General features: G+C 42.8%; 1 protein-coding gene across 1 annotated transcript; it reads right to left on the bottom strand.

The window, feature by feature from the left end:
* Positions 1 to 96,517: 96,517 nt before the first annotated feature.
* Positions 96,518 to 270,547, bottom strand: LOC124776686 (nephrin-like). Its single transcript, XM_047251791.1, has 10 exons — positions 270,473 to 270,547; positions 270,191 to 270,410; positions 265,481 to 265,641; positions 259,347 to 259,506; positions 226,356 to 226,703; positions 221,097 to 221,435; positions 155,502 to 155,708; positions 144,169 to 144,311; positions 126,975 to 127,236; positions 96,518 to 96,641 (listed from the first exon to the last, which is right to left on the bottom strand). Exons 1-9 carry the CDS (start codon positions 270,545 to 270,547, stop codon positions 127,033 to 127,035), a joined length of 1,857 nt encoding a protein of 618 aa, XP_047107747.1. The 3' UTR covers positions 96,518 to 96,641; positions 126,975 to 127,032.
* Positions 270,548 to 288,358: the final 17,811 nt, after the last annotated feature.

Genomic DNA, 288,358 nt, shown 5'->3' with positions numbered 1-288,358 from the left:
ACAAAATGCTAAACCTCGAGACAGCACAAAGCAATTAACATGGTAGTTGAATATATTTTTATCGTCGTGTTGCTACACAGAACGACCAGATGCAAAATGTCGACTGTATATAAGAAAGCTGCATGTTTAAAAGCGAGACAGCTGAACACAGATGGCTAGCAAACTTGGTCGACTGGTGTCCAAGCATCCTGAACTGCACTAACAGTTACTGAGGACGTCGAAAGAGTGTAAACATACAAAATTTATTTTGGGGAAGGCAGGTGATTAGTTCGTGTTGCGGTTGCAGGACGCATATTTCCGAACATCAAAGAACTATAGTCTGTTCCTATGGCCGAAATTTGATGTTATATGCCGGTACTAGAAAGAAAAGGAGCGTGAGCTAATTTCATCTCGAATACCTCCCTTTTGCAGTCAGTGGAGCGATTTCGCCATGAATTAGTGTGCATAGAATGCTTCGTGCAATTGCTGTATCCCTAAGGCGTTAGGTCACACATGATCATGCAGCTCATAGCTCTTTAAACGATTACAAGTGCCGGCATGCACAGTGAACTGCCAGACCATTATGACCACCTACCTACTATTGATATAAATCCGTTCAGGCGAGGAATAACTGCTAGTTAGACACACGCATGATGCATGTAGCACCAGTTAGTGTGCTGTCCGTGTGTAGAAGGGAGAAAGTGAGGGTTCTATCCGAGTTTGACCGAGGGCAGATTCCGATTGCCCGAAGGCTCAGCACGACCATTTCGGAAACTGCACGACCTACCGGGCGTATGAGGAATGTTATGGTCAGTGTTTCCCACAAGTGGCAAAAACAAAGTGAAACCAAGTTTAGACATCGTGAGTTGGGCGACCGCTCCCCGTTACTCTCCTCATCTGAAGCCGACGACCCATGCATGTGTCAATGTTAACACCACAACATCGGCAAATCCTACTGAAATGGGGACGTAACCAACGTCACTGGACGTTGGTGCAATGGCAGAGCCTTGCACGGTATGTTGAATCCTGTTACCTTCTTCATCATGCCAATGGGAGGGCGCGAATCCGTCGTCTTTCAGGGAATCAGCTCCTTGACCCCTCTACTGCGGGACGGAGACAAATAAGGTGGCGGTTTACTCCATTATGCTTTAGAGGACAGTCACATGAGTATCTATTGGTCCAGTGGAGCACTATGACGGTCAAGAGGTATCATAAACTGGTTGCAGACAGCTCGAACAGTCCACGGGTATACTGCCGGTTCATAGACATATTTCGGCGATCAGACATGTCGCCATCGTCAGGTGCGCTGACGAACTGAGCTCCTGAGAGCGGGCGGCTGATTTAAATCCCCTCCCCCTTTGGGCCGCTCTCTTCGCCGTCCGCGCCCGGGCGCCAGTGGTCGCGAAGACGTGGGCGTCGGAATCTGTCGTAGCGTCGATGTGCTTGCTACGTCCGCCCTGGTCGCCAGTTCGTAATTCTTGCTGAGAGTCTTCTTAATTACATTCAATGCCGGGTCCCAAGGCTTGCTGAGAATGTAGCCGCAATCTCGGTTGATCGGTTGATAAGATCTTTCCTGGTGCGAATTTCGATAGCCTCCCTTATAACGCTGTCCCAATATTTAGAGGTTTGAGCCGGGATCTTGGTACGCTCATAATCCATCTCGAGTTTCTCGGACAAACAGTGGTTGCAAAATACTTACACCCCTTCATGACGATCGTGTTTACATATGGTAGTAGCATTTTTCAGCAAGATAATGCGCCATGCCATATGACCAGGAGTATTATGGAGTGGTATGAGGAACACAATGGCGATTTCCGATTGAAGCTCTCTCCTCCCAACTCTCCAGATCTGAACCCTATCGAACACATCAGGAATGTGACCGAAAGCCTCCATTCCCTCCGCAGAATTTACGGGAATTAGGTGACGTGTGTATGAAATATGGTGCCAACACTCTCCAGCGACCTGCCAAGGCCTCATTGCTTCCACGCCACAACGCTTCGCCTCTGTTATCATTGCCAAAGTTGTACAGACCGGCTGTTAAGCAGGTGGTCATAATGTTCCGGCTGATTACTGTAAACTAATTTGCGAACCAATGCAAGAGCATTCGGTTCACGAATTATTGAAACTTTATAATATAGAATGACAGGTCAGATGGTTTGATTTGGCAAGGTATGTGACATGGATCCTTCTGATCAAGGCAGTGTCTAAATAGGTACTGGCACTTCCATGCCCTATAGCACCGATTGCGACTTTTTATGTCCATGATGATATGGAGGGTTATAAGAACCACACGGACTAACTTTCAGATGCAGTGCCACGTACCACAACGGGAAAACAATTTATAGTGATCATGGGTTCCAAAATGCATATGATAAGAGCTATGAGCACTTGTTCAGCGTAGATGCTGTGAACTATAACTACTTGCTTTCCTTATTTAGGGAGGAGGTAGTATAGACATAGCCGTCCCCTCTATTATCGGTATTATGCTTGATTACGCTCTTTCATTCTTACCCAGCACTGTTTCGTGCGTGGTGTCCAGGAGGACGCGCAAGTGAGTTTTGAGCCTTTTACATGTACACCGAGCTCGCGGAGAGGATTGTCGCTATATCGGACAAGAAGAAAAATTCAAGCTGGCCACGGGAGTGGAGTGCTTTCCGAGCGGACAAGTTGAGTGCAGGCCTTGTAACCTCCTCCTCACTTATCGACCTTAATGACAGTGAAAAATTAAACCACGTGTACACAAAAGAAAACAGGTTGACAACATATTAAAATTCATAGAAAACATAGAAAATGGTTTAGCTATTCTAAAATCATCAAAATTCCTAACAGTATCAAGAAATGGAATTCTATTTACAAAATTAACCAGAGTACATGGTCATAAAAAACAGGTATATCAAAATACGCAAATTAATAATTAATTACATAAAATACACATTTTATATAACCTTTTCATAATTCATATTCTCGTCATGAAAGTCCACTTAACGCTAAACAAGAAAATAATATACAGCAGAGCGACAAAAACATAAATATTGACAACAGAATTCTTTCACATAGGCTGTTGGGGAAGAAAAACAACTCCGCCTTCCGTACCCGCAAGTACAAAGAATGCCGACAGCAGCACAAGAGCCGACAGCGGCACAAGAGCCGACAGCGGCTCGGCCTTGCCAGTATTGTTGCGCCCGCCTGTGCGGCACGCTTGATCTCACTCTCCCTTGTAACGGCATTTCCAGAACGTCCGTTTCACTGAATTCTTTCGGAAAAACTCACTCCCGAGTAATCTCAAGGAGTCCATTAACACTATCACAGTGGATAACTCGACACTGTCCATCATCACACGCATGTACTAGCCTGAAACTTAAAACAGCGACTAAGTACATCGGCAATGACTAGTAAATCACATTTTTATGAAATCTTACAGCTAGTTACAAAATCATGTTTACATTCCTTAATCTACTGTGACTCAGCTGAAAACTTAAACTACCAGCTTGGATTTTTCAATTGGTTACTAATCTGTTACTCTTAAATCATTTAATCAAAATTAATTACTAATTAATGACAACTTCTTTAGCGACCTCTAGGTCAGGCAAAAGCATCGAAACATGGCACATCCTTAAATCTTACACTCTATATTTACATACTGTACAAATTACCCTTTCTGTGGTATTAATCAATCCTTGGTTGGTACAATTTCAGGTTTACAATGTTCCGTATACCTAATAGCTTTCCAGAGCTTGGATACTCTAAGCAATAAGCAATTGTGTGAGGTATACCAATGACTTTATATGGTTCGTTATAAACAAACTTAAATTTAGAGATTTCACTGTCTATCTCGCTCGATTTCTCATGAGCTTTTACAAGTACTAAGTCTCCGATTGCAAACTTAGCAAAACGCGCTTTAGCGTCATGACGACGTATGCGAGCATCGGCTTTTAGCTTCATTATTTCTCGCAAACGATCTTTTTTCACACCAATACTAATGTCAATCCGTGGAGGGAATTTGAATATCTCTTCCACTAAACTTCTGTCATCAAACAGGATTTCCTCTGGAGAAAATCCCGTAGACTCATGTCTCAAGGTATTCATAATTCTCTCAAATTCTGTTACGTATTTGCCCCATGCCCCATGGTTGTGGTGGCAATAGGTACGGCAATGTCGGCCTAGCTCGCGCATATACCTCTCAGCGGGATTTTCAGCCGGACAGTAAGCTGAAATATGGATCACTTCGACCCCATTACTTGCCATGCCTTCATTCCACAACTTAGAAGTAAATTGTGGCCCATTGTCTGTTAGAATCGCCTTGGGATTACCAATATGAACAAAATAATCGTTCACAAGCTTGCTATAAACCGCTTTGGCTGTAGCTTTCCTAATCGGGTATCGTTTGATGAACTTGGAAAACGCTTCTAGCATTACTAAAATGTAGGCAAAGTTTCCTGATGATTTGGGCAAAGGTCCGTACAAGTCCACGCACAGTAATTCAAAGGTGTCGTTAGGCCTTATACTTTGCGTAGGACCACGACTCGTACAGTTGGTAACCTTCACCTTCTGACATAAATCGCAAGTTTTCACTCTGTCAGTAACGCGTTTTAACATGTTGTTAAAATGCACTACTTCACTCTACTTTTCCGCACATTTCTTTGGTCCACAGTGACCATACGCCAAATGGTAGTAGTCTATTATTTCCGTGACGTATTTGGTGTGCCAGCATACCCGCCAAACATTACTATCTTCACCCTTACGTATGTACAAGATATGATCGTATATCTTGCAATACTTCTTTAATTTCTCTCCTTCTGGACTCCTTTCGTCGTATCGGGTTTTCACCATATTTAAACAACCGTCCTCGTTCTGATGACGACGTAGATTCTTACAGACGTTCACTATTAATTTACGTCCCTCACCTTCTTTAAAACAGTATAATTTGACCACTCCATCTGACTCATCTTTCAATACATCTTGACTAGACTCGGGCAACCGCGACAGCGCATCCGCTACGCAATTGTCGGTCCCTTTTACGTAACAGATGTCATAGTTAAATTGCTGTAAATACAGCGACCACCTAGTCAGTCTTCCGTGAAGTAGTTTACAATCCTTCATATAAGTGAGCGCCTTATGGTCCGTATGAATAATCACCTTACGGTCCTATAGGTAAGCCTTGAACTTCTTGAATCCCCACACAATAGCGAGACACTCTTTCTCAGAAATCGTGTAGTTTCGCTCACTTTTTGATAAAGTTCGACTCGCGAACGCTATCGTCCAGTGTTCCTTATCCTCTCCTTTACCAACTTCTCGGAACAGTTCTACCCCCACCCCGTAATTCGACGAATCCGTTCCCAGATGGAAGGGTAGCGATAAATCAGGATGAAATAGTATGTTATATCTTAACAACCCGTCTTTTAATCTCTCGAAAGCGGCCTGACATCCGTCAGTCCACACAAACGGAACATTTTTGCGTAAGAGGTTATTCAAATTTTCATCATTAAACACTTGTCCTTTTACAAATTTACGGTAAAATCCTGTGAGCCCTAGAAAACTTTTTAACTGTTCCCTAGACTTGGGTGGAGGACAATTCCTTATTGCCTGTAGTTTCTCTGGGTCTTTCGTAATACCAACAGTGGTAATTAAATGCCCTAAACATTTCAGTTCCTGTTTCACAAATTCGCATTTCTTTAGCTTTAGAGTTATTCCGCCATGACGCAATGCTCTAAAAACTTCATCTAACAGGTCACAATGGTCATGCCAAGTGGCATTGGCCAACAATAGGTCGTCAACATATACAGTTAATCTTGAACTCATAGCCGGCCCTAGCACTTTATCTAGGGCCCTGATGAATACGGACACAGATCGAGGCTAGTCATGAACTTAACGTCATGAAAACGTTGCAAAATCTCCTCCATACTATCTGGTCTGTTTGTTTCGCGATGAACGACCCTATTCAGCGTGCGTGCGTCAATCACAATACACACACTACCATACCGTTTTGCTACAATGACCAAACCGTTATTGTGTTGACTCGTACTTCTTTCAATCACTCCCCATTCTATCACCTTATCTACCGTTGCACTGCTTCCATTTTGGATAGCGGTATAGCATACCGTCTCAAGAAGAATGGTTCGTGCGGAATTACATGCAACTTGCATTTACATCCTTCCACAAGTCCCGGTTTGTCTGAAAACACACTCTTATTCATCGTTATTACTTCACACAGGCCTCGTCTTTGTTCGTGTGTTACGTTTGACACACCGTCTACAATAGTTTCCAATTCACTTTCTACACTATTGTCAATACCGAGATTCCTCACGTTACAGTAGTTCAAATTCATACCTACGTCAATGGCATCCGGCGAATTAACAATGTGTATAGGCTGGTATTGCCTATGCACACCATCTCCTGCCTCGTCAAAACTAACTACTATTGTTTTATCTTGTGACGTACATATCAAAGTTTTGTTTTCGAAATTAATCACTGCACGGTACTTTAATAGCCAATCTAACCCGATAATTACTTCCGTAGTTAAGTCTGGCACGACGACAAATTCTTGTTCAAATCGTGCCCCACATATCTCGAAGTTGACAAAAATCTGTTTTGTGACCGGTTTACTGGCCTTCCCAGTAGCACCGATAATTTTCACTCCTGTTACTGGCATAACTACGATACCAGATCTGTCTTTCAGTAACTCAAATATTTTCCCAGATACAGCACTCAATTCTGCACCGGTGTCAATTAACACGTTTAGTTGTAGGCCGTGCGTATTAACAGACACTACTATCTGTCTACACTTGTCCTCGACTGTTTGTTTATTTTCCCACAGTAAATCCTTGTCTATATCCAGGTCATTCCAGAGAAAACCATCTGGCTTTGATCCTAAATCCGGCTTATCTGGAGGTTTTTTTAGCCTCTGTTCACATACAGTTTTAATTTCAACACGTTTGTCCTGAGGCTTAGTCTGTAGCTTCGCCTCCAATACTGAAACCTTTTCCTGTAACTCGTCAACTAGTGAGTGTTGCTTTGCTATCAATTCACTAATTGTCACCTTCGTTGATTCCTCTTTGGTCAGATTGATCTCATCTGCCAATCTACCTGGAGGAATGTGCCCAGTAGTATCTGCAATTACTTCCTCTGGATCTGCGCAACCCACACTGCTACCGTCTGACCTTATAACGTCAGATCTAACCTCATACACGCTGTAATCTACGTGCTTTTCTACCAATCGTGTCCGGCCATCCCTATAATTCTCGTAATCATTCTCCTCAATAGTTTCGCAATGTTTAAACTGGAGTTTTGCGTCGGATGGGTCGGCCACTTCTAACACTATAACATTCGGTAAAGTCTGCCGGTCAGGGCCAGAACTTTCCGTTACTACTTCAACATCCAACTCTTGCGGTATGAAACACGACGAATCTTGCTCGTGCTCCCCGTTAACATCAACTATTTCTGGTAAAGTCTGCCGGTTAGGCCAGAACTTTCTATCATTTCACAAACACTATCTTCCTGCGGGACGAGACGCGGAAAATCCTGCACGCGCTCCCCATAAACACTTCTCCCATACAGGCCACTATAATCTCTTAGTTCGTCGTATAAGCGACCGATCTGCCTTAACCAGACCTCATCCCTCTCTGCATCCCCTCGCTCGATGACGGACGTTTTATCCGACATCTGATCTTCTCTCAACACTTGCGAAACATTCTTAAACTCAATCTCCAATTCCGCTGTGGGTTTTACAGCTGCCACTTTATAATCGATTTCCGGAACACTGCTTAACTTGTTCTCACTGACAGTGAATGTATTTTCTGCTGCCGTGTCTACAGCTGATCTACTACTTGTGGGCGCACTCCTTTCTCCTAACACTGGCACACTCTCCCTCCGTTGATTATTCCATGCGGAATTTTCATAACGACGACACCTCGGTTTTTTACTGTTATTGGGCCGCCAAAATTTCTCCACGCCCGGTCAGCCCTCACCAGAGCGGCTAATGGTTTCCCTGTCTCATCCCAGCAGATACGCTCCGCAGATACTGCTGAGGCGGCTGGTCACACCCTCTGGCGCTATTACTATTCTGCGAAGCCCATATCACGTTAGTATGATACTGGTTTCCGTCATTCCTGTTATTATTTGCATTGTATCGATTGTCACTATGGCCCGAACCACTATTGTTATTGCTGCCAAGATTGCGGTATGCATTATTCCCATAGTTAACATTGTTGTGGTTGCTGTGGTACCCGTTGTTGTTACCAAGGCCTCTATCCCTGTCGCGATTATTGCACCAATTGTCCTCGTCCTCAACTCTTTCCAGGAAATCATTGATTGTCCTGTAATTGCTTCCTACATAGCGTTTTGTATCATCTGAAAGCTTCTTGTAGAGTTTCCAAACTATTTCGGATTCCGTGCGGCGATCACGCAAATATTCCAACTTGCGGATCCAGCCCTCACAAAACTTCTTCATCGAGCCGCGCGAATTCGCATCGAAAGGCCTCGATACGACAAATTCGCGCCAGACACCTTTTTGTTTTTGCTCTGACCAGTATTCAGCCAGAAACAAATTTTTAAACTCGTCAAAAATCAGGTTCGTAATGTTGAGGTTTAAGCCCCAACGCTTGGCATCATCAGCCAACATATCAATTTTGTTGTTGTTGTGGTCTTCAGTCCTGAGACTGGTTTGATGCAGTTCTCCATGCTAATCTATCCTGTGCAAGCTCCTTCATCTCCCAGTACCTACTGCAACCTACATCCTTCTGAATCTGCTTAGTGTATTCATCTCTTGGTCTCCCTCTACGATTTTTACCCTCCACACTGCCCTCCAATGATAAATTTGTGACCCCTTGATGCCTCAGGACATGTCCTACCAACCGGTCCCTTCTTCTAGTTAAGTTGTGCCACAAACTTCTCTTCTCCCCAATCCTATTCAATTCTTCCTGATTAGTTACGTGATCTACCCACCTAATCTTCAACATTCTTCTGTAGCACCACATTTCGAAAGCTTCTATTCTCTTCTTGTCCAAACTATTTATTGTCCATGTTTCACTTCCATACATAGCTACACTCCATACAAATACTTTCAGAAATCACTTCCTGACACTTAAATCTATACTCGATGTTAACAAATTTCTGTTCTTCAGAAACGCTTTCCTTGCCATTGCCAGTCTACATTTTATATCCTCTCTACTTCGACCATCAACAGTTATTTTGCTCCCCAAATAGCAAAACTCCTTTACTACTGTAAGTGTCTCATTTCCTAATCTAATTCCCTCAGCTTCACCCGATTTAATTCGACTACATTCCATTATCCTCGTTTTGCTTTTGTTGATGTTCATCTTATATCCTCCTTTCAAGACACTGTCCATTCCGTTCAACTGCTCTTCCAAGTCCTTTGCTGTATCTGACAGAATTACAATGTCATCGGCGAACCTCAAAGATTTTATTTTTTCTCCCTGGATTTTAATACCTACTCCGAATTTTTCTTTTGTTTCCTTTACTGCTTGCTCAACATACAGATTGAATAACATCGGGGACAGGCTACAACCCTGTCTCACGCTGTTCCCAACCACTGCCTCCCTTTCATGCCCCTGCCATCTGGTTTCTGTACAAATTGTAAATAGCCATTCGCTCCATGTCACCTTCAGAATTTGAAAGAGAGTAATCCAGTCAACATTGTCAAAAGCTTTCTCTAAGTCTACAAATGCTACAAATGTAGGTTTGCCTTTCCTTAATCTTTCTTCTAAGATAAGTCGTAAGGTCAGTATTGCCTTACGTGTTCCAACATTTCTACGGAATCCAAACTGATCTTCCCTGAGGTCGGCTTCTACCAGTTATTCCATTCGTCTGTAAATAATTCGCATTAATATTTTGAAGCTGTGCCATATTAAACTGATAGTTCGGTAATTTTCACATCTGTCAACACCTGCTTTCTTTGGGATTGGAATTACTGTATTCTTCTTGAAGTCTGAGGGTATTTCGCCTGTCTCGTACATCTTGCTCACCAGATGGTAGAGTTTTGTCAGGACTGGCTCTCCCAAGTACGTCAGTAGATCTAATGGAATGTTGTCTACTCCCGGGGCCTCCCCAGGTCTTTCAGTACTCTGTCAAACTCTTCACGCAGTATCGTATCCCCCATTTAATCTTCATCTACATCCTCTTCCATTTCCATAATACTGTCCTCAAGTACATCGCCCTTGTATAGACTCTGTATATACTCCTTCCACCTTTCTGCTTTCCCTTCTTTGCTTAGAACTGGGATTCCATCTGAGCTCTTGATATTCATACAAGTGGCTCTCTTTTTCCCAAAGGTCTCTTTAATTTTCCTGTAGGATGTATCTATCTTACCCCTAGTGCGATAAGCCTCTACATCCTTACATTTTTCCTCTAGCCATGCCTCCTTAGCCATTTTGCACTTCCTGTCGATCTCATTTTTGAGATGTTTGTATTCCTTTTCCCCTGCTTCATTCACTGCATTTTTATATTTTTTTCCTTTCATCAGTTAAATTCAATATTCCTTCTGTTACCCAAGGATTTCTACTAGCCTTCGTCTTTTTACCTACTTGATCCTCTGCTGTCTTCACTACTTCCTCCCTCAGAGCTACCCATTCGTCTTCTACTGTATTTCTTTCCCCCATTCCTGTCAATTGTTCCCTTATGCTGTCCCTGAAACTCTGTACAACCTCTGGTTTACTCAGTTTATCCAGGTCCCATCTCCTTAAATTCCCACTTTTTTGTAGTTTCTTCGTTTTTAATCAACAGTTCATAACAAATAGATTGTGGTCATAGTCCACATCTGGCCCTGGAAATGACCTACAATTTAAAACCAGGTTCCTAAATCTCTGTCTTACCATTATATAATCTAGCTGAATCCTACTAGTATCTCCAGGCCTCTTCCATGTTACAACCTTCTTTCATTATTTTTGAACCAAGTGTTAGTTATTATTAAGTTATGCTCTGTGCAAAATTCTACAAGGCGGCTTTCTCTTTCATTTCTTACCCCCATTTCATATTCACCTACTACGTTTCCTTCTCTTCCTTTTCCTACTATCGAATTCCAGTCACCCATGACTATTAAATTTTCGTCTCCCTTCACTACCTGAATAATTTCTTTTATCTCATCATTCATTTCTTCAATTTCTTCATCATCTGCAGAGCTAGTTGGCATATAAACTTGTACTACTGTAGTAGGCATGGGCTTCAGGTCTATCTTGGCCAATATAATACGTTCATTATGCTGTTTGTAGTAGCTTACCCGCACTCCAATTTTTTAATTCATTATTAAACCTTCTCCTACATTACCCCAATTTGATTTTGTATTTATAACCCTGTTTTCACCTGACCAGAAGTCTTGTTCCTCCTGCCACCGAACGTCACTAATTCCCACTATATCCAACTTTAAACTATCCATTTCCCTTTTTAAATTTTCTAACCTACCTGCCCGATTAAGGGATCTGACATTCCACGCTCCGATCCGTAGAATGCCAGATTTCTTTCTCCTGATAACACATCAATAACCGCATTAATGTTTCTCTCATTAGTCCATGATCTGGGTAAAACTCTTTCACAATTTTTAATTAAATCTGTCGCGTGTATACCGCCTTTTTTCAACGGGTCGAACCGCTCCTCTTTCGTCAACAATTCCGAACTATGTACACAGATTGACACACAGCTCTGTTTTCCGTCAAGTTTCATTTCTAATCCCGACACTCTCGTAATTACTTGGCAAGTGGTTGTCGCAAGCGTTTCCGCTTCCATCTTTTTCTCTTCGCAGGTATTAGCCTGCTTCCTCACTTTAGTATCTACTTCGGATACTAAAGCCTTTAAAGTTTCCACCTTCTGTTGATCCTCTTTTTTCACCAATTGAATTTGTTCCGTCACCTTATTCTCGATGATCGGAGCAACTGCTTCTCCTACACTTTTCTCGATTCTGCTAATTTCGGAATCAAAACGAGTATTTATGCTTGCAATTTTCGCCTGACCTCCTATCATTTCCTGTTTAAGATTACCGATTTCGGTATTAATCATAACAATATCTTCTTTGATTTTATCAACTTTTGTGTTAACAACTCCAACATTGATGTTAGAACATTAATAGCTTTGTTCTGGTTGTCTAGCTTCCTGTCAATTTTTTCAGACTGACTTTTAATTTCTGCCGATTGACTCTGGATTCACATTAATCAAAACATTCAATAAATCAGTTAAATTCCCGGAAACTACCGTTTTTACTTCCGTAGCTGGATCCTCTATATATATTCCCCCCGTATTCGTCATCGAGGGGTAAAGATTTGATTTTCGCTTCCGATTCCAAAACATTTTCTAAAGTTTGGAATTCCATTTCTGCTCTTTGTTGCGTTTTGGCGGTCGCGTCTTTCATGCTAACCGCCTGCCCCTGAACAATGGGTTCCGCGGTGCGTGTTTCCCACTGTTCGACCGATTGTTCCGTATCCAAGTCTACCAAATTTTGGTAATTATTGCCTTCACTCATTTTAATAATTTTCAATACAAATGCCAAAGCTCAAATATAATTAGGATTACTCCCATTACTTATTCTCGCTGACGTAACGGCCTGTTCGTATCCAGTACTTTGTTACGAGATTTGCACAATGCAAAATTCGTGTCCAGAACAACCTGAAATTTGAAGATTGTCCTGTCACCAGGTCACCACGTGTAACCTCCCCCTCACTTATCGATCTTAATGACAGTGAAAAATTAAACCGCGTCTGTACCTAATGGAAATCTGGGAAAAGCAATCGTCACCGAAGTTAATCTGTCGGTAAAGAGGGAGGAAAGGGTTACATCTAAATGAAAGGAAAAGTGCAAATGAAACTGGTGGAAATTAATTTTGAAAGGGGGTAAAGTTAATAAAGAAAGTAAATGTGCGGCCATTACGTTAACAATTAACTGGCGGTAATTAGATATTTGAGATTTTGGGGAAATTACGGTCGCCAGTCCTATGGACAATTACTATAGTAACTGAAAAAGGAAGGTTATTACACATATAATTAGCACTAGAAGCTTGGCAACTGATGATTGACACGTATAGTGTGAAAACTGAAAGTTTGTCAGAATTAATAAATTTCGCTACACTCTGACTTAATTTAGCAAAAGAATTAATAAATCCGGAAAATTGAAAGTTAATTTAGTGACTGAAATTAATAGTGAGCTTCGTTTCTGAAGCACATCGGAATTCAGTAAAATACCTCAACAATCATTTCTAAAGCTACTCGAATCTACGCAATTTAGGAATAAGAGATTTAACTTTGAACTTGAATTAAATGATTCTGAACAATTAACAATAGTAAAATTTAGTACGTACCAAGCTGAGCAGCAGTCACAGATAATCTAAAATACGGTAACAAAACTCGCACTCTTAATTTGTGCTTGTGTAATCTAAATATTGTAGCCAGCTATGAATACCTTAACTGAACTTTGAAATTAAAGCAGTGAAATCGAATGATATTACTTTAATGCTGGCGTTTGAATTTCAACGACACTCGGGTTCATTCCGGGAAAGGAAGGGACCCTGCTTGGTAATGCAATTGGGACAATGAGCAACAAAGGTTCATGCTACGTTGCTGTAATTTAGTGAGAAAAATTTAACAGTTTGAAAGGCTGAGGTCTTCCATACAGTTCTAAAACTTTATGTGCTACCAGTCTTACTTGTTGGTTGATTGAAGGTTTGAAGTCGTCGATCGAGGAGGTGGCGACAGTCACTCATTGTCGGCCGTCAACGTTGCAGAAGCTGGATGTTGGCGCGCCTTCTTCTCGACACGGTCTCCAGCCGAAACGGGTTCTTGATGTGTGCCAGCTAACGCTCCCGATCGCGACACCATGTCAGAGGCTAACATAGCAAGTCGAGCGCAATTACATGCTGCTAAACCCCGAAAGCGCGGCAACTCGCGGGAGCGTCACACAACACACCTGCTCCACTGCCCTCTGCCCTCCTCCAGCCAGACTCTGCTCTGCCCGCGCTCCACGCGGCAGAGTTCACACTACCAAAGATCCTAAACACTCTGGTTCTCCACATGACCTATCGATGTAGTCGTTCGATAGCATAGTTTTCCCTAGGCCAGACCCAGCGTAAAAATACAAATAATATTTACAAAACAAACCAATTATACATCGACATAGATGCATATATATATATATATATATATATACAAACAGTAAAACAATTACAGTATATAAAGGCACAGAAATGTCATATATTCAGGTAACAAAATAAGTAAAAAATTTATAGTACAAAAGATGGAAATAGGAGGATATGCATTTCCGGCGTTACAGTCTCCAGAGCAGAACGTGGATGAGTGGATGACGCCAGCACGGTGCCTATGCTAGCTTTCAGACAGAAGGAGAAGTGGGTGGCTGTACATCGTGTGACGAAATCGTCAGTTCACATGTAGAAGCAAAGGAAGACTGCTGTAACACTTACTACTTGGCAAGAGCAGAACTTGGTGAATACGTTTAAGAACATTTGCGGTAGCCGTGCGTTTGCCTCGCCAAGCCAACTTGAACACGCAGTGGACTCTCGTTTAGTATTGTTTGGCGGAATTTTACTCCCTATTCGTCTGCAGTTAATTTCTTACTTGTGGTTTGGTACTGGCGCTAACAGACATAACCTCTTCCTCCTCCCAAAGGAGTTAAAGTTCTGTCAATTTTCTAGAGACAGAGAACAACACGGCCCTTACGTCATTCACTGGCGCCCTGTCGGGCGCACCTCCGCTTAAGCACAGGAAAATGTTTGGCTGTGATAGTGGAACATATCAACACATAAATCAATGTAAAACACAATCCGTTATACAGCTGTGTTGTTCATATCTTTCACATATGTACGAAAGAACAAGAACAGTCTTGATCCTGCAGCCACTACGAATAAGATACGAAGGAATTAAAGGCATTAGCGCCCAAACGGCTCTGATTTAAATCTAGGGTGAATGTTGAACATTTGTGACATACTGCGAATCGAACCAAATCTACTGCTTAATATGCAGATGCTCCGATCACTGGGCCATCCTGATTCATAGTGACTTCGACTTCAAAACGGTGTCTCTTATTTCGCACATGTCCCAAAGAACGAACACCACACACGTAATTAAAGCGAGGACGGCCAAATGTCACTTCAGTGCAGAATTGTTACGGGAATCAGCCAAATGCCACGAGTAACGAAAATAATGAGGAAGAGGCACTACATCAGTAGTGTGTGAAGAAAGTGAGAATTTGGATCTGACGGTAGGCATTCTACAATAGTCCTTGCAGTTACACTTAGCACTGTGTCCGAATGGCGTAAGTCCCGCTTTTCTATTCTGTCTTTTCCTCGTTAGTGTTGTTCTGTGTGACGAGTGAGTCGTAGCACCTCCGCTTCGCCTTACTGTCTGTCTCTGTTCGTCTACTTGCAGCGGCGCCTACCGACCTGCTATGGCTTCCATGGTTTCCAAGCGTATCCCGCGAAAAGGTACTATGAGCTTTACTTTTGATAAAACAACAGTACAAGTGCAACCCGGGTCTCTATAATTCTGGGACTGGCTTGTCGATACAATTTATGTGAACTCTAATCAGGTCCACACCTCTAATTTTGAAGCAGACGAGAACGTGGTTAAAGTGAAATTTACGCATCTCCTTCACGTTGAAAGATTACTGTCGCAATATGCTTCTCATGTCCCGTTCAAACATCGCGATAATTCCTTTAGTATGGTGCCACTCGCAGATGCTGCATTTGCAACCAATGTTCGCGTTTCAACCTTCCGCCGGAAGTTGATGACAACTTTGTAAAAGACGTATTGACCCCTTACGGTAACGTAAAAAACGTTCCTCGTGAACGTTGTTCTACTCAGCAGAGATAACATTGCTATAATGGAATTCCCTTCGTTAAAAGGTATGTTAAACGTAATATTCCATCAAATTCAAAAATTTATGATTACCGCGTTCGTGTCATGTATACTGGTCAAGAGGGAAGCTATTTCCTGAGTAATGAAAGTGAACACGTTCGATCTAATACCCACAGAGGATTTTTGTATTAAGGCCTTCATTAGTGCAGCGTCGCGTGTTGATGGTTGCTAATCTTATTCCTTCCACTCGCGAGGTCGAACCTACTCCCGATCGTAATGAGCGAAACGTCAGTTCTGATAACCGTGTAAATAAATACCCGCCTCTATCTCCTCGATAGGTTCAGAATACTATTGCTTCAGGATAGAACCTGAACAGTGGCAAACAAGCGACGTCGCACTAAAGATAGTGAGGGTGAGGACTTGGCTGCCCCTTCTGCCCCAATCACCTCCGCATCGATAATGTCCCGTCCTCCTCTCGATGCTACGTTACCTCCGATCCGTGGTACGGTGAGTGGCGAAGAAGTTATATCCAGAGTCCCTCCTGCTCGCGAAGTGGCTCCTACTGAGCTGCCTATGTGTGGAGACGGAGCAAAGTAGCCCCCTTCGTCTTTGTATCCTCCGTTACAGTCTGAGACGATGCAATGTCTTCCTGCTCCTTCGTCTTCAGCCACCGAAGGTTTCCTGCATTTGCCGACTACAGCAACTACCAAGGAGAATAAAATTAGCCACTAAGTATTACCTGTTGCATTGGCAGTTTCAGAGAATGCTTCCACCTTAGTGACTGCAACTGCATTACATGACCCTAGTTCCGAGGGGCAGGAAGCTGTCTCTATAACCCCTCCCCCACGTCCGCCAACCCACTTAGCCGACAGACACAACCTGACCGCGCGGTGCGACGTAAGAAATCGATGAAAAAAGGTTGCGATGAAGGGGGTTCTGGTACGCAGATCTCTGATTCCCCTGTGAATTCCACAATGGATCTTGACTCTCAGCTGTCTACGTAATTCTACTCGGAGGTTCGTAAACCACTGTATAGCTGAGATCAATGACCCAAGTCTACACGTTTCTTTCGTTAAATGTTAATCGTGTGGAATCAGAACTGCGACTGGCTTCACTGCGTCATTTCATTTATGATTTATGTACGGAAATCGTTTTCCTACAGGAGGTGCTATTTAGGCACTTCTCCTCACCTGATTTTCGTGTGATCTTTAATGTAGCACCCGAATATTCTGTGGAGAACCCCTTATTCTTTCACGAAGGTATTCCTATTGTTGAGGTGGAAATGTTGGATTTTGGCATCGGCATAGCTTGGCAAATTATTAATCTTACCTTGGTTCTTTTAAATGCTGCTTCTGGCACTGGTGGCGCAATGGATCGTCTGCGTTTTACACAGAGGATATTTTTGTGTAATAGTCCTCCCAGTATTCCGTTGGGTGGTGATTTTAACTGTGTGTTGTGTCCTACAGAATAATGTAAAATTTTAATTTATGTCGCGAATTACACCAATTGCTCTTTTCCTTACGCCTGCAAGACGTCTGTGTATGTAAATACCCGACGTTAGTTACATTTACTCACTTTACTGCAATTTCTGGTAGCCGGTCAGATAGATTTTATTATCAGACTGGTAGTGCGATTGCACACTTGATGTTGAAGTCATCGCAGCTTGCTTTAAGGATCACTTTGTTGTGACTAAATCCTCAATCTAGAACGGGAACCAGCCAATCTGTTTCGCGCTCTCTCGATTATGTGACGCGAGCCTTGTGGGAGCGCATTCTACGGTCCACTTGGAAGTGCTCTTCCATTTTTGATTGATGAACACAGTTGCCAAAACCGAGGCTCAAGGAAACTTTGATTATTTTCTGTGCTGCTAAAGCGCGATACTTTCGGAGAACTTACGAATATTACTGTTCCATCCCCAGTGAACTTTATGATGCTGCGGATCACGCCCTATTGCGAATAACGGATGGGGTGTAAGTGCTAAATTGTTAACCTTGAAAAGAATAAAAATGCAAGAGTTGAAATTGCGATCCAAGCCCCATTCTTTGCTGACTCGAAGAACTGACTTCCTCATGTCACTTGCTTTGGCATCAGTTCCGCCGCCGACGCGCTTATATTCATTCTCTCGTGGCAAATAATTGACTATCGTATCAGAACAAGTTGATATAGTGCGTGTCTTACGCAAATACTATGTAGACATCCGTGACATCGATGCGTCCAGCGCAACGCCTTAGGACCCACTAGTCAGCATCTTGTACACAACAATTACACCTGAACATAATGATACGCTCTTAGCTGTGATTCAACCTGAGAAAGTTTACAAACTTATCTCCAGGTCTGGATGGACATCCCAAGGAATTTTACATGCGCTTTTGTTGCTGTTGTGTGCTACATTTACGTCTCTTTTGAATGAAGTGTTACTGGATAGATTAATTCCGACCTCGTTCATAGTGGAAAAATTGTTTTACTCCAGAAAGACCCTTGACCGGCTACCCCTGATAGCTTTCGCACAATTACTTCGTTAATCTTTGTTTATAGGACTGTGGCGGGGGCAGTGAATAATAGGATGTCGGCTCTGATGTAGATGATTATTGCCCAAAATCAAAGCTCCGTATCTGGTCGTACCATTCTTATTCCTATAGTCGAGTGTCGTGACGTGGTTTCGGTTGCTGCTGTAAGGTCCATCCCTTGTGTCCTTGATTTCCTAGACTTTGATAAGGTATTTGATCGTGTTCATCACAACTTCTTCATTCAGATTCTGGAGGCAGTTGTTTTTACTGCTGCTACACGGCGAGTGCTCTCAAATCTGTTTACGGTTATTTCAGCTTCAGTGGTAGTCAAAATGGTTCAAATGGCTCTGAGCACTATGCGACTTCTGAGGCCATCAGTTGCCTAGAACTTAGAACTAATTAAACCTAAGTAGCCTAAGGACATCACACACATCCATGCCCGAGGCAGGATTCGAACCTGCGACCGTAGCGGTCACGCGGTTCCAGACTGAAGCGCCTAGAACCGCAAGGCCACACTGGCCGGCCCGGTGGTAGTCAAAGGCCAACTGACACCCCCGATAAATATCCGTCGGGGAGTGCCTCAAAAAAGCCCGCTGTCATTGACTTTGTGTTGTCTGTGGAGTCCCTACTTCGGATGCTAGCATCCCAGTTCAAACGTTTGACGCTTTCCGGAGGGACTATAGCTGTTTTTGCATAAGTGGATAATATGATGGTTCTATTCCGCAATTCTTATTTTGCGAAGTTTAGATGACGCAGTTGTTTCATGGGCTATTGTGGTGGATCAGCATACGTCTCTCGGTATCTTCATTGATCGTTGTCCACTCAAAATGGCGACGCTCGGCTGGAAGTCTGCTACCGAAAAAATACAGAGAGAGATACTAGAACATGAAACGCGTTTTTTTACTCTGCTCCAGAAGGTCCGAATACTGGATTCATATGTTTCATGCAAAGCTTATTACATGGCCTAAGTTCATCCGCTTACCTCGATGATGGCGAAGAAACTACAGCAATCGTTTGGTCGTTTCTTATGGAAAAGACATATCTTTCGCTTACGGTATGAGGTGGTTACACAGCCTCGTTACTTTGGGGAGTTGTGTCTAGCTGACACACGAAGGAAGACGCAGATGCAGTATGTGGGTCGTACTGTTTCGATAATAACTCAAGAAACACATTCATGTCTAGTTTACTTTTCTGTGGCTGTCATAATACTCTCGAACTCCCCATTAGTGTTAGTCGCATTAATTATGACTTCCATCATGCGATGAGCTATTTAGAGGCTGACAATTTATGGAGACCCGTCCTCACCATGAAATTCCTACAGAGTTGTTGGAAAGCGGTCCCTTGCGCGAACCTTGTTGAAAGAGGATCGCCGCAAACAAACTGGGCGACTGTTTGGTGCAATATTAGTCTTCCGATATTGCCGATGTGCGAAGGGTCCTCTTGGTATAAAGTAGTAAATAACTTCATTCTAACGAACGAGCGAGTTTTCCGTAATAGGCTTAGCGACACGGCTTTATGTAGTCGTTGTACATCTGCAGATATGAAACGACACCGCTTTACTTTTGGAGGTCATACGCCAAATTGGTCTTGGATTAAGGACGCAACTAGCCTTGCTTAGTCGATCTGATGAGACTTTATACACTGTGGACATCATATTGCTCCCAGATTAAATCCTTCTGTCCACGGTCGAAAACCCATACCGTTATGTGGTTACTGGGACTCTTCGTTCATTACGTTATAGAAGGTGAGGGGAAAGATCATATGAACTTCATACAGTACTTAATCACGGCCTACTGAACATGCCTGCGAAGGCCTCGATATTGAGATCTCATCGCCAACACATTTAATCTTGTCTTCCGTCGGGAAGGTGGTTAATTTCATTTTTCAATGATAGGTATTTAGTATATTTCCGACTTGATTTGCTTCGGTTTGTTCTGTCCTAGTTTCCCTGCTCGTTATGTTTAGTGTTTTGACTCATTGTCGCTTCAGTTCTATTGTAAAATGTGTATAGATGAAGAATATATATACATGAGCGTATATGTTGCTTGTAATCATATTAAAATTTTTCTTAGTTTGCTATTTAGAATATGATCTGATTCGTTGTCCCTTCTGCTTTTGGATTCTATACAATACAAAATAAACAAGAATTTTAAAAAAGCTAAATAAATATAATAAACTATAAAAATTGTTTATATATATCATGAGAGCTTGGTGGCGGTTTTTTTACTATCTTCTCAGTTTTTTTTCCTTTCTTCCTGTGTTACGGTTTTGTTATCATAATTAATTTGTTCTCCCATTTGTAGCTTATATTACATGATACTCTGACTAAGGTCTACTGATGTTTCATGATAATGTTGTTCTTGTGGCCTTCAGTCCTGACACTGGTTTGATGCAGCTCTCCATGCTACTCTATCCTGTGCAAGCTTCTTCATCCCCCAGTACCTACTGCAACCTGCATCCTACTGAATCTGCTCACTGCACTCATCTTTTGGTCTCTTTCTAAGATTTTTTATCTTCACGCTGCCCTCAAATACTAAATTGGTGATCACTTGATAGCTCAGAACATGTCCTACCGACCGACCCCTTCTTCTAGTCAAGAGTTGCCACAAATTTCACTTCTCCCTAATTCTATTCAATACCTCCGCATTAGTTATGTGATCTACCCTAGCACCACATTTCGAAAGCTTCTATTTTCTTCTTGTATAACTTATTTATCGTCCACCTTTCACCTGCATAGATGGCTACACTCCATACAATTATTTTCAGAAACACCTTTATGACACTTAAATCTATACTCGATGTTAACAAATCTCTCTTCTTTAGAAACGCTTTCCTTGCCATTGCCAGTCTACATTTATATCCTCTCTACTTCGACCATCATCAGTTATTTTGTTCCCCAAGTAGCAAAACTCATTTACTACCTTAATTGTCTCATTTCCTAATCTAATTTCCTCAGCATCACCCAATTTAATTCGACTACATTTCATTATCCTCGTTTCGCTTTTATTGATGTCCATCTTATATCCTGCTTTCAAGACACTGCACATTCCGTTCAACTGCTCTTCGAGGTCCTTTGCCGTCTCTGACAAAATTACAATGTCATCGCCGAACATCAAAATTTTTATTTGTACTCCATGGATTATAATTCCTACCCCTAATGTTTCTTTTATTTCCTTTACTGCTTGCTCAATATAGAGATTGAATAACATCGGGGATAGGCTGCAGCCCTGCCTCACTCCCTTCCCAATCACTGCTTCCCTTTCATGCTCCTCGACTGTTATAACTGCCTTCTAGTTTCTGTACAAATTGTAAATAGCCTTTCGCTCCCTGTATTTTACCCCTGCAACCTTCAGAATTTGAAAGAGAGTATTCCAGTCAACGTTGTCAAAAGCTTTCTCTAAGTCTACAAATGCTAGAAACCTAGGTTTGCCTTTCTTTAATCTATCTTCTAAGATAAGCCGTAGAGTCAGTATTGCCTCACGTGTTCCAATATTTCTACGGAATCCAAATTGATCTTGCCTGAGGTAGGCTTCTACCAGTTTTTCCATTCGTCTGTAAAGAATTCACGTTAGTATTTTGTAGCCCTGACTTAATAAACTGATAGTTTGGTAATTTTCACTTCTGGCAATACCTGCTTTCTTTGGGGTTGGAATTATTATATTTTTCTTGAAGTCTGAGGATATATCGCCTGTCTCATCTATCTTGCTCACCAGATGGTAGAGTTTTGTCGAAGCTGGCTCTCCCAAGGCTATTAATAGTTCTAATGGAATTTTGTCTACTCCCGGGGCCTTGTTTGGGCTTAGGTCTTTCAGTGTTTTGTCAGACTCTTCACGCAGTATCTTATCTTCCATTTCATCTCCATCTACATCCTCTTCCACTTCCGTAATATTGTCCTAATGTTGCCCGAGCGGTTCTAGGTGCTAAAGTCTGGAACCGCGCGATCGCTACGGTCGCAGGTTCGAATCCTGCCTCGGGCATGGATGTGTGTGATGTCCTTAGGTTAGTTAGGCTTAATTAGTTCTGAGTTGTAGGGGACTGATGACCTTAGAAGTTAAGTCCCATAGTGCTCAGAGCCATTTGAACCATCTTGTCCGCAAGTACATCGCCCTTGTATACACCCTCTACATACTCCTCCCACATTTCTGCTTTTCCTTCTGTGCCTATAACTGGGTTTCCATCTGAGCTCTTGGTAATCGTACAAGTGGTTCTCGTTTCTCCAAAGGTCTCTTTAACTTTCCTGTAATCAGTATCTATCTTAACCCTAGTGATATATGCCTCTACATCCTTAAATTTGTCTTCTATCCATCCCTGCTTAGCCATTTTGGACTTTCTGTCTATCTCATTTTTGGGACGTTTGTATTCCTTTTTCCCAGCTTCATTTACTGAATTTTTATATTTTCTCCTTTCATCAAATTCAATTTATCTTATGTTACCCACGGATATCTACTAGCCCTCTTATTTTTACCTACTAGATTCTCTGCTGCCTTCACCATTTTATTCCCCACAGCTACCTACTCTTCTTCTACTATATGTCTTTCCCCCATTCTTGTCAATAGTTCCCTAATGCTGTCCCTGAAACTCTCTACAATCTCTGGTTCTGTCAGTTTATCCAGGTCCCATCTCCTCAAATTCCCACCTTTCTGCAGTTTCTTCATTTATAATCTACAGTTCATAAACAATAGATTGTGGTCAGAGTCCACATCTGCCCCTGTAAATGTCTTACAATTTATAACCTTGAGTCCGAAATCTCTGTCCTACCATTAAATAATCTATCTGAAAGCTTCCAGTATCTCCAGGCCTCTTCCGTGTATACAACTTTCTTTCATGATTCTTGAACCAAGTGTTAGCTATGATTACGTTATGCTCTGTGCAAAATTCTACCAGGCGGCCTTGTCTTTCATTTCTTACTCCCATTCCATATTCTCCGACTACGTTTCTTTCTCTTCCCTTTCCCACTATCGAATTCCAGTCACCAGTGACTATTAAATTTTCGTCTCCCTTCACTATCAGAGTAATTTCTTTTATCTCATCATACATTTCATCAATCTCTTCGTCATCTGCGGAGCTACATTCGTGGTCATAAATTAAGGATAATGCTGGTACATGGTGAAACAACGTTCTGCTGTGCGGTTTGGGGGTTTAAATCACCTCAGAGTATGACCATTCGGTGCATCTGAACTGCGGTCGTCACACGGTGGCACTGGCATCAGTTCGCATACGCAGAGGTGTATTGCTGCATGTCAGAGTACGGTGCAGCGCGAAGTTTGCAGACGTTTTCAGACGTGATAATGGTGATTGTGTGTTGAAAACGGCTCAAAGAACACATATTTATGACGTTATGAGGTGTAGAATAAAGGGCGACTGGAGGCTGGTCAAACACAGCAGGTCGTAGCACGGGACCTCCGTGTGCCACAAAATGTGATCTCAAGATTATGACAATGACTCCAGCAGCCAGGAAACGTGTCCAGGCGCTACAATACGGGACGTCCACAGTGTACAACACCACAAGGGCCCGCAGACGGCCACGGGACCTTACCGCAGCCACTGGAACATTTGTCTCCAGACGCACAGTCTACAGACGACTGAACAGACATGGCTTAAACGCCCGGAGACCGGCAAGGTGCATTCCACTGACCCCTGGTCACAGGAGAGCCTGTAAAGCCTGGTGTCAAGAACGCAGTACATGGTCATTAGAAAAGTGTTCCCAGGTTATGTTCAGGGACGAGTCCAGGTATAGTCCGAACAGTGATTCTCGCCGGGTTTTTATCTGTCGTAAACCAGGTACCAGATACCAACTCCTTAATGTCCTTGAAAGGTAACTGTATGGAGGTCGTGGTTAATAAATCATGAGCCAATAAATCGAAAAAAGCAAGCTTAGGATATCCTATAACCAAAATTCTTATTAATAAACCAAGTCTTAAAGTAGAAAGAACAATAATGTTCTTTTAATCAAATTCAAAATTAGAACCCAATTTGATGGCGTGGGCTGGGATTATGATTGGTGCACGTACACCCCTGCATGTCTTTGATAGTGGAACTGTAACAGATAAGGTGTATCGGGACGTCATTTTCCACCAGTATGTCCGCATTTTCAGGGGTGCAGTGTGTCCCAACTTCCTCCTGATGGATGATAACGCACGGCCCATATAAGGTGCATGGAGTGGCCTGCCTGTTCTCCAGACCTAAACCCCATCGAGCACGTCTTCAAACCCCTAGGACACGTCAGGAGCTTCGGCAGACACTGGTGCAAGAATCGGAGGCTATACCCCAGCAGCTACTCGACCACCTGATCCAGACTATGACAACCCGTTGTGCCGCCTGTGTACGTGTGCATGGTGATCATATCCCATACTGATGTCGGGGTACATGCGCAGGAAACAGTGGCGTTTCGTAGCACATGCTATTAGCTATTAGTTATTTCTTTTATCTCATCATACATTCCAACAATCTCTTCGTCATCCGCAGAGCTACTAGGCATGTAAATTTGTAATACTGTGGTAGGCGTGAGCTTCGTGTCTATCTTGGCCACAATAATGCGTTCACTATGCTGATTGTAGTAACTTACCCGCACTCCTAATTTTTTATTCATTATTAAAGCTACTCCAGCATTACCCCTACTTTATTTTGTATTTATAACCCTGTATTCACTTGACCAGAAGCCTCGTTCCTCCTGCCACCGAATTTCACTAATTCCCACTGCATCTAACTTTAACTGATCCATTTTCCTTTTTAAATTTTCTAACCGACCTGCCCGATTAAGGGATCTGACATTCCACGCCCCGATCCGTAGAATGCCAGTTTTCTTTCTCCTGATAACGACGTCCTCCTGAGTAGTACCCGCCGGGAGAACCGAATGGGGGACTATTTTACCTCTGGAATATTTCATCGAAGTGGACGCCATCATCATTTAACCACACAGTAAAGCTGCATGCCCTCGGGAAATATTACGGCTGTAGTTTCCCCTTGCTTTCAGCCGTTCGCGGTACCAGCACAGCAAGGCCGTTTTGGTTAGTTTTACAAGGCCAGATCAGTCAATCATCCAGCAATCTTTGCCCCTGCAACTACTGAACAGGCTGCTGCCCCTCTTCAGGAACCACACGTTTGTCTGGCCTCTCAACACATACCCCTCCATTGTGGTTGCACCTACGGTACGGCTATCTATATCGCTGAGGCACGCAAGCCTCCCCACCAACGGCAAAGAGGGAGAAGTTCATGATAATAAACAAAAGTAATGGCGAAATGGTCAGCTTGTCTGCCGGCTAAGGAGAAGACTTGTTTTCGAATCCTGCTTTGACACAATTTCTTAACTATCCCCCGTGATTTAACCAATGCCATTGGACGATAAAATAGTTACTTCTTTTATGTCTTATTTCATCATATACGTTTATGTGCCCTGCTGTTGTGGAAGAACATCCTTATCAGTGTTGTGATATCCATAACCTGGTTAGGTACTGCAGATGTTAATGTAAACTGATCTTAAAAATGCAATAAGTAAATAACTCGATCAGATATGATGATCCTACATAAATTTATATATATGTTACAGTGTACTACTCCCTTTTTAATTCCCTAGGCAATATTCTCCCTTTCGGAGAATTTTCTATAGTGGCCACAAAAATGTTGAAAAAGTAGGTAATTTATTTTTTGGAGATAAATTGCTTGTAATCTGTCTCGCTGGTCAGTGCGTGTCGTAACATGCCCTAGTCGATGCCGTAATTTTTTGCTTCTTATTATTTGAATCGGTTTCCGTCATCAGCACTATTTCTTTCAAGTTTTAGCTTAGCTGTGTCACGCTTGTAGCAGGTTTTCCAGGACCTATTGTTGTTGGTTTACTATTCAAAACTGGCGTCAGATGCAAGCACTATTGTTTTAACTTATCCTTATTCTTGCTTATGGATTTTAAATTATTTCTTAGTACCGCGAAACATTGTTTTAACCATACTTCTTGGTGCGGGCTATGGAATGTGTTATCCTGTGAAGCTTTGAAGATTGTCAAGATTCTGTAAACTGGTTATTGTGCGTTTGTCAGTTGTATTCTATTTGTATGCTCCTGTACTTTAGAAATAGCTGTGTCGGCGCTACTTGGATAGTAACCTGTAGAAGTGCATCCAGTACGTGAACTGGGTATGTGAAAGAAAGCTAATTTGACAACTGCTGGCATTTATAATGCAGATGTAAATTTTTGGGCAAGCAAATTCATCTTTTTGCTTAATTGTTTCTTGTAATAAAATTTTTAGTAAACATTGCAATGCATGTATGTCCGAAGGATTGCACTACCGTGACTACAGTCGTTATAATATATATAAAATACGTTCACAGTTGCGAATATGTGCAACCATCATCTACGTAATGGAATAACGACAGCGAAAATTTGTACCGGAGTCGGACTCGAACCCGGATTTCCAGCTTATCGCGAACGGTCGCTTTATGGAGTAGCCATCTTTTTCTTTCTTTGTTTTCTTTTTTTTTTTTTTTTCAAGATTCGAACTCGGGTCATTGGTTTCAGAGTCCAGAGTGCTAACATTTACACGAAATCTCTTTTTTTATTACTATCAGAATGACATGGTACTATCATGAAACTTCAGTAAACCATAGTCAGAGCATCACGTAATATAAGCTACAAATGGGAGAACAAATTAATTATGATAAAAAAACAGTAACACAGGTGAAAAGGGAAAAAGAACTGAGAACATAGTCGAGAAACCGCCATCAAGCTCTCATGATATGTGTTAACAATTTTGTATAGTTTGTTTTGTTTGTTAATTTTTTTTATTCTTATTTATTTTCATTATATAGAATTTAAAAGCAGGAGGACAACGAATCAGATCACATTCTAGTTAGCAGACTAAGAGAAATTCCAACATTATTTCAAGCGTACATACACTTCATCTACACACATTTCACAATAGAACTGAAGCGATACTGAGTCAAAACTCTAAACAAAACAAGCACGGAATCTAGGAGAGAACAAAACGAAGCAAATCAGATGGGAAACATACAAAACATGGAAAATACCTATCATTAGAAAAATGAAATTAACCAACACCTTGCCGACGGACGACAAGATTAAACATGTTGGCGAAGAGGTCTCAATATCGAGGCATTCGCAAGCATGTCCTGTAGGCCGTTGTTGTGTACTGTATGAAGTTCATATGATCTTTCCCCTCACCTTCTATAACATAATGAACGAGCACTTGCCCGCGAAAGGCAAAGGTCCCGAGTTCGAGTCTCGGTCGGGCACACAGTTTTAATCTGCTAGGAAGTTTCATATCAGCGCACACTCCGCTGCAGAGTGAAAATCTCATTCTGGAAACATCCCCCAGGCTGTGGCTAAGCCATGTCTCCGCAGTATCCTTTCTTTCAGGAGTGCTAGTTCTGCCCGGTTCGCAGGAGAGCTGCTGTAAAGTTTGGAAGGTAGGAGACGAGATACTGGCAGAAGTAAAGCTGTGAGGACCGGGCGTGAGTCGTGCTTCGGTAGCTCAGATGGTAAAGCACTTGCCCGCGAAAGGCAAAGGTCCCGAGTTCGAGTCTCGGTCGGGCACACAGTTTTAATCTGCCAGGAAGTTTGATATCAGCGCACACTCCACTGCAGAGTGAAAATCTCAGTCTGGATGTCGTATCGTGTCTGTAGACGTACAACGATTACACGAAGCCGTTTCGCTAAGCTCAATACGGAAAACTCGCTCGTTCGTTGGAATGAAGTTACTTACTACCTTATACCAAGAGGACGCTATGCGCATCGGCAAAAAAATTCAAATGGCTCTGAGCACTATGGGACTTAACACCTGAGGTCATCAGTCCCCTGGAACTTAGAATTACTTAAACCTAACTAACCTAAGGAAATCACATACATCCATGCCCGAGGCAAGATTCGAACCTGCGACCGTAGCGGTCGGGTGGTTCCAGACTGAAACACCTAGAACTGCTCGGCCACACCGACTGGCCATCGGCAAAATCGGAAGAGTAATATTGCACCAAACTATCGTCCAGGCTGTTTGCGAAGATCCTCTTTCAACGAGGTTCGGTCAAGGGACTGCTTTCCAACGAGTCTCTAGGAATTTCATGGAAGTCACGAATATGATTTAATTGTTAATTTGTGCTACCAACATCAATAGGGGGTTCAAGACTTGCGGGACGGCCTCAGAGAAATAAACGTGACGTGAATATGTGAATTTATTGAGTCATCATCGAAATATAATGTCGCACTTATATCATTCGCGTCTTCTTTTGTGCATCAGCTAGGCCCAAAGTCCCAAAGAACGTGACTTTGTGACCACCTTATAACGTAAGCGAAAGATATCTTTTCCATAATTACAGACCAGACAATTGCTGTGTTTTCCTTGCCATCATCGAACGGAGCGGATAAATATGTTTTGTGTAAGACATATGTATCTAGTATTTGAACTTTCTGGACCAGGGTAAGAGAACACTTTCCATGTTCTAGTATCGCTCTCAGAATTTTTTTCGTAATTGACGTCCAGTTGAGCGTTCCCATTTTGAGTGGACAGCGATCAGTGATGATCCCGATAGACGTATGCCGATTCACTACAGTAGCCTATGGAACAACCCTACCATCAAAACCTCGCAAAGTAAGAAGCCTGCATTTACCTTCATTATGCACCTGAACTCCAACAAGAATCATCGATTACAGCCTTCAGTCGGGTATCTCCTCAGAACTGCGGAGCAGAACCCTCACGTCATCCGCATTTGCACGAACAGCTACAGTCCCTCCGGAAAGCGTCCAACCTTTCAGATGGGATGCTAGCATCTGAAGATGCTAGCATCCGAGGACAGGGCTCCAGAGACAACACAAAGAAGTCATTGGCAGCGACCTTATTTGAGGCTCTCAGCGACGAATATTTATCGTATGCGTGAGTTGGCCGTTAACAACCACCAAAGCTGAAATACCCGTAAAAATATTTGAGAGCCCTAGCCGTGTGTCAACAGTAAAACCGACTGCCGCCAGGATCCGCATCAAAAAGTCGTGATTAACATGATCAATAGACTAATCAAAGTCTAGGGAAGCAAGTTCACAAGAGACGGACCTTACAGCAGCAACCGAAACCAGATCGCGACATTCAACTATAGGGGTAAGAATGGTACGAACAGATACGCAGCTTTGAAGTTTTGCAATAATCATCAGAACCAACATACTTCTATTAACTGTCCTTGAAACAGTCTTACAATCAAAGCTTAACAGAGTAATTGGGCGAAGGCTATCAGGGGAAGTCGGTCTCAGGTCTTTCGGGATTAAAACAATTTTCTCCATTTTGAACGAGGTCGGCACTTCTCTAGCCTGTAACACTTCATTAAAAAGGGACGTAAAGGTAGCACCCATCAGCGCTAAAAGCGCACGTAAAATTCCTTGGGAAGTCCATCCAGACAAAGGGAGGTTTTGAGAAGGCGATCCCACAGTAAGTTTGTAAATTTCTTCAGGCTGAAAAGCTGCTAAGAGCGTTTCATTACCTTCAGGGGTAATTTTGATATCCAAGATCCTGCCTAGTGGGTCGCAGAAGGTTTCACTGGACTCATCGACATCGTAGATGTCTACAAAATATTGGTGTAAGACAAGCACTATATCAGTTTGCTCCGAATCGATACGTCCATTAATTGTCGTGAAAGAATGAATACAACCTCGTCGGTGACGGGTCTGATGCCAAAGCAAATGATATAAGGAAGTCAGTTCTTCCGGTCAGCAAAGACTGGAACTTGGATGGCATTTTCAACCCTTTACACTTGTATTCTCTCCATGGGAAACAATTCTGCCTATACACGCCTAAAAAATGGCTCTGAGCACTATGGGACTTAACATCTATGGTCATCAGTCCCCTAGAACTTAGAACTACTTAAACCTAACTAACCTAAGGACAGCACACAACACCCAGCCATCACGAGGCAGAGAAAATCCCTGACCCCGCCGGGAATCGAACCCGGGAACCCGGGCGTGGGAAGCGAGAACGCTACAGCACGACCACGAGATGCGGGCTATACACGCCTAACATACGCAATTCTCAGAATGGCGTGATCCGCAGCATCATAAAATTCTCGCAAGATGGAATTGTAATATTCGTAAGGTCTCCGAAAGTACCGCGCTTTGGCAACACAGAGAAGAATCAAAGTTTGCCTGAGCCTCGGTTTTGCCAGCTGTGTCCACCAGTCAAGGATGGAAGAGTACTTCCCAGCTGTCCGTAGAGTACGCTCCCACACGGCTCGCATCACGCCACCGAGAGAGGGGTCAGCCAGGCTGCGATGTTTGACAGCAACAGAACGCGAAAAATTTAACTGGCTACAAGTATAGATTGAGGGTTGTAGTCACAGCAAAGTGATCCGTAAAGGATGCTAGGATGATTTCGACATTAAGAATGCTATCACACTAGCAGTCTGATAAGTAAAACCTATCTAACCTGCTACTAGAAATTGCTGTAAAGTGAGTAAATGTAACTAACGTCGGGTATTTACATACCCAGACGTCTTGTATGCGTATGAAGCGGACCAATTCATGTTCAAAAATGGTTCAAATGGCTCTGAGCACTATGGGACTCAACTTCTGAGGTCATCCGTCTCCTAGAACTTAGAACTACTTAAACCTAACTAACCTAAGGACATCACAAACATCCATTCCCGAGGCAGGATTCGAACCTGCGACCGTAACGGTCACGCGGTTCCAGACTATAGCGCCTAGAATCGCTCGGCCACTCCGCCCGGCACCAATTCATGTAATTCGCGACATAAATTAAAATTTTACATTGATGTGTAGGACGCAACACACAGTTAAAATCACCACACAACGGAATACCGGGAGGACTATTACAGAAAAATATCCTCTTTATAAAAACACAGACGATTCAATGCGCCACCAGTGCCAGAAGGAGCATATAAAAGAACGAAGGTAAGATTACAAAGTTGAAAACCTGTGTCAACATTACCACAACAACAATAGGAATCCCTTCGTGAATGAATAAGGGGTTCTCCACAGAATAAAGATCACACGAAAATCAGGTAAGGAGAAATGAATAAATAGCACCTCCTTTAAGGAAACGATGTCCGCACATGAATCATAAATGAACTGACGCAGCGAAGCCAATCGCAATTCTGATTCCACACGATAAACATTTAAGGAAAGGAACGTGTAGACTTGTATCATTGATCGCAGCTATACAGGGGTGAACGGAAAGTCCGAGAAGATTTAGGTAGACAGCTGAGAGTCAAGATCCATTGCGGAGTCCAAAGGGGAATCAGAGGCATCGGGTCACCAGAACCTCCGTCATCGCAACCTTTTCTCTTCAATTTCTTACACGCCACCGCAAGGTCGGGTTGTTCGTTTACGTGGGATAGCGGCCTCTGCAGACGGAGGTGTGGGTGCGGTCACAGGCACAACTTCCTGCCCCTCAGAACTAGGGTCATGTAATGTAGTAGTGGGCACTAAGGTGGAAGCATTCTGTGGAACTGCCAATGCAACAGATGATAGTTGGTCGCTAATTTTATTCTCCTTGGGAGATGCTGTAGTCGGCAAATGCAGGAAACCGTCGGCGGCTGAAGACGAAGGAGCAGGAAGACATTGCATCGTCTCAGACTGTAACGGAGGACACAAAATCGAAGGTGGGGGACCCCGCCCGTTCTCCACACTCAGGCAGCTCAGACGGAGCCACTTCGCGAGCATTGGGGACTCTGGAGATAACTTCTCCGTCACTCACCGCACCACGGATCAGAGGTAACGTAGCATTGAGAGGAGGAGGGGACATAATCGATGCGGAGATGATTGGGGCAGAAGAGGCAGCCAAGTCCTCACGCTCACCATCTTTACTGCGACGTCGCTTGTTTGTCACTGTTAAAAGTTCTGTCCTGGAGGCAATAGGATTCTGAACCTAACCCGGAGGTAGAGGCGAATATTCATTTACACGATTATCAGAACTGACCTTTTGCTCATTATGATCGGAATCAGTAACAGTTCCGACGTCGGGAGTGGAAGGAACAAGATCAGCAACTGTCAATATGGGACTCTGCACTAATGACGGCATTAATACAAAAATCCTCCACGAAAGGAATTCCACTATAACAGTGTTATATGTGTTGAGTAGACCAACGTTCACGACGAACGTTTTACACTTTACCATAAGGGGTCAATATGTCTTTTAGAAAGTTGTCACGAGCTTCTGGCGGGAGGTTGAAATGCGAACATAGGTTTAGTCAGCTGCAGCATCTGCGAGTGACACCGTACTAACGGAATTATCACGATGCTTGAACATGATTTGAGAGGCATTTCGCAGCAGTAATCTTTCAACCTGAATGGGATCCAAAATTTCATTCAAAACATGTAATCGTCTGTTTCAAAATAAGCGGTGTGATCCTGGTTAAAAAATATGGATCTGAGTACTATGGGACTTGACTGCCATGGTCATCAGTCCCCTAGAACTTAGAACTACTTAAACCTAACCAACCTAAGGACATCACACACATCCATGCCCGAGGGGGATTCGAACCTGCGACCGTAACAGTCGCGCGGCTCCAGACTGTAGCGCCTAGAACCGCTCGGCTACTCCGGGTGTGGACCTGATTAGAGTTCATATCAGTTGTATCGACAAGCCAGTCGTAGATTTCTAGAGACCCAGGTTGCACGTATCGAGCTGTTTTATCGAAAGTAAAGGTCACCGCATCCTGAGTGGCTGATGGCGCTGTAAGTAGACGAACACAGAAACACAGACATATTGTAAAGCGGAGCGGAAGCGCTAGACTCACTCGGCGGACAGAACAACACTAACGAGGATAACTTCACACAAGCGACGCTGCGAAAGAGAATAAACAACTTTCCCGCTCGGCGCTTGAAGCGAACTGACCGCTATCCAAGAACGGTCCACGGCCTGAATCAAACAACCATATGTCGTCGTTCATGTGTCACAACCGGCACTCATACACAGTATGCAGTTTCCCTAAAGGGGGGAGGGGCATTGTTACTGAAAGTAGTTGCCTGGTATAGGTGGTGAAATACGATGCGGCAGTGCCTATGTTGTTAATAAGCAGCAAGCGTACACGTCCGAAAGAACTCTTCATCGTGCTTCTTAACAACACAGGTACTGCAATACCGTATTACACTACATTTATTGTATTATCCTGCAGAAGTTTTCAAACGTTTATATCCTTTAGAAACTGTTGCCTTACAAGTTGCGAAACGTATGTGTGATTTGAAAAAGTGCTCACGTGCTCCAAGAAGGCTCTTTGCGATCCATTTAAACTGTCATATCCGCTATAAGCATACACTGTCTGCGACTTGAAGGTTATGGAGTACAGTACCTAATTCCTTCAAAATCTGTATGGCGAGCGATAAGCAGTGTCAGTATCTCAGAATCGCCACAATTAAAATGGTCCTGCTATACCTATGAATGGTGGCTATACATACAATCGAGAACAACATACGCAGTTGCTATATCGAGCTTAGTTTTTAAGCTTCATGAAAAAGTAATGCAGAATACGTGATATTATCATAGTTAGTTTCCTCGCTGTTAAGTACCCTCCACTTTATTTATTTATTGTGCCGTGGGACCAAATTAAGGAGAAGTGTCCATGGTCATGGAACGAGTCAAAACATGAAAGTATAACACGATATTAGAAACAGATAAAACGAAATATAAGAAAACATTTTTAGGTGACAAGTCGTAAGTTTAAATAAAGAAAATCAACAATGTAACACTGGAATTTGCTGAAATTTTAGCTCTTCCAGAAGCTCCTCGACAGAATAGAAGGAGTGAGCCATGAGGAAACTCTTCAGTTTAGACTTAAAAGAGTTTGGGCTACTGCTAAGATTTTTGAGTTCTTGTGGTAGCTTATTGAAAACGGATGCAGTAGAATACCGTACTCCTTTCTGCACAAGAGTCAAGGAAGTGCATTCCACATACAGATTGGATTTCTGCCTAGTATTAACTGAGTGAAAGCTGCTAACTCTTGGGAATAGGCTAATATTGCTAACAACAAATGACATTAAAGAAAATATATACTTTGAGTGCAATGTCAGAATCCCCAGACTATTGAATAGGGGTCGACAAGAGGTTCTCGAACGTACACCACATATAGCTCGAACAGCCCGTCTTTGAGCCAAAAATTCCCTTTTTGAATCAGAATAATTACCCCAAAAAATAATATCATACGACATAAGCATATGAATATATGCGAAGTCGACTACTTTTCGTGTTGAAGTGTCACTTATTTCGGATACTGTTCTAATGGTAAATAAAGCAGCATTTCATTCCTGAACAAGATCCTGGGCATGGGCTTTCCACAACAGCTTACTATCCATCCGAACGCCTAGGAACTTGAACTGTTCGGTCTCGCTTATAATATGCCCATTCTGTCTGATCAAAATATCGGTTCTTGTTGAATCGTGAGTAAGAAACTGTAAAAACTGAGTCTTACTGTGATTTAGCATCAAATTATTTTACACAAGCCATGAACTTATTTCATGAACTACATTATTTGTTACTGTTTCAATATTACACACAAGATCCTTCACTATCAAGCTGGTGTCATCAGCAAACAGAAATATTTTTGAATCACCTGTAATACTAAAAGGCATATCATTTATATAAATAAGAAACAGCAGTGGCCCCAGCACTGACCCTTGGGGAACGCCCCACTTAACAGTGCCCCATTGGGACTTAACATCACTACCACTCTCATTATTGCGGAGAATTACCTTCTGCTTTCTGTTCTTAAAGTAAGAGGCGAACCAATTGTAAGCTACTCCCCTTACTCCATAATGATCCAACTTCTGCAGTAATATTTTGTGGTCAACACAGTCAAAAGCCTTCGTTAAACCAAAGAAAACACCTAGCGTTCGCAACCTTTTATTTAATCCGTCGAAAACTTCACAGAGAAAAGAGAACATAGCATTTTCAGTTGTTAACCCATTTCTAAAACCAAACTGAACATTTGACAGCAAATTATGTGAATTTAAATGCTCCAGTAACCTTGTATATACAACCTTCTCGATAACTTTAGCAAACACCGATGGCATAGAAATAGGTCTATAATTGTCAATATTATCTCTGTCTCCCTTTTTATAAAGTGGCTTCACTACCGAGTACTTTATTAGGTCAGGAAACCGACGTCTCCTAAAGGAAAAGTTACAGATATGGCTAAGTACTGGGCTAACATACATAGAACAATACTTCAGTATTCTGCTAGATACCCCGTCATATCCATGGAAGTTCTTGGTCTTTAGTGATTTAATTATTAACTCAATCTCCCTCTTGTCAGTATCGTGGAGGAGCATTTCAGGTAACAGTCTCGGAACAATTTTTTCTAAGAGCGCTATATGATTCACTGTTGGGACTAGGTTTCTATTTAGTTCACCTGCTATATTCAGAAAGTGATTATTAAACACTGTACACATATGCGACTTATCAGTAACACGGACATTCCTACTAAGCACTGATTCTATATCCTCGACCTGCCTCTGCAGACCAGCCACTTCCTTTACGACTGACCATATGGTTTTAATTTTATCCTGAGACTTAGCTATTCTATTTGCATACCACATACTTTTTGCCTTCCTAATAACATTTTTAAGCACCTTACAATACTGTTTGTAATGGGCTGCTGCATTTAGAGCTCCTCGAAAAGCTGCCAGCCAACCTGTATCCTGGTAAAGGAAGCCTCTGAATTATCTCCTTATTTAAGAAGTGTTCAGATATACCAATAATTTCAGAGTCAACATCTATAAGCAATTCACTAACTTTATCTCTAATACCTTGTATATTTTGATGAAATATACTAATTCCCTCATTACTCGGATACTTAAGCTTTGTCAAAAGTGGTTCCTTTGTTAGAGAGACTTCCCTTAAGCAGGAATACCTATCAGCTGACTTCAATCTAAAAAAGGTGCACCTCTAACACCCACTACTGCAGGAACTTTCCCATGAGTGATCCCACCAGCCCCACCTATGCTGTCACCTATAAGCTTTGCTAACCTCCCCTTCCCATACCTGTTGAGGTGCAGGCCATGTCTAGTGAAACCCGTCCTGCTGATAGACTCCACCGACACCACTGAAATGTGACCCATGCTTTCTGTCATCAGCGCACCCCCAAGTCTCATGTTATTACGCCTGACGGCTGTATTAAGATGAGGCCGATCGTGACGCTGAAACAGTTCCACGAAATGCACATTCGTGTTGCCAGTCTGAGTGGCTATCTTTTCCAGGTCACCATCTATGTCATACACCCCATCTCTATCAATACTATTACCAGCCCCACCCACTATCACTACCTGATCCTCTTTAATAAAATCCCTACATAACCCCCCTAAGTTAACAGTCACCTGAGCCAATCCTGCATTAGGCTTCACAATGCTGGTGACCTGGTACTCACTCCCCAGCACTCCCTGCAACCGCTGGCCTACACCTCTGCCATGAGAACTAACTAACAGCTGAACTTTCTTCTTCGACTTTGCAACTGTTCTAGCCATCGTAACTACTGAGGTCTGCTGCATACTTCCTACATCTACAGCTACTAGAGATTCCTCTCCACTAGACTCTGACAGGTGGTTATATCTATTGTAAACACCAATAGTGAAACTATCTGAAAATCTTCTTCTCCTAGCAGATCTCTTGCTAACAGCCAGCTCCCATTCTCCAACCCCTTTCTCCCTCCTCATCCTATCTAGCTCCTCCTGTGCGTTTTTCAACTGCACCTGAAGGGCACAGATCTTACGCTCCTGCTCCTCTATTAACTTACTCTTGCTACATAACCTGCAGTTCCAGGAGAAGATCTCACCTGAATGCCCACTGGCTTCCCCACTGCATTCCCCCCAGTGAAAATACTTCGAACAAGTCTCACACCGCAATCCATTACTCACGAACCTACGGCAAAGCCCACACTTCTCACTCATGGTAAAATTTTACTTTTTTTAAGTTCCGCTACTACAATAAGAAGATGTTAAAAACCTGACTACAATAATCACAAATTTACTCTACAAGGGAAGTAACTGCTATTATTAACAGCATTAATAAACAACAAATGTGAATATAGCAAAAAACTAATACAGAAAGAGAATCAAACGTCTAATGACACAGTAAGGAAGCTGAAAACAGTTCCCAAAAGGTTCTTCTGAAATTATTTCACCAGAAAACACAAAAAACACCGGTTGAAGACTACTATAGTTCCTAAATAAACCACTATACACAAAAAATTAATTAGTACTTAGCCTTCGTTGCGCCGCTACAGCTGCAACTGGTCAGCGCGGAATGTAAACACAGGTAAGAGGTTACGTTGCTCGATACGAAACACTCACAAATATCAGGTCACAACACAAGAAAGGCAGAGGTGAACGAAGAAACCACTAATAAGTCACTTATATAGTAAATATTATCACACTATGATGTGTTTCAACTCACAAATTGCACTTAAGCTGTGCTGACACTTTCTGTGAACTTTGATGATAATGCAAATTACAGAAGCAGATTACAGCGAGTGCGCCTATGTAGTTATTTGTATCGCTTCACATCTCTAGGAGCCATTTCTAACCTGTGTATCTGGTTTCCGTGCCGCACGCAACAGTTAATTTCGACATAAATAATAGTCATAACAATGTCACCCTACATGAGTTGTTTCGTTATCTGGTACCAGTGCTACAGAATTATCCACCAGTTTTCTAATTCTTTGACAGAATAATGGGTAGAGCATTAAAAGCAAATACACTGGTGTAACAGCAATGGAAATGTGAATTACAGTTATAGGTTATACCGAAGAGATGTACAACAGTAGCCATATTCTAATGTTTCTTATATCATTGTATAATCAGAGACTCTTCTGTCGTTATAAGTAACTGCCGCACACGACTTTGTCAAACCTTAACTCATCGCCAAGGCCACACGGAAGGAATTCCAGGTGTGTAAATTGGAAGGTATACAATGCATTACGATTAAGGTTGTTACATTCGATATCTCATATAAATAGCTGAACTCCTTAAGGCATAATTTATTTTCAGTAGACCGTAGACCTGGGCCTAAGGCTGTTCACCGATTACATGAGACTGCTACCAACAAAGAATTTTCGTGAGCAACTAACTGCAGTAAACTTTATCACTTAAAGTAATATTCTCGCTGCTGCTCTCCTTCAATTACGTGACTCATTTGAATACCCATGGCTGTCGTGATTCGACTAAAATCACTGAAAATAGATGCGTCACCAATAACGAGAAGACTCTATAGACTATAAACAAGCAGACGACCTGTTGCTGAAGCCAAACCGTATCGGTAAGCATCTGAAGAAAGCCACAGTTGCCCATATACGATTATGGGGTAAAAGCGGTCTAAGAGCACTTATGGTTCAATTACACACTAAGGAAAAAAATCTGAGCATTATGGGGAGGGCCCTTGAACCAGCTCCGGATTTTTACGATCTAGCGCTCCAATTGGACAGAATTTGGCACGATATCGTCCAGGAATAGATGCAACAGCTCTGTCAACCAATGCCAAGCCGAATAACTGCTTCCACAAGGGCCAGAAGTGGACCAATGTATTACTTACTTGCTCAATTTATAAAGTTCTTCCTCTTAAACAGATAATGCAATTTTTTGAAATTGTAATCATTGTTTGTCTGTACGTGCACATTGCATCTATCGATTTCCGTCCGAGTCGGATAATTCGTTTCACGGAGCGTCTTTTTTACTTATAAGAATAATTGCATTATGGTTAACTATGATCCATCACAAGCAAATTAATATTGAAGCAATTTATTTTTACGTTGTCCTAAATGTCAAAGTTAGTTACGTTAGTCGTGCTTTATGTAGGCAGTTTAAATGTGGGCTGCCAAAGAGAAGTGTGTCGCTTAGTGAAATCAGACACCCTTCTTGGTAATTGATCGTGCTGTATTAATGAAAATAATTGTCGATTTAAAAGTTACTTTCACAGTTTTTCTTGATCCGGGACTCTTACAATATCGGCTGTACGTGACAGCTCAATGCGTAATACACTTCGTGTTACAAGAAAACCTAAACTTCGTGTTAGACATGTTCACCAAATTCGCACATATCATCATGCTGAAGGTTACAATGAACTTAGTCATCTCTCTAATTTCTTGAGACACTGAATATTGGAGTATGCTGACGATAATGAAATCGTTTTAAACTGACTGGACACAACATTAAGCTTAGAAGTAAAGTGCGATGAAAATTCTAGTGACAGCGTACCGTAGAGATCTAAAAGCATGACGTTGCACTCACCGAACGTGGTTTCATAGAGGAAACCACTGCAACATGTGGACATACAAACAAAACCTAACCTTTTAAAGTCGGTAGAACCAAATTGTTTCATGGTGTTTTGGTTAAAATGTTCCTAAATTACACATCTTTCACTGACCGGCAAGAATTGATTTCGATAAAAGTATATTAGCGTGATTGTGTGTGTGTGTGTGTGTGTGTGTGTGTGTGTGTGTGTGTGTGTGTGTGTGTGTGTGTGTGTGAAGCACGTATGTGTCTCTGTGTATGTGTACTGTGCCAGTTTTGTCCTCTCTTTCCCTCTCCTCTCATATGGTAAATAGTACTTTGCGTGCTTGGTTTTCTTTTATTATTTCTTTTTCCCTTCATTTCCTTTTGTTAAAGGATAACACAATGTCAAGAAGACTATAACAGTCGAAAAGTGACAAGTAGTAGGACTTATGCCAGCGCTGACGGCGTTAAAAGTGTAAAAGGAGAAAGTATCATTGATGACCTATGTATCGAGTGAACTTGATTGAAATACGCGTAATCAAGACTCTAAGGAATTAAGGGCATAAAAAGATCTGTCTGATCTATTCCAGAATCTCTGTCATGAAGCAAAGGATGCGGAGAAAAACACTGAAATGTAATTTACTTGCAGGAGGAAATATTATGGTGTGGCTTACAGTAATCTTTGTGGGCATAATTGGTTCAAAACACAACAAGAATTTCACCTGCTTTAGCATTCACAGGTACGCTCACTTCACCCAGAAACAAAAAGCAGAATTAAATTACACATTTTGTGACGAATAGTGTTAACAGTCGGAAGTTGAATACAAATGGTCTGTTAGAGATTCTGTCAAATCTAAAGCTCATATTGCCTGTCGTTCACGTGGAACAGTTACTGGACCGTGATCAGAATGTTATATCTGCGTTTCAGTAAATACCGTCTCTGCAGCAATATACAGAAATTCATTTATTCACTTAGTATCTATTGCACATTTCTGGCTCAAAATATTAGTTTACAGACCTACAAGAATGGATATCTTAGAAGACTGCAATGTTATTCTAAAGGCATAGACGCATAACATTGGTTTTCACTGAAATCACCACACTCATTACAGTTGCGTTAGCAGTGTGGTCGATGTTACCTGCAGAAATACAGTCATTGCTCTCCATAAGACGAATTACGCTTAGAGTGCAAAAGTTAATTAATATTTCACCGTCAGTCATATTCAGTCAGCCTAATAAAATTGAAGGATAATGCTGAAGAACGCAATTGAAGCAAGCATACCGTGAAGACAACTCGTCTTTGCAGTTGATGAATTCCCAGAAATACATAAAACATCTTTTCTTCATTTAAATTTAGGTATGGTTCACGTTCTACATGCATGATATCTAGGTCTTTCCTTCTTCATACTGATTGTTCTGTTGTAGAAGTTACGATAAATATTTTCATTTTCCATTACGTCACTGATGTCGGATTACTGCTGTAGACTCCCCTAAATAAGCTCATCTGAGGAATCTATTGATAAAATTTCTTAGAGAAGTATACCCCTGAATTTCCTTGGTCAAAAATTGTAAAATTTTTCCACTTTCCGGTCTGTTTGTTGAGATTTTCGAATTTGCTTAACATTCAAACTTGAGGTCTTGGCATCAGATTCTCGTCTCCTGACATCTCTTACAATTTTTGCTTTTTTTTCCTTTTCTACTTCCATTACTACAATAAAGTCTATTTGATCTCATTGCAACCATTCGTAATGTTACACAATTTTATTTGACACTTTCGATTAGATCCATAACTAGGAACAAGTTGTTTAGAAGGGCGATAAGGCTTTCTGCGGAGAGTATAGGGAAGTTTAAGATGCACCTAAACTTACTTTTGCTGTATACACACAAGGTTTCTGCTCTTGCACTGTATTTCTCACTGTCTCGCTCCACTAGTCACTCATAGGTTTAGAATCAATTCTCCGTGAATGACACCAATGACAATGTATATCAATTTTTACCGTATGGTATGAATCCTGATATATATCCCAAATGCATTCCAATGCTGATTCAAATCCTCATTTGCAAAAGCCTCTCAGGCCCATTATGACATATAAAAGAATGTTGTTTTATTGACAGGCAACATATTTGTGAATAGCTTATCAGACATCGTTGAGCAAAAAAGAGCTCGTAAAAATACCAGGTGGAATCATATGATTTAATTGTAAAAGTCCAGAAAATTTCAGTTACTAAAATATTCCATTTTATGACTTATGTGACATATTTCCTAGTTCAAGCATATAGGTGTTACGCATTGCAACAAGATACCATCTGCAGTATAGTTTTTAAGTGATGTCTGTAGAATGTGTAAGCGTCATGGAGATCAGGCCAACTGCAGTCATGGGCTGTGCAGCTGATCCCGGCATAGGTTCGAGTCCTCCCTCGGACATGGGTGTGTGTGTTTGTCCTTAGGATAATTTAGGTTAAGTAGTGTGTAAGCTTAGGGACTGATAACCTTAGCAGTTAAGTCCCATAAGATTTCACACACATTTGAACATTTTTGATCAGACCAATGTCCAGTCGTGAACCAGTTTTTGATGAGGTTCTGTCAGTTAACCTTCGAAATGTAGTCAGTTTATCCGCTGGTAAGCGGCCTACAGACCATTTGCTTTGGTTAGGAGGTCTAACGAATTTGGTCAGGTTGTCAGGTTAGACACGTTGTCAAGTCGTGTGTGTAGATGTGTCGACCGTCAGATCCCTCGTTGGGTCCTCGTCACATGACCACGTCACCCGACCGCCCGAGCGACGGACCGGAGTTAAGACTGGTGTCTTGCTTGCTGCCACGTAAATCTTTTTACTTGAGCATTGGACTTCACCGAGAAAAGGTCGTGAGTATGTCCATCTTATCAAGTCACTGTTGCTATTAAGCGACAGGTCATTATGGACTTCTTACAACTCTGTAAGAACTTCAAATGTTTGTGAGATGCTTGTGACAAGTAGTGAAACGTCCCCTTTGAACAATTATACATGACTGTCCTTAACCTGACACACAATATTTTGTTATCGCAACGCAATCTGACTATCAAAGATCCCTGCAAAAGAATGGCCCTGACTAACATTAAACTATACCTTTCACAAATCACTTACCTCACAAAAATCTTCGCTGCTCAAGCTACTGCAATACAGCGAGCGCCACTACTGCCAGCTAAATAAAAGATTCAAACTATGGAAGGCACTAACTACTGATAGGGATAGTTAGCAAATGAAAGATATTAATAGAGAACAAACAATGTATTTACCTTAATATCATCACAAGTCATAATATATATATCAGTTCATGACAAATTACAAATCTCCGCCATCTCTCTCCCCACATCCACCACTGCTGGCGGCTCACCTCCAACTGCGCAACGCTACGCGCTGTTCACATCCAGCTGCCGCTGCCCAACACTACAATGGCAGACAACAATGCAAACTAGCCACAGACTGCACACAGCACAGCCAGTGATTTCATTTTGAGCGCTACGTAACGTTGCCAATAAGAAAACAAACAGCCTACTTACATAGAGAAAACATAAACAGCCTACTTACATAGCCCCCATGCTCCCCACAAAAAATTTTTACAAATGGGATTGGGCAGTGGCCAATACAGATTTGAAAAATTTTTTTTCATAATTACAATAACAAAGAAATCAAATGCACACACTTATTGATACAATGTTGGTCAAAAGCTAAAAATTTCTCACAGTCCATAAAGACCGTCCTGATTCATCACAGTAAAATTGCAGTGTTTTTCTCAAAGTCTGAGCAGTAAAAGAAAATGCACACAGAAGTAGTGGATTTCCATGCAGTCTTGAAGAAGTAGTGTTGTCCTTCCAACGGAAAGACAGTGTTGGCTCTTGACATGCTGACAGGTAATGGGCCACAATGGAGCAAACCCACAGCAGAGTCATTCGAAGTTTTGAAGAGTATTGGTAGGTAAGTCATCACAGAGCAGACCCACTGTAGTCCTGGTAGAGATTACGGTATTGGTGGGCCACCAGAGGTGCAGACCCACTGCAGTCCTTGTAGAAGTAATGGTATTGATGGATCATCAAAGATGTAGACCCACTGTAGTCCTTGAAGAGATGGCCAGCAGCCATCTGTTGTGACTGTGCAGGTGCACAATCACCATTGAAGAGTCTTGCGGATAATATAGCAAGTCCATAAACCACCACTTGTGCACTCACAAAGTTTTTGGAATTGTCCTTAGAACCAGCAATGCTGTTATCCAGTCCCTTGCTGAATTATTAACACACTTGCAAACACTAACAGTCCCTACTTCTCACATGTTGTCCATATACTATGACCAACAGAAACGTGTGCAGTGAAATGTAACTTACAAGTTAATAATGTCATGAACTGGTGACAATTACAATTTTATAACATAAGAATACAATTACAAAGGTACAAAATACATCATTAAAAACATAATAATACAGATAACATTTGTAGTACAGGCTTTACAAAAGAATAGAAATAAACATATACATCAGTGTTACAAAAATAGTGACATAAGTACATACATAAAATAATGAGAATAGTTTTCGAAACATTAATTTCACACATGAACATTGAAACAGAACAGAATTGTAAACAACTTTACAAAGAAAATAACATATTATTAATGCAACTTATATTTGAGGATAACAGTATTCCTCCTCATAGTGAATATAGCTTAGTATTAGAAGAGAAAAAAATTCTATGAAACAGTACACAGAGACAGGAAGAAAACAAATACTCAAGGGTACACAAACACATAGTGGGATAACACCAATAGGAAAGGACAGGGTTCGTTTTCAGTGTAACATTTGGTACTGCAGTCCAACCCAAAATTTCATATATTTTTCCTCTTATTTCATCCTTTGTTTCCACCAAAAAAAAATTCTATCTAAGCATGCTTTCTGTATTTATATGTTCACACATTTCTTACCTCAACATTTATTTCCAAGAAAATCCTACCTAAACCTGTTTTCTCAATGCATTTCTTCCAATTCATCGCAACTCATTCTCTTAGAGGCTACCCCCTCTTAAGCTAACTTAAATCTACTGAGCTCAGATGCTAAACTAAGGGACGAGGCAATGCAGCATCACATAACAAATCAACACAAACAGCAATGCAAAAAAATGCAAATTGGCAAAGCTAGCAGCATAAATGAGCAAAAGTCAAATTCAATAACACTATGCCTGGCAAACAGCAGCAACTTATACCTAAACATGACATAGCGCAAGCAGAAAAAATATTACACTAAACAATAATGCAGATAAGGGAAATGTATATTCACATCTTAATGTCTATGTAATTAAAGTGGTGCACCACAAGAAGTTATTCTACCAAAAAGTTACCAATTACTTGAAAAGAAAATTATAGATGCAGTTACTGGTATTAGTCCCTTCTTATTGTTCTCTCCATTCCAAGAGCTCCTTTTTCGAAGAATGTGGATCAGAAAATAATTATTTAATAAATCTGTTGACAGAAAGTGTTCACATTAGCAAATGCATTTAATTTTATTTTATGAAACCAATGCTGCAACACAGCTGGAGAACAGATATCAAATGAAATAAGCAATTACGCAAACCAAAGCATAAAAACATCATTCAATAGCTATGTGGCATTTCGTAAGTCAGTAGAAATTCTCTCAACTCTCGTAGAAAGACACTTGTCATAATCAGGTGTGCAGATGTACAAATATTTCCAAGGATAATGGCCTCCCCTTTTTTTTGTTCTATCTTCCTGTGCTCTGAAAGGCACGCGCTAATGACTTTTTCTCCAGGCGTCTGACACAGCTGGGTGCCTGCGACGCATTACGTGCAGGTGGTCACTTAACTTTCGTACGGAAATATTTACGACAGCAATTTTCGCTAAAGTGACAGTCTCACATAAAAATACTTCACAGGTCAAGAATTAGCGTTGCAAATCTGTAGAAACAAAATCCTATGAATATAACAGTGTCCAAAAAATGTTCAGTGGCATTGTGATACATTCACACATGATTCACACATGTCATAACTCTTAAAGTACGATTCTTGGTTTCCAACATCCTGTTTCACAAGTCAAGAGTCCCTACCCACTATTCATTACTCCTTACCTTATTACACATATACGTATCCATCGACACTCGTCAATATTTCGTCATTATAAATATGAAGCATAATCAAATAACTCATGTAGCCTCAGCCTATTAATCATAAACATACCTCAGCAGCATAATACACATCGTCGTCGTAAAAATAACATCATAACACCTCAGTCAAATCTCAAAATCGTCGTAGCTTCCTCCAATAATTAAAAAAATTCTCTGCTCATGTCAAAAGTGTCATCTGCCTCAAACGTACTTTAAAAATCATGAATCCATACCAAATACATCATTCAAAGCTCTCATAGTATCACAATGGTTCCGAAAAAATATGAGCATTTCACAAAGTACAGACAAAATACAATTTCATAAGTGTGAAGTTAGCCAACTGTGTAATTACGTAAACATCTGTCACTGATGTAATAAAAAAGTTTATCTCTCAGTTACATGATCAGATAGCTGTGTAATTTGTGTGTTAGAGAAATATGGTACCGATGTGTAAAGTTATATAAGCAAATACCATATTAGCTAGGGTTCCTTGTGGTTGCCAAACACATGGTACACAAAGTAAGCGTGTACCCCCCTGAGGATTAATGTAATTATACCCTCAGGTGCTACAGATTATTGCAATGGAATGAAATGTATCACGGAAAAACTTTGTATCATTGTGTTTCAAATATCTTTGAAAATAAATGTTTTTAGTACGAAATTGATCACTCAAATACGTGTCCTGTAGCGCTAAACATGCGTCTTGCTGTAAGATAATCTCTGTGAAAGTGTCGTAGTTATTTTCCTCCAAAAGCTAAGTTCTGCAGAAGCCAATGTACTTACCTCATGATAAACAAAAGTGAAATGCTTTGCGTAGAGATATCATACTTATTACGCTTATTGCCGTGATGAAGAAAGTACTGTGCTGTAACGTATTGTTGTGCTACAGAAAAGGCTGTCTCCTTGTAGCTATACCATAAAAGTTACTACTAAAACATGTTTTACTTTCCAGAAGAATTCAGAAAACTGTGCAGATATAAAACAGATACACCGCAAAAGCAACATTGTAAATTGTCACTCATTAGTAGCGTCGTGATAAAAATCGTGTAGCTGTCACATAAACTAACCTCTGTGTCATCTGGTATCTCTCAGAAAGCACTTTAAATACAGAATGTATTTTCAGGTAACCAAAATGTTGCATTAAAGTCTCATTAGCAGTACTGGTAAATGTTCTAAGTATGTGAGCCTTATAGTCGTTACGTAATCGTACAACTAACAAGCAAGAATGTACACACACAATAACACTGTGACGTCTGTTCACTATAACAATGCATTCGTCATTTCTGTTTAAATAAGTTCTCTTGGTTCTGGATTGGATATTTAACTTCAAACATTGTTGAATGTTAACAGTTTCTTAAGTCTAACACAGCATACTAGTAATGTAAAGGGAAAAGTTATATGGCAAAGACAAAGTTAAAAAGCAGATTATCTTTCAATAAACGGTTTTATATCTGAAATGTGGTGCAATCCTTTACTATTCATAGTACTCAGAGTTTGAACTTGAATGCAATTGTCAGGCGGTATACGTCGGTAAAGAATACTGGAATTTTTCTCAAGGTTAGCGTCTATGTTATTTTTCTCGGAGCCAGCGGGCGCACGCGGCTGCCTGCTGTGCGAGTCATTGTCTGTCTCTTTGTTGGCGCGCGCCGTTATTCGGGTTCGGAGACCTAACTTCTACAAATTCGCCTTGACGAGAGGGCCCTGCTCTGTTTGAATCCCGCCAGTTCTGATGCAATTCAGGTCTGTCGTTACGATCATATCGTCTGTCGTCATGTCGGTAGATTCCATAGTTTCTTTCTTGTCGGTCACATGGTGGAGAATTTCTCCCTGAATCGTAACTGCGCGCTGAACTGTTGCGTCTGAAAGTATTCTGTCTCCCTTGATAGTATTTATTTTGGTTCCCATATTGTCTGTTTCTCTTATTGTCTCTGTGATAGTCATTACCACGGAGAGGTGATCTTTCCCTGTAGTTATTACTACTCTGCCAACGGTTGTCATCCAGGTGGTGTCTGTTTTGGTCACGATTTGTGTTGTGAGAATAGCCTTGTCGTGTAAAGTTATTACTTCTTTCATCGCGGAATTGCGACGGATGTGACCTGTAATTGCTGTGTTCCTGGTTTCACGTTCCGCGATTGTCAGTGTCAATTTCTAATTCTTGTAAGAGTCCCTGAAATGCTTCAATGTCGTCTTTGCAACGTCCTGCCAAAATAATATGTCGTAAATGTTCAGGCAGTTTGATTAAGCAAATGCGGATGAGTTCTGAGGGGCTGTATGGGTTAGACAGGTATTGATTCTTGTGCAACATGTCTTCAAAATATTTCACAAGACTGGAAAATTCAGATTGTTCGAAGTGTTTCATCATTATGATGTTATGTTTTACACGGTCTTGTGTAGCTTGAGACCAATATGCTGAGAGGAAGACATGGTAAAATTCTCCTTCACTGTGGCAATCGTGAATGACCGATCGCATTCTTACAGCTGGTTCATTCTCTAAATAGCCACACATGAATTCTAATCTGTGTTCTAACGACCAGTTGGGAGGAAAACAATGAGAGAATTGATGGAGCCATGCTTGTGGATGAATGTCGTTGCCAGAATTCTTAAATGTTTTGAATTTACGTGTAGTAATGAACAGCTTATAGTCAAAATCATCATGTCGGCAAGTCGCATGTCGGTCATTGTTACGTCGTTTCGGCGGTTCCATCTCAAAATTCGGCGTACCTTGCCAACTTCTTTCACAATTTCCGAAGTGCCCTGTGTTGTTATTTTGTGTCTGTTCCGTATTTGTATGTCCCTCTTCCCGTATTGGGGCGCGAGTGTCCTCTGAAATACGTAATTCTTGTACTACTTGTGCCAACTGATCTTGCACTTCCCGGATTTCTCTTTTGTACTGTGTATTGATTTGATTTTGATTTTGTTTGAATTTTCTAATTTGTTCATACTCTTCAGTGTCCATGAAGGCTACAGGTGTTGTGTCATTCAGATCATCATCTACCTTTGTAGATAAGTTAGTGAACTGATCTGAAAGTTCGGCTACTTTATCCGATAGTGAAATCATTTCCTCTCTATGTTTTTCTGAACCAAGTTTCAGAGTGTCCATTTGTGTTGCAATCGTGTCTACTGTGACCTTTAAGTTTTCCTGAGTTTTTGCAAGTTGCATAACCGTATCGGTAGATGAAACTGAGTCAAATTTTGCTTGCAAGGTCTCATGATTTTCATGAACAATAGTTTGCAGTTCTTTTATGGCTGCTTCGTGATTCTGTAGTGCATTTTCATGACGCGAAAAAATAGGTTGAAAATGCTCACAAATTTGTGTTTTTTCGTCATTACAGACTTTTTGACATTTCGATTCAATGTGATGTAACTCAGCAGTTAAATCCTCACGTGTTCGTTCAAGAGTTTGCTCCAATGAGTCTAACTTTTTAAGATTTTGTTCCATTGTGTCTAACTTTTGAAGCTTTTGCTGTGTTTGTCTCTGATTTTGTTCCATTGTGTCTAACTTTTGAAGCTTTTGCTGTGTTTGTCTCTGATTTTGTTCCATTGTGTCTAACTTTTTGAGATTTTGTTCCACTGTGTCTAACTGTTGCTGTGTTTGTCTCTGGTGTTGTTCCATTGTGTCTAACTTTTCAAGCTTTTGTCCCATTTGTTGCATTAATTGTAATAACAATGCACTGGTGTCTGAAACATTTTCCTCAGTGCTTTTCGGCAGTGAAGTTGCACCGGCAACATTCACATTTTGAAAAGCGGAAAATGTGTCTTGACTCATTTGAGAAAACGGTGAGAACCCAAAACCTGAGTCTGCAGTATTTGCAATATTGTGTTCTGTCATTTCGGCTTCCTGAGGCGAGCTATTGCCGACTGATCGATCGATAATGCTTCCCTCTTCACTAATTGTTTCACTGTCCACGCCATTGTTTGCCGCCCGCTCCATTTCCCTATGCACAATTACCAAATTACTACTTTGAACATCAGTTAATTCATTACTCGGTGGCGCTAACACACTACTTTCATTTTCACTGTCATTTCTCAGTTTACTTTGGAGCCTAGTATTACGTTTTTCACACGCCATTATTGTCACAGTATTTCACACGACAATACAGAAAAACACAATTTGAAGAGCAAAAATAAGAGAACACATTAACATAACCCTGAAAATAATATCTAGTTAATTGCAGCTGCTAAATACTTGGTGCAAACCTACATGCATGCCACAACTGTTTTACTGTACAACAATGAAAGACTGCAACTACAAAGGAGATTCTCTCTACAATTACGCGCTAGCAATAAACAAAAGCTACACTAAATACACAAACTACAAGAAAAAATCAGAAGATTCCAGTGAGGTATCCTAGGCTAAGGGTCGACATATGAAACGTCCCCTTTGAACAATTTTACACGGGACTGTGCTTAACCTGACACACAATATTTTGTTAGCGCAACGCAATCTGACTATCAAAGATCCCTGCAAAAGAATGGCCCTGACTAACATTAAACTATACCTTTCACAAATCACTTACCTCACAAAAATCTTCGCTGCTCAAGCTACTGCAATACAGAGAGCGCCACTACTGCCAGCTAAATAAAAGATTCAAACTATGGAAGGCACTAACTACTGATAGGGATAGTTAGCAAATGAAAGATATTAATAGAGAACAAACAATGTATTTACCTTAATATCATCACAAGTCATAATATATATATATCAGTTCATGACAAATTACAAATCTCCGCATCTCTCTCCCCACATCCACCACTGCTGGCGGCTCACCTCCAACTGCGCAACGCTACGCGCTGTTCACATCCAGCTGCCGCTGCCCAACACTACAATGGCAGACAACAATGCAAACTAGCCACAGACTGCACACAGCACAGCCAGTGATTTCATTTTGAGCGCTACGTAACGTTGCCAATAAGAAAACAAACAGCCTACTTACATAGAGAAAACATAAACAGCCTACTTACAGTAGTATTGCAACAGGGATGCCAGAAATCAAGCACTACAAATCATTACAGAGAAACTAAAAGCGGACTCAGATAACCGATACACAGATTAGGAAACATTCCGCGTTACATGCAGGTAAAGACGTGCTACGGATATCATAAGAAAACAGGAAAGATTAATCGAGGCGGCACAGTCACACTTTCAACTAGGAAAAAAAGCAGCTGAGCTTGATGGACGGGCTATTGGCCTGCACTCACGAGAACTGAATCATGTTCAAAGATGCATTGCAGAAAAATCAATACATCATATTACGGTACAATCATCAATAGCCAATTTAAGTGATACCAACCCATGTCCCTGTCGTCGCTTTCATGGTCGTCAGCATGCAAGTACAGATTAAGTTGTTCCAGCAGTATGTGCAGTTCTACAATTCCCCTCAGTTACTTCAATTATACGCCGCTCTGTTCCACATACCGAAGAAGAAGAATGAGAACTAGAAAACAGTGCTTACACGATGATTGAGTTCCTTATATTTAAGAATATTGCTTCACAATATAACGTTTTTTAACGTGAAATAAATTCTAAATAAGTAATTTGCATTCACAGAAAGCCTTTTATTTACCTCTACGTAGTTCCTTAGAACTTCGCATGCTGATTCCAATGTTTCATTGATTGATTCTGAAAGTAACTCTTGGGAGAGTGAAGCACTGCGTTTAAGATCTACATAGTCTCTTCTAGTAACTAAAAATCTAAAGAGTGGCAACCAATACTTCTCAGCGTGACACTTTCTGCTTCGAAGGCAATGGAGTCATAATGAGCAGCAGTGTAATGAAATTGTAGTTGTCCTTTCTCATGTAATTTCCAAACACTTTACTATCGATTTCTCTCAATAACGTCGCATGACTAAACTGTTTTCGTTTCAGCAACCATTTCTTGACCCTCTTCATTATCTTTCTTACTCGAGGAGTTTCTAGGAATGCTACCAGAGCAATGTCCATTTCCTTTTGCTTCGATAGAGCAAGAGGCATGGTACGCGAACGTGTATAATCTCGACAGAAGTGGAGTGCGTACCTCACACGTCGGGTCCGCTCTCGGACCCACGGATCAGGTCACCCGTAACCGTCCTTACGATCAGAGAGAATCGACGCCACCGCCTGTGATCAGCACGTGTTTGCCTACGACAGTTTGTATGCGTACTGTGACGGCACCTTACGCAATATTAGAATACTTAAATAGCGCGCAAGGCCCTGTAATTTGATTGGAGGCACTGTCGGGACTGATCATTGTCGCCAGCAAGGACTTAAGGCAATCAAGATGCGCTGAGAACCGCATGAGCAACTAGACAGTAACGTAATGTAACATATGTCACATTACGCTGGAAGTAGTAATATTTCTGCTCTGCTTTAATGCAATGCAGTTTGCAAATCGTGAAGAACCACGCGGAACTGTTATCATGGAAGTGTACTGTATTCCTTAACAAATAAATTGCTCTTGCTCGTAGTTCTTAGATACATGTAAACACGAATTAATATTAAGACAATTGTGACCCTTTCGCTTGAAAATTCAGTAATGATACTCTGGTGTGTAAAAGTAAGGCTCGAAAGTAACTTTTGTATAACGTGTGTGTATCGTATCACTGCACGTAACACAGCTCGAAGAAACGTCGACCATTACACACAGAACAGCTTCAGTGTAGTGCAGAAGATGACTGAAAAAATGCGGAATGAGCCGAAATGAAAGGATGTTTTTGTTCAAAGACAATAAGTACGCTGACGTCACCCCGATTTATGAACTTGCTTGGACAGTAGGAGAGGCGTGGTTCTCAGTAGGGCGTGTGATCACCGACGGCAATGCACACTGAGCGACCTGCTCCGAACCTGGTGGCAAGTCCGCAGCTCGTGGTCGTGCGGTAGCGTTCTCGCTTCCCATGCCCGGGTTCCCGGGTTCGATTCCCGGCGGGGTCAGGGATTTACTCTGCTTCGTGATGACTGCGTGTTGTATGATGTCCTTAGGTTAGTTAGGTTTAAGTAGTTCTAAGTTCTAGGGGACTAATGACCATAGATGTTAAGTCCCATAGTGCTCAGAGCCATTTGAACCATTTGAACCTGGTGGGAAGGCTCATAAGGAGTTTCTGTGGTAGGGCGTTCCAACAACGCAACTGACAACTGTCCTATGGTCATTGGTGCACGTGGCAATGCTGCAACACGTGTACCCTATAGCACCCACAAGTGCACGATGGGATTTGTGTTGGGCCAACGGGCAGGCCTGTCCATTGTCCCGTCCTCTTCTCGTTCTGAGAGTCCTCCATCTGGGCTGATCGATGCGGTCGCGCGTTGCCTTCTGGAAAAATGAAGCAAAAGCCAAATGCATCCCTGAAAAGGTGACCGAGGGAGGGGGGGGGGGGGGGGCAAATAGTATAGTGTCAGATTAACGTTGCCCGCTGAATGTACCGTGTTCAAACATTTAGAGGTCAGTACTCACATGCAGCCTTACGTTTCCTGTAATGACACAGTTCAGCGAAGCAGTAGGACGTATTTAAACATCCTCGTAACATAAGGTCACAGCATGATTTTCATTTACATATTTGTTAATGTCAGCTGATAATCCAGTTTCTGGGGTTTTGAAGTATGCGCCAACGTAATGTGCCTGTAACAAATAACTCCATGTGTTTGGATCTATTTGCATAAATGTTATAATTTGTCTCTTTGAGAAATTTGCAGATATTATTATCTGTGTAATCAGTGTTTTCAAAAGTAAAATGTGGAACAAATGGCTCTGAGCACTATCGGACTTAACATCTGAGGTTATCAGTCCCCTACAACTTAGAACTACTTAAACCTAACTAACCTAAGGACATCACACACATCCATACCCAAGACAGGATTCAAACCTGCGACCGTAGCGGTCGCGCGGTTCTAGACTGAAGCGCCTAGAACCGCTCGCCCACACTGGCCGGCAATGTGGAACATGTAACAAATATAAACCAAGTATGTAAAACATTGTATCGCGTCTGTAAGCAGACACTTAATTTATTACGACACCGTCGAGAAATAGCAGTTTGTGGCAGTCGTTGTGGCGTGTGCTCTGAGCAATGTATATATGGCTTTACTAGAAAAGAGACAGGCCACTTAGAAAAAATTAACAAAAAACAGCAACAGAAGGAATGACGGCGGATATGAAAACCGTTTATCTGCCTCAGAACCGCAACTGTATAACAACAGTCCAGGTAAGTCCTACTTGTTTGTAAATTGCAGTTTCTAGGTAACTCTCTTCGTTCACGTTCTTCAGTTCAGGAAATAAATGCGGTGAGCAGATAATTTGCTTCTTTTATTGACTTTTTTCTTCCAACAATTATACTAAAGTATTTTGATTTCATCTATGCTATGAAGATTCTTTACGAACGTACTGTTCCACCAGTGCAGTAAATTAATAGATGTATTGACTGCACAGTTCCATCTGTATGAATATTTATGGTGATTAGTTCATGATTAGTACTATAGTTTAGATGTATGATTGTGTGATCGTTACCATATTTATTACGATGCTAATTGACTACGCGTTTCGTTGCTGCAATATATTACATTATTAGCACACTAATGTCAACTTCCCAGTTATCGTTAATATTTTCTTCATCTCTAATGTGAAGTATCATCTCATCCATGTAAAAGTGATTTATCACAATATGGCTCAGGCCATATTTTTAATGAAACAGGATTTTTTTAATAAGCCAGGATAATTAAACAGTAAATCCCGACAACCCCGTTCTACTCCACACATCATAACACTTGGGCCACCAAAACGATCAATTCGACTGTGTAGGACGAGAGGTAGTGCACTAGGAGGTAGTGCACTTGAAACTTCGATAAGGCCATCATGAAATTAATTTTCTTAAACTTCCCTTTCATCACCTCCTAGGCCAATGGCCGCGAATAAAATTGAAATGAAAATATAGTGGAACGCTTTCCGAACACACTAATGTCAGTTCCAGCTCCGAAAATGCATAATTTGCGAACGGGAGCGAGCTTAATGAAATGTAAGAATATGTGTCTGTTCAATGCAGGATGTTTTGTGGTTCCACGTGCTCCAGTTGAGGTGTCATTCATAAAGAAATTTTTGAAAGAGAATGTTCATATCGATGACGACTTGTAAAACATTTAGAATTCCGGCAGCTATTATATTGTACTGTGTGAACCCCGGATCGTCCAGTTTACGATCCGTACTCTCTCAGTCTTTGCACAGTCATGATGCGTAAAAGGGCTTAAACAAGTAAGTGACCAGCTTTGAAGTTTGTTAGTCTCGTGTATGCCAAAGGGACTGCCACATAACTGTCCAATTAAGGATTGTTCTGTTAACTTTGCATAACTTAATGAACATGCAGGCAAGATTACGTTTGGCGAAGTGAATAAGTATCCTTACACAAGGTGAGTAGTGTCATGTAACTAAAATGTTAATTGAACTCCTGCCAAATTGAGTGCAAGACAGATTGATTTGTGAGCTCGATCAAGACTGCACTGGCTCACGAGATTTCTGTCCAGAGTTAAAGTTCGAAAACGGTTGTAGATTTTTTTTTTCATTCATGAACCTATGCTAAAATTTGGATGGGTCTTTAAATGCGATGCTGCATCTCAGAGTTAAAGTAGACAAAGGTGCACAAAGATTTTAAGAGTCTGACACCGCTCTGCTGTTCTAAGTTCATTTGCACAACTCCTGCAGAAATTATACTAGTCTTGGACACATCGTCAGAAAAAATTCACTTTAAAACGCACAACGATCGCGCAGAGCCATCAGGCTTAATACAATTTGGCCATTACCCTCGATGTGTCGTAGCAAAACCCACAAAATAAGAAACTGTACATAATATATTGCTATGAAAATTACACGTCTAAATGCTTTAAAAGAGTCGCACTTTTGCGCAGTTTTCCTCGAGCTGTTAAAAATGTTAGTCTCATTTTTTTTTTATCAGAAAATCTGTGATAATATATAATTCTGGTTACAATTGAACTTAAAATGAATGAAATTTACGTAACATTTACAAGTACTATGGCATTTCTTACATAAGATGTTCTGCAATTTTTAAAAAAATTATATGAATTTCATACGAGTACTATTGTCAGAATAATCCTCCAGTGCTGGTTTTCGTACATTATTTCCCACTACCTCTTCAAGCGATGACTCATTATCCAGCAGTATGATCTACTTCTATTTCATCATGCTTTTGCTTGACTGCAACAATACTGATATTATCTATTACTGCCAATAAATGTGTTGTTCTGTTGTCTATTTTGAACCAAATTGACTTTATTAATTGTCTGACTCAATATCCCAAATAATAAATCCAATAATACTGCTTTAATGGAAATTCTGAGGCCGGCCGGTGTGGCCGTGCGGTTCTAGGTGATTCAGTCTGGGACCGCTCGACCGCTACGGTCACAGTTTCGAATCCTTCCTCGAGCATGGATGTGTGTGAAGTCCTTAGGTTAGTTAGGTTTAAGTAGTTCTAAGTTCTAGGGGACTGATAACCTCAGATTTTGCCCCATAGTGCTCAGAGCTATTTGAACCATTTCGAAATTCTGAAGCAGCTCTCCTATAATACTATTCAAGCGCTACCAACTGATACCTAGGTAATTAAGATCGATTACGATATTTGGAAGTTATTAATTTGTAACTGAACTTAGTGCATTCATACCTTCCATCTCCAAAATCTAAAATACTTTTTTGGGTAGAGAGTTGATGTTAACATGTATTTCCTCACGTTGGTTTTCACTTACTAGTGGTACCACTTCCTATCTTGTGTTCTGCTGCCATGGGTTTTACTTTTGCAGCATCAGTGAAATAATAGGCGACCTCTTGAGTTTCGGCATGGCAGCGCCCTCATCCCATGCGCAGGCCGGCAGCTGTCTACTCGCCAAGGAAAACTACTAGTTGTAACCGTTCGGACTGTCGGATGTCCATTTGAAAACGATTTACCTCGTGGCCTGCTTATTTCGCCTAAAGCGGAGGCTGAGGAGTCGTCTGCTGGTCAGACGGCTGGACAAGCTACTTCGTTGAGAACTAATCTCGCCTGAGTAAGGACTCGAAGCTTACTACGTCTGTCTTGTCATTCCACATTTGGACGACGCTTTTGCCAAACGAAAGCTAGTTTCAGGCAAGGCAATGTAAGATAGTGTATTTGTAATGAATGTAAATTCTGGCATTAAATACAATATACGGAAGAAACGCATGTAGAGACCACAGGACTGTTACGATGCGAACATTTTAATTTCTCCCTGTTATGAGTTTCTTTTATTTAGCACGTTTGATGCCAATCAGCATAAGACCTGTCACAATGTGCCCTTCGCAGTTCAATTTTTTCTGAGTTATCCATACGTGGGTTAATATGAAGAGAAAAGCTCAAAACACCCTCCTGAAACGTTATATTGAACAACGTGACTGGCACTGCAAGAAGAGGACTAATAGGAGTGCGTGACTGGGTTACAGCACAGACCTACCTTCTTACCCAATGTACTCCAAGGCCAGCTGCACATATTCGACCTGTCAAACTTACCTCATCTTACCTGTAATGCAGTTGATCATACGCTGCGTTTCCATACCTGAAAACTGATTACCCTTTGCATTAAAACAATAACACTCTGGGAGAGGTTGGTACACCATCAAATAAAGAAAAAAGTAACCTGGTGAAACCATAATATATTGTTGAGGCCCACTGTCTTCGAATTACGTGAAGATGCAGGTTGTTGTTTTTGCGGTCTTCAGTCCAGAGACTGGTTTGATGCACCTCTACATGCTACTCTAATCTGTGCAAGCTTCTTCATCTCCCAGTACCTACTGCAACCAAGGGCCTACATCCTTCTGAATCTGCTTTGTTTATTCATCGCTTGGTCTCCGTCTACGATATTTACCCTCCACACTGCCCTTTTCCTTTACTGCTTGCTCAATATACAGATAGAACAACATCGAGGATAGGCTACAACCCTGTCTCACACCCTTCCCAACCACTGCTTCCCTTTCATGCCCCTCGACTCTTTTAAATGCCATCTGGTTTCTGTACAAATCGTAAATAGCTTTTCGCTCCCTGTATTTTACCCCTGCCACCTTCAGAATTTGAAAGAGAGTATTCCAGTCAACATTGCCAAAAGCTAGAAAGCTAGGTTTACCTTTGCTTTTCCTTTATCTCGTTTAGCCATTGTGCTCTTCCCATCGATCTCATTTTTGAGACGTTTGTATTCTTTTTTGCCTGCCTCATTTATTGCATTTTTATATTTTCTCCTTTCATCAATTAAATTCAATATCTCTTCTGTTACCCAAGGAATTCTACTAGCCCTCATCTTTTTACCTACTTGAACCTCTGCTGCCTTCACTATTTCATCCCTCAAAGCTACCCATTCTTCTTCAACTGTATTTCTTTCCCCCACTCCTGTCAATCGTTCCTTTATGCTCTCCCTGAAATTCTCTTCCCCGGCTGAAGTGGCCGAGTGGTTCTAGGCGCTTCAGTCCGGAACCGCGCGACCGCTACGGTCGCAGGTTCGAATCCTGCCTCGGGCATGAATGTGTGTGATGTCCTTAGGTTAGTTAGGTTTAAGTAGCTCTAAGTCCTAGGCGACTGATGACCTCAGATGTTAAGTCCCGTAGTGTTCAGAGCCATTTGAACCAAACTCTCTACAATGTCTGATTCTGTCAGTTTATCAAGATCGTATCTCCTTAAATTCCCACTTTTTTGTAGTTTCTTCATTTTTAATCAACAGTTCATAACAAATAGATTGTGGTCATAGTCCACATCTATCCCTGGAAATGTCCTACAATTTAAAACCTGGTTCCTAAATCTCTGTCTTACCATTATATAATGTAGCTGAATCCTTCTAGTATCTCCAGGCCTCTTCCATGTTACAACATTATTTCATTATTCTTGAACCAAGTGTTAGTTATAATTAAGTTATGCTCTGTGCAAAATACTGCAAGGCGGCTTTCTCTTTCATTTCTTACCCCCATTCCATATTCACCTACTACGTTTCCTTCTCTTTCTTTTCCTACTATCGAATTCCAGTCACCTATGACTATTAAATATTCGTCTTCCTTCACTATCTGAATAGTTTCTTTTATCTCATCATACATTTCAACAATCTCTTCGTCATCCGCAGAGCTAGTTGGCATCTAAACTTGTACTACTGTGGTAGGTGTGGGCTTCTATCTTGGCCACAATAATGCGTTCACTATGGTGATTGTAGTAGATTACCCGCACTCCTATTTTTTATTCATTATTAAACCTACTCCTGCATTACCCGTATTTGATATTGTATTTATAACCCTGCATTCACCTGACCAGAAGCCCTGTTCCTCCTGCCACCGTACCTCACTAATTCCCACTATATCTAACTTTAACCTGTCCGATTAGGGGATCTGACATTCCATGCTTCGATCCGTAGAACGCCAGTTTTCTTTCTCCTGATAACAACGTCCTCCTGAGTAGTCCCCGTCCGGAGATCCGAATGGTGGACTATTTTACCCCCTGAATGTTTTGCCCAAGAGGACGCCATCATCATTTAACCATATAGTAAGGCGGCATGCCCTCGGGAAAAATTACGGCTGTAGTTTCCCCTTGCTTTTAGCCATTCGCAGTACCAGCACAGCAAGACCGTTTTGGTTAGTGTTACAAGGCCAGATCAGTCAATCATCCAGACTGCTGCCCCTGCAACTACTGAATATGCTGCTGCCCCTCTTCAGGAACCGCACGTTTGTCTGGCCTCTCAATAGATTCCCTTCTCTTGTGGTTGCACCTACGGTACGGCAGGGTCCATGGTTCATGGGGGGTAGGGGGGTGGGCGGGGGGGGGGGGGAAGCTGCAGGTATCATCCAGAATCCATTGAGGGTATGCTACCAAAAACTAATTCTGATTGATAACACATTTCCGCCCTCATCAAAATAGCTACTCCCGTACAAAACAACCATAACGCTCCTGCTCTCTCAGTCTCTGCCTCTCTCTATTACTGCCATTCTCTGCCAAAGCCTCCTGCGACTTATAAAAGGAATGACTGGTTAGTTCTGGATCTGCTGGCAAAAAGTCACACAGTTTTCTCCAAGACACAGAAATAATTTAACCCCACAGTAAAGACCAGTAGGTCGTCAGAGTGTATTAGTTAATAACACTAGGACAAAATGCAACTAGATAATCAACATCGTCCTACTTACCGACAGTAGAATGTATAAATGTAAAAGTAATGTAATCGCACATAGCCATCGATAGGTTTACAATGTTTGGAAGTAAGAGCATCTTTGACAATGTCGTAACAGCTGTTTTAGTTGTCAGGTTGCAGCACTTAGAACATTTTGCGATGGAGTATGACTTATGGTTTTATGTATGAGACATAAAATAATGAGATGGGCATCATATGTAATACATAACATAGTGAATGTGCTTGATACTGGCCCACGGCGAAAATTAGCTAGTAAATCGATTTTAATGAAGCACAGTTCCATCTACAACGGACAATGTATTCTTTATTAAATACTTAGAGGCTGTAGATCCACGCGGAAGCAAAATATGTTGAGTGGTGATGTATGACGCTACATAAGCTTTGTTCAATACACATCCTTCGTCTAAATTTCAAAATATTGTCACCATCCAAACATACTTTCACAACACCAAGTAACAGCACTACCTACTACCGACTGTACATATTAAGATTTGGTTTACATAAAATAAACAAATACAAAGCTTATTACGCAAGTGAGTTAGGACTGCTATTTGACAATGGTTCTGTTTCAGCCGACATCTGTCGTGTTCTCCTCCACACATTGTTCTGTCACCTATGTTTATTACTTTTATGGGCTACTGTGATGTCAGACAAGCTACTTTACTTTTTCCCTTACTACACTATAATGTTCTACATCGGGTCTTCCAACGGAAACTCTTTCCAGACACTAGTTTCAATAATTTGCCTTTCATGCTAATCCCAATATCCGTAGATTCCTTTTTCAGGTTTCAAGGCGTGAGACAGGCCCACCTGCTTGACATCAAACGGTTCTACCCCAGAAAACGGTGTCGAACCTTCAGTTTCTCCATCGTATTCTTATGCCACCCTCTCAGAAAACTTAGCGACGCCGCAGTCCGAATCCTGCCACGAGTCTTAACACTTTCGGGTACTCCATCACCACACCATACGACAATGGATGCCTTCAACCGTCGCTTGCTACATATAATTCTGATTCCATTGCTTAATCGTAACTGAAATGTCATCGATACTTTCGATCATGGTGCGGTTTCCACAAATCAATCTTAAATGACGACCACAACACATCCGTGTTATGTTCGAAACTTTTTCCTTATCTCAATCAGCTATCGTGATTCTAGAACTTTACAACTTGGAAATTAGATATAATTACCTCGTCTGACTGTAATGAGGAAATAATATCCATTTAGCGAAATACGAACATTTTACAGTTCAAGAGAGAAGCATAAATATAAAATGTAGCGCTGTCATATAAAAGAAACCACAAACACATTTCATATCTTGCATCACGTCTGAAAACGCGGTTGCAGACTTCGCCAGCAGTAGCTCTGCTTGACCACATTCACAGCCACCGTCAGTTCTATCAACATCCCACATAACTTTGTAGACTAGTCACTGAAAAAAATCACCATTAACTTGTCTTTTATTAAACACATTCTGTTTTGCTACTACTTTTGACCTTCAGTGTACACTTCTTGTTTGTAGACCTATCCTCTTTGTTGTCTTCGTCTTTAGCTTAGGCTCCACAACTTTTGCGAGGAAACCGTCTCCTGGCTGGTCGTAACAAAATTCACTGACTTTTACTGCCTGACAAAAGCAGTGAAACACCCAGAAGGGGAAAAGAAAACGTAATTTATTTTAGTGATTACAAAACCGAAAAAAAAATTTAAACAACTTGGCAGCATGTCCCCACTTATCAGTTTGATGTTGCTCCCCCTGTAGCTTGGGTAGATGCACTAAGTCGTGTAGGTAGGTTGCTCTAAAGCCGTTGCATCTGTCCTGAGGCGACGTGACCCACAACTGTTCTAACTGGTCCGTAACACCTCGGCTACTAGGACGGACCTGAGGTTCAAGCTGGTCAAAAACAAGCTCTGTCAGATCTAGGAATCTTGCTAGTCGCAGGGGGTAGCGTCTTTGATTCATAATCAAAACGTCTTCGGTCCCGGTTCGATCCCCGCCACTGCCTAAATTTTGATAAAGAATCAGCATTGGCGGCCGAAGACTTCCGGCATAAGAAGTCAGCATCATTCTGTCAACGGCCTTGTCAAAGAGGGCGGAGCGGGTAGAGGTTCAGGGCACTCTCTTGTCCTAGGGGTGGGAAATTGCCCCTAATGGCGGAAGAATCAGCAATGATCAACGACATGAGGATGCAGAAGGCAATGGAAACCACTGCATTAAAGACACGTAACGTAACGTGTATCCACAGGACATGTGGCCTGTAATTGAAGAAGTGTCATGATGATGTCCCCATGGGCAAAAGATTCCGGAATAGTCCCCCATTCGGATCTCCGGGAGGGGACTGCCAAGGGGGAGGTTACCATGAGAAAAAGATTGAATAATCAACGAAAGGATAACGTTTTAAGAGTCGGGGCGTGGAATGTCAGAAGCTTGAACGTGGCAGGGAAACTAGAAAATCTGAAAAGGGAAATGCAAAGGCTCAATCTAGATATAGTAGGGGTCAGTGAAGTGAAGCGGAAGGAAGACAAGGATTTCTGGTCAGATGAGTATCGGGTAATATCAACAGCAGCAGAAAATGGTATAACAGGTGTAGGATTCGTTATGAATAGGAAGGTAGGGCAGAGGGTGTGTTACAGTGAACAGTTCAATGACCTGGTTGTTCTAATCAGAATCGACAGCAGACCAACGCCGACAACGATAGTACAGGTATACATGCCGACGTCGCAAGCTGAAGATGAACAGATAGAGAAAGTGTATGAGGATATTGAAAGGGTAATGCAGTATGTAAAGGGGGACGAAAATCTAATAGTCATGGGCGACTGGAATGAAGTTGTAGGAGAAGGAGTAGAAGAAAAGGTTACAGGATAATATGGGCTTGGGACAAGGAATGAAAGAGGAGAAAGACTAATTGAGTTCTGTAATAAGTTTCAGCTAGAAATAGCGAATACCCTGTTCAAGAATCACAAGAGGTGGAGGTATATTTGGAAAAGGCCTGGAGATACGGCAAGATTTCAGTTAGATTACATCATGGTCAGACAGAGATTCCGAAATCAGATACTGGATTGTAAGGCGTACCCAGGAGCAGATATAGACTCAGATCACAATATAGTGGTGATGAAGAGTAGGCTGAAGTTCAAGACATTAGTCAGGAAGTATCAATACGCAAAGAAGTGGGATTCGGAACTGCTAAGAAATGACGAGATACATTTGAAGTTCTCTAACGCTATAGATACAGCAATAAGGAATAGCGCAGTAGGCAGTACTGTTGAAAAGGAATGGACATCTCTAAAAAGGGCCATCACAGAAGTTGGGAAGGAAAACATAGGTACAAAGAAGGTAGCTGCGAAGAAACCATGGGTAACAGAAGAAATACTTCAGTTGATTCATGAAAGGATAAGTACAAACATGTTCCGGGAAAATCAGGAATACAGAAATACAAGACGCTGAGGAACGATATAAATAGGAAGGGCAGGGAAGCTAAGACGAAATCGCTGCAGGAAAAATGTGAAGACATCGAAAAGATATGATTGTCGGAAGGACAGACTCAGCATACAGGGAAGTCAAAACAACCTTTGGTGACATTAAAAGCAACGGTGGTAACATTAAGAATGCAACGGGAATTCCACTGTTAAATGCAGAGGAGAGAGCAGATAGGTGGAAAGAATACATTGAAAGCCTCTATGAGGGTGAAGATTTGTCTTATGTGATAGAAGAAGAAACAGGAGTCGATTTAGAAGAGATAGGGGATCCAGTATTAGAATCGGAATTTAAAAGAGCTTTGGAGGACTTACGGTCAAATAAGGCAGAAGGCATAGATAACATTCCATCAGAATTTCTAAAATCATTGAGGGAAGTGGCAACAAAACGACTATTCACGTTGGTGTGTAGAATATATGAGTCAGGCGACATACCATCTGACTTTAGGAAAATCATCATCCACACAATTTCGAAGACGGCAAGAGCTGACAAGTGCGAGAATTATCGCACAATCAGCTTAACAGCTCATGCATCGAAGCTGCTTACAAGAATAATATTCAGAAGAATGGAAAAGAAAATTGAGAATGCGCTAGGTGACGATCAGTTTGGCTTTAGGAAAAGTTAAGGGACGAGAGAGGCAATTCTGACGTTACGGCTAATAATGGAAGCAAGGCTAAAGAAAAATCATGACACTTTCATAGGATTTGTCGACCTGGAAAAAGCGTTCGACAATATAAAATAGTGCAAGCTGTTAGAGATTCTGAAAAAAGTAGGGGTAAGCTATAGGGAGAGACGGGTCATATACAATATGTACAACAACCAAGAGGGAATAATAAGAGTGGACGATCAAGAACGAAGTGCTCGTATTAAGAAGGGTGTAAGACAAGGCTGTAGCCTTTCGCCCCTACTCTTCAATCTGTACATCGAGGAAGCAATGATGGAAATAAAAGAAAGGTTGAGGAGTGGAATAAAAATACAAGGTGAAAGGATATCAATGATACGATTCGTTGATGACATTGCTATCCTAAGTGAAAGTGAAGAAGAATTAAATGATATGCCGAACGGAATGAACAATCTAATGAGTACACACTATGGTCTGAGAGTAAATCGGAGAAAGACGAAGGTAACGAGAAGTAGTAGAAATGAGAACAGCGAGAAACTTAACATCAGGATTGATGGTCACGAAGTCAATGAAGTTAAGGAATTCTGCTACCTAGGCAGTAAAATAACCAATGACGGACGGATCAAGGAGGACATCACAAGCAGACTCGCTACGGCAAAAAAGGCATTTCTGGCCAAGAGAAGTCTACTAATATCAAATACCGGCCTTAATTTGAGGAAGAAATTTCTGAGGATGTAGTGGTAGTGAAACATGGACTGTGGGAAAACCAGAACAGAAGAGAATCGAAGCATTTGAGATGTGGTGCTATAGACGAATGTTGAAAATTAGGTGGACTGATAAGGTAAGGAATGAGGAGGTTCTACGCAGAATCGGAGAGGAAAAGAATGTGTGGAAAACATTGATAGGAGAAGGGACAGGATGATAGGACATCTTCTAAGACATGAGGGAATGACTTCCTTATTACTAGAGGGAGTGGTAGATGGCAAAAACTGTAGAGGAAGACAGAGATTGGAATACGTCAAGCACATAACTGAGGACGTAGGTTGCAAGTGCTGAGATGAAGAGGTTAGCAGAGGAAAGGAATTCGTGGAGGGCCGCATCAAACCAGTCAGCAGACTGATTACAAAAAAAAAAAAAAAAAAAAAAAAAAAAAAAAAAAAAAAAACACTGTCGCATTAAAGAGATTACACATCCTTCAAACTGGATACCGTATGTCTGTGACACATCAGTGCACCGACAGAGATCCCTTGATCACTACCAGCTGTGACTTGAAGTCATACCTGGTGGCATGTTGCACAGTGATACCAGGAATAACACTGCAGTACCTCTCCAAAACACTGGAAGGTCGCCAGGTCGCCACTATACTCGCCGACTGCAGCCCTTTGCGTTGTGGTGTTAACATCAGCCTACGAATGGGATGATAGTCCACTAGTGTGACTGCTGTTAGCCTCCAACCAATGGTGAGGGACGACACAGGATGATATGTCTTGAGCTGATGCCGATGCACAGAGATTAAAGCCCAGGTAAACAAACGATAACAAGTTAACAGGATTATTCATAAATACTTAAAAAGTACACTTAGTTCGGAAGCAATAATACAGACTCAACCTAAATTCGTGTTCCCGTCCAGGAATTAGATTTATACACAAATGAAAGCTCGCTTTATTTTTGTTATAGATGTTTAACTGGCACAAGGCCAAAACTGTAATAACCAAAAATTCAGGATCCGGAATCACTGCGAAAGTTTTAAAGTTAGCAGCACAATTACAAGTTCTCTGATTGGTCTTGGTCTCTGCAAAGAGAGACAATGTGCGCTTAATTAGCGTAAGGCCAAAGTCTACATGACCAGAGGTAAAGTCCGTGTCCTCAGCCGGCCGGTTGCGGCCGAGCGGTTCTAGGCGCTTCATTCCGTGTCCTCAAAACAGTATAAACTTAAAGTTTAAGAGCGCACCACTGCGGTGGCCCAATACCAGTAATCACTCGACCGCACCACAGTGGCAGTTCCCGGGAGGATAATGGGCACTGAAGACCTTCAGGCGCGCTGGTCCCTAAGAGAGGCTCGGACTGATCAACCGCTACTGTGATCGGCGTGGGGCCCACAGAACTCTCTAGGAATGACGTGGCCTGACACCGCAGAGTGCCTGCTTAAATACTGTGGAGGCGTCAGGATACTGTAGGAACTATATGCACACACGCGACCGTGCAGAAGCTAGTAGGTCCGCGAGAATGTTGAGCTCTGATAACGACCTCGCTGCCGTCTCGTAGTCAAGCGGGCGTTTAAAGTGTCTGTTCTTGTGTTTCTAGTGCCCCCGCCACACAGCTCGCTATGTAGGCACTCACAGCTGGACGCTGGTCTGAAGGATTTTCGGGTAAGTGAGACATTCTGCACACACTCTGTTAGATGCTGATAATGCTGTTTCACAAGACTACGCAGAATTTCCGTATCCTTCGCAGTGCTTACACATATTACGGTGTTAACACCCCGCGAGCACGCAGAAGTGCCGCAACACGATGTGGCATGGACTCGACTAATGTCTGAAGTAGCGCTGGAGGAAATTCATACCATGAATCCTGCACGCCTGCCCATAACTCCTTAAGAGTACGAGGGGTTGCGGATCTCTTCTGAACAGCACGTTGCAAGGCATCCAAGGTATGTTCAATAATTCTCGTCTCTGGCGACTTTGGTGGTTAGCGGGAATGTTTAAACTCAGAAGAATGTTGCTGCCACCACTCTGTAGCAGTTTTGGACATATGGGGTGTCGTATTGTCTTGCTGGAGTTGACCAAGTCCGTCGGAATGTACACTGGATGCTGGTGACCAGACAAGATGCTTCTGTACGTGTCACCTGTTAAGAGACGTATCTAGACGTATCGGGGTCCCATATCACTCCACGCACACGCCCCAAACCATGACAGAGCCTGAACCAGCTCTAACAGTCGCCTGCTGACATGCAGGGTCCACGGATTCATGAGGTTGTCCCCATACACGTACACGTCCATCCGCTCGATACAATTTGAAACGAGACTCGTCCGACCAGACAACACGTTTCCAGCCATTAGCAGTCCAATGTCGGTGTTCATGAGCCCAGGCGAGGCGTAAGGCTTTGTGTCATGCAATCATCAAAGATACACGAATGGGCCTTCGGCTCCGAAAGCTCATATCGATGGTGTTTCGTCGAATGGTTCGCACGCTGACACTCGTTGATGGACCAGCGCTGAAATCTGCAGCAGTTTGCGAAAGGGTTGCGCTTCTGTCATGTTGAACGATTCTTTTCAGTCGTCGTTGGTAATGTTCTTGCAGGATCTTTTCCGGCCGCAGCAATGTCGGAGATTTAATGTTTTACGGTACACTCGTGAAATGGTCGTACGGGAAAATCCTCACTTCATCGCTGCCTCGGAGAAGTTGTGTCCCATAGTTCATGCGCCGACCCTAACACCACGTTCAAACTCACTTAAATCTTGATAACTTGCCATCGCAGCAGCAGTAATCAATCTAAGAACTGCTCCAGACACTTGTATTCTTATACAGGTGTTGCCAACCGCAGGGCTGTATTCTGCCTGTTTACATATCTCTGTTTTTGAATAAGCATGCCCATACTAGTTTCTTTGGTGCTTCAATGTACAATGACCGGTAAAATATGCAATAATTTATACAATACAGACAACACTACTTATAAGTAGCGCAACACTTTTTAATTTATGAAATAAGATCCAGGCAAAAACGAAATTAGAAGAAATATCCTTACATCGACAATCCCTTAGAGCTGTTACACCTCATAACACTTTCATACATTTTAAATATCAATTTAACAAACATAGATAAATTCAAATCGGCCGCACATTAAATGTGACAGAATCTTATTTTAAATAAAAGAGCCCAGAAAACTCTACAGCAGTTGGAATGACTCTTAGATGTAACTGATATTGCTGAATGTTCTAGAACTAACGCACGTTGATATCAATCCAACAGGCAAAACAAGATAACACGAATGTTCTTAAGGTAAACTAATGATAAATTCCCGCAACCTGTGGTGTACACCTTCACCTTGTATAATTAAAAGACATCTTTAGTAACCCAATACAACTTGCCACTGAACAACCTTCCAGCAAGCCAAACATATCACAAGACAAGGGAAACAGACCACGCCAATGTCGCGACATTATGCCGTATACTGGCTGAAGCATACGTTATTGATATCCACCTCACGTCAAGAAGGCACATCCAGCAATACGTTCCCATATAGTCCGAGTTGTCTCTGGGGTTTTCGCTTGTAGGCTGTCACACAGGAACTGAGGCCACACGAGAAGGTAGCAACGCCGAAGCGGCCAGGCGTGTCCGATGTGGATGCTTCTCAGGTAGCGAGCGCTGGCGGTGATGGCGGATTTGAGGGCCCATTCGAATCTGTTCTTAGCCGTGACGTTGTTGAACCGTCACAGTTTACTTATGGTTTTCCCATCGGTCTTGTTTTCATTTGACTGCCCCTTACATATGGAGACTCACCTACCAGTTTATGCAAGAAAGCGTCGTTCTTCTGCAGTCTTGCAGCATTTCGCTACGATTTCTCAAGCGTTGCGTCTTTCCTCTATACAGATCGTTCCAAAGTCATTGGATCAAACGTCTAGATTTGATAGTTCACGTTCTGGGGAATAGCTTTTATTAGAGACAAAAGGTTTGCTGATACTGGTGAGGCTGTGCACCCTTTAGTATCACCGGCCCTGGGACGACCAGATTTCACCGAAATAGCGGAGACTACTAACCAGATGTACTGAATACCATCTACCACGGTAAACTGATACATTTCCAACAAGAGGTTCAAGTGTCTTTGAGGAGAGAATGATATACATCCCTCAAAAGAACTGGAGGAAAATGATTTTGGGCGTCTCCCATACTTCACTGAGCACTGAGGACTGGGTCTGTTACCAAAGAATACTTTATGTTTCACGAATAAGGTACACAACGGAGCATGATCAGATTCTCGATTGTTTACATAAAAAGAATTGGAATGTCCGACAGATGTCAAAAACAAAGTGGAAACGACCATTCATCCTGGTTGCTTTGAATAGGACTTCGAGAGTTTCAGAAATGTGTATGCCCACCGTGAGCGTTTATCACTGCCTGAAACCTACATGGCATCCTTGGTACAGATCTACGGAGGTGATCCAGAGGTTTCGGTTCCCATTCTTCATGAGAGCCCTTGATAGTTCTTGGAGAGTCTGTGGTGGAACTGAACGACCCTGCTAACGCCCACCACATAGGCTTTGGTGTTAGAAAAAATTAAGGGCCACCACCGCATACATAACTACCATATGGTTCAACAGGATCTGTTCGGTGTACTTTCTGGTGGTAAAGTGACTATGGAGAACGAGGAAATCCATATGGAATGGTTCTCAAAACTGAAGCCTCTCCACAACATCACAGAACCTTGGAAAGCTGACGATTCCCTCGACAATATTCTGCAGGTGTGCCTCACCACGGATCTCTGCACACAAACACGGCCCTCACCTTACGCCAGAGGATATCTAGACTCGTCTGTGAATAATAAGTTTCACCCACCAGTAGCGAAGTTTCCATTTAACATGGGAACGACAGAAATGAAGGCGAGCTGCAAGATGTTGTCGTGTCAAAAGGCGTACTCGAATAGGACGTTCGGATCGTGAGGTCGTTTCAACTAATATGTTCACTACATTCTGATCAGACAAAGCGGTTCCAGTGGCCCTTCTGAGATCGTCTGGTAGCGCTCTGGCTGTATCCGTACCACGCCACAAAGCAGAAGTGGCTACATATGGGTCTTCACTTGGGGTTGTATTGCGTCGGCGACCTTCTCGAAATCACGTTTAGTGCTGACCTGCCTCCATGCAGAGTGATCACAACCTGTGGGTGACACGTGGAGAGGGGTTGGGACTGAAAACCCATCCTTCTTGGATTAAACAGATCACCTTTGCAAAGTGTACTGCATTCAGATGTCGTACAATTTCCATTTTTATACCAAACTAGAAAACACTGGGACAACGGTACTCACTTCCTACTGAGGTGTCACATGACACTACAATACATAAAACAGCCAATAGATGGAGAGTTATTTTAATGGTTGCCTACAGTGAAATGGAAGATCTGAAGCCATCCAATAAGACCACAGGTACCGCCTGTATCAAAATCGACTTAACATACCGGACGTTGATACACGTGTTCCCGCAATTCTTTTGAAGGAAATCAGGAATTTTAATTTTGCTGTTCCCAGTCCCTTTCACACGGAGCAGGTGTCTGGGGTCAACTGCAGTACAAATTGCGTACGGATGCAGCAGAGTGACCATTCTGAACCACCTCTCAGAGGCATAACCAGTGCAAAAGGACGTCCAGAGTCACCGAGAAGTATCAGTAAACATTTTGTGCGAAACAAAAATTGCTCCTCGTGATCTATCACTCATTAACGATTGTTGTAAACACTTTCAAACATCGTGAATGACAGAATCGTTCGCAAAATACACCAGAAAGCGTCCAACGCTATTCACCGATCTCGAACATTTAACTGTCGCAGGCTTATAAAAATCATTAATATATATGCTACCGGCCATTAAAATTGCTACACCAAGAATAAATGCAGATGATAAACGGGCATTCATTGGACAAATATATTATACTAGAACTAACATGTAATTACATTTTCACACCATTTGGGTGCATAGATCCTGAGAAATCAGTACCCAGAACAACCACCTCTGGCCGTAATAACGTTCCTGATATGCCTGGACATTGAGTCAAACAGAGCTTGGATGGCGTGTGCAGGTACAGCTGCCCATGCAGCTTTAACACGATACCACAGTTCATCAAGAGTAGTGACTGGCGTATTGTGACGAGCCAGTTGCTCGGCCACCATTGACCACACGTTTTCAATTGGTGAGATATCTGGTGAATTTGCTGGCTAGGTCAGCAGTCGAACATTTTCTGTATCCAGAAAGGCCCGTACAGGACCTGCAATATGCGGTAGTGCATTATCCTGCTGAAATGTAGGGTTTCATAGGGATCGAATGAAGGGAAGAGCCACATGGTCGTAACACTTCTGAAATGTAACGTCCACTGTTAAAAGTGCCGTCAATGCGAACAAGAGGTGACCGAGATGTGTAACCGATGGCACGCCATATCATCACGCCGGGTGATACGCTAGTATGGCGATGACGAATACACGCTTCAAATGTGTGTTCACCCAATATCGCCAAACACGGATGCGACTACATGATGCTGTAAACAGAACCTGGATTCTTCCCAAAAAAATTACGTTTTGCCATTCGTGCATCCAGGTTCGTCGTTGCGTACACCATCGCAGGTGCTCCTGTCTGTGATGCAGCATCAGGGGTAATTGCAGCCATGGTCTCCAAGCTGATAGTCCATGCTGCTGCAAACGTCGTCGAACTGTTCGTGCAGATGATTGTTGTCTTGGAAACGTCCCCATCTGTTGACTCAGGAATCGAGACGTGGCTGCACATTCCGTTACAGCCATGCGGATAAGATGCCTGTCATCTTGACTGATAGTGATACAAGGCCGTTGGGATCCAGCACGGCGTTCCGTATTACCCTCCTGAACACACCGATTCCATATTCTGCTAACAGTCATTGGATCTCGACCAACGCGAGCAGCAATGTCGCGATACGATAAACCGCAATCGCGATAGGCTATAATCCGACCTTTATCAAAGTCGGTAACGTGATGGAACGTATTTCTCCTCCTTACACGAGGCATCACAACAACGTTTCACCAGGCAACGCCGGTCAAATGCTGTGTGTGTATGAGAAACTGGTTAGAAACTTTCCTCATGTCAGCACGTTGTTGGTGCCGCCACCGGCGCCAACCTTGTGCGAATGCTCTGAAAAGCTGATCATTTGCATATCACAGCATCTTCTTCCTGTCGGTTAAATTTTACGTCTGTAGCACGACGTCTTCGTGGTGTAGCAGTTTTAATGGTCAGTGGTGTATATTTCTGAACTTTAGCAGTCTTATAGCAACCCTTGTGTACGTTCGAAGTTACTTTTATAACCTATGTTTTACTCCGTCAAAAATTTCGTTTTGATTTTATCTGCTAGCAAGTTCTGAATACAGACACAAAGCTGGTTTAATAGCTCTCCGTATGCTGTACCTGTTCTTAATGCTCAAAAGTTGTTTAGCGTTTTGTGTCTGTTTCACATCGCACTAACTATAATGACCTCGAGATACGAATTGGATTCTGATATTGTCTGTGTATAAACGTACCCGTGTATCACGTAAACGTTTCACTCTTACTTATCTTCAGTAGCTTATTGTGCAGAACACGATTGTCTGGTTCAGTCAAACGCTCCTCGTAGGTCAGGTAGCCAGCGTAATGAAACAGTCAGTACTCCGCTCTAATAGAAACTACTTGGACTGTGCCGCACTGCGACAGGTTGGGTATACGCGTCAGAAGCGCAGTCTCGTCGCTGACGTCACCGTGCTGAATGGGAGGGGGACTGCCCACTCAGTATCCTCAGAATAGTTAGCACCAGCCGGGCGCCGCGGCACGTGTCCGGGGAGCTGAAAAGCGCGTGAATCCTTCTTTGTCAGCCTTTCGAGAAACGGTTTCCCCCTCACTCAGAGGTTCATCACTCACGAGAAAGCCATTCTGGGTACCTCATTCCACTGCGCTCCGACAACCTTCGTCCACTGAAGTATTTGTCAACCTCCTTCCCTGAGAAATAGTACGGAACGCAAGGGTACTTCTCACACTCGTTGTAAGATACACTCGCACAAGCTGAGTAGCTGACATTTTGATAGCATGAAATGTAATGCATATGTGATCTTCAATTCCACGTAGATTCGTACAGTGAAGAAAGAATATTAAAATCTGATCTACACACAGATGTGACCGACTCGCTTCTAGCATGTTTCCTGTAAGCTGAACCGATGTAAAACAAATGCTATTCATGGAATGGCCAACAATGTGTGTATCATTTACTTTGTTGCCAATTTTGGCCATATTTGATACAAAACTCTGCGTTGCAATGTTAACAGAAACAGTAAATATTGTGCAAGTCGTAGCACAGTCCCTGTAAAGAGTGTTAGACCTATCTTCCTATTAATCATGTAATTCTTTACAGAGTTCAAACAATATGGTAACAAGGACTATTAGTAAAAATTAGCATACATTTCTCGAATATGCATACGAAAACTTCCAACGAAAGGTAACGGCGTTTGGGTACTACTCATCTAAAAGCAACATCTGCGAAACATATGGAAATGAATTTGTATGTAGGCTATTTAGGTTTTATGTTGGTAACGCCACGTAGTGCTCTGGAGGAGGAGGAGATTAGTGATTAAGGTCCCGTCGACAACGAGGTCATTAGAGTCGCAGCGCAAGCTCGGGTGAGGGAAGGATGGGGAAGGAAATCGGCCGTGTCCTTTCAAAGGAACCACCCCGGCATTTGCCTGGAGCGATTTAGGGAAATCACGGAAAACCTAAATCGGGATGGCCGGAGACGGGATTGAACCGTCGTCCTCCCGATTGCGTAGTGCTCTGTATGAAAATCACTGACTGTGCTGTGTGCAGTCTGTGGCTGGTTTGCATTGTTGGAATATTTGCTATTGTAATGTTGGGCAGTTGGATGTGAACAGCGCGTAGAGTTACGCAGTTGGAGGTGAGCCGCCAGCAGTGGTGGACGTGGGGAGAGAGATGGCAGAATTTTGAGAACGGACGATGTGGACGTGTGTCCATCAGAAAGAGTAAATTTGTAATACTTTATATCATGAATTGATATATATATATATATATATATATATATATATATATATATATATATATATATATATATATATATAAGATGACTTTTGAACAATACTAAGGTAAATACATTGTTTCTTCTCTAGCAAAATCTTCCATTTGCTAACTATGCCTATTAGTGATTAGTGCCTTCAGTACTTAGAATCTTTTATTTAGCTGGCAGTATTGGCGCTCGCTGTATTGCAGTAGTTCGAGTAACGAAGATTTTTGTGAGGTAAGTGATTCATTAAAGATATAGGTTATTGTTAGTCAGGGTCATTCTTTTGTAGGCATTATTGAAAGTAAGATTGAGTTGCGCTAAAAATATTGTGTGTCAGTTTAGTGTTCAAAAACGGTTCAAATGGCTCTGAGCACTATGGGACTTACCAGCGGTGGTCATCAGTCCCCTGGAACTTAGAACTACTTAAACCTAACTAACCTAAGGACATCACACACATCCATGCCCGAGGCAGGATTCGAACCTGCGACCGTAGCAGTCGCGCGGTTCCGGACTGCGCGCCTAGAACCGCGAGACCACCGCGGCCGGCGTCAGTTTAGTGTTGAACAGAATAAGTAAAGAGAGAAATGTCTGAGTACGTTCAGTTCTGCTCAGCTGTTTGAAGATCAAATAACTTAAGAGGCTTATAAGCTCAGTAATTCATTAACTTTTCTAAGGGGATGTTTCAAATTTAATACATTGTTTTTCGGTATGAAGGTTTTTAGCGGACATCACAGGTATTTAAGAGACTTCCTAAGGCGTTCTGGACCTACGACCTGTATTCGTGATAGAGAGGCCACTGAAATTGGTGCGGACCCTGTGTTACTCTGAACTACCAACTTGTACTACAAACCTCCAGACATTGATTGCTGTAGGATAACTTTTACAAGCACAATAAGAGCGAATAAACTGCTTTCAATCATTGTCTTTTCAGTGTATGGAATTACCAATAGATGTTACTGATACACCGCACGTATTATATTAAGACACAAGAACGTCGAAAATAAGTAGTACCCATAAAATTGAGAATGTTATAACTTGCAGGATGCTTTTATCCAGCATTTGGTGGTTGTTGATGATGACGATGGGCATAGCATCAAAAACTGAAAATCAAATTTAGTTTCATTGATGTAAGGAAATAATTTACTCGAAGGTTTGCTGTATCTGCAATAAAATACAGTGGCGGAAAAAAATCGGAACAACAAGAAGGAGTCGTTCGCCATAAAAACGAAAGTTGGTAGGCGTGTTTCTACATCTGAATGGCGATGTCTATTCAAATTTCGTCCCAATCGCATAAGAGTAGCGCTAGATTCGCCACTACGGAGATGAAAATCAGGTTTGTTTTAAACACATGCTGCAAAGGTCGTCAGCGTTAGTTACCTTCGAGGTTGGACGTGATGAACAGATGTTAGTCAAGACTACCTTTAATGCGACAAAGATGCCATTATCAATAGAAAGTTTGAAGTAGGTCATGTATTAGGACCACGAGAAACTGGGTGTTCCTTTAACGATGTTGCGTAACGACGTGACAGGAATGTAGCCACTATACATGATTTAACATTTTAAAGAACATTAAAATGAACAAGAATCCTTATAAACATATAAAGGACTAAATCGCATATCGATAAAACACAATTATTGTCGATTGTGTTTGTTACGCTACTCCTTACCACATTTGTTTACAACTCCTGTATTTTATTATATCATATCGACAGACATTACGTCCGACGAATGTGCCTGTGCTCTTCAATATGTTTAGTATCACATTATCATGCTTTATATTTTGTGTACTACACTCCTGGAAATGGAAAAAAGAACACATTGACACCGGTGTGTCAGACCCACCATACTTGCTCCGGACACTGCGAGAGGGCTGTACAAGCAATGATCACACGCACGGCACAGCGGACACACCAGGAACCGCGGTGTTGGCCGTCGAATGGCGCTAGCTGCGCAGCATTTGTGCACGGCCGCCGTCAGTGTCAGCCAGTTTGCCGTGGCATACGGAGCTCCATCGCAGTCTTTAACACTGGTAGCATGCCGCGACAGCGTGGACGTGAACCGTATGTGCAGTTGACGGACTTTGAGCGAGGGCGTATAGTGGGCATGCGGGAGGCCGGGTGAACGTACCGCCGAATTGCTCAACACGTGGGGCGTGAGGTTTCCACAGTACATCGATGTTGTCGCCAGTGGTCGGCGGAAGGTGCACGTGCCCGTCGACCTGGGACCGGACCGCAGCGACGCACGGATGCACGCCAAGACCGTAGGATCCTACGCAGTGCCGTAGGGGACCGCACCGCCACTTCCCAGCAAATTAGGGACACTGTTGCTCCTGGGGTATCGGCGAGGACCATTCGCAACCGTCTCCACGAAGCTGGGCTATGGTCCCGCACACCGTTAGGCCGCCTTCCGCTCACGCCCCAACATCGTGCAGCCCGCCTCCAGTGGTGTCGCGACAGGCGTGAATGGAGGGACGAATGGAGACGTGTCGTCTTCAGCGATGAGAGTCGCTTCTACCTTGGTGCCAATGATGGTCGTATGCGTGTTTGGCGCCGTGCAGGTGAGCGCCACAATCAGGACTGCATACGACCGAGGCACACAGGGCCAACACCCGGCATCATGGTGTGGGGAGCGATCTCCCACACTGGCCGTACACCACTGGTGATCGTCGAGGGGACACTGAATAGTGCACAGTACACCCAAACCGTCATCGAACCCATCGTTCTACCATTCCTAGACCGGCAAGGGAACTTGCTGTTCCAACAGGACAATGCACGTCCGCATGTATCCCGTGCCACCCAACGTGCTCTAGAAGGTGTAAGTCAACTACCCTGGCCAGCAAGATCTCCGGATCTGTCCCCCATTGAGCATGTTTGGGACTGGATGAAGCGTCGTCTCACGCGGTTTGCACGTCCAGCACGAACGCTGGTCCAACTGAGGCGCCAGGTGGAAATGGCATGGCAAGCCGTTCCACAGGACTACATCCAGCATCTCTACGATCGTCTCCATGGGAGAATAGCAGCCTGCATTGCTGCGAAAGGTGGATATACACTGTACTAGTGCCGACATTGTGCATGCTCTGTTGCCTGTGTCTATGTGCCTGTGGTTCTGTCAGTGTGATCATGTGATGTATCTGACCCCAGGAATGTATCAATAAAGTTTCCCCTTCCTGGGACAATGAATTCACGGTGTTCTTATTTCAATTTCCAGGAGTGTATATGAACTTGTGACTGTTGTTTTACCACATATTACTCTGGATTAAGTGCGTGTGTGCACCAATCAATTTTCTTGCCTTATGTATTCGCTATATGTCACTTACCTGTGTTTTACTATTTGACAAGGGATGTTTTTTTCCCTCACATTACTATGGTATATTTAATAACACTATATTTCAATATAACATAATGGTTACCGCAGACACTATTTCGTCCGCTCATGACGTGACCGTCCGGACAGGGGTTTTATCTGTTCTTTAGTGGCATAATGTCATTAATTTTACGCTCATGACAGCCATCACGATGCATTCATTCTATGCAGACCAACGACCGTAACGGTAATATAGCTCTTACTTTATAAATTTCTGTAACAATCCACTACTAATATCGCATTCTAGATGTAACATTTGTTGCCGGCTGGAGTGGCCGAGCGGTTCTAGGCGCTACAGTCTGGAACCGCGCGACCGCTACGGTCGCAGATTCGAATCCTGCCTCGGGCATGGATGTGTGTGATGTCCTTAGGTTAGTTAGGTTTTAGTAGTTCTAAGTTCTAGGGGACTGACGACCTCAGAAGTTAAGTCCCATAGTGCTCAGAGCCATTTGAACCATTTTGTAACATTTATTTTGACGAGATGCCTTTTAATAGAATTTTTAATGGTAACAGTAACTCTTGCGCATTCCACTTAACCATATCATGTACTGATCGGCCTTCGTTGGGTCTCCCTGGCAAGCTTAGAGCGATCAGGACGCTTTCCCCACAAATAGCCTCTTTGGCCCTAGTAAGACGAGTAGGTAGCCAAGGTTACTAGAGTGGCGTCCTCGTTATCATGTATGCTTCGGTCGATAACACTACATGATACAGGGCCACACTATTTAGGTCGCAGTAATTACCTTTTTAAATTATATGTTATAAGCTATAACATTTTAACTTGTTTGATAAGTTCTATAAATGGTAATAATTACTTAATAGTAACTACCACGTTACATTCTCAAGCGGTGGAAATGCAACCTACGTGATTGGCTATCCATGACGTTATGCCGGCGACGGTGGGCGGAGCCTCAAGTATTTAATTAGCAGCTTGAGTCCTTCACGTTGTAGTACACCATCAGCCACAAGCAAGATGACTGTCATGCGCAACCGCCCCCGCAGACATCTATGGTATATCAGCATTATTTACTGTTTTATTAATATACGATTTCGTCCCTTATATGTTTATAAGAAGTCTTATTCATTGCCGGCCTGTGTGGCCGAGCGGTTCTAGGCGCTTCAGTCTGGAACCGCGCGACCGCTACGGTCGCAGGTTCCAATCCTGCCTCGGGCCTGGATGTGTGTGACGTCCTTAGCTCAGATTTAAGTAGTTCTAGGTTCTAGGGGACTGATGACCTCAGATGTTAAGTCCCATAGTGCTCAGAGCCATTTGAACCATTTTCTTGTTCATTGTAGGTCTGAAGTTGATCTTAATAAGATCGAAACCGGTCACAACATTAAAAAATTTACGCGATCAAGACTGCTTCCAGTTTATTTACTGTGCATGATTGCTGACAGCCATGGATGATGTGTGCCTCTTTTGGCTATCGATTCGCATCAGCGATAGCTTCAGCGCTGGCTGCGCGACTAGAGTGCGTGAGAGGTCGCGAGTACTGGGTCTTAGGGAATGGAGTGGGGTGAGATAAGGGGAGGAGGAATATCACCGAGCAGCGGGCGAGCCTGTACGCAAGCCGTGATACGCCGCAGCGGAGCTGCGTTGTGGACTCGCGGAGGGCTCAGAGTGAACCACCGTCCGAACGTCGAGAGCATCGGGGTCTGGCGCTGTGCTGTTTAGCGAGAACGAAACAAACCATTGCGGCTGACGTGCCGAAGGTTTGGGAGTGTGGGGCGGGAACTACTACTTTTATATTCATGGTAACATCGTTGTCAAATATCGTTCCTTTAGAAATTATCAGCTATTTTTTACAAAACGGTCGGTGACATGTACTGGAAGGCTCGGGTTGTGCGGTATCTTACAGCGGTTTAGTTAGAAATATGGGAATCTTGAGGTATGCTCCTAAGCTGTGCCTTAGTGCACGAATATAAAGCATTGTGACTAAAATTAACAGAATTTTCCATCTTGGCTAATACTGTTTTGTACCGAGTGGCCATTTCCTGTGTTATATCCTAGCCAGTAAGGCCAACCGAGCCCGCTGCCAAAAGGTTGGCAGCATCAAAGTCCGGACGCCGTCCGCATAAGCAGCGCCAGCGAGACAGGAAATCGCCGCAAGTCTGCGCGCGCCACCGCTGGCTTCTGGCTTCTTAAGCGCCGGAGTCACGAGCGCTAGGACAGTTCTGTATTCGCCGCTCAGTTGTATACTCGCCACCGAATTGTGTACTTGCTAGTCAGTTGTGTGTTCATCGCAGCAGAGTTGTTGTTTGTCGTCAGCCGACGCTGACCTAGCCGCTCCGACTCGAACTAGACAGATTTCTGTAGGCACGGAGTTCACTACTGTGTTTCTGTATCTTCGTTAATAAAGATAAGTACCGACTTTTATTTAATCAGAGTGTTTGGGTTTTCATCTTTCTGTTCACTGTTCCAGCGGACCGGTCGGCCCGCTATTAAAAGTGTGGCGGTGACTTCGTAAGCCGTTTCTACAGCGAATTGCTTGTCGCTACGAACGCCGCCACAAAACTGGCGACGAGGACTTCCGAACTCGTGTGCAGGGCTGGTTCAACTTGTTTCTGGTTATACTAATTATAGCGATAAAATTTTGGGGGCTGGTTTAATTTGTGTTCACTATGTCTGCCGAATTACAACAGTTGATCTTGTTACAGAGTCAGCAAATACAAAGTCTGGTAGAAGCAATCGCCAAACAAGCGGCTAATCCTCCAACACAAAAGGAACAAGCACAGGCAGCACCACCTTTCCGTGCTTTTGATGCATCAAGAGAAGAATGGCGAGAATATTTCGCGCAGTTACAGGCGCACATGACAGTCTACAAAATCACAAGTACTGAGCGGCAGCTTTATTTAATTTCCACTGCAGGCGTGGAAGTCTATCGCCTACTTTGTAAGTTGTTCCCGGAATCCCAGCCAGAAGCTTTATACTATGACGTTGTTGTTAACAAGCTTGCTGAGTATTTCGAGTCGCGAGTTCATGTGGCAGCAGCCAGATTCAAGTTCTTCAGATTAAAGAAACTGCCACATCAATCTAATAAACAGTGGTTAACAGATTTACGGGGCATCACCCGTCAGTGCCGATTTAATTGTGTGTGTGGAGCTTCCTACAGTGATGTCATGTTACGAGACGCTATTACTCAAAACATTGCAGATTCTCGTATTCGTGCTGCTATCTTAAAGTTGCCTGACCTGTCATTAGAGACTGTGATGAACATCATTGAAGCCCAAGATACTTTTGACTATGCTGAGTGTGAGTTAGATCAGCCATGTATTTCTCAAATTGTCTGTGCTAAGCAAGTTATGTCACGCCCGCGGCCCCACCGGCAGAGTCAGACTGTAAACACTAGCCGGCCGCGTCATGTTAAACACATTCGTCAGCCGCGTGTGCAAAATGATAGAGTTAAGTCTTGCCCTAAGTGTGTTCTTGCTCATCCTCGTGAACGTTGCCCGTTAAGAAACGCGGTTTGTCACTTTTGTCAAAGGAAAGGACACATCCAGACTGTTTGTTTGCGTAAACGCAAGAACAATTCTAGTGCTGCCCAGCCCATGGATATTCATGTTCTTCAAAGCCAGCCCGCCCAGAAGGTCGCGTTTAAAGACTCTTCCACGGTTCGTGTGGGTAATAAACTTGTTCGCAATAAGCCACCCACCCAGCCCTCTGCTATGCGACCCAAGCGTAATTCAAACGCTGTGAAAAGTGATGTACAGACAGCAAGTGACGCGGGAGTTGTTGTTCCACCCGCCCAACCCACGAGTTGTCGTAAGCAGCGAACACGCGCTAAACGCGCTGATTTTGTGTCTTCCGCCTCCACTGCACCGATCCAGAGACAGTGTAATAAACTATTTGTGAAACTACGCATCCAGGATAAGACCTTCAATTTTCAATTAAACACTGGTGCGTCTGTGACTCTCATAAATAGTGCTACGTATGCGGCTATCGGCCGCCCTAAACTTTCAGCGGCAAAACGTTCTTTGGCTACTTATAGTGGAGAACAAATTCCTGTGTTAGGTGTATGTCGCGTGCCAGCCACATTCCGTGGCAATACAAAAACGGTTTCATTCACAGTGCTCCGCGCTACAGACAGTGTAAACATTTTCGGATTAGACTGTTTTGACTTGTTTGGCCTGTCTATCCAAGACAATGTGTTGCAAATTAATTCTGTTGTTGTTCCTCAACACAGCATAACCGATTTGTGTAAACGATACAGTGACATATTTAAAGACGAACTAGGTTGTGCTGCGAACTTTGCCGCTCATATTACGTTAAAAGATAATGCTCAGCCTCGATTTTGTCGTGCTCGTCCAGTGCCTCACGCCCTTCGGGCACCTGTAGAAGATGAACTTCGTCGTTGGCAAAACAACGGTGTTATTCAACCCGTTTCAGCGAGCCAGTGGGCTTCTCCCTTAGTTATTATAAAGAAACCGTCTGGCAAGTTACGTTTGTGTGCTGATTTTAAGTCGACAGTTAATCCTCAGACTGTCATTGATTCTTTTCCTTTGCCTAGACCGGACGAGCTGATGGATAAGCTAGGGGAAGCTCGTTTCTTTTCCAAAATTGATCTCCGTGAAGCATATTTGCAATTGCCCCTCGACGAGCAATCACAACAGTATTTTGTCATAAACACGTCGTTGGGGTTGTTCCGTTTTCTGCGTTTGCCTTTTGGTTGTGCGTCAGCTCCAGCTGTTTTTCAGCGTTTTTTGTCACAACATCTGGCTAATGTGCCATCGTGTTGCAACTATTTAGACGATATTGTTGTGTCCGGTCGGACGCCTGCTGATCATTTCCGTAATTTGGAGTGTTTGTTTAAAGTGTTGTCTCAGGCAGGCCTACGTTGCAACATCGATAAATGTTCATTTTTCCTTACGGAGATGGAGTATCTGGGACATGTTATTAATGCTCAAGGCATTCATCCCTCCCAGTCACATTTAGCAGCTATTCGTGATTTGCCCGCCCCTCGCAATCTGCATGAATTGCAAGCAGTTCTTGGCAAATTGACGTATTATATTAGGTTTATACCTAATGCATCACAGATTGCTGCACCGTTGCATCGTCTCCGCCGTAAGAATGTTCCGTTTGTGTGGTCAGCTGATAGCCAATCAGCCTTTCAGCAGCTTAAAGAGGCTTTATTGAATGATCGTTGTCTGGTCCATTACGACCCTAACAAGCCTCTGGTGTTAGCTTGTGATGCCTCTTCTTTCGGCCTCGGTGCTGTGTTGTCTCACCGAGTCGGTAACACCGAACGTCCTATTGCGTTCGCATCTAAATTGCTAAACAAAGCTCAGAGTAATTATAGCCAATTGGACAAGGAAGCGTTGGCTATTGTGTTCGGTGTCACAAAATTCCATCACTACCTCTATGGTAGACCATTCTATTTAGTAACAGATCACAAGCCCTTGATGTCACTGTTTCATCCGTCTAAACCAGTTCCTCAGCGGACAGCTCAGAGACTACAACGTTGGGCTCTTTTGTTATCACAATACCAGTATGAGATACTGTATCGCCCTACAGCTCAGCATGCAAACGCTGACGCGCTTTCTACATTGCCGATTGCTGCGGATGATGTCTTCGATTCCTCTGACGACTCTTGCCATCAGATTGACGCCGATGAGCATCAATCCCTCCGGGATTTTCCGAGTGATTATTGTCAGGTGGCACGTGAGACAGCTACGGATCCTCATCTGAGTTTACTATTACGTTTTGTTCAACGTGGTTGGCCGTCCAATGCAAAGGACATATCGGATCCTGTGGTTCGTCGCTATTATCCGCAACGTCATCTGTTGTCTGTTTCGCACGGGGTTTTGCTGTTACGCACCGAGAATGACCAGCTTCGTGTAGTGGTTCCCCAAGTGCTCCAATCCAAGGTCCTCGACTTGTTGCATCAGGGTCATTGGGGAGTGGTCCGCACCAAGCAGCTTGCCCGCCGTCATTGTACATGGATCGGCATTGATAAGCAGATTACGCAGATGTCTACAGATTGTTCGACGTGTGCCGAATACCAAGCTGCTCCGCCTCAACGCTATTTTGAGTGGGCACGCCCTGCCGGTCCCTGGCAGCGAGTACGTACTGATTTCGCTGGTCCATATTGGAATTCTCGTTGGCTCATCGTGATAGATGCATTTAGTAATTTTCCGTTTGTTGTGCCCATGCAGTCTACAACGTCTGCACAAACTATACAGGCGTTGACTTCAATTTTTTGTATTGAGGGTCTTCCAGAAGTTTTAGTGTCTGACAATGGTCCACAATTTACCTCTGCTGAATTTGAAAGTTTTTGTTCTGCCAATGGCATTCGCCATGTTCTTACTCCGCCGTTCCACCCTCAATCGAATGGTGCAGCGGAACGTTTTGTACGCACATTCAAGGATCATATGGACCGCCTTCGTGCTACGCACTCTCGTCAGCAGGCCCTCATCACGTTCCTGTCGTCGTACCGGACCACGCCACGCGACGGCCCTTCGCCTGCGGAGCTTCTCCACGGCCGTCGTCATCGCACCCTACTACGGTTGTCGCACCCCCCGGATCGACCCGCCGCTTCTGAGCATCGCACGCGTTTTCAGCGCAACGACGCCGTTTTTTTTTTTCAGAGTTTATCACGGTCGCCGTCGTTGGGAACGTGGTACCGTGATAAGTGTCCAGGGTCGCGGTTTTTATACTGTTCAAGGTGCTACTGGGGTGCACAGGAGGCATCAGAACCAGTTGCGCCGCGCTGGCCGCCCGGATTCTGCTGCTCGTTCTTTGTCCACAGATTTGGTCCGCGGCGGGTTCCAGCCGCGCCTTCCGACTTCGCTGCCGCCCCCAGGGCAGCAGCAGCCACCGTCGCCGCTACCACGCCGACAGCCCGTCCCGTTGATGCCTCCCGCGCAGCTTCATCCGGGAGCGCCCAAGGTGGTCGCTTCGGCGTCTGCGGTCCCTCTTCAGTCGCCACCGCCTTCGGAGCTGATGGACGTCGACCCCTCAGCCGGGCCGCCTTCCCAAGCGGTGGCTGTGCAGCCTGCCCTGCAGCCGCTTTCCTTGGCACCCCCAAGGAGTCTGACACCGCAGCGCCTTGTCCGGCGCCCACTCAGCAGCCGTCGACGCAGCGTCAGGAGACGCTGCCTCTCTTCGTGGGTCCCGACGCCCCGTCGCGTCCAGTACCAGAAGCTGCGCCCGTGGTCACAGACGTGCACCCTGACCTCGGTTTTCAGTCGGTGTTTCCCGAGGCCCTGCGCAGCCAATGCTGGGTTGCGGACCGGGGACTGCCACCGACAACAGTCTCCGCCCCGGTCTCTTCTGCTACGCCTGCGGCCAGACCCCTCCCCCGCCGTCGACGCTCGCCACGTCATTACTCAACGACGGTGCGGCGATTTGGGGGAGAGGAGTGTTATATCCTAGCCAGTAATGCCAACCGAGCCCGCTGCCAAAAGGTTGGCAGCATCAAAGTCCGGACGCCGTCCGCATAAGCAGCGCCAGCGAGACAGGAAATCGCCGCAAGTCTGCGCGCGCCACCGCTGGCTTCTGGCTTCTTAAGCGCTGGAGTCACGAGCGCTAGGACAGTTCTGTATTCGCCGCTCAGTTGTATACTCGCCACCGAATTGTGTACTTGCTAGTCAGTTGTGTGTTCATCGCAGCAGAGTTGTTGTTTGTCGTCAGCCGACGCTGACCTAGCCGCTCCGACTCGAACTAGACAGATTTCTGTAGGCACGGAGTTCACTACTGTGTTTCTGTATCTTCGTTAATAAAGATAAGTACCGACTTTTATTTAATCAGTGTGTTTGGGTTTTCATCTTTCTGTTCACTGTTCCAGCGGACCGGTCGGCCCGCTATTAAAAGTGTGGCGGTGACTTCGTAAGCCGTTTCTACAGCGAATTGCTTGTCGCTACGAACGCCGCCACAAAATCCTGTATACTTAAACTTACTGTGTGCTTAAAAACTTCTAAACCACCGTGTGCTTAAAGGCATAGTAAGCTGTCTGTTGTGTAGCTGTAGTGGTAGCCTAGTAGTTGTTATTTCTGATTTTTTTCAAGTTAAACGTTTAGGATCGACATAGGCCGGTGAGCCGGCCCGGGTGGCCGAGCGGTTGTAGGCGCTACAGTCAGGAACCGCGAGACTGATACGGTCGCAGGTTCAAATTCTGCCTCGGGCATGGATATGTGTGATGTCCTTAGGTTACTTAGGTTTAAGTAGTTCTAAGTTCTAGGGGACTGATGACCTCAGAGGTTAAGTCCCATAGTGCTCAGAACCATTTTAGGCCGGTGAACTACTATAGCAAAGGTAATTTTGCATATAAGCTAGCGGCTGTTTGTTCGTAATTTATGGCATTGTTAAAATAACGGCTGTCGTACCGAACACTTAGTCACTGTCTTGCAACATGACGCTTAAGAAACTGTATTATCGGCCGCTAAGTTGGCTATTGGTTAACATATTCTCTGTTGGTATCGTTCTTATGTCCATCTTTAACATGTTCCGGCAGTGTCGCGATATGTGTTGTTTTAGAGTAATTTGTGGAAGTGAAATGGTTTATTGTCTAGCCTCGAACCGCACCTCTGTGTTTAAATTGATATCATTGAATACTTCTAGAAACTTCCTCCTGTTTCTTGAAGGATTTAAGAGCTTATTCAATGATAAGTTCTAACCGTATGTCTGATAAAGTATCAAGAGCTAGTGCCCACATCATCGCATGTCAGTCTCTGTACTTATAGACCGATGGCCTTTGTAGTCTGGTCCCTCCAACACTACAAACCAACCTTATCTCTGTACTTACATGTAACGGGATGTGTCGGCAGCGCTAAAGGCACCTTTCAAGGTAATTATTGTTTTCGTGTGCTGTGTCGATCGAGGCCTATGCCTGAGGGTATCTCGTTAGACAATTAACTTCATTACTAATTTGAATTTATTCTCCCAGGCACCTGTAATTTCTCAGGAAAATTACTAACCTGCATAGTTTAGTGGCTGCGAGAGCCATGAATTTTATTGATTTTTTAATGGTGTTACGTGTGGCCAAGGGCCGAATTTAAAAACTTTCTGGTGTATTGTTAAAGTTAAAACGGCTAGTGCCGATTCATATTGAAAAATTAATTGCAGAATTTAGAGGCGGCTAAGCGCTCAGCTAAACTTAAACTTTAATCTGTTTGTGTAAACTGTTAAAAAGGTTCGCGCCATGGGCATTTCAATATATTACTGCTTGTGTAGTTGCAAACCTTAAACGGCTCGTGACGATTGAAATTGTGAATTCAAAGGCTGCTAAGCACCGAGTCAAACTCCAAGTTTTATCTGTTTGCGCAATCATTAGGCCATTGCAAATTTATGTTATTTTATATTGTATGTAAATTGCCATTTAAGTGCTACTGCAGGTTAGTAGGGAAGTCGAGTTAGGTGTTTTAAGGCGATTACACGCCGACTAAATTGTTAATATTTTGAGTGTTGTGTAATCACACGTAGATGGTTAAAACCGTGGCTGATATGAATGATTCTGTGGTTTATGTGCCACCCGGAACCTAGAATAATAACTGATCCTTTAAGGTGAGACTGCTGAGTACCGTTAGGAACATTAAGGTCTTACTGCCTTGCAGTTACTTACAGTGAAAACTCCCCGTCGCAACCCCTCAGATTTCGTGGTAAGTGGGCTCAGTGGACATCACGTCAAAATCTGAACACAGGTCAAGCACGAAAATAAGGAATAAGATGTACCGTACTGTGAAAAAGAAGCAAAACAGAAACAGCGAACTGTCAAAGGACAAGAAGTGCAATATAGAGCAACCTAGATACACAGTGTCGTTGTAGTCACGTGGTCATGGTGTTCGACTGCCGAGCGGGTGATCTGTGTTCAGTAATCCCTTGTGCAATATTTATATTTCTTAATCGCTGTTCGCTGTGTTCATATTTGTGTCTGTGTCATGGTGTAACGTCCTTTTGCAACAGCGAGGTGTAAGGAAGGGACCTACAATGACAGCTGATTCTGCACAGCTACTCTGTTAGCAGTCTGCAGTGGTTTCGAATGGGAACAGCAAATGTTGGATGACAAAGCTACGAGTCAACCGATTCCTCCACCAGAAAACACGTCTAGTGTCTCATAGACGGCATTTGTGACAGTATGTGTGTCATATGATAGGAATCATTTACCGAAGCACATAATACACTCCTGGAAATTGAAATAAGAACACCGTGAATTCATTGTCCCAGGAAGGGGAAACTTTATTGACACATTCCTGGGGTCAGATACATCACATGATCACACTGACAGAACCACAGGCACATAGACACAGGCAACAGAGCATGCACAATGTCGGCACTAGTACAGTGTATATCCACCTTTCACAGCAATGCAGGCTGCTATTCTCCAATGGAGACGATCGTAGAGATGCTCGATGTAGTCCTGTGGAACGGCTTGCCATGCCATTTCCACCTGGCGCCTCAGTTGGACCAGCGTTCGTGCTGGACGTGCAGACCGCGTGAGACGACGCTTCATCCAGTCCCAAACATGCTCAATGGGGGACAGATCCGGAGATCTTGCTGGCCAGGGTAGTTGACTTACACCTTCTAGAGCACGTTGGGTGGCACGGGATACATGCGGACGTGCATTGTCCTGTTGGAACAGCAAGTTCCCTTGCCGGTCTAGGAATGGTAGAACGATGGGTTCGATGACGGTTTGGATGTACCGTGCACTATTCAGCGTCCCCTCGACGATCACCAGTGGTGTACGGCCAGTGTAGGAGATCGCTCCCCACATCATGATGCCGGGTGTTGGCCCTGTGTGCCTCGGTCGTATGCAGTCCTGATTGTGGCGCTCACCTGCACGGCGCCAAACACGCATACGACCATCATCGGCACCATGGCAAAAGCGACTCTCATCGCTGAAGACGACACGTCTCCATTCGTCCCTCCATTCACGCCTGTCGCGACACCACTGGAGGCGGGCTGCACGATGTTGGGGCGTGAGCGGAAGACGGCCTAACGGTGTGCGGGACCGTAGCTCAGCTTCATGGAGACGGTTGCGAATGGTCCTCGCCAATACCCCAGGAGCAACAGTGTCCCTAATTTGCTGGGAAGTGGCGGTGCGGTCCCCTACGGCGCTGCGTAGGATCCTACGGTCTTGGCGTGCATCCGTGCGTCGCTGCGGTCCGGTCCCAGGTCGACGGGCACGTGCACCTTCCGCCGACCACTGGCGACAACATCGATGTACTGTGGAGACCTCACGCCCCATGTGTTGAGCAATTCGGCGGTACGTCTACCCGGCCTCCCGCATGCCCACTATACGCCCTCGCTCAAAGTCCGTCAACTGCACATACGGTTCACGTCCACGCTGTCGCGGCATGCTACCAGTGTTAAAGACTGCGATGGAGCTCCGTATGCCACGGCAAACTGGCTGACACTGACGGCGGCGGTGCACAAATGCTGCGCAGCTAGTGCCATTCGACGGCCAACACCGCGGTTCCTGGTGTGTCCGCTGTGCCGTGCGTGTGATCATTACTTGTACAGCCCTCTCGCAGTGTCCAGAGCAAGTATGGTGGGCCTGACACACCGGTGTCAATGTGTTCTTTTTTCCATTTCCAGGAGTGTATGTACGCCTGGTGAATGAGGTACGAGTCCTTGCCCAATTTAACACTTCGTATGAATATGACTGTGATCACTCACAAGTAAATGATGAAAACATTATAATTTGTCACGTAAGCTGCAACAGATAAACACAATAGTTTCACAATCACACAGTTTCTCAGTGCTCTGTCATAACATGTGTTTTCAATGTTTTTGAAGTTGGGTTTTGTTTTCGAAGTTTTAACGCTTGAATTCCTTCGTTGTAACGCAGTTTCCACCCGTTTACTTGTTGCTCTGACTATTCATCACGTTTTCTTGCGACGGTAACGTATTCTTACCGCATGACTCATATTCTACCAGTGTGTTGTATGAGAAATTCCGAGATTACAGAAAGAGAACCAAAATTTTAGTGACTGGACGGACAGTTGATAATGTTGTGGAAATAAATAAATAAAACTAATTAACACAAGAGAGATCTGAACACGATTCATCCTCGTCGTAGTCTAACATCGCCACCACTTAACCACGATATCGCAGCTGTTTGGCTATGCTCAATTTGGCAGTTCTTGAGTTTGCACCGTCGAGTGTTTCTATTTAGCCTTTTTTCACAGTTCAGCACACCTTCTTCCTGTTCTCATGCTTGGTCTAAGTCCAGTTTCTGACGGGCTATATACTGGGCCATCTTACCACTAAATTTGATTTGGGTGGAGAGCAGGGGGTGGTGGGGGTGGGGGGGGGGTGCCGATGGGCAGTTTCAATTGTTAGTAACTAAAGGCTAGTTGAATATGCAATAATTTTAGCTTCTGTCATTTGCTTTAAAGGCAGTTTGGGCAGGTCGAGACTTGTTGAATGAAACCCGAATGTGTTATGTGATAGGCTAATGCCAACAGTATGTAGTTTCTCTTAATAATTCTGCATCGCTAAAGTGCCGAAGTACTCTTTGTCAATAAAGGAAATCTATTTTTTTTTAATTTTTTGTGCCTAGTGCGTTTTATACTAGGACCCTTGTATCCTTGCACGGAAGGTCAGAGTAAGATCACGGTTGCGTGGCGGAGCTGGCCTAGCGGCTTCTTAGGACACTGGTCAGATCGCGAGAGGTTACTGTGCAGGCTGTTGGTTGGTTGGTTTGGGGAGTAAAGGGATCAAACTAAAGGGTCATCAGTCGCAGGCGTTGGTGAGGTGAGTGTTGCCGGCGCCGCTTGCACCTCCTTACTTGGTGTTGTGCAGGAGGGTAGTCCTCTTGACGGGTACTGCGGTTGCACGATCTGGCAGATCTTGTAGTAAACAGAGTTCTTTGTTCGTTGACCATGATCGTTAGATGACCTCTATGCTCTTCAGGAAGAATTTACTTTGTCTCAGGGCCTTCTGTGTAATCTTATGTGGCAAGCAGAATGAGAGGCAGGCGAAGGGTGGAAAGAACATCTGATAGGGCAATCTCACACTTGTGATCCTTTTGGGAAACTCCCGCACCTATTGTTGACTGTTGTCAGAGGCATTCACGACCATTCGGTCCGAAATGTTACCCATGAGCCTTGGAAAAATTGCTCTTTTGAAGAGCGCGCCGCAGCGCGTTGTGTGAAGCAATCGTCCTCCGTTTCTGGCGGTGGCGCCGCTGTGGCAATCGCAGCTTTGGTATCTCCCTCTGGTGGAAAAGGGGAAAGGTTGCCTCTTCACGTGCATTTAAGGGGCGCTATAAGCTCGCCAGGGGGTTGGTCAGTCGGAGAGAATGTGGGTCAGTCACTCGTCACCAGTTGCCGGTCTGTCTCTCGTTCGCATTTGTGCGGCAGTTAGTGTCTGTCTGTCGTTCGGAGTGCTAGTATGTCTGTAGTTAGGATCAAACTTTAAAACCGGCAAAATGAGAATCTTGCCACTCCGCCAGTAACAGAACTCAGCTAGTGGTCGCCCGGTGGGGGCTGAGTTTCTGCATCTGAGTTTGCGTGGGCAACGGTCATTGGCGAATGGATCGATCGATTGGTCGGTCATGCACTGAGACACAAGATGACTTGTCCGCCTTGAGCGTCGGCGCATGTGAGGTCGCCAAGTGAGTCCAGTGGGCCGCGCCGTATAGCGAGGGATAGTGGCTTTGCGGCCGACACTAGCATCAGGAGTCAAACCACGACATCGGCCTGGCCGGTGCGAGCTGCGACGCCGTGAGACGGGAGATCGGCGCGCCTTCCTGCGTCCGTTGAAGCGGCTGGCAGCAGACGGTTCTGGAGAGCGTTGGGGCTGCTGCCCCAGGTCTTCACCCGAAATCGCAGTTTATTAGAAGTGAAGTGACTGGAGATATGTTGTTTCATTTACTTGTTAAATTCTACTTGTTTTCTTGGTGAGGTCACCAGCCGCTTTCTTTTGGGGCCGACCCACCATTCTTCTCCGTTTTCCCACCCGCAGGAATGCGGTTATTTGTGAATTGGGTGGTCCGTTTTTCCCTTGTGGAGCAGGGGCGGGTTAGAGTAACCTATGGTTCGGGTTCTTCAGTAATCTCCCTGTCAATCTGCCATACGTTAATAGCTGCCTCTGACATATTTGTCGTATTCGGTGTTAACGAATTTATTGCGTGAAGTGTAACGACGGCATTCCTGAAATATGTTTTTGTCTTGCCTATCATCTTGAGAGGCGGTATATGTGTAACGTAGAGCATGTTTGGCTAACCTTGTATATTTTATGTAAGACTGCATTTCATGGGTTTTATTTAAATGGTTATTTTAGTATATGAAGTTGCAACCCTTCCACTATAATTTTTTTTAATCAAGTTGCACTTTCGGTGGCAAGTTAATCCTATAATGTTAGTGTTTTGTACCATTTCCATCCCTCCTACGGGGTGCATAGTTTATGTGCTTGTGTGAGTTGTTAAAATTTTTAGTTTAAAGTAATCTTGTGTGTTGCAGATTTGCACCAGTGTAGTCTTTCAGAGGTTGTTGTGAGCGGTCGTGACTACGGCCGTGTCAAAAGGTTCTCAGCCCGAAAGCTCATACTGTCAAAAACTTGTTCTTTCTGCCTCTGAATAAATTGTAACTTGATATTTAGAGGGTGCTTTCTGATTACAATTTTAAATCTGATTCTAAAAAATGTAGGTTTTTAGGAATAAAATTTCCATTTGTTGAAAGAAATTTCATTTGTTTTCATTAGTTACCCACTGGCAACTACTTCCAAGCCTACATAGTGTGGTTAAACGTGTTAAGGTTCTTGATGAATCGCTATTAAATAAAGTAAATTCTTAAGAAAAAGTTTTGAAAGTAAATTCACGGTTCAACCCACATAAAAATTTTAATGGCTAACATTTAAGGTAGAACAACAAGCCGCAGTGTTGCAAGTAGTGGAGAGGAGGATCATCTATTTCTCAGTCCAGGAAAATTCTGGAGTGCTGCCTAGGTGCACAAAGGTGCAAGAACCTAAGAGACGAATATTTTTGTCAGGTACGAGGAAGGGAGGAAAATTTATCTGAATACATTGAACGTCTAAAGGCACCTAGGTACACTGGTGGACCTATGTGAGGTTATTCCTCAGACGGACATGGTCACGACCATGTTGGACGACCTGCGACCTCTAGATAGACCGCGTATTTTGTTTACTGAGAGACTCAAGACCTTTCTGAATCTCCACCGTCTAGTAACTGTTATTGGCATTCCGGAGTATGAAGATGAGCTTCGCTGGGAAGCTGATGCTATCAGGAAGGGTATGAAGAGATTAGTGCGAGAGGCAACCGCGCCAAGAGGTGTTGAGGGTGGGCGGGATCGTAGTTTGGGTGTGGCAGTTGGGAATACCTAGTCAGGCACTGTCCAGTACCGCGGGAGTGTGGCGAAAACTCCTGACGCCAGAAGCTCGATCGAGAATAAAGGAAGCCGGCAACGCCTGGAAGGTGCCTGAAGGTGCGTGGGGTGGAAGCTAGCCGCCTGCCATCTATCTGTGCACAAATACTGGCAGAGCCAGTGTCTGCCTTAGTGGATTCGGATAGCACAAATCGATAATCAATTACGACTGCTTTAGAGGAGACAATGAGGTTGCGCGCTTACTGCAGCTTGACTCGAATAGAGAGGATTGTTGTACTGTTTCAGGAGACCACGTACAGATTGCTGGTGTGATTCGATGTATGGATAAGCAAATTTATGTAGCCCGTAAATATTTTGGGTCGTGAGGGCAACGACAGTCAATTTAATATTGGGTTATGAGGTTTTAGAAAATTCTCAGTGTATTTCGGATTATGGGGTGAAACAGATTCATTTTTAGCTCCTGTGAGAAGCTTGTCTTTTGGAAGCAGAAAGTGGAACGTGGAATGCGTTGCGTAGGCGGTCACAGGGGTGAATCTGAGGTCGGGCGCTTGTCTGCTGGTGAGAGGGAAAAGTTATTGCACGTCCTGCGTAGGTTTCCGCATGTCCCACCAATAGGCTGCGGTATCCACGAAAATTGAATGTATCATCCGACTGCCCCATCAGGAAACGGTTAGACAATCGCCTTATGGGTTATGCCCAACTAAAATGCGTGAGTTGCCCCAAATATTGAGTCAGCTTTTGAAAGATGGCGTAATTATTCAGTCGATACGCATTTCCCATACTTTTGGTTCCAAAACCTAATGGTTCCGGATTCCTATCAGTGGTGGATTATCAGTTGTTAAGTCAGAAGGTAGTTTTGGAATATGTGCCTCTGCCAGACTTGCAAAACTGTTTTTCGTGGTTCGTCGGAGATCAGGTGTTCTCGGTCTTAGACGTCGATCAGGCATACTATCAACCTCCGTGACGATGAGTTCCTTGGCTACGCAGGCGAACTGAAAGCTTTCAAGTAATCCACTTTTCAATTATGAAATGCAGTACACACGAAGAGGTGATAGGTTCGGTTGAATTGTTTGCAAATACTCACATGCATTTTGTGAAACTGAGAATGTGTAAGAATTTTTACTTTTTAACATAAAGTTGCTGCTGGATGATTAACTAGCGAGAGAGATCCGTTTTCACCCGCCGGGGTGGGCGAGCCGTTCCAGGCGCTACTGTCTGCAACCGCGCGACCACTAGGTTCGCAGGTTCGAATCCTGCCTCGGGCATGGATGTGTGTGATGTCCTTCTGTTAGTTAGGTGTAAGTAGTTCTAAGTTCTATGGGACTCATGACCCCAGAACTTAAGTCCCATAGTGCTCAGAGCCATTTGAACCATTTGAACCTCAGAAGTTAAGCGCCTTGGTGCTCAGAGCCATTTGAACCATTTTTTTAGAGATCCGTTTTCTAAAATAAGCTCTTGTTTTGTTGAAAGAAGTGACTTCATTTCATTTCCTTATACTACCAGAAGTTCTTACAAAATGATAAGAAAACATGGTTACCACTCTGGTTCCCGTTAACAAATATTGTTGTTGCATTCATCAAAAAATAAATAATAGCTCTACTGGAAAAGACTAAAATTTTAGATTTTTACATGATATCAGTTAGGCGTCAGCAAGATGTATGGACTGGAATGGGTATAACAATTCCTCTCACCTCTAGGCGGCAGGTGGGCGGGCCATTAAATACTGTATGGAACAGGCAGCTTCAGCTGTAGACATTGATACGCTCCCATAATTCCAGACATTCTTCAATCCCTTCAAGAGATTAAGTGGAGTTTTCGTGAAAATCTGTTGGCGAACAGCCCAGTATCTTAGTACAGCTGTAAACCATGACAGAGAACCTTACATTACACTTTTTGTAACAATAACTGTGGTGGTGGTGTAACTTGGTTTCTTAACAGGAATGGAAAAACCTCATTTAAGAACTGCTGTGCTACTTTCATCTTTGTCATGAAAACCGAAATGGCTCCATTTTTAACATATTTTTCTTACAATCAAATCTTCAAAAGGCGGTCCCCTCAAACGGAGGATTCACGGAAGACTGCCTCCAATTCCGTTTAAGAATCGCCTCCCAAACTAAGTGCATATCCATTGTTCATTCGCATCTCTTAAGATGTAGTCACTAATTTTTCCATACATTGATGAGGAACGGTCTGATTACTTCAGGCGATGCACACAGGAGAAGCAAGTTTCTGTACCTATCCGTACTAGCTATCAAGCAATGTTATGATTACTACTGTTTAAGAGTACTAGCCGACATTCGATTGTAACTATGCGGTTTATATGGCTTCAGTAGCACCTCCAGAACCAGCATGTCTCAGAGCACGTTAAGTAGCTACATATTTGCATTACTCATCTAAATGAAGTGTGTAACACGAAGCAATAAATATTAGAGTTTCAGTATTAACATAACAATTTATTACACATGTTTGAGTTCAGTAATAGAGCCAGAGAGTTTTTTTTCTTTTTTTTACCTTAGTTCTTATGATAGGGCGTATATGCATAACAGCAATTAAAGAGGATATTTTAATTTGAAAGGCATGTACGGAATTGAAAAAGGGAAGAAAAACAGTTAGTACACTGAGATTTTTTTTTCTAAAACAGTAATAAACTTTATTTGCACATCTGTTTCTCCTCCAGGTTACAACGTAGAGGCAAGTTCTTATAAATTACTGATATCTTTAGCACGACACGAAGGTGTATATTGACACATATTTGAGTCTATATGAGATTCGTCATTAAATTTTAACATTTTTAAAAGGTATTTCTTCAACACACAATAAAGATTTGTTACTTCACGACACAGTAGAAAAATAGGTATCACAGCCGATATCTTCAGTTCACTTAGTTGAAATTGATTACGGTTTATAATCACATTTATAACAAATTAATTCACATTTTACGAATAGAATGTTCCATTTAACATTGTTGAAGTCTATATGAATTCCAAATAGTTACTGCGATGGATTACCTTACCAAATTTGATATCGTGACACTTGTTAATGCAGCTTGTATTTTGGCGATCATTAAAATATCCGTAGGAAAAATCGTAGTTAAACTTTTTCTTTAGATACAATGTGATCCACTCGTGTTATGTGATGATTCAGGAATTCTAAAGAAAAGAAGAAAAATACGGTATTATCAAGTCTTCACAATAGATATTTCTTAATATATTTCTCACTACATAGCTATACTTTCTGATAAACATTTCTCTACTATTAACTGGTAAGTATTTCATTACTGTCGTAATTCTACGAAGCTTTCGGTGTTAAACAAATATCTGAGTTCGATATCAAGTACCAGTATTAAAACTACGCTACTGAGCCAGAACTAGTCGGTTTATAGCATACGAGCGTAACAGAAAAGAAGAGGAAAACAGATTAAAGTACTACGGAAATAGTGGCTTAAAGAGTTCTCCAAAGAGTAATCGAAATAACTAGAGCAAAGAAGAGAAAAACATTTGACGTTACGTATTTTCATTCCAAGGAGGCCGCCGACATATTTGGTAAATCATAAGGAAAGTAGTAAGAAAAAAGTACCATAATAAGGAATAAAAGAGATTTAATGGACACTGGGGATAGGAATATCCGATAGAAAGCGCCGTGTTATGTTGTAAATACAGCAGTTGAATCACGAAAAGAAAATGACTCCTACACTGCATGTATCTTCTTTGACAAGAGCGGTTGCTTAAAGACTTAAGGGTGAGAGGATATATTTGTCCACTGCAAATCCTTTTTGGCATGGTCATGAGTTTTACTGGAGTACCCGTAAAAACGAATTTTTAAGAAAATAGGTAAGATTCTTGCCACAGTTCGTTCGAAACACTTGCGAGATGAAGTAGGTTTAGAGGATGCTTGTGATGAGCCATTAATGACTACTGGAAACTTTCACCCACCTCATCCATCCCAAAAGGCACTAGTTTAGTCAAAATATAAATAACACTACACTGATTTAAAATAATTAGAAAAACTTTGTTTCTAAATGTTCGAATGATCGAGGATAAAAAAACTGTCAAATACTGATATAACATAGAGGAAAGAATTGAAGGGCTTGGCGCGTTGCTTGAATTCTTATAGGAAAGAGGACCCGAAATCAAACTTGGGAGATATTGCGAGTAATGAGATAAAGAGCTGTTGCGAACACGGAATGACTGCTCACCTATTGGGGCGCGTGTGTCGAAGGAGTCCCGCTATATCCGCCTTTTGCCACTGTCTTTCCTCTTCTATATGCAATCGCTGTTGTTTTCGCCATCTTGGTTGTTTTGACTGGGCAGTCGAGAATATACTCCTAAGCACACTTGCCCCACTTTCTGCGACGATAGTGGAGTCATCTGCATTTATTTTGGTTCCTGCCTGTAAAAAGAAAACTTCTATTACTACGTAAAACAGAAGTTAAGCAATATAGATCACCAATCGAAACAATGAAGTGGTCGAACAAAATATTTTGATTCACGCCTCCAGAAATCCCTCTAAAAATCAACAGGATTCAGAAGAAAATGCAATGATGTACCCTATCCGTGAAATGTAGCATATGCAAGAAAGTACATGTTAAAGGCCTGAACGAAACACGGAAGTAGTGCCAAAAGAATTCTTTTCGTATAGACAAATTATTGTCTTCATTGTTCTGGGCTACATAAACGTTCATGAGATCACGAGGAAAAAATGACGTAATCCAAAACCAGGGGAACAGTAGCACTTTATTAGTATTCCCAGGTGACTACAAACACATATCATCAGCATTATTACTTCGCCTATGGCAGGAAATGCAACTGTTACGAGAAGCTGACCATGAAGAGGTGATATGGGAAGTGGAAATACACGATCGAACCTCATTAACGGGACACTGCCTCTATTCAACGTCACAGTGCAGCAATACCAAAACAGCTAAGTTCGTAAACTGTTCGGACACAAATGGCGCCATCTAAATCAGGCACTGAGCCAACTGTGGGGCGCCACAGGCCGTAGACGACAATCGCGATAGACGGCTGAGGAGGTGTGTACCGGCGAATACACGTGTAACTCTCGTGCAACTATCGGGACAGCTGAACCAAGGCGCCACTAAAAGTGTCTCCGTGACGAGAGTTCACTGATTGTTGATGCATACAGGTTTGCACAGAAAGCACCTGATTCATGAACCCATTCTCCACTGCTGTACACTGGCGACGCAGGCTAGTATTCGCACACCAGTACCGCAATTGGACGCACACGTTTTATGCTGCTTCGGAGTGATAGCGTTGGCGCGTGCGGCGTGAAACATCTGAAAGCAAACACCCTTCAACCAGTAGGAAGCGTTTTGGTCTGGGGAATGTTTTCGTAGCATTTCCTGAATGATCTCGGCATTCTGGAGGGTGCAGGGTATCAACAAAAGAATGCATCTCTTCTTGGGGACCACGTTCTCCCATACATGCAGTTTGTTTCTCCTTGACATGATGTCATGCACCACCAGGATAAATGCAGTACGTGACACACTTCGCAGTGCACATGCGTGGTTCCAAGAGTCCTAGGATGATTTTAACGTACTCCCTTGGCCACCAAGCCCCCGGATTTAAACTTAGCCGAGAACATGTAGGGCTACCTTGATGAGACTATTCGCAGATGGATTCTTAACCGAAAATCCTATTGCAGCTGGCCATGCACTGGAGTCGGCATGACGCCATATCCCTGCAGGTACCTGCCAGAAGCTCATTGGCTCTATTCTTGTATGTCTCGCTGCCGTCCACACTGCAACAGGTGCTTATTCAGGCGTTTGACAGTGTATCATACCTGTCACTCGTCGAGCGTCATTCTGTGACTATTCAGATGACTTGCAACCACATAGCCAGCACGACCGTTATGGACCGGGATACGTTTACTTAGTTATTATTGTAGACATAATGACATAGAAAAGTAGCGCCAGTGTGTAACAAACATGAATTCAAACAGAAAAGATTGAAAATAATTTTACTAAAGCTTGTCGGGGGACTTACGCACTACGTAAAGAGAATAGGGCACTGTGAACATTTTAGTACAACATGCTCGCCGCAAAAGACTGAAATAACTGTTTGTAAATATATTAGCTTTAATTGATCTTTAGAGGCGGAAAAGTTGTAAAATTACAATATACAACACAAATACATTGGACGAAATATACACATCAAAAACGTTTTGCGTCACTTCGGTTCCGAGAGTATAGAAACCTGTGCAGAAAATTTGATTAGAGATCAACATAAACATCATTTCCACCCTTTTTGTTGCTCATGAAATCCACACATTTCATGTTGCACCACCATACAGCGAGACCTTCAGAGGTGATGGTCGAGATTGCTGTACACACCAGTACCTCTAATGCCCAAGAGCACGTCCTGTTGCACTGGTGCATGCATGTATTCGTCATGGAATACTATCCACAAGTTCATCAAGGCACTGTTTGTCCAGATTGTAGCACTCGTCAACGGCGATTCGACGTAGATCCCTCAGAGTGGTTGGTGGATCACCTCGTCCGTAAACAGCGCTTTTCCACCTATCTCAGGCATGTACGATAGGGTTCATGTTTGGGGAACATGCTGGCTACTCTAGTCGAGCGTTGTAGTTATCCAGAAGGAAGTCATTCACAAGAAGTGCACGATGGTGGTGCGAATTGTCGTCCATGAAGATTAATGCCTCGTCAATATGTTGCCGTTACGGTTGCACTATCGGTCGGTGGATGGCGTTACAGCGCTTTCCATGACCACCAGCGGCGTACGTGGGCCCCACATAATGCCACCCCAAAACATCAAGGAACCTTCACCTTGCTGCACTCTATGAATAGTGGGCCTAAAGCGTTCAGCGTGACCAAGTTGTCTCCAAACACGTCTCTGGTTGAAGGCATATGCGACACTCATCTGTAAAGAGAACGTGGTGTCAATCCTGAGCGGTGCATTCTGCATGTTTTTGGACCCATGTGTACCGTGCTGCATGGTATCGTGGTCGCAAAGATGGACCTCGCCATGGACGTCAGGAGTGAAGTTGCGCATTATGTAGCCTATTGCGCACAGTCTGAGTCGTAACACGAAGTCCTGTGGCTGCATGAAAAGCATTATTCAACATGGTGGCGATGCTGTCTGGGTTCCTCCGAGATATAATCCATAGGTAGCGGTCATGCACTGCAGTAGTAGCGCTAGGCTGGCCTGAGCGAGGCTTGTCATCGACATTTTCTGTCTCTCTGTATCCCCTCCATGTCCGAACAACATTGCTTTCGTTCACTCCGAGGCGCCTGGACACTTCCCTTGTGAGAGCCCTTCCTGGAACAAAGTAACATTGTGGACACGATCGAACCGCGGTATTGACTGTTTAAGCATGTTTGAACTACAGACAAGACGAGCTGTGTCTTCCTTACTAGTAGAATAAGTGGAACTGATCAGCTGTCGGACCTCCTCCGTTTAGTAGACGTTGCTCATGCATGGTTTTTTTACATCTTTGGGTGGGTTTAGTGACATCTCTGAACAATCAAAGGGACTGTGTCTAGGGGTGCAAGCCTCCTCCGTGAAAAACACGATCACAACATAACACCACGGCCTCCGAATTTTACTGTTGGCACTACACACGCTGGCAGATGACGTTCACCAGGCATTCGCCATACCCACACCTTGCCATCGGATCGCCACATTTTGTACCGTGATTCGTCACTCCACACAACGTTTTTCCATTGTTACGTTTACACTCCTTCCACCAAGAAAGGTGTCGTTTGGCATTTACCGCCATGATGTGTGGCTTATGAGCACCCGCTCGAACATGAAATCCAAGATTTCCCACCTCCCTCCTAACTGTCATAGTACTTGCAGTGGATCCTGATGTCGTTTTGAATGCATGTGTGATGGGCTGGATAGATGTCTGCTCTTTGCACATTACAACCCTCATCAACTGTCGCCAGTCTCTGTCAATCAACAGACGAGGTCGGCATGTACGCTTTTGTGCTGTACGCGTCCCTTCACGTTTCCACTTCACTATCACATCGGAAACAGAGGACCTCGGGATGTTTAGGAGTGTGGAAATCTCGCGTACAGACGTATGGCACAAGTGACACCCAACACCTGACCACGTTCGAAGTCCGTGAGTTCCGCGGAGCGCCCCCATTCTGCTCTCTCAAATTGCCTAATGACTACTGAGGTCGCTGATATGGAGTACCTGGTAGTAGGTGGCAGCACAATGCACCTTATATGAAGACCGTATGTTTTGGGAGGTGTCCGGATACTTATGATCTCATAGTGTATATAACTGTCTCAATCAACCTGCTTAGCAAGCTAGAAACAAACTTGCTAAGTAGGCACGAGTTGATTGTGAGTCTCGTCTATGATTACTGTGCAAAACATGTGTTGCCACTGCGGTGTTCGTCATTACAATCAGGTACTTTCAGTGCAGCCTCAATTAGGTCAGGCGACAGAGTGAATTATTTGGTTCGAATCGGGTCGCAAAAGTATGTACTGCAACTGTGACAAGATTGGTTTATAATAGTGTCATGAAATATTAAAAAAGGTTACTGGTGATGTATCAGAAACATGCTTAAACCGAAAGAAAGTCTGGTTTGTGTTCACCTCAACAGGAATGAGCTATTTGCATTTAAGATTACTTGCTGCCAAAGTGATAGAATACCATGCAGGGGCAACACTGCGATCAGAGTGAAGCAAATTGAACAACCGTTCGCCATTATTTTTAGAATTTAAAACGAAGGGACATGGTACGTGATAGTGTTGAAGGAAATTATGAACCGTAGACTAAAATAATAAATTCACACGTTCACGTAAAGTTAAGGACGTGAAAGTTCTCTCTGTGCTGGTCTATACCAAAAATTGACAAAACCAACAACAGGTAATACTTCTTAACAACACCCACATGAAATGAAATATATTCGCAGTTTTACTGCTTTTGTGAGTGTAGTTTTACACCGCGCAAACTTCAGCAATGATTTCGAAAGGAAATTCGACGACTGCATATCTCACAAGTTCGTACAAATACTATCACGCTTTTAAAACAACCACAGAACGTCGAAAGATGAAAGTGACGACGCCACAACTGCTTTTGACTGGCGTTTCTCTGAAATCGGAAATCGATTATGTGACTTCCACGGTAGTTAATTTTGAGAGGATTCATGACTCACATGTTATGACACTACGCTATTTCAGGGCAACGGTCTATTGCAGATTTATCACAAACACGTCACTCTATGTACGATCTGTTGTAATTGCATGTCACTTAAGGACAAATCAACTGTAAAAGTCTTAAATAGGTTCTAAGACGAACGTCAATACTTTTCCAAACTTTAACCGATCACTGTGGACATGCGGTAAGAGACGTGCGATAGGGGAGACCAAGGAAGTATATTCACGTCCTGGTAGATGCTTCTTTCTCCCATCTTCGCATTTGTAACAAACTCTGAGACTTTCTCGTTCATGTAACAGAATCATATTCTGTAGGAGCATATACCAGCGTGCTCTATCAGGAAAGAGTTTCATCTATTTCGTGACTTCATTCGGATTAAAAAACTAAAGATGACGCTGCTGCAAATGAACCAACAAGCAATGACATTCATATTCTTTCTTGTCACAAATATTTATCCACCCTACTTTTTTCAAAATATTTCATTATTTCAAAGAGTGTGGTCAGGGAAGTATCTTACTGCTGAGAGTGAAATGAGCAGACGTGGCATTTATATTCTTGCATGTCACGAATACTTGGCTGCCTATTTCCGAATATGCTGTGATTTACAAGTGTCAATAGTAAGGAAACTAAGAGCACAGCTTGAATTGCCATAAATCATATTTACAGTCTCGTTTATCACAAATATTTAGTTGCCGTTGGATCCTTACCAACGCTTCCGTAAATCTGGCGGTCAAGATAAAGATCATACCACACAGCAAGCAACTGACGCCACGTGACCAGTTGCACGTGGCAGTACGTAATCATTATAGTCACTCGTACACAATGACTTCCGAAAGTATGGAGGATAATAGGCAGGGAGCGATGAACAACGTGTCGCAGTCTCTCTCTATGTATACTCTATCTATTTGGTCGCTGTCTTAGACGCCTTGCATCATTAAACGCCAAATCGCGACTCGTACAATCACACTACCATACATTCAGTGAGTTTCTTTGCTCTTTCTATGTGGTCTGCCATATTGGAAACTGGCTGAGGTCGAACTGAATTCACTCACATCAGCAATCGATTTGACATGACACCCGTCTCCGTTCGCTGTCCGTTAGTACGTTCTTATAACCACTGTTTTTACCACATGTTACTCAGCTGCGAATGGTGCACCATTCATTGCAGACCCGTTGGACACTTCGAGTTCTTTCACAAACAAATCTGACAACTTCATTCACTGGGTGATTATGAGCACGCCCAAATAGGATCCTCATGTCCGCCGTTCTTTCACGTACTTACATCGACCGATACAGAAGCACTGATTGCTTGCAACAGAGTGCCACATACACGCTGTTTCAGCTCCATGATTTATGCCATATGTGGAGGGTATAATGATCACAAATTCCACACAATTAGCTGAGAGTGAGGAAACAGGATATGGCAATACTCACAAAGACAACTACTTAATACTACACCTGGTAAAAGATATAAAATAGGCATATAAAACACATACGTGCATACCAAAATATAACCTCCCACCATAGGTATCACATAAATACATTCTATATACTGCAAATAAAGAATACTAAGTATAATAACATGGTGTGCATGTGTGTTCAGTTCACATGCTGTACTGACAAGTATTCTTACTGGTGTAGGCAAAAGATCATCTTCACCAGCAGAACATACGTACAATGACACCATACTATAACTAAACATATATGGTATACTGAACAAGAATATGTTAGGGGCAGAAATGCCTGTAGTTCATAAGCGCAATCATAAGCGCAATTGCGCAAGGTAAAATTACTCTTGTAGTCGAAAATATCGAAGAATTGAAAACCGCTAATAGTGCCAAACAAAACTGATGGGGAAATGGTCTGACATGACGTAAATTGAATTCATTAAGTTGCACATGTATATTACGTATTAAAATGAATCACCCTCCCCTAACATTACCTATTTCTTATACAGAGATAAACGATACCATGCATAATATTGATTCTTGCATAGGTTAAAATTATGTCAGTTGTTTCACTAAAAGAATTCATATGATATTTTTTCCGATGTGTTATATTTCGGGTTAAAACGTATAAAAAAGAAATTAATATGTAACAATCGATATATACTAACAGTTGAAATTACTCTTCATTTAATAATTGAAATTACATAATTTGTGGCATACTTAAAATTCACATTATTAATTGCACAATCTAATGATAATTATTAAATTTATCTCCAGATTGATTTACAAAATAATGATATATTTTTGCGAAGATTCTTCTCTGCTAAAGGAAGTTTGCAAACTCTTTTGCTTTGTAAATTTTTGGAAATCGTGAGTACGGCAGAATGGGCATGCCTCTGATGGAAGTACGTTTTCTAAGTTTGTCACCAACAATGTAAGTATTGTTTTTTTTAATGTGGAAAATGTAAAAACGTTGTGATGTTGAAAGATGTGACAAAGAATAAAATTGAAGAATAATACAGGCTCATCTTCATCAGTTATTTAGATATCAAGAACCTACAAAATCGAAATTTCAGCTGCAAGAATGTATCCCTAGACAAGACTTTGAGCCATCGACAACAACAACGTGATAATGAAGATAACTAAAAAGTTATTCTTATGTATACTTGACGCCTCTCGAAGGTTTCAGATTTGTGCAAAGATAGAGAATTTTTATAGTGATGTGTGGGAGGGTAAGATTGCAGTATACATAGTTATTATAGCATTACTTGCTCCTGATGACAGACAGATCTTAATTAAAGAAGTGAACATATTAGTGTCCCATCGCACCCAAGACTCGCTGAGTCTTATGTGCAATGCTGTTGTTTTTCTGTAGGGCCCTATGGTAGAGTTATTGGAAACTAACTCGAGAAAACGCTAAACAGTTTGTGTTCCGACCTCATAAACGAAACAGGAAAATGGATTTTCTCTGTTTACCTACCACTAATATTAGTTGTTTTTAATTCACTTCTGAAATACTGCTTTTTATAATGGAAGTCTGTGTAAATCCACTCCGAAAGTATTTACGCTGAGTCATCTTCAAAATACAACGTCTATGGCATTTATCTTGATAGTTCGCTTCTACTTCCGTAACCCTTAATCACTTAGTCTAATCTATGCGTGATCTGGTATTCGATATTCCCTATGTTTTACAGCAACCTACCCTTCAAAAAACTTATAGCCGCCGTGTTTGTAGGTTTGTACGTTTTCGTGCATTTTACACGTTACTGATACTTACTACAAAATGTGATTTAATCTGTGTTCGGCAACTGCAGTGTACGATGGTTGCTTGGAATGTAATGCGATGCATTTTTTTCTGAGCCGGTAACAATGCTACCAATGCGAAACGTTACGTACGTATTATTTGAAGACTCCTGAGTGAGCGCGCCAAGTTTCTGTCACTTCCGATACATAGCGTAGCTGCAGGAATTTTTCAAAATTGCGTCTGTAGGGCATGTAAGTTACAAGCAATGTGCCGTCATTTAATTTATCACTGCAGAGAAAGAAACTGTGGGGAATATTCACAAATGCTTTTGCAAGGTCTATGGAGCATCTGCGGTCGACTGAAGTATAGTTAGTCGCTGGGCACGGTGGTTGAAGTCATCAGAAGGCGGTTCGGCGGAGTTCCACGGTTTGCAACGGTCGGGGAGACCATCCACGGCTGTCATACCTGACGCACCTGACCTAGCCCCGTCAGATTTTCACCTTTTTGGGCCATTAAAGGATCCATTCGTGGAAGACATTTGTGATTCACACAGTGAAGCACTGGCTCCGCCACAAGGACGAGGACTGGTAGCGACAGGGCATACACGGCCATGTTTCGCGCTGGAGGAAGGCATTGAACGGGATGAAGTTTATGTGGAAAAATACGGTGTGTAGATAAAACACCATTCATTCGTGTGTGTAATTGTCATATAAAGAAATGTTGAAGAAAAAATGCGGTGCATCACTTTCTGGGCAACCCTCGTATTTTTAAGAAAATTTCGCATTTCGTCCTATACAATGTAGGGCTAATAGCTAGTATATGCCTACTACAGTACATGGTATATTTGGCACTAACGCCAACGTTTAATAAAATGATAATCAAGTACCGAAAACGCAGCTGTGACCTAACTTACTTTTCCACACGCGATTAGTTATAACGAATAAAGATTAATTATAACTAAGCGTATTATTTTTCAATTATCTTGTCATATACTATCGTAAGTATACGATTTTGATTCTTTGTTTATTCTTCATCCGGTATCTTTGTTTTGTATCTATCGCAACTCCGTCTAGAAAATTCTGTGAACGAAGTAGTAACAGACATACAACAAGAAATTAAAATCGTATAGCCACTCTACAATATGCAAATACTAACCAAAGTTCTTTCAGATTGTTATTACCCGCTACGGCAACATATTTCATTTAGAAAAGTAACGCAGATGTGTGACACTTGACATATGTAAATGTAAATTGAACGTGCCACCCGAGGATTAAGCTGGCTGCATTTGTAAGTCAGCTGTGTAGTCATTTCATTTGTGTTGGAATGTAGCAGTCGAGGTCGGACAGCCTGATTTAATCATTTGGCAGCTTAATGACTCGTATTAATGACGTCAATGTTACAGACAATGCGCAGCACTGAAATTCCGCATGCAATATTGTCGTGGAGCGCACACGTATTTGGCGAGCTGTTCACACGCACAATTCACGTTCGCTCATGATATGCTGCCTGTCCAAACAACGCTGCAACTCCCCATCAAAGTGAATATGTATTTACTTGTGAGAGTGACGTTATGGGCCATTATTGACACCATAATTGATTACTGAGAAGTATTCACTGAGAACACATTAAGTTAGCGCAGGTGAATGAGCTAAAGGCTACGAAAAGAAGACAAAGTTTACTGTATTATGTTTTAATGAAATTCACGAAATTATTTCCCTTACTTAAGCGGTTCCATATAACCGTTTAGTTGTTAATGTATTCACAGTATGTTACAGAGTGCGCACTCTCTCTCTCATACATACCAAACAGCGTACTGTATAGCTTGGTATGAATATAGATTTACCCGTTGCAAACTGTCAGATTTTTAACCGGCTGGCAGTGTCATAATACTGCAACACAGCCGCTAGGGTGGAAAATCAACGGTTTATAATGTGCATATTAGTTCATTGCCCTTAATGTGGCAGCTACAAATAATTCTTACCGACCTCGCTCAGTGTTAACTGTGGATTGGAAAATGTGGCGTTCCCGAAGTGAAATTTCTTCAGCGTCACCATTCATCCGTTTCGCCAAGTAGGTGCTTCAGTGGAAGCAACTGTCAGAAACTGCAGAACATTGTGTTCTAGAACATGCGTGAAGTTAGGCTACTCCTTCTAAACAGCTAACTGGAAGCTTATAAATAAGCCTCCACCTCGAAAGTAAGCAACTAGTTTTGAACCGAAACTTCATTATCGTGTAACCTCTCATTCATCGGAGGCATCGAAGTCTATTACGAAGGACGACTACGGTTTGACGACCCGTCGACAACGAAGTCAGAAGAGACGGAATACAAGCTCAGATTGAAGCATGATGAGAAATAGAATCGAGAGTGTCATATTCAAGCCGGCCGGTGTGGCCGAGGGTTTCTAGGCGCTTCATTCTGGAACCACGCGACCGCTACGGTAGCAGGTTCGAATCCTGCCTCGGGCATGGATGTGTGTGATGTCCTTAGGTTAGTTAGGTTAAGTAGTTCTAAGTTCCAGGGGACTGATGACCTCAGATGTTAAGTCCCATCGTGCTCAGAGCCATTTGAACCATTTTTTGTCATATTCAAAGGAAACACACTAGTATTCGTCCTAAGCGGTTTGAGGAAATCAGACGACGGTTTTTATGTGTAAGCCGAGCTCTCCTCGTATGTATACCATCTTTTTAATCTGCTGTTTGTGACTTCCTGAGCATCAGAAAATTAACTTACCCAATGGATAGGACCAATGATAAGTTAGTTCCAAAGCCCAGCTAAGACTTGCTGCAGATGAGAACGTAGATTGTGTGCATACAAACGGTTTCTTTTCTTTGATTGCCTTATGCTTCCCTTCCTAAATCCCTCTCTTCCACTAGCTCTTCATTTCCTACTAGCCCTTTCACACTACGTCCTGAAATATTTTCTGAATGTATGCCAATCTTAACCTTGCTCCCTCCCCCCCCCCCCCCCTCTCCGGTTTGCACCATCTGCAGCCCCCTTTAGTACAATGAAGGTTACTAATGAAGGTTACTAAGTCCGACAACAATAGATTTTTCTTGGACAGGAATATCCTCCTTGCATGCGCTGATCTACTTTTTATATCATCCTTGCTTCGTCCGTATGGTTTATCTTGTTTCCAGGGAAGAAGAATTCCTTACCTTCGTCTGCTTCGCGATCACCAGGTTTCATGTTAGTTTTCGCGCTATTTGTTGCTGTTACTTGTCATTACCTTCGTCTTTCTTTGGTGTATTCTCAGTCCATACATTGTACTCATTGAAATGATCATTCCTTCCACAGATCATGTTTATCAATATTCTCATTTACGATGCTCTCCATTACTTTGTTTGTGTTCTGTTCACTCCTAATGTATATTCTGTACTCATCAGACTGGTCATTCCATTCAACAGATCCAATACGACTTCTTCACTTGCACGAAGGATAGCAAAGTCACCAGCGAATCTCATCTTCCCACTCTTGAAACATTCTTTTATTCCAGTCATCGCTTCTTCTATGTGTAGACTGAACAATAGGGCCGAAGAATATATCCCTTTCCTACACTTTTTTTAATCCGAGTACTTCGCTCTCGGTCTTCCAGTCTTATTGTTCCGTCTTGGTTCTTGTAAATACTCGTATCGTATATCATCTGTCTCTCCCTTTTGCTTACTCCAATTTTTCTAAGATTTTCGAACGACTTGTTCCGTTTCACAGTATCAAATGGTTCAAATGGCTCTGAGCACTATGGGACTAACATCTATGGTCATCAGTCCCCTAGAACTTAGAACTACTTAAACCTAACTAACCTAAGGACAGCACACAACACCCAGTCATCACGAGGCAGAGAAAATCCCTGACCCTGCCGGGAATCGAACCCGGGAACCCGGGCGTGGGAAGCGAGAACGCTACCGCACGACCACGAGCTGCGGACTTCACAGTATCAAACGCTTTTTCAAGGTCGTCAAATCCTATGACCATTCTTTAATTTTCTTCAGTCTTGCTTCCGTTATCAAGCGCAACATGACAACTGTCTCTCTGGTGACTTCACTTCTGCTAAAACTAACCTGATCGTCATCCAACAAATACGAATTTTCTTTCTCCGTCTTTGTATATACTATTCTTGTCAGCATATTGGTTGCACGAGCTCTTAAGCTGATTGTGCAAACGTTCTCGCACATATCGACGGGTGCTGTATCCGCAATTCCGTGAATGATACTTTTCTGAGAGTCTGATAGCAAGTCACCCGTGTCATAGGTTGCACATACAACGTAAAATACTAGTTTCGTTGCCACTGCCTCCATTAATTTTATAACAGACTCTAATACAGGATCCCAAATGTTTTCAATTTTCTTTTCTTTGAGTCAACAGTCTTCTGAATGGTTTCATGTGTCCCCCACGAATTCCTCTCCTGTGCTAACCACTTCTTCTCAGAGTAGCGCTTGCAACCTAAGTCCTCAATTATTTGCTGGGTATATTCCGATCTCTCTCTTCCTCTATAGATTTTACACTCCACAGCTTCATGGAAGTACCATGGAAGCTATTCCTTGAGTTCTTAATACACGTCCTATTATTCTGTCCCTTCTTATTGTGTGTTATCCTTATCCATTTATTCCTTTCCTCCCCGATTCTCCGGAGAACATTGTTTCCCTTATCAGTCTACCTAATTTCCAATATTCCTTTCTAACATCACATCTCTAATGATTCGATTTCCCTCCTTTTCCTTTTTCAACAGTCCATGTTTCACTACCATACAATGCTGTGCTCCAGGCGCACATTCTCAGAAATTCCTTCTTCAAATTAAGACCTGTGTTTGATACTAGTAGGCTACTCTTGGACAGGAATGTCCTTTTTGACAGTTGTAGTCTGCTTTTTATTTCCTCTCTGCTCCGTCTGTCATGGATTACTTTGCTTTCTTGGTAGCTGAATTCGTTAATTCCATCTACTTGATGATCATCAGTCTTGATAAGTTTCTAGATGTTCTCGTTTCTGCTGCTTGTCTTTAGTTTCGTTTTTCTTCGATTTATTCTCAATCCATATTCTATATTCAGTAGACTGTTCATTCCATTCAGCAGATCCTTAAATTCTTCTTCATTTTCACGAGGATAGCAACGTCATCAGCGATTCTTATCATTGATATCCTTTCACCTCAAATTTTAATCTCACTCTTGAATCTTTCTTTTCTTTCCGTCATTGCTTCTTCGGTGTATACAGGGTGTCCGTAAATTCCCGATACAAACTTAAACATTACGTTCTGTATGTGCAGTATACCGGGTTCGTTTTCGTTTTGTGATAATGTATACACGTAGTGTTTAAGTGTCAATACAGACAAATGTGCTTAAGGGATAAGCTTATTTCTTAAACACACTTGTTTGTATAGAGACTTAAATATTACGTGTTGCACGATGTTGCAGTTCTAATTGTTTTCTAATAATTGTACTGCATCACGCCTAACTCAATTCCTCAGTCAGAAGCGGGTGAATTAAACATCTGAAATGAAACTATCGGAGAACGGAAACGGGGCTTTTCTGGACGTGGGTCCTATTAAAAATATTATGTACTCACTCCCCCATACAAGTCCAAGAAGTTCGTAACGGGTCTTACACCCACTTTCATTCAAGCATTTTTTTTCTTGGTCTTCCACTCTCACTGATCTCTCTTAGCTCTTGAATATATTGTATATCACCAGTCTTTTCCTGTACTTCACACTACTTTTCTCCGAATTTCCAACATCTTGCACCATTTTACACTGTCGAACGCTTTTTATTGGTCGGAAAATCCTATGAACGTGTGTTGATTTTCTGTAGTCTTGCTCCCATTATCAACCGTGACGTCATAATTACCTCTAGATGTCTTTACTTTCCTAAAGCAAAACTAATCGTCACAAAACACATCGTCAAATTTCTTTTCTATTCTTCTGTATATTATTCTTGTCAGCACCTTGAATGAATGAGCTGTTAAGCTAAGTGTGCGATAATTCTCGGTCTTGTCGAGTTTTGATAACTTCGGATATGTGTGGAAGACGTTTTTCCGAAAGTCATATGGTCTGTCACTAGACTCAAATAGTCTACACACCAAATTGAATATTTGTTTTGTTGCCACGTACATAATGATTTCAGATATTATGGTGGAATGATGTCTATCCTTCCTGCCTTATTCGATCTTAAGTCTTCCTAAGCTGTTTTAAATTCTGAGTCTAATACTGGATCCCCCGCCTCTTCTTCTAAATCGACTCCTGTTTCTTCTTATACCATGTCATCAGGTAAGTCTTCCCCTTCATATATTCCTTTAATGTACTTTTTCCTCCTATACGCTCTGTTATCTGCACTTAACAGTGGAATTCTCACTGCACTCTTAATGTTTCTGCCCTTGCTTTTAATTTCGACTTTTCTGTGTGCTGAGTCAGTGCTTCCAATAATCATTTCTTTTTAGACTTCTTCACATTTTTCATGCAACCATTGCGCCTTGGCTTCCCTGCTCTTCCTACTTATTTCATTCCTCATCGTCTTGGATTTCTGTACTCCTGAATTTCCCTGAAAATATTTGTACTTACTTCTTTCAACGATTAGCTGAAGTGTTTCTTCTGTTACCCATGGTTTCTTCGCAGTTACCTTCTTTGAAACTATGTTTTTTCTATTCAAATTCTGTGACTGTCTTATTTAGAGATGTCCGTCCCTCTTCAACTGAACTTCCTACTGAGCTATTACATATCGCAGTGTCTACAGACTCATATAACTTCAAGTGTATCTCTTCATTCCTGACTACTTCCGTATCCCACTTCTTTGCGCACTGACTCTTCGTGCCTAGTCTTTTAAACCGCATCCTACTCTTTATCATAACTAAAATTTGAGTGTATATCTTCTCCTGAGTGCGACTTACAATGCAGTATCTGATTTCGGAATGTGTGCCCGCCCATGATGTAATCTAACTGAAATCTTTCTATACCTCATGGCGTTCTCCAAGTGTATCTCCCCACGTTGAACAGTGTAGCAGCTACTAATAGTTGAAAATTACTGCAGAACTTACAATTCCTCCCCTCTCATTCTTAGTACCAAGCCCCTATTTTCCAATAACCCTCTCTTCTGCTTCATCCCCTACAACAGTTTTTCAGTCTTCCTACTCCCGTTATACCATTTTCTGCTGCTGTTGATATTACCCTACGCTCATCTGACCAGAAATCCTTGTCTTCTACCGATTTCACTTTATTGACTCCCACTATATCAATATTCAGCCTCTGCATTCCCTTTTCAGATTTTCTAGCTTCCGTACCACTTTCAAACATCTGTCATTCCACGCCGCGACTCATAGAACGTTGTCATTTCGTTAGTTAATCATTCTTTTTCTCATGGTCACCTGCCCCTTGGCAGTCTGCTCCGGGAGATCCAAATGTGGATTGGGGAGGAGGGGGGGGGGGGGGGACACAAGAACCGAATCTTTTGCCAATGGGGAGATCATTATTACACATTTTCAGTTACAGTCCACATCTTCTGTGCATATACATTATGGGTCTTAATCGCTGTAGTTTCTATATCCTTCTGGGTCCTCATGTGGTTGGTTATTACTGATTCTTCCGCATTTAAAATCAGTTTCCCACCCCAAGGGTAAGAGAGTGCCATGAAACTTTGTCTGCTCTTTCTCCCTGTTTGAGATGGCGCTTGGCTGAATAAGGTGGACTTCTTACGCAGTGGAGCCTCCGGCCACCATTGATGATGATGTTAATTCAAAATGTAAACGGTGGTGGGAGCCCGAAACCGAGGACGTTTTGATTGCTAATGAAAGGTGGTATCGCAGCCAAGCGAATAAGAACTTTGCTTCATTAGCTGGAGAACAGTGGATCGAGTTTCGCTTCCGGTACTATCTTTTTATATTATTCCTACGTAATTCTAACAACTAATATGCATATTATGCCGAGAAATTCTCTGATGACCCACAACCAGTTACGGATGAAACCCGAGTTTGTTTCGCAATTAACTTACCGAAAAAACCATGCACACTGAAACATTTGTCGTTCTTTACAAATGCTGTATTTCGCAATAATTATTGTTCCCATGTTTAAATGATCAACATCATCCTGATTCGTAGAGTGATCCATAGGTCATAAATTGTACTTGCACACATGTCGATAAAATAATATGAATAAAATGACTGCACTGATTTGTAATTTGATTAAAAGTCTCTCGCTGTGAAAATTTTTCTCCTTGTTTATGTTAAACGATTATGAAAATAATGTTAGTTTGCACTATAATATTTAAGTGGGAAGGGATATTCGTTGTTTTTTCCCACTTACTGACAAGAAAATATGGCAAGTGCCATAACCCAAATCCCTCCATCCCAGATACGCGCTTTACCATTTCTTTTTTCTTTCCGATACAGAAATTGAATGCTTGTGCCGACAGGAAAGAACGGACACAGTCAGCTTCAGCGTTGTTGGAGATAAGGTAGGTACAGGTCGAATCCCGTGGCCTGGCGCGATACCTCGGAACTGGCCTGTCACTGTGCTGGTCCCTCCCATGGTACTCGCTTGTTTTAAATTTGTTTATTGATTTCCTTGCTTTAAATTGTTTGAAACCTTGCATTTTGTTACACAAAAATAAAAAAAATATGGAACGGAATCGAATTTCATCCTACATGACCTCCGCTTCTTAAAAAAAATAAAAAAATAAATAAAAATTGTTTTCCGCTCGTTGCCTGCAACAATTTTGTTCATTTTCTTTTTACTAATTAAAAAGAAAAACAAAACCAACATGGCCACAAAGATGAATTAACCTACCTAACAATGCTTCTGAATGTGATCATGACGAGAATACCACAAGGTCAGGTTAACTCAACCGATACCTTGACGACGAAATGCATTCCTATTGGCGAATACATTAATGGAATTCGCAATTGCAGATAAGGATAACCATCAGCTGTAGATGGTACCGTACTCACAATAACTCAGACACTGCAATATCGTATTGGCGAATAAGTCGCGATACCGTGGCAGGAGCAAATGCTTTCTAATTTCAATGGCCATATATTAGTGGAGGGTGAATAGGTCCCTTTCGCTCCCTTCTTCTACAAAGTAATGAAGGTAGCGGCCTAACATCCATCCAATTGTATCTGATTTTACTATCGGAAAGGAGGATGCGTCTGGACGCAATAGGATATCAGCGAAAAGGCAGTCTCAGTGGATCAGGTCAGAAACGCTAATTGGTTTTGCCAGCGCCAGTTCGCTTCGTTACCATGACAGGTAAATCTATCTTGTAGAGTGTCTATTGGGAGTCAGTGACTACACTGATCCGCGACACTACGTCCAATACGAAGGAGAGGCTCATTGCTGGATAACAGATTGTGTACCACGAGATACGATCAAGACGCCAGCGCCAATGGTAAAACAGGACTGCTAACACGAAATCACACCGACCTTCAAGAAGTTTGCTGTGAAGCCCGTTCAACTGCCGTTGTACAGTCAATCCCTCTACTGCACATTAACAAAAACGAGGCAGTGAGGCGTTGCCTCTGTAGAATATCTGCACCCAAATAACTGACAGCAATATAAAATTCACAGACATGTTTTAACTGGAAACTGACTCGACCAACACTGCCAGACGGATCAAGACTGCCCGGCCGCAAACAGTAAAATAACAGAGATGTGAATGAGTGGATTTGGCGAGAGAAAGTCAGCGCGGTGCGCCGAACAAATAACGTGACGCTTTCCCCCTAGAGAACACGCACGCATAAACAGCTCTTATTGTTGTAATCGGAAAATGTGATACTTCCATAAAAAAATGACTAGACAGCTGCTACAGTTTCCAAGACTTCATCGAAGGATGAGGAAAGATCTGTGGTGTAATATGTTTTGCACAAGTCATAGGTATACAGAGTCCGAATTTTCTGAAGCAGGTTAAGGGAACACCATTCAAGCCCCAGGATTGCTCCTGAAATGTTCTCCGTAACCGGCTTTTAATTAAGTGTAACCATTTGGAATGGACAGGGTCAATTATGACTCTCAAAGATTTAATATCGACCACCGTCGCCCACGAAATGACAGTATTAATTTCATGAATATATATTTTTCTTCGTTGACGTGGACATCAAGTACAAGGCAAAATACATGCAAAGAAGCCCAGAGCAATATAATCTCAACGAGAGAACGTAGTAACACCATCACATCATCCGGAAATCTGCGCATCGAGATAGTCTCGCTCTTTAGTGTCCATCCTTGTAACTGATCGGACCGACTATTCTTCGAAGAATGGGCTCAAGTGATAGAATACGCAATGACATTGAAAGCGGACTTCCCCGAGTAAAACCCCTATTGATGGTAACAGGGCATATCAGTTGGCCGTTGACAGCCACCGAAGCTTGAATACCCGTAAACACATTGTACAAGACCCTGTGCGCGTCAACTGCGAAGCAAACGGCTTCCAGTATCTGCAACAGGAAGCCACATTTGATCCGGTCGAAAGCCTTGTCAAAATCGAGACATGCCAGAGCACCAGGAACAGAAGTAACAGTGGCCATCGACATGATATCGTGATATTCTCCTACTGTAGTAAGAATAGTACGACCTGCAATAAAACTCTGATAGTCAACAACAATTTTCCCTAACAAAGCACACTGCCATCTGTTCACTGCCCTCTCCACAATCTTATAATTAGAATTTAATGAGCTAATCAGGCGAAATTTATCAGTTGCTGCCCGACCAGAACTTTCAGAAATTAACAAGATTTTGACAATTTTAAATGAGTCACGCACAATCACACCTCTCAACACTATTCAAAAGTAACGCAAAAGTAGTACTCAACAAAGGACAAAAACGCATACGACTCCTTAGCCAGACCATCTAACTCCGGTGATTTGCGAGAAGGTGATGTAACAAAGTGGCATCATCACATCATCACATTGAAATCCCTCTAAAACCGCAGCATTATGAGCAGGTGTAAGCTTACGAACCAAACCCTGGACAAATAATTCGGATGACGTATCGACAGGAACTGGTACCTCATACAGGCCAACATAGCAGTGATGTAGAGCATGCAATATGTCTTTTTGTGCTGTCATAAATTTGCCATCCTCTGGAGTGAGAGACGTGACGCATACAAGTCGACGACGAGTCAAATGAGACGATATAAAGAAGCCAATTCATCCGCTACATCGTAACATGGTTTGAATCATGTCCTTAACCCTTCCGTTTGACGCTGTGTCAATCGTAACAACTGCGCCTTGACGCGCCTGACGTCTAGAATCTGTAGCAGAGCCTGATGTGGTCTTTGATAAAAGTCACGCAAGAGGACGTAGAAAAATTCTTGCTTCCTCCGTAATTCCCGCGCTCTATCAGCGCAGAATCGTATCAGTGTTTTCCCGATCTTCGGCTTTGCCGGTTGAACCCATATTTCCAAAATAGGGGGGTATCGCGTAGTTGAACGGAGACTACGACCCCACACTCCCGGATCACCTCATCAAGAGAGGAATCCTCCAAGTGCGCCACATTCAACGTTCAGGGAGATCGAAACAATTTCATCGACTGTGCCTTGTAATTTAAAGCAAGTCATTGCGCAGTGGACTGTGAAGCTGGCATTGACGACACGGACAGACAAAATTCTACCACACACCTTACCAGGTAAATAAAATGTGTCAAGCTTACTGCTGGAAGTAGCATGAAAATATGTATATTTGACCAGAGTCGGACATTTACAGACCCAAACGTCTTTCATTTTCAAGGAACGAACTAAATCTTGCAATTCCGTACAGATATCAAAATTGTGAGACTGGCCTACAGGATGCAACAAACAGCTAAAATCCCCACCTATCAAAACATTCTGCAGGCAGTCCCGTAACAAATAAACACCTCTTCCTGATGAAATCGGGAACGGCCTGGAGTGCGTCCGCTACCGGATGGTGCATGGAGGAGAATCAGGGTCACGTGAATAAAAGAACAGCGTATTCCTCTAACTTACAAAGAACTTCAATCCCTTCGATGGGAATACCCTCCCTAAAGAAATAAGGCAATCCCCGTGAAACTTTCGGGAGCCATATTAAGCACACTGCAAAAACTAGGGAGAAAAAAGCGAGTAAAGAATAAGACATCCACAGAGGAATCATAGATAAACTGTCTCAACGAAGCAAGCCCTATTATAATTCAAAGAAAGAAATGTATAAGCCTGACTACTTTAACAACAAGCAAATAAATTTAATATGCTGGCCAACTGAATTAAGTCATTAACGAGTGTCAAGATCAATTGCTGATTCCCCGATGAAGGGGGGGGGGGGGGGGCTCCCATCCCCGCCTCTCTAATATTTACGTTTCTTCTTTTTACGAGACACCAGCCGTTCAGGTTGAACGCGTTGATTGCAACGACTGCGAGGCAGTTCAGAATCGACAGTACGACTTATGCGGTTCTTGAACATTAACCAGAGTAGGTTACAAACAAGGTGCCGCATAGATCCACTCCGTAGGATGGTATCCTTGCAAATGGTTCAAATGGCTATAAGAATTATAGAACATCTGAGGTCACCAGTTCTCTAGACTTAAACCTAACTAACCTAAGGTCATCGCACACATCCATGCCCGAGACAGGATTCGAACCTGCGACCGTAGCGGTCGCGCGGTTCCAGACTGTAGAGCCTAGAACCACTCGGCCACCTCGGCCGGCACTGTTGAATCACAGGAACATCAGAAGTCTCAACTTCCCCACCCTTGGGCTTTTCCGGATGAGTTACCTCAACCACTGAAGCAATACTAGGAGAAACACTAGAGACCTCAGCAGCTGTTTCCGCTCTATCGACCCCATCAGGAATGTAGGACTTAGTGAGGAGTGGGCGAGGTGTGGACGTATTCGACTCCCCATCATCCGGTGTCCAACGTCTCTTATGTTGCACTGCGGACTAGGCAACGTCAATTTTGGGACCTAGCTGCGAGGGTAAAAGCTGAAAATCGGGAGCAATAAACTGCGCATCCCTGTGTTGTTCCATTGCACCCGGGGAAGAGGTTGCACCAACCTCGTGAGGAGTGGAAACGAGGCCAGCTAACATCAATTTTCTACGCTGTTCAAAAAAGGATTCCAATGCTAACTCCCCCCCCCCCCCCCCCGCGGGAAATTAGACCCCAGGTGGGCTCTTTCATTGTAGAGAAAGCATCTCCCCACTTCCCTGCTACACGTGATATGTATGCGCTAACTACAGATCTGTAGATGGGAAGAAACGTTACATTTAAGTATCATCTTCACTGAACGGATTCCGCTATAATATTTTAACTGGTACTGAGCCGGCCACGGCTCGTGTCGTATACCCGTCACATCACCAAAAGGGAGCAACTGCCGTCAACTTCCGACTGGAGACTGAAGTCTCGGACACTGATATAATTCCAATACGTGTTAGCAAGCCACACCGTACTTACGGAGACATCACGATCCTTAACGGGAACTCGAGAACAATGGTTCAAAAGCAACCTACCTACTTGTACTGGATCCAAAAATTTTATGAAAAATACATAGTTATCAGATGTTACATGAAGAGCCAATCATGAATTTTCAAAGATCCGGACTGCACGGAAGCCATCGATTTATCGAAACTAAAGCTGACTGCACCTTTTTTTGGAACAGATTTGGAAAACATGGTGGACGTTATAAGTGGACTACACCGCTGCTAACAGACACACACCACAACTAATGCAACGGACCAAACAACGATGCGACGCGACGGTGCAGTGAGGCGATAAACTAACTACTTCCCCTCTCGGCGCTGCCCCAGGACCACGGGTGTTCCCTATCGACTCGAATTTACTCTTCTATCAAGTCATCAGAAGAGTCGTCCCTCTCATGGATACATTCAATGTACTCATTCCACCTATCCGCTCTCTCCTCTGCGTTTAGCAGTGAAATTCTCATTCTGCTCTTATCTTACTACCTTCGCTTTTTATTTGACCGAAGATTGTATTGACGTTTCTACACACTGAGTCAGTCCTTCTGACGACAGTTTATTTTTCACATTCTTCACATTTTTGCTGCAGCCATTTCGCCTTGGCTGCATGCACTTTCTTTTTATTTCGTTTCCAAGTGATTTATATTGCTGTATTCTTGTTTCCCCCAACATTTTTGGACTTATTTCTTTCGTCGATGAATTGTAGCATCTCATTTATTACCCATAGTTTCTTCTCACTTTGTTTCGTTGTACCTGTTTTCGCCTCTTCACCATCTTTGATTGTCATTTATGGAGATGTCCACTAGTCTTTAACTGAACTGCCTACTCTGTGTTCCTTACCGCAGTTTCCTCATCTTTAGCGAATTTTAGACGTGTCTCATCACTCCTAAGTACTTCAGTATATCACTTCCTTCCACACTTTCGGGGATATTCTCTTACCCTACAGCCTACTCATCACCATTACTAATTTGCAATCTCGCTCTATTTCTACTCCTGGCTACGCCTTTCAAATACTTAATTTTGAATTCTCTGACCATCACATAATCCAGCTGGAATCTTCCCTGTCTCTAGGCATTTCCACGTATACCTCCTCCTCTTGTGATTCTTCAACAGAGCATTCACTGTTACCATTTGAAATTTATCGCAGATCTCAGTTCGACTTTCTTGATTCTCATTCCTGTTCATATCCTTCCGTAACACTTTCTTCTATTCCTTATTCCTTATTCACAAACGCGTTCCAAACCCCATTGATTATTTGATTTCCACCTGCCTTTAGGAAATGAATAACATCTTCGAGATCTTCATATACCCTATCTATTTCTTCATTTTCTGCTTAGGATGTCGGCATGTATCCCTAATCTACCATTGACGGCGTTGGTTTGCTATCGAATGTTATGACAACAATCCTGTCACTGATATGTGCACAGTAGCTCACCATCTGTCCTTGTTTCCTATTCATAACGAATCATGCTCCCACTACACCATTTACTGCAGTTGTTAATATTACCGAGTATTCGAATGACCAAAAATATTTGTCTTCTTTCCTTTCACTTCAGTGATCACAATTATACAATCCGTGCACTGATTCATAGTATGTTAACGTGTCGTTGATTATTCCAACTTTTTGTAATGGTCATTTCCCCTTGGCAGTCCCCTCTCGGAGATTTGAATGGGAGGCTAGTTTGGAATCGTTTGCCATTTTAAAGAATGTTCTGGCGTGACCACAAACGCCGGAACGAAGATGTGGAACGCAACAGCAGTGAAGGCGGGGAGAAACAGTCGAGCAATCGTGCGCGGAATTGAACCACTCTGCGCCAAGAGCGAAAACGCCACTCCTGCTAGCCTAGGCGACTCAGATCGGTCCAGTCTGCAGCGGGATCAGTGCTGCGCTCTCAGATTGTCGTGATCGGTATTATGTGTATACTTGGACTTAATGTATAGCAAGAACTTCATTGTTTTCATGTCGCTTCTCGCTAGTGGCAGCCGGCCGCTGTGGCAGAACGGTTCTAGGCGCTTCAGTCCGGAACCGCGCTGCTGCTACGGTCTCTGGTTCGAATCCTGCCTCGGACACGGATGTGTGTCCTAAGGTTAGTTAGGTTTAAGTAGTTCTAGGGGACTGATGACCTCAGATGTTAAGTCCCATAGTGCTGAGAGCCATTTGAACCATTTTGTTAAGTCGCATAGTGCTTAGAGCCATTTGAACGCTAGTGACATGTGCAGTAATAAAAGTTAAGTATTGTCAATTTGATTTCTACAAAAAAAACTACTAATATTATTTGTTTTCTTGTATAGCATTACGAGAACACAGCATCATTTAGGCACCCTATAAGCAACGAGTGGGCAAAATCCCGCAAATGGTGAAGAGGTGTTAGAGAAAACCATTTCTCGTGCATGTTGGCCACGAACTTTTGAAATTCTTTCTTGTCTTTACGTTGCAGGGGCGTATATTGCTTTAACAGTTTCTTGTCGTTTTTGCTAATGAGTGTTTTCAGGTGGGTGTCACAGAAAATTTCTTTGTACTTATTTTTGTCTATTTCGCTTGCCTTACCTATTTATTGCATTTGTGTCTTCCCACATGCCCTCCCCTCCAGTCCCTCCCACTGTTCAGGCGACGCGGCTGCAAGCGTTACTTGCCACACAGCTAATGCAGATGTTTCAGTTCTACAGTCAACAAATATCTACCCTGCTCCAAACAGTGCAACAGCTACTCGCCCACGCTGCTCGCCCAACAGAATGAGCACCAGCTTTTCGACAGTTTAGTGAACAAGACGAGGAATGGCTCGAGTGGCTGCACCAGTTCAGTGCGCATATGGTACCTCACAATGTCCCAGATACTGTGAAACTTGCCTATCCTTTATCCACGGTAGGAAGTGCAGGGTTCCGCCTCATTCAAAAACGTTTTCCTAGCGCCACTCCGAGTGAACTTGCCTATGACAGTATTAAACAGTACCTAACAAGTTATTATGACCGACAAGTGAATGTGGTAGCAGCTGGATATCAGTTCTTTAATTGCAAAAAACGGTCAGAACAAACATATCGCAAGTAGGTAACAGATTTGCAGGGTATGACAAGGAAATGAAAATTCAAGTGTGCTTGCGGTGCTTTATATTCAGATATTATTTTGCTTGATGCGATCATGTACAATGTGCCTGATGTCAAAATCAGAGAACAAATTTGGAACAGTCCGATCCAACATTTCAGCAGGTAGTGCAAATTCTAGATCAATATGATTGCGATGCCTTGTCGCCTCATACATTTGAGTGGCCAGCTATTTGTCGTGTTGAGTCCTTAGTTGTCATCGATCCATTCCGCACCGACGGCGTGCGCAAAAGACACTGAGTAAACAACCTCCCCAAGCCACGTACGCAATTTGCTAAACAGGCAGCTACACAGGCGAACAAAATTAAGTCTTGCCCTCGCTGTTATACACGGCACAAACGCAAAGACTGTCCCTCCCGCCATGTTCAGTGTTACGCTTGTGGAAGGAAAGGACATGTGCAATCTGTAAGTTTGCAACGGAAGAAACATAAGAATTCAGCCCACTCACAAAACTCTACTCACAAGGCCCATGTCATTAATGCAGTAAACAAGTGCAGTTTCTACAGTGATACGTCAGTCAAACAAACTTTTTGTTCATTTACCTACTTGTGGGAAACGTGAAATTTCAGTTAGACACGGGTGCCTGTGTCACATTGCTAAATCGTCACACATATAAGCTGTTAGGTTCCCCAAGCATGTTTTAAACTAGACCACAGTTAACGGCTTGTAATGGACAGGACATTCACGTTCTCAGGACATGTACTTTGCCTGCCATCTATCCCTCAGATATGTGAACAGTGATTTTACACGAATGTGAGAACGTATTTGGTCTTGATTCTTTTGTTTTGTTTGGCTTTAACATTGAGGACAATGTGTTGCCAGTGTCTCCATTCAATGTAAAAGACATTGTAGCTAGCTTGCTAACAGAATTCCTGGAACTTTTTTCTGAAGGTTTAGGCAAAGCTAACAATTTTGTTGCACATATTAAGCTAAAAGACAATGCTTAGCCGAAATTTTGCCTGGCCAGGACTGTTCCCATTGCATTACGAGAGGAAGTCGCTGAGCCGTGGGCGGCTCGTGTTTATGCCGTTTCTCGTTTGTCACCTTCTCCTACGGTAACGCTGCCTCGTTTCTTATTCCATTTACTGGCGTCACTAACTTCCTGCTTTAGCTGCCCGTGAGTGGCAGCAGAAGCGCTTATCGAGAAGCTCACTGTCGTACCATCTCTGGAGCAACCGACAGTATTTCCGGATTGTCGTGTGTCAGAAGTTCAGTTGCGGACGGACTAGCAGTAGAGTCAGTCGGAGGACAGAGGAGCAGTGCAGTCGGGGACGGAGCGCTAGCGAGGTGCGGGCAACCAGTGCTCGCCGACCGCTGGCGACACACATGAACCGTCCAGCGGAAGGAGAATGGAGCGGTACGACCGTTGGTTCGTCGTTCGATTGGTCGTCTCATCAGGCGACGTGTATTTTGGTCTTTTGGCCGTTTCTGGACCTCGTCAGTTGGTCATCATAACGGACGTTGGTCGGTTCCTTCCTTGTGCAGAGATGTCGTGGCCAGGGCGCAAGAGCTACCTCTGCGTGGTTGGGTCCGAGCCAGAGTGCCCGGGTCGCCGTGTCTCCGAGTTCCGAACGGACATGGAGTTGAGTCGGGTTGGAGGTGCAGTCAGCTTCGGAATGGAACTGAGTTGTATCCAACCCACAATAAAAGAAGGTATTTGGTTTGAAACGTGAAACCTGCTTACAGAGATTATCAAGTTCTTCATTACTCCAACAGAAAGAGTAAACTGATTAGTTTTAGAAGTGACAAGAAGAGTCACTATGTTTGCGCTGAACTGTGATAGAGGACATAGAGACTATAGACGTACATATCACAGTGGAACACGGAGACCGTGAATGGTCTTCAGGGAGAGGTCTATGAAGACAGGAGGAGGTGTAAGTGGATGCGGAAAGCAGCAATATGTGTAGAACATCGCATAATGACGAGACAGCACTTATTGAGCATGCAATGACAGCTCGTACCAAATACATTTTATTTTATAAAACACTAATCTCTTGCTTCGGCCATAACACTACCTTATTTCACGTTTTATGCAAGCGAGGACTTCGATGAGCTCAGTTCATACAGGTAATTAAATTTCAGCTGTGTTGAAAAGTGAACATAGATAGACTGGCTGCCTTTTCCCAAAAAATTCTCAGAAGATGTTAGTGATGTATAAATATTGATACCGGTGATGTTAGAAAGGGAAGGTAAGGAAAGAATTTTAGAAAGAGGACAATTGTCATGGTCACTAATAGAACGATCACTGCTTGTAACGAATGTTGGCAACTGTCGGAACGCATTATTTATATTTGACGTGAATCATTTACCTGATCAAAAGTATCTGGACACCGCTATGTAATGAGGAACTGACCACTAGACGTAAGTGACCGGCGTTGGAAGCAGAATCGAATGTCAAGGAAAAATCAGTGGCTTCGAACGTGTTTCTGTCATTGGATGTCACCTGAGTAAAAAGTCAGTCGGGGACATTTCATCCTTTGTAAGGCTCTTCATGTCGACTGCTGGTAATGTGATAGCGAAGTGCAAAGTCGATGGAGCCATCACAGCTAACGGACGGTCGAGCCTTGCGGTGAGTGGTAGTCAAAGAACGCATGAAATCAGCGGAAGACATCACTCGTGAGCTCCAAAGGGCTTTACACACCACGGGTGGCCGTCAGCCGCCCGCGGGCCGGACCCGGCTGTGACTGCTTTCAATCCCGCCTGCGGAAGAAATTCTTGCGGGAAAAAATATGGCGCTAGCATTGTACTCCGCCCGGGACGCATTCCTCGAATACTTCCGCTGACACTCGGTTCGCCTTGGGTTCGCAGCTCACGTTGCAGACCGGTGAAAGTTTTTACTACACCGTGCACGCCATTTTGCAGTCGCTCGTTTCGAACAAAAACTTAAATCACTTTTCCAGTCTGAGCACGTGATTTATTTGGTGTTATAGAATCAACCGATGCTTTTACGGTCAGTCATAAAAAGTGTTTCTTGTCCAATATTTAAAAAAATCTTTCAAAATAATGTTTGTGGATATTTACACACAAAATTTCACACTTGATTGACTTGCTTGCGGCCAAAAGTCGCAGAATTACTGCTAATTACTTGTCGACAGGGATTGAGTCTCTCGCAGCCGCGTTTTGTTTCCCTGTTCTTTCTGGTATTAACTTTACTAAATAATTTTTGTCCGTTGTGAACGTTTTTGAACACTGCTGCTGTTGAAATTAAAGGTGATTTTTTTAATTAGCTGTAACTAGTTAGTTTTATGAGCACTATCTCTTCGATGATGACATTTAAAGATGCCTGGTTTCCCATCTTCAGAAGTTAATATTTATTTATGTCTCATGAACATTTTTTTTGTGTACTAACAGCGTTGTAGGAGTTTGCAACGGAAGTTTTTAAGAGAGTTATTGTAAAACTTCGCAAGTAAAGACATAACCTTCACGGCGGATAAATAAATGTTAATATTTGAAGATGGGATGAACACACGAGGGTCGTTCAGTAAGTAACGCACAATTTTTTTTCTCAGAACACATATATTATTATCAGTCAGAATTTGGTGACAATGTACATCGAAATGTCTTTTTCATGTCCTATTTTACTACGTAATCTCCATTACGCTCTATGGCCGTACGCCAGCTTTGTGGAAGAGCATGTATTCCCTGCTGGTAAACGCTCTTGTCCTGTAAGCGTAGCCATGTTTTCACTGCTAAACTGCCACCCTTGTCATCTTCATCTTCAAAGTGTGTTCACCGTAGAGAATCTTTAGGCGGCCCAAAGAGATGGAAGTCCGAGAATGCCAGGTCTGGCGATGTGTTCACAAACTTGTGTGTGGTCGTGCATTAGCGTGTTGTAGCAAGATTCTTGTCCGATCTTGTCCGATCGAACACATCGGAAGCGGTTCTTGTATTTATTCAGGGTCTTTACGTATACCTGCGAATTGATGGTTGACCCTCTTGGCATCACATACACGAGAACGACGTCATCACAATCCCAGAAGACTGCCACCATGACTTTTCCGGCAGAGAGGGTTTCTTGAATTTATTCTTTTGTGTTTTATGAGGATTATGCCACTTCTTGGACTGCCTTTTTGTTTCCGGCGCAAAGTAGTGCACTCAGCTTTCGTCCCCCGTAACGATCGTAACGATGCATGACAGAAAGGCCTCTCCGTCTGTCTCAAAACGCTCCAACAACTCAGATGACATGGCCTTTCTTTGTATCTTGGGGCCGCTGTGAGCACTCGTGGAACACATCGTGAGCACCTCTTTGCATATCCAAGATTTTTGATCATTGCAGACGCATTTCCAATGCGCGCTGACAACTGTAGAGCCAATTGACGAGTTGTGATGTGCCGGTCGACACGAATAATGGCATCCGCAGGATTCAGTATGTCTGGAGCAGTGGCTGTGACAGGATGTCCTGAGCGTGGCTGATCATGGAGATCTGTTTCTGCATTTCCTCCGGCTGTAGCTTTCTTTACCCGTGGCGCAAATGCACGCCTATCGACTGCAGCATCGCAATACACTGCACGCAAACGTTTATGGATGTTCACCACTGTTTCTTTTTCTACACACAAGAATTCAATAACAGCACGCTGCTTGTAGCGTGACTCGTATGTAGACGCCGTTTTCACGCTGTACTACGGCTCTGCCTTCTGCCAGACCGGTTCGAAACATCACTGCGCACAGAAAGAAAATCAAATGTGAAGCAGCATCAGGGACGTTTGTCTATATGCATTAATAGCTTAAAAAAAATCTGGGGCATTTGTTATTGAACAACCCTCGTAAAATGAACGCACGTTTGACGAATAATTTGTTGGCCTGACGTGTAGGGAAAAAGGGTGCCATCATACTGTCGCGTTACCTCATAAATAGTAGCGTCACGCACACTAGTTTTGACTTTGATGGGCGAGAGCGTTGATGTCTCGTTAGGTGACGAGGTGACCCTTGAGCTTAAGTATGTATGTGAATCAAGCCCGCGGGTGATGAAAGGTTGCCCATGCCAGTTAGAGTAAGTCAGATGGAAGAGAATGTGTTTCTCGAATTCCTGCAGAGCCTTACCTGCCGTCACGTGTAGTGTGAACAGTGAAGTGTAGAGGAGGTGATGTTATTGCATGTTAGTGTTTAGAATGTGGTGACCTTATTGTGCTTAAGAAAAAGCTAAATGCGGAAGAATTTGAACACATTTTGAGCATTATGATGCGTAGAGTAGAGGAACAGTTCAGAGACAGTCACTGTTTGTATCAGTATAACAGTGCACTCTGTCGTAAAGCAGTCTCTGTAAGGCAATTTTTCGTAGACAATAACATTCGTCAAATGGATTGTCCTGTCCATAGTCACGATCTGAAGCCAATGCAACACTTTAGATCAAACAATTTAGGGTACTGTACCACGTCATTTCAACTACTGAAACAGCTAAATTGCCGACATTTCGACCGACTTGCTGCTGTCCTCTTCAGGGCGGTTTACAGTGAACCGCCCTGAAGAGACAGCAGAAAATTGGCCGAAACGTCGGGTATTTAGCTGTTTTAGTAGTTACAATGATGCGGCATAATATCCAAAGTATTTTATCCAAAATGATACAGGCCGTGGAAGCCTACGAACTTACACCAGTGCAACACCTTTGGGATGAGTTAGGCCTCACTCGAGTCCGCACCATCTAGCGTATTTGACGAGAAATGGGCAGCCATTCCTCCACTGACATCTCATCGGAAGCTATCGCAGCAGAGTTCAAACGATCGCAAACGTAGGGGATGGTGACCCCCAGTCTATTGATAGGTGTTCGGATACTTCTGACCAGACAGAGTGAAGCGCGGTTTAGATCGTTTTTTTCACTGTCGTAGAAAGGGGCTGATACTCGTCGCTGTACGCTGAAGCTTCAGTAGTCACAAATATCACGTAAAACTTACGTAAAACCGCAGAAACGCGGCTGCAGAGAGCTCGTGCGCGAGAGGTGTGGACGCTCAGCTAGACGGCGCTCTCCTTGTGGCGCGCCAGGTGGGGCGTCTGCGTGCCCGCGTCGTGGCGACTCCTGCAGCCGGCGGCGGAGGTCTTGAGCAGCGGCAGCGGCAGCGCCGGGGGCGGAGGTCGCGCTTCCAGCAGCGGCTGCGGGTGGGGGACGGCCACCGGCACTGGAACGGGCCAGCACGCCGCCTCCAGCACCACAGGCCCCTGCGCAACGGCACATGTCGCGGGGCGCCTCTTTAGGCTCTAGGCGAACTGTTGCATATAAAAATTGCTGTACACAATTACACTACTGGTCATTAAAATTCCTACACCGCGAAGATGACGTGCTACAGACGCGAAATTTAACCGACAGGAAGAAGATGCTGTGATACGCAAGTGATAAGCTTTTCAGATCATTCACACAAGGTTGGCGCCGGTGGTGACATCTACAACGTGCTGACATGAGGAAAGTTTCCAACCGATTTCTCATACACAAACAGCAGTTGACCGGCGTTGCCTGGTGAAACGTTGTTGTGATGCCTCGTGTAGGGAGGATAAATACATTCCATCACGTTTCCGACTTTGATAAAGGTCGGACTGTAGCCTATCCCGATTGCCGTTTATCGTATCGCGGACATTGCTGCTCGCGTTGGTCGAGACCCAGAGACTTTTAGCAGAATATGGAATCGGTGCGTTCAGGAAGGTAATACGGAACGCCGTGCTGGATCCCAACGGCCTCGTATCACTAGCAGTCGAGATGACAGGCATCTTATCCGCATGGCTGTAACGGATCGTGCACCCACGTCTCGATCTCTGAATCAAGAGATGGAGATGTGCGCAAGACAACACCCTTCTCCACGAATAGTTCGACGACGTTTGCAGCAGCATGGACTATCAGCTCGGAGACCATGGTTGTGGTTACCCTTGACGCTGCATCACAGACAGGAGCGCCTGCGATGGTGTACTCCACGACGAACCAGGGTGCACGAACGGCAGAACGTCATTTTTTAGGATGAGCCCAGGTTCTGTTTACAGCATCATGATGGTCGCATCCCTGTTTGGTGACATCGCGGTGAACGCACATTGCAAGTGTGTATTCGTCATCGCCATACTGGCGTATCACCCGGCGTGATGGTATGGGGTGCCATTGTTTACACGTCTCGGTCACCTCTTGTTCGCATTGACGGCACTTTGAACAGTGGACGTTGCATTACAGATGTGTTACGACCCGTGGCTCTACCCTACTTTCGACCCCTGCGAAACCCTACATTTCAGCAGGAAAATGCAGGACTGCGTGTTGCAGATCCTGTACGGGCCTTTCTGGATACAGAAAATGTTCGACTGCTGCCCTCGCCAGCACATTCTCCAGATCTCTCACCAATTGAAAACGTCTAATCAATGGTGGCCGCGCAACTTGCTCGTCAGAATACGCCAGTCACTACTCTTGATGAACTGTGGTATCGTGTTGAAGCTGCATGGGCAGCTGTACCTGTACACGCCATCCATGCTCTGCTTGACTCAATGCCCAGGCATATCAAGGCCGTTGTTACGGCCAGAGATGGTTGTTCTGGGTACTGATTTCTCAGGATCTATGCACCCAAATTGCGTGCAAATGTAATCACATGTCAGTTCTAGTATAATATATTTGTCCAATGAATACCCGTTTATCATATGCTTTCCTTCTTGGTGTAGCAATTTTAATGGCCAGTAGTGTATTTCTTTATCATTTCCTTTTGCAGCTCTGGCAGTGGCCTTGTTCGATCACTATTACTGGATGTCGTGTTCAGGGTAAACAAATGCTCCATGCTCCACATCTATAAATTACTTTATTGATAGAAGACTTGTATGACAAAAGTCGCTATACACTACCACAGTTTAGGAGTCTTAGCCGCATCCTCAGATGTATCTAAAATTGAGCAGTAGTAGAACGTCGTATCCGTACCTCAACAACTGACAGGCAAATGTCTACTGTAGGTGGATCTCAAATAACATCGCAAATTCGTCGTACACCTACGGTAGACGTTTTCGTATTAGTTGTCCTACTACTGCTAGATCTCGGAGAACCTCTCACATTGTTGGTCCATCTACGGTAGATGTAAGCCCGTTAGCTGTTACGAGATAGACATGACGTCCTATTACTGCTAGATTTCAGATACATCTGATGATTGGTCTGAGATCCAGAAATCGTCATAGCGTATAGCGACTTCTGTCGTGCAAGACTTCGAGTAATAAAATATTTTTCAGCAGTGGCGGATTTATTTACCATGAAAATGTTGCAAAACAGTTGTGGACGTCTCACATTTAAAAGCTTATACTGGAAATTTTGTCCGCCTCTTACGTAGAAAACGATTTCTTACATAAACCCAAATATCGCTGAGCACCTTTACACCGTAAGCAGTGGGGTATTCTTTATTTAGTTTTGTGAGATGCAAATAATTTGCAAGTAACAGTTATTCAAACGAAATTACGATAAAAGCAGTTTTTGTCTGTTGCTGTGTTACCTTAATTTTTCTACATAATTGGGTTATGTAGAATCCTCTATATGTTATTGGATATTGATAGCTTTTCACCTACAAATTATAGAATGTTACTGCTCGTTTGGTCGGCAAGTTAACTGTATGACTAAACACAGTTTTGTTGTGCGGAAATATTTTCCGGTTATATTTAATTTCGAAACTAACTCTCTCACCTGAATTAACATCTGTTGTTGATATGCTCACGGAAACACCATATATATTTTGTGCAACTTGACTCACAAACGATAAATTTTTACCTTACAAAACACTATGTTAACGTTATTGCTATGACTCCACTTCCTGTTGATGTTCACCTGTTATATCAAATAGCGCAAAATTTGATCTTTCCTTGCGTGCCTCTCTCTCTCTTTCTCTCTCTCTCTCTCTCTCTCTCTCTCTCTCTCTCTCTCTGTGTGTGTGTGTGTGTGTGTGTGTGTGTGTGTGTGTGTGTGTGTGTGTGTGTGTGTGCAACGTTCGAATCCAAACTTGGATGCAGTGGACATCTAGAACTGTTATCCAATAAAGCGTGATCAGTATTGCACAGAGAGAGAGAGGGAGGGGGAGAGAGAGGGTGAGAGAGAGAGAGAGAGAGAGAGAGAGAGAGAGAGAGAGAGAGAGCGAGTACGAAGATTCAGCATCCTGCTGCACGTCTAGGACCAGAAAATCGCCATTAACTGTCGTCCTTTGAAACGTTGTTTGTATGTCGAAACGAGTGCTGATCATAGTGCTGTTGCCATGTAGTGTTGGAGTCGAGATGAAGACAGCAGCGCTCCGTCTAGTGTAATCAGACATCCAGTCACAGCATTTGGTGACATAGGAAAAGCGTTCGACAATGTAAACTACGTCATTATGTTCAAAGCTGTCACAAGGAACCTCTTGAGTGCGACGTCGAAAGTCCAGTCCTTGGTGAGTCTAATTTGACTGTGATGTGTTAAATTTATGAGATAAAAAATATTAGTTGCTAATGACACACCATGTGCATCAAGAGGGCGACAGTAAATGAGCGTCCTGGAGGTACAGAGATCAAGCTGGGATGCACCTGTAGCACTTTGTATTTACTATACTTCATAAAATTGGCATCGTTGACATTCATGAAACTTTCAAAAGAAATCATTAATAATTTCTGAGAACACGTCGCACGAAATGTGACAGCAAGCACCCAAATGAGAAGTACTGTGTCGTGGGGCTTTTCCTGAAACTGGCTATTCTTTAAGGCGTAGCTGAAGCTAGTGCGGTAATGTTTTTATACGCACGGGAAAAACAAACATTCAAAGGCTGAATCTTTCTAGTGTTTCAAGGTGTTGTGAATTTCAATGTCGCATACTTTTCAGGAGGGATAGTTTGCTCTAAAAGTGAATGATTTTTATACGCAGACCAGGAATCAAACAAAAGCAAGTTAACTTGACCATGTATTGGGTAAAAGCAGTGCTCACACCATAGTTGTAGTTCTCTTACGCCCACTTTCCCTCTCTTGCTTGCTGTAACGTAAATATTCTGCTGCCTTTGCAAGATCAATGACATGAGAAAAAATCGTAGGGGGCGCAGAGCACCTCCAATTTCTCGCAGCACAATAAATAACTTTCCAGCAAATTTAATATCCAGATTATCAGTTGGCGTAGTTTTATACGAATGCGTTAAGGCACTGATGGCAGTTGATCTAGGTACCTCTTATTTCCAAGGTTCCTTTCTTATGCATTTGTTCTCCCAAACAACACTGACAGCAGCTGGAAGCAAATTCCTTGATGAACGACGGGACAAGTTTATTTATCTCATCCACAAACTTTCATGCCGAATCCGCAGTTTTCTGTGCATCGTCGCTTGACGCTTTGTTTGAACTTCCATACCAACATATATTTAATTCTTTTTAAAGATGTTCCCGATGTCCGAATCGATTCCTTCAACTACAATTTGGTTCACAAAACTCTAAATATTGGTTTAAGACGGAAAAAGAATTGAATTTTTGACGCAGATTCACTAGTAAAGGACAGTAACAACGGCAAGAGCCTTCTTTTTATGAGGTTATCTATTTCGGTATCTTTTAGACCATCTTCTGACCTACCACTATGATGGTAGACGGTGGTGGTGGTGAACGGAGCAGGCGCTACGACTCTACAAACGCTAATTGCTTGAACTTGAGAAGTTAGTGTTTGTGAAGTCGTAGCACCTGCTGCGTTCACCACCACCGTCTACATCGTGGTGGTAGGCCGGAAGATGATCTAAATCAAACCGAAATTGGTAACCTTGTTAAAAAAAGGTTTCTTGCAGTTGTGATTGTTCACGTTCAAGTATTAAAGAGAGCATTTCTGGCTGAAATAACGGTACTACTGCCAAACTTCGGCCTAAATCCGGGAAAGAAATTTCTGAATGAGCACAGCAATTTATGGAAGTTAATTGTCGGACAAGTGGACTATGAGAAAACCAGAAAAGAGGAGATATTGAGCTACACAAGAATGGTAATAATTAGATGGACTGATAAAAATACGGAAGTTTTTAACAGAATTTGTCAGTAAAGGAACATATCTAGAGCTAGACCTGAATATATAGTCCGCAAGCCACCGTACGGTGTGTGGCGGAGGATACCATGTCTCACTAAAAGTCATTTCGTTTCCAGTTCCAAACGTAACCAACAGAGCGAGGGAAAAAGGATTGTGTGTATGCCTTCATATGAGCCCCAATTTCGTTTACTTTATCTTCATGATCCATACGCGAAATTTACGTTGCTTGTGGTAGAATCGTTCTGCTGTCAAATGTCAAATACCGGTTGTCTAAATTTTGTCAATAGTGTTCCTCGAAAAGAACGCCGCTTTCCTCCACGGATTCTCATTTGAGCTCCCGAAGCATGTCAATAATATCTGCCTGTTGTCCGAACCAACCGATAACAAATCTCGCTGACTGCCTGTGAATAACTTCTATGTCTTCCATTAAGGATACATGGTACTTTTCCAGCTCAATATTATGTAAAAATCAACAGCTACTACTTTCAAGCACAGTTTATAATGTGTACGTTTTACAGATCTTTTGTTGATATCAACTAATGGAGCACACTTTCTAAACAAATTAGAAGTAGTTTGAATATTTTTGAACCTCCATAGGGTTATAAAAAAAATTACAAAGAAATCGATGCAATTTTTTTCACAATGCTTCCTCAAATTAAGGTACCATTTAATCCGATGTTATTCATTTGAAATTTTTACCATATGTGCGTGACACGATGACAGAGCTACTAGACCTATTTAATTCCACAAGGATAAAACAATATCACATCTTACATTTTAATTTTTATAATTGTTTCCTAATAAATATGTCATTTATTCTATATTTATTTGATTCTGCAATAACGCTGAGGTGTACTGCATAAGTATGGACTATTGCACGGAAAAAATTTGAGCAATGCTTTATAAACCATAGGAAATATTTTTACCTGAATTCTGAAGAATATAAGGAAATTGCGAATGAAGATATGAGTCCATTTAAACTGTGCCTCAGAACATTCCTGGAGCAAAGACTTCATCCTGCAGCATTTTTTCATCTTGAAGCTTCCTCTTGGCATTCCTTTTAGGACTTCTTGCTTCTTTGGTAACTTGAAGAGCGAATCTTTCAACTTCATGCACCCATTGTTTCTCACACACAGGCAAATGATCTTCCATATTAGAGCCACATTTTATGCCTAAATTTCTCAGGACTTCCAACCTTCCTATCACTCCATCATTGAAACATACCGCTGCATCTATTACACAAACGTTTAATGTATATAGTCCTACAAAAACATTCTTGGGTAATCTTTCCCATATGCAATGGTTGAAACTTTCATTTGTATTCTGAGTGCCTCCATGAAGATATTTACTGAGCAAAACAGGGTCACTCAGGTCTCTAAAAATTGGTTTTACTTCATTCATACGAGGCTCAGAAAGAGAATGCTTCTGATGGTATATTTGTCCACTTTCTTTTGCTTTTTGGTAAACACACCAAGAATCTGCTCCTTTAGGAGTCCGTGAACAGGGTTGTCATGTGTGGACAACTTATAAAAGTAGGAGGCCCATCAGCTTTTCTCATTGGTGTAACATCATTCAGAGGTGCCTTTCGTCGAATGGTAAGTCCATAATAACTCTGAAGAAGGTCTATTTCCGTTTCTGTCAATCTGCCTCGGCCAGACAGAGATTTTTCATCAGCTTGGACCTTTCCTTATATTACTCTTCGTAGCTTCCACAATCTAACACCCATCCTCTTTTGCACATGTCCAGAACACTCCAGTTTTGTTACCAAGGTATCACCATAAACATTTAACTCATTAATTTTATTGAAAGCTTTAGAGTCACCATCGCCTAAGTACTTCGTTTATCTAACGTTATAAATGACCAGTCTTTATTTAAACAATCTGGAGTAGTAGCTCCATCCAGTGTGTTCACTAAGAGGCTCAGAGTTCAACTGACCTAGTACACAGTACTGACACCTGAGAGCGCCGTCGTCCCATAGCGGTCTGGGAGAAAAATGGCGAAAGAAGGACTGAGTCAGTGTCCAGCTAATGGAGAGAGGAAGGAGTGTACTTTATTTATTTTGGGACAATTTATTTAGCAACGGATTTGACGTAATTTATTTAATACAGTGATACAAAGCACTCACCCTGGCTTGCATGGGGTCACAGTAACTAGTCTACAGACCTGCAGTACACTAATGTTCAGAGCAAACAACTCGTAAATTGTCAAAATAAGCCATGTAAAAGGATCTGAAAACAGGTTTGCTAATTGACGACTGTAGAAATAATACAATGCACAGCCTGTATACCTGTTCACAAAATAATGCAACAGACACGAAAACAACTCACAAATTGTCAAAAAATAATGCATGTGTAACACTATGGAAACACGCTCACAACGCTTAAACAGACGAAAATAATGCAGAGCATAGACACTCACTACACGTAAAAAACGCTTTTGAACTATCGTCATCTGCGATGTAACTGCAAACTGCTCCCCTGCGGAACTCTAAGGTGTGCACAATGGATGGTGCGGTCCCACATGCAAGATGCCTCTGGCCTGCATACATGTGTTTACTGTTGCTGGGGCGACGCCTCTCTGTTCAAATGGTTCAAATGGCTCTGAGCACTATGGGACTTAACATCTGTGATCATCAGTCCCCTAGAACTTAGAACTACTTAAACCTAACTAACCTAATGACATCACACACATCCATGCCCGAGGCAGGATTCGAACCTGCCACCGTAGCAGTCGCGCGGTTCCGGACTGCGCGCCTAGAACCGCTAGACCACCGCGGCCGGCTGACGCCTCTCTGTCTGCAGTGCAACGAAGACATAATTGCTGAGCGACTCACCATCATAGGTGCAGATAACAGGTTGTCAGTGTTGTACTGACGTCACAGGTCTATGTAAATGACAGCCAAGTCTCTCTCTCTATATGCACTACAGAAATCTGTTGCAATCCTTCCCAGAATAGCACAGGGTGCATTGTTCATAGGGATCCTAACGGGACATTCGAGATGCGTCTAGCTGTGAGCATGTTTACCTGCTCAGCGTGGTTGACACATGGCCGCAAAATGTTCGTATGACGATTCATAGTCGCTAGCGCAACTAAAATTTCTCAGTGTTCTACTGATGTCAAATGACTATGTACATAAGAGCCAAGTCTACCTTTCGGAAATCATAACGTGCCACAGAAATAGTTAATGGTCGGTTTTGTAGGAGCTTTGGTGGTATCTCAGTTTCTCTGCATGGAAATTCTTTACCTAACAGAACCTGTTTACAAAAATAGCCTGGAACACCGCCAAATGCATTCCTCCTACTGGTCTCAACGAGCTGATCAGAATGCCCCATTCATTCGCAAGGCATCATTTGTGTTGGGACATAGGAGCCTCCTCATAGCAGTGAGAACGTTCACATTTCAGAAAATTTTATGTGAAAGCAGGTCTTAACGATTTCCAGGAACGGTAACATGTGATGGTCGGGGAGCCACGTTAGGACCATCAGGAGGAATGCATTCGGCGTTATTCTAGGCTATTTTCGGAAAGCAGAGTCAGTTAGGACAAGAACTTCCATGCAGACAAGCTGAGACATCACGAAAGCTCCTACAAACCAGACCGTCACTATTTCTGTGGCACTTTACAATTTCCGAGAGGTAGACTTGGCTCATATTTACGTAGCCATGAGACATCACTAGAACAACCTTTCATCTGCGCCTGCAATGGGGAGTCGCTCGGCAATTAGGTCTCTGCTGGACTTCAGACAGAGAGGCATCATGCCAGCAACAGTAACATGAGCATGCAGCCCAGAGGCATCTCGTGTATGGGTTGAGCATGAGTGCATCATCCAGCATGCCACCTTGGAGTTTTGTAGGGGGGCAAATCGCTGATACGTTACAGTTGATGATAGTTCGATAACATTTTTTATGTGCAATGATTGTTTATGCACTGCATTATTTTCGGCTGTTTAATCATTGTAGCGTGTTTGCACAGCATTACGCATGCACCATCTTTTGACAATTTACGAGCTGTTTATGTGTCTGTTGCATTATTTTGTGAACAGGAGTGCAGAATGTGCAGTGCATTATTTCTACTGTCACCGATTAACAAACAATTTTTCATATCCCTTTACATGGATTATTTTAACAATTTACGAGTTATTTGCGTCTCTGTACATCAGTGTACTGTATTATTTTGGTGATTTACAAGTAATTTGCTGGTCTGTAGGCTATTTACTGTGACTCGAGCACTCCAGGGTTAATGTTTTGTATCACTGTAATAAATAAACTATTGAAATCCCTCCCCAAATTAATTGTATACATATCCCCCCCCCCCAATAAACAATGGACCTTGCTGTTGGTGGGAAGGCTTGCATGCCTCAGCGATACAGATAGCTATACTGTAGGTGCAACCACAATGGAGGGGTATCTGTTGAGAGGTCAGACAAATGCGTGGTTCCTGAAGAGGGGCAGCTGCCTTTTCAATAGTTGCAGGGGCCACAGTCTGGATGATTGATTGATCTGGCCTTGTAACACTAACCAAAACGGCCTTGCTGTGCTGGTACTGCAAACGGCTAAAAGCAAGGGAAAACTACAGCCATAATATTTCCCAAGTGCATGCATCTTTACTGTATGGTTAAATGATGATGGTATCCTCTTCGGTAAAATATTCAGGAGGTAAAATAGTCCCCCATTTGGGTCTCCGGGTGGGGTCTACTCAGCAGGACGTTATTATCAGGAGAAAGAAAATTGGCGTTCTACGGGTTGGAGCGTGGAATGTCAGATGCCTTAATCGGGCAGGTAGGGTAGAAAATTGAAAAAGGGAAATGGATAGGTTAAAATTAGATATAGTGGGAATTAGTGAAGTTCGGTTTCAGGAGGAACAAGACTTCTGGTCAGGTGAATACAGGCTTATGAATACAAAATAAAATAGGGGTAATTCAGGAGTAACTTTAATAATGAATAGGAAAATAGGAATGCGGGTAAGCTACTACAAACAGCATAGTGAACGCATTATTGTGGCCATGATAGATACGAAGCCCACGTCTACTACAGTAGTACAAGTTTATATGCCAACTAGCTTCGCAGATGACGAAGAGATTGACGAAATGTATGACGAGATAAAAGAAATTGTTCAGGTAGTGAAGCCAGACGAAAATTTAATAGTGTTGGGTGACTGGAACTCGATAGTAGGAAAAGGAAGAGAAGGAAACGTAGTAGGTTAATGTAGAATGGGAATAAGGAATGAAAGAGGAAGCCACCTGGTAGAACTTTGTACAGAGCATAACTTAATCATAGCTAACACTTCGTTCAAGAATCATGAAAGAAGGTTGTATACATGGAAGAAGCCTGGAGAAACTGGAAGGGCTCAGATAGATATATAATGGTAAGATAGAGATTCAGGAACCAGGTTTTAAATTGTAAGACATTTACAGGGGCATATGTGGACTCTGACCACAATCTATTGGTTATGAACTGTAGATTAAAAGTGAAGAAACTGCAAAAAAGTGAGAATTTGAGGAGATAGGACCTGGATAAACTGAAAGAACAAGAGGTTGTAGAGAGCTTCAGAGAGGTAATTATGGAAGGATTGACAAGAGTAGGAGAAAGAAATACAGTAGAAGACGAATGGGTAGCTTTGAGAGATGAAATAGTGAAGGTAGCAGTGGATCAAGTAGGTAAAAAGACGAGGGCTAGTAGAATTCCATGGGTAACAAAAGAGATATTGGATTTAATTGATGAAAGGAGAAAATACAAAAATGCAGTAAATAAAGCAGGAAAAAAGGAATACAAACCTCTCAAAAAATGAGATCGACAGGAAGTTCAAAATTGCTAAGCAGATATGGCTAGAGGACAAATGTAAGGATGTTGAGGCGCATATCACTAGGGGTAAGGTATATACTGCCTACAGGAAAATTAAAGAGACCTTTGGAGAAAAGAGAACCACGTACATGAATATCAAGAGCTCAGATGGAAACCCAGTTCTAAGCAAAGAAGGGAAAGAAGAAAGGTGGAAGGAGTATGTAGAGGTTCTATACATGGGCGATGTTCTTGAGGACAATATTATAGAAATGGAAGAGTACATAGATGAAGATGAAATGAGAGATATGGTACTGTGTGAAGAGCTTGACAGACCATGGAAAGGCTTAGGTCTTTGCATGCTCTGTCAAACTCTTCACACAGTACCATATCAAGACCCCAGCAGTAGACAAGCTGCATATTCAGCAAGCAGTAAAGGAAACAAAAGAAAAATTAGATGAGGAATTAAAATCCATGGAGAACAAATAAAAACTTTCATGTTCGCTGATGACATTGTACTTTTGTCAGAGACAGCAATGGACCTGGAAGAGCAGCTGAACGGAATGGACAGTGTCTTGAATGGAGGATATAAGATGAACATCAACAAAAGCAAAATCAGGCTAATGGAATGGAGTCGAATTAGGTCGCGTGATGCTGCGGGAATTAGGTCAGGAAATGCGATGCTTAAAGTAGGAAATTAGTTTTGCTATTTAGGGAGCAAAGTAACTCATGATGGTCAAAGTAGATATGATATAAAATGTAGACTGGCAATGGCAAGGAAAGTGTTTCTGAAGAAGAGAAGTTTGTTAACATCGAGTATAGATTTAAGAGTTAGGAAGTCGTTTCTGAAGGTATTTGTATGCAATGTAACCTTCTATAAAAGTGAAATGTGAACGATAAATACTTCAGACAAGAAGAGAATAGAAGCTTTCGAAAGGTGGTGCTACAGAGGCATGCTGAAGGTTACATGGGTAGATCACATAACTAATGAGGAGGTATTGAATAGAATTGGAGAGAAGAGAAATTTGTGGCACAACCTGACTGGAAGTAGGGATCGGTTGGTAGGACATGTTGTGAGGCATCAAGGAATCACCAATTTAGCATTGGAGCGCAGCGTCGAGGGTAAAAATCGTAGTTGGAGACCAAGAGATGAATACAATAAACAAATTCAGAAGGATGTAGGTTGCAGTAAGTACTGGGAGATGAAGAAGCTTGCACAGGATAGAGTAGCATGGAGAGCTGCATCAAACCAGTCTCTGAACTGAAGACCATAACAACAACAACATTATTTCGACAGTTTATAATTAGTGAGCATGTCTGCAGAGCGTTTTACATGCATTTTTTCGGTGATTTACGTGTAGTTTGCACGTCTGTTGGGTCTGCAATTCATTATTTCGGTAATTTTCGAGTTGACTGCTTGTTTGTACATCAATGTACCATCAATGTACTGCATCATTTCGATAATTTACGATTAGTTTGCTGGTCTCTAGGCTGTTTATTGTGACTCCAAGCACGCTAGGGCGAGTGTTTTGTTTGTGTAATAAATAAACTATGTGAAATCCGTCCCTAAATAAATTGTTCCAAAATAAATAAAGTACACTCCTTCCTCTCTCAAGAAGCTCGACATTGACCGCCATGGGACGACAGCACTCTCTGGTGGCAGTACTGAGTACTAGGTCAGTTGGACTTCGAACCTCATTGTGAGAGTATCGATGGAGCTACTGCCTCAGGTTATTTAAATAAAGACTGCCTGCAAATTAAAGACTTATGTCCATCCTATCCAGCTACTGGACCCAGGTTGAGTCACTTTCTTGCTAATTCCAAGGAAGAGGTGGTGGTCAAATGAATGAGATGAGTGCAGGTAGCCCAAGTGACAATTTTTTCTGACATTTTCTCAGGTTAGTTTAGAAAGCCCAATTGACCTTTTTTCTGCCAAAATTTAAACTTCCCGCCATTTTGAGGGAGAGGGGAGGGGGAAGTTGACGGGTGGGGAGGGTGTTAGGCTAGTGGAGGTAGCTCAATTGACCTACCTTCCCTCCAATTTTTGAATATCCCTCCATGACGGCATTGCGATGTTGCCACATCTCTCACCAACATCTTGGATCCGCCGTCTTGAATATATTTGGCAACAATGCAACCTGGGTTGGAGCTGCTCTTGTCCCAGTACTTGTTTGTACTGTTGGTTCGATGCTACAAATGTACAAATCTGTCAACGAAGACAGTTCGCTATTTTCTGCTACCGACAGAACTGAAGGCTAAGACCAGTAATGTCCCAGACGGGAATTGGCACGATGACACTATCTCTGAAAGACTGCTTGAATCTGGCCTACAGTGATAACTGTATGTTTGCAAATGGCTGCCAGGATCTCATCCTTGAGGTTTAGCAGCAAAACAAATAAAAGCATGATTGTTTAGGCGCTATTACACTCTTGTTGGCTGCCATATGCCACCTCACTTCTTTGTATTGAGGTTAATGAGAACAGCAGCTGCAACGACAGATATGTTTTAGTCCGAGGTTATGCCAGCCATATGGGCACTTCCAATGTTTCACGTCAGCAGGGCAGTAGACGGCTACTTGTAGCCCGAAGGTGCCTGACATTTCTTCCTTCAAACGTATCTGAGCGACATTTGATAGGCCACTTATCTGTCACAGACCTTCAGCTTTCACTCTAGGTAATTTACGGACTTGCAATCGACCCCCGTAGTGCCTTCTTTGATTCCAAGAGATATGTGTAGAACTTCTGACTGATCCGAGGAGGACTTACAACTTTTGAATTTCTACAACTTAGGAAGCATATAAGGCTCTGTAATCCCAATCAAGAGTATCCCACCAGATACTTAGCCTGTGTGACAAAGTTTATTTCAATCACAAGCTTTCTAGTAATCAATGAAAAGATTTACAGGGTTATTGATAAGCATCTCCTATGTTTCAGAAGGCACCTGCAACCAAATTACAAGACACACAGTGGACAGAGCATTTCTCTGAGTCTTTATTGATGATACGCGCCACGGATGAGGTGTTGCTGATAGAACGACCACTACGGGGAAGACGTGTCAGAACATGTAGAGAAATCGTCCGCTCCGTACTGCTGTATCAAATCATTCTCGGCCCGCAGCCAGACAACGAGTGCCGAGATTTCCAAAGCGGGAATCTTTCATAGCGTCTTCCCAGAGAGCAGCAGCGGTAGTAGCAACTGCGGCTTCAGTGAATTGCGTGCACATATTGACGTTTGCCGCATCACAAACAATGACCTTGTTGAGCACCCCCAATGTGCGTTAAAAACTTGGAGAAATGCTCTGTCCACTGATACGCGTAAATTTTCTGTATGTACTGTAGTTTTCGTGCAGTCATCCTCTGAAACGCAATATTTCTTACTGTGATACGCAGGAACTGCCGTATTATAAGAGAAATTATGAAAAGTTTGTATGCTCGGCATCACCACGACTAATCGAAGCATAAAGTGAGATTCATTCTCAACGAAGTTCTTCTTACAGGTCTGTGTGCTTGCGTTTCAAAGACATTTCTGTAAAACCGAACTTGGTGTTTGACAGCGTCTTGTAATATTTGTCAATGTTTCAGCTACTGTTGCTATCTCCACTGAGTTTCGTCTACCATTCTGAAGTAAGTTTCTAACACCCGCCGAAGTACTGATCAATAACACGAGTACAAAATGACGTGATGATATAATAACACCAATTTTGTTGTTAAACTACCAGTTGTAGAGAATAATGGATAGAACTGTTGGCAAGGGACGCCAGTTTCAGAAATCCGAATTCTATTGCACATTTCTCTAGGATTTAATACAACGCTTTTGCGTTGAATCTTTTCCTAAGTAGAAGTATCACCAAAGTACAATGTTCATATGTCGAAAGGCTGAGATGCTAACAAAACACATCGTAAGAATTATCGTGGTATGTAACATTCTAATGGATTTATATTTATACCGCCAAGGAAAGCAGGCGTCACTGTTTTATTTTTAATTTTCTCGTTCTTTTCTCTTTGATAAAGTTTTTATGATGCAGAGCTTTCTGGGAAAAGGATATGTAAGGAATATAAGAGATGTACGTGACCCAAAGGTAGCTGGAATATTTTCAGCAGGATACGAGAAGTCTAGGTGAGATGAAAATAATATGGGATGTGCGGTTCTATGAATTTATTTTTATACTTCATGGGAGATGGAGTTTTATTTGGATTTATGTGAGATAGAGCATATTTTAACTTGTAATTAAGGACACAAGTTTAAGAAAGGTGTGAATTTCGGTTATGTCGCGATTGACGGTTGCTGCAGATCTAGGGTCTGTCATTCCTTCTGTTACATTACATTCGAAATGAAATATGCACGCATCAAGCTATAGCTCGAGAAACAAAAATATCATTAACGAAAAACACTTACCACAAAAGCGTGTGGCATGGGACATGCACTGAAAGGCAGCAACCCTTCTTGGGTAATAGTCACAAACGTATAAATACGTGGTATCACGTAATATTCCGCCAGTGCGGACGGTATTTGTTTCGTGATACATTATCCGTGTTAAATTGGACCGTTTACCAATTGCGGAAATAGTCCATATCGTGTTGACGTATGGTTATTGGGAAAAAAATGCCCTACGGGAGTGTGCTATATATGCTGCTCGGTATTCTGAACGACATCATCCAAGTGTCCGGAACGTTCGCCGGATGGTTACGTTATTTAAGGAAACAGGAAGTGTTCCGCCACATGTGAAAAGTCAACCACGACCTGCAACAAATTATGATGCCCATGTAGGTGTTTTATCTGCTGTCGCGCCTAATCCGCACATCACTAGCAGACAAATTGCGCGAGATCGGGAACCTCAAAAACATGAGAATGCTACATCAACATCGATTGCACCCGTACCATATTTCTAGGCACCAGGAATTGCTTGGAGACGACTTTGAACGTCATGTACAGTTCTGCCACTGAGCACAAGAGGAATTATGGGACGATGACAGATTTTTTGCACGCGTTATAAGCGACGAAGCGTCATTCACCGACAGCGATAACGTAAACCGGAATAATATGCACTATTCGGCAACGGAAAATCCACGATGGCTGCGACAACTGGAACATCAGCGACCTTGGCGGGTTAGTGAATTGTGCGGCATTATGGGAAGAATGATAATTGGCCCTCATTTTATCGATGGCAATCTAAATGGTGCAATGTATGCTGATCTCCTACGTAATGTTCTACCGATGATACTGCAAGATGTTTCACTACATGACAGAGTGGCGATGTACTTCCAACATGATGGATAATCAATGTTTGGCACATAGCTCGCATGCGGTTGAAGCGGTATTGAATAGCATATTTCATGACAGCTGGACTGGTCGTCGAAGCACCATACCATGACCCGCACGTTCACCTGATATGACGTCCCCGTATTTGTTTCTGTGGGGAAATTTGAACGATATTTCCAATCATGATCCACCGACAACGCCTGACAACATGCGTCAGCGAATTGCCAGTGCATGTGCAAACATTAAGGAAGGCGAACTACTCGCTGTTGAGAGGAATTTCGTTACACTTATTGCCAAATGCATTGAGGTTGACGTACATCATTTTGAGCATTTATTGCATTAGTGTAGTATTTACAGGTAATCACGCTGTAACAGCATGCGTTATCTGAAATGATAAGTTCACAGAGGTACATGTATCACACTGGAACAACCGAAATAAAATGTACAACTTACCTACGTTCTGTATTTAAATTTAAAAAACATACCTGTTCGCCTAAAACTGTGTCATATGTTTGTGACTATTACAACGGCATCTAACACAAAGCGAAAAAAGTGGTCCAACTAAAACATTCATATTTCTTTACGTACTTCACGAATATGTAATAAAAATGGGGGTTTCTATTTTTTTTAAACGCAGTTGATATCCGTTTGACCGATGGCGGCGCCATCTAGCGGGCCTATAATAGTGCCATCTGGTTTCCCCCTTCAAGCTAGACAAGTTTCGTCTTTGTGGTTTTTTTCGTCTGTCGCTTGTTTCGTGAGATATTTGGTCCGGTCACGATGAATGGACCACTCTGTATATAAAAGATTTCTTGCTGATAAGTTATCTGACAGCTTACATGGATTTCATAGTTACCTTTTAGTTCCACAAGAGCCTATGATATCACCGTTTAACCAGTTTCCTATCAGACTTTTCTGTTTCTGTCCACATGTTAAATTTTAATTATCCTCCATCTTAGATGTAGATATTCATTGCTCACTGTCGAGTAATCATCACCAGACGTTATTCATTTATAGCGTATGCTTGCGAAGGCGCTTTGAAAATCTAAATACACCACTGCTTCTCCAGTGAATGCTTACTGCTTCGTTAGGGCTAGCAGCGACAGCACTTACGGAGACATGAGTGGCTGCAGCGACCGTCGTAGGGTAAACGACGGAGGGCGGCGTCGGCGTAGGGGTGGGTGAGTCGCTGACCAGCTGCCTCGTGTCCGCGGGCAGGGGGTGCTTCAGCACGCCCAGGTACCCTGCGCTCACGTCTGCAACAGCAACGCAGTGTGCAGGTGTAACTGCAGTCTGTTGTTTCAGGATTTGGTGCAAAAATACGAGAATACCGATAGGAATAAGAACTTATCGTAAATAAGCGTGTAACAGACTTCGTATCATGCCGTCCGTAACAAGCTACTCAGTTTGCCATCGCACTTCTCCTAGTACAAAAAATGGTTAAAAGGCTCTGAGCACTATGGGACTTAACATCTGAGGTCATCAGTCCCCTAGAACTTAGAACTACTTAAACGTAACTAACCTAAGGACATCACACACATCCATGCCCGAGGCAGGATTCGAACCTGCGACCCTAGCGGTCGTGCGGTTCCAGACTGAAGCGCCTAGAACCGCTCGGCCACACCGGCCGGCTCTCCTAGTACATTTTCGGTGACGTTAGATGGATGCCGTTAAAACAATTAGGACGACGAAATACTGCATGTCTTAGTTTCGATCTGTTCATTGCGATAACTGCGGTGTATAAAAGGGCTTTACTTTTACAGTCTCCAATTTTACTGAAAATTGAGGTATGTATAACATAAAGCATTAGGTACAGCTATATGTACGTGAAGGAATTACTTTTTAAGATAATTACCATGGTGACAGGATTGACAAGTTTGGCGTAACTAAATTGCACCTTTCATATTCCTTCTGAGGAGCCACGTCGTAAAAATGTCTCGTAGTTCTACGTTTCAGAAAGTCACAAATCTTCTGCTCATCGCAGACAACAGTCAATACTGCGGCATATAATGCTATTTTGTGAATAAACGTTCAAATTAAGATATGAGTTACACTTTCGTCAGGTTGCAAAGTTGAGAGGCAACACGCCATCCTCTCACCTTAACAACATTGTCAGTCAGATAAACGTTCATAGTTTAGGTCATGATCTCGATGTTCCCCAGTACTATATTTGGTATTTATGCTTTGTGACTTTTTTACAAGAGGAAATTGCGGGCGGAACGTTCTTGTAACTGTGTGTATAACCTGTAGAGAACTTGTACCTCAGGGGTCATAGCAGAGGTCAGGGAGAACAGGCAGAGAGATGAATTGGCGACCATAAACTCTGAGTGCAGTGACCAGGCTGTGTGAGTGATTCTTGGAACCAGCACTCAGTGGTTCATACCTACAGAGGGACTTCTGGCCGTTGCACATTCACTTAGAGTCGGACAAGGGGGCGCTGGTTCGCAAAACTTTTTGCCTGGGCCAGATGGCATTCTGTCACGATGGTAGCCAGTTGGCGGAAAGTGGATGAAGGAGCCATTTAGGAAAGACTGCTGTAAACTAAGCCTTTGTGCAAATGGTGGGAAGATGGTAGAACTCCACGCATTCTTATGTTGGAACCTGGAACGATACGGAGACAAGAGGGTAACTGCCCTGATGCCACGGAGTCGCCAGTTTCTCTTAGCGAGCAGCAAAAACATAAATATTTCATTGGCACGACTGTCTGGGAAGATTAATATCCTTCTTTCCGAAACTGGAAACGGTCGTCTTTGAAGGATTATATATCTCCGTAAATGGGGAACTGTGATCCGTCCTAGGTAGATTTATTTTCTGCCAAAACATGGTCATGCTCATTGTGAGAACGACGCCTAAATAGTCTAAAGTCTTGTTTCAGACAAGAGAGATTTGGGTCACTGATTGTCTCCTCTCAGGATATGCTAAGTGGACGCTTGCTCCTCCAGCGTGAGAACCCTGGTGCTGTGTCTGTATTGGCTACCAGGCCAACAGGACAATCAAGAGGGGAGATTCAATGAGTAGAGGATAGTACTATGTATTTGTGCAATGTAGGGGTGGTTTCATTTTCGCTAATTCGGCTCCCGTACTGAGGTTTGGTGGAAAGCGGTTATGATTATTTGCCTTTCACATCTTCTGGTCCTCCGCTGGTGGGGAACCTCAGGTCTTTCCCTAATGAGTGAGACTTGTGGTCTGTATCTTTTGGTGGACTAACAGCCATTGTCAGCTTCCAACTGTACTGACAGTGGAACTCCAAATCATCTTCGACATATTGTATGTCACTGAGTTGAATTTAATCTTCCTGAGTCAACCGTCTGAGTTTGACAATTCCACCACGCACCGTCGTGCCTGTTAGTCAAATTGATTTGACCAGACCAGCAAGCGGGTGTACCTGGCACTGATCCACCCCACACCTAAATCTGCAGGGATTTCAGGGCTCTGATAGGGGAGTTTCCTGCGTTCTGATAATCAGTAGTTTGAAAATTTTTTGTGCACGCATCAGAAAATTACAGCTGCCACAGCACGCCGCTCCTTACTCACAGTGCGCCGTTTTCTGCTGCATCCTGAATCAAAGTGAAAGGGTTAAACACTACTGCACTGGCGTAGGCTTGTTGAATGATACTCACAGCTCCCTGTTCGCAGGCGAACCGTAGTTTGTGATATACTTGGTCGTAATTCAATGGATTGGGCCTCACAGAGGATTAATGTAAACAAATCACATTGCGTTGTAAAAGGAATTAACTCAGGGGGGAATTTGTATAACTTGTCCCCAATGCATTATTTGAAAATCAAACACCATCCTTTTTCTGATTTGTGTTTATCATTTTTGTGTAAGATTTATCAGCTTGTTGAAGTTACAAAGGTATCAATAAAACTTGTCATTATTTTGTTAACTAAAATACGGCACTGTCCTCATTCATACTGCCTCGGCTATTCATTGTTTTTATTTTGTTGTGGTGATGCTTTGGTACACCAGTAATTTAAGGTTCAGTCTTATTAAATCAGTTAATTTGGTTATTAATTTGAGTTCTGAAAGTAAATGCAGGGATAGACAACAAAAGTACCATGAGTAAATTCACTAATTTCTATATAAAATTTACGGGTCTAGCTCACGATTTGAAAGTTTTTGAGAAGATAATCCTTTTCTTTATGTACATATAACATTTAGCGACACTCAATCATACATTTACAATTAAAGCAAGTGACAGCTTCCAAATTATCTTTCCCATGTCGTTACTTTACGTTGTCAGGGTTTTTATTCAGTCCATATCTCAGCTCGGAGAGTAACATTACATGCTTTAACGGTGGTTAGGCAGACTTCTGTAGTCACTGCCACATGTGCGAACTTCAGTGAGGTGTTCAGAAGATGTCTCAACGTACATGAGAGGTGTTGTTAGTGAGTGGTGTGATACCCCATTTGTCCGCAGTTGTAGTGGTAAGGGGGGAGGGGGGTGGAGAGAGATTGATATTTCACCTCCACTCAATATAAATTGCTTTTCCCGTGATGTCTTACTGACTCGTTAGCTCGCCAAATCTGGTTACCAAACGATTTTGTTATTAGGTTTGTATTGTGCATAAATGATGAGAATGCCCATAACTGACAAATTAGTTCCGTATTTTGAATATACTGGCTAAGAAGCTAAAATGTCTAGCAAATTTCAAATTTCTGGGGCTTTACAATCTCTTAAGATGGAGAAGTCACTCACTAAGCATTGTGGAAGACAGTAGGGTCTGTTATCGGTGATACTGCGTTTCGTAGTCAGACTACATCATTTTCTCCTAGGCACCCTTGATACTACAGCAGCAGCGTTGCTGTAATAACAGAGAAGGATAATTGTTGCTTATAAGGCCGAGTTGTGGTGATTTTGGAGGACGTTTTGTGATAGAGTATACCAGCGAGCTAATTCTTAGCAGTTGCTGGATGCAGAGACGCAGGTACTGAGGTTAGTAGAAGGACGGGGGAGGGGACGACACCGTATTGTTCTTTGGGAAAGTGTACCGTTTAGTTCTGCTGTTATTTTTCGACGTATATAACGCTGAGTGTTATCCTGATATAGTTTTCTTTTATGATATTATAGAAGGCTAAAAGCAATCTGCAAGCTATATGGGGGAGGGGGGCTGGGGAAGCGAGGTTTTGTTACTGGTGTATATTTGAAGTCTGCTGTCTGGTAAAAAAATTTAGTCTGATACAGACATAACTGGATTATTACAAGGAAGCGGTAATTGTGTCAGAGTCATCTCATGGGTGAAAGAAACACTGGACACATTTATTTTTTAACCAGTTCATTAAAATTACAGAGCAGCAAAGCGTTACTCCCGATAGTCATTATCATTTCTTGGAGAGTGATGCATATAAGTCACGTAGCAGGACTGCGTCTATCAGAAACACCTGGAACGCGTGAAAGTCCTTAGCCTACATCGTAGTGTTGCCCAATTAACTCAACAATCTTTAGAAATATTCACTTGGGAGGCCCGGATAAAGCACCAAGTGACTTCTGCTTCCTCCAGAGACGAAGAAATAATGTACGGTCGAAGTTTCACCTCTAATGAAGTACTGTAGGACACCGTGACAACAAGCAAGAAGAATTTAAGCAATGCAAACACAAAAGCTAATGCATCAATACAATAGACAGCTAAGTCACCATGGTGATTATGAAAAATCACAATACATACAGATAATGACTGTAATTCATCCCTTTACGGTAACTAGATACTTATTTATAGCTATATTCGAAACTGAAAATATGCTCCAGTTATGAAAGACCATTGTTATAACAAAATTTTTTGTTTGTTTATTCATTTACTTTACATCTCCGGTGGTTATGTGACTATTGAGCCGTATCAGAGAAGACACTGATCTTATTTAAAGAGTAAATCTCTGATTGACGACGTTTCTCGAGAAGATTCGGATTCAGTAAACAGACTGTTATCTCACAAGGTGGACTCAATTAAATACTTGTGCGTCCAGCGATCGTTGAATATTTAGATTTAAAGAACAGCAATCAGTCGACAAATACATCATTTACTGAAACTGATTGAGATTTCGACTATTACTTAGTCATCATCACCAGCGTAATTGCCAAATAGTGTCAAGGTCTCAAAGTGTCAGAGCATAAACACTGATAAATGTCACAAGCCTATACGTGTAATTGACTACCGGCTCGGAAACAAAATCCAGTCAGACGGCTGAGTTACGGATTGATCACCACTTGCACATTATAGTTGTATCAATTTCCTGAGCTGTATGAACAGGTGGGTATGACCGAATAGTGCGAATAACGAAGAGGAGAGATTGGGAGACATCTGCTAAAGAGAATTTTTTAGTAATTTATAAATAGCTTGTGCTTCAGTGAAGGAAATTCACTTGGTCTCTTTGTTGGCACGGCACTTCGTTGCGTAGATCGCTTGCCCATAAACCAAGGGCAAGAAAAGGTGGGCCATTTTGCTAACAGATTAAGTTGTATTGTAAGTAGGCTTTGTATTCTGGTCTGTCACGGCGAGACGAGGGTAAATGGGACAGGCGGTATTCTTCATCTACGATCATAAGCACGCTAACAGAAGGCATCTGCACGACAGTAGCGTTGATTTATCTCATCCACTCCTTCAAAAAACAGGAATTTTGTGCCCTGCAGGTGTTAGTGACGGTAGGCGTGATCTGGAAATATTTTCATCCTTGTGACAGAGGTTTAGTGATGCACTTCGGTTTGCATGCAATGCCAAATGCTGTAGGTGTAAATCACGTACCAGTGTGGAGGGTATCGCTCACGTAAAGCCTGGAAATTAAACACTTTCAGAGTGTACAGACGCTATGATGGCCCGATTTCGAATCTTATATGAAACTTTCGCAATCGGCTTTTCATAGAAGTTATTATGATATTGCGATCAACTCAGGAGATTGCTCTCAGGTGAGGACACCTTTACATAAGCCGGGTATTTTAGCAATGGAATTAATCACATCTGGAATACCCGACTGCTGTAATAGTAATTCCGTGTGGCTAAGCACTCAGCAACTTTGTGTAGATCTTTCAATTTGACGCTACATCGGTGATTTTCGTGTCCTAACACACCGCAGTAGTTCTACCAGTGAAAGAGTACCCACAGTTTAACGTGGCTTCGGAGAGACGAGATGTTCCTTGCGAGTCTTCCAATTACTGAGAGGTGAAGATTATGTTTGACGCAGACTGAATTATTTCCTGTTCCGGCCGGGTCTGATCCCGCGGCCTTTGCTTTTCCAACCGGTCGCTTTATCTTTAGACCACTTGTCCCGACACACGATTACTGCTACATCTTAACAAGAAGCTTTTTCCGTGAACGAGTGGATTGGAATGGTTGACAGTCATCTTGTTGGACCTTCGAGTCCACCAGCGCGCTTACTAATTTGGGCAGGTGGAGTTGGACTAGCCAGCATGGTCAGTGAGCTTAGCTTAGGCCTCTTAATTAAATAACAAATTAGTTTATTTTGGAGGGGGGTTCGTGGGCTATCAGAATGTAGTATAGATTACACCATTTCCACAGATCTGACATGATTATCCGATCCTGTGCTTTGTGACAAGAAACATAACCTACCATGTTCGGCAGAACTGCCAATCTATAAAGCATCCTTTATGAACCTCAGAGCACTTACGTGAACACATGTTGAGGCTTCTATCCAATGTAGCCTTAACAACACGTAATTGTAACTATACACATTCGTACTCAGAATGAATGGACGTTTCATGCAGTCAATTCACAAACGAGACACGACAAATTAACTTTTCCTTGTAAAACAATACACTTCGTGTGACGTGCGATGATTCAAATTTTATCATGTCTGAAACAGGTTATAAATTTTGGTGTCCTGTAAAACTTGTAGCAGCGACGATAGCATTTTGAAACCAGCGAAAAAGGTGTTCCGAGAGTGAATTAGTTTACACCACAAAATGTCACTGCTTGTAACAAATAGAATTTGTTCGTCGAGTGAATTTTACGTTTCCATTGTACGGGGTGATCAAAAAGTCAGTATAAATTTGAAAACTGAACAAATCACGGAATAATGTAGATAGATAGGTACAAATTGACACACGTGCTTGGAATGACATGGGGTTTTATTAGAACCAAAAAAATACAAAAGTTCAAAAAATGTCCGACAGGTGGCGCTTCTTTTGATCAGAATAACAATAATTAGCATAACAAAGTAAGACAAAGCAAAGATGATGTTCGTTACAGGAAACGCTCAATAGGTCCACAATCATTCGTCAACAATAGCTGTAGTCGAGGAATAATGTTGTGAACGGTACTGTAAAGCATGTCCAGAATTATGGTGAGGCACTGGCGTCGGATGTTGTCTTTCAGCATCCCTAGAGATGTCGGTCGATCACGATACACTTGCAACTTCAGGTAACCTCAAAGCCAATAATCGCACGGACTGAGTTCTGGGAACCTGGGAGGCCAAGCATGACGAAAGTGGCGGCTGAGCACACGATCATGACCAAACGACGTGCGCAAGAGATCTTTCACGCGTCTAGCAATATGGGATGGAGCGCCATCCTGCATGCCGGCCGGTGTGGCCGAGTGGTTCTAGGCGCTACAGTCTGGACCCGCGCGACCGCTACGGTCGCAGGTACAAATCCTGCCTCGGGCATGGATGTGTGTGATGTCCTTAGGTTAGTTAAGTTAAAGTAGATCTAAGTTTTATGGGACTGATGATCTCAGCAGTTAAGTCTCATAGTGCTCAGAGCCATTTGAGCCAATTTTGAGCCATCCTGCATAAACATCGTACTTTCCAGCTGGTGTTTATCAGCCAAGCCGGGGATGATGCTATTCTGTAACATATCGGCGTACCTCTCACCCGTCACGGTAGCAGTTACAAACCCAGAATCACGCATTTCATTGAAGAAAAAAGGCCCAATAACGGTAGATGTGGTAAATCCAACCAATACCGTGACTTTCTCGTCGTGTAATGGAGTTTCCAGGACAGTTCTAGGATTTTCGGTAGCCCAGATTCTGCAGTTGTGGGCGTTTACAGACCCTCGGAGCGTGAAATGAGCTTCGTCGGTCCACAACACTTTACTCAACCAATCGTCATCTTCCGCCATCTTTTGAAACGCCCACACCGTAAATGCCCTCCGCTTCACTAAATCGCCAGGTAACAGTTCATGATGCCGATGGATTTTGTATGGATAGCATCGGAGGGTACGCCTAAGTGCCAACCAAACAGTAGTGTATGGAGTGCCGGTGCGACGTGTGACTGCACGAGCTCTGACTTCCCTGTGCATAGACGAATCCGCTACAGTCTCCATTTCTTCCTGGACTGTCTCAGCAGCATTACGTCTTGTGCTCGGTCGGCCACTATGGGGTCCATCGTCTAAACAACCCGTAGATTCGAACTTCGAAATCATTCTCGCCACAGCTGCTTTTGTCAACGGACCTTTACCCGTTCGAATCCCCTTCCTATGGCGGTAGTATCGTAACGCTGAACTAGCACATTCCCCATTCTGATAATACAGCCTCTCTAAAAGCACCTTTTCAGGTAACGTCAACATGCTGCGAATGCTGGCGCATCTGATTCGCTCGCCTTTTTTTGTTTTTTTTCCCTTTATTGATTTTCAATTCCCCCAGAAGGATTCTCTCTCTTTTTTTTTTTTTACTTTATTGTTATTTGTATACCTGTACAAATCAGGTAGGCTGGCAGCGGCACACTACGCCGCTCTTCAGCCATAGTGTTCACAAAAGCATAAGAACGAAGAATGATAATGAACAAGTGACGGACAAAAGAGAGAGGTCACAGAGACAAAAAACATGGGGTCGTTCACACGTGACGATAACAACACTGAAAACACGTTGACACGGCGCACAGAACACTGATGAATCCGACGGCACAAGTGAACGGAGTAGCGGGACGGCGGACACCAAAAACACTAAACGTCGTCACACACATGAGACACAGAAGGCGATGATCTCCGGCGCGCGAAAGTTCACTATGCATGTGCGAGTCCGGGGACCTGCCAAGAGAGGAGGAGGAGGAAGGGGAGTGGGAGAGCGAGAGGGGAGAGCAGGGATGCCACGGGCAGAGGAGAGAGAGGGGATGGAGGAAGGGGTAGGGGAAGCCCGGGGGAAGAGGGCTGGAGGGAGGGGGATGGGGGAAAAGGAAAGAGAAGGGAAGGGAAGAGAAGGGAGGGAGGGTGCCTAAAGGAAAGGACACCGGAAGTGGGGGGTGGGGCAGGATCAAAGTTGATAGGAGGGGTAGATGGAGGGTATGAGGGCATCATCAGGGAGGGGGAGCTGGCGGAAGCCACCTTGGGAGAGGGTAAGGAGGGTGGAGAGATGGAGACCGGGTGGGACGTGTGAATACAGGCGCGGCAGCGGGCGGGGGCGGGAGGGGATCGGGGAGATGAGCGGGTGAGGAGGATCGAGTTTGCGGGAGGTGTACAGGATCCGTATCCTTTCAAGGAAAAGGAGGAGGTGGGGGAAGGGGATGAGATCGTAGAGGATCCGCGTGGGGGGAGGGGAGACGGATGCGATAGGTGAGGCGGAGAGCATGGCGTTCAAGGATTTGGAGGGACTTATAAAAGGTAGGGGGAGCGGAGATCCATGCTGGATGGGCAGAACAAAGGATAGGGCGGATGAGGGATTTATAGGTGTGGAGGATGGTGGAGGGGTCCAGACCCCACGTACGGCCGGAAAGGAGCTTGAGGAGACGGAGGCGGGAACGTGCCTTGGCTTGGATTGTCTGGAGATGGGGAGTCCAGGAGAGGCGACGGTCGAGGGTGACGCCAAGGTACTTAAGGGTGGGATTGAGGGCGATGGGACGGCCATATACGGTGAGATAGAAATCAAGGAGCCGGAAGGAAGGGGTGGTTTTGCCTACAATGATCGCCTGGGTTTTGGAAGAATCGACCTTGAGCAACGACTGGTTGCACCAAGCGGTGAACCGGTCAAGATGGGACTGGAGAAAGCGTTGGGAGCGTTGCAGGGTGGGGGCAAGGGCAAGGAAGGCGGTGTCATCGGCAAACTGGAGAAGGTGGACGGGGGGTGACGGCGGCGGCATGTCCGCCGTGTACAATAGGTACAGAAGGGGGGAGAGGACGGAGCCTTGGGGCACACCGGCGGAGGGGAAACAGGTGTAGGAATCGGTGTTATGGACGGTGACATAGGAAGGACGGCGGGAGAGAAAGGAGCCGATCAGACGCACGTAGTTAATGGGAAGAGCGAAGGTTTGGAGCGTGAAGAGGAGACCGGAATGCCATACGCGGTCATATGCACATTCGAGGTCCAGGGAGAGGAAGATTGCGGAGCGACGGGAATTAAGCTGTTCGGAAAGGAGATGAGTGAGGTGAAGGAGAAGGTCGTCGGAAGAGAAGGACGGCCGAAAGCCACACTGGGTAACGGGAAGGAGGCGGTGCTGGCGGAGATGCTGGTGGATGCGGCGGGTGAGGATAGATTCCAGGACCTTGCTGAAGACCGAGGTAAGGCTGATGGGACGGTAGGAGGAGACGGCGGACGGCGGTTTGCCAGGTTTAAGGAACATGAGGATACGGGAGGTTTTCCACAGGTCGGGGTAGTAACCGGTGGACAGGACTACATTGTAGAGCCCGGCCAGGGTGGAGAGGAAAGAGACAGGAGCTTCACGAAGGTGACTGTAGGGATTCTCTCTCTCGTTGCAGCTCCTTTTATACACGATTGTCATACGCAGTCACTGACGTTTCGCTGTCCAGCGCCATCTATCGGACATTTTGCGCACTTTTTTTTGTTCTAATAAAACCCAATGTCATTCCAAGTATGTATGTCAATTTTTACCTCTCTACCTACATTATTCCGTGGTTTATTAAGTTTTCAAATTTATACTGACTTTTACATCACCCGGTACACGCTACATAATACACTAAGTGTCGCATTGGCAAAAATGGTTGGAATGAAACTGGAGCAAACTCAGAAGAAAATAATCTACAGCGTTGAGTTTAATAGCTCAGACAGAAAGAATGTCGATACGGCACGTAGAAATTCTGTGAAAACCTCTTGAACGCTAAAAACTTTATTTATGAAGCGTTTCCAGTAATTATCGTCACATAATATGTACTTAGGAAAGTCTCAGACAAATGATCAGTACAAGAAAAGACGTTATTTTGAGACGTCGTGTGACAGACTGCTGGCATGCTGCGTCTCAGAATAACATCTTTTGCAAATACGCCTAACGACTGTTGCACATGACATTGTACGTTTCCTTACATTGCCCACTTTTATGAGCTTTCTTATGCTATTTTATCTGATGATGACTGCTCGAATCACGTAATAAATAAAGTTTTTAGCGATCAAGACGTTTCCATGAAGTTGCTACATTTCAAATCTCGATGAACGCATACCTTACAAATGTGGATATTTCCACACCTTACCCTCCCTCCCCGTATGACACTTGGTAGCACCCAACGCTATTTGTAACTAAGATTTTCAATCTAACAAATTAGAGCTCCACTCACCTCCTTCATTGGGGATGACGTCAGGGTTGTCCTCGGTGGTGACGGTGGCTGGCGTCTGTGGGGGCGGCTCCTTCTGGGTGGCGGCAGCCCGCAAGCGCGCTCTGCGCATGCGCAGCGCCAGTAGAAGGGCTGGGATACCGACCAGCAGCAGTGCCACCAGCACCCCTGCCAACAGCAGCGCCTCCACCGGCACCGGAGGCTCCTCTTCTGCACAATGTAAACAACAACACTTGACTCAACAACAATAACCAACCAGTAACTCCTCGTCCAGGGACCCAGTACATAAACACTGTGCTGTAATGGTCACGACACCATTCCAGTGGTGCCAACAACAACAGTCAAACGTCCAGGAGCCCGGCATACGAATACTGTGCTGTGGTAGTTACAGCAGCGGCTATGTGTAACGACACTGCCCGACACATACAAGGAGCGGACAAAAATATGGGGACGCCACATAAACAACTCATCACCATGCCTAATAAAGTATAGGAAGACTTTTGGGATTCAAAACAGCTTCCAGTCGTCTCGGAATGGAAAAATACAGGTTCTGTACGGTTTCCAATTGACTCTTATACCATTCTGCCGGAAAAATAGTGGCAACTTCAAGTAACTATGATGGAAGCAGATCACGATCATACCCTTTTCTCAAAAGTAACTCACAAAGGCTATAGAATATTGTGATGCGAAAATTTATCCTCATGTTCGCAAAACCAGTCCTGCACGATGTGACCTGGTGAGCAGTGACCCCGTCATCTTGGAACACTGCCCCAAAATTTGAGAAAAAAAATCATACAATGGGATAGAACTGATCAGCGAATACGATCACGTAAAGCCTTGCAAGTAAGGAGACCTTGAAGGAGAACCATGAGGTCCATGGAATACCATGACATCACTGCCGAAATAATCACCAAACCCAGCAACGTTCCACTCCTGGCAGAAACCACCCCGCATCGTACATTTGGGACGGCGTACGTCACACGTAAACTTAGTCAGAAATGGGAAACACTTTGAAACAAGACTCATTCGACCACACGAGTTTCTTCCATAGCACCGTCCGCCCCGATAGCTGAGTGGTCAGCCTGAAGGATTGCCGTCCTGCGGGTCCGGGTTCCATTCCCGGCTGGGTAGGAGATTTTCTCCGCTCAGGGACTGGGTGTTGTCTTGTCTTCATCAACATTTCATCCCCATCCGACTCGCAGGTCACCCAATGTGGCGTCGAATGTAACAAGACCTGCACCAATGCGGTCGGACCTGCCTCGCAAGGGATCTCCAGGCCAATGACACCGAACGCTCATTTCCATTTTTCCACAGCACAACAGCTAAGGCTTTATGACTTCAGGATTTCGTTTCCTGGTTACGGTAATTTGCATCACTGATGTGTCGATTTGGAATTCCATATTTCTCGCAATTCCCACCTTATGAAGGTCAGTTCCTATTATTTCCGTGCTGAGAGGGCTTGCAAGTGCAACATTTAATTCTGTAGTGACTTTTGCAGCTGTTCGATCTCTATTTTTCCTGAGAATTCTCTTCAATGACCATGTGTCGCATTATGACTCAGCGGATGATGTTTTTCCGCATTCCCTGTATGCGGTGTACATCTTCGATACTCTGCCTCCTGAAACGCCAGACACTCCGGGTTGGGTTGGGTTGTTTGGGGGGTGAGACCAGACAGCGAGGTCATCGGTGTCATCGGATTAGGGAAGGACGGGGAAGGAAGTCGGCCGTGCCTTTTTAAAGGAACCATCCCAGCATTTGCCTGCAGCGACTTAGGGAAATCACGGAAAACCTAAATCAGAATGGCCGGACGCGGGATTTAACCGTCAGCCTCCCGAATGCGAGTCCAGTGTGCTAGCCACTGCGCCACCTCGCTCGGCAGACACTTCGGATGCTGCCACCATAAGAGCACCAATAATTCTCCCACGCTGGAATCCACTTATCTGCGACATGATGTACTCACAACTATCAGAGAACACTGTTCTGTCCATGACTTGCAATGACGTTCGTGGTCAAATGCAACGGCGCCACGAACAGACTCGGCTACATCGACATTCATATTCAAGCACGCTTCTCTGGCGGTGTTTCAAATTTTGTCCAACCCCTGTAGTTCTCCCTGTTTTTTCCCTGCACTGCCCCAGCGAGGAACACAGGCACCGCGGCCGCGGAGTCTTGAAAGCGAATTAGACGCATAGCAACTGCCGTTATGACCTCCTGCAAGAGGGGCACAGATTTTTACCTCGCGGTCCAGTTGGAAGTGTCGGGGAATGTGGTGGGCTCCACGAAGGCGATGATGTACGATCAATTCCGAATTTTGTCACCATCTGCAATTAAGCTGCTAGGAATGCTCCATCTGAGAAAGGTTTAAGGAAGTTAAGTCATGTCAGCTGGTGCAGTTAAATATTATCCTTTGTTATTGGAACTATGTTCCTAGGTTAACTGGTAATTATAGGAAGAGTATCTCTATTTCATGATAGATATTATCTTGCTGAATGGAATTGTACCGATTGTTTTCATTTACTGTTAATCATAAATAATAAGATACCAATTTCACATTGTAAAATTATTATTCTGTTCAAGAGCTTTGTCTGTGATAAAACTTTTCTGGTTGTAATCTTTGAAGTGTATTTTATTCGTGTGTTAATTTACAGTAAATTTGATGTTACATCTTTAGTGTTCTTCGGTAAATGTGTACGTATTCAACCCAGTCGTAGTACTCGCACATCGTTCGGTAACCTCGTTGTACATGTTTCACGAATCTGAGAATCTGAAATTCAGCTTACGTACAAGAAAAAATCATCATTTTCGTTGGAATGTTCATTAGAATTTTCTTAAATCTTGTGCCTGTTCACAAAGAAATGCGACGGCGGGATGACCGATGTGCACTCCAGGCAGATTTGATTTACTTCTTCATTAGTTATATGATCTAGCCACCGGAATTTAATCTGAACTGTTTATTGTCCAAGTTTCACATCCATATGAGGCTAAACTCTCTATAAGCTAAATACTTTCACGAATTGCTTCCCGACACAAAAATTCATAGAGGCAACTTGTTTATATTTTTAAGAGGAACCTTTCTTGCTCTTGTAAATATGTTTTTATACCCTCTTCTGCCAGTTTCTTGCTCCACACAGTCAAGTACTTCGGATGTTTCAGCTCCTTTTCTTTGAGGCAACACATCGTATACTTTTCCAACGAATCTTTGTGGAAATAAGTATATTCATGTTAAGTAAAAAGTGGTAAATATAAATCTGGATAGAAAAACCCGTTTCTCCTGAAAGTGAATCGACTCTCCTAATAATCATGATTCAACGCTTGTTCCCATCCCAGCGTTACTGACAAGTGACGATCCTCTATTCTGGATACATTACTGTTCATTAATTTGTGGATGATATCAAGGTTCTCACTGATGATGAAGTCCGACTGTTGTGTTTCATATTTCATCTCCTGATAGCTAGGGATACTAACTAGAAATTCTGAGTTCTTCGGTATGAACTGGCTTTCGTACAGAGAAATTTTTATTAGTGAATAATAACAAGAAATACCATGTAATAACTTCAACAACGTGTTTTAAAATGTAAAGGAAAGTAAACACTATTTAACATTCCAAATGTGACTTAAAAACATCTAAATCCTTCCATCCTGAGTCATTACCTCCCTTTCCTGTTCCAGTCGCATATGGTTCGCGGGAAGAACGAGTGCTGGAAAGCCTCCATTTATTTTTTTCATTTATTTTTTTATTGTTCCGTGGGACCAAATTAAGGAGAAGTCTCCATGGTCATGGAACGAGTCAATACATGAAATTATAATACGATATCAGAAACAGATAAAATGAAATATAAAAAAAACATATTCAGGTGACAAGTCGTAAGTTTAAATGAATTTGCTTAATTTTTTAGCTCTTCCAGGAGCTCCTCGACAGAATAGAAGGAGTGAGCCATGAGGAAACTCTTCAGTTTAGACTTAAAAGAGTTTGGGCTACTGCTAAGATTTTGGACCTCTTGTGGTAGCTTATTGAAAATGGATGCAGCAGAATACTGCACTCCTCTCTGCGCTCTAATCTCTCTAATCTTACATTCGTGATCTCCTCGGGAGGTATAAGTAGGTGGAAGCAATATATTCAATACCTCATCCAGAAACACACCCTCTCGAAACCTGGACAGCAAGCTACCCCGCGATGCAGAGCGCCTCTCTTGCAGAGTCTGCCACTTACGTTTGCTAAACGTCTCCGTAACGCTATCACGTTTACCGAATAACCCTGGGACGAAACGCACCTCTCTTCTTTGGATTTTCTCTATCTCCACAGTCAACCCGACCTGGTACAGATCCAACACTGATGAGCAATACTCAAGTATAGGTCGAACGAGTGTTTTGAAAGCTACCTCCTTTGTTGATGGACTACATTTTCTAGGGGCTCTCCCAATGAATCTCAACCTGGCACCCGCCTTACCAACAATTAATTTTATATGATCATTCCTCTTCAAACTGTTCCGTACCCATACTCCCAGATACTTTACAGAAGTAACTGCTACCAGTGTATGTTCCGTAATCATATAATCATACAATAAAGGATCCTTCTTTCCATGTAATCGTAAAACAGTACACTTGTGTATGTTAAGGGTCAGTTGCTACTCCCTACACCAAGTGCCTATCCGCTGCAGATCTTCCTGCATTTCGCTGCAATTTTCTAATGCTGCAACTTCTCTGTATACTACAGCATCATCCGCGAAAAGCCACATGGAACTTCCGACACTATCTACTAGGTCATTTATATGTATTGTGAAAAACAATGGTCCCATAACACTCCCCTGTGGCACGCCTGAAGTAACTTTAACGTCTGTAGACGTCTCTCCATTGAGAACAACATGCTGTATTCTGTTTGCTAAAAACTCTTCAATCCAGCCACACAGCTGGTCTGAAATTCCGTAGGCTCTTACTTTGTTTATCAGGCGACAGTGCGGATCTGTATCGAACGCCTTCCGAAAATCAAGGAAAATGGCATCTACCTGGGAGCCTGTATCTAATATTTTCTGGGACCCATGAACAAATAAAGCGAGTTGGGTCTCACACGATCGCTGTTTCCGGAATCCATGTTGATTCCTATAGAGTAGATTCTGGGTTTCCAGAAATGGCATGTTACGCGAGCAAAAAACATGTTCTAAAGTTATAGCTTAGTTAAAGGAAATGCTACATATGGTAATTCATGAAGTCTATTTCGTTCTGAAATCGGCTAGTAACGATGTCTTTTTCCCCTACATGCATTTCCTTAAGATCCCCTGACTGTGGACTTCGTAGTAGACTGCAGAAATCGTACGGTCTACCACCTTAGCCGGAATCGTTAATGTCCACATCTACGTGTATACTCTACATGCCACAATGCGGTGCATGACGGAGAGTAACGTCCATTACGTCTAGTCATTCCATTTTCTATTCCCCAAACCAATGGAACGAGGGAAAATGATTATGTATGTGCTTCAATCGTGTTCCTTAGACAACATGTAAAATGCTGTAGAAAGAATGACATCGAATTTGAACATTATTTATTCAGTGGGAATATCATGGAACATAATGAAATTTAATGAAAATTTTACCAACAGATGAGGCTGTAAGCGTATTAACATAAACGGAGTTGGCTACAAATTATAGATGAATCGCAATACGACATCTATGGTTCGAGATGCGCATTGCACAATCTGTGCTATCCATTGCTCGGCGAAAGTTCGGCAGTCAACATTTTCGGCACTGTTAGTTAGATAAGCACATCCACAACGGCAAGGTCGGACTACATCGGGTGGCAAAAATCGGTTATTAATTGTCCGGCAGCCAAAAACCAAATTCAAAGCAAAATGACGTCGGTTTTTAATTGCCACCGTTTTCTGGCGCAAGTTGAAATCGAGAAACAGCATGTTCCACAACAGACTGGAATGTCTCAGGAGTCACGTTCAGAATGCATTATGCAATGTCTCTGCAGCAGCCGCTTCACTGGGTGTGCAACGCATGGAGAAGCGCCATTTCGCATAGAAATGATTATACCCACATATTGTTGAAGGGTTAGAATGACTTTGGTACCCAAAAGACTCTCATAGCGGTTATCAGTGACATGTAACATAACCCACAGGACTTGTCGCCTCGAAAAAATACGGGCTTAGATAAATGATGCCGTCGACCCGCAGCGCACAGTCACCTTTGCAGAACAAAGTGGTACCGGTTGATGTGCGTGTGGACGGTCCGTCGCTCACGTTCTGCAGTCATCTATATTGACATGTCCTTGAAGTTTGTAAATGGTCTCTACCTGTGCACAGAATGTTCCTTGGTCATTCATTGTCCTATTCCATCATCATCATCATCATCATCATCATCATCATCATCATTTAACACTGATTATGCCTTTCAGCGTTCAGTCTGGACCATAGCCCCCCTTATACAGTTCCTCCATGATCCCCTATTCAGTGCTAACATTGGTGCCTTTTCTGATGTTAAACCTATTACTTCAAAATCATTCTTAACCGACTCCAGGTACCTTGTCCTCGGTCCTACTCCATATCAACAAGAAAATCCAGAGCGAACGTTTGTCTTACTGGCAGGTCAGCAGCAAGCAACTCCTCAACATGGGTGATTTTGTATGGGTAGCAGTGCAAAATGTGTCGTAGGATTTTATGAACGGTGCTTGCAAGAATGTCCAACGCCTGGTAGATTCCCCGTGCACTGTATGTTTGCACATCAATCGACGTCTTCTTCAGTGTTGTCGCCACAACTTCGGCAGACGTCTGATCAACTGCTTTCCGTCCCCATCTACACTGTACTGCAAAAGAACCTGTCTTTTAGAATTTTGCAATGATTTTCTCTAGAGACCTAGCGAGGTGGCTCAGTGGTTAGCAGACTACATTCGCATTCGGGAGGACGATGTTTCAAATCCACGCAAGACCATCCTGATCAAGGTTTTCCGTCACTTCCCTAAATTGCTTCAGGCAAATGTTGGGATGATGCCTTTGAAAGTGCACGGCCGATTTCCTTCCTAGTCCTTCCCTAAGCCGAGTTTGTGCTCCATATCTAATGACTTCGTTGTCGACGGGACGTTAAACTCTAATCTCCTCGACTATTTCTCATTTTCTCTAGGTCCTAGAGTGTCTGGAACTTCTGCGGGGCTTACCTGCGCACAGCCATTGTTCTTGTGAAAGAGCTTCATCAGTAGCGCTCAATCATTCAGAGGGACTGTCATTTTGGGCGTCTCGGACGAAACTGAAGAACAGCCCTGTACCATTTTTTTTATTGGCGTGCTTAATCTGATGCTTACAGCGCCATTTGTTAGTCAAATTTAATTTGTTCCATGGCTATTCTCCCTGCTTCAGTTACATGCTGTTCAAATTTGGCGTTGTTCTGTGCAATGGTTCTCTTTCTTCACCGTTTTGAAACTGGAACTTTAATTACCGTCACCCTTTATGTTGGTGACAGCAGCAACGTTCTGAAGTATGTCGCCAATGTCTGATCTCTAAACTTTCTCAACATCATTACGCGAAAAGGGAGTCTTCCCATCTGAGTCCACGTAATATCAGAGAATTAAACGAATAACGCAAGTTTACTCAGTGGCACTGGACCAGGAAGAAGGCGGATCGCACCGGTGTTGTCAGAGAAGAATAGCATTAACATTTAAGTATTTGAGGGAAAAGACGACCATAAGTATCGTCAGTTCTATGAACATGTCATGCCAATGAACTGAGTCAAATTACAAACCTCTATTTTCATATTTTGTGACTGTTAGGTGTGGACGTTCAATGTGACAGGCTCTCAGGGTGCCACCCAGACAGTGAACCAAACGGAAATCAAGACCTCACTTATACTCAGATCACTGTCGGTAACCAGTGCAGGTTCGCCCTTAAATAATCTCATTGCTACCATCTTTCGTTAGATATTTCTTTAAGGATTGAAAAAATAATCCAGTTTATATCAGAAATTTTAGGAAAATCCAGCAGCACCAGAATGCTAAGGCCTCCTCAGTTGTCGATCTGAGGAAAGCTTGTTCGAAATAAAATTTATTATTGGAATAGTTAGGGCATGTAAACGAAGCTAATTTCTCTTCCAATATTTTGTAAGAGTGGTCAGTGAATCAACTCATCACTACCTCAAATGAAATTTTTCTTGTATAGTGTAGTTTAGAGAGTACTGTGTAATTTACACTGCACTACAAAGACAACAGTGTAGACAGTACTAACTTGATAGCAATTGCCAGATGTCAAGATCAAAGCGGCAAAGTGCACAATAGCACCTTAACAGGTCAGGAGCCGACCTCTGTACTAGCAGCACTAGGCAAACAGATCGTTTGTGTGTTTACTTTACATGCTTCTACGTGGAAGTGAGTCACTCATTTAGATTTGTTTGTGTGCATTTTTAGTGTAAACGTTAATTTTTCGCGTGTTGGTATAGTGTAGTTTCCCGTCGTATTTAGTGTGGTTATGAACTGTGAAAGTTGTGTTGGGATGCCAGATGAGTTTGGTCACATCTCCATGCAGTAATAGCTTCGATCAAACAGCTTGAGGCTGTTTCCAGTGGCCATCACTGTGGCACACCAGGTTTGGGGATCCAAATAACGTCCAGCGTATCCCACGTGCCTGATTGATCCACTACTGTGGTCCGCCCAGCTACGGCACGCATCGGTATTGATAGCTCAGCCGTGGGAGGTCGTTTCAAGATGTAGCAGGCAGTCAAAGACTGCAACTGATAAAGATCCTGAAACCGCTGTAGTCACTTGCCCTGTTTCAGAAGAAGTATCTCGGCGTGGATGGTTTAGGCATACGGGGGCAATTAGCCCAGATGTTGAATAGTAGCTTCCTGATGAGAAGAGGATCAACCTACTGCAGGTGGTGGCTCAAGACGGTACTAACAATGTGTGTCGCTTTGGACCGAAAGAGATTATCTCTGGTTTCGGACAGCTAGCTGAAGTTGTAAAGATTGTCAGTCTTGCTAGCGAGAGGGCGGCATGGCCCACAGTCTGCAGCTTCGGATGGTACAAAACCTAGTGGGAGTCTGATTTAGAAGGTTCTGCAGCAATGTAGAATACAGTTTGTTTCACTTACACCATAGGGTGGTGGGTTATCGGGTTCTACTTAACAGGTCAACGGTGCATTACAAACATGAAGCGGCTGCACGAGTACCAGGTGCCCTGTGGAGTGGACTGTACGGTTTTTTAGATTAAATGGTAACGGAAGTGTAAAAATAGGGGATCAGTCTCAAAGGGTGCTGGTGAAACACAGGATGAGGGTACACCTAGAACACATTGGTATTAGAATTACAGTTGTAAACTGTCGTAGCTGTGTTGGTAAATAACCACAACTCCAAACACTCGTAGAACATAGTGAGACCGAAACCGTTATAGGCACTGAAAAGTAGCTGAAGCTGCAGGTAAGTTTAGTAGACATTTTTACCAAGATTCCTATGGTGTTGATAAAGGGTAAATTAAATTCTGCTCGTGGTGGCGTACTTGTTGCTATTAGTAGTAATTTATCTTGTAGTGAAATTGAAGTAGAGAGCTGCTGCGAGCTGGTATTGGTAGAGGTTAGACTCGACAACCGGGTTCCTTTTACCGAACACCTGACTCAGATTATGTAATTGCTGAAGAGTTCAAGGAAAATTCGAGTCTCACCTCGAATAGGTACACAACACATATAATTATAGTCGGTGGCGACTGCGATCTACCCTCTGTAAGTTGGTGAAAATACATCTTTGAAGCCGGCAGTAGACTTAAAACATGAAAGTTTTACTAAAAGCATTCTCAGAAAATTATTTTCAGCAGTTATTGAAACAGCCCACTCGAAGTATAAATTGCTGCTTTAACGAAATTCACATCTGAGTAACAAAGTCATGCGTTAATAGGGAGCACCATGATGGCTACAGGGACTAGTGGACACGAGATAGTTGTAGGGGAAATGAATATTTTCTTAATAACATCACTTATGTCTTGACACATTTTTATTTTTCGTCAACCTTTACACGTTTCGACTTCCTGACATTTTCTAAGGCAGTGATATGTCAGTCATATAAAAACATTGTATCACTTCAATATTCTTGACAACGAGACAAATGCAAACTGCTACCAATTGAAAATTTTGGCTTCTAGTTTTCACTTGGTAGCAGTTTGCCCCTGTCCCGTGCTCGAGAATGTTGACGTGATATAATGTATTTAACGAATTTATGTGACTGACATAGCATTGCCTTTGAAAATGAACGAAAATCGGGAGGCGTAAGGCTGGTTAAAAATAAAAGTGTGGCCATGACATACGTGAAGTTATTAAATGTGTATTCATATCGCCGCGTCGGCTCACAGCATTTTCATGCAAACTGCAGCAGACTGAACATTGTGGCATCCAAAACCATCTAAAGTAAACGGAAATTATATACCTATTTACAAAAGAAGATAAAAATTCACTTGGCGCATTCCTAAGGGATAGTCCCCATATCTTCCAAGTTAACGATGTAGGTGTAGACCTGATATGGCTTAAATTGAAAGAAACTGTATTTGACGGCAGCTGAGAAATTTATACCAAAAGAGGAAAAATAATCTCCCACGGTTCACAAAACACTGTCGCAAAAGCAACGGAAGCACCATACGAAATTTAAGAGAACCTAAAGCTTCCAAGATGTTTTACAGAAGGTCAGAATTTAGCGTCCACTTCCATGCAAGATACTATTACTAGTTTTCAAAACTCTGTCTTGAAATTTGGCGGAAAATCCTAAGCGATTCTATTCGTATATAACGGACGCCGGTGGCAACATACAGTCACTACTTTCAATGAGTGGTGACAGTACCACTAACGGGGAGCTACTGAAACCACGCCTGTCAGTCTCAAACTGAGACGTCAACATCCTGGTGACTCCGAAGGCGATGATGGATATTGCAGCAGCAGTCATATCTCCGAAATCTATTTGAACCATGGCAAGAAAACAAACATAAGGTCGACGAAGCGACGATGGAATACGAGGTCACTAGAAAAAAGATGACAAGTATAGATATGACAGACAGATGGTAAAGGTACCGGCCATGACCTGATCATGGAAACCTTAACTCTGATGGTCGAAGGGACATTCGAACTCCTCTCCTCCAATATCACCTTACTTTGTGGGGCAGATGGTATTCCCGCGCCGGCCGCCGTGGCCGAACTGTTGTAGGGGCTTCAGTCCGGAACCACGCGGCTGCTACGGTCGCAGGTTCGAATCCTGCCTCGGGCATGGATGTGTGTGATGTTAGTTAGGTTTAAATAGCTCTAAGTTTAGGGGACAGATCTTAGATGTAGAGTCATTTGAACCATATGGCATTCCCGCTACCACTGTTTTTACGTTTTAGTAGCACTAAGAGTGTGAACTATAACTGAGTCAATGGAAGCACTGTATTTGGCAGCCAGTTCTCCAAAGGATTCTTCGGCCGATGTTCGTTTGACGATTTTCCGGACTTTTCGCCAGTACGAGTGGCTGGCGTTGTCAAAATTCAATCCTGCATGGGTATAAGCGGGCCAGAGTCATCGATCTTGCGACTGCAGATTATACACTGTCCAGTACAATTGAAGGTCGAATCCCCGTAATTGTCTCCAATTGCGACGCAGAAGTTAGAAATTTGGTTCAAAAATGCAAGCAACCCTTTCGAAAACCCTTAGAGTTCGCATGACCGAAAGCATGTGCTAGAACAGCAGCCGAACACCGTTCAGCTGAATGGGCGTCGATGTCTTTGTACAGGTATATTTTTAAAGTGCTCAACAAAGGTACGTGGGTGACACCGAAGGTATTGCCAAATTGAGGGTCTTAGAGCGATCAGTTGCCATTTGATCCATACAAAAGTGTGAATACCGACCCCCCCCCCCCCCATAAAACCACTCCAACCCAACCCCCCTGCGCAGCTCCCCCCGTCTTAGGTTCGAGGATTGCCTCGGGCATGGGTGTGTGTGTTGTCCTTAGCGTAAGTTAGTTTAAGTTAGATTAAATAGTGTGTAAGCTTAGGGACCGATGACCTCAGCAGCTTGGTCCCATAACACCATACCACAAATTTAAAAAAAAAAAATTTCCAGCCCCCGGCCCCTCCCCCCCCCCCCCCCCCCCACCATTACCAGTGATAACGCCACAGGAGGGCTAAAGAACAATGAGCACGCTTTTCTGCTTCATATCACGTTCGAATTTCGTCGTATGGTTTTGAATGGTCCCTAGTGGTTCCACCCTGTACACCAGAGCAAAAATTGCGGTCGCATCTTACTCCAAATGGGTCAGATTACTTTCAACGGTACCGCAGGCCCATAGTGTCCTTAATGAATGGCTGAATCATCCGACAACGTCAACAGTGTCGAACGTTATCGAAAACTTTGTCTTGATGCTCATCGTACTGCGAAAAGTGTGGAACTCAATGCCCCAAGGAAAGGAGCGGTTTCACTGACGCCCTTTATGCCACCTCCTGAGGCCTTCTCTTGTCGATTCTGAGTGGCGCGTGTCTCAAAAGTTTTCTTCGACGGCCCACAAGAAAATTATGTGAATTCAACGCTTAGTGTCGCGGTTCTGACCTCCATTACAGAAGCAGCAAAAGAAGGGGTGAAGTGTGGATAAGAAGGAATGTGAGGATATACCATCGTGTGACACTTCCACGGTGGCGTTGGGCATAATTGTGGTGTAGTCTAACGCCTCACATGAATTTCTGAGCTCTGGTCTTTGATTCACACGTGTCGACTTGTTGCTGTTTAAAGCGGGTCCGAGCCCGAGGGTGATGTCGCAGAGCTCCTCCTTTTACACCATGAGACAGGGAGGTCGTAGGAACCTTTGAGCCAAACTTCAAACCAATGAATTGGCTGTTTAATTATGTTGCTCAGTGTATGTACCTGTCGCACCAGCGCTCGGGGGCTTCTCTGTGGTCATTACCGCTGTCATCCCCTTGCTATCTTGGTAGGTCAGAACAATCTAGCTTCGGGTGAAGAACCCGAGACTAAGGTAAACAAGCAAGTTGCCGAGAAGTGGCCAAGAGAATCTCAGCAATTTTGTAATCCTGAAGATGTTGCACCTTCCCTGTTGAACTTGCGCATGTTGCTTGGAAGGAAGGACACTCGATAAACCTACTAACCTCTGCGTGAGCTCAAATTTCTGTGATTTCTTCATTGTGGTCGTTTCACGAGACATATGTTTGAAAATTTTTCTTGGAAAGAACGCTCGCAAAATGTCAGCTGTAAACCTTTCCGTGACTTACAACGCTTCTCTGGCAGCATCTGCCACCGAGGTTTGGTGACCACATCCGTAACTTTCTCACGTTCATGTTGTATGAATATATGCCAAGGTACAGAGGAGCTGTACCTCGATAAAGCGATTCAGTTCTTCTATGTAAGAGGACACAATACTGCCAGTAATTGAATGCAAGTTCTCGTGGGCTGTTTGGAACAGAAACGATGAATACCAGCTGCTTATGGAATAGATAATAAATTTGGTATGTTGTGTATGAAAATCCCTGTTGTATCGTCTGCGACCTCCTAATCCCTAATTAATCTCACAATGTACACCGAATAAATTTTACCCGTGGCTGTCTTCTCCAGAAGGATAACGGCTGTTTATGGCTATTGGCTGCAGCCTCCCTATCTGGTATCGACAGCGAACCGTTTGTTCCACGCATTATCGGGGGCGGTGGCGCATTGTGCACTACCTTACGACGTGGCACAAAGCCATAGCTGATAATCCTGGATTCGTTTAATTCTCATAACTTCAGTTCTAAACAAAAGCACAGTTAATAGCTTGCAGCTATAGTCACCCAGTTCAGAGACTCTAGTAGTTAAGTGCTGGAGATTGTACGCAGTTGGAAGCGGAGCCGTTAAATGGCGAACAACGCATGGCCGAATACCATGAACTTTAAATCTGCTGCTGTCGCTTTGGATGATTAAAGCACATTTATCTGGTGTAGTGATGAAATACAGGTTATCGGGAGGAATGATATCACAAAACTGTAGCCTACATTAATATCTTTTATGTGTTAATTTCTATCGGCTGTTTTCTATTTGTTACTGCAGTCATTTGTTTGGGGATAAGACTTTGAAGGGGTTATAGAACTAATCCTTCCAAGCGATGAAATGTAAATCAACAAATGAGGCTGCGTCAATACAGAAATCCTGTTGGATTTTATATTTAAGTCTATGAGAAATGATGTTTTTGTAAGCTGCATTAATTTTATCTTCTCTCACAGTGAAAATTTCTAAGTCACCGACAAATCACACATTAATTCACGTCTCTGTAATATAATAATTGGAATCACAAAATGCTGAATAACATTGATGTTTAAACAGTACATGGTTCGTGGACACTTTGTAAGTAGAAATATATTAGCGCTCAATAAAATTGTACCATTCCAAAATGCAGGACTTGTTTAAGATCTACTACTGTTGTCGTATTACATATTTTTCTCAAATGGTACTTCTCAAATAATAGATCACATACACTGCCGTACCGCAGAAGTGACTGAAACCAAAACCCTTAATGTTAGTCAACGTAGTCAAATTGGAGCACGTAATCTACTTTGCAAAATACTTCCTAATTTATGGTTCACATGGCTCTGAACACTATGGGACTTACCATCTGAGTTCATCAGTCCCCTAGAACATAGAGCTACTTAAACCTAACTACCCTAAGGACATCACACACATCCATGCCCGAGGCAGGATTCGAGCCTACGACCGTAGTGGTCGCGGGCTTCCAGACTGAAGCGCCTAGAACCGCTCGGCCACTCCGGCCGGCCGTAATTTATGTCTTCACCGCAATGATTGAACGTACAACGTTTACTTATTTCGGCGCTTATGAGTCATCATCAGAAATAAAATCACAGAAAAGACAAAATTAAAAGCCGCGCCGAGTGGCCGCGTGATTTCAGGCGCCATGTCACGCACTGCATGGGCTCTCTCGCCGGAGGTTAGAGTCCTCTCTCGTGCGTGGATGTGTGTATTGTTCTTAGCATAAGTTAGTTTAAGTTACTTTAAGGAGTGTATAAGTCTACCGACCGATGACCTCAGCAGTTTGGTTCCTTAGGAATTCACACGCATTTACACACAAGAAATTAAAACTAGACAGATAAAGATAAATATAAGATGAATACCCAGTATCTCGTTACAACATTAACAAATCGAGCAGTAGCTTTGTGCCCATCTTGGTCATTTGACCTCAGAGGCCCTGTCTGCTCATTCTTTCTCGCATTTATAAAAAGCAACTCTTTTCATCTTCATAGTGGATACTGCCTTCCGACGTTGAATTTCTTCCACTTCGTTAGTTAGGAAAGGAACAAGAACTGTGTCCCAGTGACCCTCGAACGAGAATGAAAAAGCTTTGAAAAGTGTTTGAAATTGGGTAAACAGCTTAACGATTTGCTACTAAAGTACATAATGGCTTCGCTGCATTCTCAATTTTCATTTGCATAGAGTTCTCCTTTAACACAGAACCCCTCTTAAAAACCTATCTCTTGATAGATGAATTCTATTGCTCTCGCATAAACTTGTGGCCCTTAGGAAGACATGCAGTGAAAGCCTTACTATGTAAATTTTTTCTTTGAATATTTTCACACATTGCTATTAGTTGCACTGTTGCACCACCTTGCTGTAGAAAATACTCTTCAAAATGAGAAAAATGCTCTTCGCCAACATTGCAAAGACTGGACTGCAGCTAGCGTTATTCAGCGTCATTTCGGTAGCTTTGAGTGCGTTATAACAAGGAGAGTGACTGCGGGAGCGATAGAGTTGATTGAATGTACCAAACCAGGCTGTACGTGCATATCGCTGACACAGTGATCCGGCTGCGTGTAGAGTGTGTACAGATAAACTCCGTTGCCACAGCCAACACGGTACGTCATTTAGGCAACTAGTCACTTTACATCCGTACGGCAATGCTGCTGTGGCTCAGTTCTCTTGGTGGTCGGTCGCTCAAAAGTTGTCACCGGCTTATTCACCTAACAGATACAACGCCTTTAGGTGATGATAACCTTGTTTCAGCTCATCCAATAAGGACAACTGCATTCTCTTGGTTGAAAAAAAAGAAAAAAGAAAAGAGATTGGCTATATTTTTCATTTGTGTAGTTTCTGTCATTGAGACAGTGAAAGAAGCAACGACGTTTCGTTGACGCCGAGTGAAGAAATCATGTCTTCTAGTTAACTAAAAGCTTTGGATATAGTTTATGAATATGTTCGTACTCATGAAAGCTAATTAAATGTTTTTTCCAACTTCGGAGAAAATTGTAAAAATGAACTTTTTCAAACCTGAAAATTGCAAAAACGAACTTTTTCAAACCTGTCAGTAGGTTCTGACACAGAGTATCATTACTGCTTATTATATAAAATGACAGTAATTTTCTTTAAGAAGCTGTAGGCGTGGTCTGAGCGTTAGAATCCTGTGACATTTGTGTCATCTATTTATGTAATAATTTTTTTATTATTTCAACGCAGTATTACATTCAACAGATGATACTGAGGACATTTCACTAAAGCTAGGAAGTGAAAGTCGGAAACTATGTTACGCACGAACAGACAAATGATTTAAAGACAGGATGGATACTATTACTGATTACTGTTCTAATGCCTACAGCATTAACGAAATTACAAAAGAGATATTTCCAGTAGCCCTATGGTACTATCTACAGTCAGGTTTCCTTTCAAACCACATGTCTATTTTTAGGATTAATTTTAGATGTAGTTGTCAGACATGTAGCATACAATACGTTGTACAAGGAGTACTGCCAGGGCTGGTATCTGAAGGGTGGGGCACTGTCTGTAAGGCACTGATCAGCTTGTAGAGAAGAATTATTTGCTCAGTTGTCGATTATAAAAGCTTTATTTATAAATTTGGATCTAGAGACTCCTAAAAAGACTAGATGTGTGACTGGACAGTGGTCTGTTTAGGAGCCATGGTGGTATCTGTACATCAGCACTGCTTAATATTTATATATTCTACAACTTGCAGTAACTTCTTTGCAATACAGGTTAGCAGCAGGAAAAAGCCTTTTTCTAAACCCACTAGACTTCACTGAAGCAAATATTCAAATCCTAAAATAATTAAAAACAACGAATCTTTTAATATTTCAGTCTCAGCACAAACATTATGGAGTACAAGATGAAAAGAGCAGGCGACGTGTGGCAGAATTACTTGTAAAAGGAGTAAATAATTCTTGCGGCTACAGCCGTGCAATTGTAAATGCAGCTGTAAACAAGCCGAACAGGCAAAATAATGTACACTCACAAAAGAAACAATAGTGGCAGTGTAATTATTAATGTATCGTCACAGCAGACAATAACATTCTCATAAAATAATCTCAATAACGACTCAATTACAGTAATAAAAACATAGTACCCAATGCCTGAGACTACTCAAGTGCAACCTGCATCGGTATTCACTCACGCCAAAATAGCATGATTCACGTCATTTGTCCTTTGAGCTATTCCACAACTTTGATAAACTCTTCCTTGAGTGTCTCGGAGATCCACAAAGATATTGCAAACCAATAAAGCTCTGATCTTTATAACGTCGGTTTCTCAAGCATCCCTTTCCCAAGAAAAGTTACGATTAACTTCATTGATGTGTATATAAGTACATGTTGCAATAATGGATATTATATTTTCATTCAAGAATAACTTTGTAATATCTATTTGTATCTTTGTTATACGAGCTTTCTTTCAGACCACGTAAATGCGTAGTAATATGACAAACTCTTATTCTAACATTGGCAGGATGTTTACTTTTCCTGCATTGAGCGACTCCATTTTCTTTTCATAATAGAAATACTTACTTTTAAATTGTATTTTTTTGTAATTCAAATTTATCATTTTCTAAGACTTCCTCTTCTGTTCGTGAAACATGACGCTTTCATCTACACAGTCCTCTGTCTCTAAGTCAGCAGTATCACTGTAGGGATCTTAATAATTCAATCTTGCAAAAATTCCAACCATACATCAGAGTCTCTGCTAAACTCAGTCCTAGATTTTCTTTACCTTTGACATTTAGTCCACAAACTAAAACTATACCGAATATTTACATTTCGTAGATAGGTATTCTAGGTAAAGAGAAAATTAACTGTAATTATTTTAGATTGACCTAAACTTACGGAAAGTTATATAGAATTTAGAAAACCAATAAAGTAGCAAACACTAATTTGTTTCAGGATGTAGCAGTGGTGCTCGCAAGGATGACCAGTGTCCTCCAGGCTAAAATAATGTATCATAAACCATGCAAGTTGAATAACTGAAACCCACTGATGGCTGAAACTAACGGTTGATGAGTTAACGGAAAGGTATTGAAAATGATGTGTACTCAATCGAGTCCACTCAGACAAAATAAATCGGAAAATCATGTGGATGACGAGTTTCATCCAAGCGAACAGTGAAGGGTTAAAAAAATTACACCTTGGGATAGCCGCGCGTGGTAGCCATGTAGTCTGTGGCGCCTTGCCACGGGTCGTGTTGCTCCCCCCGTCGGAGGTTTGAGTCCTCCCTCGGGCACGGATGTGAATGTTGTCCTTAGCGTAAGTTAGTTTTAGATTAAGTAGTGTGAAAGCCTACGGACCCATGACCTCAGCAGTTTGGTCCCATAGGAATTTACCACCACCACCCTTGAAGTACAGTTAATGTGGAGAACTCAACCACAAAAGAGAGCTATAAACTGCTACTCGAACAATAACAGCCTATAGTCAATGTGTAAGCAAGGCTTACATGTTACTTTAAACAGTTTATTTCGAAAAAATCCTGGTACGAGTGGTGGATACAAGATAGCTACATTTACTGTAAATGATATACTGTAAATGGTATTCTGTGATCACGTGTTTGAGGACTTGAAATTGATGGGTTGGATAGCAGTTACTACTACATTAGAGGGTACATGCAATATTTCTTTTCATGCCTCTACTCCCCTTCTGATCTGCTTAAAACGGATGGTCATATTGTATCAATATTTGATAGACCGGATGATGTATATCTCGTTGTTCCATTAATCTTAAGAAAACAGTGCCATAAACTGATGTTGTTCCCACAAATACAGCTGCTGCATGAGAAATACGCTGACCTTTTTTATGTTTATTCTGTATAGTTTACATTGTCCCAAATCCTATGGTAAAGTTAGCAAACAATATTGGGTATACTGTTTTTTTTTTTTAGATAAGATGATACACTACACATTGCACATCAACAATCTGTATGAAGGCAAATACTACCCGGATAGGTCAACTCCGAATATGATGGGTATAATTACACCACAATCTTCACACCTCCTTCTAAAACACTTACAAGCATGATGAGTCACGTTTAAGCACTGACATCTACTGACAATGTATTCCGCAAATTTTAAGAAGCAGAAATAATGTGTTAAGCTGAATGAGCCATTACCTATTCAATATCTCGTTCATAAACCACATCGTTTAGGTGACCATCTTATATAATACCCAGATACATGTCTTCCAGACTAAATAGCATGGTATTATACTGTGATTTATAACTGTGGTGGTGCAAGGGGTATCAGGTTCCAGAAAGAGATTTTCACTCTGCAGCGGAGTGTGTGCTGATATGAAACTTCCTGGCCGATTAAAACTGTGTGCCGGACCGAGACTCGAACTCGGGACCTTTGCCATTCGCAGGCAAGTGCTCTACCAACTGAGCTACCCAAGCATGACTCACGCCCCGTCCTCACAGCTTTTGGAAAGTAGGAGACGAGGTACTGGTGGAAGTAAAGCTGTCAGGACGGGGCGTGAGTCGTGCTTGGGTAGCTCAGTTGGTAGAGCACTTGCCCGCGAAACGCAAAGGTCCCGAGTTCGAATCTCGGTCCGGGACACAGTTTTAGTCTGCCAGGAAGTTTCGGGTATCAGGTTGTTGTCATAATACATAACATTATTACCGATTTCTGATCATGAACAATAAGTACATTTGAACTTTGTACCAGAGTAATCAATGTTTGTTCCAAGTCTTAATTTTCTGCATTATTTCGTCGTAAAAGTCATTTTGGTTCAGCTACCATCCATATCAATGTCGCTGATGCAATGAGGTGTCTACGACACAAGGGTATCTTCTGCTGTTAACAATTCGCTCGCAGTATATTATCTGTTTTCCGTTGTTGAATACAGATGGCTGGGTGAGAAGTGATGTTCCTTGGGAGTGTTAGCTTGCATTAAAAAGATAAGAAGGCTGATACAGAATAAGTATATGCCACTAAATTTCATCCCTATGTCGGTGTTTTAGAGGGTAGCGTATCACTCTCCTCACACAAGAGAAATGTGTGTTCTCTTATTCGTTTTGTTAAATTCCCTGATGTCCCTCTTCCTGACTACATAATAAGGTGTCAAGCTTCTATATATAACTTTATGGAGATGTTACACTTTTTTGTGCGAATAAATGGAATTTTTTTTTACATTGTATTTCATGCTAGTTGCTCGTCCTTACTTCATAAAACATACATAAAAAGTAGTGCAATAAAATACTTCCCTTGATATTTGTGTCGAAATAGAAATCTATGACAGATTCTCTTAAGATTTCAAATAGAATTCTAGGTTCCAGGTAAGGAAACTGAACTGCAACAATTGACTCCTTGTTACACCATTACAGTGGCAAGCTCCTCTGCTGGCAGCAAAATCTTGGTTTGAAAGCCTTAGGGGTGTACACTAGAATAACACATCCATTGTAAATTACAACTGCGTTGCAGTATGTTGTGTGCACAGTACATCAAAGTGCTCAATGCATGATTTCCTTCCCTCCTTTTTGAAGGTTAGTGTCACTGTCTTTCTTTATAAAAATGGGGTCATTAAGGCTTTTATAAGCAAAGGAACCAGTGATGGGGTTGCAAAAATGTGTTATTAATCAAGTGGGTGTAATATCTCTTTATATTCGATGAATTATTCAGATACAGTTCTACCCTTGAATGACGTTTACTAATTTTCTATCTTCATACTCGCAGAATCCATGCGAAAAGTAGCTCATACAATAGCTATGCCATGAGCGCATAAGTATTCTTTGTAGTACTCTCTCTGGTGGTTGTTAGAAAAAAAGAAAGAAAGCTTCCGAGATTGTCTTCGTGCCGATTAGCCTGAGCTTGGTTTGGATGAACTGCAATCTGATTATTGAGATTTATCACAGAAGGTAACTGTTACGAACGGTATGATTAAAAGGAAATATATATAGATTGCTCCTTCACATAAAAGGTGTGTATTTGAAATTTGAGAATTAATGATATTTATCGATATATTGCGTAATTGTTAATCAGAAGGGACTTCCGAAAGACTGGATACGAACCTGCATTTAATAATCCAAGAGCTCCATTACTTCTTCGGAAGGCTAAACTTCATCAAAGCTAGATATCCGCTTGATCTGAGGTTTCCCGACTGATTATACAACGCTCCCGAAATTACGAGGCATTTTATTTGTACAGATTAGCAGACTGCCGCAAAGCACGAGCCTACAGAGAAGAAGAATCATCGCCTGATTTCATTCTAACAATTAAAATTTCAGAATCATTTTGAGTGACTGAGCTATGACTGTGTTTCCTAGCATGAATGATTGATTGCTCGAACGAATTGTGAGCTACAGAATTACGTAGATAGGAGGAAAAATTACAGTGTTGGCAGTGTGACAGGACTCTCTCGGATTGTTATATAATATATGTATTTTTTGTTTCATGAAAACCAACGAGAACGAGAGGTAACTAATATGAAAAGAGATTCGGTGCCCATAGTAAAAGATTGCTGATACCAAGAAACGATTTACACTATTGGACAACACCGAGACTACAGAACAAGGCCAGAGAAATCTAATTTTTTTATCCTGTAGTTTAAATAGTTTGAAATCAATTTAGAAAGAACTTTTTTCCAGATAGTAGTTAGATTGTAGAACTGTATATTGTGTGATTTTCGTATCTGGACATTGAACTTTATACCACCTGTGAAGTAATTTGAAAGTTAAGTGTGTCTACGACAGTAAATTTGAAACTGTATTTAGTGATTTGAACCTGATATTGACAGTTATTTAATGGTATTGACTAGAGCGGCATTTAAAATGTCATTGAATCAGCAACGAGAAGTGCAACAGCCTTCAGCTGTTTGTGCAGGAGCAGATGCCACGGATAGCAATTCTGAGACTGTTGTGGCTAGCGGTAGCAATAAAAATTATCCCGCTGGTTCAGAAAACATTCATACAACAGCTGATTAGATTGTTGTTGACACATTAGTTGTTATTATGCAACAGTTGTCTCTATTAGCCGAAGGCCAAGCGGAGGTAAAACGAGACTCATCCGTTATACAAAATGAACTCCAAAATCAATTAGCCGAAAATCAAACAGAACTACAAAATCAGTTAAGAGCAACTTTTACCGAATTAGATCAGAGATTAAATACCCAGACACAGGAAATAAAAGAACGGGCAGAAAGGACCGAACAGAATCTTATTGCTCGAACTGAGCAGGTCCGCCAACAATGCCAAGAAAAGAATAGTAAATTAAAAGCGGAACTAACCGAATATGTATCCGTCAAAATTGACACGATACAAAAACAAGTAGAACAGTTTCCTCAAGTAATACAAGCTCAAAAGGACATACAGTGTTCCGGAGCTATGATACCAGAAATAACAGAATCCCAAGATAATCTAAAGAGGCAATTTGACGAAGTGAAGGAAAAACAGGAGACAGTGGAACATAGAATGAATGTACTTGCGGGAACGTTTTCAGAAATGACATTAGAGCGGCAAAATTCTCCTTCGGAAACGATAGAAGAAACTGTGAAAGTAGCTTTTCAGTCAATTTCAGAGAGTTCCGAGGAGAATTTTTTTAACAAAGGGTTAAAGGAAGTTCGAGAACAACTTGGCGAAGATTTCTCGCGTTGGAAAGAAAATATCGAAAGATCACTAAAGCTCTCGCAGGAGGATTTAGAAACACCGAGAAGTAGGAAACAAAACTCTCAATCTGTGCGTGACACTCCGTCCACGTCAAGATCCGATGTAGACGGAACTGGAACGTCACAAGTTAGATTCGATATAACGGATAGCCACAGGGAAAAGTACGAACAGGATGATTTTTGGAATCGTAGTAGCGTTGAGGAGAAGATGATTAAACAGAGACAATTTCAAATCTTTAACCCTGACAAAAAGAATGTCCATCCTGTAGTCTTTATTCGAAGTTTCAGAGGTCTATTTCCACGATCTTGGACAGAATGGCAAAAGATTAGTTTTGTATCTGGATATATACAAGGATCAGGAGCATTGTGGGCATCCGAACAAACATCTTCTTGTAAATGTTACAAAGAATTTGAGCAGGCTTTTCTAGCAAAATATTGGTCAGCTGGAATACAAGAAAGACTTAGGCAGGAAGTATTATATCCTGAGCCTTTCTCATTTTCTAGAGGATCTCTAAAGAGATATTTTGAGAAATACATTAGTAAATCTTTGTATTGGGATGTACCGATTCCTTTGCCGGATATACTTAGATTACTCAAGTCCAGACTACCCACCAGTATAAGGAATCTGCTGTTATATGTAAATGATAGGGATATAGACTCATTTATGACTACGCTTGATCGTATGGATATAATTGAGGAGGACAATAAAAGGGCAAGAGAAATATTATATCAAAGAAGAGCAATAGAAGCGAATCCGAGCTGCAACTCGAGTGGGAATGGCAGTAATGGTAGCAGTAACAATAATCATAACCAACTACACTCTCCGAGCAGACTTAGCAATGGACAAAATGCAAACAATAATTATTACCATAATGGAAACTTTAGTAATGGTGCAGCGAGGGGCTATTTTAGGAACAGTAGGAATTTTAATCGATATAATCCAATGTATGGCAACACAGGACAGTTCTACCAACACCAGCAGAACAACAACAATAATTACACGAATCAAGCAAGACAACATAGACAGATTTCACCACAACAACCGATAATCACTGAAGTAGCTGAAGAGACAAATACCAATAGGACCAACAATCAGTCAAACTAAACATGACCGCATCGTGCCCCGGAGGAGCGGTCAGGGGATCTGTTAGGGTCGAAACAGTAAAATTACAATTGTTAAGATATAATGATGGTGAGCTGTTGACTGAAGAGTTAACAAAGGATTTAATAACGTGTCATAATGACAGATCGAGTGTTCCGGTATCGGAAGTATTTGTTGAAATAGAGGAAGTTCCAACGAATGTGATATTGGACACCGCCGCTTCCGCCAATGTCATCTCAGGCGCTCTTTTTCGGAGAATTCTTAGGAAGAAGAAGGTACCTATTTTGCCAGTACAGAACTGCAAAATCATCGGAGCTGTTGGAGCACGCTCTCCCAATGTCAAAATACAAACACAATTAGAGATGAAAATGGGAAATGTAGCAATAAAATGCACGTTCCTTGTAGTGGAGAAGTTATTAGTGGACTGTATTCTTGGTATTGGGAGTACGCAGGAAGATTGATTTTTTGGAAGGAACAGTTAAATTTAGATTAAATGGAGAAGAGATAGCACTGGATTTAAATAGAAAGGAAACGGTGCATGAGAAATATTGTCGCGGTGCCATAATTCAATTAATTGACACTACAAACGGTCGTTGGAAGCAGCTTTCAAAGGATTTGATACTACAGGAGGACTTTAACCAAACAACAACGATAAAAGCTAGTGAATCAAATAAACTTACCGGAGAACAAAGGCAGCAGCTTCATTATTTGTTAGGGGCATATGAAGAGATTTTTTATGAGAAACCAGGAATTATTAAAGGGTAAATTTGTCACCTACAAGTGAAGCCACATCAGACTTACTGTTACACGCACTATCCGATCCCCTGGCGTTTAAAACAATCCGTTCAAAGGGAGATAAATAGAATGTTAGAATGGAACTTGATTGAGCCTTCAACTAGTTCATATTGTTCTCCGCTCTTAGTCGTTCCAAAACCTGGAGGCAACGGAAGAAAAGTATGAAGACCAGAATTTAAAATGGGAGGAAAAGATTTGACTCGCTCTTGTCAATTTAACTAAAAAGGCAATACAACGGAAATTGACATACGATAAACGGATTCACCGGATTCAGACGTTTCATCTTGGAGAAAACGTTTTATTGAGGCGACACATCCATTCCTCGAAACTGATGATGAACTTAAAGAAATGGAATCTTATTTATACTGGACCATATGTTATTGTAAATATACGAAATCCTGGGTCATACTTGTTGGCATATCCCGAATCGAAAAGAATAAAGGGATTATTCCCGCATAATGATATTAAGAAATTTTTTGAAGGATCGTAGATCTCGGATACCAAATATGGAGAAGAATTTAGACTGGAATTTGACTATGAGTCAAATGTGTATATAAATATCAAGAAGTTTATGTTGTCTAGAGGTTAAGAGACAGTGAGATTAATCCTATGATAGGTTAAGAGACAGTGAGATTACTCCTGTGATAGATTAAGAGACAGTGAGATTACTCCTGTGATAGATTAAGAGACAGTGAGATTGCTCCTGTGATAGGTTAAGAGACAGTGAGATTACTCTTGTGATAGGTTAAGAGACAGTGAGATTATTCCTGTGATAGTTTAGCACAAAAATTTTATGATAGATAGAAGAATTTGTTAATTACTAGCGTTTGTAAGTGTGGACAGTGATATACAATGAAAGTGCATCTACATTTCCTCAAGACACGGCACTTATGTGAGAATTGCGTGTGAAACTTGAACAGTGTGGGATATGTAGGTAAATGCGCTGTGTGTATGATGTGCGCTGTTCGCGCAAGAAAACAAATGAACTGTGAAATGAAGCAACAGTCGATAATGTCACTGTTGCAAACAATTGAAGAAACTCTCTGGTTGCGCGAGAGAAAATTATTATAATTTTTAGATTTTTCATTATGCCTTCTTTTCCTAGAGAATTAATTTAAGAATTTTAATCAACTTTTTAAGAATAGCAGTTTGTGTGTTTCATATTATGGACATAATTGTTGAAATATATTTCCATAAATGTTCATGAGAGGATGAAGAAGATTCTGCGATTGGATGATTTGTTAAATGAACATACGTCATCATTAATGATATTTATTTGCAAGTGGATCTATAAGTCAATTAATTATAAGAATAATGAAAATTTTCAAATTATTCCTTTTGTGGAGTCAGTGTCATATGCCTATGTTTAAAATTTTTCATCAGGTGTAAACTTAAATTTTATCCATAATTTCGTAATTGAAAGCAAACCTCGGACAGATTCAATGCTCTACTTCCACCTGCACTATAACAAACGAAGATTTGATTAAAAATTTTTTTGAGAGGAATACATTCGATATGAGCTACAACATAATTTAAATGCCCACAGTCTATTTGGCAATGTTTTGGACAATCAGCAGTTGTAATGCAAAACAACTTTCGTATTGAGGACTACAAAAAAAATTCGCGATTGTCAGGACTGATGGATGTTCCTGTCTAGTACAGATGGAAGAATATAAGAATCCAATCCGATTTTGAGTTCAACGATGAAATATGGACTTCGTTGCCTTAATCCACTCTCTTCCAGGGATTTATTCAGTCAGAACCTTTTCTTATTCCACTTTAAACCTGTTTCATGTTCACGTCCCTGACCGTCTGTTCCTGAGATCATCTTCCTGTTTCTACGGCGCGTTACCAGCTTCTATCCTGTACCATAAGCCATCGCCTGACCTCCGTGCCGCCTCCACCAAACGCTGTACATCGCCTACCCGGTGTCCGTGCCCAGTGTTCCTGTTCCATCGACTTCGCAACGAGATCGCCGGCTACATCGTCGAAAGAACAATTTTGAAAAATTTTTTGAGCAATATTGTAAAATTTTTTTTGGCTATGGTGCACTTTTCCTTCGATCTAATCTATGGAGCTTCTATATATTTCAAAATTACTGGATTTAGGCTTTCCTATCTTCTTTAATACCTGAGCTGGGGTCTATTCTTCCGGGTTTTCCGGGGCTTCCCTGTGAAGACCAGTTCCCAAATGGGTAGACCTTTTTCGTAATTCCACCAATCTACATCTTCCCTGGTTATGTACTCGGGATGCGGGTTTACCCCGGTACATGTAAAAGTTACAGCTTAGGTATTCTCGTCGCTTATTGTCTTAACATGTTACCCATACTCTCTATAGTAAAATTCTACTAATTCAAAATATTCCTCTTTTGAATGAACAACCCAACAAATTTTTTCTGTTAGCTCGCAAAGTGTATTATCGTTAACTTTGCTCGCTGCGAGGAGCAATTGTAATATCTCTTTATATTCGATGAATTATTCAGATACAATTCTACCCTTGAATGACGTTTACTAATTTTCTATCTTCATACTCGCAGAATCCATGCGAAAAGTAGCTCATACAATAGCTATGCCATGAGCGCATAAGTATTCTTTGTAGTACTCTCTCTGGTGGTTGTTAGAAAAAAAGAAAGAAAGCCTCCGAGATTATCTTCGTGCCGATTAGCCTGATCTTGGTTTGGATGAACTGTAATCTGATTATTGAGATTTATCACAGAAGATAACTGATACGAACTGTACGATTAAAAGGAAATATATATTGATTGCTCCTTCACATAAAAGGTGTGTATTTGAAATTTGAGAATTAATGATATTTATCGATATATTGCGTAGTTGTTAATCAGAAGGGACTTCCGAAAGACTGGATACGAACCTGCATTTAATAATCCAAGAGCTCCATTACTTCTTCGTAAGGTTAAACTTCATCAAATCCAAATATCCGCTTGATCTGAGGTTTCCCGACTGATTATACAACGCTCCCAAAATTACGAGGCATTTTATTTGTACAGATTAGCAGACTGCCGCAAAGCTCGAGCCTGCAGAGAAGAAGAATCATCGCCTGATTTCATTCTAACAAGTAAAATTTCAGAATCATTTTGAGTGAGTGAGCTATGACTGTGTTTCCTATTATGAATGATTGATTGCTCGAACGAATTGAGAGATACAGAATTACGTAGATAGGAGGAAAAATTACATGGGCGAAAGCATTATTGCACCTCCTGGTCACCTCCCGTAAGCACTGTGGAAAATACGATGTATACTACCTATTTTAAAAATGCGCTGCATTGTATGGGAGAAAGATCTGTCACCCCAAACCACCACATAGAAGACCTTCATCTATAAAATACGAAAAATTACAGCACCAAGCAGACTAAGGCATTGTAGGGAGGCGCTGTATAAGATTGATCGAATTGGGGAGCTAGAACAGATGGCAGACTGACCTTTTAAGTGCAGAAGAAGAAAAAATTTTCAGTGTCCTATTCCTCATTTACGTTCCCTACACCACAAATAAACCAGGGTCAGGTGATCATGATACTAAATTCCCCGGGGTGAGACGTACAAGAAATCTGCATTTATACAGGCCTCGCACTTGCGTGCGGAGCTCTGACACCTGTTTGCACACTTCCCCCATTATCATGCCATGCCGTCTCAGTGAGAAGAGGGTAACATTGCAGACCCACTGCGCTTAAGTGGCAACGCAATTGCACAAGAAACACTGAACGTTTTGTATGCGACTTGTTTTAATGTTCTACAGCAATTTAGATTACAAACAAGAAATTACAGTATTACTGAATTGTTTTAGGCATGCTAGAGACGAAAGAAAATTTATAACTGGTACAAACAATCAGCATACGGATAGACACAAAAAATTTCACAAATTTATACTACTCACGCTGCAGCGTAATCATGCCTCAGTTACTTTCGTAAACGAAAAAAAAAAACGTTATGCAAATATATTGACCAGTATACTAGTATATGTTCCCAGTCCCATTATGGAGACATGGAAACTCTTTCCAAGGAAGACGACTGGGAATCCTTGAAATGTTATATCTTAAAAGAATTTGTCTTTTAAATAGGAACTACTTCACAGATCGGTCGGTTTCACCTGCACATGAGCAGGTGTGCTTACAACTGAATTGCAAACGGTTTCATAAACAGATCAACAATAGATTTGAAACTGGCATTGCCCGCAAAACGTTTAGGAAACCGTTAACGTAATGCTTTCAACGCCAGAATAAATACTTCAAAAATCGCGATTTTCCTTACTCTACACACCTCAGGAAAATGAAAGGTTCTTGTCCGAAGTTGCCCCTTCCACAATTCGATTTCCTTTTAAACGCTTCCCCGCCAAATCAGAAATAATTTGTTTTCCACCGTTCAACGTCTTACTGTGTGAAGTAAGTAAGAGGTCAGCAATTCAGTATGATGCACTAATTTTCGTTCCTACCAGAATTTCCCATGGCACACGCCGGTGTCAGCTTTCCAAATTGGTTAAAAAAATTTTCACCGAAGTGGCAATCCCGTATGCGTGCTGTAGTCGTACTAGCAGCACGCTTGCCATCAGCTAGTCAGTTATCGAATGAAGCCATCTGTTGCCTCCTTGAGCCCCAGGTTCGCGATGTACGTCGTCCAAGTTTATCCTCGAGGCTAATAATATGTTTGTAGACAAGCATGTGATGCCGGCGTTGTCGATACACACGTAGACAAGGCATAGTTCTTCAATGCTGTTGCAGATAGAGCTCACAGAGGAATGGTTCCGCTGATTCATTTATTTATTTATTTATTTTTTCCTTTATTGAGTTTCGATTCCCCCCGAAGGGGGCGGGCTGGCAGCAGCTTAGTACGCCACTCTTCAGCCTACAGAATTTGTTTTAAACAGATGAAGATAATAAATAATAAAAACATGCGATAAAATTGGTGACTTAAATGCTAAAATGGCGGAAAACCGTGGAACTTAAAACATAAAACAAAGGGTTGATGATGCTTTTTTTTCGCTGGTCTGCACTGCCTGCTTATATATCAGCGAACGACCTTGGTTACGTAACGCTGCTGATAATGGACTTTGACTCTGCGGGCGCCGACAGGAAAGGTTACACCGTACGCGTGCTGTAGTCGTACTCGCAGTATGCGTTCTCCGGTGCTCTGGCCTTGTCCCTAGCCAAGTTGTGCGGGTTGCGTCACCAACGCGCTAGGCGCTCAGCGGGCAGCGCGGCACTGTGTCTTCAAATTTTTTCAAACTAGTGCATCCTTGAGCCCCCGTTCACCAGGTGTACATCTACAGGTTACAGAGGTCACGGATACCACTTCATTAATAATTACAGTACAGAGTAACATCTCCAGCTACAGTTACATTTTCTGCAAGTACACCAAGTCCTTTCATCCATACATGCATTTTCCATCATTACTAACTTATCTACAGGAGCAAATATACAATGTAAATGGCATATAACTATATACATAGGTAGGTCTAATTTGGGTCTTCGGGTCGATACCACAATGACAGATTTTGTAAGCGACAACATCTCGATCGGCGAAGGATTCCAGTCCAGGTAACGATGTATTTTCACAACGAACAATGGCAGTGTAAACCAACCACTACCAGAATATCCCATGGCAGCGTCTAGGGTGAAATTTACCCTACAACCACGGAAAAATATAGGTCCATTCAGTACGACACTTTGAGCTGTGCCATCTGGTGATTTACACTGGCCGTTGTGAAAATGCATCGCTGTACATTAGATCAAAGTAAAGGAAAAAAAAATTAAACCAGCGGAACCATTCCTCTGTGAGCTCTATCTGCAACAGCATTGAAGCACTATGCCTCGTCTACGTGTGTATCGTCAACGCCGCCATCGCATGCCTGTCTACAAACATATTATTAGCCTCGAGGATAAACTTGGACGACGTACATCGCGAACCTGGGGAACAAGGAGGCAACAGATGGCTTCATTCGATAACGGACTTAGCGTTTCTCTGACAAGCTAATGGCAAGCGTGCTGCTAGTATGACTACAGCACGCATACGGGATTGCCATTTCGGTGAAAATTTTTTTAACCAATTTTGGAAACCTGACACCGGCGTGTGCCATGGGAAATTCTGGTAGTGGTTGGTTTACACTGGCCATTGTTCGATGTGAAAATGCATCGCTACCTGGACTGGAATCCTTCGCCGATCGAGATGTTATCGCTTACGAAACCTGGCACTGTGGTATCGACCCGAAGACCCAAAGTAGACCGACCTATGTATATAGTAATATGCCATTTACATTGTATACTCGCTCCTGTAGAAAAGTTAGTAATGATGAGAAAATACATGTATGGATGGAAGGACTTGTAAAATGTAACTGCTGTCATCGGAGGAACAGAAATGGGTACACAATGGTAATTTACGACATCCTACTCAACGGCTCTTGAATATCCAATGGCACCAGGGACCCCACCTTCATGCTGCGTGGGTAGGACAGGCCAGTATTTAATAATTTCCAATAGGAAACCCCCTTCGCAACGTTGTATCTCACCGACATATCGAATATGGGACTACTCGACACTCTAATGTGACCGTCGCTCGAGTCTAAGTGTTCAAACGCAGTACCACCAATTTCAATACAATGTGTGATTAGTTTTTCAAATGATCGTACACAAGACAGAAGCGTTGCAGACTTTGCCGTAGAATCGTGATCTGCAGTAAGAAACTGGTGTTCCCACTGAAGATTTCAAAGTTGCCCCCCCCCCCCCCCCCGCCCCCATCCTCCCCGCACGGGGTGAGGTAGCGGGTTGAGTGCGGTATCGTTGGATGTCCCTGTCCGAAACAAACAAATTGGAATCATAGCTTATTTTGATCCAATGTACAGTTTTCGATATATTTCAATGTCTTTAGTTAAAATGAACACCATATTTAACGTCATCATATTCTGTACAATTCCATTTATTACTGTTAAGTTGATGATGTAATAACGCATAGAACTACAGAATATATACTATTCCTATCACCAATCAAACCACGCCCACCATGCCAGCTAATAGGACATAAAGTGTTTATGTACAAAACAATACATCCCGTGCAAATCTTTTCTGGATCGTTGTAATGTTTTGCTCTTCCGTCATCAGCCAGATCTTTGAAGTCTTTCAGCATGTTATTGCAATGCCATTCCATAGCAAATTTTCGGTACCTGTCGATTGTGATACTGAATAAGAGATATTGCGAATTTTCATCCTTACCCTGAAATGACCCTTCATTTTTAAACGTTGGGACTACACGTAGCTAGAATATGTCTTTAAGTGAAAACAAACACTGGACTCTTGAATATTAACCCACAAAAAACAGTGAAGGATTAACAGTGCTGACACCACAATTCTGTGGAACTGAGGAAAGTCATACCTACTACAAAATTCCACACCAAGTGGCTGAAAAAACAGTGTCGCATCGCTCTGCTCCATAAATTGTCGGGCTATACCGAGTAGCTCCGAGAAGGATCGAGTAAAGCCGAGACATGCATACACGTGTGCAGCACATCATGCACGCTTCCATACATGCATGCATGCATGCATGCAGAACTGCAAACCGTGACCAACCCAGGACTACATAAAGCCAAAGTAGACACTGAGAGAAATAATAAGTAAGTGTAATTCATCCACTAAAGAAGTGATTTACAAGACACAAATACTGATAAAATAGAGTTACTTGATTGGTTGTGGCTGACCTGCAAAGCAACCGCAGCAACATAAATGATCCAATGGATGTTTGAAATTCTGCCACCACCATCGTATATGTGACGGGGCAATAATAGGAATAAGATAAAGGACATTACGGTCGGTACAGAACCATACAGATAATCAGCTTTTCCTCGATTAGTACGGATGTGGAACAGGAACGGAAATCGATTATGCTATTATGCTATGCACTGTAAAAACTAGCTGGACGGGTATGTGTTCACATATGCACTGTTCGGAGGCAATTCTGAGCGATTTGCAACACTAATAGCCTGTAGCGATTTACAGGAAGACCTGCACAGGATTCACAGTTTGAGCAGGAGCTGAACGTAACTAAATATGAGGTGCTAATGATAAATAGGCGAAGAGCCTCACTCTTATTCTATTACATACTGAAGACAAACCACAAGAAATAGTAGCAGTCGGTAATAAGTAGAATTAACCATCCAGAGCAATCTAAAGTAGAATGTGTTTATACAGAAAACAGTAGTACAGAAGCAGATGTAATGTTGAGGTTCATTGGAGGAAGGAGGAATCATAAAGGTTCATGAAGGAGACTGCGTCAGCCTGGGACCTTTAGTTGGTCAGATTAAATATGAGACAAGGTCCAATGAACAACGATGCGTTTTGGCAGGGAATCAGCCAGTCAGCGCAAGATGGCAAACGAACTGCGGTGGCAAACACTACAAGAGGAGTGCTGTGCATCAAGGAGTGGCTTACTAAAAAAATTAATATAGAACTGAAAAATTCCTGGTAATATATTACTTCATTCTAACATGTCTCGCACGTGAAATGAGTGTAATGAGAAACAGGAGCTGATACGGAAGTTACCCAACAGACGTTCTCTCCATGCACCATTTGCAAATGGAACAGAAATGGATGTTAAATGATGATAGGAGCATTCCGTGTAATGAAATGTCAGTAATAACTTTTTTATCAACAACTTTTTTCGATGCTTTGAAGCGATAAAAGATATGTTTAACGACGGATGGAAAGCCGAGGAAGTGTCTACATTCGAGACCCATGAACCTGGCGGTGGTCGTCTCAATCCCTATGTCGTTAATGTAGAGGAGTTACATCATTTTCTTGAAGTTCGCAACCAACGTGTGTGTGTGGAGTTGTACAGAACGAAATCTTTTTTTAATACAGATTGATTACTAACTGAGTTGAGAAAATATGTTTTTATTTTTAGGCGCTTCAGTCTGGAACCGTGTGACCGCTACGGTCGCAGGTTCGAATCCTACCTCGGGCATGAATGGGTGTGCTATCGTTAGGTTAGTTAGGTTTGAGTAGTTCTTAGGTCTAGGCGACTGATGACCTCAGATGTTAAGTCTCATAGTGCTCAGAGCCATTTGAAGGATTTTATTTTTAGTGATATACATATGACAATGTTTGAAGCCAGAACATCCGTGACTCCTTGCAGTGCATTACTGAAATAACATCTCCAAAGTCATCATCGCTCTTTTAAATATAGTACAGCCAACATTAAAACCGTTACTGTACATTTCTTGCTGTGGTAAAGCATACGTCAGGGTGATGGAATGTTTATAACGCTTTATATTTCAAAATATTTATACATACATACATTGTCCACAGCAGTGACTCCCTATGCACATCTTACACCTTCATCTCTGTAAACTAACTGCCAGCACATACCAAACGTTAGATGGCGACATCTCAACCTCAGATCCAAAGGAACTATCGTCACACACACACACACACACACACACACACACACACACACACACACATACACACTTGGATCACGCTGTTTAAAAGCAAGTCTTTGGAATACTAGAAGAAAATAAACTAAACTGAAACAGGTAGCACTAAAATTGTAAGAAATTGCTCTAAATCTGTAAATACAAATGTAAATTGGTCATACATTGGAATGCTTGCAGAAAATAATATTGAGATGTTTGGAAATTTGATATATGGAGTATTGGGTGAAAATCGTCAGAATTGTCCCAAATAGCCCCAAAATTGTAACAAATTGTCTCATAACTGTAAATAGAAATAGAAGGTGGTCATACTTTGCACAAAATTCCGTTGGGCGGCCATGACATCATTTAATGATAGCAACTCAGCCAATAGGGTAACGCCCTACCATTTTTCGCACATCCACTGCAATATCAAAATCTCTGTCGTCCGATTTGGGCCAAAAATGATAGAAATCCAGCCTCAGTGTCATCTATACTTCACCCAATAGCGCTAGAGGTGTTAGAGGATACGGTTGGGGAGCGGTGGCAACTTGAAACTGATCATACAAACACACATCCTGTCCTTAAATAAATAAAAGAGTATTTGCACACATCTTGTTTACTTTAGGTCTATATAACTAACACATATATACGTTTTACTTACATAAGGAAATCAGACAAAGGGGTGGTTTGTCTACATAAGTGATGTCATTGTTTACACACGGAGGTGTGGTCAAGTGACATCAGTCACAATTTAGCAAGAATAATGGTACCTTTGTGCTTGTAGATACCCTGCTCCCCTGCTCGAGTTATCAGTGGCGGAGCAGAGATTATAAAGATCATGGAGAGACTGGCACAGAGAAAAGCAAATACGCGTCCTGCAAGAATTACAAAAACAACTAGCATCGCATGTACCATACGTTCAAATGGTTCAAATGGCTCTAAGCACTATGGGACTTAACATATGAAGTCATAAATCCCCTAGACTTAGAACTACTTAAACCTAACTAACCTAAGGACATCACACACATCCATGCCCGAGGCAGGATTCTAACCTGCGACCACAGCAGCAGCGCGACTCCGGACTGCAGTGCGTAGAGCCGCTCGGCCACAGCGGCCGGCTGCACCATGCGTTATTGTTTACCACACTACTCTGCTGCGAGGCCCCACCAGCTTATCTGTTTCCGTTGATGGGGATACTAAAAATACTCACTGATTAGATTGGAGTATTTGCTTCATTTAATTTCGCTTTTATATCACAATCCTTCAACGAAACTGTTGAGAAACTAGTGAAGTACGCAACGTAAGTAGGAACCGATATAAATGGAAACGGATCCTTACACAGACTTTTACGTTCAGACAACGCAAATGGCGAGTGAAAGATAGCGGCCTGACTGGTCTCTACAACTCGACATTACAAATCGCCCTTGATTTCATGAGGTCAGACATAATGGATGTTTGACCACAATCATCAGTCATCGGGGATTAAACCACTATACACTTTTTTCTTGAGTCTATCAGATGAGTGGGATATTTCTTAACGAGATTGTGATAACGTTTCTTTTGGGAATGCTACTCGCATAGTTTGCAACCAGAAAACAGAGCTCTGGTCATTGATTATTGAACAGTTGTATTCAGATGAAGCTTCATTGTCCACAGTACCTCCAAATCGGTGAACGCTATGCACTCCATCTTGTCTGCCATATCCGGTTACCTGCCACAACATTGATCTTCTACCACCTGATTAAATTCCGATCTCATATTAACTACAGTCAACACCTCCACATATCCTACGATGTCCGCAAACTGCATAGCATTATCCCACCAAAAGTAAATATAAAATACATCTGATTAAAAATGTAGATATAAATGTACTGGACGCCTTTCTAAGAAAAGGTCTCCACTCCTCCAATCTGATATGAAGTGTAGACCAGAAGTGGTTTCAATTGAACGAAATAGTATCGACGGCAGTTGAGAAAAATATACCAAATAAGTTAATAAGAGACAGTACTAATCCACATGGTGCAGACGGAAAAGAAAAGTACCCCAAATTTAAAAGAACGCAAGACCCTCAAAATTGGCGCAGTTCTAGAGAATCTCGAAATCTGACGCGGAATTCGATGCTAGATGCTTTTAATAATTTCCACAACGAAACTCTTTTTCGAAATCTGGTAGAAAATTCAAAGAAATTCTGATAGTATGTTCATAAGGCACACCAGTGGCAAGACGCATTCAATACAATCACTGTGCGATAACAATGATGGTGTCACTCATGCCAGTGCTAGTAAGGCAGAATGGTTAAACACAGTCTTCCGAAATTTCTTCAACAAAGAAGATGCTGAAAATATACCAAAATTCGCATTAAGGACAATGGCAAACAAGACTGACTTAAAACTAGATAGCCTCGGTGTAGTGAAGCAGCTCAAATCATTTAATAAGGGGGGGGGGGGGGGGCTCCGGTGCAGATTGTATTCCAGTCAAGTTTCATTCAGATACATTATTTCTATACTTAGCATCATATACTACCGCCCATTCGTCGGAAGACCCGTAACTAAAAACTGAAAAGTTGCACAAGTCACACCAATAGCCAAGAAAGCAAATAGGAGCATTCCCATAGACCCATGTCGCTCACATCAATTTTCAGTAGCATTTTGGAACATGTACAGGCTCGAACACTATGAATTACCTCGAAGAAAACAGTTTATTGACAGACAACCAACTTGGATTCAGCAAATGTCGTTCTTATGAAACACAACTACCTCTTTATTTACATGAAGTGCTGAAGCCAGGGGATGTCAAATTGATTCCATATTTTTAGATTTACAGAAGGCTTTTGACACTGTACCTCACAACCGACATCTAATCATGTTTCATGCATATGAATTATCCTCTCAGTTGTGCAACTGTATTCATTATTTCCCGTGAGACAGGTCACAGTTCGTAGTAATTGGTGGAAAGTCACCCAGTAAAACAGAAGTAATACCTCGCGTTCCCCAGTGAAGTTTTACAGACCCTCTGTTGTTCCTGATCAACGTAAGTAATTTACGAGAAAATTTGAGATTGTTAGCAGATGATGCTGTCATTTAAGGTCTTATAAGGTCATCAGAGAAAATAGTACAGTAAACGAAGCAGGCGAAAGGAATACAAACGTCTCAAAAGCTACATCGACAGGAACTGCAAAACGGCGAAGCGGGAATGGCTAGAGGACAAATATAAAGACGTAGGAGCATATATCACTAGGGGTAAGATAGATATCGCCTACATAAAAATTACAGAGACCTTTGGAGAAAAGAGAACTACCTGTATGAATATCAAAAGCTCAGATGGTAAAACAGTCCTAAGCTAAAAATGGTTTAAGTGGCTCTAAGCACTATGGGACTTAACATCTGAGGTCATCAGTCCCCGAGACTTAGAACCACTTAAACCTAACTAACCTAACGACATCACACACATCCATGCCCGAGGCAGGATTCGAAACTGCTACCGTAGCAGCAGCTCGGTCCCGGACTGAAGCGCCTATAACCGCTCGGCCACAGTGGCCGGCTGGTTCTAAGCAAAAAATAGCAAGGTAGAAGGAGTATACAGAGGGTTTATACAAGGACTGTGTACTTAAGGGCAATGTTATGGAAATGGAATAGGACGTAGATGAAATGGGAGATGTGATACAGCGTGAAGAATTTCACAGAGCACTGAAAGACCTAAGCAGAAATAAGGTCCCGGAAGTAGACAACATTCTTTTAGAACTAATGATAGCCTTAGGACGGCCACCCATGACCAAACTCTTCTACTTGCTGGGCAAAATGTACGAGACTGGCGACATACCCTCTGAGTTCAAGAAAAATGTAATAATTCGAATTCAAAAGAAAGCAGGTGATCATAGGTATGAAAATTACCAAACTATCAGTTTCATAAGTAATGGTTGCAAAATACTAACACGAATGGAAAAACTGGTAGAAGCCAACCTCGGGGAAGATCACTTTGGATTCCGTGGAAATGTAGGAACACACGAGGCAGTACTGACCCTACGACTTACCTTAGAAGCTAGGTTAAGGAAAAGCAAACCTACGTTTGTAGCATTTGTAGACTTAGAGAAAGCTTTCGAAAATGTTTACTGGAATACTCTCTTTCAAATTCTGAAGATGGCGGGGGTAAAATAACAGAGAGTTATAGGCTATTTACAATTTGTATTGAAATCAGATGACAGCTATAAGACTTGAGGGGCACGAAAGGGAGGCAATGGTTGAGAAGGGCGTGAGACAGAGCTGTAGCCTATCCCCAATGTTACTCAATTCTTAAACTGAATAGACAGTAAAGAAATGGATGAAAATATGGAGTATTAATTAAAATCCATGCAGAAGGAATAAAAATCTTAAGGTTTGCCGATGACATTGCAACTGTATCAGTGATAGCAAAGGACCTGGGAGAGCAATTTAACGCAGTGGACAGTGCCTTCAAAGAAGGATATAAGATGAACATCAAGAAAAGCTAAACGAGGATATTGGAATGTAGTCGAATTAAATCAGGTGATGCTGAGGGAATTAGATTAGAAAATGAGACACTTAAAGCAGTAGATGCGTTTTGTAGTTTGGGCAGCGAAATAACTAATGGTATTCAAAATATGGTGGATATAAAATGTGGACTGCCAACGGCAGGAAAATTGTTTCTCAAGGAGAGAAACTTTTTAACATCGACTATAGATTTAGGCGTCAGGAGGTATTTTCTGAGAGTATTTGTATGGAATGTAGCCATGTATGAATGTGAAACGTGGACGATAAACAGTTTAGACAAGAAAAGAATGGAAATATTCGAAATGTGATGCTACAGAAGAATGATGAAGATTAGGTGGATAGATCACGCGCCTGATGAGAAGGTACTGAATTGAATCGTGGAGAAGAGGAATTTGTGGCACAATTTGACTAGAAAAAGGGACCGATTGATAGGACACGTTGTAAGCCATCAAGGGGTAACCAATTTAGTGCTGGAGGGAAGTGTGGAGGATAAAATTCGTAGAGGGAAACCAAAGGATGAATACACTCAGCAGATTCGGAAAGATGTAGGTCGCAGTAGTTACTCGGAGATAAAGAGGCTTGCACGGATAGAATAGCACTGATAATTGCATCAAACCAGTCTTTGGACTGAAGATCACAACAGCGAGATCATCAGATGATCAAGACAAATTGCATAACAGTTTAGACAAGATAACTTATTGGTGTTGCAAGTGGCAATTCACTCCAAATAATGAAAAGTGTGGAGTCATCCGCTTGAGTCCCAAAAGAAATCCGCTAAATTTCTGTTACACGATAAGTAACAAGCATCTGTAAGTTGCACAATTCAGATATATACTTAGCGATTACAATTACGAATAATTTAAATTGGAACGATTAACGTTGAGCGGAAAGCAAGCCGATGATTGCGATTTATAGACCGAAATCTCAGAAAATGCAAGAGGGCAGCTAATATGCTTCTCCCCCTCTTCTGAAGTGCTGCTGTGTGATGTGGGATCCGCGTCATTAAGGGTTCACGGAGGACATCGAAGTGCATTGTTTTGTATTGTCACGAAATAGGACAGAGAATGCCACGGAGATGATACCCGAATTGGGGTGGTAATCATTAAAAGAACGACGTTTTTCGTTCCAACAAGACCTTTCTTATCAAATTTTAATTCGAAACTTTCTCCTCATAGTGTGACTATATTTCGTTGGCCACCATCTACATAAAGAGAAATGATGATCGTAATGAAATAAGAGAAATCTGAAGTCACATGGAAAGATTTAAGTGTTCATTTTTCCTTCGTGCTGTTCGGAAGCGGAACGGTAGAAAAACGGCCTCTAGGTGTTCGATGTACCCTATGCCAGACACTTAATTCTGTATTACAGAGTAATCATGCAAATTTCACTTAGCTGTAGATTATTTCCCTTTTGAACTACATATACATTTATGCTCCACAAGCAAATTATGGTGTGTAACGAAGGGTACTACTAATACAACTATGTGATATACTTTTCTAAAATAGAAAGTTAGAACGCTTTGTGTCGCTGTACATCTTTATTAGCTCTAATATTTTGGATTTTCTCGTTGTGTTTATTTAGCGAGAGGTACACTACGTGATCAAAAGTATCCGGACACCCCTAAAATGAAATATTTTTCATATTAGGTGCATTGTGCTGCCACCTACTGCCAGGTACTCCATAACAGCGACCTCAGTTCGGTAGCCATTAGGCATCATGAGAGCAGAAAGAGGCTTAACTTGTATCAAAAAGATAAATACGGGAGCAAAAAAAACTTGGAACAAGAATAAAATTGTAAGGATAACAGATACAAATGCAGAAGCTCGCTGAACGTATACAGTGGTTGGACATAAATATGAAGACACCACAAGAAATACATACTTGAACATAAACGTAGATGCTACCCATCTTGCGTCTGTGCAATGACCCCAATACGTTGAAGTGTCTGTTGTGGTCATAATAGTTCTCCGTGTTGTTGTGAGTGCATTATGTCGGACCTACGTGAATTCGAATGTAGTCAAATTGTTCGTGGTTGTATGATGGGTGCTTCCATTAACAAGGAACCCGAAGTACTGGATGTTCTCAAAGGCACCATAATGAAGATATGTACCACACACAGAGACAGCGGAAAATCATCATCCGCTAATCCAAAACGCGGAGAAAACGTGTGTGTTGAGTGATCGTGACAGATGATTGTGACGAAATATAAGACGACGATAGCAGCGAAAGTCACTTCAGAACTGAATGTCCAGCGCCAGCTGGAAGTGTAAAACCACTCGTTCTGCGGCGACTCAGTCCATTGTTATGAGCTGCCATAGCTCCCGCAAGAAACTCATACGGTAGGAATTTCAAATATTTTCACTTGTCAACAGGGATGTTAGTGAAACATATCTCCAAATCGTTGGAGCTATCTACGACAGTTGACAACGGACTAAGTATATCCACAACAGTAGCCTACACCTGCAAAAGGAAAATGTGGTGCCGGTGCCATAGAACTTGAGCTATGGAGATATGGAAGAAAATCATTTTGTCGCACAAGTTTTGTTTCACATTCTTTCCTACTTGTGGCCTATTTTATGTCCCAAGAGTGAAACATGGAATGTGTTCGGAGATGATTTGGATAGCCTTATCTTATTATTCCACGGGCCCCACGGTTATCCTAGAAAATAGCATTTTTGGCAAAGTTCATGTGACAATTCTGGCTGATGAGGTGCATCCCATGGTAGAATGTTTGCTTCCCAACGGTTACGCTATGTGAGATGATCACGCAGCTCGCATCGTCTAGGACTGCTTTTGGTGAGCACAAGGATAAATGTCGCATTTGCCCTGCCCACCAGAGCCATCATAAAAAAATATTAATAAGAAAATGGTTCAAATGGCTCTGAGCACTATGGGTCTTAACTTCTAAGGTCATCAGTCCCCTAGAACTTAGAACTACTTAAACCTAACTAACCTAAGGGTATCACACTCATCCATGCCCGAGGCAGGATTCGAACTTGCGACAGTAGCGGTCGCGCGGTTCCAGACTGTAGCGACTAGAACTGCTCGGCCACCCCGGCCGGCAATATTATTAAGACTCTGCGGTGTACTTGCGAGAGAGGTTTAAGTGATCGCAGTCCACCTGTAATATCCTTGCTTTAACTTGCCATTATTTTGCAGGAAGAATGGTATAAGATGGCCTTGATCACCATACGGGGCCTGCATTTATCCGTTCTGAGACGACTGGGAACTGTGTTGAACAACAGTGTGTTTCCTACAGTGTATTAGCTATGATAATAGATATGGTAATATAGAGCGTTCGTATTTCAATATTTTTGTCCAAACTCTCTACGTCTGGACAGATAACGTAGCATACAGCATCAGAATAAAGATAACCAAAAAGACAAAGCTTATGAACGGTATAGAAGAGAGAATGATGAATTACAGAACATAAACTGGAAACACGCACTAAAAACCTGGACGTATTAGCTGTATACGAAGTACATTTACTGTATACGAATAAGTCAAAGGAGACAGCAGAAGCAGATCGGCGTGATAAACAAAGGACTGAAATAAGAAGAGAGGTCAGTAGCGAAATAAAAAATTTCAGGTTCGTATATAGAGCCACTTCGGCTGCACATAATTTTGTTAACTGACCACGGTTTCGATTGCACTAGGGCAATCTTCATCAGACTATCAATTTACTGCATACGAATAAGACAAAGAACACAGCAGAAGCGGATGAGCACGGTAAACAAAGGAATGAAATAAGGAGAGAGGTCAACAGCGAAATAAAAAGTGAAATACCTCTCATTACAGGATGTATATACAGCCACGTCGGTTGCACAAAATTTTGTCAGTTGACCACGGTTTCGATTACACTAGGGCAATCTTCATTAGAATAAAAGTTTACATGGAATACAGTCATCGGAATAAAAGGTTACATGGAATACATGTAATTTTTTATTCTGATGAATATTGCCCTAGTGTACACCAAACCGTGGTCAGTTGCAAAATTTTCTGCAACCGAAGTGGCTGTATATACGTCCTGTAACTAAACAGCGTAAGGTTTCTGGGTCATAGCCAATGAAATATTTAAAATTTTAAGAAATACCTCTGATAGTCTATGCCATCATTTGAAATAATTTAGAGAGTTCATAGAGAAACTGGGCGCTGCACTACACGTTTCATCCTTATCCTCCTTTAAAGATTTCGTACTATATTGCTTCACCTGCTGTTTCGTCTAAAATGTGTTACCCTGAATCTAAAGATACATATGTTAATTTTGTACAGATATTTCTTTTGAATTTCTATCTACTGTAGTAATAGCATAGTTCGTGAAAAAAAAGTTTGTGATGCCAACTGTCCGATACTTCTCCCACCAAGAACACCGTAGCTTTTTGAGGTACCAAATTCGAGAGTTATTTCAACGAATTTTACATAAATAAACGGTAGTGCGAACTCTGCTATAGACGATTCCCATACTTGTGAATGTGAGTGCAGGAGATATTTTCTGTATATGGGTAGCACCCGTGAAAAATTCAACAGTAGCGAGCTAAACTGGCACTTTGTAGGTCAGAGGCAGCTCGCGAGTGAGAAGTATATCGCACTCGCGACGTTGCGTACTTAAGAGCTAAGTCTGTGAAGAGTGGGGACTGCGAAGCTGTGGATTGCGAGCTGAGGGAAGCAACACGTAGCGGCTGCGGGCGGGCGCTTGAGTGCGGCAGCGCCGGTGAGCGAGCGCCTGCAGCCATTCTGCGTTTCGCGAGTTCATTGTGCCACCACTCGGCGAGATTACCCCAGTGGGACGGGCGGGCTGCGGCCGAGATATTTATACAGCGGCCGAGCTCCACCGTGCCGCGAGACGTGCTCCCGGGACGGAGGCTCGCCTTAGCCGGGGGGGATCTGCCCGCTGCTAACTGTCGCTGGTGCCGCGTCGTAGAGAGACAGTAGTTACGCGTGGCCGACTTCACCGGTTGCCACGCGGGAACGGAGGTTCTAAAGACGACAGCTTATCATTCCAACGTTCATCGTTTTCGATATGTTGCGGAAAGTATCTTCAGTGGTAATTGAATGTTCAGGTTAGAATGATTATTCGCCAACCAGGGACACGGGTAGTATAGCCAGATTTTAATTTCCTGATCGATAAACCACAAGCTCAGGTGACTCACACGACAAGAGTAAAATTCATAGGATGTGTTCCAAGATAAAGGAGCAAGACAGGTGCAGAATATTTGCCGATAAATAGTCATGTATGGACATCTTCAACTTTTGTAGTCCTGTCTACCTCAGTTGCGTGTAATAGCACGGTATATTGATAATTTTTACTTATGGGCCGTCTGACAGCAACTGAATAAAACACAATTTTAGTGCCATTCCCCTTTCGCCTATATTTTCTGCAAGGCATCATCAGTGGCCTGGAATATGTGCATTTGTTAGCTACTTAATTTACATTTTTCTCACTGTGCCTATAGGTTATAAACAGTTCTGGTGGTTGGTATTTCCTACTAGGTAGTAATGTTTTGAACTGTACTTACAGGTTGCGTGGACAATTTCTTACATATTGCTCTCCTGCTGCATTTTTGGTGTTGTTCTTCATCTTAGGAATGCCAATTTGCGGTTTTTTTCCCACACTCACAGATACTTCAATAATTACACTCAAAAGTTTGGCAATAATATTCGATCTTTAGCAAAAACATTTGACAGTCGGCAACAGAAACCAAAATATTCCATTGAAACCAGCGTTCAGTTCATACTGCTGTGGAATGTGGGAAAAAAACGGCAAATTGGGATTCCTAAGATGAACAAAATTTTAGGTTTGCCGATGACATTGTAATTATGTCAGAGACAGCGAAGGACTTGGAAGAGCAGTTGAACGGAATGGACACTGTCTTGAAAGGAGGGTATAAGATGAACATCAACAAAAGCAAAACGAGGATAATGGAATGTAGTCGAATTAAGTCGGGTGATGCTGCGGGAATTAGATTTGGAAATGAGACACTTAAAGTAGTAAAGGAGTTTTGCTATTTGGGGAGCAAAATAACTGATGATGGTCGAAGTAGAGAGGATATAAAATGCAGACTCGCAATGGCAAGGAAAGCGTTTCTGAAGAAGAGAAATTTGTTAACATCGAGTATTCATTTAAGTGTCAGGAAGTCGTTTCTGAAAGTATTTTATGGAGTGTAGCCTTGTATGAAAGTGAAACATGGACGAAAAATAGTTTGGACAAGAAGAGAATAGAAGCTTTCGAAATGTGGTGCTACAGAAGAATGCTGAACATTAGATGGGTAGATCAGATAACTAATGAGGAGGTATTGAATAGAATTGGGGAGAAGAGGAGATTGTCGCATAACTTGACAAGAAGGAGGGACCGGTTGGTAGGACATGTTCTGAGGCATCAAGGGATCACAAATTTAGCATTGGAGGGCAGCGTGGAGAGTAAAAATCGTAGAGGGAGACCGAGAGATGAATACACTAAGCAGATTCAGAAGGATGTAGGTTGCAGTAAGTACTGGGAGATGAAGAAGCTTGCACAGGATAGAGTAGCATGAAGAGCTGCATCAAACCAGTCTCAGGACTGAGGACCACAACAACAACAACAAGATGAAGAACAACACCAAAAATGCAACAGGAGAGTAATATGTAAGAAATTGTCCACGCAACCTGTAAGTACAGTTCAAAACATTACTACTTAATTGGAAATACCAACCACCAGAACTGTTTATAACCTATAGGCACAGTGACAAAAATGTAAATTAAATAGCTAACATATGTACATATTCCAGGCCACCGATGATGCTTTGCAGGAAATAAAGGCGAAACGCGTATGGCACTAAAATTGCGTTTTATTCAGTTGCTGTCAGACGGTCCATTAGTAAAAATTATCAATATACCGGAACAGTCATGTATGGAGTCAAGAATATCATAAGCAAACGAGATTTCCTGTGTGCCTAGTTTGAAGGAGATATCATCAGAACTTGCACATAAATTGCTTTACAAAGTGTAATCAGCGTTATTGCTGTACTGCACAATAGACCATTTTTCATACACACATTGCTTTCTGATGGAAAATGGGAGCCATAATGGCGAACAAAATAGATGTTCATTCAGTAGGTGAGAGCTTGCAGATTAATACCCATTTTCGAACCAACCAAGACTTGCAAAGTTAAATTACAACCTAAATAACAATAAATAATGCCTATACATATATGTCCAGTCACAAGTGAACATCACTGAAGTGACTTGAAAAAAGAAGTTGTACTAGCAAGTGTTCTGATTTATGAACATTTCACGCATTTGATTGGTTATGCCATATCTCATCTGTTTTTGTAGTTTCCATTAGAAGTCTCTTATTAGAAATATGTTAGTTTATCGACACCAAGCGCTATGTGTAAATGTTCTGTTATTGTGTGGTTTGTGCACATATTTAATTCTTCACATCCGTTCGTGTTACATTTTCTGTACTGTGGAGAATCTGCCGGTCTTGCTTTGTATTTGTGTTATCTTGTGTTATACACCAGACATTCACTCCGTTGTATAATTATTGATGTTCTAATGCACAGGGTCACGAGGATGGCATCAGTGAAGTGTCGAAACTGGTGGCTAAAAAAGAAAAAAAGAAGGACTGATTGAAATCCACCAAGAGTTTCTGTCTCATAACATCCAGCATGCTGGAAGTATGCACGTTACTTTCTATTTCATTGGATGTCATATGTAAGAAACGCCCAACGAAGTACCAATTAATATTACACTGCACACATGCTACACTCAGTACCCCAACTTTCAAATAATCGTCGTGACGTACATTAATGGTGTTACAGTTTTCTTTTTGTGAGCCAAGAATTCTCCCGCATGTCTTACTACATTTTCGCTGATCATACATTATGTATGCCGGCCGGAGTGGCCGAGCGGTTCTGGGCGCTACAGTCTGGAACCGCGCGACCGCTACGGTCGCAGGTTCGAATCCTGCCTCGGGCATGGATGTGTGTGATGTCCTTAGGTTAGTTAGGTTTGATTAGTTCTAAGTTCAAGCGACTGATGACCTCAGAAGTTAAGTCGTATAGTGCTCAGAGCCATACATTATGTATAATCTTATTAAATGAAACAACAAATGTAATACTTACTAATGTAAGTCCACCCGATGATGGAGGTTTAAACCTTCGAAACGCGTCGTGGAAATAAATAAAACGGTGACTGGTAACAGTGAACTTGTTGTTTCATTTAATGTCAGTAACAGTCACGGTAAAGCCTAACCTAAAAATGTTCGCATTTAAATGTATAATCTTACTTACACAGCTGTTGTTCACAGTACGTCTCAGTATATACAGCATTTCTTTACTCACAACATCTTTCTGCAGCAATATAGTTATTTCATTTCTTAGTCCGGTAACCTGGCTTTCACTGCTATTTTAAATTCCTCTGATTTATTCCTCTTTACATTTGCCAGAAAATCTGTACCTCAGACGAATCTCATCGTCCGTATCTTTACCCTTTATAGATTTATTGCTGTCCTGAAATGCCGACAGCTATTTTACTTATTCAACATGAAAGTTAAACAGCAGTTACAATACACTGAAATCACTTCCGTCCTTAATATACGCATTTTTAAAAATATTTTTCACTTTATTGTTCCCATGTTACTTACGCTACCACTTCTGTAAAGTTTTCATTTTTTTTTAAATAATTAAATGTTTCATCTTTAATATACTGGGACAAAGATGAATGAGTGCTCTGCCAGAGTAGTAGATAAGATCCTTGACTTTGTATTTAGTTTTATCAGTGGCTCACTTGGTAGACAGTCATTTGTGCGCGCTGTGACATTCTTCTTTCAGGCACAGTAGCGAGCAGTTGAGTTTTTCAGAGAACGAGATTTGTTATTTGTGAATCTGGGAGAAATTATTTGGAATATTTTATTATGGAGATGAAAATTTTTTCTAACGCTTTTTCATTCTTTGTTTTAATGGCAAAAGTTTTCGTGGGAATTTCTAAAGGTAACCCATGCATGTACATGAATAAGATGTCTGTTTGTCAGAATTGGACTATAGGAAAACTGTATATGAGGGAATCGAAGAGACTGGGACGTGGTGCTATAGAAGGATATAGAAAATAAAGTAAATTGACAAGAGGGATGAGAAAGATTTTTGCAGAATCGGTTAAGAAAGGTACACATGGAAAATACTAAGAATGGACAGTGAAGTAGGTTACGTGCTATGATGTCGGGACGAAAAATTAATGGCTTACAGCATCAAACGAGACAGAAGACAGATAAAGAAAAAAAATTAGACACCTCCAAAGCGAGACGGTGACTAAATTGAAGCTACTACTTGATACGATGTTATACCGTGGACTCAAATGTGCATGCGTCAGACATGCGACTGTCGTCACAACAGCGGCATTCGTACACAAAGCTTTATGCGTAAAATCGCTTACTGAAAAAATACTGTATAAATTGAAGGTATTTTGTGTGTCCCTGCTGCAATCAGATCGATACTAATTAATAAATACAATTTACTAATGCACATATCGAGGGTGTATATGAATTTTTGTCAATTTCTCTTACCATTTAGTGCACTCAGCACACAATCTCGGTCATCATCCATACTGAAATAACCGCCTTCCGGTCAGTTAAACTCAATTAACAAGTCTACAAATAGTCAAATGTTTGCATGGTATCCAATGATTAGGTCTTCTTGGCAAAATATTTCACAATTCCGTGCTCGTCAGCAAGTTATTGTCTCTAAACAATGTCTATATAATACATCACGCGGTGATATGGCTCTTAGTAGAAATAATATCTTTCTATTTAGTTATTAAAGCCTCGGAAGTATCACCCAAATCTGACAATGGTTATCTCCACTTCCTATAGTTCTCTTTCCTCTAACACACTCTTCCTGACATAAATACACAGCTGAATATTTCAGCAGAAATTTTGGAGTTTCAAGAGAGCAAGCTTCGACTATGAAGGCTAGATCGCAACTCTCCGATTGTTAGGCCACTTGGTCGATCTGCCGCATTCAGAGAGCACGAGAGCGATCGCTTCTGACTGAGACAAACTAAGGCTTCACTCCACCTCACATTCTGATTGCATCACATTTCATTTCATTGACCAAAACAACTTGAAATGATAAATATTGTTCCTGGGGCCCTTTAGGGGTATGGCGGCTAAGGACGGGAAGAAATCCAGTGTTCACTCCGTGTGCATTCCGGGTGGAGTCATTCCTGATGTGGAAAGGGTCCTTCCGGATGCCATGAAGAGCACAGGGTGCAGTCAGCTTCAGGTGGTGGCACATGTCGGCACTAATGACGTGTGTCGCTTTGGATCTGAGGAAATTCTCTCTGGATTCCAGTGGCAATCTGATTTGGTGAAGGCTGCCGGTCTTGCTTACTAGATGAAGGCAGAGCTCACCATCTGCAGTATCGTTGACAGAACCGACTGCGGACCTTTGGTGCAGAGCCGGGTGGGGGGTCTGAATCAGAGGCTCAGAAGGTTTTGCGACCGTGTTGGCTGCAGATTCCTTGACTTGCGCCATAGGGTGCTGGGGTTTCGGGTTCCGCTGAATAGGTCAGGTGTTTACTACACTCAGCTGGCGGCTACACGGGTAGCGGAGGCTGTGTGACGTGGACTGGGCGGTTTTTTAGATTAGAAGGCCTCGGGAAAGTACGGGGTGGGCTGCAATCTCAAAGGGTGCATGGCAAACACAGGACGTGCTTGGATCAAGGAACAGTCGGAATTGTGGTTGTAAATTGTTGTTGTTGTGCTGGGAAAGTCCCTGAGCTTCAAGCGCTAATAGAAAGCACAGAAGCTGAAATCGTTATAGGTACAGAAAGCTGGCTAAAGCCTGAAATAAGTTCTTCAGAAATTTTTACGAAGTCTCAGACGGTGTTCAGGAAAGATAGATTGGGCAGAATTGGTGGTGGAGTGTTTGTGTCTGTCAGTAGTGGTTTATCTTGTAGTGAAGACGAAGTAGATACTCCGTGCGAATTGGTATGGGTGGAGGTTATACTTAACAGCCGAACTAAGTTGGTAATTGGCTCCTTCTACCGACCCCCAGACTCCGATGATGTATTTGCTGAACAGTTCAGGGAAAATTTGTGTCTCGTAACAAATAAATACCCTACTCATACGGTTATAGTTGGTGGGGACTTCAACCTTCCCTCAATATGTTGGCAAAAATACTTGTTCAAAACCGGTGGTAGGCAGAAAACATCTTCCGAGATTGTCCTAAATGCTTTCTCCGGAAATTATTTCGAGCAGTTAGTCCACGAACCCACGCGAATTGTAAATGGTTGCGAAAAGACACTTGACCTCTTAGCCACAAACAATCCAGAGCAGATAGAGAGCATCATGACTGATACAGGGATTAGTGATCACAAGGTCGTTGTAGCTAGGCTCAATACCGTTTCTTCCAAATCCACCAGAAACAAACGCAAAATAATTTTATTTAAAAAAGCGGATAAAGTGCCACTAGAAGCCTTTCTAAGAGACAATCTCCATTCCTTCCGAACTGACTATGCAAATGTAGACGAGATTTGGCTCAAATTCAAAGATATAATATCAACAGCAGTTGAGAGATTCATGCCTCATAAATTGGTAAGAGATGGAACTGATCCCCCATGGTAGACAAAACAGGTCTGAACGCTCTTGCAGAGGCAACGTAAAAAGCATGCGAAATTCAGAAGAACGCGAAATCCCGAAGATTGGCTAAAATTTACAGACGCGCGAAATTTGGCACGGACTTCAATGCGAAACGCCTTTAATAGGTTCCACAACGAAACATTGTCTCGAAATTTGGTGGAAAATCCGAAGAAATTCTGGTCGTATGTAAAGTACACAAGCGGCAAGACGCAGTCCATACCTTCGCTGCGCAGTGCCGATGGTACTGTTACCGACGACTGTGCCGCTAAAGCGGAGTTATTGAACGCAGTTTTCCGAAATTCCTTCACCAGGGAAGACGAATGGAATATTCCGGAATTTGAAACACGAACAGCTGCTAGCATGAGTTTCTCAGAAGTAGATACCTTAGGGGTTGCGAAGCAACTCAAATCGCTTGATACGGGCAAGTCTTCAGGTCCAGATTGTATACCGATTGGGTTCCTTTCAGATTACGCTGATACAATAGCTCCCTACTTAGCAATCATATACAATCGCTCGCCCGCCGATAGATCTGTACCTACAGATTGGAATATTGCGCAGGTCGCACCAGTGTTTAAGATGGGTAGTAGGAGTAATCCATCGAACTACAGACCTATATCAAAAAATGGTTCAAATGGCTCTGAGCACTATGGGACTTAACATCTGTGGTCATCAGTCCGCTAGAACTTAGAACTACTTAAACCTAACTAACCTAAGGACATCACACACATCCATGCCTGAGGCAGGATTCGAACCTGCGACCGTAGAGACCCATATCATTGACGTCGGTTTGCAGTAGGGTTTTGGAGCATATACTGTATTCAAACATTATGAATCACCTCGAAGGGAACGATCTATTGATACGTAATCAGCATGGTTTCAGAAAACATCGTTCTTGTGCAACGCAACTAGCTCTTTATTCGCACGAAGTAATGGCCGCTATCGACAGGGGATCTCAAGTTGATTCCGTATTTCTAGATTTCAGGAAAGCTTTTGACACCGTTCCTCACAAGCGACTTCTAATCAAGCAGCGGGCCGATGGGGTATCGTCTCAGTTGTGCGATTGGATTCGTGATTTCCAGTCAGGAAGGTCGCAGTTCGTAGTAATAGACGGCAAATCATCGAGTAAAACTGAAGTGATACCAGGTGTTCTCCAGGGAAGCGTCCTGGGACCTCTGCTGTTCCTGATCTATATAAATGACCTGGGTGACAACCTGAGCAGTTCTCTTAGGTTGTTCACAGATGATGCTGTAATTTACCGTCTAGTAAGATCATCCGAAGACCAGTATCAGTTGCAAAGCTATTTAGAAAAGATTGCTGTATGGTGTGGCAGGTGGCAGTTGACGCTAAATAACGAAAAGTTTGAGGTGATCCACATGAGTTCCAAAAGAAATCCGTTGGAATTCGATTACTCGATAAATAGTACAATTCTCAAGGCTGTCAATTCAGCTAAGTACCTGGGTGTTAAAATTACGAACAACTTCAGTTGGAAAGACCACATAGATAACATTGTGGGGAAAGCGAGCCAAAGGTTGCGTTTCATTGGCAGGACGCTTAGAAGATGCAACAAGTCTACTAAAGAGACAGCTTACACTACACTCGTTCGTCCTGTGTTAGAATATTGCTGCGCAGTGTGGGATTCTTACCAGGTGGGATTGACGGAGGACATCGAAAGGGTGCAAAATAGGGCAGCTCGTTTTGTATTATCACGTAATAGGGGAGAGAGTGTGGCAGATATGATACGCGAGTTGGGATGGAAGTCATTAAAGCAAAGACGTTTTCGTCGCGGGGAGATCTATTTACGAAGTTTCAGTCACCAACTTTCTCTTCCGAATGCGAAAATATTTTGTTGAGCCCAACCTACATAGGTAGGAATGATCATCAAAATAAAATAACAGAAATCAAAGCTCGAACAGAAAGCTTTAGGTGTTCGTTTTTCGCGCGCGCTGTTCGGGAGTGGAATGGTAGAGAGATGGTATGATTGTGGTACGATGAACCCTCTGCCAAGCACTTAAATGTGAATTGCAGAGTAAACATGTAGATGTAGATATGTGATACACCATACGTCTTACAGTTCTAGGACTTTTGACTGGAAAATGACTAGGGTCATAAGTAAAAATGTCATATACGTGTATCCGGAATCTATTCCTTACATGAAGAAGATATTACTTATGTAAACTGAAAACTTTGAGTATTAGCATAAATTTACGTATCTAAGCTATCATTCAAATCATTAACCTGATTTGAATGTTGATCTGCTATTATTATTTGGAAGTGTCGAATAAATGATTATTACATTAGTTGTAACAGAACAGACGTAATTAATACACGGTTTGGTGTCTGATATAGCAACATGATATACGCTAGCACAGCTGTTTACTATACGGTACAGGCACTGATTGGGTCCTAGTTCAGTCGCACTACATCTTTGCACTGAACATGAAAGGCCGCTGCGACGATACTGTCTCTTAATAAGGGAATAAATATCACTACGCCACAACTAAGCAGGTGTACCCTTGGACAATGAAATTATGTTGAATATCAACATACAGGCATAAGAACTTGTTGTGATAAATGGCAGCTAGCCCTAGATAGAGAGAAATGAGTTAATGCGGATGAGTAGGAAGAACAAACCTGTAATGTTCGGATACAGTATTACTAGTGTCCTGCTTGAAACAGTCAAGTCATTTAAACATCTGGGCATAACGTTGCGAAACCATATGACATGGAACGAGCATGAGAGAACTTTGGTAGGGAAGGCGATTGGTCGACTTTAGTTTATTGCGAGAATTTTAGGAAATAGTGGTTCATCCACAAAGGAGACAGTGTATTAGGACGCCGGTGCGACATATTATTGAATACTGCTCGAATGTTTGGGATCCGTACCAGGTCGGTTTGGAGGAAGACATCGAAGCAATTCGGAGGCGCGCTGCTAGATTTGTTAGCGGTAGGTATGAACAGCACGTAAGTGTTACGTAGACGCTTCGGCAACTCAAGTGGGAATCGCTGGAGGTCAGGCGAAGTTCTTCTTCTCGAGAAACACTGTTGAGAAAATTTTGGGACCCGACAATTGAAGCTGACTGCCGAAAGATTGTACTATCACCAACACACATTCTGTTTAAAGTCCACGATGATAAGATACGAGATATTACTGCTCATACGGAGGCATATAGGCACTCGTTTGTGCCTCAATATAGCAGTGGAACAGGAAAGGAAATGAGTTGTAGTGATACAGCGTACCCTCCGCTACGCACCGTACGGTGGCCTGCGGAGTATCTACGTAGATGTAGATAACCAAATAGGGTCATAATAGAGGTTGGCGATTGTGTAATTTTGCTCCTCTTAACTTTCATCTAAAAGCCAACTTACTTCAGATGGTTCAAATGGCTCTGAGCACTATGCGACTTAACTTCTGAGGTCATCAGTCCCCTAGAACTCAGAACTACTTAAATCTAACTAACCTAAGGACATCACACACAGCCATGCCCGAGGCAGGATTCGAACCTGCGACCGTAGAGGTCGCGCGGTTCCAGACTGAAGCGCCTAGAACCGTGCGGCCACCCCGGCCGGCGCCAACTTAGTTTTATGAAGTGTGTTTTGTACAACCTTAAACACGATATAAAAAGAAGGCTATCACTTCAGAAGGTCTCTAGATTTTGTACATTCTGGCCATATACACGTAAAGTCCGAGTCTGTGTTGCATGCATAGAAGTCACGATTGTGTACCGAGAAAAAATATTGTTTCATCCAGTACCTTTGGCACATGCGATTCTGTACAACGAGATATGTGGTTATTTTTCACGTATAGCACCAAAGTGAAACCTTTCCAGCACTGTGATATAAGACTTAATCCTCTCTGTAGCCATTAAGTTTAATGTAATCGACGCACCTCACTGATACGTCTCAGCTATAGATTTCGTTGGTCTGCGTATTTATGGTTTGGAATGTCACGTTGTATAAATATCTGGAGAGGTTCCAAACTTTTTTAGATGGATTCTGATTCAAATCCACTTTCAGCTCTGTTGTCATGTTTATTTGCTTACTTACCTCTGCGATCCAAGTCATGTACTACGAAATTCCCTCGTTACTTACCGTGTAGTTCAGTATCAACATCATCTTCATCTCTCTTATTTTTGGACAACTTTGTAGAGCTATCTGCCCTTGCACTCCAAACCACATTATCGAAATGCTGAAAATTGTAAAAAAATATTTAATACTGTTTTTATTGTAATCAGCACTTTGTAATTGTACATTATTCCCACATTCGCATGTCCACCTGAGTGCTTAGGATTCACTACACTCACGTACAAAATCATGAGCGCACAAATTCCGTGAAATTTATTTTAAAAAATAATTCGGACGTTGATAGTGTTGAGTTCGTAAAAAATCTGTTGTCACTGTTTTTGTGCCTCTACCGTGTGACATGGCAGATACGTGGGAGTGGCGTGGCATGCAGTTGACACAATGTCAAAAGCAGTAACGTCACACCATGTGTTTCAGGGCGATGAAAGTGTTCTGATTTTATTCAACTGAATATTGCATGTAGATGAAGCACAACTACATCTGCCTCTTTCCCGGTAAAATACTTTTCACATACTTTTCGTTTTCATGTATGCCCGCTGCTATACAAACTTTCTCATTCGGTTTTGTGGAAACAACACCATAAAACACATAAAACAATTTTAATCTTTTGCACCTTATAGTATGATACTACAGCTTGAAATGGCTACCTTTCCAATGTTGATTGCAGTTAGTTTGATATTTCGCAAACTCTGAGGGGTTTGAAAAAAGGCGTTAGTCCGATGACTGGGAGAAAATGATTCGGAATTGGAAAAGTCGGGCTCTTTTGGTATGCAACCTGGTAAAGGGAGGAAACGAATTGATTCCACGTCACTGGGAGCAGTGGCCACAGCAATGCAGGAGGAGACGAGTGGTGGTGTGCAAACGTGTAGTGCACGGAGAATTGCCCGCACATTGGACATACCCGTGAGCACGTTGCGTAAAATCCTATGAAACAACCTTCTTTGCTATCTATTCAAAATTACCCATGTGCACAGGTTGCTTTCTGTTGATCTGCCAGCAAAACAGACCTTTGCTTTAGAATTTCTTGTTCGCATGGAAGTGCCTCTGTACAATTAAAAACCGATTTTTCACACACTATGTGATATGACCTTGCTGCTGTGGACAGGCTTACGTAGCTAACAATATCACACCCGTATACCCATCCCCGTCTAATTCTTCCATCATTCTCGACAACCTCTTACTGCAAAAAAGAAAAAAAAACAGCAATTCCACAGAGTACCGATGACGATATTTCAGATATTTAGCTGCCGAGTATTCTTCAACGTTTTTTCCTCTTTTTTTTCGAAGAACTCGCTACAGTTCGAAGAATGGCGTCTGAATCGTCAAAGGCAATATGAGAGCATCCGCAGCCGGAATATATACCAACACTAAGTCAAGAAATATGGAAGAACACTGCTATGGAATCTACTGATCTGTATTGGCAGCATTGATTTAATGAATGTCAGAATTGAAGATTCTGCAAAATCTGGATCAATGTTTTCAAATTACAAAGGTTTTCCTTCCATAGTTTTGTTAGCTATTTGAGGCGCAGATGGATTATTTATCAACTAACGATGGCAAATATCGCCGCTACGCTTAATGGAGAGTATTGGAAGAAATTTCTGTTGGTAAAACACTGTCAGGCGGCAAGCTCTCGCTTCTGGGAACACCTTTGCAGCAATAAGATTACAGAGCTCTTATTATTTTGCTATAGATTGAGCTTTTCCTCTCGCAAAACATTAATGAGGCAATATTCACGTAAGCAATTAACAAATAAATGGCGCATTTTTTATTAAAAATTATCTAGGGGAAGAAGGTCTGTAGAATTTTCTTTAAGTATCTTAGTGCCGAAGTTCCGGTTGCTGGAAACTTCAAAAAACTGTGAAGTGTATAAATTCCATGTTATAGTCCAAGCTATTTGCATATACATAAATTATTACTTATTAATGATGGTGTACATTCTAAGCCATCTGTGCAGCTAAATGTAGATAACCATACTGAGAACTCACATCAAAAACAGAAGACCAAAAAAACCTGCAAGCAACTTCGTGGAATCGAGAAAACACCCCTGTACCTTTTCAGAACAAAGACTGTATGTACCTACGCATCGACAGGGTTTGATATTAAATCAATGTTTTACAGAAATTCATATTGCATGCCCGTATTTCTATTTAGCTGCATCTTCTTACTTTTCCACAAATAAATTAAATGCTTCATTTGTGTGGGCATATTGTCTGTAGTTGCTTTATAATTTCTGAAGGTATTTTAGTTCTGTCGCGGCAACTACAAGTTATGCGTGTTTCTTTTTTTCGCCATACACGTTTCACTTCATTGAGGTAAAGTATAATCAGTGGTGGTGATTTCTGCTTGGTTTCTCGCCTACATAGGGAAGTGCCGTTTTCTAGCACATCTTTGGTGTCTTTTTTCATTAGACACTGACACTCATAGACCATTTTCTTTTTGTTGCGCTGTAGAATCATGCATTTCTTTCGTTTTAAACGGCACACTTTTTCGCAAGAAGTATAAAAATAAACAGTAAACAGTGGTGTACGAAAAAGTGTGCTCTGCAAAACGTAAGAAATCCATAATTATACACAACAACAAAAAATTAGACTGCAAGTATCAGTGGCTAATGAAGAAAGACACCAGAGATGTGCTAGCTTACGGCATTTCCCGATGTAGACGAGAAACCAAGAGGAAATTACTACCACTGGTGACACTTTATTTCAATAAAACGAAAATCGTATGGTGAAAAAAACATATCGTCAGTTTGGTAGAAGTTGTGTCATTGAACAATGTGTATTTCATCTTAAGATGCAAGCATAAATGGTATTAGAGTATGATTATTTGTAAGTATTTGCTCAGCTGGAGGTATCATCCACTCTTCTGGTAATACTATCTAGCTCGCGTTCAACAGCCTATAAAATCAAGAGCAACGGAATTTTTGAATTGGAACGGGAAATCGCCTGACTTCACGGATAATGTAATAGTTCGCCAAGTGAAGCGACAGATGTCTTCAGTTCCGAACTGACCATAACTAATTACGAGTAAGTAATAAACCACTTTTCTTCACTGTTCTTTGTTGAAATTACAGGTGTTCTATCGCACCTTGTTACTAAGGTAACTGTCGGCTCGATTGTTTTACTTGAACATTTGCTGCCAGGTTAAACTTTTCTTTAATGTGTTTACATTGACCGTACTTATACGGCGTTATTTCACTTAATCTGTGGTCTACATACGTTTAATTTGGTACAACTATTATCTTCCTTTCCATCTATGATGTTATTCACAGTTGTTATATTTTCAGCAGTTTTCGTACTAAAATTAAGTCGTCAGCTGCTCTATCGGAATATTTTACGCACTTCACTGACTTCGAAAGATTAATATGTCATCTTCGGAAGTTCAATATCGTCTTAGAACACGTAGTTAGCTGCCCCGTCTATAAAGTTTTTTTTTTAATTGTTAAATATTCCTCGGCTCTAGCGTCTATAAATTTGCAGCGTTTTTATACGGAATTTACAGCGTGGGACATAAACTGTGCATTTGATTGTTTTCTGATGTAAACAACAACAGCAAAATATCTTTTTCCTTCGTTTTTCAACTTGTGCAAAACACAGCTAAACTTAAATATTCTTTACAAGTTTTAAGAACTCTAAGAGAAAAGTGGGACTCTCATCCAAAGATGTTGCAGAAGAGAGTGAGTTGACGAGTGAAACTTTGTCTTTACAACTTCAGAAGTGACCATTCCCCCGCTTCATCGATAGCAACCGATAGTCTGAATGCCTGCAGCACCATGCTCCGCAGAAGAGAAGGGAACAGAAGTAAGGATATTTGTCAGCGACAGCAAGTATTTCGTCCAAAAACGCGGAGTTTCAAGTGGTGTGTCACAGTCAGAGCGATATCACGCGTCGTAGGACATACTCATAGTTCAGTGACTTTACCGTTATTTCTGGAACCATCTCTCACGTAAGAGGATCGAATCGGTGGTGTTCAGCAGGTACGGCACATTCCCGTAGCACTCATAAATTAAAGAAAATAAGTGCTCTGCAATTGTGTTATTGAAAGTGATTCGTTTTAACGTAATATTTTGATGATTAATAATATAGCCATTGCTTCTCATTTCCTTTCGAAACTTAAGTTATTTATGTAACAGCTGCTAACTAATATTGGTGGTCATGAAATCAACCATGATCTAGTGCACCATTGCATAGTTGCGGCAGATACAAATATTCAGATTTTACTCATTAAAGGTCTGTGTATCTTCCAGGCCCTCTATGTCTTCCCTTGTAAAAGATTGTCTTGTTACTTCACTTAAATATGGGAAATGAACGTGATTTGCAGTAACATTATTCATTACTCTCAAAATAACGTTCATGGACGTTCGCAACAAGACATCTCAAAAGTTGCGTCATCTTCTTCAATGTAACAAGCAACTACATGTATATTGACACCAAAATAAAGGGGCAATGCAGATTAAAGGATGAATATGTCTTAGATCTCTTGTCGCGTCCAGTGAGCTTGTGTATTCAGGTTTCCAACGAGTTCCTCTCTCGTAATTACTAAGAGTTAATCATCCTGCTATCGGTCTGCGTGGAATTTTCATGTGCAACTCCCCAAATGATGTCTTCGACACGCCACGAAGTCACGGAACTTCCATACGCCAGAAGAGATTACGTCGACGAATTTGATGGAGTTACATAAGTAGCGATGCTGATACCATTACGTAGTGAATAACTCCACTTATTTCTCTCTGACCCCCCCCCCCCCTTTCCGCGCACCACTATAGCATCTGTCAACAAAGAAGACTTTGAGATCAGAAAGTGTTAAAAGATTTTTAACTGCTACCGTGGCTATACCTGTTGTGGAACTTGGATACGGGCACTGGGTGCTGGAAGGCTACAGAGAAATAAGCTGTTATCCACCATATAACGGAACCATCTTCGTTGGCAATGTTCCTGCAACGCAGACATCGAAATAATCTGTGGTAGCGTGTGTAAGTTCGATGACTCTGTGACATATCGATGACGTAGTTCGAGCGATTACGTACCAAAGTACCACACGGTACACTATACACCTCTCTTATCCGCAACTTCTGCTGAAAAGTGGAACGCAAACAAGATGATGTGGTACCGTGTGGCCCTGGAAGCATGTGGCTCGATCCTACTTTCAAGCGTGAATCATACATTCTGTTTCAGTATCGACTAATCAAAGTTTTTTATAGTGATGGGAAGCGAATAGAGAGGGCGGTAACACAATCATAACGATATCAGGAGCCCACATTTGAGTTATCAATGGAAATGTAATACGTACGGAAGTGTTTCAAAGAAACATGACCAAGTATATGAAGTACTGAAAGTGAGAGAAAGCAGTGAACAAATAATCAGTGACAAGATTCAGATATTCAGTTTATAATACTAGCTCTAAGATGCCACTACATGGATAAGTCGAACAAGAGACACAAATATTAGCAATGCGGAACAACAGTGACACACGATGGAGCGTTATCTGGTCCGTAGGCAGTGAAATATCACCTTGCTATGTAGACGGCTGCCAAAGATACTTCTAATCGCGTGAATTAACGTCTCGTGAATAATTAACGTCATACCCATTTCGCTTGAGGCCTCAGAGCCATACTACTGTCGAACAGAGTGAAGTTATCTGTGGGTGAAGTTAACAGGGAAGTTAAAACAAAAATTATGTTAAATAAGTACGCATTGGCGATGAAAATTCTTTCATTTAACTTGTTGTATTTGCTTCTCTAAAGTTCTTAATTCGTGGCAGTGGCCATTCTGAACTTTTCCCTGAATACTATTCGTTTTCAGGACAGATGTTTCTTTTTTAACTTTTTTAATAGGCTACAACTTTTATTCGTGTGGCAGGCATAAAGCATCTCCTGTGTCTGGGTCCTGTGCGTGTCGTGCATTCACCTTCCACAACGATATCTGAAGCAGTAACAAAAGTAAATCTAGTATCATTACTTATACATGGACACACAAATAAAACTTTGGGAATTACGGTGAAGTTCGCCGTTTATTCTCGAACGTCCCTTTCGTGAACAAACATACGTAAATGCAGTAAGAATGTGACCCAAAGAACGCAGCAGCAAGTGATACAGTGGATGAAGCTACAACTGTCTATATCAATCTAGTGGTGGAATGAGGTAATTAAGGTAATTATTTGCAATCGTTACCCCCCCCTCCCGAACTCATTCGCTAGGTAGTCCCGCTCCGACGTAGACGTTTGTCGTAGCATTGTACCAAGTTTCCAACACCCTTGTCACAGAAGGCAGCCGCCTGTGTTTTCCGACTCTTCTCCACAATTACCTGCAGTTCGTTGTCTGTTCTAAAATGTTGTCTTCATAGCCAGCGATCATTGTGTGCAGAGATGAGAGGAAGCCAAGACCGGCTGTACGGTGGATTATCAAACACTTCCCATCGAAAACGCTACAGGGGTGTCCTCATTTCCCTTGCAGCGTATGGCCGAGAACTCTCACGAAGAAGTAAATGCTTGACAGGTATTTTACGTGAGGTTGCATGAAATCAGGTGAAACGTCACAGAAGGCACACCTACTTGACGGGAGACACTATGCTGTAGGCGACTTTACGAGTTCACTGTGTGCCCAGGATTGAGAAGAGCGATGTGACGCGATCGACAGGCATACTAGAGAGACTGCCCAAATCTTGGTGCAAATCTTCATCGGATTATCACTGTCTTTTTCCATTTCACGGCCTACCGGACCTTACTGTCCAAACAGCCCTCGCATTAACTGTATGGGTTTCACAAATATGTAACTTTGAAGTCCAAAATCTGTTAGTTTCACACCATTTGACAGTATCGGCAACATGGTGTGTACTACGATGTGCTCAGTGACTCAAACTACCCGGATGGTACGTACCGACTACTGTAGGTAATCGACATAAATGGGGACGAATAAACTTGATGGATCTTATTTAAAAACAAGTTCTCAGTAAGAGAACAGTCAAATGTCAGGATAGCAACAATGTTCTATTGCTAATCTAAATGGCCTGTCCGTCTGCAAGTGAAGCCTGAAGGCACTCTCCGTAGCCATTAGGTTGGATAAAGTATCACAACTCGGCCGGCTGCAACATAATTCTTTCCGTTTAACTTTGTAGTTTTAGACATCGGTTTCGTCATATTTTTTTCGGATGAGGTACACATTATTATCGATTTGGCGCTCACTTTGGTAATTGTATCTCTGTCGACATATCATTTCCACACGCCTCAAAATAAATGAGACAGGCAGACCTAATGTATCCTCTCCGCTGGCAGTGGATGCAAAGAGAGACGCCCTCACGTCTTTGTACTCTATATACAAAGTAACACTGATATTACAAAACATTAGTACGGACGACTTCATTCCATTAAACCTTTTAATTATTTTGTATGTTATCAAGGAAATGAAAAGGAGGAATACCACGCAGGCAAAGGAAAAGCAATACTTCTCCTGCCAGTCTCAGCATCAGTAGCAAAAAACAGGCGTTCAAGATCGTCTAGCAGGAATGGTTAATATTCGAGGATAAGACGAGAGTCAGGTGTTCTAGCTAAAACAGGCTGCAAAATTCATGCCTTAAGAGCTATGAAAACTTCTTCAATACTGTGAAACAAATCTCTTCCACTGCGAGCTCTTTGCTTCTCACACTTCTGGAGGAGGTAGTGAGGACCAAACGAAGAATAAAGCTTTTGTAGTGGACATGGGCTCCAAAAGAGCTCTGAGCATTTGTTCACCAGAAAATATGTGTTTCACGTTTGTGAAGAACAAATTCTCGTAGCTCTTAAGGTATGAATTTTAGACTCCATGTTTACTAGATTTTTTTTCGAATGGTCGCTCCTGTCATGTCCCTTAATATTGAACATTCTGCTGCAACACAGTGTGTGGGTATTTCCATTTCTTGTCTGGCCTGTGAACCGTCTAAGAAGGTATCCCTGCGCTCCTGGTAATCTTCTTCAAGCCAACAAGAAGGCGCTCTAGTGACCATCACCATCTTGTTGACCACTAACAATCGGCAAAGATTTTAAGCGCGCGCACAGCTTAGAGGTGACCTACTGGGGTTTGGCTGTTTTCATGGAGAATTGTGTGGTATCGCAGCTTGTTTGTGGAAGCTATCGTGGTCGCTCATCGTGTATGTACGATTGATTTTTACATCGCGAGCCGAGCCTTCGACTACTGTGGAGCTGCAACTCAAACCTATCTGTGCAGTAAAGACCATATTTTGAAGATATTGTTTGGGTATGTCCCTGCTGGTTTGCCTGGTGGACGTGGCCAGGTACATCGTCCCGTGATTCGCTTTGTCCTGATACAGAAACAATGGTGAGCACCATTTCTTGTGGGTGCAGTGTTGTCCCCGGTTCACGAAATGTACCATCCCTACTCACCTACCTCTGGGTTATTTGTTATTTTGTCAGTAAACTGATGTGGATCATTCTGGTGACAGTATTTTGCCGATCTCTGCATCCTGGCGATAGAACCTGTCTAAATCAAATATTTACATAATTGTAAAGAGTAACAGTTTTGAGACGTCATATGTTCTTTCTAAATTAAAGTTTTAGTGTCTACTATTTCCAGTATTTAAGTGCCCTATATATTCATGGTGAAAATTAAAAAACCCGACAAAACACAGGTACGGAATTCTGACTGAAGAAGACGGAAAAACACCCTTATGAATATGTGTCCGGAAATGCAGCGTTGTCACAGTATATGGCGCTGACGAGTGAACCTTACGTCTAACCACGTGCGATGTCCTACTTCTGTGTTGCAGGCTGTGTGGTTGACGCAGTGTTCTATAAGCAGCAGAATGGTGTGGTAATCGTGCCGGGAACAAGCCTAGATGGTGTTTATGAACGGCCAAGATGATGGATACGTCGAGAGGACAGCACGGCTATACCGAAACAAATACCCTCACAAACACAAACCACACCACACTATATTTTAAGATGTTTTTGGTCTTTTGGGTGGTCATGGGTCCTTTCAGACAGACGAAAGTGCAAGGAGGCGGCGGACTGTGCGTACACCAGATTTGGAGGACTAGGTCCTACAAGATATTGAGACGAATCATAGTACAGACGCCAGTAAAGGGGCCCAGGCCCACCAACATTGTATAAGCCAAAGTACGTTTATGTGTATGCACTGTCACCTGCGACGAATGCAAGGATTATCGGCAGTCCTCTTCGGAGCGATTTATTGCCGTTGCACGAACACAGTCGATTTCCAGACATTGCTCATTGGACTTTTTTCTCCATTTAGAGTCAGAAATCCATCGCTGCAGTTTTTCGGTTTAATCGATGTACACCCTACATATACACGAGCATGTCAAATGGACTGAGTTGTACTCCGTCACGTTTCTGTTGTGGTTCGGGGGTCAGTGCACTGCCTGTCACTATGTAAATGTAATTTGTGCTCTGTGTTTGTTTTAGAATTCGTCGAGCAACTGTCTGGTAGGTGGGCCGAAGTTGAGCCGTTCCCGTAATTGCCAACTCATGCGCTCTCGGTCTTTCGATTGCCTGGAATTTTGTTTCTCTCAAAGTGGTTTGTAACGCCCTCAGCCTGCTTCAGCAACGTGTACATTATTTTAAATTTTCTGTTTTCTGTGATTACACATATTCGTGACATAGCTACTCTCTTTGGCTTCTTTATAGCGTGTCTGTAAAGTTTTAAGCACCTTAATACAAAGTTCCTCATCCATACGATTGATACTGGTTCATGCAAAAGTCTGCTTCACAGAGGTGTAGATTGCTTCAGATTTTATACTTTCGGTGATGGTGCGAAGTAGTGAGACAACGATCACTTCTGATTGCTTTACAGTTGTGCATGAAACTTTTTAATTTTGTCTAGTAATTTTGTCCACGTAATTTGGTAATTATTGACATTAAATAGCTCTAATGTTGGTATACTACTATTACTTCTTTTACTTATGTGCGAATACATCTAGCAAATAACTGAGTACGTAGGTTTCAAGTGCTACTCTGAAATGATGAGGTTGGCACAGGAGAGAAATTCGTGCCCGGCCGCATCAAACCTGTGAAAAGACTGATGATCCAAAAATAAAAATATGTATTTTGATATTTATTGATGCTATGGTCGTTCTATCTGCTTCACAGACGTATATATTACTTACATTGTCAACTACCTGCTGATGTGTATTACAGAAACTATTATTTGAGAAAATTTTTGATAAAATTTGTGTGCGAACAAGCATTACTTGTTTTTGTAAATGACAAACCGGTGTTTGTAGTAAATAAAGAAGTTATTTTCTGTCAGACTTTTTTTTTTATTTTCGCTGAGAAGCTTAATGATCCCAGATCCTATCTCCTACCCAGTTCAATTATACGTTTATAGTGTATAAGGGGCAACCAAAAGTTTCCGTTTTAGGCTACTGCTGCAAAGTATGTACAATGCAGCGCTACTCCGATGCAGGTGTATAAAGTATCGACAGGCAGGCAAGGGATTAGTAGGGCATTTGCAGTCTTCTCTCATGCGTACAGTATACATCGAAACGTGAACTACGGCGACGTTATTACCAAAAGCGTCCAAAAAGAACCATTTTGGTGTTATTCTTTTCTTGGCTGCCGAAGGACAAACACGGGTAGACATCCGTCGGACAATAGAGACTGTGTATGTGGCAGAAAATCTGTCTAAACCAGCGTTGTGAAATGATACGCTAAATTTCATGTTGCTGGTTTATGATGACCCACGTTCCTATATCGCAAAAGTCGTAATGCTGAAGTTACGCCAACTCGAGTTGGAGACACCCGAGCAGCCACCCTATAGCACTGACCTCTCTCTATGCGATTATCATGTTTTCGATCCCTTGAAGAGTCACTGATTCCTGTCGGACGACGACGTGCAGCAGGCAGTTGCCGACTTCCTCACGCAACAGGACACAGTGTTTCACCGAACAGATACATTCAGGCAGGTCCGTAGGTGGGGTGGTTTTCTCAATGCTCAAGACGTTTTTGCCTCATTGACATTCCGATTCTGGAGTTTACGACCTTCCAGTGGATACTTTCTGATCGCCCCTTACATATCATATACTGGCTGCTTGTCGTATATAACATATAATGTTAAAATCTAAGAATGAGTCTCCCCCGTAAAAAAAGAAAAAACCTCATCAAAATGTAGATTCATAATGTAGATACCATTATGCAGAAGAAAAACTCGCTAATCACTAGCGGTGCGAAATGGACGAAATATACGAAGTAAGAAGTGTCAGTAGGATTCACAGAGGAATGGTTGAAGTCGCGTCTGTCGATCCGGTGGTACCTTGGTCGAGTCGCGGCCTGCTCAGGCCACCGCCACCGCCGCCGGTGGAGGCGCTGGGCGTGGTCACCTGCAGCTCGGCGGCCGAGTCGCTGCGGCCCTTGCCGTTGCTGGAGAACACGCGCAGCCGGTAGGAGGTGGAGGGCTCCAGCCCGGCCAAGGTGAAATCCGGCGAGGCGCGGCTGGTCACGTTGGCCACCAGGCGTCCGCCGCGGGCCGCCAGCAGCTCCAGCGTGAATTGCTGCGGCGGCAGCCCTCCGTCAGAGCCCCGCATGCACGACACCTGCAGGGACGTCGCAGACCGCGACGACACCCGGCAGTCGCGCGGCGGGTCCGGAGGACCTGCCGGGCAAGCAGGGCACAGTGGAGGACCTCTCAAGTCCCGCTTCTCCTTCACCTAAGAAGATGGCCTGGAACGTCTTCACACGATCTGTTACACTACAGTAATCACTGAAACATGACACACTCCTCTGTCTTAGACTGGGTGAACCACGGGCCAACGCTGGCTATATCCTCAAAATCAAATGAAACTACGGGGTTGCTGAGACCTTTTCAGGTCTTAAACCCCTGTGAAGTAAACTGCAGACTGAAGTGACAAATGAAAATTTGCACGAAAGCCATGTTTCGAACCCGGGTGTCGTGTCTCACTAGGCAGATGCGCTAACCACTACGCCACCCTGGCATGGTGGATTTGCACAACTGCACAGACGGCCCTCGCACGCTTCCCTCCTCAATCTAAATTCCCATTCAAGTCTCAGTCCACGTGGCATTCCCGCTAAATTTGAACAACGTTGCAGAGACTGTCCGACTGTATGTGAAAAGTACTTTAGCATCGGGCGAAACGGGGGATGATCAGGTGCAATTCCAATCCAGTTGGGGAGTGTCTGCAGTGCTATTGGATTTTAATGGGAATATCGTGTGGGCTGAATGGGAATTTGGACTGAGAAAGGAGGCATACAAGGGTAGTCCGTGCAGTTCTGAAAACCTACGTGACAGGGTGGCGTAGTGGTTAGTGCAACTGCTTAGTGAGTAAGAGACCCGGCTTCAAATCCCGGCCTTCATACAAATTTTCAGTCATCACTTCTCGTATGCAGAGTGAGTCAGAGTCAGGAGGGAAGGTACATGCTTTGATGGGTGATACCACTGGTGATTCTGAACAAATAACTTCTAATAAACATATGCCCTTTTCTTAACCGTCTCCGTATAAACCAATGAAAACAACTAGGAACGGGAAAGGTGCAGGTGACGGTAAATTAAGATACTGTTACGTTATGGATTGTTTCATTGTGTACGTTTCCTCACAGAATATGTTCAAACAGTCCACCGGCAACTTCAATGCATGTGGCCGCTCTTGTATACAGTGTTGTGTCGCCGATCAGAGCTCAGTTTTGCATTCCTTTACCTCTCTCGTGTCCACTCTGCACTTGTAGAGGTCGCTCTTAAAAGTAATCCAACGAGGTAAGGTCGGGTGACCTTGGTGGCCAAGCAATGATTCCACGGCGACCAATCCGACGACCAGGATGCGTTGTGTTGAGACACTTTGTCACTGGCCGTACAGAATGCGTAGCAGCTCCGTCATGCTGAAAGTACGTAAGAGCTCGTGTTGCCAAAGGGACGTAATCCACGTATTCCGATAACACATTTTGAAGAAACTCAAGATACCGCGTATCAGTAACACGGTTATCTAAAACAAATGGACCGATGAGTTGGTGATCAATAATACAGCACCACATGTTAACTTAGAAACGTCGTTGAAAATTCGTTTCCACAGTACCATGCACATTTTCATTTGAGCATACATGAGAGTTACGCGTGTTGTTGATTCCGTTGCGGGTAAATGTTGACTCATCAGTGAACAGAATACTTGGAATTAATCGCTCATTGGCAATGATCCATTGACAGAATTCTTGCCGGGCGGCAGAATCTCCTTGATTCAGATGTTGTACACACTGCCAATGAAAGGCATTCAGTGCGTGCTGTACACTGTGCGTATCACTCGTGTTTGTGGTATACCAACTTCGGCAACAATTCTTCTAGAGTTAGTGTTGCGTTCGACTACTTGAAGGATGTTCTCATCTTCATTAAGAGTTTGTTGTACGGGACGTTTAGAGGCAACATTTACGCTGGGAAGCATACCACTGTCACGCAATCGGTGAAACATCCTGCAAAACACCCTGCTACCCTGCACTCTGCGTTTCGGAAATCGTTGTCGTTAGTCTCGCACAGCTGCTCTGGATTTCCCATTAGACAAACCATAGAGAAACACCATCGCAGCATACTCTGCATGTGTTAAGACCCGTAGCATCTTCACAACACAAAACTTTATTCGTTGTTCAGGTAACAACACTGTAGTGCCGTGCACTACGACAAGCACTGTCGGACAGGGACTGGAGGTAAACAAATGTACCATGCGCAAGTTAACTGCGTGCTGGCACGGTTAGTAAGAACGACGCTACACGTTTCCCGTTCCTAGTTGTTTTCATTGGTTTATCTGTAAACGGTTCAGAAAAGTACATATGTGTATTTAGAGTCTTTTGTTCGGAATCACCACTAGTATCAACCCTCAAAGCATGTACCTTCCCTCCTGCCTCACCCTGTATACACAACATGTATGCGGGAAACTCTTGTCACGGCATCCAAATGGTGGAAATACTGTAAGTGTTGTAAACACTTCCAGTGATATTTAGCAAGACAGTTCGAATGCTGACATTGGTTTAAACGTTCATGACAGCATCTCGTCTTATACCAACCATAACGTTCCGGAGTACAAACCTAATCGCAAGTAACTGGGTTTAAATATTTAATAGAATCGCAGAAATATGTTTGGATACGCCTAATGGCAATACGTTCGTCGTTTCGATGGGAATGATAAAAAATGACATCTTTGTACTTGTACACTTACGTCTATGCTCTGTGAACAACTGCGGAAAGCATGGCAGAGGATCCTTCCCTTTGTACTATTTATTTGGGAGTCTTCTCATGCAATTCTCGTGTGAAACGGGGGAGGAATGACGACTTTAAGCACTTCCGCGTGTGCTGTAATGATTCTGATCTGAACTTCTCAGTCACTACTTGAGCCAAACGTAGAGGGTTATTCTATGCTCATAGATCGCTCAGTACCGTTTCTTGAAATTTGAAAGTGGCCATTCGAAGGGTGGTTGGCCTCTGTCAATCGAGTCTGCCTTCATGCCTTTCAGAATATCCGTGAATCTCTCCCACTGGTAAAAAGAAACCTGTTAACACTCGTGCTCTCCTTCTTTAAATATCCTGTGTCATTTCTATTAGGTATGGTTCTTATGCGTTAGTGAAGTTTTCTTGAATGGATCTCGCAAATGCTTTGTAAGTAATCTCCTTTGTATATTAATTACATTTTCCCAATAACGTATCACTATGTCGAAGTCTGCTACCCGCTTTAACTACTACTGAGCCTACGTGACCACTTCATTTCATATATTTAGAAATTGTTTATATGAGGTAACTGCTGCTAATACGCAGTGGCTAATATCCACACACTCACATGTAATTACTGCTTATAGCATATCAGCAAATTGTGAAGTGGATGACCTGCGAAATGTCTGCGGCTATTCTACTACCTAAAAATGATAAGAATGTATCCTGAAGACGAAACCAAATGTCATTGTAACTTCAGACACGGACACAACATCGGCGGTTAAGTATATGATTAGAATTCCAGTTCCCTGTGACACAATAGTGACCGAACCCCATTAGTCTTATTGGTGATTTAGCATTGTTACAGGACTGGTGGGGTATACAACGAGTGTGAACTGCGTCAGATGTTGAATGACCAGTCTAAGAATGCGGAAATGCAGTTTACTCATGATATGCAGCGTTATGAGGTCTTGACACTCTTTGGAAAGGACCTCTCTGTACGTCTTTATTTGGTATATGGTCGATTCGTGAAGTAACAAAGCCTATGCCTCACCAGAATTTTCGAAGAATGGGGCGCCTTTCCGGATCACAGCCATCCAGATATGTGTGACATTCTCCTGTGGCAATAACCTGATGTTGGGCAGCATGGGAACGCGAGCGTAGACGTACTCGACGTCAAGATAGCGCTCGACCGCATTTGACCACCATAAGGGAGTATCGCTGTACTGTGCACCAACCACATTCTAGCACTCTCACATTTGTACCTGCCACCCGAAAACAAGTAACGGACTCCGTACCACATTATGCGTCTTCCTGGACCACTGGTCTGAGACTATCAGAAGACAGAATGGGAATTACCGCCCTACGCGTAGACAGCCATTAACAACACAACACAAACACCTGCATCTGGATTTGTGTGCCCGGTGATGAGTCGTTGTTCTCCGCAACCCCAGATGACTATCGTCGGCTAATAGGACTTCGGTCTGTTTAGAGGCCCATTCTCCCATTGTTTTGAAGAGGCACAGACGGTGTTATTTGTGCTATTATGGTGAGGGAAGCCATTGTGTTTGACTTCAGGTCATGCCTGGAAGTGACTGAGGAAACTTGAATGCGCGGGATTAGCCGAGCGGTCAGGGGTGCTGCAGTCATGGACTGTGCGGTTCGAGTCCTCCCTCGGGCATGGGTGTGTGTGTGTTTGTCCTTAGGATAATTTAGGTTAAGTAGTGCTAAGCTGATGGACTGACGACCTTAGCAGTTAAGTCCCATAAGATTTCACACACCTTTTTTTTTCTTTTTTTTTCCTCTTTTCAAAGGAGTATTGACGGTACAACGATATGCCATGAACATCCAGTTTCCTCACGTTTTGCCTCTCGTACGGCAGTGTCGTGGTTCCCGTTTTCAACAGGACAATGCTCGTCCACACATAGCACGTGTCTTTTTCAAAAATATCTGCTTGCTTTTGAGGTATTAACGTGCCTAGCAAGATTCCCAGTCCATCCCCAATAGAATAGATTTGGGATCAGCTCGGACGTCAACTGTGTACTTTTCCAGTTATTCAGGATATCAGGGATTAGTTGCAGCAGTTATGGGACAGCTTGCCTTGGCACAGGATATAACATGTTCGCGGCACTCTTCCCAACCCAATCAGAGCATACATCCACCAGACGGAAAATAACATTATACCGATAAGTGGCTTCATATTTTCTAGTTCCTCGTTAACCTTCCTGGATATTGTAATCACTGGAGTAGGAATATATACGCTCCAACCGTGGAGTTTCATTTTCTTTCATTACATCCTTCTTCATGACTCTTTTTTTTCTCTATTTTCTGCCTGTACATTAACGTACAATGAACCCCAGACTGCAGACTAACCTGCAGGCACCACCTGGAAGACGCAGGGCTGCTGCTGGGCGCCCACTTCGTTGCGGCCCCAGCAGAGCAGCGTCCCGTAGTCGGCGTCGCTGAGGGGCGTGTGCGTCGCGACGCTGCGGCCCGGCTGCGTAGTGACGGCGGCGGGCGCCGTGGCGACCTGGGCGCTGCTGCCCGCTCCGGCGTCGGCGCCGCTGGCGGCCGTGGGAGCTCCGCTGCCGGCGCTGCTGTTGAAGGCCCAGCGGAAGAGCGTAGCCGGCGGCCGCGCGTCCACCTCGCACGGCACGGACACCGGCTCGCGCCGCGCCGCCCCCCACACCGTCTGCTGGCCCGCCGCGCACTCGGGTGCGTCTGCACAGCGCACAGTGGGAGGCGCTCCGCTGCAGGTTTGGCTAGGTTTCGTTTCGGGAACAGGATGTACACTACTGGCCATTAAAATTGCTACACCAAGAAGAAATGCAGATGATAAACGAGTATACATTGGAGAAATACATTATACTAGGACTGACATGTGATTACATTCTCACACCAGTTGGGTGCATAGATCCTGAGAAATCAGTACCCAGAACAACCACCTCTGGCCGAAATAACGGCCTTGATACGCCTGGGCATTGAGTTAAACAGAGCTTGGATGGCGTGTACAGCTACAGCTGCCCATGCAGCTTCAACACGATACCACAGTTCCTCAAGAGTAGTGACTGCCGTGTTGTGACGAGCCAGTTGCTCGGCCACCATTGACCAGACGTTTTCAATTGGCGAGAATCTGGAGAATGTGCTGGCCAGGACAGCAGTCGAACATTTTCTGTATCCAGAAGGGCCCGTACAGGACCTGCAACATGCGGTCGTGCATTATCCTGCTGAAATGTAGGGTTTCACGAGGATCGAATGAAGGGTAGAGCCCTGGGTCCTAACACATCTGAAGTGTAACGTCCACTGTTCAAAGTCTCGTCAATGCGAACGAGAGGTGACCGAGACATGTAACCAATGGCATCCCATACCATTACGCCGGGTGATACGCCAGTATGGCCATGACGAAAACACACTTCCAATGGGTGTTCACCCCGATGTCACCAAACACGGCTGCGACCATCATGATGCTGCAAACAGAAGCTGGATTCATCCGAAAACATGACGTTTTGCCATTCGTGCACCGAGGTTCGTCGTTGAGTACACCATCGCAGGCGCTCCTGTCTGTGATGCAGCGTCAAGGGTAACCGCAGCCATAGTCTCCGAGCTGATAGCCATGCTGCTGCAAACGTCGTCGAACTGTTCTTGCTGATGGTTGTTGTCTTGCAAACGTCCCCATCTGTTGACTCAGGGATCGAGACGTGGCTGCACGATCCGTTACAGCCATGCCGATAAGATGCCTGTCATCTCGACTGCTAGTGATACGAGGCCTTTGGGATCTAGCACGGCGTTCCGTACTACCTTCCTGAACCCACCGATTCCATATTCTGCTAACGACTTGGATCTCGACCAAAGCGATCAGCAATGTCGCGATAAGATAAACGGCAATCGCGACAGGCTACAATCCGACCTTTATCAAAGTCTGAAACGTGATGGTACGCATTTCTCCCCTTACACGAGGCATCAGAACAACGTTTCACCAGAAAACGCCGATCAACTGTTGTTTCTGTATGAGAAGTCGGTTGGTCATCTTCGTGGTGTAGCAGTTTTAATGGCCAGTAGTGTACCTCAACAAGAGCTTTTCACCTTTGGAAGCAGCATTCTAACGTCAGCGATATCCAGCCTAAAACCTTCAGTATGGTATTAAGCCATTCATTCGGTTATTATCCTCAGAAAGCTCATCTTCATATATTTATAAACGTGGAAGAAAGGCATCACTGAAGTGCAAAACTAAGGGAAAATTTAGGAAAGTTACAGAATACGTCAAACTTATCATCAGCCAGAACATGATTCCTTCGTCATCAGAGCATTCTGTGGGGAAGTTTAAGTTCTGAATTCCACTTTCAGTCCAACAGATAGTTTTAAAGTCCCAGATTAGACTTCAGTACGCAATCAATATCTCAGAGTGAGACACTCATGTTGAGACCATAAAAAAGGCAAACATGAAAGTATGAGAGAACAAATAGTTCGAAAATTAAGAACTATGAAGATAGAAACGAACTACAGAATACTTTTTCTCGAATGAAAGGGACACTCGTCAAGGCTAAATATGGACCCTTTAAATTTGAAGAACTAGATTTCCCCACCAGACTGTGTGTAACATTTCTGTTCACACTACCGGTTTCCGGCATTCCAAACTTTTAAGTGTGTCTTTAGTGACGTATGTCTGCCCCGATAGCTGAGTTGTTAGCGCGGCGGTCCATCACGGCAAGGGGTCCGGGTTCTATTCCCAGCTGGGTCGGAGACTTTCTACGCTCAGGGACTGGGTGTTGTGTTGTCCACATTATCATTTCATCACATCAGTTTAAGACAACGGGAAACCACCACTGGGATCACTTCGCTAGACGCTCATGCGGTGGACCTCTCTGACGAGACCTGCCGTAAAGCAGAACACAAAGCTTTTTTAGTAACATATGTGCCTACATCGTTGTCGTTAATTTAAAAATTGCGTGCCTTGTATACAGCCGTCAAACGTCCTCTTTTTGTAATATTTCCTATTTCTTATTTCCATATCGCAAAATGAGGACGTTTGACAACAGTGCTTAGCGCAATTTTTAAATTAGCCACATTATGTTACTAGAAACACATTTGAAAATGGCAATGCTCGAAACGTGTAGTGTAAAGAATAAAAATAAAAAAGTAAATGAATATGCACGGTATGGTAGAAGAAGGTGGTTCTTCAAATACATTGAGGCTGTGGAGCCTACAAAAAAGAAAATATTTGATCATTCATGGCTTGTGGAGGCCTTGCCTCCACCCAAATATTTTTCATAGTAGTCCTAAAGGTTGGTCCAGACATTAGCCATTCACTCGATTCATGAAGTTACAAATTTTCAGCTGTCACACCACTACTCTGGACTCTATTTTCATATACACTCTTGGAAATTGAAATAAGAACACCGTGAATTCATTGTTCCAGGAAGGGGAAACTTTATTGACACATTCCTGGGGTCAGATACATCACATGATCACACTGACAGAACCACAGGCACATAGACACAGGCAACAGAGCATGCACAATGTCGGCACTAGTACAGTGTATATCCACCTTTCGCAGCAATGCAGGCTGCTATTCTCCCATGGAGACGATCGTAGAGATGCTGGATGTAGTCCTGTGGAACGGCTTGCCATGCCATTTCCACCTGGCGCCTCAGTTGGACCAACGTTCGTGCTGGACGTGCAGACCGCGTGAGACGACGCTTCATCCAGTCCCAAAAATGCTCAATGGGGGACAGATCCGGAGATCTTGCTGGCCAGGGTAGTTGACTTACACCTTCTAGAGCACGTTGGGTGGCACGGGATACATGCGGACGTGCATTGTCCTGTTGGAACAGCAAGTTCCCTTGCCGGTCTAGGAATGGTAGATTGATGGGTTTGATGACGGTTTGGATGTACCGTGCACTATTCAGTGTCCCCTCGACGATCACCAGTGGTGTACGGCCAGTGTAGGAGATCGCTCCCCACACCATGATGCCGGGTGTTGGCCCTGTGTGCCTCGGTCGTATGCAGTCCTGATTGTGGCGCTCACCTGCACGGCGCCAAACACGCATACGACCATCATTGGCACCAAGGCAGAAGCGACTCTCATCGCTGAAGACGACACGTCTCCATTCGTCCATCCATTCACGCCTGTCGCGACACCACTGGAGGCGGGCTGCACGATGTTGGGGCGTGAGCGGAAGACGGCCTAACGGTGTGCGGGACCGTAGCCCAGCTTCATGGAGACGGATGCGAATGGTCCTCGCCGATACCCCAGGAGCAACAGTGTCCCTAATTTGCTGGGAAGTGGCGGTGCGGTCCCCTACGGCACTGCGTAGGATCCTACGGTCTTGGCGTGCATCCGTACGTCGCTGCGGTCCGGTCCCAGGTCGACGGGCACGTGCACCTTCCGCCGACCACTGGCGACAACATCGATGTACTGTGGAGACCTCACGCCCCACGTGTTGAGCAATTCGGCGGTACGTCCACCCGGCCTCCCGCATGCCCACTATACGCCCTCGCTCAAAGTCCGTCAACTGCACATACGGTTCACGTCCACGCTGTCGCGGCATGCTACCAGTGTTAGAGACTGCAATGGAGCTCCGTATGCCACGGCAAACTGGCTGACACTGACGGCGGCGGTGCGCAAATGCTGCGCAGCTAGCGCCATTCGACGGCCAACACGCGGTTCCTGGTGTGTCCGCTGTGCCGTGCGTGTGATCATTGCTTGTACAGCCCTCTCGCAGTGTCCGGAGCAAGTATGGTGGGTCTGACACACCGGTGTCAATGTGTTCTTTTTTCCATTTCCAGGAGTGTATAATAAACGACTCTTCCTAACACTGTGTAATGCAAGGCAGTGTACTTTGATCGTGGAAAATGGGTCAGCAGAAAAAGTAGCTGCTACTGGTCGGTTGACCAAAAAGAGTTACATGACCATGATGAGCTTGACAAATGAGGAAAGTAAAATCTTCTATCAGAGCCAGCAGGATTTAAATAACTTTTCCTTCGACTGTTACGAGCAGCTCAGTTTTCTTTATCGAGCACTAGCAGCAGAGTTCCTGGAGAACAGGTAGTTTTGATAAATTGTATGCATACAATGAGTGAGCAGAGTAGCATCATTAGTATGGTACCAATCGGAACATATTGGTGGACATGGAAATAGCCAAGGATCGTCGGAATCCAATTTCACTGTCGTGATTTCCTTGCTGGTTTTGGAATGGATGAGATGATGGTAATAAATAACTTGCCCATATCATTTTATTGTTCTTGAGCCCGGCGGTGTTGTTGGCGTCGCCTTTCGGATTCCTGGCGCCAGTAGCTCGATCTGTCCTGTGATGTCCCTTCGGTTTGAGGCCACTAAGGTCTTTGATCGAGGTTGTTGATGGGGACGGGGCGTGTTGTGGGGTGGCGAATTGGCGAGTGGTAACGGACAAGGACGGTGTGAGAGGTCCATCTTTTTTTTATCTCATTTTGTCGCTTTTGTTCGTTGCATCTGCTCGGGGCGGATGTCGTAAGACATTCGTTTAAGTTCGTTGTTGATCGATTAACTCTGACCGAAAACGTTGAGATATTGTGCCGGCTCCACCCGGCGAGTAAGGCGAGCGCTTGTGCAAGCGTCTTGGGCGCGGAGTGCGGTGGGTGTTTCCTGGGAGTATTTGTTGGTAGATTTGAACCCGTGGCTGAATCTGACAAGGGAACCTCCCCATCGCACCCCCCTCAGATTTAGTTATAAGTTGGCAAAGTGGATAGGCCTTGAAAAACTGAAAACAGATCAATTGAGAAAAAAAGAAGAAGTTGTGTGGAAGTGTGAAAAAATAAGCAAAATATACAAACTGAGTAGTTCATGGGAAGATATGCAACGTCAAGGACACTGGGAACACAGGAGCGCAATGGTCTCATGGTAACCTGAGCAGCTGCGGAACGAAAGGTCCTAGGTTCAAATCTTCCATCGAATGAATAGTTTAACTTTTTATTTCCAGTTTATGTGACAAACTCTTAAGTTTTCATCACTTTTTTGGGAGTGATTATCACACCCACAAGAAAACCTAAATCGGGCAAGGTAGAAGAATCTTTTTACCCCTTCGCCAAGTGTACAAGTTAGGTGGGTCGACAACATATTCCTGTCATGTGACGCACATGCCGTCACCAGTGTCGTATAGAATATACCAGATGTGTTTTCCTGTGGAGGAATCGGTTGACCTATGACCTTGCGATCAAATGTTTTCGGTTCCCATTGGAGAGGCACGTCCTTTCGTCTAGTAATCGCACGGTTTTGCGATGCGGTCGCAAAACACGGACACTAATCTTATTACAGTGAACAAAGACGTCAATGAACGAACGGACAGATAATAACTATGCTAAAATAAAGAAAATAAAATTTTCACTCCAGGGAAGACTTGAACCAAGGACCTCTCGTTCAGCAGCTGCTCACACTACCACGGGACCACGACGCTCCTGGACTCACTAGCTCCATTAAGTTGCCTATGTGACCCGTGGACTACTCAGTTTGTATATTTTGCTTATTTTTTCACAGTTCCACACAACTTCTTCCTGTTTTCTTAATTGATCTATGTTCAGTTTATCAAGGCCTATCCACTGTGCCAACTTATAACTAAATCTGAGGGGGTGCGATGGGGAGGTTCCCTTGTGAGAGCCGTCTTCGCGCGTAGCCCGGCCAGCCATTTAATAATGGCTGGTGACAGTGGTCACATCGTTGCTCTGTAGCTTTTGCCCTGTGGATGCCGCATGATTTGTTGAATTGTCGGTTTGGTCGGAGGATATTAAAATAGAGTAAGGAGTCGTTGATGCCAAGACATATACCCGCTTATTCAATGGAGACCGTTCATTTATGTTGCGGTGATTGGTTTGTTGTCTCACCACAAATCTGCTATTATATGTTTTAGCTCAGTGTCGTCACCATAGTTGGTGGTAGTTTTCCGTACACACGCTCCGGTCGGCTAAATTGTGAGTGGCATGCAGTTCTCATTTTGTTGCATCGTTGCTGCTCCTACAAGCTTCTTGGCCTTGCTGTTTTGGCGAGTGCTCACTATCGGTTGGAGAAATCGTCTTATAGTGAAGAGAGGTGCTATTTTATGTGCACTGATCAAGAAGAATTCTGTAAAACGCAGCTGGGCAGGAGACACTACAAAATAACTACGGACTTCTTGTAGTGGGGCTTCTTCACCGTCAACAGACGCGGAACAAGGTCAATGTTGCCTGTGTATGACGCCACGCCCTAGTACACAGTGCACGCCACATCAGTTGTTTGGAAGTTGTCGCATTATATTGCTGTTATTCTGTGCCTGGCTTGAGGCTAACGGCAAGCTGTGAGTCGTTCATTCTCTCTGTCTCTCTCTCTCTCTCTCTCTCTCTCTCTCTGTGTGTGTGTGTGTGTGTGTGTGTGTGTGTGTGTGTGTGTGTGTTCATTGTTACAAGTGTCCTATAGTGACGTTTTACAATCCTATGGCGGAACGTGATTATTGATTTTACGTATGTGTGCTGGTCGTGGAAGATTGGGTTGCGCCATTAGCAACAGTAGCTGTGAAAGAATTACACGCCGTTTGTATTCCCTTGAAATATACCAATATACCAGGAATTGTTTGCCACATTCAGTGTGAGCAAAGAACTGATGATTTCTAATTTGATAAAGAGCAATTGGCTTGTACTTTTGATACAATTTGCCAGTAAATTAATTTAAAAGTGCGTCTGTAAGAAATTTTCTTGGGCCAATAAAGCTGCCCCCTAATTTTAAGTTAGATGTGAATGCACCACGCTCCCTTATGATAGTGGACTGATCAGTTATCTAATATAAGTGGTGTCTACGGAGAATTAGCACTGTTAAGCGGTTAAAAATGGTCTGAGCACTATGGGACTTAACATCTATGGTCATCAGTCCCATAGAACTTCGAACTACTTAAACCTAACTAATCTAAGGACATCACACAACACCCAGTCATCACGAGGCAGAGGAAATCCCCGAACCCGCCGGGAATCGAACCCGGGAACTCGGGCGTGGGAAACGAGAACGCTATCGCGCGACCACGAGCTGGGGACCACTGTTAAGCGAGTTTATTTCAGAGCGTATCTGAAGGGCGTGATAAGCTATTTAAACTCTACGGCACGAAAAATGACTAGTTTGGTCTGATGATTTGACGTGTAAAGAGCATAGAGCGTAATGGTGTTCCGTTAAAGCGGCGAATTGGGCACTAGTAGTTATGTTTTGCGTTGTCCTGTGTTGATTGGTGACCAGAGATTCATTAGGTGTTAGATGTGGTGTAAATTGTTATTGTGGGGTGGTTCTCGTCGACGAGACTGAACTGATTTAAATTGGAATTCATTTCTCGTTGAATGTTTTAAGGTGGAAACCTGTGGGAAAAAAGCCAAATTTTGATATTTTTTCCTGTGGAGAAATGTAGCTGGTAAGTTCTGTGTCCTTTGTACCCCCTCCCCCCCTCTTCCTCCTCCCAGAGACTGTAGAAGGCTAAAAGCAAAGTAGATACTCAACAAATACATGGCGCTCTTGTATGAAGTTCTAGCAAACTGATGTTCATTGATACGGTGGTATGGAATTCATCAGCAACTTAGGATGTTAAGTGAAATGGCTTGGGCTAGTAGAGGCGTAGTTATATTACAGCAGTGATACCATTTATTAACAACGCTACTATCGAACAGTCACTGAAATATAATGTAAAATTTTTCCAAATCAATTATTTTAAAAGTGCACAGTAATTATAAATAACGTAATAATGATTCTAAATCAATAATAATAATAATAATAATAATAATAACTAAAACAATAATACAAAAAAATTCTCTGTGACAAGAGTAGCATTAGCAGTGTACGCTGACAATAGAGCTAAATCGCTCTTCAACGTATCTTATAAAATCTCAAATTATTAATGAGTTCTGGCTCAATCTTACTAGAAACCCTCTTTTCGAGAATAATCAACAAGTTAATTCTAAAATCCTAACCTAAGCGGCGTACATAAAATCATAAATAGTATTTAATTAGACAGAATAAATACACTATGTGATCAAAAGTATCCGGACACCGCCAAAAGCACACATTTTTCACGTTAGGTGCATTTTGCTGTCACCTGCTGCCAGTTACTCCATAACAGTGACTTCCATAGTCATTAGACATCGTGAGACAGCAGAATGGGGGGCTCTGCGGAACTCACGGACATCGAACGCGGTCAGGTGATTGGGTGTCAATTGTGTCATACGTATGTACGCGAGATTTCCACACTTTAAACATCCCTACGTCCACTGTTTCCGATGTGATACTGAAGTGGAAACGTGAATGAACACGTACAGCACAAAAGCGCACAGGAAATCTTCGTCTGTTGACTGACAGAGACTGCCGACAGTTGAAGAGGGTCGTAACGTGTAATAGGCAGACATCTATCCAGACCATCACACAGGAATTCCAAACTGCATCAGGATCCACTGCAAGAACAATGACAGTTAGGCAGGAGGTGAGAAAACTTGGATTTCATGTTCGAGCGGCTGCTCATAAGCCACACATCACGCCGGTAAATGCCAAACGACGCCTCGCTTGGTGTAAGGAGCGTAAAAATTAGACGATTGAACAGTGCGGAGTGATGAATTACGGTACATGATAAGGCGATCCGATGGCAGTGAGCCGGCCGGGTGGCAAAGCGGTTCTAGGAGCTACAGTCTGGAACCGCGCGACCGCTACGGTCGCAGGTTCGTATCCTGCCTCGGCCATGGATGTGTGTGATGTCCTTAGGTTGGTTAGGTTTAAGTAGTTCTAAGTTCTAGGGGGCTGATGACCTTAGAAGTTAAGTCCCATAGTGCTCAGAGCCATTTGAACCATTTTTTTGATGGCAGTGTGTGAGTATGGCGAATTCCCGGTGAACGTCTTCTGCCAGCGTTTGCAGTGCCAAGAGTAAAATTCGGAGGCGGTGATGTTATGGTGTGGTCGTGTTTTTCATGGTGGGGGCTTACACCCCTTGTTGTTTTGCGTGGCACTATCACAGCACAGGTCTACAATAATATTAAGTGCTTGTCACTGTTATAGAGCAATTCGGTGATGGCGATTGCGTCTTTCAACACGATCGAGAACCTGATCGTTATGCACAGCCTGTTGTGGTTACACGGTGGTAATATCCCTGTAAGGACAGGCCTGCACAGAGCCCGGAGCTGAATCCTACAGAACACCTTTGGGATGCTTTGGAACAACAACTTCGTGCTCGCAGTGCCGGTGGCACTGTGAGCTACTCTGACGCTCCACGTGCACTCAGTTGAAGTGGAAAGACACCACTAGCTTCGGCGCAACAGTTAAGTGGGGCGGGACTTTAACTGTGTTGCATAACCACTGCACATCAACGTAATCCTTGATTACAGAATTCGTTGTCAAAGAAGTTTATAACTCCAACTGTCTGGCAATTTAGCATACCTGATTTTTATCATATACTGAGACTGATTTGCAATCAGAATGGAGCGATGGTAGTAGAATCTCCAAACACAGTATAGGAGAAGCAAATTCCTTCGAGCTGGTAAATATTTGAGAAGTGCAATCCTGGCAAGGATGTTAGAGACGGAGAAGAATCGTACGTTTGCATTGGAGGCATGTTTCTCTACACATGTAACGAAATACGAGGACATGCTGAAAAGTAATGTCTCCTTTTTTTTATTCAGTATCAGTTTACGTATTACATGTCACGCGTATCAGTTGCTCGACTTTCCCGCTTCAGTGACGCAAACTGCAATCCTTTGCCGCTAGAGGGCTCAGAATGGTAGCGTGTGACATGGCGGTGTGCAACGTAACTGTATCAGTACGTGAGAAACAGAGTGCGGTAATCGAGTTTATAACCGCAGAATACTTGCTTCCAATAGAAATTCATATCATAATTAAAGCTGTGTACGTGATGACAATAACGACATCAATAATGAGCGACGTTGGACTTTTCGTGGTCGTAATGAAGGAAATGGTGGTGCTAACCTCAACGTGTGAGACAGAACTCAAAGTGCATGTCAGCGTACGGCAATCGACGAGATTTTTTGTACTCTGGATGAGGATCAGAGGAAAACTTCGTATAAAATAGACAAAGTGTGGCACATCACGATACATGTACAGCCTTCCACTGCAGAACTGCAGTACAAAAATCTGTGTGCACAGTGCTGCCTCTAATAGTCACATCTGACATGAAACAGGGGAGATTAGACGACAACAGCTTCTCTTACTATTTGAGCGTAAGGGTGATGGTGTTCTTGACAACATTGTGACAGGTGACGAAAACTGGGTTCACAACAGAGCAATGGTTCAAATGGCTCTGAGCACTATGGGACTTAACATCTGAGGTCATCAGTCCCCTAGAACTTAGAACTACTTAAACCTAACTAACCTAAGGACATCACACACATCCATGCCCGAGGCAGGATTCGAACCTGCGACCGTAGGGGTCACGCGTTCCCAGACTGAAGCGCCTAGAACCGCTCGGCCACACCGGCTCGCAAAACAGAGTACCAAGAGAGTTCCGCCACAAAGATCACCGACGCCAAAATAGCTCAAGACCATGCCGTCGGCAGCAAAGTCATGGTCACAGTGAATTTTAGAATTTATGTCTAAAAGCAACACCATAATTTCCGCAAGGTATGGCTAAGCCCTCCGGAAACTGATAGCATGAATTCGAAGTGTTCGTCAACACATGGAGCATCCTCTCCTCCAAAATGACAATTCGAGACCAAACACGGGCTCTGCTACGTCTGCAACAATCCGCAGCCTTAGGTTCACTATCATCGATCGTCCCCCATACAGTCTTGAGTTGAAACCCTGAGATTCTCATCTCTTTCCAAATCTCAAAGAAAACCTTCGGGGACTGCACTTTGACTGTCATGAAGCGGTGCAAGCGGAGATAAGGTCGTGGCTCCGTCAGCAAATTCAAGCTTTATACAGTGACGGTATCAGCAAATTGGCCTCTCGGTGGGAGAGATGTCGTCGCCAGGTTGACTATGTTGAGGAATAAATATACTCGCAACAAGAGTAAACATGTAGAATGTTAACAAAGTTTATTTTATTTAAAAAACTGTAAGCGTTTTCACACAAAAATTTCGGAAGCATAAATTTCCAGCAGTCCGTCGTAGATAAGAGTTAGTGGTATCTCAGTGGCATTGCTAATGCCGTATCGAGCGCGCCAGTCGCTGCAATCAATGACATGGTGACACCAGCTCCCAACGCCGCGTGCCTGCTTCCGTGCCGTCCACTTCTACGACTCTGCAGCCAAGTCTGAGAAACTGACCACTTTCAGGAAGCTTCCATGCTACCCAGAGGGTTCATCGATGCAGAGGAAGGAGGCAGAGGCGGATCTTTCATATGGTCACCGACAGACAGCTGTATTTAAACCCCCAAAGGACCAGCCGATTGTTACTGTAACTGCTAAGCAATGTTGTGACGCCAAACTGTGTGGGACACAGCCATGGAGTCGACGCCGGCCGCTGTGGACGAGTGGTTCTAGGTTGAAGCGCCTAGAACCACGCTGCTGCTACGGTCGCAGATTCGAATCCTGTCTCGGGCATGGATGTGAGTGATGTTCTTAGGTTAGTTAGGTTTAAGTAGTTCTAAGTCTAAGAGACAGATGACCTCAGATGTTAAGTCCCATAGTGTTTAGAGCTATTTGAACCACGGAGTTGACGATGCCCCAATGACGCAGCTGCCACCACACTCGCCATGCTCCAAACAGCTGGCTGCCGCCTGACTACCAAGGCATTTGGCAGCCAACACTCCGCTGTCGTCTCTACAAGCTCATTCACCATCTGCCAACCGCTGCCGAGGCGCGCAGGGATGGCCACCCACCTCAGTACTGCTGAGATCTACCAGCCAATGGTCCAGAGGTTGATTCTGGTTGCGGCCGTCATCTGCCGCAAAGTAGCAATACGTCGCCGGCTGTCTCTGGCCGGCAGCAAAGTCGTGTCGAGAGGTCTGGTCGTATCTGCCGAGTCGGCATTTATGGGGCCCACCTCCAAAATGTGTGGGTACACCGCAGGTCGTACGGTACGCATATTGCTGGGACAAGACAAAGGCAGGCCACGCCCGGGACGAGAGCGTTTACAAATAATTGTTCAGCTTTAACATATTAATAAAAAACTGTTAGTTACTTATGGTTTCGCTGAAGCGACCACAAAGTCCTCCAATCTTCTTCATATACTGGAGTGCAGTGAGAGACACTCCTTTGCCGATTTTCAACAGTGTCAGCTAAGAATTAACTCTCAATTTACGATTATGGTTCCGCGTCAGCTATAGAATATTTCAGAACGTCTGAAAATTTGAACCGGACCGGGACTCGAATCTTGATTTCCTGAGTGTGAAAACATCAGCACAAATGGAGAATTGAGTCGATTCTGGAGGCGTGCTCGGGTAGTCAAAGTGGTCAAAGTGGCCGCTAGCGACATGCCGAAAATCCAGGTTCGAGTCCTGTTTTGAAATATTCCACAGCTGCAGCGAAACCATAATCGTGGTATTCGAGTTCATTTCTAACTGATTAGAACTATTCATCGTGAACTCAGTGTCTCATATAGTACCACAGTAAGTCATTCCATAGCAAGGCAATGACGAGAGAAAACAATATCTTGCCCTGTGTCGGAACCACGGTCATATAATGTGAGCACAAAGGAGTGAAGACCATAGGGACAGATGGAGGTCTTAGCCGCTCATGGAGGCCACCTCGGATAGCCGAAACGATTAACACGACAACTTAGACAATCGGAAAACCGGGTTTGAGTCCCAGCCTGTCTAAAATTGCCTTTTTTTCTCAAATACCATAGCCATAACCATAATCGTAATTTTTGAGTTTATTCCCTCACATTCATCCGAACGCAGGACGCTCCAGGTGGGGGCTTCGCATCTCTTGACAAAAACCAAGTCGTTTTCCACCACCCAGTAGCGGTCGTAATGCCCTCGCCAGCTGTATAATCGTGTCAGAGATGGGATAACTTTGAGACTGACTGATCGACAAAGACGAAGCAATAATTTCATTCTGGTGACAAAAGCAGACTGAGACTGCAACAGCATATGCAAGAACAGCTCAGATTTTCGATATTCCACGTGACATCTTTCTATCCTTATGTCCTTTAATTCCCGCCATCCTGTTTTTCCCCAGATCGGGTTTAGACTCAGTTACTGTATTTGGTAAAGACCCCTGGAATCAATCATTAACACGTCTGGCATCTACAGACATCAAAAAATGTTTTGCATCACCCAGATTCCGAGAACTTCTGAAGATAGACGTGGACTGTGGATATTGTATCACAGACACAGTTCCTTCGACTGTTCAGAGATGTCACTAAACCCGCCCAAAGATCTAAACAACTATGCATGAGCAGCGCCTATTAGACGGAGGGGACCCGACAGCCCATCAGTTCCAGTCATACCACCGGGAAGGAGGCACACGGCTCGTGTTGTATGTAGTTTAACCATGCCTAGACGGTCAATACCGTGGTTTCCGCATTGTTACTTTGTGCCAGGAAGGGCTCTCAACAAGGGAAATGTCCTGGCGTCTCGGAGTGAACCAAAGCGATATTGGTGGGACATGGAGGACATACAGAGAGACAGGAACTGCCTCGCTCAGGCCGCTCAAGGGCTACTACTGAAATGGATGACCGCTACCTACGGATTACGGCTCGGAGGAACACTGACAGCAATGCCACCGTGTTGAATAATGCTTTTCATGCAGCCCCAGGACGTCGTGTTACGACGCAAACTGTGCGCAATAGGCTGCATGATGCGCAACTTCACCCACGACGTCCATGGCAAGGTCCATCTTTGCAGCGGCGATACCATGCAGTCCCAACAACAAGCCGAATGGACCGCTCAGGATTGGCACCACGTTCTCTTCAGCGATGAGTGTCGCATATGTCTTCAACCAGACAATCGCCGGAGACGTGTATGGACGCAACCTGGTTAAGCTGAACGCCTTAGACACACTGTCCAGCGAGTGCAGCAAGGTGGAGGTTCTCTGCTTTTTTGGGGTGGCAATATGTGGGAACGACGTAAGTCACCGTATCGGCTGTACGATATGTGAGTGCCACCCTCCGACCGATAGTGAGGCATTCGTCTTCATGAATGATAGTAAGCTCCCCCATCGTGCACATCTCGTGAATGACTTCCTTCAGGATAACGACATCGCTTAACTAGAATGGCCAGCATGTTCTCCAGACATGGACCCTATCGAACATGTTTGGGATAGATTGAAAAGGGCTGTTTATGCACGACGTGACCCACCGACCACTCTGAGGGATCTACGCCGTATCGCCGTTGAGGAGTGGGCAATCTGGACCAACAGTGCCTCGATGAACTTGTGGATAGTACCCCACGACGAACACAAGCATGCATCAAAGCAAGAGGACGTGCTACTGGGTATTAGAGGTACCAGTGAGTACAGCAATCTGGACCACCACCTCTTAAGGTCTCGCTGTATGTTGGTTCGACACGCAGTGTGTGATTTTCATGAGCAATAAAAAGGGCGGAAATGATATTTCTCTATTCAAATTTTCTGTACAGTCTTCGGAACTCTCATCACTAAGGTGATGCAATACTTTTTTCATGTGTGTATAAAGTGCAATTCACTCCATGGACTGAATCACATGATGTATAAATGCTGGGTATTCCGACAAAATGTCCATTACGACGGCCGCTGCCGAGAGTGTGCATGACTTAGGCATGGGTTACCTCGGGTTTCCCGATACCGTGGGAATAGGTCAGAATAAGCATCAGGTTTCTCATTTAAACCGGAATTTCGTAAAACAGAGTAATGTAAATAGTTCAAGTGTTTGTTTAGGTACGAGATTAAAGTAACTTTTCGGAGAGACTTCTACTACGTGGAATGTGCGCCGTAGCAAGGCGTATAGCAAATACTTAATGCGTTTAGTTTAGTAGGAAACATGGATATAGTGCGATATTTTGAATATTTGGTGAAGTTCGTACTTCGGAACAGGAATGTGCTGTTGTATTACCGGCACCAGGGTAATAGTAAATAACAATTAGCGCCCAGCTGAAATGCAGATGATAAAATATAATGCACATGATAAGATATATGTGAACAGTGGTACAGCGCTGACAAAGTAGAGCATGAGCGAATTGTCCAACAGTAACGGATGGTTAAGATTTTCACTCTTTCATTATGCTACACTGACACAAAGCAGTGACGTTCTGAAATACGACACGAATACGAGATGGCCGTTAGACCTGACATCATCATTAAACCGCTCTAGGTCCCTCGAAAGAGGGTGAGGATGACAGCATAAAATCCGCCAATGATGTTCGTCCAATCTGGAGATTTGATATTACGGGAGAACGAGTCAGGCAGTAAGAAATATCACGAAGTACCCAGCTGTGCTGACTGCACAGAATGGTAGCTGACTGTTACTCAGGAACTAAGTGTCTGGTATCGTAGAAGACCATGAAGCAGGAGCACTGCACTAATCACTCGGCTTGAGGGGCAACTCTCAGTTCATGTATTGACGTTGTCTTTGAAGAATTGAGGATTTATTATGGGGTGATACCATTGTGATGATGAGTTACGGTTACCATTATTTATAACTACATGTACGTGATTACTCTGCAATTCACAATAAAGTGCCCGGCAGAGGGTTACATGAACCTCCTTCATGCTGTCTCTCTACCGTTCCACTCCAACAGCGCGCGGGAAATACGAGCACTTAAATTTTTCTGTGAAAGCCCTGATTTCAATAGTTTTATCGTGATGATCGTTTCTCCCTATGTAGGTGGGTGCCAACAGAATGTTTTCGCAATCGGAGGAGAATACTGGAGATTGAAATTTCATGAGAAGATCCTGTCGCAACGAAAAACGCCTTTTTTCCATGATTGCCACTCCAATTCAAGAATCATGTCTGTGGCACTATCTCCCCTATTTCGCGATAATACAAAACGAGCTGCCCTTCTTTCAACTTTTTCGATGTCATCCGTCAATCCCACCTGAAGCGGATTCCACACCGCACAGCAATACTCCAGAATATGGCGACAAGCATGGTGTAATCAGTCTCTTTAGTAGACCTGTTGCACCTTCTATGTGTTCTGCCAATGAATCGGAGTCTTTGGTTTCCTCTAACCACAACATTATCTATCTGATCGTTCCAACTTATGTTATTTGTGATTGCAATCCCTAAGTATATAGTTAAATTTACCGCTTTCAGATTTGTGTGACTAATCGCGTAATCGAAATTTAGCTGATTTCTTTTAGTACTCATGTGAATAACTTCACACTTTTCTTTTTTTCACGGTCAATTGCCAAATCATTTTGCAATTCGTTTTGGTCATCTGATGACTTTACAAGACCTTAAATGACAGCATCATTTACAAACAATCTAAGACGGCTACTCAGATTGTCTCCTATGTCGTTAATATAGATCAGGAACAATAGAGGATCTATAGCACTTCCTTGCGGAACACCGGATATTACTTCTGTTTTACTCGATGACTTTCCGTCTATTACTACGAACTATGACCTTTCTGACAGGAAATCACTAATCCAGTCGGACAACTCAGGCGATATTCCATATGCACGTAGTTTCCTTAGAAAGTGCTTGTGATGAACGGTGTCGGAAGCCTTCTGGAAATCTGAAAAAATGGAATCAATTTGACATCCCCTGTTGATAGCACTCATTACGTCATGAGTATATAGAGCTAGTTGTGTTTTACACGAACGATATTTTCTGAATCCGTGCTGACTATGTGTAAATATATCGTTTTCTTCGAGGTACTTAATAATGCTCTTACACAGTATATGCCCCAAAACCCTACTGCAAATCGACGTCATTGATATGGGCCTGTAATTAAGCGGATTACTCCTACTTCCCTTTTTGGGTATTTGTGTGACTTGGGCAATTTCCCAGTCTTTAGCTACGGATCTTTCTGTGAGCAAGCGGTTGTATAAATATGGAGCTATTGCATCTGTAAGAAACCTGACTGGTATACAGTCTGAACCGGAGGTCTTGCCTTTATTGGGTGATTTAAGCTGCTTTGCTACACCATGGATATCTGCTTCTATGTTCCCCATTTGGGCAGTTGTTCTTAAATGGAATTTAGGAAAACTTACTTCGTCTTCTTTGATGAAGGAGTTTCGGAAAACCCCGTTTAATAACTCTGCTTTAGTGGCACTGTCAGCAGTGACTTCACCGTTGTTATTGCGCAATGAAGGTATTGATTGCGTCTTGCCACTGGTGTGCTTTATGTATGACCAGAATCTCTTTGGGTTTACTGCAGATTCCGAGACACGGTTTTGTTGTGGAAATTATTAAAAGCATCTCGCATAGAAGTACGCGCTATATTTCAAACTTCTGACAATTCTGGGGATTTTTCGTTGTTTTAAATTTGGCTTGCTTTTTTCGTTGCTTCTGCAACATCGATCTGACCCGTTTCGTGTAACATGGAGGATCAGTACAACCACTTATTAATTTATGTAGTATAACATCTTGTATTATTAACATATTCACCGGGGTGTGGCAATGGAAAATAAAAACATCATTAAGTATAAATCACATGAAATGAAAAGAAACAAACCCATTCTCAATTAAGTTGACTATCTAATTGAATAATATATATTCAGCCATAGCCGTTTCTGTATTGCACCCGTGGTCTAGGGGTAGCGCCTTTGATTAGTAATCAATACGTCCTCGGTCATAGATTCGAATCTCGCCACTGCTTAAATTTCGACTAATAATCAGCGCTGGCGACCGAAGACTTGCGTCATAAGAAGTGCTTTCATTATGCCAACGGCCTTGTTAAGAGAGCGGAGGAGCGGACAGAGGTTCAGGGCATTTTCTAGTCCTAGAGGAGGGAAACTGCCCCTAAAAGCTCAAGAATCAATGACATGAGGATGCAGAAGGAAGTGGAAAAGACTGCATTAAAGACACGTTACGAGTTTCCACAGGGCATGTTGCCTATAATTGAAAAAGTGTCAAGATGACCTCTCAATTGGTAAAAGCTTCCCGAATAGTCCCCGATTCGAATCTCCGGGAGGGGAATGCCAAGGGGAAGATGACAACGGGAAAGAGACTGAATAACCATAGAAAGGATAACGTTCTACGATTCGGGTCGTGGGATGTCAGAAGTTTTAACGTGGTAGGGAAACCAGAAAATCTGAAAATGGAAATGCAAAGGCACAATCCAGATATAGTAAAGGGTCAGTGGACGTGAAATGGAAAGAAGACAAGGATTTCTGGTCATATGACTATAGAGTAATATCAACAGCAACAGAAAATGGTATAACGGGAATAGGATTCGTTATGAACTCGAAGGTAGGGCAGAGTGTGTTTTACTGGGAACAGTTCTGTGATAGGGTTGTTCTTATCAGAATCGACAGCAGACCAATACCGATGACGATAGTTCAGATATATGCTGACGTGGCAAGCTGGAAAGAGGAATAGACAGAAAACGTATATGAGGATGTTGGAAGGGTAACACAGTACGTAAATGGAGATGAAAATCTAATAGTCGTGAGGGACTGCCAAGGAAGGAGAAATAGAAAAGGTTGTGGCAAGGAATGAAAGAGGAGAAAGACTATTTGAGTTCTGTAATAAATTTCAGCTGGTAATAGCGAATATCCTGTTCAAGAGTCACAAGAGGATAAGGCAGGGTAATACGAGAAGATTTCAGTTAGATTACATCATGGCAGACAGATATTCAGAAATCAGGTACTGGATTGTAAGGTGTACTCAGGAGCAGATATAGGCCTAGGTCACAATACAGTAGAGATAAAGAGTAGGCCGAAGTTTAAGTCATTAATCAGAAAGATCAAACCGCATAGAAGTGGAATATCGAAGTACCAAGAAATGACGACATACACCTGAAGATCTGCAAGACTATCGATACAGCAATAAGGTAGTAGGCAGTACAGTTGAAGAGGAATGGACACCTCACAGAACTTGGAAATAGAAACGTAGGTACAAAGAAGGTAACTGCGAGTAGCCACGGGTACCAGTTGAAACACTTCTGTTGATCGATGAAACCAGAAAGTACAAAAATTTTACGGGAAACTCAGGAATACAGAAACACAAGTCGCTGAGGAATGAAATAAATAGGAAATTCAGGGAAGCTTATACGAAATTGCAGCACGAACAATGAGAAGAAATCAAAAAGGAAATGATTATCGGAAGGACTGACTCAGCATGCAGTAAAGTCGAAACAACCTTACGTAACAAGTGTGGTAACATTAAGAGTGTAATGGGAATTCCACTGTTAAATGAGAGAGCGGATCGATGGAAAGAATACATTGAGAGGCTCTATGAGGGGGAAGTTTTGTCTGTCATGACGGCAGGAGAAACAGGAGTCGATTTTGAAGAGATATCAATCCACTATTAGAAGCAGAATTTAAAGAGCTTTGGAGGACTTAAGATCAAATAAAGCAAAAGGGATAGATAATATTCCACCAGAATTTCCAAATTTTTGAGGGAATTGTCAACAAACGACTATTCACGTAAGTGTGCAGAATGTATGAGTCCGGCGACATACCATTTGACTTTCGAAAAAATACCATCCATACAATTTCGAAGACTGCGAGAGATGACAAGTGCAAGAATTACCTCACAAACAGTTTAACTGCTCATGCATACAAGTTGCTGACAAGAATAATACACAGAACAATGGAAAATAAAATTGAGGATGTTTTAGAAGACGATCAGTTTAGTCCTAGAAAAGGTAAAGATACGAGAGAGGCAATTCTGACGTTGCGGTTGATAATGGAAACAAGAGTAAAGAAAAATCAAGACACGTTCATAGGATCTGTCGACCTGGAAAAAGCATTCTACAATGTAAAACGGTACAAGATGTTAGAAATTCTGAGAAAGATAGGGGTGAGCTATAGAGAGAGGCTGGTGATATACAATATGTACAAGACCCCAAGAGGGAATAATAAGAGTGGACGACCAAGAACAAAGTGCTCGGATTTAAAAGGGTGTAAGAAGGGATGTACACTTTCGCACCTATTGTTCAATGTGCACATCGAAGAAACAATGATAGAAATAAAACAAAAGTTCAGGAGCGGAGAAAAATTCAAGGTGAAAGGATATCAATGATACGATTCGCTGATGACATTGCCATCCAGAGTGAAAGTGAAGGAGAATTATATGATCTGCTGAATGGTCTGAACAGTCTGATGAGTACAGAATATGCATTGATAGTAAATCGAAAAAAGACGAAGGTAATGAGTAAGTAGTAGAAATGAGAACAACGTGAGGCTTAACATCACGATTGATGGTCACGAAGTAGATGAAGTTAAGGAATTCTGCTACCTAGGCAGTAAAATAACCAATGACGGACGGAACAAGGAGAACACCAAAAGGAAGCCAGTGATTGCAAGAAGGGCATTCCTGGCCAAGAGAAGTCTACGAGTATCAAACATTGGCCTTGATGTGATGAAGAAATTCCTGTGAATGTACGTCTGGTTTGGTTCAAATGGTTCTGAGCACTATGCGACTTAACTTCTGCGGTCATCAGTAGCCTAGGACTTAGAACTAATTAAACCTAACTAACCTAAGGACATCACACACATCCATGCCGGAGGCAGGATTCGAACCTGCGACCGTAGCGGTCGCCCGGCTCCAGACTGTACGTCTGGAGTGCCGTATTGTATGGTAGTGAAACATGGACTGTGGGAAAACCGGAACGGAAGAGATGTGATGCAATAGACTAATGTTGAATCTTTGGTGGACTGTTAAGATCGTTTTCGTTTCTTTTGAGTAATGTACTTCATTTACTAGAATTCCTCTTGCTGCGTATTCGGCTCGCTGGCAAGACTTTATTTGTCTCAAGTAAATCTGAATAACATTATTTACAATATGTGTCTGGGAGAGACAGTCAAAAGCATCACGATATGTAAACGATGTCAACGTCGAATAGTTTTTCGTTATTTGACTGATACCCGTTTAAAAAGACTCGATTCATACTTCCATCCTGAGCGCTACGGCGAATGTGTCATCCATCTTCGTATATTTCCCACCTCTTAACCCACAGTACGTAAGGCAAGATATTTTATTTATCCCTTTCGTGACGGGTGAAAGTGAAGGAGAATTATATGATCTGCTGAATGGTCTGAACAGTCTGATGAGTACAGAATATGCATTGATAGTAAATCGAAAAAAGACGAAGGTAATGAGTAAGTAGTAGAAATGAGAACAACGTGAGGCTTAACATCACGATTGCCACTCAGGATGAAGTACGAGAAGGATTTCATAGGCATAAATCATTACTGCTGCTACTTTAGTCAGTTTTGGGATATGCAGTTCGTTTTTCCATTGAGTGGAGAAGTTCGTGAGCTACAAAGGTAAGTCCTTGTACCACTATTTGGTACAAGGACTTACCCTCTTTACTCTTGCTTCCATTATCAACAGCAACGTCAGACTTGCCTCTCTCGAACCTTCACCTTTTCTAAAGCCAAACTGATGGTCATTTAACAAATCCTAAATTTTCTTTTCCCTTCTTCTGTGTATTATTCTTGTCAGCAACTTGGAAGCATGAGCTATTAAGATGATTGTGCGATAATTCTCGCATTTGTCATCTCTCGCAGACTTCAGAATTGTGAGGATGATATTTTTCCGAAGGTCAGATGGTATGTCGCCAGACTCACACATTCTACACGGCAACGTGGATAGTCGTTTTGTTGCCACTTCCCCCAATAATTGTAGAAATTCTGGTGGAATATTATCTATCCCTTTTTCTTTATTTGATCGTAAGTCCTCCAAAGCTCTTTTAAATTCTGCTTTTAATACTGGATCCCCTATCTCTTCTAAATAGACTCCTGTTTCTTCTTCCATCGTTTTACCATAAGGTGGTAAGTACTTTTATAGAGGAACTGCTTTTCGTAGTGATATGCGCATACGAGACAAAATGTCTGAGCTATTCACATACACACAAAAACTGATTCACTTAATTAATCCATGTATCAGGTTCTAGTACCAGTCTGAAGGAGAAAAGCAGCTGTCTCCACACCATATGTTGACCCAGAGTTAGCATAAGGAGTTGGAGAACACGTCTAGAGTTTAACCCAGAATGGCAGTTTCATCTTGCTGTAGAGATGTACCGAACACATCTCCGCTACATTAAACCGTAGCACAAACTTGATAGAGCTGTCGTAGCCTCATGTGATTAAAAACTCAGAAATGGGAAAATAAGGTAGAGGTCATAAACCATACTCCGGACTCCTCCACAAGCAATACCGGTTTGACACTGCAATAAGCGTAAGGACAAGTTGGCTTTAATAATGAGAGAAAGTTCATTGCGCATTATTAGTTTGGACGGAGAGGAGGTCAAGTTTACGAGAGCTCGTGGAAAAAATAAAGAGTCTGCATCGTATCATGATTCATTTCAAAAAGATTTACGGAAAATCCATTACGAAAGGAGCACTTGGGTGAGCAAAAAGTGAACGGGTCCATTGCGAAAAACTACAAAAAGTTTCTCGCTCCAGGATGTCTCTTAGCCCGCAGCCTGTGAAATTCATGGCGGAGGGGAGACTGCAGTGCAGGGATACCAACAACTGAGAGAGCTCTCTCAACTGCAACTTCAGTGCTTTAGCCCACAAATCGGCATTTGCTGAGTCTGAGTAAAGGGACATACTAGGGAGAAAGGAAGCACACGAGAAGTAGATCAGAGTGTTTCACATTTGTGCAGCAATTTCAGGACAGCAAAAGAAAATAAATAATCATTTCATAGCGTTATCATTACCATTTATATATTCAGCAGCCCGCAATGAATTGGTATGGAAGAGACATGGGATCATATTTTAGTGTTTCAATTCCTCATCTAGACACACAAGATCGTGTTGCTACTATTAAAACTAACTGGCAGTTAAATCTTAGTTTTTGAATATTTCCTTCTAATTTTAAATGTTATGAGAATTTTTTTATTACCTCGAATCAACCAAGTAAGCCTATACAGGATACGCTAGTCCTCCAACTATAGTAATTTCTGCTCCCTCGAGTAATATGTCAGTGTACCTAAAGGGAACTCATGTCATTATTTGCGGCTGACTGATGACAGGAATGGTGTTTTAGTATCATCCTTATCAATGTTACTGTTTGAAGTGTATGTATTCATTTCTCTGCGAGACGATTTCGAGATACGAGTATCAATCATAAGAATTTCATGATATTATTCATCGTTCGTTCGAGACCAGTTCAAGTTAGTTGAAAAAGAAATAGTCTTCCATACGCATAAACGATTGCAGACCTTATTTAATGTCCATTTCGGTGAAAGATCATAGACTTAATTATATTTCAGGGCGGATCTCGGTGCGAGCTTTGTGCATGTTTCGGAGGAGTGCGTACCGCCTCACTCTGATTTTCACTTCGCTAGGCGCAGTCACTTTTTCACCACTTTGTTGGACAATAATTTAAGACCAGCCGTCTTTAGATGGGAAATTATATACGTGGTGTTCCGAAATTATTCGTTCAAATAAATACAAGAGGTACAAAACATGAAAACAAAAACATTTAATTATTTTAATATGGTCCTTACAGCAATTTACGACCATAGGCAAGATTCACACAAAAGGTAGCTTAGCACGTTAACTGCAGCAGTGACAGTGACAGGAACCGCTCGAATGCGTGACCACTGGCCTGTAGGAACGCAGTACATCCTCGGAATATTGATTGTCCTGACCATCCGAAGATTCCTGGCATGTCCGAAGTGGTACCAGCAGTGACGGCAATTCTGGAGACGAGTTCTTCTTCTGTTCCCACCATGGTTTCACGCACCAGGTGCTTCATATGCCCTCTGAGCAAGAAATCCAGACCCTTCAGGTCAGGCGACGTGGCTGGCCAGGCCAGAGGGCCATTTCGTCCGATCCATCGATTCCGGAAGGTGGCTCTCAGATGATTCTTCACAGCAATGCTGAAATGGCCTGTCGTCCCATCGTGCTGCAAGTACGTCCTCTGTCTAACATCATAGGTACACTCTGGAGCACTTCTGGTGACACATGTTTCACGCGTGTTCTCCGTATTTTGCAGCGGAATGGAAGAACATATGGTCCAATCAACCTACCTCCTAGAATGCCGGCCCACACGTTACCACCGAATCGCTGTCGGTGAGCACTATGTCGAGTACGTCGTAGATTCACATCGCCCAAACATGCGCATTGTGTACACACGGCAGTTTTGAATGTTAGTACACATCCTCAGTCGACGACATCGGCACAGCACCTTACGTTATCACTGCTATGTTCCCCAGAGGCACCAGCTGCAACACGTAAGACGGCTTCAACGAGCAAATCACGGAAAGCAACGCTCATGTCATCCGTAGGAGCCACGCCGGATTTTAAAGTACACCCTCAGATCTTCAACAGTCGCACCGAAAACTACGGACCACCAGGTACCTCGCCAGACAATAGCATGAGGTGACTAGCTTCATCGACAGACCACGCCTATATCCGGCCGCAGGTTCCCAGGGGACAGTGCGTCTCTTCTTGGAGAATAGCTATTTAAGAAACCCAGGGATCACTTAGGACATGTCCCGTCGACGAGAGCTCGTCGATTCGTGCGATGACTGCTTGCAGAGCCTCAATAAACCTCTCGGCGATGTGCCATTAATGTCGACAATATGACATCGAGAAATAGACTTTGTATTAGAAAACAGCTCTCTGCGAGTGTTGGTCACTTTAGTGTTTAGTTCGGGCTCCAGGCCGTTATTTAGAGTCAAATCCGCAGATTCGTTTTTTAGTTTTCGGAAAGACAATATAAAGAAGTTATTGTACTCCTACTGGGACTCTCTTCCAGTTATGAAAAGTAGATATCGCAAGCACGACTAACAAAATGTACCCTAACTATACAAGGTGACATCAGAGAACATATGATCCTTATCGAAATATATTTGTTTTGATGTTCTGTACCTCCTGTGTTAATTTGGATGAATAGTCGAGGAACAGCCTGTATAATATTACGGTGACGTACGGTGTAAGACAGGAGAATATTCAGTACATCTGTGGCTTCAATGTGTCCCTGAACGAAACCCTCCACACGCTGCGGGTTAAACCACTTATTAGGAGTCGGTGTGCTCGATACCTTCCGTCATCTGAAAGAAACACACTACAAGCATCTAGTCAGCTGCCACCAAATGTCTACGTTATTTTGCCCACTGGAGACTTGACGCTTTATGAGCCACAGTGAACAACCATCTTTTGCGATGTACCCTACTGGAAGTCTCCATTGCATACAGTCCCGTCCGCAAATTGGTTAACGTGGGCCTCAAAATTTCGAACGCGATCCCTCCTTTCTCCTTTCTGCCACTCGTCACGACCAAAAGGCTCACGCGCGCGCACACACACACACACACACACACACACACACACACACACACACACACACACACACGTAAAGCCATGATGTACGTCAGCGGTGGACAGTCACGTCAAAACGTTTTACCAGCTTCACGAACAGCGCAAGCACTATGTCTTCCGGCCCGTTTCGCTTACTGTGGCAGTTGGCGTATAGGCTTTTCCAAATTCTGATAGTCTACAGTGACCTTGGAAAAAGGTCCGAGAAATCGGTAACGTGAAATAGCATTTCAGTCTGGAGCGTTAGTAGCATCTGCTCACAATGCTATGCATAAAATTCGCTAACAAGCTGAAGATTTTGAAGAGCCCAAGTTAATGAAGTCTGACGAATTTATTTCTATTTTTTTCTGAGAAAAGCTTGCATATGGCTTCACTTTTGTAGTATTTGTATAATTATTCAGTCATAAGAATCAGACATGATTCCTATACTTGCAATAATATTCGAAAGTATCGTTAATACGAAGAAAAATTTACATATTATTATGTTGATCACCTCGCCCTCATTCACCTGTAATGGATGTTTCTAGGAATTGAAGTTTTGTCTTAAGTATATTATTGTGCCCAGTATTGCCCTTTCATGCGGGAGACATCGTCGTGTTATGGGAAAAATTAAGTTCAGCGATCTTTTTGCTTCAAAAATAGTGTGAATTAACACTAGCTCCATAATCACCATCATCTGCCAGTAGCTGCTACATAAACATGCAAAAACCTTTACCAGTGCCACTAGTGTTCCTGGAAAATATTATGATTCCTCCTGTGGAGCTATATTAATTAGAGCTTGAATATTACTCGTTTTTAATCAGAAACATTTTCCAAATATCCGCTTATTTGTTGCCTTCTACTAACGCAACCGGATGTAACGTCACTACATCAAGCGAAGAATTTTATTTAGATTGTGTAAGTTAGTGAAAACGCGTGGAAGGCCTGCGCTGGTGTGTGTGTGTGTGTGTGTGTGTGTGTGTGTGTGTGTGTGTTTGTGTGTGCTTATGTGTGTGTGTGTGGGGGGGGGGGGGATCCGACCTGGGACACCTTTTTATCTACAGTGCTGAAGGGACAGACGATTGCTATCTTAATAAGGAAGAGACAAGTACTAGCAAAACTTATGCTGTGAATGTGGATCATTTCTTTTGCCTCTATACCTCAGCTGAAGAGAGCATTTCCTATGACACGCTAAAGTTATGGTACTAATACCGGTGCGGGACAATTCTTATCGTTCAAGAAGCCACGAAGCTGGCGAGAGTCAGATTTCGCAAGGACATTCAACGATCCACAGTTACAAATCTGGGGGCTCAAAATGGTTCAAATGGCTCTGAGCACTATGGGACTTAACTTCTGAGGTCATCAGTCCCCTAGAACTTAGACCTGCTTAAACCTAAACAACCTAAGGACATCACACACACCCATGCCCGAGGCAGGATTCGAACCTGCGACCGTAGCGGTTGCGCGGTTCCAGACTGTAGCGGCCAGAATCGCTCGGCCTCTGGGGGAACAGTCAACCGTTCAACCATATCCGTCACCCAGTGAATGTCACCTATACACACATATAGCATTCGTCACGGTTTCTGCAGCGAATTACTGAAATCAGTCGGAGAAGAAATTAAACGCTTTTGTTTAAAATGATAACGGCATCTACATGAAGGGAGAAGTACAGCACCAGACAGAAAGTGACACCTAAGCAATCGACAATAGAGTATTTTAACAGTGCACATAGTCTGCTGCCGAGCGCTGAGGTTTCATTTCCCGTGTGGTGCTGTAGACATAGGGGTTTGTAAGTACTGCTGTGATCCAGAAGAAATCATACTTAGTACTTCTTAGATGTATATATACAAGCGAATCAGAAAATGAGGCTGTTAGACTCGAAATGGATATGGAAATAAAGAAACTGAAGATCTTTCTAGCAGCCAGAGGCTAACTGAAAAATTTGTGGGACGAACAATACGAGACTAGAATAGAAGGTAGAACTGATAAAGGTACTCAAAGTACCTCCGCCACACACCGTTAGGTGGCTTGCGGAGTGTGGATGTAGATGTAGATGTAGATTTAGATCTTAAGGGACCAAACTGCTGAGGTCATCAGTTCCTAAGCTTACACACTACATAATGTAACTTAAACTAACATACACTAACGACGACACACACACACACACACACACACACACACACACACACACACACACACACACGCACGAGGGAGGATTCGAACCTCCGACGGGGGGAGCCACAGAGGCTAATTTATTTATAATTTCAACTACAGCTAGACGTAAGTTGCACTATAAAGTACTGTATTTTTCCTATTCCCATTACCTTAAGCTCAACACCTAAGGTGTTTTTGTTTATGCCACCAACTGTTTGGTATCAAGACTCCTGTGTGCATCTTAAATATAGCCCTTGGAGATAATCTAAGAACACTGAGGATAGTTCCCATCTGTTTCGTTCGAGTACGATGTACGTTAGTGATATGTGCAGAGGCAACTAACGAAGTTTCACTGAGATTTATTTCCATGTGTTACAGACCGGCAAAGTAGTTAGGTAGGGGTGTTTCATTGATCTGTTTGTTTGTGACATGTTCTCGTAACGCGTGGAGGTATTTTGGTTCTTACACAGATGTTGTATATGACGAATGTCTCTAAATTACTCAGCTATCCTCATGGAAGAAGGAAACTGTTGTTTGACGTGCCATCCAGACCACTAGTTTCTGGTGAATATCCACACCATCGGGAGGCGAATGTTTAGTTAAAAATCTCAGTGAAATTTCCGTGGTCCAACCAAGATTTGATCCTGCGACCTTTGAGTTTTGAGGCACGCGCCTTACCACTGTAATTCCCTTTTCTTACGTATTTTTCCGTCGTTTTTCTTCAGCAGCTACGCGGGAATGTTGAAATATATCTCTCAGATTTCATTGGTGAAAACATCACACAGTTTTTTCTTCATATAGAGGGTGGCCAATCCCATGACCGACCATGCTGAGCTACCGTGCGGGCTACCACTAAACAACCAGGCCCTACAGATATTCTGCTCAAGCTTCCGCCCCTCTGCAATTAGACGGCTGTTACATGACTGCATGTCCCACCAGATACCGCCTCCCATCTAGGTGACGAGCACGAAGCTCTTATCAGTGCCACTGACACCTCATAAAACGCCGATTAATTATGGACCACACGCTTATTAATACTATGAATAATAAATTATATACGCAAATCTTTCTCGGTAATCAATCTAACCATTAGTGGAAGCCGAATCAAAATCCCTACAATAGTTAATAAGATTCGCAATAAAATATAGATAGAAAAACGTGGTATGTGACTTTATTTTGCTTATAGGTTGGTATTCAAAACTTAAGGACGAAAGTAACTTTCGCATGATGTGTCACTGAGGCAAAGCTCGATGAAACTTAGACCACACGTAGAAGGAACTGCTGCAGTACAGTACAGTACAGAAGGTAACTGAAAGAAATATGCCACCTGCATTTTCCCTACCACTTCAGGCCCTATTCACTTCTCCAATCTTCATTTTCTTGAGAGTTTCTACATTTTCTGCGAGCTAAAAACGTTGTATTCACAATGTCGCAGTTTGGGTGCTAATAATCTGCCTGATATGTTGCCAGTCTGTAGGTGGGTGAACTGATTGCACAAAAAGTGGTCGTATGAGGAATACCCTCCTTATGTATCTTTAGCATCAATTTCTTCACCAATTCGTCTGGCACAGCACATCTTTTAGTGATTTCTCTGTCTGACAACTAGGCTTCCTTATGTACGAAACACTAATAAATGTAGCATATTCAGGGTGTGGCCGTCAGTGATCAGAACGACTATTGTATGAAGCCGGCCATTCAGTCTAGAGGAAACAGAAATGACACATTTATTCAAAGCCAATATTTACACTGAAGTCACAGCGATTCATGATATTCTCTGGGTATTACAAAAGGCGGGACATGATTCTTAATGGGTTGTGCGATAACTACGGTCAGCAATGCATGGTCTGCAAATTGTGCCCAATCTGTCCACAAGCTTAGTAAGGAGTTCTTGTGGTACTTCGTCCGCGCAGTTGACAACTGTTGGATGAGTGTTGGTGCACGTGAAAGTGCTGCAATACGTCTAAAGTTACGGCCTTGCGATATTATGCCTACTCACACCATACCACCTAGACCACAATAAAGATCATCTTCGACAATAATCCTGGCTGAATTACTGGTTCCACCTGTCGACATTTGAGGATCGGTACGTCCAGCGTTGTCCAACATGATCTTTTTCGTGGTCCAGGTATATGAAATGGGAAGGTATAATGTTGCGTGGGCGTACTGACCTCCAACACAGTACTAGCACTGGTCGACGTCATTGCGACACGCTACTCATACCTTGTGTGTTAGGGGTGGATTCGGTCCTGACCCCATTTTTATGGGTGACTATGCGTGACAGTGTCAAACAGCACAGGTGGAGCAACTTTTGGAACGAGAGGATTTCTTCGACTTAAAACCTTTCGATCACGTGTGTACTGCGTTAGGGAGACGTCCTGCAGCACTTCCACATGCACCGACGACCATCCAGCAGTTTTCAACCGCGCTAGTGGAGCAATGGAACACAGTACCACAAGAATTCACCATCGAACTTTTGGCCAGCGTGACAGTCGAGCAAGCATTTCTGTTTGTGGGGTTCACAGACTTCCTGAGGAACCGTATCACGTTTCATTATTAATTAAAATTTCCAGGCTCAATTGCCGTGGTCCATATATAAAACTACTTCTCCTTCCTGACGTTTCGTTGCCTACTGCGAGCAACATCGTCCGAGCTGAGTCGGCAACTGGCTGCTAGGCGCTGGAGGTCACCCTTATATAGAGCGCTTAGATGGCGTCACCACTCATCACGTACTTTCGACTTTAAAACTAACTCTGGCGCACTCTCTCGATTAAAGGTAATCGATTGACACTTCGTTGGTGCAAAGCCGACCGCCATATCTTGTCTAGTTTTAATTCGTCTTCTCTTTTATTAAAATTATTTTCGTGCTTGTAGATCTCTATAGCTTCTCTATACATGCGGGTATAATAATGTGAAGTCCTAGCTATCACGTTTGTCTCACTAAATTTTATTTCGTGATCACCGTCTTTGAAAACGTGTTCCGCTACAGCTGATTTGTCAGTTTGTCCCAATCTACAGTTCCTTTTGAGTTCCGTTAGGCGGTATTAACACTCCTTTTAGTTGTTGTAATATAAACCAAGCCACAGCTACGCATAATTTTATACGCACCTGGGGTGACGCCAGTGTAGTTATTTTATATTAATTTTCGTTTGTGTTATTGCAGATTTATTTCGGTTACCTTCTGTACTACTGCTACAGTTCTTCCTGCGTGTCGTCCAAGTTCCATGGAGCTATGTTACATGTCAGTGAGACATCTTTCGAAAGTTACTTTCCTCCTTGAGTTTTGGATACCAGCGTATTATACACATAGACAGTAAAATTCGGATATAGTGGTAGATTGGTTAGCGTCGCTTTCTCTAGATCAAGGGGGTCTCGGGTTCGATTCCCGGGCGGATCAGAGATTTTATTCACTCGTGAACTGGATGTTGTCCTCATCATCTCTTCGTCATCATCAACGACGCGTAAGTAGCCGAAGTGGCTTAAAATTCAAATTCTTACATTTAGGTGGCAGAAAAACTCCAGGTGGAGTCTCCCAGCCAAAAGTACTATACCATAATTTAATTTCATAGACAGTACAGTCGTTGGCGAACATGATGTCGTTCAAAGTGTATGCTACAGCTGGAAGTAGATAGGTGGGTATGAGGACAGATTAGTATCAGAAAGTGAGAAAGGATGAGGCAGCCTACCAACTTTCGCGTTGAGGCGGTAAAGAAGACGAAGAGAACCAGAGATGGATATTTTGGCAATACTACGGAAGAGACGTTGGACAATCTGCTCTGAGCTGAAAAGGGATATTTCTGTATTTTCGAACAACGATCAGAGGTGTCTGCCTCCAGCCGGTGGACTTATTTCCTCACGTTGGAATCGTATAGTGAATTAACCTTCTGTCGAGACAGGGCCCACAAGAAACACATGTCGCAGATTGTATCACAGACACAGTCCCTTTGACTGTTCAGAGATGTTACTAAACCTGCCCAAAGATGTAAAGAACTATGCATGAGGAGCCCCTATTAGACGGAGGGTGTCTGACAGCCGACCAGTTCCAGTTATCCTACCAGGAAGGAGGTACACGGCTCGTGTTGTCTGTGGTTCAACATGACTAGACGGTCAATACCGCGTTTCAATCGCGTCCGCATTGTTACTTTATGCCAGGAATGGCTCTCCAACAAGGGAAGTGTCCAGGCGTCTCGGAGTGAACCAAGGGCTACTACTGTAATGGATGACCGCTACCTACGGATCATGCCTTGGAGGAACACTGACAGCAACGCCACCATGTTGAATAATGCTTTTTATGCAGCTACAGGACGTCTTGTTACGACTCAAAATGTGCGAAATAGGCTGCATGATGTGCATCTTCACTCCCTACGGCAAAGTCGATACAGGGCCCACAAGAAACACATGTCCCAGAAGGAACTTGCGATGACACTCTAGCTGCCTTATCCGACATACATTGTGAACGCTCACGCTCAGCTGCGTCCGGGACGATATGGGAATGACTGTGTCAATGAAAATGTACCTAATAAGTCCAATCGACAGGTAAGTAGTATTAAACTCTTTTGAAACAGTAACTCTCTCCTCGCCGTAGACGGTCGTTCGGGCTCGTGAGGCCTGTAGTGTCACATGCTGCGACGCACGCTACAGGGCCACGTCAGCTCCGGATCCAGAGGCGTGTCCTCACAAGTTACTGCAGTGAGACAAATGGCTGTGCGAGACGGGTGCCTGTCCGCTGCTCGTGGTCGTGCGGTAGCGTTCTCGCTTCCCGCGCCCGGGTTCCCGGGTTCGATTCCCGGCGGGGTCAGGGATTTTCTCTGCCTCGTGATGACTGGGTGTTGTGTGATGTCCTTAGGTTAGTTAGGTTTAAGTAGTTCTAAGTTATAGGGGACTGAGGACGGACCATAGCTGTTAAGTCCCATAGTGCTCAGAGCCATTTGAACCATTTAGACGTCTGCCTACTCACACTTGACGTCCAGAGTGAGCGGGCTGCTGCCCGCGCGGCCCTCGTCGTTGGCGACGCGACACGAGTAGCGGCCGGCGCTGTGCCGGCGCACCGCCTGCAGCACCAGCGTCAGGTTGCTCAGCAGCGTGCCCGCGCTGGCGTTCGTCTGCACCTGCTTGCCCTGCAACCACAACCACACACACCGTTCTGCTCAGCGCGCCTTCGCGAAACGTGAAATGTCTGTGCTGCGTAACCACATTAGGTGTCAGAAAAGAGCTGCAACACTTTCTTTTTTCAGAAAACGGGTTGTTTCTACTCATGATGACTACAAAACCCTATTTTTCAGCAGTCTCCGTCCAAGGCGATGGCCTACCGCCATTTTACTGCGAGAGTGCGAGTGCCTGTATGCCTGAATGGTACCAATCGACTGCTCGGCATCTGGGCCAACGTTTTGCTGCAGCAATAACCTCCCCATCATTCACTTACTGCTTTCCGCGGAGTGCATCCTTAACTGTCCCAAACAAATTGCAGTTTATGGTTTTCTGTTAGGTGGCTATAAACTCATCGGACACACAATTTTAAGTACCCCAAATGGTGGACGAGTGTGTCATGGAGCACCATCATAAACCTACTCAAAATTATTTCATGCCTACACACTCATTTTTTTTTCTAAATGGTAACTAGGACTTTATGAACACCCCTTGAAGTTACTTACGAGAGGGGAAGTCCTCAACTGTCTCAGAGATCATTTAATACTTCGAATGCATTACACCTACACACAGAGGTCGATTCGTCTTGCCAGTGGATGGTTAGCCACTTATCAAGTGTTTATCTTGCATGCTTTGCCAGTGAACAAAATCACGATAAGTCTTTGGGCGATGCGTCTGTCATCATCGCAACGAGGTCGCTCTAACCTGTCCGATCTTGCACTCGGTGGCTGGCTGCACACGGCTGTGACTTGCAACGTAGTAACGTGCGGACATTCTCATTCGAGGTGATCGACGGGCCAGAGTCTGATACCTCGCCACACACCTGTATGTCTCTATTGGTAGTGTTGACACACTTCGCAAGACTCTCTGAATATCTGTGGTGCTATGGTTTTCCGCCGAAAGAATCTCACTGACGCACTTCCGGTGCAGACGACGTTTTCAAGGCCACGCATAGCGCCGCTACCTATCGGAGCTGGAATATTCGCCAAACTCCCACAACAAATTCCGGATATTTTCAAGCGAAATTCGCCAAGCAAAAAAGTGTGTTGCGTTAATTATTGAACGCCCCGCGTAGATGAATGAAAAGGGAAACTTGACAGGAATTTCAACGAGCTCATGGAAACTTGAAAAAATTTGACTTGGCACCAGCAGTAATTTGTCGGTCCATGTAGTTGTCTTGAGTAATTCGAGACCGCAGTTAGCTCGCTCGCTCATTACCCACTGTACGTCGAAACGGATGGCGATAACTCAGCAACTAAATCCGTTATGCGTTCGTCGTTTTAGCAGTGGCAATTCAGCTGCAACTGTTCGAGAGTTTCGTCGACAGCACAGGCACCGCACCTCCTACAGGTCAGACGAATCAACGGTGGCACCAGCAGTTTCGTGATGCTGTCAGCTGTAGTGAAAAAGTTTTAATTTGATTTGCTTAATTACTTTTCAAATACAGTTCCGTAATTATTTTTTTGTTTGTTTGCAGGTAAATGTCAGCAGTTTTGGTACACACCTAATGGCCGCACCACTCTATCGTACTTCTCCAAAAGAGGAACCAAAATTAAACTATATTAACCCTTCATAAAGTGCAGATTGGTACAATAATTAATTTTCTGCGTTTATAAGGGAACAACACTGCCTCAAACCATGCCGAGTTTATGCGTTCATACGGCAACAATGCACTTTTGCGTGATAAAGTGGTTCGGTGGTGTGCTCGAGACCAGTATATCGGAATCAAGGAGATATTGAAAATCAGTCATGGACCAGGTTCCACGAATAACCATTCACTAGCTCATGCTGCACGTGGCACAGTCATACATGCATGTTCCTGGGCTATCAAATTTTGGCTCAAAATCCGTGGTCTTGACTTCAAACAGAACCCATAGGTTTCTCACTCTTTCCTCGGATGAGAAAACAATTATGTGAAAGCCATTTCCAAAATGGCTACAAGGTGATTTTCGAAGAGGGTTCTATTATGAGCAGCCAAAACGCAGACCTTTATAAACAAGGTATCCGCCAAGTCTTTCACAGTCGTGAATAATGTCTCGTATTCAAGTTTGAATAAGTAGAGTATTAATACCATGGAGCCACGTCATATTCCTACTCAAAATTTTTTCGTGGCTGCAGACTTATTTTTTTCGCTATGATAGTTAAGACTTTATCAACACCCCTTGAAGTTACTTATGTAAGGGGAATTCCTCAATTTTCTCTGCGAGCTCGGTCAAAACTTCGAATATATTGCACCTAGCCCAAAGAAGTCGAGTCGTCATTCCAGCGGACAGTTAGCCGCTTATCAAGTGTTTATCTCGCATGTCTTGTAGCAACATTTACATTTCACATCATACAGTATTTAGGAGCTGCAAACCCGTCATGTGGTGATAAACATGTAGTGTTTCGTAAATTAGTTCTGACAGGAAAATTGGAAAATAATTTATTTTCACATGAAGCATCCAGTTACGGACGTAAGAAAACGTCAAACACTGTAGACACATATTCCATACGAGCAAAAATGGGACTCTTCACAGTTTAATGTGTTTTGCATCGTTTGTGAAGAAAAAAGTTAGTGCCCATTCCTCTCAGAAAATACAGTTACAGGAAACACATTCCTGGATTTGTTGAAGATATGGCTTCAACAATTGCTGGATTCTGCAGAAAATATCGTATTTCAATTTGGCTGAGCACCACTACCCTGTCATCTACAAGTAATACCTTTCCTCTGAACTGCCGTGACGATGACTCGGCCATGAGGAGTGCACAGAACCCACATTGCGCAACTGGACATAAAACACATTTAATCTTTTTGTAAAACATAAACTTTAATTGAAAAGTTAACTGTGAAAAAAGTACCTAATATTGTATGAGCATAAAAGATGTACCCCTTGTGTAATCGGATGGTTCAGTCCATGGAGTCTTTTTCTGGTGACATCACTGAATGAAATGTTCTCGGTTTACGAGCTACGTCATTTCACATAAAATGCTGAGCTGACGACGGATGTCTTCTCCATCGTTATCAGGAGTAAAAAAAACCAGACTTTTGGGGCTGGCACAGTGTTCCACTTATATAGGTGCGATTGCATCGTCCGGAATCCTCAGCAGAGGGCAGAACCGACGTGTGCACAGAAGGCGTGTTGGGCAGCTATCAGCAGCTGCGGCCTGCGTGGGGCCGATGACGTCATGTAGCACGAGGGGTCGGCGCCACGTTTGAAATTGCCGCTCGCTCCTCTGAACAAGGTTCAAATATTTGTCTTAGCTTTCACTTGATATCCAAACCCACCTCACGCCCTATTAGTTGTATACTCCTGGTCTCAGGTAAAACTGTTGCTGTTTAATCTAATCTCCGCTGCCAATATGCTGAGGCATCAGCCTATATTATTGTCTTTTCAAGTTGTATTTTACGTCCATTTTCCAGGCAGTCTTAGTTTATGGCCGACTTCTCAAGCTCCCTTTGGTTAATACAGCACTTTTTCTCAATACATCACTCGGCAACAGTGTGAATCGTTTGACATACATAGCTTCTGTCGCATTCGCAGAGGTCGCGATATACATTAGGCACTCTAAAGCCTATGTTGTCTTTAACTGGGCGCAACATATCTCATACCACAGAAGTGGGCTGAAAGTTGGTCTCAGGAATTGTCTCTGTACAAATTTTGTTATTCATTGCCGCACATTATGATACGAAAGCGGCCGGTCTGGCCATTTCTGCCGATTCATGAGGCGTCCTCCATCGGTGGTATCTGAAAGCGTTTGTAATGTCTCCTTCGCTATAATCATCGTCTCTGAACACTCGTCTGAAATGTTGAAATTTGGAGTATAGGTGGTCGCCGTCAGCCATAAGCTTTACTCTGTAAACTTATGTAATCAGCGCCGTTTCTTGTGTAAAAGATGCTGAAAACTAACAGCGTCCAGTGAAAAGTCATTGTGCGCTGATTTCCTGTACAGTGATTGGCAAATCTGGCGTCACCTCATAGGGATTTCATTGTGATGGAGGCAGACACAACATATATAACCGAGACCGAGTGTACACAAATACTAGGACATGGTTTTACGGATTTGTATGTAGGGTGACAGCAAAGAAGGATGCTTCACACATGTACGGCGGCGGGAATGACACATTCAAACGTGGCGCCAGCTCCTCGTCCCACCTGACGTCATCGGTCCCATGATGGGTCGGACCTGCTGCGAGTTGCCCAGATCGCCTTCCGTGCATGCTCAGTTGGCCTCCTCTGGAAGGGTCCAGACGTTGCAGTCGTGCCTGTATAAGCGGAGCATGGTGTCAGTCACGGCAGTCTATCGTTTTTACTGCTGATAATGATAACGAAGACAGCCGTCGAAAGTTCGAGTGTTTTATTTCTTGTGACGCAGATTGTAAGCCAAAGGAAATTTTATCCAATGTGATGATTCTTTCTAAATTAAAATTTTGTTGCCCCATGCCTAAGTTAAAATTCACTCCAAGTTTCTATCTATATTCATCAAGAACACAGACTTGCGAAATCAGATCAATCTTTTTGAAAAACCCATACATTAAGTGGCTTTTCATGCTCAAGACTGTGGAAAAGCGACCTTAATTTTCAATATAACCTTCTTTTGTGTGAATCTGGAGTTTACAAAATGGTATTAACAGCTTCGATTTTGGTAGCAATAATCTTCAGACCTTAAAATATCGTTACAGAGTGCAACACGTCATATATTATACAACTAAGTACTGAGTACATTTTGCTGCTGGTGTAAGATGACATCTAACCCCCCCGTAAACTACTGAATCTTATCTTAGTACTTGATTGTACACTATGAGACTCCTCCTAGATATTTTATGATCTGTAGATGATTTCTACCACAGAGAAACTAATTTACAGTTAGTTGTCAAGTTTTCATTCATTTTACATTAATTTCATTAGGAGCTACCTAATAAACCACGTATGTATGGGCTTAAGTCTTACGTTTGTACAGCACAATGTTTAACATGGTACTCCTCGTACATTTATTCTTCTTAGTACAAAATGTATACGAAATGGTAAAATGAGAATGTTGCATGTTACAATAATTATGCAATAATTGTAACAAATAATTTATACCTTTAACTGACAAGAGTGAAAGTATACGATGATGAAAACAAAAGCTTTCCTGTAAATACAGGTCATAGGAAAACAGCTTTCTGTGAGGAAACTTAGAATGTTTGGTTACTGGCTTAAGCAAAAAGTATTGTTGTAGTCAATAGAAAAAGTATTTGAAATATGGCGTTGTCGATTTAGAACCCATGTAATTTGGATGATAATTTCACCTTTGGTCAGGGAACGTGAATGGCAGGGCTCTGGTACATATTGCTGCTGATGTAGCACAGCACCTGACTCACCAGTATTGTATAAGATGGATAGGTAGAGGAGGGCCTGTACTTCAAATATCACCTGACTTCAATCTTCTGGGATCATCGCTGAAGTAAAATGTACAGTGCTATCGTTTTTTAAGATTGAATAACTAGAACTGCGAACTGTACAGTCTAGCTATTTATGTGATTCGTAAACTATAACACGGTGAAGTAGAATTTTATTATCCGTTAAAGCAGGCCCTCGGTAAAATTTGAGAGTGGCCAGATAGGAAGTTAATCGAAATACATTAAAATATATTTGTACTAGAACAATATTTCCTACTTCAGTCAGTAGTAGCTCATAACCATGCATCTATAGTTATCTCGCAAGTGGTTTACGGATCCATGTTTACTGAAACAAATTTTCTGCTATTGTCGTATACTTTCACTGTGTCAGTCTCCATTCTAGATGACCTCACACCCTGTATAACCTTTCCGGATTATCGTTCAATAACCATGTGTTTTCTTCTTTATCAAATGGTGTTAAGATTGCCGCCAATAGTCTCTTACTACTCACTTGCGAAGGGAGTAACTGCGATATATCAGTACTATCGCTGTACCCAGGTAGCGCGGCAGTGCGCAGCCGTACTCACGTTGTGCGTCCAGACGACGTCGGTGACCCAGGGGTCGGCCCGCACACGGCACTCGAGGTAGACGTCGTCGCCCTCGCGGATGGCGCTGGCGTTGAGTCCGCTGCCCAGCTCCAGAGACACGACGGGGCTGTCTGGAAAACGGCGCCTCGTACGTCGCTGGCCTCCGGGCGAGATATTCTCTACTAATCAACTCTGCTCAAAGCAGCCTTCCCGCAGCAATATGGTGCTTGAGTCATGCTGCCATGCTAATCAGCAAATGTCGCAAAAACTGATATCAGCAGGATTCAAAGTCTACCTGTACATGACCATCTTTGTCTGTGGTACTTGTGTTTCAACGACAGAAACGAGCGACAGACTCCCTGCTACTGCAATTGAGGAACATGCGGTGCAGTGTACCATTAAATGTGGAGGCAAGACTTGAAAATCAGGACACCTTGTGAGGTGATGCCCACTGCCTAATTATATGAGGGCTTGTATTGTAAACACGAGAAGGGACCTGTCCGGAAGGAGATCTGTCACAGGCCGCTGAATGCACGGTTACGTATGCGTGAACCATTGCGTTGGCTTTTCCTGGATACTAGAGAAGGGTAAGATGTTTGGATGCGGCAAAGACGGCGGATTCCGTTGTCTGTAGGATAACTAGCTACAGCCTTTAATTCCGAAATAAAGTAATAAATGGTAGAATAAACTACAAATAAGGCAGACACACCAAGATGATCGTGACAGTGAGTAGTGTGCATTGATAATTATACTACGAAAAATGCAGAAGCTACTTTGCCAATTTTTAGATAACCCTTAAAAAATTAGTTACTAGCAAAAGCATTGAGGAATAATTATAGTCTTGGTACCAGACCATAATTGAGGGAGTCAGTATAGTCACTGATTATCACTCATCGCTAATACACAGCTTTATGTATATTGTACTTTATTTACAGTTAATTATGCCAATATGTCAGAAGGGCGAATCTTCCACGCATAATGACTGCACTATGCCGTACCCATAACTTTGTTCTACTGCATCAGATGTGGTAAGAAGGATATCCGCAACTGAACTTCATAGAAGAGTCAGATAATCAACAGCTGCAGTTGTAAATAGGTTTATTGGTTCAAAATTACGATCGGTTTCGGGGAGTTGTAAGCCTATGTTATTTTATACTATGACTATGTACATTTAATCATCTCTATTCACTTACATATTGTGTATTCACCTTTTTACTACGTTCGGACGTATCAGTCACCTCTTACACTGTTCGTCACTAGATGGCTTCACTTTTTCTTGTAGTTTGACTGTCGTAAGGTTTCCTTATACCACCGCATCATCACCTGCACCATCACCTGCATCTTTACCTGCACCATCACCTGCATCATCACCTGTCCACCGCCTAGGGTTCGGAGCGTGTGGTGACCACGTGAGTAGCGGTGTAAGTTCTCTTACGTTCTTGTTTTAGCAACAATTCTTATACGATCTCTAATTATAACTTCTTCATTTTCAATTTTGCAGTCTTGTACATTTGAAGATGGGCTGCTAACTGCCCGAAGCCGGTCGTGACTCTGAACCAGTAAAACTATTTACAGCTTCAGCGGCTGATTATCCGACGCTAGTTTTCCTACTTTCTTACCTTTACTTATTACATTCCGCGTCACCTAGGAAACGGCCCAAATTCCCGCCTTTCTGCGCATCCCCTCCATTAACTGCTGGAAGTCAATAAGTTTCATTATCTTTCCGAGCTCGTAGTTGTGACTTACTTTTGGACAGAGAGAATCTCTCTACAGCTCATGCTTGACACATTCAGGTATGGGGGTAATGTAGAGTAATATGCAATATAGAAGTGAAAACTCAAACAGACAGTATCGCTAATTGTAGTTTTATTTTCGCTGGCCGGTTTTGGCAGATGTAATTTTGCAACATCGGAACTTATGCAAACACACATAAATATATCTCCTTCGTATGTGCACTCTGCAGAATGCTGAAAGAGGTCTCTGAGGTAAATTCCAATATTACGAGTTTCAGACATTGCCATCATCAGGTATCCTAGGACATTAAGCTGCACAAAGATAGAAAAATGACATGTTGTTGTAGTGCGGCGGCGTGGTTCCTTTCGTCCATTATCTGCACCTACCCTTGAACTCGTTGCAGCATGTCGCCGGTAGGAAAGCCGAGCAAGAACCTACCGTACTGAAACCCGTACCAGGTTGCATACAACGTAACTATTCCATGAATCTGGAAAAGATCTCACTTTCGAATGAAAGGTGGAAATATTGAGAAAATTTTGGTACATTCTGAACCTTAATAATGTACACGTTCAGTGTCATGCCCGTGCTAACCTTAACACAGTCATGCACAAACCCTTTAATTCTCGTTAATAAGTTTATGGCAACTTATTTCCCGAAATCTGAACAGCTACTAAGCTCAGATTGTTCTTTAATGAAAGTACTCGCCAAACTATTAAGTTTATCGGTGTCTAATGAACTCAAGTTTTTAGTTACCGATCTGTCCAATATACGACGCGGAATTACTGTCTTTTCTCATACACAAAATTACTTAATAAATCCGTGATTTCTAAAACACACACAGGAATAAATATCCCCTTACTTTAAAACGGTTTTGAAACATGTAGCACAACTAAAACTGGCAAATTATAACTTCCTTCGGAGCTCATTCTACACACGACCGTAGCATTTAAATGCTGGACTCTGACTACCTAGACTGCTGTAAGCATTCTCTATCTCCAAGAGAAAGGACGCGCGAAAAATACTCTGTTCTGACTTGTCAGCTTTCTTTAAGGCTAATAGAAAAACATTATTCTACCGCGTTAGTCCTCGGTTTTCATGACTAACCAATCAACAAATAACACGATTTCGAACTGTCCTTTTTTCCGAAATAAATATCTAAAATTCTGATATTTTGTTTATACTGTATGTTATTCACTATTTTCATTTGCACTCAAATTAGCTTTCCTTTTACCATAAACTTACTTAATATATTATGATACAAAATTCCCCGTCGTCTGCATTCACACTGTCTTCAAAGTTTCTCACGCTAGTTCGTGCAGCGTTTGTCAGTATAACAGTGATCTATATATTTACTGTAGACCACATTTACACATCACTCACATTATTAGAAACGTATACAAAACTGTACGAACACAAATAAACGAAAAAGTCTTAAAGAAATAAACAGAACAATTCACAAAAAACATTCTCTTGACCTGTTTTTTGAATGTGTCTGTGCACTACTAGACTCTGGTGGAGTCGGCTGAATCCGCTTGAGACCATCTGTCACTGTGCATGCGTCAGTCATTTTCCCCATTGACAGGCTCTAGGCAGGAGCGATATAAGGCACCACGCCCCACTAGTAACTATCATAAGTAGAGTCTGCTTATCATCATTACTACTACAACATGTACCTCTTTTATTAATGTGCAACACGATGTTCCAGGACATCTGATGACAGCAATGTCCGAAACGCATAATATTGGAAGGATAAAGTCAGCTTGCATCCAGTCAATGACTTTTTTTTTTCAGCGACCTATTTGGCAGCGGGCAGATTGCACATATATTTCGTCAAGACTACATGCCCTGTTCGTGACTCGACGTCGCACCTTTGCTATATCCCATCACATGTTCAATATATCGTGTTAAGTCGTGACAAATTATTCTACAAATGTAAATAAGATCCACAAAAACAATTACATAACATGTCATGCATATTGCACCGGCTGCACAAGCTCATATTCACGCAACAACTGAACGGAAACTATTGAATCACGTTTTAAAAAGAAGCATTGAACCTGAACGTCGAGTATTCACCATGGCCGTCTTCTTCATATCGCCACACGTACTTTGACTGTCGTTCATTTTAAGGACGTTTTAAGACAATTTGACTGAGAGTGCTGGGAGTGTCCAATAATCTCTACGCTTCATTGTAAATGATTCGAATGTGTGTAATCTGCTCATTTCGTACCCGATTGTCTTGATGGATAATGTCTACTTCGTATATTTGGTATCTAAACACTACTGAAGTTACATATTTATTTCGTTGGACTTTTTGTCTAAATAAATAAATAAAAAGTAAAACTAAGTAAAAACAATTGAAATTAACAATGTAGCCCGCAACTTACTTTTTTTCTATTCAGGTGTGCCTGTTGATACAAATTTAGGCTGCGAAAACAATTGTACTAATAAAAGATTATTCTGTAGCTGCTACGGTTTTGTTTAAGAAGAATACATTCATGCAAATGTGGCTGCCCGCAATATAAAGTGTGTTGCTATGAAGCTGACAGCCTACAGTGCCTTTTCTTTTCTTTTCTTCTACGTTACGCTGGGGTTGAGGGCCCACGCATGAAGCAATTAATATTGTAGGACTAACAATAAATTATTGTTCCACAAACTGTATTTTTATGTAAATCCTGAAAAACATTAGTATCGCAATAAATTTTTGAATACCAAAACTCATTTATCTAGACAACGCAACTTCTACATCATCTGGGATACGTCTAAGTCTTGCTCTCACTGTGGCTATTGGTAGGCTACTACTTCTGGGATTTTGTTTCAAGGCCACTCTTTCACCGTCTCGTTAGTCCTCTGTTCAAACAGGACTCCCTCTCCCTCACTATGAGCACAACGTGCCGGAACGTCATGCGGTGATGAGGGCCTGCCTACGTGAATACTGGTTCCCACACAACGCCGAAGACAGCGCTTACGACGCACGTGAACCACCCAGCAGCTTCTGTATTACAGTGAGTGCCCTGGGTGTTGGAGCAGCGGAGAGAGCGAGCGACTCACAGCGGACGGCGAGCTTCCAGCAGTCGCGGCGCGCGCCGGCCGGCAGCCGCGGGTTGTCGCCGGAGCAGCACAGGTGGCGGCCGGCGTCGCGCGCCCGCGGCCGCAGTGGCAGCACGCTCGTCGTCGCGTTGCCGTCAGCGCTCACCTGCAACACCGCCACACCAGGAATTCAGCTTACATACAGTATCTCTCTCACTGGCCTGTTACCCACGGCTGCGCCCGCGTGCGCGTTTGGCACATATACTGCATGTTTCTCCTCGACCCCACTTCCTTCACTTCCATCCCTCTTTTCCTTTCTTTCTCCAGCCATGTTTCTGTCCACCTTCTGCTCCACTTCCTCTTTCCATCTCTTTCCCCCCGCTTCTCTCGACATCCTTTCCCTCTCTTATCATTGTCCAGCTTTCCCTCCCCCTCTCCCTACGCTCCTTCCACTTTCTATATCCCTGTAATTTTCTCCTTTCCCTTACCTCTCTGTTCATGTCCTGTTGCCCTCTCTTCCTTTGCCCATTCGCTCCTCCTTACTCACTCTGTCCATTTTCTGCTTCCCCTATCTGTCTCTCTCCTCCTCTCGTCTGTCTGTCCTCCATTCACTCCAGCCCTTTCTCTCTGCCTATTTCCTCCTGCCATCCTCTTCCTGTCGGTCTCCTCCTGCCTCTCTCTCTCCTTATCCATCGTCTCCTACTTCCTCTCGCTGTCCATCCCCTCCTCTATGCTCGTCAACGTTTTCCCAACAATGTCCACCCGAATTTGCGGAAGCCCAATACTGCAGAACACTCCTACTGTGTGGTTGAACCTGTACATTAAGGGCTTGAAAATGATTTTTTGTCCTTCATATATAGACTACTATGTGAAACGGATAGATACGGCTGATAATAGAACTCCATCACAAAATACCTGTCTTGAAGGGAACCTACAGATTGTGGGCTGAAAAAACTGTTTCTTACCCCTGACATGTACTCAGCCCTGGGAAGCAGTTAGATAATGCAGTCCAGTGCTACTCCCTCACAACACACCCATTGTGTAGGGCAGTTCTATTACGTAGGGGGAGAAACAAAAAAATCAATATCATGGAACAAAACATATTAATGAGTAATTTCTAATAGATAGCGCTGTAAGCGCTAGAAAATGCACACCAAAAGATACACAGCACACTCCTCTTCCTCAGTTGGCATCCGAGATGCTCAGCATAACTGTTTCCATGAAGCATAGCGTACTGTCAATAAAGCTGTTTTGCATGAATGGTGACTGTGCGTTAGTAGTCCTGCAGAGCTTCCAGACACTCAGGGGTATGAAAACAGTCGATGGTCTGATGTCTTCCAAGGGTATGAGAAAATGAATAAAGAATTCGAAAAGACAGATTGTTTTGAAGTGGAATGTGGCAGAGGGAGAGAAGAAGTTGACCAGACATCTGTCGAAGATGAGGTCACAGCATTGCAGAAAGATTCATGCAGTGGCCTGGAAACATGTAGCGCATGGGAAATTGCCCCAACGTTGGTCATGCCTGCGAGTACGTTACATAACGCCCTAGGAATCATCATGCACTGTTACCCATCCAAAATCATACACATTCCGGACATGCTTACTGCTGACCTAACAGCAAAACAAACATTCGCTTAGGAAGTTCCTGCTCGCATGGAAGTGGATAATATGCAGAATTGCAGAATGTGGGAAACGGAAAAACCATATGCTAATCAACCAGTACCACTTAACTGCACAAAAGTGACTGTGTAATGTGGGTTCACGGCGTCGTTTGTCGTACGGACGTATTTTTTTAAATTTTGTTTTGAGGAGATGAATCCTGCGGGTCGTTTTATCTGTAGCGTCACTGGTAAAAGCTATGAGACTATTTTTCACAACAACATCATTCGAACACTTCAACAGCGTCGGTCTGTGGGCAGTTTCACTTTTATGCAAGTTTTCACTCCTCCGCACATTGCACAGCAAGTGAAGCAGCTGTTGCAGGGGCATTTCGGAAACGCTAGAATGTCATCCGTCATATCCATATAGCCTAGCCATTCAGATCACCTGCCCTTCATCCGTGTGATTTCTGGCTGTGGAATTACGTGAAAGACATTGATTTCAATTACGAACGTAGCTGAATTGGAGGCAGGCATTACTTAATGCATTCTCACCACATACACCCTATGGTATATTGTTTTGTTTCTCGATTTCAACTTGTGGCAGGAAATGGCAGACAGTATATTGAACATGTCTTACGCCAGAAAGAAATTTTCACTCAGCAGCGGAGTGTGCTCTGATATGAAATTTCCTGGCAAATTAAAACAGTGTGCCGGACCGAGACTCGAACTCGGGACCTTTGTCTTTCGCGGGCAAGTGCTCTACCAACTGGGCAACCCAAGCACAACTCACGACCCGTCCTCACAGCTTTAATTCTGCCAGAACCTCGCCTCATACCTTCCAAACTTCATAGAAGCTCTTCTGCAAACCCAGCAGCAAGCTAGCAACACACGCGAACGGCCCTCTATGTAAGGAACGTGGGCCAGCCGGTGTAGACTTGTGGTCCGGCAATTGATCGGGCAGCAGCAGAGCGGCGGAGTCTGGGATGTTGCGCTTGAGAGACGAATAGCAACTGGCTGCGGGGAGCAGGTGATAATGTCCCCGTGTGTATGGAGAAGGGGGCGGCCGTTGTCTTATTGGTGTCTGAGAGTGTTTTGTGGGAAAACTAAACAGCAAGGATATCGAGGGGCGCCTGAGAAGCTTACTGTGGTTGGTGGCTGACTATACGTTAGGGCAGTCCCGACGGCTAGAGGTACAGGACGTCCGTGTTGGTGTCCTCAGGTCTGTTCATTGTTTTGGGGGATAAATTACTAATGATTATTACGTTTTTAGTTTATTTTGTATGGATTCTGAGCACTCTATTTATATGATTGTATAGGGTTCTGGTAGCATGAGCACCCATCCTCTATTACAAAATTGTATTTAGTCATTCTGAAGACTAATTTTCTGGCTTTCGTACTATAAATTAATTCTGTTTCTTTCAGTATTGTTGACGCTGCCCTTTTGTTCTGCAGAATCGTGTTCATTCGTTGAGTATTTTAATTATTCTGAGACTGGTTCATGTTACTCTGTATTATTTGTGAAGACATTTATACGGTTTCGGAATAACTGACAAAAAATTGTTTTTCTTGTGTGTTGCTTAAAGATTTGTTTTAAGGTTCTATATTTACTGTTATAAATCTGTTCATGATTCAGTTGTGGATAAACTGTGTACTATGATAAGAGAAATGTAAACCCTCATGCCATCTCTCTCACCTCGGGTGCCTGATGTTTCGACACCCCGCCACACAGCAATGTTCTGCGGGTTGCCATCGCAAATGGAATAGGCAAAAAGGCATGTAGATGCCATTCTTAGATGTTTTGGTCGAATGGAAAGCCGATGGACGACTCGGCCAACCTGTGTATCGAAAACGGATGCACATGGGCCTCTGTGTCAACGGGCGTCGTTTTCATCATCACCTAGGACGAGAGATAGCCTGAACATCATAGTGGACATTTGTTGTTGCTGTTGTGGTCTTCAGTCCTGAGACTGGTTTGATGCAGCTCTCCATGAATACGGTAAAGCTGTATGCCCTCGGGAAAAATAACGGCTGTAGTTTCCCCTAGCTTTCAGCTGTTCGCATTACCAGCACATCAAGGCAGTTTTGGTTAGTGTTACAAGGCCAGATCAGTCAATCATCCAGACTGTTGCCCCTGCAACTACTGAAAAGGCTGCTGCCCCTCTTCAGGAACCACCCGTTTGTCTGGCCTCTCAACAGATACCCCTCCGTTGTGATAGCACCTACGGAACGGCCATCTGTATCGCTGACGCACGCAAGTCTCCCCACCAACGGCAAGGTTCATGTTTCTTGGGGGAGCTAAGACTATTTCAGTCAAAGACTGTTATGTCCTAGGTTGTCACCTCCACCGTGGATACCGACTATGCCTCGAGACGGCTTCTCAACCTCGGGTGCCTGATGTTTCGGCACCACGCCACAAGGCAGTGTTCTGCGGGTTGCCGTCGCACCAGGTGCCTGCAGCCGACACTGTTCAACTTCACTGCACCATCCGCTGCGAGATCATGGAGATCACCAAGATCATCGGACAGCCGGCCTATTTCGCATCCGCGAAGCCACATGACGCTGGCTGTTTTCGGGTATCCATACTCCGGATGGTCTATATGAGACTGCCGCCTCTAGCCCTCCTGCAGAGTGGGCCGCCAAGTGTGCCGTCGAGTCTACCGCTGGCTAAACAACGAGTCACCTGTACAGCACTACTGGACGAAAACAACGCAGATGCACGGCCGATTGGAACCACAACCGATTCCGACGTTGAAGAGTAATCGATGATGACAGGCTCTGTGCTTTCTCTTGCACCTTCATACAATTTTTTAAGTAGTAACAGTTACTCTTATCAGAGCAGAACGATCTCTTCTGGTCTTTGTAGAGATTCCATTTCTTTTGTTCGTTTTTCTTCTTGCTTCCTTAGAGAAATAAATCCTGTAGTTGAAGGCTATCTGGGAATTTTATTTCTGCGTGCACATTCCCACAACTGCACACATCAAGGACCATCGCGCCTCCGAGATTAATCACGTGACGACGGTATTTAGAAGGTACGGGTGTTCTGTCCGTGATAGGTCAAACCGTCGAGGGTACCAAGACGCGACGCCTTTCAACCCAGCCAAAAGGACGAAAACATAACCCGGCTTCTACTCTGCGGTGTGAAAACTATTAAGTTCACGTAGAGTTGTAAACAGCCAAGGAATCTGATAAGTTTTCCGACCATCCAGAAAAATAAAAGAAATGCTTCGTCGTATGAAAAATAATCTTGACCTGAGGGCACCTGGGATTTATAATATTCCTTGCAAAAGTACTAGCAGTTACGTGGGGCATTCCATACGAACTGTTGTGGGTCGCTGCGCTGAGAAACGTCGCCAACTTAAACACGAAATTTCCAAAAATAAGCGGTGACCGAGGACAGTCTGTGAAATAATCACAAGATTATCTTGGAAGAAATGGGAATATTCGCTCACACATCGAACTACAGGGTCTGTGATCAGAGACGAGGTTGTAAATAAGTTACGTGTTAACAACTTTAAAGAAGCCTGCTGTCCAGTTAGCAGTGCATGGAAGTGTTCTTTGGATAAAGAAACACGATGTAGGAAGAATTCTCAAAGTTTACAGCCAGATGTAACTGGTGGCGCCATAACGGACGCTGGAGAGGAGGAGCTAACGTCAGCAGTGGACGGACAGGGCATCACCCAAACACAGGCTAACTTAACACAATGTCGGGGGAACATGACATTCCTGTACAATGGAGTGACACGTTATGGGGTACCGATATGCATATACATAGATGGAGGAATTATAGCCTACACAAGATACAAAAGCACATTGCATTGGAGGAGTTGTCATTTGTACTCAGATGATTCACGTGAAAACGTTTCCGAGGTGATTATGGTCCCATGACGGGAATTATCAGACTTCGAACGCGGAATGGTAGTAGGAACTAGGGACATGAGACATTCCATTGAGGCAGTCGTTAGGACGTCAGTGTGGCGTGGTCCACAGTGTCAAGAGGGTGCATAGAACACGGCCTTCGCCTAACGACCGAGAGCAGCGACGTTCGTGTAAGATTGTCAGTGCTAACAGACAAACAACACTGCGTGAAACAACAACAGAAATCACTATGGGACATAAGGTGGTTGTATCGGTTAGGGCAGTGCGGCGAAATTTGGCGTTAATGAGCTATGGCAGAAGATGACCGACACGAACACCTTTCCTAACAGCACGACATTGGCCTTCAGCGCCTCTCCTGGGATAGTGACCACACCAGTTAGACCCTATACGACTGGAAAACTTTAGCATGGTCATATGAGTCCCGATTTCAGGTAGTAAGAGTTAGGGTTCTAGTGTGGCTCATACCGCGCAAAACCACGGACCCAATGTCAAGAAGGTACTGTACGATATGGTCGTGGTTAGCCGGCCGGTGTGGCCGTGCGGTTCTAGGCGCTTCAGTCTGGAACCGCACGACCACTACGGTCGCAGGTTGGAATCCTGCCTCGGGCATGGATGTGTGTGATGTCCTTAGGTTAGTTAGGTTTAAGTAGTTCTAAGTTCTAGGGGACTGATGACTACAGATGTTAAGTCCCAAAGCGCTCAGAGCCATTTGAACCATTTGGCCGTGGCGGGTTGTGTTTACATGGAATGGATGGGTGATCTGTCCAGCTGAACCGATTATTGATTAGAAATAGCTATGCTTGTCTACCTAGAGATCATTGGCAGTCGTTCATGAACTTTATGACCCCAAACAGCGATGGATTCATATGGATGAGAATGCGTCATCTCACCGGCCCACAGTTGTTCGCGATTGGTTTCAGGAACATTCTAAACAATTCGAGCAAATCATTTGGCCACCTAGATCGCCCGACATCAATATCATCGAAGACTTATCGGACACAATCGAGAGATCAGTTTGTGCATAACATCCTGCACCGGCAACACTTACGCAACTATGGATAGCTAAAGAGGTAGTATGGCTTAATACTTCTGCAGAGGACTTCCAATTATCTGTTATTCCGTGTCGAGTTGCTGGAGGTCCGACGCGATGTTGGGAGATATCCCATGACTTTTGTCACCTCAATGTACATTTCCGCTTTGGGACAATTCGGTGGCGTGGTCTATTTTGACTTCTGTATCATTTGCATCTTGTCCAGTGTCATTCGTGACAGACACCCGGTCCGGTCTAGCTTGATCGCAGCCAAATATTTAACGACGAATCGTGAATGTTACCACTTCCGATTTAAGGCGCAAGAGACACAAGCCGTCGCTTCGGACACCGCGTTGAAAGGGGCGCCAAATTGCAAGGCTTGTATGCATAAAGTGCTTATAAAATTAATAGCGAAACCTGACACTGGTAACAGTGTACCAACGAAAATTTTATGTGTGGGTGGAGGGAGGGTCAAAGTCGCTTGTGTGGAAAAATGTGGGCTAACCGGGCCTGAATGTTACGCTTTCGACGACATAACGCTGAAGCATAGCAACAGCAGACGCCACCAACAAAGCGATAGCCTATCGTGAGTTACGTGTAGTAAAGCACGTTGGTAAAAGCTTGCCTGTCAATATTCGGTTTATAACTAAAAATAACTTACGTCAGAGAAAGCAAATCTTAATGAAGTATTATGTGATTGGACAGACTATTAACTTATTCTGTAAAGATTAATTAACGGTAATTTACCTGAATAATTCATAATGATGTAATAGCAATTGAATATGCTTCAATTATACGAACCTTAATTAAATGTAGTTTAATTACATTCCTGCACGTAGCGCAACTAATAGAATTACTGATTGAAAACATTGTTTAGAGTGCACTGTTTTACATACGTTCGCGTTATGCAACACTTAACTGTACTAATTGAGAATAACAGACGTAGTCAACGCAAATCTGAACCACGCATTGGGTAGCATTAGAAATTAAAAACCTTCCGAGTATCAAGGTAATAAATTGTTGACTACAAATCTGTTATTTATCGTTCCTGTAAATGTCGTCTTAGTTATCATTTACACGTATTACGCTTTTATTATCCTTGCTATAGGCAGTCGTTCATCACTTCAAATATACAAAGCGGCAACGTGTATTCAAGGGCCATATTCTCCTTTGTTTCACAATCTCTTCGTGCCACATCTTTTGAAACAAATTGTGAATGCATATGGTTATTCGTAATTAAGGTAGGTACCGATGACATAGAACAGTTATTAGTGTGACAGCAATTACAATACGCGCCGCAGGTTAGAAAAATATCTTGGAATGACGACATCTCTATCACTTACGCTATGTTCACATGTTCTTCGTTGTGATAAACCAAAAGGTTCTTATAAATGCTGATTGCAATGTGGCTTTCATGGCTTGGTTAAATGATACGAATGCAGTTGATTTCATAAGCACATTTTAAAGAAAAGAAGAAAAAAGCCTCGTACCACGAAGTAGTTATCCGAATGGTACGGAAATCGGTTGATGTGATTTACATTTACGGACAAATGAATGAGTACAGTTTCAGAAAAATTGGGTCATTTATTCAGAGGGAGAGCTTGATAAATTGAGCAAGTCAATAACGCGCTGGTCCTCCTCTAGCCCTTTTTCAAGCAGTTATTCGCCTTGTAGTTGTTTGATACAGTTGTTGGATGTCCTCCTGAGGGACATCGTGCCAAATTCTGCATATATGGCTCGTCACATTGCCAAACGCCGAGATGGTTAATCTGCCCTGTCCATAATAATCCAAACGTTCACAACTGGGGAGAGATCTGGCAAAAGCAGGGATCGGCAAGCACAAAGACAGGCATTAGAGACTCTCGCAGTGTGCCTAAATAGGATGGCTTTGCATCAAGGAGAACAAAACGGGGCGTAGGATGATCTGAGAGGACATTTATTTTCATAGCTGGACACCTTCGGTTGTCATCCGCGGTAGTCTTACAGCTAACCCATATGCCGACGATATCCTCTGCCCCGTTTTGTTGCCTTTCATGGCAGGCCGCCCTGGCTCACATTTCAGTAAGATAACGTCCACACGCAAACATGGAGAGTTTCTACTGCTTGTCTTCGTCCTTGCTGAATCCTGCCTCGGCCAGCAACGTCGACGGATCTCTCCCCCAATTGAGAACGTTTGGAACACTACGGGCCGAGCCTACCAACCCTCTCAAGATTCTTGACGACTTAAAGCACCAATTGGACACAATTTGGCACTATAGTCCTCAGGAGGATATCAAACAGCTCTATCAATCACTGGCAATCCGAATAACTGCGTGCATAAGGGCCAGACGTGAACCATTGCGTTGTTGACTTGCTCAATTTGCCTAGCCCTTTCTCTTGAATAAATCAACAAGTTCTTCGAATACTGTAATAATTTGTTTCTCCTGCACGTCTACATACCGATTTCCGTCCCACTCGCCTAATTCCTTCGTGATGTGTCGATTTTTTTCATTTTTTTTTTTTTTGCCTCAGAATATTTGCTGTGAGATACAGTGCAGTCAACAAGTGGCCACATTAGAATATTAATACCTCTGGTCATCATTGTATTGCGGCTAGATCACTTGTTAGTTTTTTACTTCAGCTTCATCTCATTCCATCCTTTTTTTTCCTCTAGTTTTAATCACTCCCGGTTCATCAAAACTATAACCGGATGATAAAACTAATTTCTCCGTACGTCGTTTTTGTGATCTGAAATCTGATTTGCACCAACAGAGAGCAAACGCGATTGATGCAAAAACATATCTTATAGTTGAGTGGGTAACCATAATCATCCATCTCCATGGTTGCAATGGATAAAATTAAGTAGAATTGTTCCACAATCCATAGACTGTAGTTGTAGCATCAAATAACAATATCAGGAAAGCAAAATAACCATCAATTTAAAGGAAACCAAAGCGTTGACAAACAAAAGATGGTCGCAGCTAGTGAGCAAGTAAGGTCTAAAATGCTATTAGCATTCAGTCAATTCGAAATTAGTTTTGTCTACCTGTTACTATCGTCAGTCCAAAGACTGATTTATGAAGCTCTCCACGCTATTCTGTCCTGTGCAGGCTTCTTCATATGCGGCTAACTGCTGCAACATACATCCTTCTGAATCTGCTTACTACATTCATCTCCTGGTCTACGAGTTTTACACCTCACACTTCTCTCCAGTACTAGATTGGTGAACCCTTGATGTATCACAATATGTCCTATCAACTGGTCCCTTCTTCTAGTCAGGATGTGATAAATATCTTTTCTCCCCAGCTCTGTTCAGTATCTCCTCATTTGTTATGTGATCCACCCATCTAAGCTTCAGCATTCTTCTCTAGCACCAAATTTTTAAAATTTCTATTCTCTTCTTGTCTAAACTGTTTATCGCCCGTGTTTCATTTTCATGTATGGCTGTACTCCATACATATTCGTTCAGAGAAGACTTACTGACACTTAACTCTATACTTGATGTTAGTAAATTCCTCTTCTTCTGAAACGTTTTTCTTACTGTTGTCAGCCGACACTCTCCAACTTTGGACATCATCAGTTATTTTGCTGCACAAATAGTAAAACTCATCTACTATCTTAAATGTGTCGTTCGAAATTTAATTCCCTCAACATCACCTGATTTAATTCGATCACATTCCATTATTCTCGATTGGTTTTTGTTGACGTTCATCTTATGTCCTCCTTTCAAGACACAGTCTATTCCGCTCAACTGCCTCTCCAAGTCCTTTGCTGTCTCTGACACAATTACATCTACATCCATACTCCGCAAGCCACGTGACGGTGGGTGGCGGAGGGTACCTTGAGTACCTAGAACGGTTCTCCCTTCTATTCCAGTCTCGTATTGTCATCGGAAAAATCAGAGTTTTTATTTCCTGTCCCTTGACTTTAATTCCTACTCTCTATTTGTCTCCTCTTTCCTTTAAAACTCGCTCAGTGTGCAGACTGTATAACGCGTGGGATAGGCTACAGCCCTGTCTCACTCCCTTCTCGACCACTGCTTCCCTCTCATGCCCCTTGACTCTTACAACTGCCGTCTGGTTTCTGTACAAAATGTAAATACCCTTCCACTCCCTGTATTTTACACCTACTACCGTCAGAATTTCAAAGAGAGTATTTCAACCAACGTTATCAAAGTTGTCTCTAATTCTAGAAATGGTGTAAATGTAGGTTTGCATTGGCTTAATCTATCTTCTAAGAGAAGTCGTTTGGTCAGTAATTCCTCGCGTGTCCCTACACGCGGTTCAAAACTGATCTTCGCCGAGGTTGACTTCTACCAGTTTTTCCATTCTTGTATGAAGAATTCGTGTGAGTATTTTCCAACTAGATTTATTAGACTGGTAGTTCGATAAGGTTCACACTTGTCAGTGCCTGCTTTCTCTGGAATTGGAATTATTGTAATCTATTTTATGCCTGAGGGTATTTCCTCTGCCTCATACATCTTGTTTACCAGATGGGAGAGTTTTGTTACGGCTGGCTACCCCAAGGCTATTAGTAGATCGCACGGAATCTCGTCCACTCCCAGGGCCGCGTCTCGACTTAGGTCTTTTGTGCTCTGACAAATTCTTCTCGAAGTAACATATCTCCCACCTCGTCTTCATCTGCAACCTCTTCCATTTCTATAATAGTGGCTACAACTACATCTCGCTTGTACAGATCTTCCGTATACTCCTTCCACCTTTCAGCATTTTCTTCTTTGCTTAGGACTCGTTTTCCCACTGAGCTCTTAACATTTGTACAAGAAGTTCTCTTCTCCGTCCTCCTCAAGAACCAACACTTCAATTTCGAAAGAAGGTGGTGGGAACTCAATATGTTCTGTCTGTTCGGGAAATCCAGAAGGTAAGAGATACCCGGAGCCCAGGTTAAAGCCATGATGCCGGACTTACAAGTGTCCGAGACAGTCCTGCTTGTCATCTAAGTCACTACATTCGACGTTAAGGAATACTGATTCATCTTTTTCGCTGCATGGGGGAATTCCTGCTAAACAGAACTCGAAACATCGCAATCATGGAATCTAAAGTTAGATGAGAAAGCAGCGGCAAGGGTACTCCAATCGAATGTTAATACCTTTGATACTAACGTTTATGTAAGAGCTTTCGAACTCAGATCTGAATTTTGAGGTGGGCTTACAAAAAAGTGATATGGACTCATAACATGAATTAGTAATGGTGAACAGCTGCCTAGAGACAATCTTGAGAAAGAATCTGTATGCAAAGGAGTGGTGTATGAAGTTAGAGGGAATTTTGCGGTAGAAGATCCGGTAACAATGAAGACCAACGTTCTTCACTAATGAATTCCTATTGATTCAGTAAGTGCCACATTTTGTCATTAGACTTTCGATATTGCGACTCTGAATGGTTCAGCCGAGGAGAAATGAGCATCTCTAAAAAGGGGAGCACAGACGTTGTACAGACATAAATGGATATAAGAAATGTAAATATGACGACAGTGCAGCTCTAACAGAAGTAGTACCTCGGCTGATTGGCAGTGGAACAAGATACAAAAATTTCCCTGAAAAGATAGTAATATAGCACTATATATCATCCACAAATAACATCAATAAACAGTGCAATTTAACAAGTACAATAGCCAAGTCGTATATCAATGTGAACACGTGAATTACAGCATTAAGGGCAGAGATAGAGTAGATAGGAGAAAATATATTACTGGTGGGGGGGGGTCTTCTTTCCAAAATTTCTAAGCTTATAGAGCTAGCGATGACCAGAGGATTATTAAAGTTAATGAGTACCATCTATGAGACTAGAGACATATGATATGTTATTGGAAGAACATGACCAACTCAAAACCGAAGATTTCAAATGCGGATTCGTGTCAAACTTTCACACGATGGGCCTGACGGCTCATGTATTGAATAATGTAAAAGGAAACTGGAGATTGGTTAAAATGATCAATATAGCTTAACAAAGGGAAAAGAACCAGAGAGGCACTTCTGACGTTACGCTTGATAAAGAAATGTATATGACAGGACTTCAAAAGCTTTTGATTATAACTCGTTACTTTTGGACTTACCAGAAAGCGTTAATATAGAGAACATATAAGGGGAACAGCCGCTTAGTGAAAATGACATCTTGAAGACACTCATCCAAGTCCTGTGGCACACAATAAGAATGACGCGTCTTGCCTCAGTGACAGGTTCAAACTCTGAGAGCATATGTTTCGTGTAACATATTATCTGCTTCTAAATATATCTAACGACTATGAGAGTAAAATATTAATTATTCTACTTGATATGAATGTTTACCGAAAGTCGTTCTAGTTGCCCTCCATTTGCGAAAAAAATAGTGGGGAAGGCCTGGGTGAGGGAGGAAATATATTGCTAGACAAAGTACCATTCGTATATTCATCGTGTTGGAGCTTGTTCATCAGACATGAGCCTTATACTTGCTGAAATTTTCCGTTTGCATTAGCAGAGCTGATCTAGACGCGTGTTTTACTCGTCATCTCGTCGTGTCAGCTACCAGTGCATACGAACGTATCTATAGGAAACACTATAGTAGGAGCTTGTTCGTTCCATAGCTACCACGATCATACTCCTCTACATTTTATTTTCTGGTACAGTGTAAATATTTTCATGTACAGGTCTCTTGTCGACACAGGTCAGGAACTGGCTATACAAGAGACCGTTCTGGCAAAAGAAATATAAATATTTAACCGGTAGAAAAGGTAAGTGATTGCTAGGAATATGTACTAAATGTTTATGGGTTCGTAATAGACCATACGCATTACTCTTTCTTGATTTAATACGTAATAAATTCATTACATAACATCACTTAAGTAAATACAATAAAAAAACACTTCAAGTAAGAAGTTTTTCAACAAATGATGCATTACGCTATTCTATAATGACGCAGGGCACTTCACATTAAAATCGTCCTCAGTGGTAGACTTACAGTTTCTATGGTTTTGTTGCGGAAGTACTACTCGTTTTTATCATTCACGTAAGAGAATAACAGTAATTCTATTCCCTCTCTGATTCCAATCAGGCTAATTGAACTAATTATTTTCTGTCAGAAGTTGTTGGTTTTCGATTCACTTCATCCGTTTAACTTCTTGATTAAATAAGTTTCGAATGTCACGGCCAATCTTAAAGATTTCTCACGTAGGTATTGCATTCACTCCTTCTGCAGAAATGTCGTAAGAAAATGTGTCCCGTGAGAATTAATATCAATGTTTTTAAATCCCAGTATATGCAGATAACTATTGAAAAGCCAAAAAACCATCGGTAGTTTATATTCCTGGACATACATGCTTTCCTGAAGGTGTATTGATTACTGTGAGTAAAATCCTACATGTCGGGACTTGTAATGGACTCATTATTTTCCGATAGCTGTTGCAGAAGTAATCAAGAAGCCAGTTTCCTATAACTGCGTTCTACGTTTCTGGGGATGGCTTCCCCAGGCAGCAGTTATCACCAAGTAAACGTGCTCAGCGTTAATATCCAACAGGTCCCGCAGAGAGCAGAAGATTTCAGCTTCTGATGATTTATTGTTTTCCCGTACAATCTCTTTTTATATATCTTATACACAGTTTTATGCAGTTCGGTGAACAATAAGATGCGAGTCATTCCCAAAAATACGATATCTCGCCGTTCGACCATGGAACACGTTCACCATTAACAGCTGTGCATTAGAGTTCCGAGTTTCCATACCTTATAATTCTTACTGATACAGTTAAAGCGTCTCCATCGCAGTTACCACACGCTTATATGAGAACATTTACTGAATTTCAAAAACAGATAGTTCAGTACTGAGCTGGTAGGTACGTGACATTACTGGTAAACAGCTTCATTTGCTGGCAGCAAAGCAGTTGTCTCTGTTGCAAAAACGCGGAGGCAGAGGGAAGTGTTCATCCAAACAGAGCCGGATATCAGCCTGTTCTTTGAATTCGGTGCAGCGTTGCACACCGTACGAAGACGCAGATTATTTTTTGCATTACTGTATTAATATTACTTTTCATTCTACGTTCGACGGCAACGTGTATAAGATTCATGTCATAGTAAAGCAATATTATTGTCAAATACGTTAACATGTCACTCTTGTTTGTATAGAAACAATGAGTGAGCAGAGAAAGGCGGAGCTAGCGCTCTGCTCTAACTGAGAATGGAGCAGCATAAAACAATTGTCGACGCATGACTAAAATTAATGTGAACTCAAGAGTGAATTATAAAGTGACTTATCTCACGTAATTTTAGTAAAATAGAGTTGTGGTAAGTAAACTGAGTCTGTTAGTTGTAATTCTGTCGTGAACAGCAACTAAACTCGTGAGAAATTGTTAAAAAAAAAAGAAATTAAAACATCCAGAAACTCCCATGTTAAATAACCACTTAGCAAAGGGTAAAAACATCCGGCTGTAAGCTACTGTGATTTTCTTATCTAGAATGTATATTATTTTTGTTAGGCCACCAGGAGACTTTTTTAAATTCTTGTCATACGAACAAGTAAGCATGACTACAAAGGATGTCAGTGACCGTTGAGACAGATTTTTTTAATTGGATGAACTGTTTTCCACACATTCATTTCTATAGCTCATAACACTTTTTAGGCGATGGCTCCGTCGGGAGGTAGTTGAAATGTTTTTTTTTTTTTTCTTTTTAGGTGAGTGAATTCCTGAGGGACAAACTGCTGAGGTCATCGGTCACGTGGCGCCTCTAACCACGCGGCCACTTCGCGCGGCAGGTGTGATTCTCCTCAAAATGCCCTGCAGCCATTGGCTTCGAAGTACACTAAATCACAATGCGAACACCTATTACTGAACATTAGCTCGGAGTGTGTCCACCCTTCGCCTGGTCACCGCTTCAGCTCTGCTGGGGGCACCTCCTGTGTGGTGTCGGAACGTCTGTGGAAGAAACGCAGCCAATTGTTCCTCATGAGCCGAAGGTAGTGATGATGGACGCTGGGATCTGGAGTGAAGTCCATGTTCTGACTCATGCCAAAGGTGTTCCAGCTGACAGGACAGTCCATTTCAGGAATGTCTTTGTCCACAAACCATTGCCTCATAGATGCTGACTTATGACAGGGTGCTTTATCATGCTGTTGCAGCAGTCATCGTTCCTTAACTGCTCCTTTACTGTAATGTGTGTTCACATCTTTCAGATTTAGCGCGATGAGAGGACCACACCAAAACCTTGAGAAACATCCTCAACTATAACACCAACTCCCCTGTACTTTAGTGTTGACATCCCATATGATGGCAGGTAACGATCGTCAGGCATCCGCCAAACCCATCTCTTGTCAGTGGATTGCCGCAGGCTATAACGTGACTGATCACATGTTTCCAATCATCCACTGTCCAGTGACATCGATTTTTACAATACACTAAGCGTTGCTTAGTATTGACTATACAACTGTGTGGTTGATCAGGAGCTGCTCGACCAATGTGAACGTTAAACTCTGATCTTCCTGATATTCTTTCGATCAATGTACGCACTCATTTTCAACCCGCTAGACACGATCATTTTGCCAGTCGTACTGCTGGTAGCATTTATGAACTCACGACAGACTCCTTCCGCAGATCTGATGCGATTTCTTACAGCCAGACTCCGCATGCTCAACGGCCCCTCACCATCTGTTCGTGAGTTTTGCCTGGCCTTGGTTAAGCCGCCGTTGTTCCTTCACATTTCGATTGCACAATCACTTGACCAACTGTCTTTTTCAGGCATGGAAACGCCACTAACCTTTGTTTCGGTCTTCAGCTGCGTAACGTGAGTGAATGATGATATTTGGTCAAAACGGAGAATAATATGTTTCCACCGAGCGAGGAACTAGCATTATATACACTGACGAGTCGGAGAAACTGTTACACCTGCCTAATATCGTGTATGGTCCCCGTAAGCACGCAGAAGTGCCGCAACACGACGTGGCAAGGACTCTACTAATGTCGGAAGTAGTGCTGGAGGGAACTGACACCATGAATCCTGCAGGGCTGTCCATAAACCCGTGAGAGGATGAGGAGTTGTAGATCTCTTCTGAACAGCACGTTGCCAGACGTTCGAGATGTGCTCAGTAATGTTCATGTCTGGGTAGTTTGGTGGACAGCGGAAAAGTGTGTCTGGAACCATTCTGTAGCAATTCTGGATGTGTGGTGTAAGGTACTGTCCAGCTGGAATTGTCCAAGTTCATCGGAATGCACAATGGACATGAAATGATGCAGCTGATCAGACAGAATGCTTACGTACATGTCACCTATCAGAGTCGCATTCAGACGTGTCAGGGGCCTCGTATCACTCCAACTGGAAAAGCTCCACACTATTACAGAGCTTCCGCCAGCTTTAACAGTCCCCTGCTAACATGCTGGGACCATGGATTCATAAGATTGTCTGCATATTCGTATACGTCCATCCGTTCGACACAATTTGAAACGAGACTCGTCCGACCAGGTAACATGTTTGCAGTCATAAACAGTCCAATGTCGGTGTTGACGGGCCCAAGTGAGGCGTAAAGCTTTGTTTCGTGCAGTCGTGAAGGTTGCATGAGTGTTTATTATAGTTTAGTAGCTCATCTAGTGAAGCCGGCCGGAGTGGCCGTGCGGTTCTAGGAGCTGCAGTCTGGAGCCGAGCGACCGCTATGGTCGCAGGTTCGAATCCTGCCTCGGGCATGGATGTGTGTGATGTCCTTAGGCTAGTTAGGTTTAATTAGTTCTAGGTTCTAGGCGACTGATGACCTCAGAATTTAAGTCGCATAGTGCTCAGAGCCATTTTGAACCATTTTTCATCTAGTGAATCAGATGATGTGTCCTTGTGAGAAGAATTAGATTATCTATTTCATCTTAAAAAAGTCCCATCTATAACCGCAAATAGAGATAGACATTCTCATAATTTTGGAAACCTCACAGTCGTAAGATTTTTATCCAGTCAAGTTAATTCTGAAATACTTCTTGCACGAATTTTTGATGGTGTAGAAAGAGAGAGATATGCAAGAATGGTAATATTATTGTGGAAAGTTCAGTTCAGTTTCGTCTCTTACCCATGTAATGGCAAGTTTTATGTGATCTGAAACAACGATTTGCTACTGAATCAATCCGAATCTGTTTAAAATGAAATATTTTTCGTAATTCTTTCTATACACAGTTCGAATATAGGGGTCATTTCCGTATTACATAGGGGTGTCCACATACTTTTGACTAAATATAAAACGAATAGATTGCTGATATAACGTAACGTCTTTTTTCAGTACCGCCGTCGTTGATTGTACGTTCCTTGAGATTTTCTGTCTTCATTCATGCCGGCCGGAGTGGCCGAGCGGTTCTAGGCGCTACAGTCTGGACCCGCGCGACCGCTACGGTCGCAGGTTCAAATCCTGCCTCGGGCATGGATGTGTGTGATGTCCTTAGGTTAGTTAGGTTTAAGCAGTTCCAAGATCTAGGGGACTGATGACCTCAGAAGTCCCATAGTGCTCAGAGCCATTTGAACCATTTCTCAATTCAAGATCGTTATAGAATATTGCCTGCTCAGCTGTCGTGAATTGTGTGTACCGTATGTGCTCGTACCAAACAGGAACAGGATTTAGCACAACACGAAGAATGGAGAAAGTCTTAAGGACGGTCGCTGACGTTGCTCAGGACTAGACTTGG

This window comes from Schistocerca piceifrons, chromosome 1, assembly GCF_021461385.2.
Source record: "Schistocerca piceifrons isolate TAMUIC-IGC-003096 chromosome 1, iqSchPice1.1, whole genome shotgun sequence".
Lineage (NCBI taxonomy): Eukaryota > Metazoa > Arthropoda > Insecta > Orthoptera > Acrididae > Schistocerca > Schistocerca piceifrons.
Note: the sequence above shows the minus strand (reverse complement) of the source record. Positions and strands in the feature narration are given on the sequence as shown.

Excerpts from the sequence above, each read along its gene's own strand:
- LOC124776686 (XM_047251791.1), bottom strand. The coding sequence starts at position 270,547 with ATGGAAGTGAAGGAAGTGGGGTCGAGGAGAAACATGCAGTATATGTGC. Across the intron at positions 265,642-270,190 it reads GAAGCTGCTGGGTGGTTCAC|GCCAGCGACGTACGAGGCGC; the intron begins GTGCGTCGTAAG and ends TCTCGCCCGGAG. Across the intron at positions 127,237-144,168 it reads CTGCAGCCACTCATGTCTCC|GGGCCTGTGGTGCTGGAGGC; the intron begins GTAAGTGCTGTC and ends GCCGTTGCGCAG.